Source organism: Macaca thibetana, chromosome 12 (assembly GCF_024542745.1).
Source record: "Macaca thibetana thibetana isolate TM-01 chromosome 12, ASM2454274v1, whole genome shotgun sequence".
NCBI lineage: Eukaryota > Metazoa > Chordata > Mammalia > Primates > Cercopithecidae > Macaca > Macaca thibetana.
In genome coordinates this window covers 87,336,187-87,624,544 of record NC_065589.1, presented here as the reverse complement: position 1 = coordinate 87,624,544, position 288,358 = coordinate 87,336,187, and the positions used below count along the sequence as shown (strand labels likewise).

General features: G+C 33.7%; 1 long non-coding RNA gene across 2 annotated transcripts; it reads left to right on the top strand.

Annotated features, from left to right (window-relative positions):
* The first annotated feature begins 159,606 nt into the window (after nt 1-159,606).
* Nucleotides 159,607-286,642, top strand: LOC126933205 (uncharacterized). 2 transcript variants are annotated; one of them, XR_007718455.1, is made up of 7 exons: nt 159,607-159,685; nt 176,294-176,373; nt 176,634-176,827; nt 178,861-178,965; nt 181,970-182,029; nt 282,820-282,971; nt 284,935-286,642. It is a non-coding gene; the product is annotated as an uncharacterized LOC126933205 (long non-coding RNA). The 2 variants fall into 2 exon arrangements; XR_007718456.1 differs by lacking the exons at nt 282,820-282,971; nt 284,935-286,642 and having other exon boundaries at nt 178,861-186,080.
* Nucleotides 286,643-288,358: the final 1,716 nt, after the last annotated feature.

Here is a 288,358-nt window from a genome sequence, read left to right as displayed (position 1 = left end):
CATTTTTTTTTCCAGGACAGGTTCTGTTTATTTTTTTTTCCTTTGAATGGGTCATATTTTTCTGTTTCTTTATACACCCTGTGATTTGTGGTTGTCATTGGAAAACCGAATATTTGAATCTAACAATATTTTAACTCTTAAAATTAGATTCTCCCTCGTCCCCAAGGTTTCCGTTTTTGTTGTTGCTATTACTGCTTTCATTTATTGTTTTTGTTTGTTTTAAAATTGTTTTAGACTTTGTACTAAGGATTATACTGAGATATAACTTGAGTGCCATCGTCTCTTTTTGGAACCTGCACTTTTCTCTAGACATGCACAATGACTTTCTAATTTTTCCTATATGTACACTTGGTTTTGAATCTCCTAGTCTTTATTGCCTGGATCTCAAAAGAGGAAAAGGAAAAAAGTAAAAGGCAGGAGGTAAGTATCAGTCCCTTAAATTTCCTAAAAGGGGTCTGGCGTGCAACAATGTGGAAAGGTGCAACAATGGACACCTGCTTCTTTTCCTGCATGTATGTGACCAGAAGCAGCAATCAGCAAAGCATAGATCTCTGAGGTTTGGAGGAGAGGGTCCTTTTTGCCCACTATAACTCCCACAGGTTGTGCATAGGTTTCTCTAGGAACACATTCACAGGCCTGGGGTGAGAAATGGGTAGCTGCCATTATGCTAGCAGTTGAAATTAACTACAACTAACCTTCAGGCCCTTACCCTGGGAAGAAATGCAAGCCTTCAGTGTACTCCAGTATACTCCAGAGTTTCACAAATAGTTATGCCAGGTAGATTTTGCTTGTTCAGTTGTTGTCTAAATGGGAAGACAGATTCTGGGTTCTTACTACTCTACCAACTTCAAAGAATATTTTCCTTTCATGCCTCATTTTTGAGGCATGTATTTATAAGATTACATTTGACTTTTTAAATTTAAACCTTTAAAGATGACACTTAATTTTCTTCTGGCTTGCATTTTTTTTCTGGTGTAAAAAATGTCCCTGGTTATTTTTTATTTTCTCATTGTAGGGAATGTGGCACTTTTTCTGTCTGCTTTTATGATTTTCAACAAGTTGATTATACTGAGTCTTGGCATTTTTAATTTTTTTCTGTATGCTTATCTTGGTTTAAGTTTGTCACATTTCTTGAACCTCTGAGTTTATGGTTTTCATTGAATTGAAAAAATATTTGGCTGTGATTTTGTCAATAATTTTGTGTCTCCCCCTTATGGGACTCAAACTATTGAGTAATTTTTTATTCTGTCAGTTTATACAGATTTTTCAGTGTTGGGTTTTTTTTTTTCTTTACGATTTTTGCTGTCTTAAAGTTATCTTTATGCAATATCTAAATTGCTGTTAGTTACATCCATTGAAATATTTTCTCTCAATATTAATTTCTTAGCTCAACATTTTACATTTGTTTATTTTCTATAGTTTCCATATTTCTCCTCATAATATTAATGTTTTTCTTTAAATTTATGAAAACAATTGTAAAGTATTTTTCTGATAATGCTCTTAACCATTATTATTTCAGAATCTCCTTCTATTGACTTGTTTCTGTCCAAGTGATTGGTTACATGTTTGTGCTTTATTACATTTCTAGTAATTCTTATTGGATGGTAGGGTAATTTTGGTTATCATATTGTCATATGTCTGGATTTTATTGTCTTTTTTTAAAGAGTATTGAAAAGTAACTTTAAAAGCAAGCTCTTTTAAACATGTTTTGGCAAAGAGTTGATTTATTTCCAAATCAGCTTGAAACTTTTGAAGGTTATTTTAGTTTTTCTAGGGCTAGTCTAGTGAAATATTTATTCATGTGATTGTTTAGCCCTACTATTCATGCCAAAGCTTTTCTCTGAGGTCTGTCCATTCTGGTTGATAGGAAATCTTACATGTGCTATTTCTCTATAAGCTTTGAAAATTGTTTAACTTGTATCTCTGAGTACATGTTCTTTGCCAGACCTTGGGGAACTTCGCTCCATGAAGACGTCTTTTTATCATTCGGCAAAGACTCAAAGTGACGCAAATGCGGATATCTGGAGCTCCTTCTTTAGGTAGTTGCCTCATTCCTGGTATTGTGACCCATAAATTCCATCTGTCTCTGTTATTCTAATGTCTGATCTCCAGCTCCTCACTCAGTAAGATTTTTTGCCATTTAGTAGATTTCTTCTCCAGTACTGTCATTCAAAATAGTCTGTAGGCAGAAAATTCAGGTGAACATAGATACTATCTAGCTTATTTTCTTTTCTCAGAGACTACAGTCCTATACTATCTGTTGTCTAATGTCTGAAAGCAATTATTTTATATAGCTAGTCAAGTTTTGTAGTTGCAAATTATGGGTAGGTATGTCTTCATTCAGTTAATCTGTCAAGCCCATAAATTATGAGGAACCTATATGCAGAGTAAAAATAAGCTCAAACACAACACAATAAGCTGGAGTTAGCAAAAATGTATGTGAAGATATATATTATAAATATGTGTGTATATAGATGTTTGTGTCAGTCCCATAAAGACCATATAAAAATATAGTTACAAGAATTTAAGAAACTAACAAACATGTATTATTGAAATCATAAAAAGGAGAAGTCTATGAAAACAAACAGGAATAATTAAAAAAATAGAACTTCTAGAAATTAAACTAAAACACAAAATAAGAAAAGTATATAAGTTAAACGGAATAAAGCAGAGATGGAAAAAAATTGATAATCTCCTAGTTAGATTTGACTAAATTATATCAACAATAACATATTCTACAAGTATACATATGTAACAAACCTGCACGTTATGCACATGTACCCTACAACTTAAAGTATAATAATAATAAATAAATTTAAAAAAATAAAAATAAACAATAACTATATCTGAATAAATTATCATCAAACTGAGAATATCAAAGATTTTGATGTATGGCTTAAATATATTGCTAATAACAAGCCACCTAGAAATAGATAATAGAGGAAATAGAAAAAATAGGAATATTCATGAAGCAAAATAAAATGTAAAATTATAGATACTTGAAAATCAATAAATAAAACCAATCGGGGACACCTTTTGTGAAATGGTAGAGAAAAAAAAAAAACTTCAAAACACCCAGTGAGAAGAGAAAGACAGTTTACCTACAATTTCTTTACCCAAATTCTGTTGAGTGTCGAGTACATAGATTTGCCCTATTTCAATCGTATAAGTCTGTAGTATAAATGGTATACATGTACACATGCACACGTGCATCCACACGAACACATACACACACTTCCCATTGGTAATTTGTCTTCTGACATTACTAAGTAATTTTTAATGCATGTATTTTTTATTTTTATATGATTTAATCTACCATCTTTTCATTTGTGGCTTTTGTTGTTTGTGACACAAGAGCAAGTCCTGCTCAATGACAAGGGTTTATAAAAAAATTAACTCAGGTTTCTTTCCTGTTGTTCTTTTGTTTCCTTTTCATATTTAAAACTTGAGTTGACTCACAAATTATGCTATATTACGTGAGACTTATGATTATAATCTTTTTCTGATAGGCAACTTTTAGCTCAAATATTATTGATTATAAAGTTGAACTTTCCCCCATAGATTGGATATGGTATTTTTGTCACGTCTTAAATGTCCATGCTTATTTGGCTCTATTTCTATACTTTAGAAAACTTTGCTTCAATTCAATCAATTTAATAGTGAAAGAGTGCTGTGCTGTTTTGCTTATGGAGGCTTAATCCTATGTTTACCATTGCTGGGTGAATTACTAGCTTGCTATCATTGAATTTTCTTCAAAGTTTTGCTATTTGTACTTGTTTTTTGTTTTAAAATATAAATTTTTAGAATCAGTTGTTAGGCTAGTTCTAGAAAATGTGGAGCTTCAGGTACTATTTTAATACTAAAATAATTTTACAAATTAAATGTATGAACATCATAAAATGTATAAATATATATTAACTAATAAAACTACAAAATAAAATTGACAAACCCACCTGATTTAGGAGTTTTCTTTAAATATATACCTCTCAGTGATTGATAAATAACAAAAAACAAAAACAAAACCACAGTGTAATGATAATGAAGGTATGACAGTAAGAAATTATATTTGACCTAAGGAATGTGTATACAATATTGCTTATTGCTTCCAACAAGTGTAAAAATAATATTTTTTTTTCAAATTCATTTGAAATATTTAGATTAACAAACTACTCTTTAGGTGTTTTCAATGTTTTAACTTTCTAAAATATCACTATTTTATAGAATATCTTATCTGACTACATCAATAGTAAACAACATTCTTAGAGATATTATACTCCGGGAAAAGATACGTGCTACATCTAAAAACTACAAAAGGGTGCTATCAAGTATATATAAAGAGACCTTAAAATTATTGAGTTAAAATTTAAAAAGCTACTCAACACTTAAATGGGAAAACACATAAACAAGAATCTCCAGGAATAAGAAATGCATAGCAGCTTTTAAAAGATAGGAAACTATTCAGCTTTATTTCATTAAAATAAAAACGAAAACCACAGTGAAGTATAATTTTACTCTCAAAACATTGAAGAAAGAAATAGAGTCTAATATTACCAGATATGATGGCAATGTAAAATAAGAAAAATTCAAATTCATATAAACCTGTGGTAGAACAATCACTCTGGAAAACAAAAATATTTACAAACAGTAGTTTGAAAAACTCCTGAAGATAAACATAGTACATTGTACTATTAAAGTAGCCAGCAAAGCAAACATGACCAGGGCAGGAAAGGCCCCAAACCCAATCAGGAAGGTCAGGGTTACCATCAGGTGACGATCAGATGGTTGTTAGTCTGTCTCTCTAAAATAGTAGCTGCTTGTAGCAGGTGCCAAGGAAAGGCAGTCTCCCAACAGATAGAAAAACCAGGAGCTGGTGCTCAGCAGTTCCTGATAAGATCTCAGGAACTGGGCAAGTGAGTTCAAGCATGTGCATTCAGAGGCAAAATGGCAGAGTTTAACTGATACATGACCTTCTTCTGAGAACACTTGACTGGTAAGGGAAAAACTCCTCAAATGAGCATGTGCACAACTTCAGTAAACACACTGAACATGTGGTGCCTCCCAAGTGCTAGCAGGCACTGCGCATGTGGACAGCCCACCCCAAGGGAAGAATCAGGGAAGGAGAAATGCAAACCCTGGAATCATGCCAACGTATAAAACCCCAAGTCAAGGGTCAAGGATCTCTCAAGTTGCCTGCCTGGTCCTCTTCCAAGTGTACTTTACTTTCTTTCATTCTTGCTCTACAGCTATTTAATAAACTCTTACTCCTGCTGTAAAATTTGCTTCAGTTTCTCACTCTGCCTTATGTCCCTCAGCAAAAATTCTTTCTTCTGAAGAGGCAAGAGTTTGCTGCAGACCCATCCGATTCACCACTGCTGACATATTTGGGAAGTTGAATGCCTTGGGGAGAAGTCAAGACGTCAATGCATGTTAGCAGCGGCAAATCCAACGGATCTTCTGCAAACTCAGTTTTTGAATGGATGGGGCAGGTATTCTGTTTACTTGTTAGAGAATCGACGATTCCATATTCAAACATCCTGTGAAGTAGCTAATCCTGGGGAGAGTAGTGAGACTGATATGACAGAGAGGAGGATATATGCTGGTCTCTGGGGTTTTCAAGGCTCTGAGATAGGGAAAGATGGAGTGTGTCTGGAGCAGAGGTGGTAGAAGAAACTGCATTGTTATGATTGTATCGGTGTTGAGGTAGGCCAGGTAGAGTCAGCAGCATGATCAGTCTCTACGTTTCCTAGGGTGGTAGTAGCAATGACAGTGGCAGCTCAGTTATCAACTTTGAGTCCTAAGGCACAAATGAGAGTGTTACTGACAGAACGTTTTCATATCCATGCGGGGTCTGCAGCAACCTCACCCTCACTTGGGAAGGGCCGTATGTACAGTGTGCTTACTGAAGTTATGTACATGCTCATTTAAGGCTATTTCCCTTAGCAGTTGAGGATTACCAGAGGAAGGTCATATACTTGTTAAACTCTGCCATTTTGCCTCTTAGTGTGCATGCTTGAGCCCACTTTTTCAACTCCTGAGATCTTATTGGAAAGAGCTGATCACCAGCTTCAGGTGTTTTCTATATATTAGGAGACTACCTTTCCCTGCCACCAGTTATGAGCAATTATTATTTTAGAAAGACAAATTAATAACTGCCTGACCATCATCTGATGGTTGCCTGACACTTCTTGGAGGGGACTTTCCTGTCCTGCTCATGTCTGCCTAGCTACCTACTCTAACACTATGACTGAGCCTCTTATACATGTGTGATAGAAAATGTGTACAAGAATGCTGGCTGGGCATGGTGGCTCATACCGGTAATCCCAGCACTTTGGGAGGCAAAGTGGGTGGGTCACTTCAGGCCAGCGGTTTGAAACCAGCCTGGCCAACACAGAGAAATCCTCTCTTTACTAAAAATACAAGAAAAATTAGCCGTGCGTGGTGCAACATGCCTGTACTACCAGCTACTTGGGAGGCTGAGGCATGAGAATTCTTTGAACCTAGAAGGCGGAGATTGCAGTGAGCCAAGATCGCACCACTGCACTCCAGCCTGGGCAACAAAGTGAGACTCTGCTCGAAAAAAAAAAAAAAAAAAGAAAGAAAAAAAATGCTAATAACAGCTTTGCTCATAATGGCAGAAAAAAAAAAAAAAGAGTTAACCAAAATTCCTTAACTGAAAAAGCAATAAATAAATACATAAATATACATACAGAAGAATATTTATTGTAGCATCATAAAAATAAAGTAATTCCTGCTTCAAGCATTAGCATTTAAATACCTTAAAAACAAAAATGAAATAAAATAAAATAAATAGATTTATCACGGAAGAATAAAGTTCAATTTTTTTATATGTGTGTATACCACACCACACACACACACACACACACACACACAAGGTAAAACCAAGTAATGCAATATTAAATGTGTGTAGTGTGTGTGTATGTATGTTGTAAAAGTGTAGAGCAAAACAAGGGAATGAGTGAAACCAAATTCAGAACAGTGGTTACTTCTTTAAATAAGAGTGGGCAATGTGATTAGTAAATGCAGAGCAGGGAATTCAACTTTATTTGTAGTGCTCTATTTTTGTAAGCTGAGTCATGCGTACCTGGATTTTTGTTTTGTTCTATCTTATAATGTAACATATACATCCACATAAATTATACTCTTTTGCTTATATGAAATTCAAATAAGTATGTTGATAACATAAAAACAAAGTAAGAACTCCCTAAACTTTTACACTGTTTCAATTAATTTTGACATTTTTATTTTATACATAATTCTAGCCATAAATATGGCAATTTTATATCTTGAAAATGTTACAAATATACTTTAAAATATCTACTTGTTCCTTTGTTGAAAATAAAATGCTTGCCAGATCAAATAAATTTAAGTATTTTTAGCTATATTGGTATTAAATATTTCCCTTTCATACCAATATGTAAAGTTGTTCTAAATCTGCTTTCATGAACATGCCATTTGAGCTAATTACTTTAGAGTAAATGCAGCTCTCAAATAATTGCTAAACCTTAGGAAATGCTTTCAATAATTGACTTAGTTTTCATAAGCAAAACTTGTGTTATTAAATCTAAATTAAATGCACATTTGAGACACTTAACTTAAAGTGTTAACATATCAAATATTTTAATAGTGTAATGAAAATAACTTGTAGAATTAATGCCAAAAATAATTCAAACACTGCATTCACATTTTTTTTACAAATTTTCTGTCATTCAAAAATGTTGTATGGTATTTTCATGTGAATTGTGTCATCTGCAATGAATATGTTTTTCTACTAATTGATATGACCTAAATTGAAAATACTGTATTTCCTAAAGTACAAATTTCCAACTTCTGTGACTTACATGAGACAGAAAGGCTAATTTTAGAAGTAATATAAGTAGAGATGGTGAAAAATACAAAATATTGCAGAAAACTTGATATATTCATATACATATATATATAAATGTTAAATTATTCACAATGATAATTCTTTAGTAATTTTTTCATAATATTTTTACTTGTATTTTTATGCATAATATCCAATTGGGAGGAAGAATGAACATTTCTAGTCTTTCTAAAAAAATTATCTAGTGTTTACCTCTCGTTGACAGTAAATATATACAAATATAAAACATTTCTTTATCTTTTATCTTAATCCAAAAATAATTTAAGGGATGGATAGCTAGATTGATGGCTTAGTGGCCATAATAGCTCAAGCATAATATTTTCTCCTTGACCAATCTTGGTTTCTGCTAAAGATGAAAAACTCTGGACAGTGTCTCATGCTCAAACAGATTAAACTCTCTAATGCAATATCAAGAAAAAGTATATTTTACTGAAGAAATGGAGGAGTATTTGTACTGCCTTTCATTATATCTACATTAAACACGTTTCAAATACTGCATTTCTTTCACTGAAGTTCTCCCTTGCCCAGCCACTCACTTCTTTCTTTATCTCCACTAGCCTCTAAGGAACTATTTCTATTCTTCTTAACGATTAACTAAAAATTTACATTTAAATAAGTAGTTGCAGGAAGAAAACTACGTAGTATTTTTCAATCATCCCCATCCCCTACTATCCTACTTCAACAGTAGTTTCTTAGAGTACCCAGAAAATACAATAGTCATGAGAGACATAATTAAGGCTTATAAAATAAGATTTCTCTCTAAATGGTGAGATTTGTGAATATATATGTAATGAATATATATAATAAATATATAATGAATATCTATATATATATATAATGTATTTATATGCCCCTGTAGATGTAACCATGCTACAGTGAATAATAGAGACATTCTAGAGATTTCTGTCTGTGAAGACAGACACATGATTTTGATATTGAAGGACTTTGACTTTTAAAATCAAGGCACCTAGATTCACATTCCATGTCAACCACTAGTTAATAGATTCCCATTAACTATAACTTGTCCTCCCTTATGCGTGGGAAATATTAGCCTCATAGCTATATTAAGTCAATTTCAGTACATTAGAGTTGGCAATATACAGAGTTTTGAAATAAATAGAAAATATAGGAAAAACAACCATGAGCCTCTATCATTCCATTTCAATGGTGTAACAAAAAGGAATGTAAATAATGTTTGACCCACATATATGACTGACAATACTAGAATAGATTCAAGTCTTTTCCAGGTATGGAATTGGGAAAAATTGAATAAATGGTTTCTTATTTCAATTTTACCAATCTATGACATTCTTATACTCCTCCTCAATCAATTCTTTTTTCTCCCTACTGTGAGCAATAATCACACCATTTCTCCCCCATCTTTCTTTTCTCATCAAAATTTCTCTCTCCTATTTTTGTAGGGCTCCATCTTTGTCTTTGTTTCAACTTGAAAAAAAGGATTCAGTTTAGAATTGTACAATAGATGAGTTTCTTACTTCCTTTAATGGAGAGAGAGCAATTGTGCCTAAATGATTATATTCCAGGGCAACATAAGTGTAATGGTAATATATGGATGAGGTAGTACATATACTAATATGCTACATTGTCAATGTGATGGTAATATGCAGGATTACTTCTCCTGACATATTAACATATAATTTTGAAGGTACTTTAGAATCTTTAAACCCTGTTTCTCTAGTCTCTGACGTCGGTGCATTCAAGTCAAATTAAAATCTTTGTTTTATAGATTTCTGTTCTAGAAAACATATATCTTTTCTTTGAAAATTTGTACACATTTTGGAGATTATTTTATAATTGTTTCTTCCATAGGAAACATAAGCTATAAATACATTGGAAGAATAAAAATAATCCAAGGAGAAAAGGGATTTGTAAGACATCCTGATCTGTTTTGGAGCCGAAAGAAGGCCTCTGGACTGTCAGGGTTTCCACAGGGGGTGGAGAATGAACAGCAGAGTAAGCAAACAAGGCTTTGCTCTTCTATTGTACCTCTTCTTCACCCAGAAACTTATTCTTCTGTCTAAATTGAGATCTTATATAAAATTTTATTTGAGGTAAGTTTCCAAACATTTCACAAATTTGGAAACATTGAGTTAGTGAGTATAAAATAGCCTTACAAATCTTCAGATTAGAGCCTTCATCTTCCTTGATGGCCTCTGCTCCTGCCTGATGCCTAGCATTGCTCTTGGCCAAGGGCAGTAGACATTTATGGAATGGAGGCTCAGCAACAGGACTTTGTTCTTTCTTATTTGATCTAATAGAGACTTTGTTCCTGAGATCCCGTTTTTATTTTCATTGCTTTTCTTTTCTTTTCTTTTTTCTTTTTTTCTTTTTTTTTTTTTTTTTTTTTTTTTTTTTTTTTTTTTTTTTTTTTTTTTTTTTTTTTTTTTTTGCTTCTTTTTAAAATTTAACATTCCCCTTTCAAACAGGATAGGGCCCCTAAAATAATATTTTCATGTTGTGACTCTGTTTCTTGGCCATAATGGGATGTACTATGCTAAATGTGTAAATGGGATTACATGACACTGGCTGTGGGAGGTATAAGAATACATGTACTAGAAAGCTGTCCCTCATTATATATGCATCCTTAACAGAACTGAAGTTTACAGTTGCTTTGAACAGCTCCAGGATGCAACATTCACCTTCAGTTTAGATTTCTAGAGTTATTATGACTTTATGCCAGCAGATGGCAGTAAAATATTTTATTTTTAAGAAGGCAAAGTATTCTAATTAGCACAAGTTGCACAGGGTGGATTCCTACTACGAAACACAGTATGGATTGACTTTAAAAAGTTGGTATTTGTTCATTAAATGAATGGATGCACTGCATGCCAATTTAAAGCAACTGTGGAAAATTGTCATAAATGAAATGAAGTGAATGATTCTGGATTTAATATTAAGATAAAAATGTGGCGGCCCAAATTTTTTGAAGTCTTGTTTCAGTCCATTTTCCCTTGCCTGTGAAAGTCTGAAATCATTCTATATCTATACCTTGGCAAAATATTCTGAGAAGTGAGAAACTGGCACATGTTGGCATGGATACCTAACATCCACACCGTTTCCCTCTGACAAGTTATTAACAGAAATGCTTCACTGAAACTGATGGGCTTTGCTTTACTGAGGAAGCATTTTCTGCCAAAATATTTCTTTTCTGTAACAGGGCCAACCGAAATGGTCGATTTGGGTTCTTGCTTTAATCTCCTTTACTTCCTTATTCAATTAGATATAAATTTCACAGACTTGGCTGATAGAGATCATCAAACATTTACTAAGTACTTATGTTATTCTTTCCTTCCCCTTTCCCCTATTCCTAACCTAATTCAGCTCTCGTTCTTTTATGTATCTTTCTCAAAGGATTTTAAACTGACCTCTCTGTCTCTAGCTCTTCTTTTTTCCCTTCAGTGCGTCAAATGCTGATGAATTATTATTATTGTTTTATGTATGGCCCTGTGACTTTCGGTGATTTGTCTCAACAGTTAATTTGGTGTGTGGAATGGTTCTAGAATCACCTTGAGGTTTAGTGTGCCTTAAATGCCTGTAGGTTTTGTTTACTTTCTATACTCTTTTTTTCTGTGTGTGAGGGGGGTGAATTCAGAAAGGTTGAGAGTGATTCTGCCAGTGGCACCATTTTCCCAGAATCCTCTCAATTAAAGTGTTTTTAATTGAATTCAAGTGTGTAATAATTTTGAATACAGTATACATAGTGTAGCCACTTTATATCTATTGATATTTTATACTTATCTATTGATATTTTTATATCAATAGCTACTTTCATTCTTGATATATACAATTAGAATATTGGGAAATATATGTACAAAATAGTGAAGTTAGTTATGACTCCTAGTATTTTATGATTGATAGAATTGTAGGTGATTTTTTTAAACTTCTCTCTTAATTGAGTCTTTTTAATGAATAGAAATACATGTGTATATATATACATATTTGAAGAAAATTAATGCAAATTAGAATCAAAATTTAGACAGACTCATCCTGGAAAACTTTGGCAATTGGGTACCACATCTATGGCTAAGAAAATGAAAGGCTTTCTTATGCCTAGTCAGTCACACACCAAGGGAAAAAATTAGAGAAAAGGAATGAGGAACAAAGTAAAGTGAAAAACTTTACAAAAAAGCACAATACTATTACAAAGCACGTTAAAACATAACGTAATTTTATTCAATGAAGACAGCTTAAGAATTCATTTGAACTTGATACTTGGCACTTTATCTTTTGAATGATACACATTTAATGGTAAAAATTACGTTTTATTTTTTATAGGTAAAAAAGTGTTTGGTGTGGCTATCAATAATGATCAAATTGTCTTTATTATAAACCTACTTTATTAATTTTTAATTATTATAATCAACTTATAAACAGGTTATCAAAGGTTTGCCTATATTTTAGGCAATGAATAGATGCTATAATCTTGAATCCTAAAGTAATTGTAGATCTGAAAACCCACAAGAAGTGAAAGTGAATTGAACCACATGTGGAGAAGTATATATATAATATGGGCCAGTTTCTTAGTTCATGTTGTGGTCATTACACAGGCTAAAGTGAAGAGTTACAGAAATAAATAAGTATATTCCTCACAGAGAAAAAAATAACAAATAAGGAAACTAAATGTTTGCGTGAGCAAATGAAAGGAGGTAGTACAAATATGCTCAATTCTTTAATCTATGCTGCAATAAATCCTGCCTACATTAGATATATACAGAAGTGGAGTAAAAACATAGTAGTTAGAGTTTGATGACAATCTACAGAATAAAAATGAAATGAAATGTTAACCTTAGAAAATGGGACTAAGAGTGGAGGATCTTTTTTTTAATTTTGTAGAATTTTGTATTGTTAAGGGTTTTTTTTACATATGCATGAGTTATTTTTATAGTGCAAAAATGAATATTCATTGATGATTATCACATGTTAGCTCTACAACAGTATATCAGGATGTTTTATTATAAAGCACTTCTTTTAAAATGTCTTTCTTCGTCAATTCTGATACAGGTAAAGGTATTTTTTACTGAGTTTCTGCCAAACATTTAAAGGCAGAGTACTATACACTTAAATGACTTGAATGTTTGCACATGTTATATTGCCAAAAATTGCTTTTTAAAAAACAACTTGCAGAAAGTTGTGTGGTATCGAAACCAAAAAAAATGCATAAAAGCTAATTTGCATAAGACTAAAAAAGAGTAAAATAACCCTTTTTAATAAAATGCAATTTTATGATTCCAATTGATGAAAACATTTAATAACAATTGAGCAATTAGAGAGAATTTTATGAATCTATGTATTATATACTAATATAATAGAGAAAATTAGATGTGCAGTATGAGGGAACTTGAACTTCACAATTTTTATGTAAACCTAATATTGTTCTAAAATAAAAAGTTTATTTTTTAAGGCATTCAAAATCAAATTGAGAGTGGCATAACTTTTTACAGCCACTGTATTTTTCAAAAAGTTTTCCTTTCAAAAGAAATGACCTTCTCTCTACTCAGAAGACTGCATTGCAATTTTAAATAGTCAAACCGGTTCACTAGTCACATCTCTGAAATTTACTACGCTTCCTACCAATAAGCAAAGTATGGAAATATGTACAGGCACTAACCAGTTTAATCATTTCATGGTGATCCAATCAGTTTACCCATCTTGAAATCAATGGCTCCTCATGACACAACTGATTGAGCGACAGTGATTAGTGTTGATGGTGAAAGTGTCAGCAATGATTGAATTGGCTGTGCTGCAGGTTAAATTAGCCGCCTATGCTGGAAGTATTTCAGGTAGTAAAACTACAGAGGCTTATTGGCAATTAGATTTGGGGCAATACAACTAACATTGTCATTCCCATTAGCTACTTTAAATTATCCATTCCTTGACAACCTTAGGATGTTGTTTGTTAAGCACTACATGTTCTCTTGGAAAAAAAAAAAGTAGTTTTCTGTTTAGATTGAATGGTCGTTTTGATTAGAGCACTGGTGTTTACCTGTTTAAAGCAATTATAGAAAACACACATTCTATTGGAGATATTGTAGTGTTAGCAGTCAAGGAACTACTGTGACCGTCAAGAACCAAAAAAAAGCAATAAAAAAGAAAGAAAATATATTTTATATGAGAATCCAAGAACTATTAAGTTACTGGTAATTTTTTAAAATATGAAAAGCTCTATAACCTTCCTATGATTACTGATCATTAAAATTTAGCCGATACTTGCTCCCCCTCAAACATCAACTTTAAACAAGATCCAAGTCTGCTGTGTACACATCTCAGCTAGTTCACATGCGAGTTGAAAATGTAGTAAAAGTACTTTTTACCTTCTGTCTTGAAGAAAAGTTGACTGTATCCTGTTATAAAGCCAGAACCTGGGAGGAGAAGGTGATGGAACAAGAATTAAAACCATTTTTATTCTCTCAAAATTTAAGATGGCAAAATCCTGAATTTTGTTAAAATAGTAAACAATTGACTTACTCTAGGAAAAAAGCATATGATACAATATAAAATAGTAGTTTACATTTTCAAATAATAACATGCCACATTATAATAAACACATTTTTTTTTTGCTATCTTTTATTTTATTTTCCATTACCATGACATGCAGTTCGAAGTCCTATGAAAAGGGAACTCACATCTTCAAGTAATTTCCTCAGTTTCTACTAGATGGAGCCAAAGTATAAAAAATATGTCCGTGTTGAGCTACACATTCTAAGGAACCCTAACTAAAACTGTTTCATTAGTGAAATAAAGCAACGGAAAATTGTAAGAAACTAAGTTTATTTCTAAGGTCATTTACTAGAATCATTTGAACTTGAATCATGGTTCATTCACATACTTTTTCGTGAAAAATTCTGCATATTTAAAACATATACTCTCATGGAATGTTTCTAGACTCATTTGCAAATTACTGATATTTTTCTCATATGTATATATTTTAAAGTCATTAGTAGTAATAACCATTATTTGAAACATACACAACAAAATACAGTTTACTCAATTTTTTTTTCTAAATATTACTTTTATTTCTGTACTGAAAAAGGAAAAGAGGAGGAAAAAAAGATCAGTGAAAGAAATGATGAAGTATGCTACAAAATCAAAGAATAGTTTGTAATAACTTAAAAAGTTAAAGATAAGGAAGAAATGTTAACATAATTTGTTTGAACTATTCATTTACATGTTATTTTTTTTTAAATTGTTTCCTGTATCACATTGCTAAATTGTCCATGTCATGACTAGCTAGCAGTGTAGACTGCCCTTACTTTTCAGACACTTTTTGGCTAGCTGAGTGGTGAACTAAAGAAATCAAAAAAAAAAGAAAAAAAAAAGGAACAAAAGTTTTCTGTTGTAATTTTGCTACTTTAGGTATAACCTTATTTTAATGTCTTAGAAAGTAACGAGAATTTTTGAATATACAAATAAAACTGAATGTAAATACCTTCTTTTTGTTGGGATTTTTTTTAACTTTTTTCTAAGGATACAAGCCTACGAAGTCAATCACAAAGAAAATTAATGTATTGATAAATTATTTTATTTAAATAATAGAATTTGTGATTTCAAAAATCATATTTATCAGTATGTAAATTATTTGCAACTTCATAACACTGTTAAACTTATTTCATATACTGAAGGAGGTACTCTTGAGATCTCTGACAAACAATTGAATCCCAGGATGATGATGGCAGGAGCCTCCTTTGACTAAGTTGTTCACATTTATAAAATTTACTTCGTTAGTTATTTTAACAACTCTTCTTTTTCACTGGTTATATGTTACCAATCTTCTTACATAACATTAAAAAACAGCAGTTTGAGTAATGAAACATTTTCCCATAAACCAATTTATTTGCCATCCTTAAAGCAAACATATTAGATGAATAATTCTCTTCTCTGTAATTCTACTAAATCAATCATTTGAGTAGCTTAGTGATGTATAAGCATGCCTTTTACAGATAAGCTAGGCCTATTGCCTCAGTCCCAAGAGTCTATAACATACAGGTTCTGTTTACTATACAAAACTGCAACTTATCAATATTATCAGGCTAGTCGAATAACAGTTGAGGTCAGGTTTAAAAAAAAAATACAAATTTAAATATCTTTTGTGGCAATATATTGAAAAACATTTAGTTGTTATATTGATTTTTCTGCTTCTTAATTGGTTAAATCAAGGTTGTGTTGTTATAACCATAGAGACGTTTAGGTGAAATAAACAGTAAATATAGTAGTAATTAGGCACCACATCAATAGAGCAGCAAGAGAGAGGCTGTGGTTTTACAAAATGATTCAATATATATTAAAACTTATATTGAGATTTTAGAGGGTGAATTTGATTGTAGTAAATATTTGTAAAATATGTTAGTGAACTAATTATCAGCCAGTTTTTCATTCTTGTGAGCAATTTGTGGAAATAAACTGGCATCTATTAAAACCAAAACAAAAAAATAATTTGACAAAGCCAAAAAAATTCAGATTTATAAGATCTGGCAGGTTATCAGAATGATAATGTCTAATAACCTCAAATAAATAAGTTTTTTTCAAAGAAATTAAAATTCTTCACATGCATTATTTTATTATTCAAAGTATTATGGATCTACAGCTATTATTGTAGCTCAGGCCGAAAAACATAACAAAGTAAGAAAATTCATAAAACCAGATAATTTATCAATAAAATTATATATTTTGTTTCAAATCATATAAGAATAACAAGTATAGACAGAAAACAAAGAAGGAGAAGGAGGAGAGAGAGCACAAGCAAGAGAGAACATGTGCAGAAAGAAAAATAAAAAGTCTAAAAAGTTGGAGGAAGAATTTAAAACATAAAATGTGTCTTGAGTTTAATTAATTATTTAATGAATATCTTCTTTAACAATATACAATTTAGTTTATAAATGTTTTCAAAGAAAATATTTATTATGACATCCAACAGGTATGCTCCTAACATTGTTATTGGACCACACGCATATCTCTTTTTATTGTATTTGGTCTTTGTCTTTTAACTGGGAATTGGAGCTGTAATTTCCCAAGTTTTGCTCTCATGTCATCTTATTAGGCAGAGATTATACCTGCCTCATTTGTGTTTTCATGTTGTTTGGTTTGTTACTAAAAAAATTCCTACACCGACTACAGATTTATATATATATGATAAATAATTTGGACTTGCAGTCACCTATTCTTTACTAATAATCCTGAATTAGAATATGCAACTACTGAAAATAAGTATGTAAATAATAACAACATACTAAAAGTAATTACATTTTACAATAGTTAAACAGAAGAAATCTGCTATTTGTTTTAATATTCTATAGTTACTATGGTGGAGAAGATAAAAGATACATAATAAAACTTACAGAACAACAACAAAAAATAAAGTGAATAACAAATGACCCTTAGTTATTTTAAGAAAATACAATGCTGATTTTTTAATTTATTTATCAGAAAGGGAGTCTTAGTATCAGCTTATTACTATTAAAATAGGGATATTTTAATTTTCTACATATAAATTAAAACATATGTAGGTTTCTATAGCATCAGACAGCACTTTTTCCTGTTCTAAAAAGTTGATACATTAGACAATTGAGAACATTTTGTAATATCATCTGAAATTTTAGGGATTGGAATATGAAATTTGTTTTCTCCATGAAAAGGTTAAAAAAGGAAAAAGGTACAATGTCATTACTCATTATTGAGTGAGGAGAAAGTGGGTGATGCAATATCTTTATGCCATAACTTTTTTTTCCATTTTGGGGGTCATATGTCTACATAAAACACTTTAGAATATAGCTGATATAAAAATTGGTATGAAGCAATATTTTGAATGTTATATATTTTTATCGTGCACTGGGATATCTTCCCTTACTATGTTCCCTGCCTATCGATGACATGCTTAAAGTGTTAAGGATAATCTATCAAACAACACATTTTGTTAAACATCTACTGAAGAAGAGTTCAAAGTCTTGGAGTGCACCCACAAAGACCAGTAAGTAGAAGAAAGTCAACTCTTCCTGTTGCTCCACTCTTTTAAAAATTTTATTGATCAACTACTTCACAGTCCCAGAGGTTTGTAACTGGAAAATATATTAGAGATTACTTTGTCAGATACACACTTTTTTTTCCCCAGAGGAAACTGAAGCCCAAGAACCTGTCTCTTAAATTTAAGCTTATATAATTTACTAATAGTAAAGATAATCCTAAAATCTATTTCCACTGATTTCAGTTCTGACTCCTTTTGTTTTATTTCAGTTCTTATTTTTAAATCACTTTTGCTGAAATTTCAGGCAAGCAGTTACAATTGAAATGTACATTACACTGTAAATTTATATTTATCTCAATAAAGGTATAAGTTGTTTTCAAGTTTTAACAGGATGATGTGATAAGTAATCATTGCCATGGAGAAACATGAATTATGATCTTGAAGAACTTCGACCTCCATTTTTTAGAAGAGCTGGTTTTATGCTGGAAGTGAAAAGTGGAGACAGGTGAAAGACAAGAAACATGTAATGATCATTTGGTTAGCTAAAGTTTTACGAAGACTGCTTTTGAAAAGGAAAGATTAAAGAAAAGATATGCTTTCAGTACAATTGATTGTAAAGATCTATTGAACGAGAAAATATCAGAGATGCTATAAACTCAGGTCACAGACTGATGGAGAATCATAGGATGTTTTACTGTTGAACGTGAACTTCCCACATAAAAATAAGGCTGCATAAAAAGGCAAAAAAGGGGAGTTGATTTTGTTCTCTGTGTTACCTTGTATAGATACTTTATCTAACACTAAAACAGATACTGGGAGTGTTCTATTATTTCATAGAATATTAAGTTAAAGTGCTATCTAATAGCCAAACACTTGCCTTCTAACCTTAACCAGGATTTCCGTTAAAAGACCAGTTTAGAATCTCATCACTAGATGGCATTGTTACCCTTGAATACAATTTAAATAATACAATGACCAAATGAGCTAGTTAAATTAGTAGACAATTATCCTGGTTCTCCTCTTCCTTTTATGTGATGAAGCTGGTTACTTAGCCTGCAGGATAAATCCTATAGGATGCCCCACTCAGTCAGGGCTGTTTTTTTCACAAGCTCTCTCTTCCCAGCTTTCACCTCAATCTGTCATACAGATTTGACACCACATCGTTCCAACAGTACTCAGAAATGACATGTATATAATGTGGAATATTGTGCACATTTACAGCCGGGGCTCTTTCTCTTAAACATCGCTGGCTATATCTTGGCTTCTGGATTCTGCCTAGCTCAGTGTTCTTTACTTTTCACATATAAAGAGATGCCTAAACCAAACTTTTATTATTTTGATCACCTTAAAGCAAAACCAGAGGACAGGATACCTGATTTCTGTCATTTTTTCTGTTAGTATTTTCAAGCTTCCACTGAGCTTCCTGTAAGCTAACGAAGGCCATGGGACATACAGGGCAATGCTAACACATGATATTTTTATGATTCAGTTCCATTAATGCTGCACATGAAAATCAAGTTAAGTGACATTCTATTGAAAGAGGTTCTTCTTTACCTCTTTATTTATTTCCTTAAGATCAACAAGACCAGTTCAATAAGCCTAGCAACCCATTTTCCTCCCCGGAATAGGCCTTAGCTTTGTTTTCTTGTGTTATCATAATCTAACACTTTTCCTGTTCTTAGTGAAAACCCACTGAAGAAGCAAAACCATTCCATTATGAGTGTTATCAAAAAGCAATACCATGCTATTTTTAAATGAATACAAATCCAAAATGCATTGTAAAGTGTACCCAGCCTACACTTAGGTGACATCACCCACACATTCTGTGTGTGATTACTGTATATCGCATCTGCATATTTCACAAGAAGTACAATGCATTGTGGGTGGTGGTTTCTATTTACAAGAAGGGATGCTGGAAATACCCACATCACAAACTGATATTTTTGTTTTATTAACATAATAGGGCACAGTTGTTTTGGCAGATTGCAATACAGCTGTAGTATATACTTTCTGACTAGGATTGCTACTTTATTCTTTTTCAAATGCCCTCCTCCATCCCCGAATCAGTACTTTCCCATGAATCTGAAAAATTAACTCTTTACATTCTTCGAACAGAAACCTTCTGAACACATACTTTCAATTCCTATGAAGAGAACACGGAAACCACAGGGCAGAGCGAGCAACAATATAAGCCAACTAATTAATTAATAGTTCACTATAAACAATTAATGAACTACATGTAAACATTATAGTCCTTTTAAATCCAAAAAAACTAGAATTACACATGGAAATGTGATTTGGCATGAATATGAACTAAGCAGAAGAATTTCTGCAGGCATTTATAATATAATGCAAACTTCTGTTAGACTGCTGTCTAACAGGCAAGAGGAAACTGGAAAAAAAAGGATGGCTAAGTTAGCCTACAATCATCAGTTACCTGAAGGGAAAGGCAGATCCTAGTAGCTACAATTCTCAACGCGCATAGTACTAAAATGTACAGTAATATAATTACATACATTTAACAGATTTTAGAGAACTTTCTTGACAAAGTACCTAGGGTCAAGATTTTTTTAAGCTCAAATTTGAATGTCTTTTTACCTTGTAAAATAATGTGCTATTCATTAATTCAGAAATTTGTTCATATATCATACAGGCTTACTAAGATGTTAAAAGCAAAACAGTTTTCTCCAGGACAACATTTTCAAATAATTTCTCTTGTTTACGTTCCCAGATTCCTTTTAATGCATTTGAAGATCACAAAGTAAAATGTTTCCTGATTCAGAATTTGTCTGTATTCAAATTTATATTTCCGGAGAGAGTACATGTAACTACTGAAACTGTGAATGAGAGAACCATTTTAATATTGTTTATTTGTATGGTTTTATAATTGATAATGTGGCTTTACGAATGCTGATGTTGAAAATGAAACCCAGTTGTAATTCTACTAGGCAGTGTTTTGATCAACTCCTTAATTTAAATTTTACATGAAGCAAATTAAAGATTTTTTGTACAGTATTCCAAAGTCAATTTATATAAATGTTATTTGTTAATATAATTTACGGCAAGTATTCATTTTCTTTGTAGAAAAAAAAGGAAGCTTATTCTTTGAAGAAAAAAAAAGACAACAATCTACATAAAAACATTGGTCTGCTGAAGGATATTTCCATTGTTATTGTTCTGCCCTGAACATCCTAAGGAACTGCTACGGGTATGATTTAAGTTTCTACAGTGTAGATACTCTGCAGTGTATTTCTCAAATGGTCATCTCCCGAGCTTCCTCATTAGTGCTCTCCCTTTCTCTCACAGGCGCACACACACTTAGATATGGACGCTTACACTCACATACACTAGCATTAGCTGTTTACTTCTCTATCAATTTTAAATTTATCCCTGAAGCTCGAAAGAGATATGCATTGCATTGAATCTTGTAAATAGAGCTATTTATATCAGCACCCTTAGGGAAAACAGAGTGCCTTCACATGGCATAGAACTTTGTCTGAAAAAGTTTCATGTCATGTACTTTTCTTTATTTTTTAATATAATGTTTAGTATTTATGTCTATCTAACTTGGCAAAACTAATTTTGTCTATCACACTGACATAGTTTTAATCTTTTAAATATATTTTAAATGAAAAGCTGAAATAAACAACCCAGACCACCACTTGCGTTGTTTGATTATTAATTCTGTATTCACTTCTCACAGAGTTTTTCAAAATAAATTCCTGACAGCAAATAATTCTGGTACAATCACCATAATAACCAATGGTCATTTTATTTGCAGTCTGCCTGTTTACAACTCTGTTTTAATACTGTTTTAAAGTAAGACAGTGTGCTGTAAGACAAATTCAAAAGAAAGTAGATGGCTTTAGAAATGTAGTTTCTTTTAGCATGACTGTAAATTTTTTAAAAAACGTGTTGTCTTATAAATTACAGGGATTCATGTGTAAGCATTATTCAATTCTATTTGTATGAATTGCCTTCATGATGTTTTCCCTCAGAAAAGGATTGGGTTAAGGTAGACGTAATCTTTAATTATTAGGCTTATAAATTTATTTCGCTAAAAAGCCTACAACGCAATAATAGTGTTATTGATTTTATAAAACGAGTTCATTTTGCATTAACACAAGGTTCTCTTGAGGGACAGCTGGTAAGAAGTAAGTAGTTGCTTTGTAGGCACAGATGTCAGAAGGTAGGCAAGCACAGTGAAAGAATATTGGGACCCAGATTTGATAACCTGGTTCCTATCTCTGCCATTTTTATTAGCTATGCCACCTTTGGCAAACTTCTAATGTCACAGATCTCTAGTTGGCTCATCTGTAAAATGATACTACCAAAACTTGCCTGGACTTTGCTACTGTTTAAGGGAGTAATTAAGTATTTTGATAGTCAATTCTTATAAATTCAAGGTGATATTACCCTGCACATCTTTCTGATGGGATACATACTTCTCATGAATATAAGAAGTTAGGTTTTGTCTGCTTCAAAAATTTGGCAGTATTTAACAATCAGGTATACAATCTGGCAGTTTGCAAGGAGTGCCTTCTCTTTTACACAAAAAATAATTTGACATTTTGGTAAAAATGGAAAGCATTTAGAATCTGAAGATCAAGGTGACAATAATTCTAGGTATTTTATTCTTAAGGCATCTCAGACACACAGGTCTTTACAGAAATGTTTGTTAATATATTTCTTTATAAAGAAGTCTATATTTTCAATGAAAATGTGTATCTATGTAGGTATAAAATATATGTCTAGGTATATTTATAGACAGATACAATACACACACATACATACACACATGCAAAATCATCCTATCTCATTGAGATGGAGAAAACGGAAAACGACTGCTCTGGTTTCAGATACTTAGTCTTCATACTATTTCATTTTAAATATCAGATTTGAAATTAATCCAAGGACCACTATGGAACAGAAAAAATGTGTGTGTCAACATCATCTTTGAAAACTAAACTTTGCCAGGCACAAGCCCTGTTTTAGTCCTCAATTCAATTTTATGCAGATAATGAGATTAATTTGCAGGCTTCATTTCAATATTGTCTTTATTTTTAAAAAGTCCATTGACGGTGTCAAAGATTTTGATTAGATAATTTGATCACATTTCTCAAGCCAGATACAAATTAAAGTTGGAGCTAAAACAGAAAATCTTACTGTTTACTATTCAGAACAATCTTCCTATTTCAGGAAATGGCAGAGCTCCAAAAGCCACATGTGTACAAATGAAAATTCATAACATGTTATTCAAACTCCTGTTGTATTTGTTCAATTTACTAATTAGATATGGTAAGTTTCAGCACTGAAATATAGTAATAGCATTAAAAAGGCAAAAACATACTTTCCTCAATTCACTTCTCTTTATGAATGACATAAAATCCTGTTTTGTAGCATAACTACTCTGTATATCAAATATAAAATAAAACCTTAAAAGTGCAGTGTATGTTTTAACAGCAGAGCTTGTTTCTCTATGAGAAATGGAAAGACTCTGATCAAAGAATATTTTAATTAAGATTGGTGATATCTGGAATAAATCAACATAATACCCATGTATACAAACTAATTTCCTCTTCAAATCATGTGCATTATATGATAAAAATACCAAGTCATTTGACTTCACTGATCCCAAAATGTAACCTTAAAAGAGAATTATTTATTCTCAGTTTGTCTCTACTTGTTGAAAATGTCTTTTCTTATCTCATTTATAGGATTATTTGGAAATGAATTTATTATATAAATACATCAGCTATATGTAGTTATGTGGTGACAAGGAATTAAATTCCAGTTTAATGGCATTAAAATTAGAGAGGATGTATGTGTATGTAATTTTTGATAGGTATGAAAACACTAATTCTTTTATTGCCACAATTACCTTCCTTAGGACAGAGCATTTTCCTACTAAAAATATCAAACATCTATTGAACATTTAGTGTACCAGACATTGTAATAAGTGTTTTACATAAACTTTCTAATTTAAACTGTTTCTATTATCTAATTACACTATCCTGTTCTGACAATCCGTTTTACAGATTTATGAAACCAAGGTTTAGAAAAGTAAAATAACTTCAAGGTCCATATTATGGTGGTGCTAGAATTTGAACCCACATATGTATGATTTTAGAGCTTATCATTTTAGTCATCATCATACATATACTGCCTACTATTTTTAGTCTCAGCTATTTCTCATTAACATAAGAAATTGACTGCTGACAGGGATCATACTTGTGTAAATATTTGTTAATGACCAACATTTGCGAGTATGGTTTTCAAGGCTGACATTGTTAGCAGCCACATGTTTCTTGCTTTTCAATGCTAAATTAAGTATCTTGAATGTTCTGGAGTCAGAACACATTTTTATGCCAGCCTAAACAGAAAATGCTTAATTCATTTTCAAAAAGGGATGAAAGGGAATAAATGTAATGGGCACCTACTGTCTCCCGCAGGTTCCCATGGCAGCATAGCAGGCTCAAGAGCCATCAGACAGTGAGAAAAAAAGAGACACAGAATGGGAGGTGCTGGATCTCTTACATGGAATCACATCAGAGAGAAAGCAGGAACTGAGGCAGTGTGATGTCTGGGAATCGAAGCAGAGGGACAGAGCAGGAGAGAGTTGGGTAGGCTTCCACAGCACATTCCAGCCTCCTCATTTCTCATTTCCCTGACCTTACTTTAATGATCTGGGGACACACTTGCCCTCTGTCTTACACTTGCTACCCTCTTTCATCAATTTATTTCATTGTCTCTTTTCTGACTTTCTTCCCTACTAACTTTATACATATGGAGACACTCTTAAAAGACCCTACGCACACAAGTGCACACGTTCTTCCCTTTAATCTCAGCACACTTTCTCATTGTATTCTGTTACACAAACTGAGAAAATCCCCAGCACAGTGTTAACATATCATTATTTTAAAAAGAATAAAATATTTCAGCTATTTTAGAGACCATAGATTTATGGTGATTATACGCAGACAAAGCTAAAGAAACCTCATGTTGCAAATTATTTGTATCGATAAACAATGAATATATTTCTATAGATCAGTGAGCAAATATACACACACCTACACACATGGTTCTAAACAGTTCCTGTAATGGATAAACTGATCTTTTAAATGTTGCTCAAAATATGTAATCTACAAACAGTTTTCAGCTTTGTTCAGTCTCTCTCTGACTACTCTGCTAGTTTACAAAAGCCAAAGCTGACTGATGAAAGAAGATTCTGCCTCTCTCAGTTCCTAGGTCAGCTCAGAGGGCTCACCTCTACAAAATTCCTTATTAGTCACATGCATATTTTGCTTTGTTTGATGTGTTAAATATTGCTCCGGAAATCAAGGGCTAAATTAGCTAACTATATTAACAGAAAGGTATTTATTTAATACTTGTGGAATTGTGTGCCCATCATTCATTTCTTGTTTCATTTATACAGTCTTTCATATACTCTTGATTCTCTCTTTTAAAAAAATATTAAATAAATAGTAGCATAATATTGGACACTTTGTCATTTTCACTCTTGAGGAACTTATATTCTTGTTCATTATTTTCCTGAGTAGTCTGGTTAAAATAACCACATGGGGCATTAGCTAAAGATAAAGGTTTTCTTGACTATCCCTCAGAGAGTCTGAGATGGGACCAGATCATCCTTATGCTTGGACATATTTGTGACACAATGTGGTATGGTGATAAATGATTTGTTGCCCAAGTTAATGGAGGTTGTGGTGTTTTAAAAATGAATGTGTATCAAACTCCTATATCAAAACCCACTTGAATTACTACTTTTCTGTTTTTAATAAAATCAATCTAAAAACTATACTACAATGATGATTTAAGCATACATGGGAAATCATAATTTGTGGGTTGTGATATCTATAATGGGAAAATAAACAGTTTGGTGCAGCAAAGAGAGCTTAAGTGTTAACTAATTCACTGGACAGAGTGTTTGGGATAATATCTTCAATGGCAGTAAAAAAAAGATAATGTATGTATCTTCAATATATTTTTAAGCATTGGTGAACTAACCTTATCAATATTGTTCTAAAATACCCTAACATTATTAAACTTGGCATGGATCAAAATCATTATTTTTTTCAAAAATACAGAATTCAAGATAATTTCCTAAGCTTACTAAATCACATTCTCTGGTGATAGAGAGTAGAAATGAGTATTTTTAAACAGAGATTTTTGATGCCCTCACCACACCCCTATCCCACTCTTAGTTAAAAATCAATGTTCTTATTGGGTAGTAAGGCACAGCAGTCCAGGGCAGGGAAGTGAAGCCCTCACTGACTGAAGAAAACAATATTGAATTATGAGAAAATGAGAATAGCTATTACTTTCTATACCTGTCATAATTCATATTCATTTTCATAGTATTGATGGAAAGACATAACAGATGGCCTCATCACCATGAGTAAACGTTGTATGATCCACCCTCTGGGAGGAACGCTCTGGTCATGTAAAACAATGACTAATTAATACATTTTATAGCACATTTTTGAATGTGTTAAGATGTGTAGTCTTCAAACAGATAACTTTTCTTAGCTGAGTCATACACTAATACTTGGTATGGTTAATGTTTTGATGAGTTTTGCCTCCCCCGCCCAGGATCTACCATCTGAAAACACAAAAAGCAATTTTGGAGATAGCCAAATGCAACATTTTTTTACAATGCTATAAACCTTTTGCCAAATTGTAGAAGAACATTTTACCTTTTTAAGAAAAATATAAATGTAACTCTAATCACATATCACTATATGACCCACAGAGGAAAGCTTCAACATACAGTCCAAGATATTTTCTTTTTAATGAAATATACAAATAAGATAAAATAATATTTATTTAGATAAATTTATAAAAACTAACTGTGAAATATTTTTCTTCCACATCATTTACAACGTGGATATTTCAGCTGACATAACCATTATAAGTCTTAGTGTTGTTGAGACAGTTAAATACAGTATTCTATGTATTTTGTAAGTATGTGACGCACAGTGTCTCTGTATGTTAGCACCCCAGAAAATGTGGAAATTAGAAAAAGGTGATATCAATAACTCTTCTAGTTTGAGAAAATTTAAACAACCTCTATAGCTATATTATGGAAGGTTGATAAATCACAGACGACAGACAAGTATATGGATCTATAATCCATGGCTATGGCTGAAGTGGCTTGGCATAGTACCATTAGATAGAGCTGTTAAACAAATGAATTTACTTTCCATATTCTTCTTGAGTGCCAGTCAGTTGGATGTTTTTAATCATATGTGAATTTTCAGTCTCCTTCTAAAACCATTACTAGAATGTGAGAGGTTAATCCCACCTCCTGACCTCATAGAGCTGTGGGCCAGACCTTTGGAATTCTAAAAGGCAGTGAGGCTTCCTTCTTTCTGATTTAGTTTCACAGACTCCTGGGACATCAATTTTTAAAGGCCCAGTCAACAGATTACAGAAATCATTCAAGTTAAATTTTTATTAGGAAAAAAAAACTTCACAAATAGCCTTTTCTGTAAAAATATAAACTTAAAATCTATTTAGCTGGAGAGGAATAGCAGAAGGTGTGGAGTAAAGAATTCAAAAGATTTTTGCAATGTGAATGCGCAGCCCTATGATTAAATGTTTTTCTAGTGGTTCTGTCAAATAATTAGTATCAATTACTATTTCCAAAGGCACCAAAATACATTATAGATAATTGGCCAGAGTTCTTATAGAAAGAGTATTGGGGAGATAATTATTGACAACAAATACAAGCACACTAAACAGTGAGAAAGTCTTCCATTGACTTCAATTTATAAAAAATGCATTATGATATTGTGTTGTACTCCAGTCTATTTATTTCTGAAGAGGTTACTAACTTTTATGTCAAATGTTCTTAGAATCTTTATCTTAAAATTAAACATACAAGGTTTATTTCGTACCTCAAAATTGCACTGTAGAAGTTATACCTTGATGTGAGGAAAACCTGGTTCTTGTTGTATGGGATTCCTTCTCATTTACACAGAAAAATATTTCCAGCCCAGTCATTTGGGCCACATCCCTTCATTTCCCATCCGTTCCTGTGATCCCCTGGAGTCACAATGTCTAAAATCACAGTCAAATCACAATATCTGAAGGGATTAGTTCACTGAGTGGTAGCTGCTGTTATGGTCTTGCCAGTCTCAGAGTCGCAGGGTGGTGGAACAAACCACTTATGTGTGCTATTCTTGGTAAGTAAAGACATATGTTAAGCTAGAATTTGTATGTGTGTTTTGGTTTTTTCTGATTGTGGTGAAGGATGTGCAGTGTTCTCTTTGCATTTGTAAGGCAGTTGATTGGAGTCAGGGTTTTGGTTTGTGCTTCTTGATCAAAATAAAGCAAAAGAACTGGAATAAGGATCAAACACACAACACTGGCACGTGATTGGACACAGAAGTAATTGAGCTGATGTAGGCTCAGACAAAACCAGAAGACGGCTGAACCTAAAACTCCTGACAGTTTAGCAAATTAACCCAATCCTTATTTACGCATTTCGTTGGTTTGGAAATCTTGCAATATTTATGACAATAGACTTCTCATGTCAAAAATTGAAGCTGGGAAGAGAAGTGAACTTCCTAAAATTTTACAAAAGTTTTTTTATCTGTTATTGTATAACACATCCCAATACTAAAGCACCTCAAATGGATCCAATCAGCCAGTTCAGAAAGATTTGTTGAATTGATAGCAGTGAGCAGCTATTAAATCACCAAGGTAGCCTGAACAATCTAGCAAAAATAATTATGGATGAAACACATAAAATATAGGAAAATGCACATGGCAGTACAGTGCAGTGACAGCAAGATTTTTAAAATATCTAGGCTTTCCAAGAGTGAGCACTAAATTTGTCTGGCCATGCCGTACTGCTACCTGTTCCTTCCCCAGTCTTCTCCACCAAATTAAGTAGCAGTGACATTCTTCCACTACGCAAGAAGAAGGATTGAGCCATTCTTGACTCTTCTCTTTATCACACATCCAACTCTATTAGCAATTCTTTTAAATATATCTGAAATCCAACCAGTTTTAATTTTCTATCTACCACCAATCATTCCTCTCCTAGATTATTCCACCCTTAGCACCTGGTAGTCCATACTTAACACAGGAACTAGAACAACACCATTAACATATATCCTAGGTCAAGTCACACATTTATTCAAAATTCTCCAAAACCTTGCCATTTTTTAAAGAATAACCTCAAATATCTCTCATGACTTAAAAGAACCTATGTAATCTTCCCTCCCACTGTTAGCCACTGATGTCTGTTCTCATCCCCAGCCACTGCTTCCATCCATCACTGCTCCCCCATCTCACTGATTTCCTTGCTATTCCTCAAGCATGCGAAGCATCCTCCCACCTCAGGGCATTTCACTTACTGTCCTTTCCGCCCAGAACTTCTCCAAGATATGCTGTGCCTTGCTATCTTACTTTCTTTATGCCTCTGATTCAATGCTACCTTTTTTCAGAACCCTTTGCTAAAAACACTATTGAAAGCAGCAAGCACCCAATTCCCTATCCTGTTATCCTGCTTTATTTTACTTTATAACACTTAGCATTATCTGGTATACTACATATTACTTGCTTATTTGCTAATTTTCTGTCTCTCACCTTTAGAATTTTGTCTTGTTTACTGTTATATTGCCAATGTTTGAAAAGTGCAAGGAACATAGAAAATTGAATAGCATTCGTTGAATACATGATCAAGTGAACAAATGAATAAAATAACTATGTGTAAATGACGGGATGAATTGACGGACTGCAATTCTTACTAGTAGCCTACAGTTTTTCATATTATATTATTTAACTCTCATAACAACCCATCAAAGTAGATAGTTTTAAACACACTTTATAGGTGAAGAAAAACTGTAGCTCAAAAGAGATTAAATAAAATTTCCAATACCAGTTGGTTGGCATTTGTCATACATTTTGTTCATTCAATTCTTGATGTAAAATATAGTAGTCATTTACTGTCTGCCAGTCCCTGAGATGAGTACCAGTTATGTAGTCTTTGCCCTTAAGGAGTTTAAAGTCTAGTAGGGTACACAAATAATAAATTACATAGACAAGCATATACCTATATAATTATATATGGCAGTAAGTACCATAAAATAAATAAGTTGGATGCTGAATGCTGAGGTAACATTCTCAGTGAGATTTCAGGGAAGCAAAAGTTAAGCAAAAAAGTTAAAGGATGACGATCAAACAGCAAACAAAAGAGGAAGGACTGATGGGGCTAATAAAAGCATTCCAAAGAAAGCGATAGACTCAAAGCTTGAGAATAAAAAAGGATTTTGTCAGAGGAACAGAAAGAGACTAATTTTGCCGGAGCACAATTATTTAGGAAAAACAGGACATGGGACAGGGCTGGGGACACATCATGCAAGTCTATGTTAAAGAACTTGGATTTTATTCCAAGAACAGTGAATAGTTGTAGTTAGGGGCTTGAGGAGAGATTGCGTGTGCGACATGATACTATGGCTGGTTGCTCTTTGGAGAATGAATTTAAGAGGGGGTAGGAGAGGTAGTAGGAAACTGTTTTAAAGAGATATTTTTGTTAAGGCATGTGCATGCTTCTGAAAGTTCTTCTAACTTTACTAAATTATGTAATACAATATTTACACAAGAATCATCTAATATAGGGATATTCTGGGCCTATTAAATGGTATGTATTTACTTTAAATTTTTAAATAAATTTTCCAAAATGCTTAAAAAATCTTCACATATTTGCAACAAGATGTTAACATTGAAGTTTCTGCCCACAAACCAAGTTGCAACAAATGCTATATCCCAAAGTAATTGTAAGAATTGCTGATGTGCTGCAGGTATCCCCTGTTCTCCTCAATCATACAAGGGAGAGAGGTGGTGGTAACCTTACCTCTTATCTCAGGTTTAGCAAGAGAGCCTCCATAGAGATCACACGGGGGGACTGACTATGCCTCCTCCGCTGTTGTGTGAATCTGCAGGAGGAGGAAGGGAGGACGGATGTTGTTCTCATTGTCTCTAGTAGTATCTCAGTATAACAGATTGGCTGCAGAGCTATTTGGATGGCAGCATGAAAGAGAGATATGCTGCCTTGGAGTTGACCTGTAAAGCTATATTTTGTTCAGCTAAAGCCTATGCAGGAGTTTTCCATGGAAGCCTTTCACTTTACCTGATAACTGACAACATCCATGTAAGATGTTATACGTATTTTCTCCAAAACCAAAGAGGAAGCATACTGCCTATGTCTCAAAACTTAGGGGGATAAAATGAAGCAAATTCTTCTTTGGTTGCCTTTTATATCCCAAATTATGGAATCCTGCATTTTTACTGTCTTTTCTCCTATCTGCTGGCCTATATATGTCTAAACAAGGCATCTAAGATTACTTATTAATTCTTTCTTTCCAGGTTTTGTAAACATGATCCTGAAAATATTGTAGAACAGTGTTACATTCTGTGGCATATAAAGATGATCATAGTCCTTAAAAACTATATGAGGTACACAGAAACACGGAAATTGATGTTATTTGAGGAAAGTAACATTACTATTGATTATAGTTCTATATTTTAAAATTTATTATATTGCTAGAAAAGCAAATATCTGGTGATTTTTAATTGTTACTCTTAACAATAAGAGACATCACTTCATGGGTTAGGGAACCAATGTAGAAATTCTTCCATTTGCAAAGACTATATATTCCAAGTATACATAAATTTCTAAAAGAAATGAACCTGAATGTGTTTGTAGACCCAACAACCCTACCATAAGGAATCTTGGGCAAAACTCCATTAGCAGCTAACCACTGAAGTTTGATATATGGCTTTCACAGTCAATGTCTGTCTCCCCAGAAATCAGAAGTAACTCAAAGCCAAAAGTCTGAGTGTTTTCCTTCTTCAATTCTAAGCTACCTAATAAAAAGCAATAGATAGATAGATCTTTTAGGAATACTAATGGAAAGGCTATAGAACACAACTGTGATGTTGTTTTGGTGTCCTTTACGCAGCCTCTTCATTTAAGCTATTCTTGCCATTTAAGCTGATTCAGGTCTTGGAATTGAGGATACTCTGCTTGGTAGACCTACCGAAATCAGGAAGCCCTTTCTAACCTACAAAGAGTATCCAGTAAAGTGTTCAAAAACAAAACCACTAAACAAACCTCATGCATTTTCTCTAATTAGTGTGTTTTCCAAGGACAATATATAAAAAATATGTCTTCTAGGCCTCTTGTCATTAGTAGGGGGTGGTTGTATGGTTAAAATTGAGAAATTGATTCAATTATTTCAATTTCCTTAAAACTTTTATTTCTTCTACATCTTATTAAGGAATTTCTATTATTTCAATCTCATTTATTATTGATCACTATTGAATCCAGGTTTCAATAATTTGACCAAACATTTAGAACCATTCTCAGCTATTTAAGTTAGGTTATTGAATACAGAATGCCTGGACAGTGTAATTTAATATTTATTTCATCATGTTATAAAATTATTTTCTTAACTTTTTGGTGTAGCATTCATTCATACACATGGTCTTCAATGTTTTTTCTAGTTAATTAAGCAAATCTTTGAAATTGTTTTGGTGTGTAATCCTTCTCTTCTGAATTTGACATTATAATTTGTCCTCTATAGGTTGCTGGGATTTGGGTCTGGATGTCTCTTAAAAATGGAGAAATGTAGTCTTTGTGATTGTACTCACCTATAGTCCTAGCTACTTGAGAAGATGAGGCAGGAGGACCACTTGAGTCCAAGAGTTGAAGTCCAGCCAAGGGAATATAGTGAGACCCTGTCTCTTAAAAAAGAAAAGAAAAGAAAAGAAAATACTAAAATAAAAAGAAAAAAGAAAAATGGTACAGGAATTAAACAAATAGTTTCGCCTTGAACTTACTTCTCACAAGTGAAATCATGACCAGATCTTCAAGTCAAGTATCAAATGCTGCTGCCTCAGTCAGTAGAAGAGTGTCCAATTTGGCAGGAGGTGAAAATTCAGAGTATTATGAAAATGGTTAATCCCCTCATACACCCCATTTCAAGTTCCAGTCAAAACCCTATAGCATAAGAGATCTGGCAAGATATTAAATTCAATTAGCATTGCACTTTAGCAAAACAGAGACTCAAACTTTGCATTTTATTATTGGCTATCTCATTCCTGCCATTGAAATAAATGAGTTTTTATTTGTTTAAGTAGTCATAGAAATTCTGGATGTTTCAATCTGTACCATAATCTGAACATTTAGATATTTGAGCTTGCATTTAACTTCTTTAAACTACAATTATGTGCAGCCTTTAATATTTACAAGACTTTCACATGGTTCTATGGCAACGGAAACTTAAATCATTATCAGTGCAACAAAAACTTTTCTGTCTCACATATCTCTGCTTTCCAACCCTGTAGAAGTCATAAAACACAATAACCAAATGTTTAGGAAGACTGCTCTTTCTCATGTGGCCAACTTCTAGTCTATGGGAAGCACATACAAAACTTTGTCTTTAACATTCTGAGAATGTAGGCCACCCAAATTCAGCTACCTGTTTTTGGTTTGCTCATCAGAATCAAGTTAGATAACATTTTTTTTTTTTGTCTTTGACATTTATTACCACTTCACTCTGCCACTTCTAATAACATAAGAGATTCTATTTAAGCTATCTGAGTAGTCTCATTGAATTGGTTCCTGAGGATTGTTGTGATAACTAGACTTATTGTTACATTCTCCTTTGAAAAAGGAGAACTCAAAACACATGTGAAGTTCTTAAAAATCTTCTTTACAAACTCTGACCCTTTAGTATATTCAATAAAGTTGCATAGCTTAGGAGCATCTAACCAGTTCTCACACATAATCTTGGAAACTATCCCTTTATGTTTAGTATGTCACCTTGATGTCTTATCATTTGGGTCAAAATTTCTACTTTAACATCTGGTTATGTTAGGAAGATAATCCAGATGCTGGGCAGTTAACAAGACAAATTTCAACCATGGTAACTTTCCTCTAAATGTGCTCAGTTGTCAACTTTCCTTTTAAAGACTGACACAATATGTCAGTTGTGTTTTGAGCAGGCAGAAGATGAAGAGAAGGCAACTGGCATTTACTGAGAACATGCCATATAAAAGGTATTCTGCTAGGTGCTTTCACATAAGAGAGGTAATGGATTTAGAAAAGAAAAAGTGTGGGGAAGTTGAAGAAGAGATGATGTACTATTACTAGGAAACTATTTACATTGCTTTCATTCAGCAAGAAGATTATTAGCAGAGTGAAGAAGTCTCCCATCCTCATTAAATGTTGACTTTTGTCACCAGTCTTTTTTCCTTTTATTTTTAGTTGACATGTAATAATTGTACTTATTTATGGGATATAGAGTGATATATTGATGCATATATACAATGTGTAATGATCAAATCAGGGTAATTAGCATATCCATTACCTCAAACATGTATCATTTCTCTTTTGTTATCAGTTCTGTGTTCTCTCTCCAGTTGAACTAACATTTTCTTCATATAGATGGGTAGACTGTAATATGGATCCTTATGATTCAACTTTCAGTTCTCTTTTTAACTATCTTTTCTTAGCTGATCCTCAGTATACTTCCAATCTTTAATCTCTGAATTAATTTGAGAAAATTCAATGAAAACGCATACAAAATTATCAGGATAATTTCACATAAATGGACTCTATCAAATGCTAACAGTATGCCTCTCTTAATGTGTAAAAAAATACCAAACATTAGGTAAATTCAATTTTCACTGATGGAAAAAGGAAATTCTCATATACATGCTCCTGTTTGAGCAGATTCTCCTGTTAATCAGTGGGTCTTTCATTTTATGTATGAAATGTTGTTCCCCCAAAATATACCTAAGATAATGTCTTCAAAAAGCATGGGAACAGACTATTTTTAAGGCACTGTAATTTTCACATATTTATATCATGGATAAATTTTACTCAATAACTTAAATACTTTTACTTATGCATCACTGTCTTTGGTAGTTCTAATTTGAAGAGATTGGTTTTTTATCTACATTTGCTTTGGACACAGTTTTCAATCAGAAAATGAGTTATGATTGGCTTCCAAGAAAGGTGTTGTCCTGTATTCTACTAATTTTAGAAAGTACACAGGACCAGTCTCAGAATGGAGTATGTGCAAACACCATATTATTTACAGCAAACTAAATATAATGCCTTGATTTGGCACTGCCTTCTTGATATTTCTCTTGAAAACTGTTACATATGTTTGTTTTGAGTTTCTGCCAAAATAGCAAGATTGTTAAATATCTTTCATGTACTTCTTGTTAAATGCAAGGAAGGAATTATAGATTACCTTAGCTTAACTTTTATACAACAGTCCAATGGGCACTAAATCTTTTGGAAGAAAAAATAAATATTCAAATTATAAAGAAAAAATTACTATTGTAATCACAAATGTATTACGATTGTTAACATGCCAATATTCAGTTTAATACTTAACCACCTCTACCCATAATAATGTGACTCATTTCTAAATTATATGTAGAATACAGTAAGATTGTAATTATGTGGGGGCTGATTATCTAGGTTGTCAATTTTTCAAGGCTTTTGCCTCCCCTTCCTCTTCTTCCTGCTGTCCACCTTTTGGACAGTTATCACCTTGTTAGTATTTCTACTCCTTGCTTGTTAGTGAGATTGGCAGGGGAAAGGAAAAGGTGTGAAAACTTAAATCAGTAGATATTATTACTTGCAAGAATTTTCCATAAAAATTGGTGTGGAAGAGTTTGAAGCTAATTGCTTAAATCACACTAGGGATATGTGTATTTCACTTATTCTTGTTTATACAGCCCTCCATGTATCAGAGAGAGTTATAAGTAAGATGTAAGCTTTACAAGGGACAGAAAATCATTTCTGATGGTACTTTTTAAGAAAAATATTTTAAATAGAAACTATTTGAAGAACCTTATATAAAATAACCAATCTTAATAATTCAAATTTGTATGCTTCAGGCAATTATATTAGAAAATATTATATTTGCTCCCCAATGGAACTGTTCAAATTCATAATTAATTAAACATGTACCAAATATACTTGATGTGGCTTTTTCATTGGGAAAAATACAAATCTGAAAGTGAATGTTTTATATATTTATATTTTTCAGGTATTACAACATATAATCTGTAAGTTTAAATATTATAATCTCTTGTGTTTAATTTTTTATTTCTCCTTTCAGCAAATCTGGCTATATATGAAAGTATTTTCCAAAATCTATTTTTAAAAGATATAAAATTCACCTGAATTAGAACATATCCCTTTTGTTCACTTTCTCTAAATCTGAAAACTTAATGTAAACATTCACTTTTCAATTATTCACTCATAAAATATTTAGTGAACACTAACTCTATACACAACATGCAACAGACATTGGAGATAAAGTGATAAGCAACCCAGACGTTGCTTTGCTCTCACAATGCCCCCAGACCAACAAAGACAGACATTAGTCAAGTAATCCCACAATCTCTTTTGCACTCACTATTCAAGGTGAACCCTACCACAGAATGATGTAGAGAGCAGAAGGAATAATCAAAGTACCCAAGTTTACTAGACTTCTGCAATTTCAGGCCAACTAATGGACTCCTTGAGTGAGATTTTCCACCTTTCCCTAAGTCCACTATTACCACCCTGAAGCTGATAATTGGAACATATGAATCAATGTGGAGTTACAACAACATGATTTAGAATGATACATTTTGGATACAGTGAGAAAACCAATAGGCCTATAATATTCCAGGAAATCACCTATAAACATGCTTGATATTGTATATTTGTTTATAACCCAACAGCATTCTCTGTTCTCTCTTTTGTATTTGGTAAAGATCCCAATTAGTACTATTCTCAGTGATCTGGTTTTTTTTTTTTTTTTTTTTTTTTTTTTTTTTTTCCTGCCAGTTTCCAAAATACCACTTTTTAAAATGCCTAAATTTGACTTGAATGTCAATATTATTATATTATGGGAATGGTTTATTGTTTTAAGCTTCCATGTCGTGCAATGGATAGGCTTTCTATAGTGCAGTTGATAAAAATTTATCTTAGACTTCTATCATTAAAAAAGGGCTAAAAAAAAAAAAAGCATTTATGTGCATTTTGTGTTCCCTCTCCAACTGAATTAAACCTTTTCTTCATCTAGCTGAGCAGTCTGTAATATAGACTTACGATTTAACTTTCAGTACTTTCTGAAAGTTACCTTTCTATTATATCTTATATCTCCAATTTATGGTTGATAATAAACAAATCTTTTAAAAAAGTATTGACTATTATGATGGGTAGTGAGTGATCCAGATGGTGTCATTCAAGATGGTGGAGACTTTGCCATATTGGATACCTGATGACAAAATCTCTGCCCTGACCTTCTTTGAATGTGTAGCCTGAATGGGAAATAACTCTTTGTTTCTTAACTGAGAACCTGCTTTGTTTATTAATGCAGCCTACCTGGCCTATCCCACTATTATATTTTTTAAAATACCAGTTATCTCTATGATATGTCTACTTACTTCTAAAGTAGGATTAAAAAGAAAACTAATTCCCAATTATAATAATTATCAACAGACAGGTAGCTATAAGATACTAATAACGGGGGAAGTGGCATTTTCTCTTGTGTGTTATTCCCATTTGAGGTGTTTATAGAAGGAAAACAAAATGCTATTAATAATCATTTTAATCAAATATTTTATGTAGTAAGAAGAATTTCTATGTCATGTGTGTACATTTATATTTCAAAAAAAAATGAAGATTTTATTGAATAGAAGTCTTTCTTTGTAGACTGCAGTAATTGAGCCCACGCATTACATTATTATGGAGGGATAAGAAGATTTTGGTGGATACAGTAGTCAGATGCACTTTCACATAGAGTTTAATCAAACTCTATGTGGTCATGATTAAAGCCATTGGAGTTATTAATTGAAATATTTTTCTAAAGCATTAAATTTTTTAAAATATATTTTCAAGTGAAATAGAATGAGAACATTTGTGTCCTCTTGAGGTGATGACTCAGGCATAAAATGGAACACAAGATGAATATTTACCATCTTGGTAGTCAAAAGAGGTCTCGCTCTGTGCTTCCAAGACAACATGGGACTTGACCATTTGAATCATGTTTATGACACATCTTTTCCTTATCTGGACATATTTATGCCAGAATATGTTCAATCTACACTTCTGGAACTTGATCAATCTCTTCCTTACATTCGTCAGGAACTCTCTAATTGCTGATTAAGAACATGGAAAATTTTTACTATGTACACTGACAATATTCTGTTTAATTAGCAAAGTCCTCTGGGAGCCTATTTCCTCTAGTTAAGACACTGAGTATGCTGACACCCTAAGCCCAAATGACAAAAGGCAGCAGACTCTAGCTTGTCTCATGCCAAAGCAAGCAGTCACCGCACCTGGCAAGTTGACATATCTATGGTTCTTACTATCTACGACTATTTTATGGATTTATGCTATAGCAAGGACCAAATTTTCATCAGGGATTAATTCCATTGATGTTAAATTATATGATTATGCTTTAAAAAATGACACATCAGCCAGGTACGGTGGCTCATGCCTGTATCCCAGCACTTGGGGAGTCTGAGACGGGTGGATCGTGAGGTCAGTAGTTCAAGACCAGCCTGACCAACATAGTGAAACTACATCTCTACTAAAAATACAAAAAAAATTAGCCGGGAGTGGTGGCAGGCCCCTGTAATTCCAGCTACTCAGGAAGCTGAGGCAGAATAATCACTTGAACCTGGGAGGCAGAGGTTGCAGTGAGCCGAGATCTCACCACTGCACTCAAGCCCCGGTGACAGAGTGAGACTCTATCTCAAGAAAAAAAAAAAAGATCGATACAGACTGTGAACACTTTTGCCAACTACAAAGTTAAAGAGAACAGCATTCACAGACTACACTCTCACTTCTGACACTAACTATGAGAGTGCTGGCTATTGTATAGTTAAACAATCCACACAAGATCCTTCTCTCTTCCAACATCAACTGGAGGATTGGAAATTTCCCAAACCCCCCTAAGTTTTGGTCAGTCACTAGAAGGACTCTCCAAACTCATTGAAAGCTATTATACTCATAGTTGTGGTTTATTACAGGAAAACATACTGATTAAATCAGCCAAGAGAAGAGGTGCATAGACTGGAGTACAGAAAATACTAAATACTTACATTGTCCTCTCCCCATCAAGTCAAAATACATTACTTTCTGAGCATCAGTGTATGACAGTGCACACAAAGTACTGTCAACAAGGAAGCTCACCTGAACCTCAGTGCTTGGAGTTTTTATTGGAAGTCCATTATACAAGCATGATTAATTAATTGATTGCCCATATGATTGATCTCAGTCCTCAGGTCAACTGATTCTATGTGGCACAAAGCTTCTATCTGAAGTCATAATGTTATTTTTGGCCAGCTTGAGGCCCCCAAGCAAACCAAGATTACTGATCAGGAGCTGAGGGCAAAGGCCTGATCTCATTTGGTAAAAGATTAAATTCTTTCCTACACATATGCACAGTTTATGATTTTGCAACTAATCTTTAAAGGGTGATTCTGTGTCTTTTATATGTTTTTATCTAATATTTATATATTTTTGTCTTAAAAGGAAGAAGTTTCTAAGATATTTCTAAAAATTCCTAATCCATCTTTAAAATCTGTACTATAAAGATATTAACATTTTTTATTGCATAATTTCCATTATGATTATTTATAAAACTAAATACTGACCAACTGTTGCTGTCACTAGCAAATTGGCAGTAATTCTGACTTAAACTGCTATGTGTATGTGTGCATGTGTGTTTGTATGTGTATGTGTTTGTCTTTATGTTGTCAATGTAAGATATCTGCTGGTAATTTTATCAGGTTATGGAAGTCAGTTGATGATCAAATAATAGGAACTATAACCAAGTTATTGAATTGGATCACATGAATTCAATTTTAGGCGTACTAACTGGTATGAAGAATCTTAATTTTGTTTTTATTAAACATAATAGAATTATATTTAAGTAGATAAGTATAGGTCATCTGTTTAGGAAACAAGTCTATTTATTGATAGTATGTATACTCTTTAACCCATAACTTTTTAAAACTAAATTCCTTACTAGACCTAGTAGTATGCACTTAATAAACAGCTGTGTTTTAAACATATATTTAAAGGCCATAATAACTATGCTGTTAAAAATATTGGCTATTGTTCACATTTTTATATACATCATACTGTCTATTTCTTGAATTAATCCAAGTCTTTATGTAAAGGACATTAAATGAGAAATATTGCAAAATGACTATATACACATACAGTTAAGATTCAGAAGATAGCAGATAAGTAAGGGAATCATATTTCCATATCCTTAAAACACTGAACTTCTTAATCTAAGCTAAAGAATTGGACACACAAGTAAGAAAAATCAAGAGAGTTATTTTAGCTTAATTAAAAAAAATTTCAGAATAGCTATGCTACTTACAAGGTCCATTCCCCTGCTATCCGGGCATAATTCAAAGAAATAGGTTGGGTATATCGTTAGTCTTACCAGACAGGTAAGAAGTAACCTTTGAATTTCTAGTGAAATTTTACGAAAATATATGATTTTTCACATTCATTATTTAGCAGGATAAATAAGGATACTTCCTTATTATGCTAGGATGCTGACACAGACAACAGACCAGAATGAAACTCTTTTTTTTGAAGCAAGTGAGAAACTGTAGCATTACTTTTCCTTTCTCTCTCTCTCCTTTCTTTCTCTTTCTACCTATCTTGTTTTTTCCTTTGTAATATAACAATGTGTCACTCATATGTCCTGAAGTCCTTCAGTGCAAAAGATACATGTCCCTCCTTCTACTCCTGATCATTATCCCCATCCCATTACATTTCATTCATTTAAATTTTATTTAGCTCCTCTGAGTACATTATTATGCTTTCCTTTCCATTTTTAATTGGAAAACTATATGATTGCTGATATCTATAGCTATATCTATATTGATATATATCGATATAGATATATAGAGATTTTTTTTTGAGACAAGGTCTCATTCTGTCACCCAGGCTGGAGTGCAGTGGCACGATCAAGGCTCACTGGAGCCTCCACTGACTAAGTTCAACCAATCTTCCCACTTCAGCCTCCCTACAACCTGGGCCCACAGGCATGTGCCACCATGCCCAGCTAACTTTTTTATTATTTGTAGAGATCGCGTCTTGATATGATGCCCAGGTGAGTCTTGAACTCCTGACCCAAAACAATACTCCTGCCTTGGCCTCTCAAAGTGCAGGGATTACAGGCCTGAACCACTAGGCCTGGATGATGAAATATCTTTTTTTGTTGTTGAAAGGAGAATGGAAAAAAACTCATATTTTAAAAGCACTAGGTTTGTTAGTGAATGTAAAGTTACTAATTTTATATCAGCAAAGGTAGAAAATTGTGCTTAAATGCAGTTTAACTATACATTTGCAATGGAATTGGTATACTACATTGTAATGGATGCCAAGCATCAAAATATAAGATATTATTAGAACACTGCTGTAAAAATTGAAACTATTATAGAGTATTAATTTGTGTTGGGCATTTGTAAAACATTAGAAATCTCCAGAGCAGCTGCGCCATATTTTCACTTTCTATACTTTCCCAATATAGAGTCATAGAGGTAGCTATAAAAGAGTGGAAAATTAGGTTTTAAAAGTACTACTACATTTTTCAGAGTTTTTGATTATGCTATTGTACTTTGAAATAGAAAAGATGCTTCTGGGATTTACGATATAGTGGTTTCCTTAGCTTATTTGACTACGAAACCTATGTTCCTGGGAAACCTAAAAGCTACTTTGTGGACCAACCAAGTAATTTACCATTTTTAAATTCTAATGGCCTAGAAAGCATTTTTTCATTTCATCTGTTAAACAGAATGATTTTAGGGCCTCCCTTCTGGATCTAAATGGCTTAGCTCTTACAAAACAATTCCCCAGTAGCAAGGAAAATGTAAATATCATGGGAAATCAATTATCATTGTACTTATATGTCAATAGTGATGTATTTATGTTCTATGAGTAACATTAATTGAAGATATGGGTATAATTGAACTCATGAAAGACAAAGAATCTTTTCAGAAGGCAGCAGAATAAAAGAAAACTTGAGTACTAACATCTACAGAATTGTTGAAATTAGCAATGAAGGAAGGAGACCGCAAGATATACAAAACTGAACTAATTTTCAGAAGAGCAATAAATATCCTTATATCTTATCTGAATTCTACTCGAAGTATGAGAAAATATCTTGCAACCAGCTTTTCTCAGGTTAGTCAACATTATGAAGGTAAAGCAGGAATTATAAAGAACACAGTAAGTATAAACAATAAATTATTGTGTCATGATTTAAAAGCAAATGTGTAGCATTTAACTTTTTACCTTATTGAAGTTATATACACTTTCGCATATTCAGTTTAAATTTAGAAAGCTGCTTCATGCTAAATTTTTATGTAATTTATAGCTGATACAATATGTTTTTAAGTGTTAAAATTTGGACCTCAGCTCCTAGTGTTATTTGTTTGTAATATAAATCAACATGATTTTTATCACTTTGGCTTATACTATTTTTTCCAGCATTATAACCCACCACTAGGTATGAGAACTGCAGTCAACCTGTGAAAAACTAACACTGATGAAATGAAAAGAAAAATAATAGACATAGAAAGAATTTGTTTTAATTTGAGCAGGGCCTCTTTCCAGTGTTTATTCAGGAAAACATTAGGAAAAAAAACAATATTTCAAATGTCTTAAACACAAGAAGATTAGGTTTTCAGTGGCAATTCTTATCTGCATGTGGGCTGCAACAATTAGGCATTGATTTTTGCTATTTCTGAAATTGCATTGCAGCTATCTCTTTCTCTCTCTTTTTTTTATTTCAAAAGGCAGATGTTAACTTAGCTGTAAAGAAATAACCCTATTTCCAATTGCTGTACACTGCCTTTGTTACTAAGTATTCCCAAGTGATCAAGAATAATTTTAAGTTATGCTTTAGTGTATTGAGGCTCTGGGACTAAAATGTCAAATTAGAAAGAGAAATATGGGCCAAGCATCTTCCCTTGTGTCTTCTCCAACAAAGTACCCTAAAATTGAGGATCCTCAAATGTTTGAGTCAGAATCCAAAAAGCTTGAGCAAATACACTCAAATTTTATCAATGCTGATTGACATTTTTCACATATTGAAAACAATATCAAGATATCCCATGAAGAAAATAAGTATATAATCTTGTACATGCAAAATGCCAACATAAGCATTCAAGTGACTTTATTACTGCAATAGGTGATTGACACAGTTGGTATAAATAGTGAGTGAGTATGTAGGCAAAGGAAGAGTTGATTTGATTGACAAAATCCAGGCTTGAAGCATTTTACAGCTATGCATCTGGTGTTTCAATAACTTTGTGAAAAGAAAAACCCACAGGAAATCACTTCTCTCAGGTTAAGTTTATAGCCTTAACATTTCGAGTTTTATTAAATACTTTATGCTATGGTTTAATATCTGTCCCCTCCAAAACTCATGTGAAATTTAATCCCCAATGTGGCAGTATTGAGAAGTGAGGCCTTTAAGAGGTGATTGAGTCATGAGGGTTCTGCCCTCAAGAATGAATTAATTCATTCATAGATTAATAGATTGATGGACTAATTGGTTAATGGATTAGTGAGTTATCGTGGGAGTGGACTGGCAGCTTTGTAAGAAGAGGAACAGAGACCTGAGCTTCCAAGCTCAAGCCTCCCATCATGTGATACTCTGTGCTACCTGGATATTCTGCAGAGTCCCGATCAGCAAGAAGGCTTTCACCAGATGTGCCCTCCTGATGTTGAACTCCTCAGTCTCCATAACTGTAAGAAATAAATAGCTTTTATGCATAAATAACCCTTTTCTGGGTATTCTGTTATAAGCAACAGAAAATGACTAAGACACTTTAAAAATATAATTTTTAAAAATATATACAAATCCATATTTTGTACTTCCAATTTATGGAAGTTTGGCCATTGAAGTATATAGGTATTAAATATATAAGTATTATGTGTGTGTGTATGCCTATATTCATATGTAGGTACATATGCAAATATTCATCACCATCGCACTAGCATCTATCTACATTTTCTTGCTTCTCTTCTAGTTAGTTCTGATTTTCTCACTATGTTTAGTTAATACAAGCGTAGTAGAAATGTTTGTTGTACTTCTGTTTCTTCAAAAGAAAGATGTTACAATCTTCTGTCCCCTTTCTCCATGGTTGTACTTTGAACACAGCATGCATTTAGGACTTCTTTCAGTAGTCATTCTGTACCATATGGCTATAAGCCAATGACTTAGAGGGAAGGTCCTCAGAATGCCTTCAGGCAGGGGGAGACGTATAGGAAGCAGTCAGTTTTTACAGGAATTGTGTGAATCTCTAGAGTGGGCTGAAAGGACAGGCCAGGACACTGACAGGGACCTAGGTTTCTGATGTTTTGTGAATTAACAAATGTGGCCTGGACTATAGATTTAATTTACATGAAAGAGAAACAAATTCTGATCTTTTTAAAGGAATTATTTGAAGGTTTCAAACACTACATTGATAGATCCCTAGGCTTCTTTTTACACCTTCTTTACAGAAAAAAAGGAAGAAAGTCTTTTTATTTTAGAGATGGATACTAATTCATGAAATTATATAAAGGTGAGGATTTGCTCAAAAACAATTTAGTGTGAATGGTAAGTATGTAAGTAGTGAAGGAGATGTGGGAGGATGAAGTAAGATCAGTGTATATTGATTCTTGGAGCTGGGGGATATGTATGTAAGGGATATGAAGGTTCTTCATACTGTTTTTTGCTATATGTTTGAAAGTTTCAATAATAAAAACTGAGAGAATCTACTGAAAACATCCAGAAATGGGGCATGTGTGGGGAGAAAGGAAGGGGAAGATAAAAAGAGAAGGTGACAAGCACACACACAAACACACACACACACTCACAGAGAGAGAGAGAGAGAGAGAGAGAGAGAGAGAGAATGAATGTCAGAAGACACAGGCAGCAGAAAGAAGTGGAAATAAAAATGGAATACAAATGGCATTGGACTTTTCAAAAGTAACCTTATTGATAGTTTACTATGAAGAAATCCCTTTGAAATTATGAAAGAAATTTAACTCAGAATTTTATATTCAATTATCAAACAAGTGTAAGGGTAGAATTGAGACTTATTTTTTAAAAACAACATAAGGTCCTCTCTTTTTCTTGGCAAGTATTGGAGAATCTTCTTTTGAAAATGAAAAGTAAACCAAGGGAAAGACACCAGATTCAAGAAACAGAGGAGCTAACATAGAGCAAAGAAAAAGGCAGTATGAAGACGACAGTGATGGTCTACATCTAAAATTCAACCAGGCCAGATTAGATGACAAAGCAAGTGAGAGACTATGAAGTGGGAAAAACATAACTTGATAGATTAGCTAATATCAATATCAATATTAATATCAAATTGAGCTTTTGAAAAGTATTTGTGGTCATTGAAAATATCTGCTGTAGCATTTCTTTAAAATAGTAAAATATATAGAACATTAAGTAAAATCGAGGCAGAAAACTAGGGTCTGGAGGCAGCAAACATAAGGCCAATTCATACTTCAGCTATAACAGGAAATATCCTCTCCATAGGGTGTTTGCCATAAATGACTTTATAAATTTACTTCATCCTCTCCATTTACATAAGGCATACCCAAGAAACAAATGGAATCATCTAGGAGGTATTTAAACTTCCAAAAAATCCGAAACAGGGCTTTGAGCACCTATGCTCAGGCCCGCTCTCAAATTGTGGAGTGTTTTATAAAATTTCATTTTCCATAAAACCCTTTATTCCTTCCTTGCTTTGTTTGTGCATTTTGCCCAGTTCTTCAAGATGTCAAGAACCTGGACACCTTCTACCAGTGACATATTTTGGTGAGCCAACCAGGTGGAAGAGGTAAGCCCAAAATTTGGGATTTATTTTTCCTCCCTTTCTGCTCCATACAGTGGCTCGCTCTCTTTCTTTTCCTTTCCAACTTGGGACCTGTTAAATACAGTAAGAAGTTCTTCTTCAAAGGTTTAGCTTGTTTAGTTTCACTGTTCTTTGTTCTCTACTTTCAAGGCCAAACTTCCTTGCTCTCTGTGCCTCCCTGTCTTGGTTTCAGCAAACAACTCTCTGCCTCTGGTCTTTATCTACAGAGCCCACATCTGCTTCCCACTCTGTAAATTACCTCTCCCGTCACAATGGCTCTTCCCGCCAAACCTGTCCTTCCTGCCAGTGTAACCACATTCCTCCACTTTTCAAGTTAGCCAACCAGGTTCAGCTTAGATTGTGCAGTCCAACTCCAACCAATGGAGGCAGCACACAGTAGCATGGACAAGCCACATTAGGGATAAAAATCCCTTCCGTCCTTTGTTTGGGATGCTCTCGTGGTGACCAGACCTGCAAGAAGCACCCTTATGCAGAAGTAAATTTGCCTTGCTGAGAAATCCTTTGTTTAAGTGCTTGTTTTCTTTGCAACTTTGAGCTTTGCTTCCAACAGGACTCTTGGTGGGTAGCGCCTAAACATGGAAACAACTGCAAGTTTCTGGCCCTGGCCAGTGAAGCTAAGGGGTTTCCATGTGGAGAAGCGTGAACACAACCACCCAGTTCACTTAAGGGACCAGGGTCTTTTTCATTTTTTTCCCTCTCTTTCTTTTTCAGTCTTTCAGCAGCTATTTCCTACTAGCTTGTTGGAAACAGAGGGCAATTGGCTGGGGTCACTTACTGGTACTGCCTGAAGGTTTAGGAATGAATGGGAATAATTGCCCTGCCCCAAAGGGGGAAGGGCCTTTTTTTTTTCAATCTTTTCCACTTGCACAAGATCCCTGATCCCTAAGAGTGGTGCAGCTCAGAGCAAACTCGCACATGTTTCAGGCAACTTAAACCTTCTTTTCATATGCTAAATTCTTCCCTTATTGTACTCAACTGGCTAAGGAATAGAAGGTCAACCTAGAGTCCAGTTCACGTTACAGTTCATGGCTATTCCCATAAAGCTCATAGTATGTTCTGGAGGGGAAACCCTGCATGTGGTACCCACTAAGGCCAGAGACGTCTGGAACTCTAAGATTGAACCCCACCAGAGGATGCTCCATGGGTTCTGTGGACCCCAACCACTCCAAAGAGGATGCTCTTGGTAGAGGTTCTGAGGTTCAGTATTAAGCCCTCCTTAGAATTTATCTTGTAGTTACAGTGTTGCTTGGCCCCAACATTATTTGAAATCTGGAGTTCACTGTTGAATGGGAAAGTGGACTGGCTTTGCATGTATCCAGGCTTTCATCCTGCAGTTCTAAGCAGGGGGCCTGGTTGACATGTGATATCCTCCTTTGGTACTGTTTAGCCCCAGGTCTCTTTAGAGTCTGGAGAGGTTGGGCCTTTAAAAATCAAACTGCCATACAGACTGCTTTACCAGAAATGTTGGGTCTCAGCTTTCACTGGATTGTCTATTGGGGGAAAGCAAAGCTGGCAAGCTTGTATTGCTATCTCATGGCTAAGGTTCCAACTATTGGATCTTCGTTTATGTGTGAGTATACATGTCTAGATGGGTTTATTTGTATGTATACTTATTGTTAAATGTTGTGTCTACCAAATTAGCTTATAAGTAAAAGAGAATTCATAAATTAAGTAAATAAGTCTAAGCATTTTTCAAGTTCACATGACTTAAAGTATAACTTTACTAAACAAGCTAGCTTTAAAATTATTGGTAGAATAAAAATAGAAATGCCTTCAGAATTGTTTGCATGCATTTTTTCTAAATTTTATGTTTGTTTTTGCTAGATATTTTTAAATGTCAGTGCTAATTCAAGCTGGGAGCTGCTTGGGGCTAGCCTGCCCCCCATTCTATTCAAAGTTCCACTGAGGTAAATGTGATCTGAAATCTCCCAAGCCTCCTGGCCTGGAGTTTTCCTGTGTTTCTGAACCAAACCAATGTTCATTTTACATATGTTGATTGATGTCTCAAGTTTCCCTTGTTAAAAAATTGGCCTGTCATGGTGGCTCAAGCCTTAATCCCAGCACTTTGGGAGGCTGAGGCCAGCGGATCACTTGAGTTCAGGAGTTTGTGACCAGCCAACAAGGTGAAACCCCGTCTCTACTAAAAATACAAAAAACAAATTAGCTGAACATGGTGTCGGGCACCTGTAATCCCAGCTACTCAGGAGACTCAGGTAGGAGAATCACTTGAACCCAGGAGGCGGATGTTGAAGTGAGCTGAGATCGCGCCACTGCACTCCATCCTGAACAACAGAGTGAGACTCTGTCTCCAAAAAAAAAAAAAAAAGAAAAAAGAAAGAAATTAAGTTCAATGAATAGGACAACTGTTTTAGGTAAACTTTTTGTGTAAATTGTCATTTCCAATTAAGACAGGGTTGTAATACAGGGAAATATGTTTCTAAAATTGTGAAATTGTTCTTATCTATAAATGCCCATATCTGATAGTTCAGTATTTCTTGCTTTTTAGGATTTTACTACAGTTCTAGGTTTCTAGGTAACACGTAATTATGTATACATAATGTGCCAGAAGGGGTTATGTTATTAGTGAAAAAAAAATTTGTCTAATTCAGAAGTTGTCTAAAAGTTAGTTCAAATTACAGATTTGAAAAGGTTATTTATGAAACAATGTAGTAAGGAACCATTAAGTAGTGGAGAAAGATGTGGAAAAGTTTAGTAACAAAATATTATTTAAAACCTGATAGAGAATTGAAAGCATTTGGCTAATTAACATTTTCATAGTTAAAGCTCTTAGTCTTGATTAAAGTAAAAAGTAAAGTAAAAATGCTTTGGGAGTTTGGCAATTCTTTTTAAATATAGTTAAGCTCGAAGCTGAATTTAGTGTGGAGCCAAATTTCTCATACAATGCTTGCATTGTTTCACACTGTGTTTACTGTTGTGGGTGGATAGTGCTGGAGTACTTATTGGTCATGTGCCTACAGTGGATTTCTCCATTGCACAGAATGTATAATGATATTGGTGAACTTAAGGATATTGAATTGTGTATCAGGAATAAAATATTCAGTATGTGGGTTTTCTAGGGCCCTAGGTAACACTGTAGCCTCCAGGGTAAATTGAATAGGAAAATTTAGGGTTGGTTTTTTTGTTTATTTGTTCTTGCTTCTAATTTTCATTCGGTTACTGTTTATTCTCCTCTAGCTTTGCTTGTTTGTCCATCTATTTGAAACCACGATGCTTTTTTGTTTCTAGTGGAAGGCTTTTATTTGGTTCTGTGAATAGTTATTTTGTTTCCTATGCATTTCTAGCAAGTCATCATTCATTCCATTCATCTGGAATTCCTAAGCTACCTTTGTCAGGCTGCAGAATGAATGGAACACACCAACTTTTTATCCTTAAGCTAACTTTTTGGATTTTAGGTTTCCAGATACTTTAAGTTTGTTGAGTATACTCTTACAAATAAAATGCAAGTCATATTTGTGTCTCTGCCTAGTTTCTCCAAAATTTGTAAACCTTCTATGAATATTCTGAATTAATGGCAAAGTGTCTGCATACAGTCAAGCAGGGTTGCCATGGCTGCTCAGGGAGAGAGAACCCAGAAACTTGACATGCCGGCAAAAGGGTAAGAATTTCTTACCAGTCAGTCTCTGGCCTCTTTCTCTCTGTGCAAACTGTTAATCTCCTCTGCAACGTTTTAAATTATAAATAATAATAAGAGTTTATTAATAATAATAAATTATTAGTATTAATTTAAAAAAATTATCATATATAAATAATTTTTTAAAAAAATTTTTTTAAATAATTTTTAAAATAATTTTTATATATTATATATAAATAATTTTAAAAAATTAAAAAATATATTAATATATTTAAAAAGTGCTTTAATAATAATAAGAGTTTAAATCAAATATTTTGGGCCGGGCGCAGTGGCTCAAGCCTGTAATCCCAGCACTTTGGGAGGCCGAGACGGGTGGATCACGAGGTCAGGAGATCGAGACCATCCTGGTGAACACAGTGAAACCCCGTCTCTACTAAAACTACAAAAAACTAGCCGGGCGAGGTGGCGGGCGCCTGTAGTCCCAGCTACTCGGGAGGCTGAGGCAGGAGAATGGCGTGAACCCGGGAGGCGGAGCTTGCAGTGAGCTGAGATCAGGCCACTGCACTCCAGCCTGGGCGACAGAGCGAGACTCCGTCTCAAAAAAAAAAAAAAAAAAAATAAATAAATAAATAAATAAATAAATAAATCAAATATTTTGTCAGAAAAGTGAAAAACTTAATGCCTTTTATTTTGTTCATGTGACTTGAGTAATCTTTGGGAAATAAAGATGATTTTAAATATTATTGATAAAATACAATTGTCTTCAAAATGTAAACATGTAATCTAAGTTATGTTCAAATGTTAGGTTTGCTAAATGCTTTATGGTCATAAACTGCTTCTTTGGCTTTAGAAAATTGTTTAACTTGCCTGCTTTTCAGCAAGGTAAGGCCTGGGGACATGTGGAGTTGCCCACGCCTCTAGCTACGCTGGAAATAGTCAAACCTTAACAGAACATAACTTACCAGGTTTTACATTAAAGTTAAAATTGTGAAGAGTCACCATTGTAAGTTAAAATTGCTAAGAGTCACCATTGTATCATGCAATTAAGACTACTAGAACAGTTTTACAAGCAAGGTGTGTGAAAACAGTAGAATGTGTTTTTATTTTATAAAAGGTTATAAAAGGTTTTTATTTCTTTAAAATTTCTCAGTCACCATTTTGGCAAAGTAATTAACATGGTAATTTGGAATTCCAAAATCAAACAGCAGTTTCAAAATTATTTTTCTTAATGTCTGGCTTTCTGGATGGGTCAGAGGGCCCCTGAAAACATCCAGAAAAGAAATTATTTGACATGTTTAGTTACATGGGATTGCCAAAATGATGTTCAATCTTATTCAGGTTATATTTTTGTAAGTAATACTAATATATGTTCCAAAATTGTATAGGATTGCTAAAATTCTAATGTCTGAGTAATGCGCTATCAATTATTTTTAACATTTAACATGGTTATCATGCTATTTTAACCATTTAACATGGTTATCATGTTAAGTTATTGTAAACCACAGAAATAACCAAATTTCCTTGTATAAAGCTACTAACCGAAGTAGAACAAAAGTTAATTAAATATCAAGAAAATACTTTCATGTTAAACCAGATAATACTGAAATTGTTTAAAATAGTTTATAACCAATGCTTGCTCTCATACTCTTGGGAAAACAATTAAAGCTTCAGACACATTTAGTCAACTGCTTGGCCATTTAAACATTTTATAAAGGGATTTCATTCAATTGTCACTTTCAATGCATGTTTTCTGGTTGTATAAAAGCTTCCCCATGCAAGAGGGCTGATGTCAGCAGATTATTACACTACAGTGTATTTTCACCAGGTTAAAAAAAAGTTTTTTATGGTTTGAATCTTCTGGAAACAACAGAGAAAGACTGTCCTTGCCATCCACACTACAACAAAACGTCAGGACCTTGAAATTTGAATTCATAATCTCACAACTGAGAAAGGTCCCTCCATGCTCTTGGGGCACAGCCATTGGAAACCTTAAGGTAAAACTAACCAGGGAAATTTCTCCCAAGAAGAGAATGGCATCCTCAAAATGAACAGCTTTTCCCAAGTTCACAAATTAAGACTTCTATTTCCGTGAAACTCTTACCTTTGAATATTGTTTCTTGCTTATGCCTCTAAGAACATTAGAAGTGGAAAAGGGGTCTGCTATGTGCACTAATGGGGTGTACCTCTATTTGTTAAGGAGTTTGCAGCCAGCCTTATATATAGATAACCTTATACTTTGATATAAAAGATGAAGACCCAACGCAGGTAAGAAACTTTAATGGTACACATGTTGCCTCATATTCAGTCAAAAACAAAGCATTAGTTTACTTCCCTTAATCCACGTCATCGGTTAAAGAGAACATTGCCAAAAGGCCTTCACTCTTCTAAAAGGGCATCATTTGTTAGGTCCGTTTTCCATGATTTAAAATTAAAGAAGCAATGGTTAGAAATATATCCCTCATGATAGGCTCTATAGCAAATTATATTGTAAAGTTACAATATAATTACACAACAGACTTTGAATCCTCTTGTGAAAGTTATGCTAAATAATAGAATTGGCTGAACAGAGACGTATCTGTGCAGCTGCTGGCACTTGTGGCTTATGGAGAAATACATCAAATGAAGATTATAGAAATTCAGTGTTAGGGGATTAACAAGGAGACTGCTTAAATGAGTAAACTCTTTATTTAGCTCATTCTTTGTTCTATTTGATTCTAGGAGGTTTAGTTTATGGGATGTAAGGAGCATACTCCAAACTCTTGGTATTATTCTCCCAATAGTCAAAACAATAGTCTACCTGGTGCACTGTATTACCTCAAAGGTTTTAAATGCTTGCATGCAGTCATCTCTAGATAGGTCTCTCTTCAACTGGAAGAACAGGAGCTGAAAGAAATATGCAACCATGAGGACTCTGTTACCTGTAAATGAGGCACTGAGGCCAGACACCCAAAATGATGGTAACTGAGAGTGGTGCTAAAGCCCTAAGTTTTGGTCACACTCTCACCTAAGTGAGAACCTGACCAAAAAGTGGGATTTTTAAAAAAAATTCTGGGAGGCCATCGTTTTGGAATAAGCTCATGCTCTAGGCCCCAACAAACCAAGCCAAACCAAAATGGAGTCACTTGTGCTAAGACTTTAAGGAAACACATAGATTCTAGAACAAATCAGGTTTTGTTTTTTCTCCTGCAAATCTCTGTAACAAACATTTCTGATAGCATAGGTATCCACCCACTGAAGTCCCCATTAAATCTTTTAACCAAATTCATTTCCTTTTGCCTAGAGACCATCAAGCTTCAGATTATCATGCAACAAAGGTTGCAGTCAGTTCCAGGTGAAGACACCACCCCTGGCAGTAAAGAAGCTACCCAGCCTCCACTGGACAGAGCAGGGTGAGTTCCGTGATCCCCAATGGGTAGGGACTATGCCCTAAGCTAGCATGAAGCAGTCTTTTTACAGAAAAAAGACCATCAGTCCCTCTATCTCCCAGAAAGATTTATGGGGATCACATCTCTCAGGGTGAGAGATGAGGCAGGAAAATAGGGTCTGGAGGCAGGGATATAAGGCCAATTCACACTTCAGCTGTAACAGAAAATATCCTCTCCATAGGGTGTACACCATAAATGAATTTGTAACTTTACTTCATCCTCTCCATTTACATAGGATGTACCCAAAGTAATGAATGGATTCCTCTTGGGGGTATTTAAACTCCCCCAAATTATTGAATAGGGCCTTTGAGCCCCTATGCTCAGGCCTGCTCCCACACTGTGGAGTGTACTTTCATTTTCATTAAAACCCTTCATTCCTTCCTTGCTTTGTTTCTGCATTTTGTCCAATTCTTTGTTCAAGACACCAAGAACCTGGACACTTTCTGCCAATAACAAAAAGAAAAACAATGCCATTATTAATCCAACAAAAATAAAGTAATTCCGAAAGAGTGTCATTCTCCACGTAGAAATGTATAACGTACATTGCCAGAAAATGCAAACACCAACTTGCTTTAACCCCCACTTGTGTTAATTCAATTGAAAAAGTAATAAAGGAAAAAGTCCAACTATCAAAAGGTAAATTTGATGAGTTATTTTTCATTCGACAAGTTTATTATTATATTATTATTTAATAATATAGAAGTGAAGTTTATAATTAAGAGCCAAATGAACAGAGCTGAAAATTAGAGGTGGGGCAAAGTAATGTTATATTTTCAACATAAACTTTTAAGTACTATTTGAGTTACTTTGAAAAATTGGTTATATATATGTGCGTGTATATATATATTTCAAATGATTAATATCAAATACATATCTGTATCCAAATATAACTATATGTAACTTTGTACATATATATGTGGACACATTTGCACAGATTCATACACACACACAAACACATACACACACACACATGCTTACAAACATACACCAATGCTGAAAGGTATGCTTTCCGCTGTTGAAATTGTTATGATGGTTTTGTTTCTATACTACGCAGCCAGGCTGGCAGCTGCTGTTTGAATTTGCAAAAGTGAAAGTTCATCATGATGTGGGTCTTGTTTGTTCTGCCCTGAGTCATTCGTGTGGCCCTTTTAGCTATGCAAATATGGGGCAAGTAAAAACTCATTGTCCTGAGATTAGGATGTAACAAAACTTTTTTTTTTCCTCGTATGATTTAGCAAGAAACACCACTATGCAGAGCTCAGAGTTAGGTAGAGACTGAACCTATTTTCACAGTAACTCTTGAGACATTCTTGTCCAGGGAGCAAGCAAGAAATTGCAAGTCTCAAATAAAAGTTTTGTTGATGAGAACAAAAATCTGGACAAGTGATTTACCCTTAATATCCTAAGAGCTTGTTGGTTGGAACTGATTTGGGCCCAGTTTATGGCTAATGCTAGAAACTCTTCCAGATTACTGGCCCACGGGTAACAATGTTAGAACTTAAAAAAAAAAAAAAAGTTAGCTAAAGTGAAGTATTAATATAACCTTGGTGCTCAGCTTGAAATCATAACTGGGAGATCCAAATTGTGAAACAAAGTTATGCCAGCATTGTTAACAAACGCCACCCATTGATGTGTGCAGAATGAATCTCCAAAAGCTCCCTTGTGTGGCTGCAAGAAATAACAGCAGTGGTGAACCAATTAAGATTCTACTTCTTGGGCTAGGAACAGTGGCTCACACTTGTAATCCCAGCACTTCGGGAGGCCGAGGCAGGAAGATCACTCGAGGTCAGGAGTTCAAGACCAGCCTGGCAAACATGGAGAAAACCTGTCTGTACTAAAAATACAAAAATAAATTAGCCAGGTGTGGTGGCAGACACCTGTAATCCCAGTTATTCAGGAGGCTAAGGCACAAGATTCACGTGAACCTGGGAGGTGGATGTTGCGGTGAGGCAAGATGGCACCACTGCACTCCAGCCTGGGCAACAGAGTGAGACTCTGTCTCAAAAAAAAAAAAAAAAATTAAAAAAAAAGAAGAAGAAGAAAGATTCTACTTCTCTCAGTCTGGCAATCAGAAAAAAGAAAAAAATTCTTTCCTTCTACCATGAATAACTGATAGGATCTTTGCTCAACCTGAGGTGCTGGAGAGGTCTCAAGAAAATGATTGTGGAAGTTCTGCTAACAGGCATTGTGGGAATAGAAGTTAACAGAAAAAATGAAAATTAATTGAAAAAATGATATGAGTGCATATGTAATTTGATAGGGTAGGTTCCATTATTTACATATATGAAAACATATAGTCATGCATTCCTTTGTTCTTTATGTCAATTTATGCTATCTAGCTATCACTTTAGCAACTCAAGTATATAGACATTCCATGGATACTGTTCTTGTTCCAAGTCATAAATTTCTGAAATGTCTTCCTTAATACCACTGACTCTCCTTTCTTCTAATCACAATAGTCAATCTTGGAGCCTTTTTCTAACCCAGAGTCAGCAATTTTTTTCTATAAAGGGTCAAATAGTAAACATTTTATGCTTTTTATCTATAAGGTATCGTTGCAAACACTCAGCCTCCCATTTTAGCAGAAACGCAGCCATAGATAATTGTAAATAACTAGGCATAGCTGTGTTCCAAGGAAATTTTAATTAAAAAACAGATGTCTGGTCACATCAGATTTGGCCTGTAAACCACTGTTTGTAAGATGTAAAAGTCTCATAGGAAATTTTCTTCCAGGCCTGGAAGGAGCACATCTTACTTTCACCCATATACCACTGGCCAGAAATCCCGATTGCAGGAGAAACTGAGATATGTACTCTTCTTGTGTGTCCAAAAGTAGGAAAGAGGATTAGAGGGCGTCCAGCCCGTCTCTGTCACTAAATTTAGTTGAAACTGCTTATTTACTCTACAGTGTCATTTCTAAAGAGAATTTGGGGACCTATAACTATTTGAAATTTTCAATAATCTCTGGTGTTTGTGGACATAATTTTTTGTTTAATTCAACAGAAATTAAACTCAATATCTTCCTAAGATACAAGCGTGATGTAAAGTACTTTTTTTTTTTTTTTTTTTTTTTTTTTTTTTTTTTAAGATGAGGTCTCACTCTGTCACCCAGGTTGGAGTGTAATGGAACCATTTCAGCTCACTGCAGCCTCTGCCTCCCAGGTTCAAGGAATCTGAGTCAACATGAAATAATTCAAACTCACAACCTCAAAAATATTATAAAAATAAAACAAATTCATAAGAAAGTTGGAAGTTTCAAAACTAGATTAGCAAAAAATAAGAGAGTGCTTTATGACTAAGATTTGTTTCAGGGAAGACGGACAGCAAGGGTGCTGACTAACACTTTTATTACCAACACCAAAGATTCCAAGGTCAAACAAAGAATAAAGAAAAGAAAAAAACAACAGATAAGAAAATTAAATCTCTGCCTTCTTGTGACCACTATTTTAATAAGTACTAGAGTATTAATTAAGTTCTTCTATCTGGGGACCACATTACATAAATTGATAGAAAAGCTTGCATATCATGGGAAAAAAGTTCTAATCCTTAGTTCTCCTTAAACTCTCCTGTATACATCTGGATCCTGCATGTGCTCATTTGGATCAAAAGATGTCACAGCTTAAAAGAGCGTGTGTTACATCCTGAATAGCAGCTGTAGATGTCTGAAATCCATTCTAGTTAGGCAGCTTCCCTCAAAAATAAAACATGGGATGAGAGCTTCTCACCACGCACTCATTAAAAGGTAAACTTTCTTGGGCTGAGAGTCACGTCAATCATCGTTTTCCTGCAAATCCAAAGCTGCCTTTTTCTCTGTTAGAAGCTGTTATCATCTTCAAAGCCATATCAAAACAGTGTTTGTTCTGCGCTTTGATTTCACCCACATGGTGAATTCAAAGAAGACTTGAGAGTGTAGAGAGACTATTTCAGAGGTCTGAGCATTTGTCTTTCCATGTTTGTAAACGTGATTTAAGTGCCCGATGTCTAACAAAACCCTTTAAATGTAGTGGAATTTTTTCTCATCAAAACATTCCAACTTCTGTATTTCAAATGTGTGTATTCCTGCGATCTTCTAATCTTAAATGTAAAACCCCTTAAGGTTTGTATAATGGCAATATAACGGTAATTCACCTCAGAGTTAATTTTCCTTTTTACCCTGACGCAGTCCAACAAAAACAAACAAAAAAGCTGTTTTTGAATGACAATTTCTAAATATCTGGCACAAATAACCAATTTTTCTTTGGGAAAAGAAAAGTCATTAGGAAGATAATGTTATAAGGTGCATTTTGCATTGAGGATATTTGACACCATTCACCGGAGATAAACAGATGCATGTGATTTACATATGAAAACCTATCAGATAATGCAAAAATTTGTATGTGAAATGCTTCATTCACTGAATTAGCCTATGGTAATCTCTCATTATATGAAAAAGAAAATGATTACTAAAAATGTCTAAATAAATATTAATGTGGTTATATTGTTTTTAAATACATAAAATATTTAAAGAGAACAATATGCAGGGAGAATCATTTAAAGGTACAGTTGCTATTTTTACTTCAAAGAGCAAATAAAGAAGACACAAAATTAAATTTGATGATGAGCTGAAAAACATGATTTCAAAACGTTGTCTCTTGTATCATTTTAAATGATGGGAAAGAAGAAAAAACTGATAAATGAATATGCTAAACATGAGAAACATTTTATTTCTTGACTGAGTTAAAGCAATTGTGAATATGCTCAAATTTTGATAACAATGTTCCTTCTCTGCTGAGGTCAGAATAATACCAAGTTTTTAGTAGATAGTGATTCTGTCTTTTAAATACATTTTTCCCTTTTCTAGTAGCTAGCAACATTTTTAAGTGTTTAAAAAATCAGATAGCACAAAAACTGAAACAGTTTTGAACATGGCATTTAATTCACAACCAATTCCTCAAAAGAAAAGTACAATTTGCCAATATGATATTTATTATGTCTTAAATGAAGTCATTGCCCTCTAGCTATTTACTAACCACTTAAGTGGTAGAGCAAAGATGACACAGGATTTTTCTCAGTAAGGTTTCCAGCTGGAGACCTCTGACCAGTGATGCCCCTGCCCAGGCAGATGGCTTAACATTAACAACTCTGTCAGCCCCATTGCCCCACTCCAGCCCACGACTCCGAGGCTGTCTTGGCCCTGCTGTTGTTTCCCGTCATGCAGGGAAGTTTCCTTCCACTGGCAGAGAGCAGAGGACCACAGTGTTACTGCCCTCTTTGTACCCACATTTGGTGAGTCTCAAACTCTTGTCCCACATCCAAGAAGAATGAGGAAATGCTGACACTTGAAGGGTGAGGAGGGTGGAGAAGAATTTTATTGTGCAACAAAACTGCTCTCAGTGGACAGGGCATGTGAGGGTAGTCCCCACCTGAAGTTGGGTGGATTCTCTCCCAGTGTGGCTGGATCCAGGGTTTTTATGGGCTCAGAATGGGGGTGGGGGGTGCATGCTGATTGGTTTGTGAGTATGCAAAAAAAAAAAAAAAAAAGGCTAAAACAAAAGCACCACTCAAAGGTGGGTACAACAGTGTAGCAAACCAATTAGGGAAGGATAGGTGTATGTAAAATAGATGAAGGGTGGGGATCAATCAGAGGAAAGCATGCCAAACAGGAAGAGAGGTTCTCAATCTGGTCCATGAACTTACCCAAGATTTGTAGCTTGGCTTCCAACTGTCTTCGACTTGAAGGTGGGGTTTCACTGGGGACCCTCCCATCTCTGCCTAGGATTTGTCTGACTCTTGTTGCAATCAAAGACACATAGGAAGCAAATTAGAATGGTAAATGTATTATAAAAAAGTAACAGTTATTATTGATAAATTGTCCATATTTTTTAAGAGATACACAGCAAAAGACGTCAGGTGAGAGATACTCTCTCGGATTTGTTTTATGTAATTCACCAAAAACTAACACGGCAGAAATCAAGAGAGAGAAAGTAATAGTGAGAGAGCCACAACTGTAGGAGTTAGAGAATAATGGCAGCAAAATTTTGATTAAAGACTGAATCTGGTAACAGGTAAAGAGATAGTCATTTACCCTCCTCTCTACCTTGGTGCTCTTTGAAACTTTCACATAACAAAATGTTTTTTAAAAGTTGTACTCTCATCTGTCAGATATACTAAAGTATATAGTGAGTATATCCCTTAAATTATTTGAAAGAGAAGTGTTGTTCAGCCTGGTTCATAAATATCTCTTTAGAAGTAACGTCTATAACCTTTACTGTGCCATGTTTTATTATTACTATTATTTTTGAGATGGAGTTTCACATTTGTTGCCCAGGCTGGAGTGCAATGGCATGATCTCGGCTCACTGCAACCTCTGCCTCCCGGGTTCAAGTGATTCTCCTGCCTCAGCCTCCTGATGAGCTGGGACTACAGGCATGCGCCATCAAGCCCAGCTAATTATGTATTTTTATTAGAGACAGGGTTTCTCCATGTTGTTCAGGATGGTTTCGAACTCCTGACCTCAGGTGATCCACCCACCTCATCCTCCCAAAGTGTTGGGATTACAGGCTTGAGCCACCACCCCCGGCCAGTGTACCATGTATTTTTATGACAGACGATAAACTAGTAATGCTGATGAGAAGCACTGTGGAGTTTCTTAAATTTGCTTTACACTGTCCTGCCCCTCCCCCACTTCCCTTCTTCCTCAGTAAAAATAGGCTCTAATAATATGTAAATTAGCCAAGTCTCTGCCTTAACCTTGTTTTAATGCTACTTTATTAATGTATGTGAGTAAGAGAGGAAGAAGTCCTATACTTATGTATACAGATGTGGGAGCAGAGACTCATATTTCCTTAATCTCTTTATATATAAAAAGTTGCCTTCTCTCAATATTGGCTAGCAAAGATATTCATTCTCCTTTATTTGCTAGGCATATATATATATTTAAAAATCGTTAATGATTTTATTTTGGATTATATCCAAATTTGTCATATCTGTTACTTTATTGTGTTTGGAAGTACTATTTCAACTGTAAGATAGTATTAAGTATCAACTCTAGGATTGCTTTTCCCAAACTTAAAGCCCTTTTATGACCATAAATAGGTTATAGAAGAGTCAGTAATACCCCTTGGTTCTTAAATATTGACTCCTGTAAGATGTCATTAATCTGTAGTAATTGGAGGAAGCTTAATCTCAATTAAGAAAAAAAGTGTGAAGGTATATTATTTTAAAAAGGAACAGAGTTCTATTATTTCAAGTACGTACATTAACTCACATTAAACTAACAAAGTGTTATCCAATACACATCCTTGACTTGATTTAATGGTTTGTAATTAGCATATCAATTGTGTGGAAATGGATCCTTCTAAAGTGCTTGAAGGTGCTTAGAAAGTTTATTCTACTAAGTATTTTCAAGGATCCTCTTGCAATCTTATTTACATTATTAATTTACTCTCTTTAAAAAGAAAGAAATGTATCTAGGCAAAAATAACATTCCTGGCAGCTTACGGTCAATTAATGAATTCTGTATTAGTGAAATACAAATTGTTAGAGTTTTGTCTATTATGTATACCCTAATTATAATCTCAAAGTTTTGCTCAAGTTTGTTGTATTTTTCTCCATCTGTAAAGGTGATTTATTAATGGTAGAGAAGATATTTCTTACTGATTCTATTATTTTCCTAGTAGAACGGCTTTATGTGGTTTCCTTGCAAGTAGCATGTATTATTTGAGAGACAGTTAGTCATTAGATGAGATATCGTTATACAAAATACCAGAGATACTGAAAAACAGGGAACTGTATTTGAATTCTGTCCTTCCAAAGAATTTATATTAATGCCTATTACGGTGTCGGATATATTAAGTTAATACATCTATATTGGAAAACTAATTCATTTTTAGTTTCCGGACCAGAAAAAACCTCACAAATCATTTTCCATCATGCTTGTATTTGCTAATCTGTCATTCAATGTAGTATACGTTCTTTTACATTTTATTTTGTGCTTCATTCTACTTTAAAATAAAGAATTTGGCCAGGCGCAGTGGCTCATGCCTATAATCCCGCACTTTGGGAGGCTGAAGTGGGCAGATCACGAGGTCAGGAGCTCAAGACCAGCCTGACCAACATGGTGAAACACCATCTCTGCCAAAAATACAAAAAAACCAGTTAGCCGGGCGTGGTGGTGGGCGCCTGTAATCCCAGCTACTCAGGAGGCTGAGGCAGGAGAATCACCTGAACCCGGGAGGCAGAGGTTGAAGTGAGCCAAGCTCGCACCACTGCACTCCAGCCTGGGCAACAGAGCGAGACTCCATCTCAATCAATCAATCAATCAATCAATCAATCAATCAAGTATTTTAAAATATAAACTAGAAGGTTAAAGTCAGCCAATTCTCAATAAGTGAGAGAAAGAAGTAAAATTGGATTTCAACATTGGAAGGAAGATTTTTGTTTACATCTATTAACTTCTTTGTAGTAAGGCAGGGTTAACTTATTTATTTATGAGCCTTTCTTAAACATCTAACATCAATCTTGGCTTCTCAATAACAACAGATACTATAGCCATAGAATTGCCTGTTCTTTGGATTTACAAACTTTGTTTAGAGTTTTTCTTAAGTTTTGCATGATTTCCTTCTTTCAAACAGTCTATTCTTATTCTCTCCTCATCGACTAATGAGAATAATTGGTGGTTGTCCTCCATCACCTCTTTATGTATTTGTAGATAAATATCACAGTATCCCTTTAGTATACTCATTTGACAGACATGCCTTGCCCTTTTAACCTTTCCTCATAGTTCTTATTTTCCAAATATTTCATCAACCCTTTGTTCTGAACTCTTCAGTTTGTCCATTTTTTTCCCCCAAATGTGTCACTACTGTATATGTGTTTATGTGCATGTGTGTGATAATGAATAATGCCTTAAGGTAAGTATTGTTTAATCTGCTTTATTTCCTGTAAATATGATTATGTGTATTCACATATTTATTATTCCTTTTAGTTTCTTTTATGCTGATTTGTTTTCCTGTTTGAAACATTTATGTTCAGATTAACAAATTTAGTTATGGAAATATTGAGCAATAAATAAGTGTGAAGTGTGGTAGATCTAAACTTTATATCTTTTTTTGCTCTTATGACCTACTTACAAGTAGAAAACATTAATTTGGGACAAAATACTTACATGTAGAATTTTTCCTGTTTTGAATTTATATGTTAACAACTGATGGAATTAGATGATCCTTATTTAGCTCTTCACTGCCATAGAGCAATTCTCAGCACTTTTAAATAATTTATTGAATGTTTTGTTGCAGAGCTTCTGTGTTCTCAAAATTATATAAATCATATAATTGAAAGAAGAGATGCATGAATTTAGTTTGTCTAAAGAAAATGTATATGCCTGTTGTATAACACAAAGGTGTCATGACAATATAATACTAACAACAATTTTACTGAGTATTTACTTAAGTAAAGAAAAAAATAAAATGTCTTCTTACTTTGCACTCCTTATATTTATTTTGTTTGCACACGTTTGAGAATGAAGTTTGAGGCCAAAAATGTTCCTTTACCAAAATAATATGTTCTGATTAAATTCAGTGTGGAGAAATAAAATTATTTGATTAATTGATGCTCAGTTTCATTTTAATACACATGACCCCTCCCTGCAAAAGAGAAAGTATTGATATTTCAAAATATGTTACTTCTTTCCTGAAATAACTCAAAAACCACAAAACAAAATGTCTTTAAGAAATATTGATCCTCTGACAATTGAGGCAATTTATAATGATCCCTCCAAGTGTTTACAGAGAGAATTTTGGAATCAATATTATAATGAATAAGAAACCATGTAAATCGGCTTATATTTTGGAATACCTATACAGACAGTGGTTGGTTCTTCAAGTTATAGATCCAGGTTCTTTTTTGCCCTCAAATGTTTGTTTAAATTCATGCCTTAAAAACTGAAGTTGCTAAAATGATTGTTTTATCCATCTGTATTATATTTACTGGGTTATGTTAAATATAAATATTCAAAAAGGTAAAATTATGACCCTTGGCTTAGTCCATTGGGCTGCTTTAACAAAATACAAATGGACTTATGATGGTATTACATTTCAATAAACCTGTAATTTGAAAAAACCATGTTAAAAATGCATTTAATACACTTAACTTACCAAACATTGTATCTTAGTCTGCCACTGTTAAATGTGCTCAGAAAACTTATACTAGCTTATAGTTGAGCAAAATTATCTAAAATAAAGCCTTTTAAAATAACACAGTATTAAATGTCTCATGTAATTTTTGAACACTTTACTAAAAGTAAAAAACAGAACAGTTGTGTGAGTACTCATATTTAGTCAGGTTTCTACAGAATGCATATCCTTTTGCACCATCATAAGTCAAAAATTTAAGTTGAACTATTGTAAATCAGAGCCCGTCTCACCATAAACTGGGTATTTTATAAACAACAGAAGTTTATTTCTCAGAGTTCTGGAAGCTGGGAAGTTCAAGATCAAGATTCAGTGACTGGTAAGAGTGTGCTTTCTCATAAATGGCACCTTTTTGCTGTGTTCTCCCATAGTAGAAAGGGCAAGGCAGTTCTTTGGGGCATTTTTCATTAAGGTGCTAATCCCATTCTTAAGGGCTCCCTTATGTCCTAATCACCTCCCCAAAAGTCCTGCCTTCTAATACCATCACCTTGGAAGTTAGATTTCAACATACAATTTTGGGGGGACACACATATTTAGACCATAGCAACTCTCATATAAATATAAATTTAGCACAAAAACACAGGCTTTAGTCAACTCCTTAATTAATGAAGGAACTAGTAAGCTATTAAAAGAAGTTGAGGATTATATGTGTGTGCGTGCATGTGTGTAAGATCAGGAACACTAACAGGTGCAAAACTGATTAATATTTTAAGGATCTATTAAATGTAGTGTTTAGGGTCATAATTTTTTAATGTGTTCTTCTGTATTTTAATATTGTTTTATTTAATTGACAAATAATAATTATACATATTCACAGGGCAGAAAGTGATGTTTGATACACAAATGTATAGCGATCAGATCAGGATAATTGGCCATATCCACAATTTGAAACATTTATCATTTCTTTGTTTTTGGAACATCCAATATCTCCCTGTTAACTATTTGAAACTTTGTATTTATTGTTAACTATACTCATCCAAAAGTGGCATAGAACACGAGAACTTATTTCTCCTATCTAGTTGTAATTTCATGTCCTTTAACAAATCTTTTCTTATTCCTTGTTTTCTCCTAGTAGATGCTTCTAGTTTCATCTGTTCTACCTTTTCCTTCTATGAGCTCAACACTTTTTAGCTTTCAGGTAAAAGCAAGAGCGTGCAGTTTTTGACCTCTTGTTTATGGCTTATTTCACTAAATGTAATGTTCTCCAATTCCATGCATGTTGCCACGAATGAAAGAATTTCATTCTTTCTTTTAATGACTGATTTGCATTTCATTGTATATCTACCAATTTCTTTATTCATTTATTTGTTGTTGAACACCTAGATTGATTCCATATCTTGGCTATTGTGAATACTGTTGCAATAAACATGGAGGTGCAAACGTCTCTTCAATATAATGATTTCCTTTCCTTTGGATAGATTTCCAGTAGTGGGATTGCTGGGTCATATGATATTTCTATTTGTATTTTTTTGAGAAAGCTCTATATTGTTCTACATAATAGCTATACTAGCGTACATTTCCACCAGCAGTGTCTAAGAGTTCCCTTTTCTCTGTATCCTTGTTAGCATTTGCTATTTTTGGTCTGTTTGATAATATCCATTCATTCTAGCTGAGGTGAGATGATACCTCATTGTGGTTTTGATTTGTATTTCGTCGATTATTACTGATGTTGAGCGTTTTAAAAATATATTTATTGGCAATTTATATCTTTTTTAAGAAACGTCTGTTCAGATCATTTGCCCATTTTTTAATTGGAGACTTTTTTGCTGTTGAAATGTTGGAATTATTTGTACATTCTGGTCATTAATGCCTTGCTAAATGAGTAGTTTAAAAAAATTTTTTTCCCCATTCAAGAGGTTGTCTTTTCACTCTGTTGATTGTTTCTTTTGCTGTGCAGAAGCTTTTTAGTTTGACATAATCACATTTGTTTATTTTTGTTTTCGTTGCCTGTGTTTTCGAGGTCTTATTCATAAGATCTTTACCCAGACCAATGTCCTGAAGTGTTTCCAATATATTTTTGTCTGTTAGTTTGAGGATTTCGGGCCTTATATTTAGGTATTTGATGCATTTTGGGTTGTTTTTTGTATAGGGTTAGAAGTGGGAGTCTAATTTCATTGTGTTGCATGTAGATATCCTCTTTTCCCAGAAGCATTCATTGAAGAGACTGTCTTTGCCCCAATGAATGCTGTTGGCACTTTTGTCAAAAATCAGTTAGATGGAGATACTTGGATTAATTTCTGGGTTTGCTATCCTGTTCCACTGGTCTATATGTCTGTTTTTATGTCAGTGTGTTGCTGTGGGTTACTACAGCTTTGCAGTATATTTTGAGGTCTGGTAGTGTGACACCTTCAGCTTTGTTCTTTTTGCTGAGAATTGCTTTGGCTCTTTGGGGTCTTTTGTGACTGTACAAAAATTTTGGACAGTTTATTTTATTTCAGTGAAGAATATCATTGGTATTTTATAAAGCTTTTCTTGAATCTTTAGGTTGCTTTGGGTAGTATTGCCATTTTAATGATATTATTCCTTCAGATCCATAGGAAGAGCATGAGATGTCTTTCCATTTGTTTGTACCCTGTTTAATTTATTTAATCAGTGTTTTGTAGTTTTTCCTATACAGATTTTTGCCTCTTTTGTTAAATATATTCCTAGTTATTTTATTTTTTTGTGTAGCTATTGTAAATAGAATTCCTTTTTGATTTCTTTTTTAGCTATTTCATTGTTCATATGTAGAAGCACTACTGACTTTTGTTTATTAATCTTGTATTCTGCAACTTGACTGAGTTGCAGTTTCGAGAGTATTTTGGTAGCGTCCTTAGGATTTTCATATAGAAGATCATATTGTCTGTAAAGAGGGAAAATGCGACTTCCTCTTTTTCAGTTTAGATGCATTTTATTTTTTTCTCTTGCATAATTGTTCTGGTTAGGACTTCCAGTACTATGTTAAATAAGAGTGGTAAAAGTGGCATCCTTGCCTCGTTCAGGTTCTGAAAGCTTTTTCCCAATTCAGTAAGACATTAAGTGTGGATTTGTCATACATGGCACTTTTTACATTGAGGTACTTTTATAGTTAGTTCACTAAAAGTTTTTATCATGAAAGATGTTGAATTTTATTAAAAGCTTTTTCTGTATCTATTGAGATGAACAATATGAAGACTTTTGCCCTTCATCTCAGTGATGTTACGTATGTCATTTATTGATTTGCATATGTTGAACCATCCTTTCATTGATTGTCTTTTCTGTATGTTGTTGGATTTTGCTTGCTAGTATTTTGTTGAGGCTTTCTGCATCTATTTTTATTATGTTGCATCCTTATCTGGCTTAAGTAGCAGGATTATTCTGGTCTTGTAGAATGAGTTAGGAAGAATTTCCTCTGCTTCAATATTTTGGAATAGTTTAGAAGAATTCGTATTAATTCTTCTTTAAAAGTTTGGTATAATTCAGCCTGTGAAGCCATCCAGTCCAGAACTTTTCTGTGTTGGCAGACTTTGTATTACTACTTCAATTTCATTACATGTTACTGACCTGTGCAGGTTTTCCGTTTCTTCCTGGTTCAATCTTGGTACATTGTGTGTATGCAGGAATGTATCCATTTCCTTTAGGTTTTCAAATTTATTGGCATATAGTTGTTAATAATAGTCTCTGATGATCCTTTATATTACTGTGATATCCATTGTAATATTTCCTTTTTATGTTTGTTTCTGATTTTATTTATTTGGGTCTTCTCTCTTAGTCTAGTTAACTTTTACAGGATAGAAATTAATTGTATCTCTCTTGGACAAAATTACTTTGCATTTCTATAGATAAAAATTACTTGCATTACTATCAGTTTCCTACAGCTTGATTTGTGGAGCTGGCCCCACAGAGATATAAACTAACCTAGTTAATAGAAAGATGATCAAAAGTACACGTATATAGAGCCATATAATTCCCAGAGAATTCAATAGCAAATGTCAAGTTCTCCACTCCACCCAGTACTTTTTTTCTTCTTTTGCCTATTTTCTTAGCCTGGACAATGTTTCATGGCAGTTGTCAAATACATAGTCGGACTATGCAAAATAATTCCATGTTTAATAATCCCCATCGACACCCTCTCTGAAAACTTTTCTTCATTTAAAGTGGAAAGTAGTTTGGCATAAAATTTCAGAGCCAGAAACGTTTTGTATGATTCTATATTGGTTTCTCTGTGTGTGTGTGTGTGTCATTTTTTCTGTTTGCTGTTCTCACAATAAAATTATGTTGAGCAAATTACTCTTTATGACTTTCCATTGAGTTCATCCTATGCATCTCAATATCTTCACCCACCTCTCTATCTGATGAATGATATTCCTGAATTATGTTTTGCTTCTTGCTGTACCAGTCAGCAGCACCAATTTGGAGATCCTAGAAAATTAAAATATCATGTCTTACAATGCTTATTTATGCTATAAGTTAAATGTTCTCTGGGATCAGACATATGACCAGTGTCTAAAAATTTATCCCATACATTTCTATATTATTATTTTATATTTTCTTTTTATACCTCTTACCACTTTTCCCCTCTAACCATCATAGCCACCTTTAACTCTCCCAAGTGTGTTACTGACTTATCTACTCCTACAATTGGGAAACTGATTCAGAGTAATAGCTTAAATTCAGCTAAATCCAATGTATAATCCTGCTCTGGCTTATGTTCCTGTCACATTTCCCTACTTTCTTTATATTGCAGAAAGTCTCATAACCATTGAATCTTATAGCTAAATAAAAATAGCAGAAAGTTAGCCTATACTCCAACAAATAGCAATCACTAACATCTACTGTGGTAGGCAGAATAATGACTACCCACCTCAAAGATTTCCACATCCAAATTCCCAGAACCTGTGACTTTGTTAACTTTTGTACAAAAGAGGCATTGCAGATGTGATTGAACTAAAAGTTTTGAGATGGAGAGATTATCCTAGATTACCAGGGGCGTTCAATGCAATCACAAGACTCTTGAAAAGAAGGTAGAAGAGTCAGAGTCAGAGAAGAAGACAAAAGTAAAGGTGTGTGTGTGTGTGCGTGTGTGTGTGTGTATGTGTGTGTGCGTGTGTGTGTGTGTGAGAGAGAGAGAGAGATTTGAAGATGGAACTTTTGGAGAGGAAACAATTCTTCTCTACCCGTTCAGTGTCTCCAGCTGGGCTAGAGTTAACCTGACATAAAATAGATTAACAGGAGGAAAGCATACAGGTTTAATAAATTTTTACATGTACTTGAAAGCCTTCACAACAGAATGAATACCTGAAGAAGTGATTAGAGCATAAAGTTTTTATAACTTTTAGATAAATGATAAATTTATGAAGAAATAAGAAGACAAAGGAGTTGGGGTGAAGGGTAGTGAATTATGAGGAATTGGCTAGGAGATGTATGAGGTGATGGGGCTAGGATAAGATCAGGGTTATTTTAGTAAGTGTGTTTGTATACATTCGTTTCATCCTCAACCCTCAGTCTTTGGTGATAGCATGGTCTCTTCTCAGTGCGCCTTTCTAATAGGAAGTTTTATGGCCTGTTCTTAGGTATAAAGAAGCAGATCAAAGAGCCTGTCCTGTATCTACTGTTTCTCAAGTGACTTCAGCTAAAAATCAAAATGCCAAAGCAGCACATTTTGGGATGGCGTGTCCTTAACTCTTCACTAACCCTACACTGCCAGCCTTGAAGTTGGAGGACAAGGTCATGAGTCAAGGAATGCAAGGAGACTCTGGAAGCTGGAAAATGTAAGGAAACACAATTTTCTCCCACTATCTCCAGAAGGAACACAGCTCCACCGTTACTGGATGCTCTTCTAAGCCACCAAGTTTGTGGTCATTTGTTAGAGCTGTAATAAGAAACTGATACTGGGGTCAAAAATCTGAACACATATAGTAACAGGAAATCACCATTTTCTAAAGCAATGTATTCCATTATGTCTGCAAATACAGGAAATTCTTTAAATTGAGCTGAATTCTGATGTAAATGTTAAACTTCTTCCTAAATTGGCAACTACCCACTTGGTGTCATTAACTTCACACCCAATGCCTGCACCTTTCCAGAGTGCTGCTATTTTGTGTGTCTTACCATTGTTTTCTCAGCCTTCCAATTCAAAACAAAACAAAACAAAAACTTCTATGTTTGTAATTTTTTATTTGTAAGAATCGTGGTGTTCTATATATCCAGTTTTCTGTTGTTTTCTTTGTTTCCATTCCACTATCCTGGTGCAAGCATCTTCCTTAGACTTTGTCATTATGCTAATCTCTGAACTCTTCACCTTGTCTTTAGTCTGAGGCTTCTCCACAATTCAGTCTATGTGCTGCTGCCAGGAATATCCTAAGTCACTAATTGCAAGTCATTACCTTTCTTAAAGCATATTTTCCCTGTTGCAAGACCCCCATTGCTTATAAGATATTAAGCTTTTCTACCTAACTCTAGGGTGCCTGTGTAATGTCCCCCTGTGGGGCTGGCTTCACAGGCATGTGGTTTGTGCAGTGGGCAGAACCGCACACTTAGAAGTGCTTGCTGAATACTCTGCTGTCACTGTCTTGAAATTCTTAATTTTGGAAGAAACATCCAGCATTTCCATTTTGCACTGGGCCCCCAAATGATGTAGGTTGTTCTGCCCCACAGTTTATCCATATTTTATTCTGTAATCCCATGTTAATATCACCTTATTTCAGGAAAGCAAGCGTGCTTCTTGTCCATAGAATCTACTCTCTTTAGGTCAATTCTTGTATCTTAACTGTTGCTATTTTCTTCCCTGGAATGCTCTTGCTCCTTCATGTCATAGGCTCAGCTCAAGGACTATGATTGTGCCAATAGTAAAGCACTGTACATAATCTGAGCAATTTTTTTTTTGAGACGGCATCTCACTCTGTTGCCCAGGTTGGAGTGAAATGGTGCGAGCTTGGCTCACTGCAACCTCCGCCTCCAGAGTTCAAGCAATTCTCCTGCTTTGGTCTCCTGGTTAGTTGGGATTACAGGTGCACACCACCACGCCCAGCTAAATTTTGTATTTTTAGTAGAGATGAGGTTTCATCATGTTGGCCAGGCTGGTTTCGAACTCCTGAACTCAGGTGATCTGCTCACCCAGGCCTCCCAAAGTGTTCGCATTACAGGTGTGAGGCACCGCAACTGGCCTAGCCTATGCTTCTTAAAAATTATTTCTTTTTCTTGTTCTTTACCTTCTTCCTCTCCTTCTAGCTGACCTTATCAAATAAACTTTATCCGCTTTCTTCCACTTTCACTAATTTTTCTTCTTTGGATTTATTTTGCACATGACTGTTCTGTAATTACTTCATAAACTTAATCAGTGTCTCCCTATCTATGTCAAAATTGTGTAAAGACAATAACCTTGTCTTGCCCTATTGTGTATGTACTCACCTCAGAGCGAGGATAGAACTCCTGTGTACAAGTAATGCTTATTTGCTAATGCATTAACTATCTACCAATATTTTTCTTGCCACTAAATAACCTAAAAATAAGGGAAGTTGCTTATAGGAAAGATGAGCCAGTAAGCCCAGGAAAGTCATTTACTTGCTTAACTCCCACAAAATTATGTTAATTTCCTGATTTCTTCTGCATTAAAAAGAGTAGAGTTTTTTAGCACCTGTCATTGAAACATAATGACTATTTTTTTTTCCTTGAAGCCATAAGGTTCCCCAAATCCATTTAAAGGTGAATTTGTATATTCTTTTGAATATGAGGAATTACATTTATCTATTTGCCAAACATAACAAAATGAATGATGGGTTTATATAAAAGTTTAAACATAATATATGTACATGCATGTTCACACATACTATACAATTGTGGCTATGGCAACAAAATGTAGGTGGGATAGCTCTTCTCCATTTCCTTATAAAGTCAAATAATGCTTCCCCTTTTGGATATCACTGTATATGTGAAGTGTAAGATTTTTATCTGTAATTTGCCCTGTATTGTTGCTTATAATAATGGAGGGCCATTGGTTAAAGGGAGAATCAAACTTGAGAAGCTATGCTTTGGACAGAACTTACTTTCAAAATAATGGATTTGGAGAAGAAAGTTGAAGGGTAACAAGATGGAGAAGCACCTAGGAATTTTCAGTTACCTTTGGTGAATAGATTTTTCCTCTGATGCTAACCATTTCTATTGTAAAAGACCTGCTCATGTAAGTGAGATTGAGTAGGAGGCCAGGCTAGGCCATTTGGAAGGTAAGGTAATGAAAATAAAGGGTCACAAAAGCTCAGGATGGCAAAAGTACACAGACGAAGAAAAATTTTAAAGTGGGTCTCCTATTTAAAACACCACTATGCTTTAGAGAATGTTTTCATCTTATTATTTAAAAGAAGTATCACTAGCTTATCCAAATATACTCTCTTATAGGTTCAGTGTTTCTTATTTTGAAAGAACATAGTTGAAATCGATCTAGAGTCAACTTGGTTGATTAATTTGTGGTGAATTTACGCATTTTCTATGTGATTCAGCCATCTTTTAATTTTTAACCTGACCATTTAAAATGTCCTTTTATTTGTTGTCATATTGATTTACACAATAATCGACTATTAAACGACTTCCTAGAGAAAGAGAAGAGGCAGATTTTATATTATTAAAAATTTAGGAGACTACAAAACTTTTAAATATCAATGTTATCATTAAAAACAGAGACTGGCAGAGGAATATAGTCAAAACATTGAATATAAACCCTAACATTTGGTGTTAATAAAAATAAATGTAAATTCTTTATAGTCAATGACTTTTTTTAATTATGGAAAAATCACTGTACTTGGAGTCAGAAAACCTGAATTTGGTTCTTAGATCTGATATCTAAATTGATGACCTTAAGTAGGTTTCCTTATAAGTCATCTTTATAACCATCTCATACCCTTTCTTTTGAAGATTAAATGAAAGACCCCTTGTGAAAGCTGTTGTTATTTTAAGTGTGAGGTGGTGGTATCAGGAATAGGAGTGAGAAGAGGAATTTTTTGCTAAAATGAGAGGAGTATTCAGATATTAAAACTGGTAAAATAAGCTTCCATCTTTGGATGTGAACATCCCCAAGTTCAACTCTGTTACTCATTTGAGATTTTGAGAAACTGATAAAACTTTTCTATTTGGGGTCTGTAAAATACTACACAGCATTTCTCAATTCCTAAAATATGAAAGAAACTCACTAAAGGTGAGTGGCTTGAGGCTACTGCTGAAAATTTTCAGTATTGCTTACCTTAGAATGCCTTTTCTCTCTTTAAAAAACAAGCAAACAAAAAAACAAATCTTGGTTTTTCTTTCTATTTTATTTTACTTTATTATTTTATTTTATTTTTATTTTGAGACAGAGTTTTGCTGTGTCACCCAGGCTGGAGTGCAGTGGTGTGATCTCGATTCATTGCAACCTCTGCTTCCCAGGCTCACGCGATTCTCCTGCCTCACCCTCCTGAGTAGCTGGGATTACCGCTACCTGCCACCATGCCTGGTTAACTTTTGTATTTTTAGTAGAGAGAGGATTTTGCCATATCGGCCTGGTTGGTCTGGAACTCATGACCTCAAGTGATCTGCTCACCTAGACCTCCCAAAGTGCTGGGATTACAGGCGTAGTAAGCCACTGCTCCTGGTCTTTTTTTTTTTTTTTTTTTTTTTTTTTTTTTTTTTTGAGTTACAGGTTTTCCTAATGTTTCTAGAAAGTACAAGTTAAAACTAAGGAAAAAGAAGGGCTTTTAAGAAGATTTTATACTTGAAGAGGAAAAGTCAACCAGTCTTTTTTATTTCAGTACAATGAAAAACCCAGGAATATGAAAACAACGAGCATTATTCTCTGGTAAACACACTCACACCGGTTACCCCAGTACTCCCCCACAGTTAGAAGTTCCTTTCCTTCAAAAAATAAAAATCTCAGTTGCACGTACTCTTTCTTCCGTTTTTGATCTAAGCAGTTAATGCCTGACTTTTGGGTGTCCTGCAATCATAGCTGGTAGGCGAAACGATCCAGGGTAGGAACTTGAGAAGGGCTGCTACCGATAGTTTTGTTACCTCCCTCTTCTCACTCCCACGCTTCTTGCTCTTGCCCTTCCGACTGCATTGTGATTTTGCTCATTTTCTCTTAATTCCTCTTATTCCTATGTAAGAGTTCTTTCTCTTGCTACTGTAGATAATTCTTCTACTATACTTACTAAATATTTAAATAGGAAAACTATTGAACTTGTGTGTTAATTTTATATTCAGCCATCTTGGTGAATTTTATCTTGTATATAATGGAAAGCAATCTCTGGCTTTGGTGCACAGCAACAACATTAAAACTCTGCACAAACAGAACTTATTTCAGTATGGTCACAAAAGGGATCTATGTTTCACTTAGTGTTTTAAATTAAGAAATTTCAGATTTGATTTTACTTTTCTCTCACTTTGAGTTATCCAATGCCATCCCAAGTAACCCTCTGAGGGTACAATGCCAACGTTCCTTATCCACTTCAAATTATTTTATGGTAGCAGCTCTTTGCTCACCTAGAATTTCACTACTAGTGAGTACTTGGTCTAAGGAAAGAATTATGAGGCTCCATTATCTCTCTGACACTATATAACAAGAACTTCCAATTTTTCCAAATCTAAATTCCTTTTAGCTACCTCAGCTTTTATCCAACACCAAATTTTATACATTTCCTTGAAGTTCTGTTTCCTACACCTAACTCCCTGGGACCGCTTTTGTGAACCAAGATGATTTGCCAATAACAAAAACCAACTTAAGCAAAATTAAAACAAAAAGTAGATTTTATTGAAAAGATGCTAGGTATTTCAGAATCAAAGGGTCATCAGATAAACAGGCTATAGGAAACATGGTAGTCAGTTCTGGAGATTCCGCCTTTATTCCTTCCTTCTTTCCTTCTTTTTCCTTTTCTCTGTTTTAGGGGTTAAATATTAATTTTCATCATCCAAATGCTTTCCTCTTGTACCATTGCAGTCATTAACCTCCTCCTATTCCTCATCCCCTGACAAGCACTCATCCACTTTCCAACTCTAGCTTTGCATTTTCTGGACATTCATATGAGGGCAATCATACAGAAATATAGACTCTTATGTCTGGATTATTTCATTTAGCCTAATTCTTTTGAGATTCATCCATGTTGTTGCATCTATCAGTATTCCATTCATTTTAATTGTTGAGTAGTATTTCATTATATAAATAAAATCATATTTTGTTTTTCTAATATATTCAAATTTGGAATGTTTCCAGTTTTTAATTATTCTGAGTAAAACTATTAGGAACATTTGAGTGCAGTATTTTTGTGAATTATGTTTCCTTTTTCCTGGGTAAACATCTGAAAGTAGGTTGATGTATATAGTAAGTTCATTATATTTTTACCTATACAACAAACTGCCATACTAATTACCAAAGATGTTGTATCATTTTGCACTCCAATGAGAAATATATGAAAGTTCCATTTGTTTGACATTTGGTGTTGTTGGTCTTCTTTAATGTTAGCCATTCAAGTAGATTCTAGTGATATTTTATTGTAGTTTTAGTTTGTATTTCTCTAATGCTGAATAATGTTAAGCATCATTCATGTGGCTATTAGTCATCTTTATATTTTCATTGGTGAAGTATCCAATCTTTGGTCTATTTTTTTCAATGGTTTGTTAGTTTAAATATCAAATGGTGAACATTTTTCACATACTCTAGTTAAAGGTCTTTTGACAGATTGTATGTTTTCCAAATATTTTCTTCCAAAATGTGACTTGTCTTTTCATTTTCGTGTCTTTTTATTTGGATGAATTCCAACTTATCAGTCTCTTATTTTATTGTCATGCTTTTTGAGTTCTATTTAAAGATAATTTTGCAAACCTAAAGCCACTTAGCCTCTTTTTCATATTTCTTCCAGGAGGATTGCAGTTTTTGTTTTGATATATTCACTTGATTTAATTTGATATATACACTGAGGTAAGGGTCACAGTTTATTTTTTTAACAGAAACACATAAATATTTTAACATGTTGAAAATATTCATTACTTATTGAGTTGCCTTTGCAGCTTTGTTGAAAATTGATTAATTTAATATACTGAGTTGATTTCTAGAGTCTCTATTTTGTCCCATTAAACTTTGTTGGAAGACAGTTGTTCATGGATTTTTATGAGTTTCTTGAATTTTTGCCCTTTCTTAAAAAGAGGTACTGACAACTTTCATTCCAGACTATCTAAAAATGTTTGTACAATGAATAGTCTTGAGAGAGAGATAGTGTTTTATTTTAGAGCAAAAGGCTCCTCGTTGTTTTGTTTTGCTGTTCAGTATAACAAGGTAATTGTCTCCCATCAAGGCAAACATTGCATTGGTTTGCTTTCGGTGTAGTATGAAAAATTAAGGTTCCTAAGTGTGAGGTTCACCTGTTGTGGTACAAAAGCAGCACATTATCAGCATTCAATTATGCTCACTTGCCTCATCACCATGGGACTTGGAGTGCATGTTAAATCTCTGCAAATGTGAAGTTCAAGATGCCTTCTCTGCTATGAAGGATAAGGCCCTCTCCCATCAGCCCCTTTTTTTTTTTTTTTTTTTGATAAAGGCTCCTGTATTCTGCCAGCATCATTGAAACTGTGATACGTTAACTTGTTAACTTGTAAAAACAGTAAAAATTCAGATATTCTGCAGTTCTAGACTATCTGTATATCTTATATCTATTCTTGTGTTAATTACTATAGCATTATAAAAGCAACAGCACATAAGGTGAATCTTCCAACTTTATTTTTCTTTTTAGAAATTATGTAGGTTATTCTAGGCTTTTTGCATTTCCTTGTGAATCTTAGAATCAGCTTATTAAATTTTACCAAAAAGTCTTACTTGGGTTTTGATTTGGATTTTGTTGAATCTGTACATAAATTTAGAGAGAACTGACATTTTAACAATATTGAATCCTTCAATCCTTGAATATGGTGTATCTTACATATATTTAAGTCTTTTGAAATGTATCAAGAGCATTTTGTAGATTTCAATGTATAAAATTTCAATATTTTGTTGATCTTACTCCCGTACATTTCATACTTTGATGCTATTGTAAATAACCATATTTTTAAATTTAAATTTCTGACTTGTTTACTACTAGTACCTATATAGATAATTGAGTTGTGTATATTTACCTTGTATCCTGATATCTTGCTTAACTTATACATTTTAGCAACTTTTCCGTAGATTCCTTAAGATTTCCTAAGTGCATAAGCATGTCAAATGTGAGTTAAAATAGTTTTGTTTCTTCTATTTCAAATTACATGCCTATTATTTCTTTCTCTTTTCTTATTCCACTGGCTAGGAGTTGTAGAACAACATTAAATGGAAGTGGAGTGAACAGAAATCTGAACCTTGTTACCAATAGTAGGGGGAAATGATTTGACATTTTACCATTAATTACAATGGTAGGTTTAGATTTTTAATAGATATCTTTTATGGCTTTGAGGGATTTGCTTTTAAGTTTTTCTTGGTGTTCTTTATTATGTTGAATTTTATCAAATAGCTTTTTGCATCTATTGAAATTATTATATTAATTTTCCTTTGTAATATTTTAATATGACTTGAATTATAACAACAGATTAAGTGTTACATTAACTTGGCATTCCTGTGATGCACTCTATTCCTTCTTGTTGCTTTATTTTTCTATATGTCTGGATTTTTCCTGAAATATGCTAATGAATTTTTACATCTATGTTAATGAATAATTTTGATCAGTAGTTTTGCTTTTGAATAATGTCTTTGGTTTTAATAACCAGATGATGCTGGATTTATAAAATGGTTAGGAAATGCCCCATGTTTTTCTGTTTTCTGGAAAAGGTTGTCTTTTTATTCTTTTTCTTATTATTAACTTTTATTTTAAGTTCAGGGGTATGTGTGCAGATTTGTTAAATAGGTAAACTCATGAAATGGGCATTTGTTGTACAGATTATTTCATCACCCAGCTATTAAGCCTAGTACCCATTAGTTATTTTCCCTGATCCTCTTCCTCCTACCCCTCTCTACCTTCTGGTAGACCCCCGTGTCTGCTGTTCCTCTCTATGCATTCAGGTGTTCTTATCACTTAGCTCCCACACTCGTAAGTGTGATCATGCAGTATTTGGTTTTCTGTTCCTACATTAGTTTGCAAATGATAATGGCCTTCAGCTCCATCCATGTTCTTGCAAAGGACACAATCATGTGCTTTTTAATGACAGCATAGTATTCCATGGCACATATGTACCACATCTGTTTATCCAGTCTATATTGATTCTTCCTATCCATGAGCATGGTATGTTCTTCTATTTGTTTGTGTCCTCTTTTATTTCACTGAGCAGTGGTTTGTAGTTCTCCTTGAAGAAGTCCTTTACATCCCTAGTAAGTTGGATTCCTAGGTATTTCATTCTCTTTGAAGCAATTGTGAATGGAAGTCCATTCATGATTTGTCTCTCTGTTTGTCTGTTACTGGTGTATAAGAATGCTTGTGATTTTTGCACATTAATTTTGTATCCTGAGACTTTGCTGAAGTTGCTTATCAGCTTAAGGAGATTTTGGGCTGAGACAATGGGATTTTCTAAATATACAATCAAGTCATCTGCAAAGAGGGACAATTTGACTTCTTCTTTTCCTAACTGAATACCCTTGATTTCTTTCTCTTGCCTGATTGCCCTAGCCAGAACTTCCAACACTATGTTGAATAGGAGTGGTGAGAGAGGGCATCCCTGTCTTGTGCCAGTTTTCAAAGGGAATTTTTCCAGTTTTTGCCCATTCAGTATGATATTGGCTGTGGGTTTGTCATAAATAGCTCTTATGATTTTGAGATACGTTCCATCAATACCAAATTTATTGAGCGTTTTTAGCATGAAGGGCTGTTGAATTTTGTCAAAGGCCTTTTCTGCATCTGTTGAGATAATCATGTGGTTTTTGTCTTTGGTTCTGTTTATATGCTGGATTATGTTTATTGATTTGTGTATGTTGAACCAGCCTTGCATCCCAGGGATGAAGTCCACTTGATCATGGTGGATAAGCTTTTTGATGTGCTGCTGGATCTGGTTTGCCAGTATTTTATTGAGGATTTTTGCATCAATGTTCATCAGGGATATTGGTCTAAAATTATCTTTTTTTGTTGTTCTACCAGGCTTTGGTATCAGTATGATGTTGGCCTCATAAAATGAGTTAGGGAGGATTCCCTCTTCTTCTATTGATTGGAATAGTTTCAGAAGGAATGGTACCAGCTCCTCCTTGTACCTCTGGTAGAATTCAGCTGTGAATCCATCTAGTCCTGGACTTTTTTTGGTTGGTAGGCTATTAATTATTGCCTCAATTTCAGAGCCTGCTATTGATCTATTCAAGGATTCAGCTTCTTCCTGGTTTAGTCTTGGGAGAGTGTAAGTGTCCTGGAAATTATCCATTTCTTCTAGATTTTCTAGTTTATTTGCATAGAGGTGTTTATAGTATTCTCTGATGGTAGTTTGTATTTCTGTGGGGTCAGTGGTGATATCCCCTTTATAATTTTTTATTGCGTCTATTTGATTCTTCTCTCTTTTCTTCTTTATTAGTCTTGCTAGCGGTCTATCAATTTTGTTGATCTTTTCAAAAAACCAACTCCTGGATTCATTGATTTTTTGGAGGGTTTTTTTGTGTCTCTATCTCCTTCAGTTCTACTCTGATCTTAGTTATTTCTTGCCTTCTGCTAGCTTTCGAATGTGTTTGTTCTTGCTTCTCTAGTTCTTTTAATTGTGATGTTAGAGTGTCAGTTTTAGATCTTTCCAGGTTTCTCTTGTGGGCATTTAGTGCTATAAATTTCCCTCTACACACTGCTTTAAATGTGTCCCAGAGATTCTGGTATGTTGTATCTTTGTTCTCATTGGTTTCAAAGAACATCTTTATTTCTGCCTTCATTTCGTTATGTACCCAGTAGTCATTCAGGAGCAGGTTATTCAATTTCCATGTAGTTGAGTGGTTTTGATTGAGTTTCTTAGTCCTGAGTTCTAGTTTGATTGCACTGTGGTCTGAGAGACAGTTTGTTATAATTTCTGTTCTTGTACATTTGCTGAGGAGTGCTTTACTTCCAATTACGTGGTCAATTTTGGAAAAAGTGTGATGTGGTGCTGAGTAGAATGTATATTCTGTTGATTTGGGGTGGAGAGTTCTGTAGATGTCTATTAGGTCTGCTTGCTGCAGAGATGAGTTCAATTCCTGGATATCCTTGTTAACTTTCTGTCTCGTTGATCTGTCTAATGTTGACAGTGGGGTGTTGAAGTCTCCCATTATTATTCTATGGGAGTCTAAGTCTCTTTGTAAGTCTTTAAGGACTTGCTTTATGAATCTGGGTGCTCCTGTATTGGGTGCATATATATTTAGGATAGTTAGCTCTTCCTGTTGAATTGATCCCTTTACCATTATGTAGTGGCCTTCTTTGTCTCTTTTAATCTTTGATGGTTTAAAGTCTGTTTTATCAGAGACTCTGCTTTTTTTTGTTCTCCATTTGCTTGGTAGATGTTCCTCCATCCCTTTATTTTGAGTCTATGTATGTCTCTGCATGTGAGATGGGTCTCCTGAATACAGCAAACTGATGGGTCTTGACTCTTTATCCAGTTTGCCAGTCTGTGTCTTTTAATTGGAGCATTTAGTCCATTTACATTTAGGGTTAATATTGTTATGTGTGAACTTGATCCTGCCATTATGATATTAACTGGTTATTTTGCTCGTTAGTTGATGCAGTTTCTTCCTAGCCTCCATGGTCTTTACATTTTGGCATGTTTTTGCAATGCTAGTACCAGTTGTTCTTTTCCATGTTTAGTGCTTCCTTCAGGGTCTCTTGTAAGGCGGGCCTGGTGGTGACAAAATCTCTAAGCATTTGCTTATCTGTAAAAGATTTTATTTCTCCTTCACTTATGAAACTTAGTTTGGCTGGATATGAAATTCTGGGTTGAAAATTCTTTTCTTTAAGAACATTGAATATTGGCCCCCACTCTCTTCTGGCTTGGAGAGTTTCTGCCGAGAGATCTGCTGTTAGTCTGATGGGCTTCCCTTGTGGATAACCCGACCTTTCTCTCTAGCCGCGCTTAAGATTTTTTCCTTCATTTCAACTTTGGTGAATCGGGTAATTATGTGTCTTAGAGTTGGTCTTCTCAAGGAGTATCTTTGTGGCGTTCTCTGTATTTCCTGAATTTGAATGTTGGCCTGCCCTACTAGGTTGGGGAAGTTCTCCTGGATGATATCCTGCAGAGTGTTTTCCAACTTGGTTCCATCTTCCCCCTCACTTTCAGGCACCCCAATCAGACGTAGATTTGGTCTTTTTACATAATCCCATACTTCTTGCAGGCTTTGTTCATTTATTTTTCGTCTTTTTTCTTTAGGTTTCTCTTCTCGCTTCATTTCATTCATTTGATCCTCAATCGCTGATACTCTTTCTTCCAGGTGATCGAGTCGGTTACAGAAGCTTGTGCATTTGTCATGTATTTCTCGTGTCATGGTTTTCATCTCTGTCCATTCGTTTATGGCCTTCTCTGCATTAATTATTCTAGTTATCAATTATTCCACTCTTTTTTCAAGATTTTTAGTTTCTTTGCGCTGGGTACGTAATTCCTCCTTTAGCTCTGAGAAGTTTGATGGACTGGAGGCTTCTTCTCTCATCTCATCAAAGTCAGTCTCCGTCCAGCTTTGATCTGTTGCTGGCAATGAGCTGCGTTCCTTTGCAGGGGGAGATGCGCTCTTATTTTTTGAATTTCCAGCTTTTCTGCCCTGCTTTTTCCCCATCTTTGTGGTTTTATCTGCCTCTGGTCTTTGATGATGGTGACATACTGATGGGGTTTTGGTGTGGGTGTCCTTCCTGTTTGTTAGTTTTCCTTCTAACAGTCAGAACCCTCAGCTGTAGGTCTGTTGGAGATTGCTTGAGGTCCACTCCAGACCCTGTTTGCCTGGGTATCAGCAGCAGAGGCTGCAGAAGATAGAATATTGCTGAACAGCCAGTATACCTGTCTGATTCTTGCTTTGGAAGCTTCCTCTCAGGGGTGTACTCCACCGTGTGAGGTGTGGGGTGTCGGTCTGCCCCTAGTGGGGGGTGTCTCCCAGTTAGGCTACTCAGGGGTCAGGGACCCACTTGAGCAGGCAGTCTGTCCGTTCTCAGATCTCAACCTCCGTGTTGGGAGATCCACTGCTCTCTTCAAAGCTGTCAGACAGAGTTGTTTGCGTCTGCAGAGGTTTCAGCTGCTTTTTGTTGTTGTTGTTGTTGTTGAGCTGTGCCCTGTCCCCAGAGGTGGGGTCTGTCTTCTGTGTCGCTCGCGCTGGGAGTTGGAGACTGGAGATGTTCCTATTCGGCCATCTTGCTCCGCTCCTTCGTGACCCCTCTTTATTCCTGTGATTGGTAAATTGTTTATACTCCTTTTGCTTGATTATTCTAGTGAGAGGTTTATCAATTTTATTTATCTTCTCAAAGAACCAGGTTTTTGTTTTATTTATTTCTCTGTTGATTTTCTGTTTCTATTTCAATTTCTTCTATTTGTTATTGCCTTCCTTCTACATGTTTTGGGTTTTACTTGCTCTTATTTTTCTAGTTTCTTTAGGTAGAAACATCTAATATGTATTTTCAGATATTCTAATTTTTAGATGTAGTAGTTTGTTTTCAGGCTTTTTCTTTCACTTCTTTCCTCTTCATTTTTATAATTTATTCTAGCTTTTTGAACACATAGAGTACATTCATAATAGTTGCTTTAACTGTTTCTCTGCTAATTCCAGAATCTGTATTATTTAACCATCTGTTTTGATTGATATTTTCCCTCTGAATTAGGTCAAACTATATTTATTTCAAATGTCATTGAAAGACATTTTAATGTTTTTGTTTGTTACTTGTGTTTGTTGTATTACTCTAGATGTTGTTAGTCTTTGTTCTGAGACACAGTCAAATTATTGTAATCAACTTAACTTCTTCAAGGCTTGCTTTTATATTTTGTTAATTTCAAGGCAGCCTGCAGTGTAAGATTAAGTATAATTGTAATACAAAGGCAATACCATTCTCAAGACTCTACTCAATTCCAGATTTTAACAGTTCTTTCTGTTTTGGCTGGTGAGAATAGTAACTCTTTCAATCATATGTCATGGTTCCCATAACACAATTATATGGATGGCTCCACCTACTATTTTGTTTTGAACTTTTATTTTAGATTCAGTGGGTACATGTTCAGGTTTGTTACCTGGGTATATTGCGTGACACTAAGATTTGGAATATGAGTGATCCTGTCACTCAGGTACTGAGCATAGCACACAAAAGTTAGTTTTTCTCCTCTTTTCCCCCTTTCTGCTAGCCCTCTAGTAGTCTCCAGTTTCTATTGCTTCCATCCTTATGTACCTGAGTACCCAATATTTAGCTCCCACTCATAAGTGAGAATATTTGGTATTTGGTTTTCTGTTCCTGCATTAATTCAGTTAAGATAATGACATCTAGCTATATCCATATTGCTTCAAAGGATATGATTTCCTTCCTTTTTATGACTGCATAGTATTCCATGGTTATAAGTACTACATTTTCTTTATTCAATCCATTGTTAATGGGCACCTAGGTCGATTCAGTGTTTTGCTATTGTGAATAGTACTGTGATGAACAAGCAAGTGCATGTGTCTTTTTGGTGGAACAATTTGTTTTCTTTTGGGTATAGCCAGTGATGTAATTGCTGGGGTGAATAATAATCATAAATTATCTGCCAAGTCTGATGTCCAAAATGACATTTCTGAGGTTTTCTTTTATAGAATTCTTATAGGTTGAGGTCTTACATTTAAATCTTTAATCCATCTTGAGTTAATTTTTGCATACGTTAAGGTAGGGGCCCAGTTTCCTTATTCTGCATGTGAGTAGCCAACTCTCACATCACCACTTATTGTATAGGAAAGTCTTTCCCCATTGCTTATTTTTGTTGACTTTGTTGAAGATCAGATAGCTGTAGGTGTGTGGCTTTATATCTGTGTTCTCTATTATGTTCCCTTGGTATATGCCTCTGATTTTGTATGAGTACAATGCTGTTTTGGTTACTGTAGCCTTATTGTATAGTTTGAAGTTAAGTAATGTAATGCCTCTGGCTTTGTTCTTTTTTACCTAGAATTGCTTTGACTATTTGGACTCTTTTTTGGTTCTATATGAACTTTAGAATTGTTTTTTCTACTTCTGTGAAAAATAATGTTGGTAGTTTGATAGGTATAGGTTTGAATCTGCAGATTGCTTTGGGCAGTACGACCATTCTAATGGCATTGATTCTCCCAGTCCATGAGCATAAGATGCTTGCTTATTTGTTTGTGTCATCCATGATGACTTTTAGCAGTGTTTTACAATTCTCCTTGTGGAGATCTTTCACCTCCTTGTTTAGATGTATTCCTACGTATTTTAAATTTTTTTTGCGGCTATTATAAATGGGACTGTGTTCTTGATTTGTCTCTCAGCTTGAAAGTTATTGGTGTATAGATAAGCTACTGATTTTTGTACATTGATTTTGTATTCAGATACTTTACTGAGTTTGTTTCTCAATTCCAGAAACCTTTTGGTAAAATTTTTAGGGTTTTCTGGGTATAAAATCACATTATCTAAAAAAGAAATAGTTCGAATCCTTCTTTTCCTATTTGTATGACTTTTACTTATTTATCTTGCCTAATTGCTCTGGCTAGCACTTCCAGTACTGTGTTGAATAGGAGTGGTGAGAATGGGCATTCTTAATCTTGTTCTCAAGGTGAATTCATCAAGTTTTTGCCTATTCTTTACTATGTTGGCCATGAGTTTGTCATAGATTGATCTTATTGTAAGTTACGTTCTTTTGATGCCTAGTTTCTTGAGATGTTTTATCATGAAGGAATGTTACATTTTCTAGAAAGATTTTTTTACATCTATGAGATGGTCATATGGCTTTTGTTTTTAATTAGGTTTATATGTTGAATTACATTTATTTATTTGCCTATGTGGAATCAACCTTGTATCCTAGGAAAGAAACCTACTTGATCATGGTGATTTAATTTTCTGATGTGCTGCTTGATTCGGTTTCCTAGTATTTTGTTGAGGAGTTTCGTATCTATGTTCATCAGAGATACTGGCCTGTGGTTTTATTTTTTTTGTTGTGTATTTGCTAGGTTTTGGTACCAGGGCGATGCTAGCTTTATCCTATGAACTTGGGAGGTTTTTTGGAATAGTTTCAGTAGAATTGTTTTTTGGAATCATTTCAGTAGTATTGGTACCAGCACTTCTTTGCATACCTGGTAGAATTAAGCTACAAATCCATCTGGTCTGGGACTTTTTTTTTTTTTTTTTTTCAGGTAGGTGTTTTATTACTGCTTCAATTTTGGAACTAGATATTGCTCTGTTCAATATTTCAATTTCTTCCTGATTCATCCTTGGGAGGCTTTGTGTTTCCAGGAAGTTTTTCATTTCCTTTAGATTTTCTAGTTTGTGTGCATAGAGATATTCATAATAGTCTCTGAGAATCTTTTGTGTTTCTGTGGGATCAATTGTAATGTCATCTTTGTCACTGCTTACTGTGATTATTTGAATCTTCTTTCTTTTCTTTTTGTTAATGTAGCTAGCAGTCTAGTGATAATGTTTATTCTTTCAAATAGCCAGCTTTTTGTTTTGTTGAGTCTTTGCATGGATTTCTGAGTCTCAATTTTGTTCAGTTTTACTCTGATTTTAGTTATTTTCTTTTTCTGCTAGTTTTGTGGTTACTTTTTTATTGTATTTCTAAGTCCTCAATGTGTGATGGTAGATCATTAATTTGAAAACTTTGTAACTTTTTGAGACAGGCATTTCCTGTTACAAACTTTCCTCTTAACAATCTTTTTGCAGTATCACAGATATTTTAGTATGTTGTGTTTCTGTTTTCATGTATTTGAAACAATTTTTTGATTTCTTTCTTAATTTTGTTGCTTACACATAAGTCATTTAAGAACAAGTTATTTAGTTTTCATGTAATTGCGCAGTTTTGAGAGATCTTCTTGATATTGATTTCTATTTTTATTCCACCATAGTCTGACGGTATGGTTGTAGGATTTCAAGTTCTTTGAATTTTTTGAGACTTGCTTTATGGATGAGCATGTGATCATTCTTGAAGTATGTTCCATATTTAGTTGAAAATAATGTTTGTTATATGACTGACTGGTGGAATATTCTGTAGCTGTCCATTAGATCCAATTGGTTATGCACTAAATTTATGTTAGTTTTCTGCCTCAACGATCTGTTTAACATTGTCAATGGGGTACTGAAGTCCTTCGCTATTATTGTGTGGCTGTCTAAGGTTTTAGGAGGTCTAGACAGACTTGTATTGTGATCTGGGATCTTCAATGTGAGGTCCATATAAGTTTAGGACAATAAAGTCTTCTTGTTGAATTGAACCCCTTATCATTATGTTATGCTCATCTTTGTCATTTTTTATCATTATTGGTTTAAGGTCTGTTTTATCTGATATAAAAATAGTGACCCTTGCTTTTTGTTTGTTTGTTTGTTTTTCCTTTGCGTAGTAGATCTTTCTCTAACTCTTTACTTTGCATCTATTTGTTTTGATACATGTGAGATGAGCCTTTTGAAAACAGAAGATGGATGGGTATTATTTTTAAAGTCCAACTTGCTACTCTGTGCCATTTCAGTGCAGCTTTTAGATAATTTATATTCAAGGTTAATATTGACATGTGAGATTTTGATCCTATTGTGAGCATATCCATAGTTTAGCTTCCACTTAAAAGTGAGAAGATTTGTTATTTGGTTCTTCATTACTGAGTTACTTCAGATAGAATATAAATTATTTTTTCTTTATTTTTGTCTGACTGGATTAGTTTGAAATACTGGTCTTCAGCCTCTGAAATTCTTTCCTCTACTTGGTTACTAAGTTTTAAGTGTGTGATAATTTGATGCAAAAATATCTAAGAAAAAAAGATTTAAAAGTTTTACGCTTTAAATATAAATGACATCAAGTTTGAAGTCAGAGGGTTTAAAAAGTAATGGATTGCTCTCTTCCTATCTGTATTATCTAGACAGGGTGATTAAATCATCATGATTGTGTTTACAGGTATTATTTGCTCCCTACTTAATCATAGGTAAAACCATAACTTGCCGTTTCTCAGTTCTTAAAAATCTAGACTCCAAAAAAGACTATGGGTCTTCCTGAATTATTCTCTTCAGTATATAAACATGCTTTTCTGTCTTCTGTTAAAAACCAACAATGCTTTTGACCCCATCCATGCTACTTTTGTTTCTGTTAAAATAACAAAATTTTGAGAAAGTCCCACAGGCAGCCTCTGAAGGAGGGTGACAGGTCATCCCTCCTTTATCAAAGTGGTAATTTTATAGTGATCTAGATAAACATACATGTTTTTCATCAATTGATAATATTAAATAGATGAGAGAGTACCAAACTATGTAAAGCACTTGATTTCCTTCCACTAAAATATTGTAACATTGAAATTTGTGCCTGTATTAACTTTATTGAAATGTATTTTGAATGAAACAAAATTTCCCCCTTTTTGAGTTTAATTCAATGTGAGACATGTGAGACAGTTCTACTTTTCAAGGATATTTTTACAATACAGGCCAATTAAATATGACAGTTTATCGACAATGGGTTCTTGTGTGATAATAGCTCAGACATATATTACATTAAAAATACATTATAGAGTATAGCAACAAGAACAATTTTAATATTAGAATGATTTCTGATTGCCTAGATTTTCCTTTTTATTATTCTGCTTTATTTTGACAGATCTTAAAGTAGACAAAGATGAGAAATGCTGCTTTTATATCAGGAAACATTTTAATAGCTTGCTAATATTATGAATTACAAGTAAATGATTAGGTAAAAGTGTGAAGTCTCACTCCTAGTTTTTGAGAAATCTTGATTAACAGAAAGAAAGGGAAATATAGTCCTCAGATATTGTTAACGGGTACTTACCTAATACTTGTGTATTTCAACCATTGTTCTAATTGTTTTACAAATAACCCATGTGATCTCTTTAATAATCCTTTGAGGTAGGGACTATTATTATACTTATTTTACAGGTAAGAAATATGAGATGCAAGGAGTTTACATAACTTGTCCAAAGCTGGAAGCAAAGTAGGTGGTAAAGCAAAGTTTGAATTGACTCAATTTGGGTCCAGAGTTCATCTTCTTAACATTACACTTTCTCATCTTCATTCTAATTACCATGCTTAGCCTTGCCTAAAAATTCTCTCTTCATTTATTCCTTTACCAGAGAAAATGTAAGTACCCACAGTTCTTTTCAGAGAGCTTTGAGAATTGAGGGTACACTTACTATGTTGGTACAGTTGAGATCTTCCATTACACAAGTCTAGGAGTACATTACTGCTTTATGAGATCTTTTCTGGTTTGCAAACTCATGGAGAGGAGGAAATCTGGCTCATCATCATCGCATTTATGTCATCTATTATAAGTACCTGATACTTTGCAAAAGCTCAATAAATTGATTTTTGGTGTGATAAATGACATTTACACCAGATCTCACTCTACATAATAATTCCTGTAGTAGTAATATATGTTAGGTTGTTCTATGGTAACAAATGTATCTTGAACTTCAAGGGCTTAAGACAATAAAGGTTTATATCTCACACAAAATTCAATGTGGATCAATGAGTCCTACATAACTCAAAGACAGGAAATTTTGGAAAAATAGCCCCCAAAATTGCTGCATCAGAATAGAGAGAGGGAGAATTGTTTTATACAGTTTTTCAGGCCCAGGCCTGAAGTTCTCATATCACTACTATTCATATCCCATTGGCTAATTCTGAGTCATTTATACCTAATCTAACTTCAAGTGGGTCTGGGAAATGTAATCATCCTATGTGCTCAGAAAGAGAAAACTATGTGATGAATATTTAATACTGTCTATGTCAAAATCCAAATTATCCTAGGTAGTAAAATGTGGAAAGCAAATGATGCCTGACTGAGATCCAGTTGTGTGTCTGACATGACTCATCCATTGCTGGGCAACCAGTTTGGCTGAGACTTGCAGGGTTTCCTTGAATATCCAAGGCGAAACTTGATATGGCCCTGTAACTAAGTTCTGGCCAATAGGCTATAAATGGAAATGCTCAGTACATCAACCAGGAAGAGTTTTTAATGAGCGATCATGTGTCTTCCTGTTTTCTACTTACATTTGGCCATGATATAGATAAAACTGGGTGAGGCTATAGCAGCCATCTTGGACCATTAAGTAACTCTGAGAATTGAAGTTGAATAAGGCAGAAGAATAAGATATAATAAGCGTGAGTCCTTGACAGCATGAAGCATCTTTACATCTCTAGTATTACTCTTTTGAATTTCTAAATATGAAAAAAAATTTCTATTTTATTATGCCAATGTTGTTTTCATTCTTAAGCTACTTTCAGTAAAACCGAATCATGGCTGATTCAGCAAGCAATCAAATAAAAAAAAACAAATATGACTCATATATAAATTTATATAATGTTTTCAAGCCACTCATTCATAAACAAGATTGTCATTAAATTTTGCTTCAGACTAGAGTGTGATATATGAAGTCAGATTGTCTGAGTTAGATGCCCAACTACTTTCTAGGTGAAGAACAATGGGCATGTTTTGTTGAATTTTAAAATTTCTATTACTTTTCTTTAAACAATAATAATTGGAACTCACATAATAGGCTTTTATAAAGATTAAATAAGCTGATACCTTTAAAGTGCTAGCCAGACTTACGAGCATAGACAAAGTAGTCCAAAAATGTTACTCTATTTTCACAACAAATAGAGCAACTGTAATGGTTGTCAATATCCCTTCATTGATTTAGACTGTGTCTATTAAATTGGAAAATTAACAGAGGGTTTTTTAATAGGTAAATTTACTAATTATATATGGTCATTTTATGCTACTCAGTGTTATCTATACTACAATCTTTTGAAGTTTGAGTAGTGAATGATACATCTCTTTATGTTTCAAAATTAGAAAAGTACATCCAACATATATGATGTCAAGTCAAAAGAATTAAGTTTAAATTTAAATTCTCTAATAGAGAAATTTGACCCCAGGAAATCTGTGTGTGTTTGTGTGTGATCTTATACATTAGTGCTTCTTAAAAATTGTGGTATCAAGATCAGCAGCAACATCATTTGAGATATTATTGGACATCACCCCAGACTTACTGAACGAGTAATCTGTGTCTTAAAAAGTCTGGTTATTCTAGTGCAGACTAAAGTTTGAGAACCAGCAATGCAAATCTTCAGCTGTAAATATTATGGTTAAGAAATGTATTTTAGCTTATGCAGAATCATCAAGCAAGTTGGTGACCTAAATGAAAATTCAGCCTGAGCTCCAACAAGACTGCCTTTCGTTGCATGAATTTAACCTAACTACAAAGTTTTTCTTGAGCTTATTTTATAACGCTTTTCTTTGTTATTTCCTAACAATATTCGAAATTTTACATGCTAAATGATTGTGAGTACTTTGGTCAAAAGATGTTACAAATAATCAAATGATTGAGGTTACATTCCAGCAAATATTTTAAAAAGTGATATTACTATTGCCCTCATCAAGGTGCTTTGTTTTGTTGCTGGCTATAAGATAAACACTGTATTTATCAACAATTTATGAAGGGCATTTAAGAAAACCTTTTTCATGGCTTGATAATAATTACAAAGAAAAGAGAAGAAACAATAGTTCACAGAAATGCAACATCTAAAACAATTACTGCTACTCCTTGGGTATTCCAGAATTTAGGTCTCAGAATATTCTCTGATCATCATCCACCTACCAAGATACAGGTCAGATGATTCCTTTTAATATACCCCTTTCAGTATATGCTAGAATATAATTTCATAGTTTTAGGGTATTTAATTTGCCTCTCATTTGGAATATTAGTTACAGAAAATAATTTTCTCATGGCCTTTTCCATCTTCCTTCAAGGGCTCCATAGATCGACAGATTTACCATCAAAGTGTTTGGAAGATTTGATAGAAGTCCCTCAAACATCAGTTTAACAAAACAAAATGGGGCAAGCAATAACAATATGTGATAAAATATTAGCAATATTTTCTAGTTTGTTCAAGATCTTCAAGTATTACATATTTTGGTATTCTCTGAAAAATTATTTTATTTTATTTAAATCTTTACAGCAAATTTATTGGAATTTTTCTCTGATACTATTATATTTAACCCGTGCATCTTGAAATACTCTCCTCTGTGATTACTGTGGAGGCTGGGGAGTGACAAATGGTGAAGAAAAATTATACTTATCAACCCCTCCACTGCTGGCAATTTGTGCCAGCCTTTATCCTTGAAGCGCTGCTTCCTGAATATAATTCCAAGAAACTGAACCTATATCAACAAAGATAAACTATTTCACATCATTTAAAAAATTTAGGCTAAAAAGAAATATTAAATATTTTTCAAAGTACAGGTTTTATTGTGAGGCAAAAATTTTAGTATTATTCTCTATTTAACCATATGGGCATAGTTATATAATAAAACAAATTGAAAATGTATTTATTGAAAGTTGAAAATACATTTATTATTTAATTTTTTTAAAATGTATGTATTGAAAATACATTTATTACAAAGCAGCAAAAGAAAAATACATGTATAATGTGATTATATATAAATACATAAAACATATACTCAATATATAATCATTATATATTAAATATATATGTAATCTCATTATACAGGTATACATTATACATGTATATCTATATGTATACATTGTACATATATATGCACACACATATATAAATCATATATATGCATTCTAGATCCAATTCTTGATATGGCTAAAGATGTTAAGACTTTGTATACAAATAGTTGATTTCACTGTAACACTTCGGTAAATATATATTTTTAAATATTCCAAATGGATTAGAAATGTAATATCTGATACTGTAAAATGATGTTTTCTGTCTTTGGGAGTCACTTTTCTAGCTCTTTAAATTTTTGTTTACTTATTGTATACAATAGAGGAGAAATGAAAATGTGCCAAATAAATGTACAAAAGAGAAATCTTCATAATATTACTATTTATCATTGACTGTGTTATACCAAAATTATAACCAGTTAGTTAATTTTGTTTACCAATATCCAATGTTTGCCATAAAATAAACATAGTGTATTACACACAACCAGATCACAAAAAAAAACATTTCTTTCTTTTTTTGTTTTATTTTGCATATGAGTGAAAGAGATTTGAGTTATACGAAAATCTAATAAGCTCTTATTTCCTGGGAGAAAAACACCAGTATCCTTAAAACTGAGGATATTATGGTGAACAATTTAGACAATGTCTTTTCTCTAATGTTTCTTACATTCTTACATCAAGTGTTGATGAGGGCTGTGGCTCATAAAGAAATAACTGATTATTTTAATGAGATAATTCAAATAATGATAAAGAGCTATGAAGAAAATAAAATGAGATAATTACAGGAAATCAGTGGTTGGTGATGGGATTATTATAAAACTTGAGATATTGTGGTCAAGAAGGTTTTATTGAGGATGTGAGATTTGACATAAAATGAATAATGAGAAGTTAAATGTGCCAATATTTTGTGGAAGAGCATTAAAGACAGAGAAGTAAGGTAAAAATTCCTACAACAGGAACAAAGTAACAATAGGAAGAGGATTGAAATGACTGGAAAATAATTATTAAGAGAAAGAGGAGGAGTATTGAGCCCAATAGAAATCAAACTTTTCATGCAGTCTGAAGATCACCAGAACTCACCTCCAGCTGCACCCCAGACCTTGACAATTATTACCACACAGAGAGTTTGAAGGGAAGAACACGTCCCCTGACCAAGATAAAGCTTAAATGGAACATGTTTTGCAATGCTTCTACAGCTGTAGCATACTCTAGTTCTGTAACACAATCAGTTGAACTCAGAAGCCTGAAGCAGCAAAGCTAAACCCAAATAATAAGTACTGTCAAAGGAAGAAAGATGATAAATAAAAATATAAAAGAAAGAGTATAAATTATGAAACAAACATATAAAGGCATTTCATATTTGGGTCTTTTTGGAATTAGGCATAAAAACAAACCAATGAGCAAACAATAAATGGGCCAAAAAAGAAGAGAAAACAATTTCTCAAAGGTTGGAAATTAATACTAAAGTTAACTAGGAATAACACTAGCCCCTGAGACTTCATGGAATGTCAGGAAATCCACTAAACATCTTAAATAATGTGAAATGAAGATTTATGATGATTTATTTACAGTAAAGGGAAAGTTAACCTCTATCACATTTAGGTCACAATATGACAACTATTACTATAATTCATAATAAAGTAGAAAGAATAATATCATCTCAATAGTTGTTAAAAAAACTATATTGCAAATTCAGTACTCATTTCTAATAAAATTTTAGGATAAAACGTTAATTAATGAGGCAAGCATTATTTATGTCAAACTAATAGCTAATCTCATGCCTGACAGTGAAACTATGCATGGATTTTCATAGTTGGAAAAAATCAGAGGCTCCATAAGGACACCATTTTTTTTTTTTTTTTTTTTTTTTTTTTTGAGACGCTCTGTCCCCCAGGCTGGAGTGCAGTGGCCGGATCTCGGCTCACTGCAAGCTCTGCCCTCCGGATTCACGCATTTCTCCTGCCTCAGCCTCCTGAGTAGCTGGGACTACAGGGGCCCGCCACCGCGCCCGGCTAATTTTTTTTTTTTTTAAAGTAGAGACAGGGTTTCACCGTGGTCTCGATCTCTTGACCTTGTTATCCGCCCGCCTTGGCCTCCCAAAGTGCTGGGATTACAGGCGTGAGCCACCACATCCGGCCAAGGACACCATTTTTTAACATCATTTAAAACTGGTGCCAAACCAATTTGTGAAAAAATCCAAGGAAAAGATATAGAAGAAAAAAAATAAAGCAAATTACCATTATTTGTAGCTGATATCACTATATTCCTAAAAGCCTGCCCAAAATAATCTGGTAATGAATGAAAATAAAATCAGAGTTTGGCATAATAGCTAGTCTCTAAATAATATATGTAATAAATGATCTTTTTATATATCAAATAATAAGCAGCTCAATACCTCTGTAGAAATTGACATGCTTAATTATAACACAAAAGAAAACACTTGTGAACAAAATTTACAACAAATGCATGGAAACCATATAAGAACAATAATGGTAAGAATTCTGCTAAGGAATTGAAAGGATATTTGACTATATGAGAAGTCACACCTTCTCTGAATTGAGAGGACACAGTACTATAAAGATACCATTTCACTATACATTAGCCAATAAATGTAATTTGATTCCAATGAAAACATCAAGCATGTTTTTTTTGGAAATTTTACAAGTGTATTCTAAAATTTGTCAATTTGTGGATATAACCAGGATATTTTTACAGAGTAATAAGAATTCATAATTGGAGGTGAGGTAATTTTGGAGGATAATTATTCTATCAGAGAAAAACATGAACTATAAAGCCACAGTCATCAAAACAAAGTGATTCTAGTACACATTAGGTGCAACACAAGACAATGAATACAGAAAATACTGTAGCATATTCAGCTATTCACCAGAATTTATTATAGGATAAAAGTATAATTTCAAATTAGCCCACAAGTATTGATTATTTGACATAACTAGAGACAATGGACATCTGATAAAATTAGTCAAGTGACAAATTACATTGTAATAAGTATAATTGTGGTAGGTTAAAAAGAAGTAGTATATGTTTGGTCATGGAGAAACTGAAAACATAAATTGTAAAATTTAGTAGGCTCAGAGAAAAGTATTTTCTATTTTAAGCTTTTTTGGCCCTTTTTATTGTACATTTTAATATTTCTACTGTGTATAACTATAAACCACAAAAATATCATTACATGTACAGCTGGTCACTTATATCCAGGATTATAACTTACAAGTTTTCCCATGTTACGTCGGTCTCTATATTCCTAAAGACATGAAACTCATGCAAACTCTTTCAAAATGACCTGATCCTGAGATCTCTCCAATCCTCTTATCTTGACTGTTAGTGGCTATTACAAATACAAAAAAAAAAAAAAATCATAATTCTAACTTCCTGGCAACCTTCTTATATCTGGGAAATGTATATATCAGGGTTATGATCAATTCTCTGTGTCATCCATCCTGTCTTTCACTAGCAATGACATTCTTTTAAAGAAATTTGATTATACAATTTCCCTTCCATGTTGATCTCCATCAATAATCTCTCAGAGGTGAATGAAATAAAACCCAAAAGTTCTGTGTAAATTATTAAATGGACTTTGCACATTGCACCTCAAATTTATCTTTACTTAAAGATGCATGTACATTCATTTCAAAGAAAGTCAAATTGTTTCAAAGAAACTCAAATTCAGCTCAATGATTGTGAAAGAAATAATACATAATTTAGTTAAATTCAGTAAAATTCCCCATGAGTGTTTAATAAAAGCTATGTGTCAAAATAGACGAAACATAGTTGAAATAGTTGTTTTCAAAAACAACAAAAAGATGCATTTAAGACTTTCTTATTGCAGTTGACAAATGATGCTATAAATGGATCACATTTTCCCATATGAAAAATTCACACACCAGGGCCTATCTGGGGGAGAAGGGCTAGGGGAGGGACAGCATTAGGAGAAATAGGTAATGTAGATGACGGGTTAATGGGTGCACCAAATCACCATGGCATGTGTATACCTATGTAGCAAACCTGTAAGTTCTGCACGTGTATCCCAGAACTTAAAGTGTAATAAAAAAAGAAAAAAGTAAAGAAAAATTCTGGAGTTGTGATGGAGTAATACCAGATTAATATTTTTAAAATTATGTTATATAAGTGTGAACATATATAAAGATTCTTTTGATATCTGGGTTTTACTAACATTTCTTTGTATCTTCTTTCATGTTGAGCCATATACCTTTGTCTACTAGAATACTTTGTCTACATAAAATATTTATGTATATTCACATACATATAATATGAATATATGAAATATATTTTAGAATAATAATAAATATGCTTAAATATACTTTGCCTCTTTGATCCCATTCATTATTTAGTTGAATTTTCTTTTTCATACCACATTGTTTTGTCTTTACATGAGCAAAGCACCAAATTCTATTTAAAAAAATACACACTTGCACACACATACAAGTAAAGACAACCATATAAAAATCCTGAAATTAATGATAATTCTTAAGTTTTAACCAACAATGCAAAATATTGTACTATGGAGAAGACAGAATCAGTTTTAAATCCACTTGTAAAATGATGATACTTTCTTCATACTTGAGAAATATTGTTTCTGAACAAATTAGACTCAAATTTGCTGGCTTGGAATTTATTATTATAGTCCAGCGACTACGAAGGAGTTAACTACAGACTCGACTGTGAGTCTGTAAGCGGTCCCTCAGGGCCAAGAATTCACATTCATTTCGCAGGATTATTTCAGGTGGAAAAATTTCTTAGTTATTGTCAGATGCCTCTGAATAGAGAGCCCTAACTCTATCTAAAACTCCTGCTGCAATGATTACAGTTCTTCTTACGTTATTTCTAAACCCACTCATCTATGTGATCATGTTCTACAGTTACCTTTACATTTAAGTAAATATGAAATGTAACCCTGTGGAAGCTGTCATAGTTGAATTTCATAATCATCACACAACTGTTTGTACTTTAAAATGTTCAAACTGTGAAGGATTTTGGAAGCAGATGGTTGAAGAAGATAGGCTAGAAGGACTTTTTAGGTTTCTCATCCTTAAAATGTCACACCATAACATTGTATCAAAATTGTATCATTTCCCCTAAAATTGCAGATAAGAAAATTTAGGCTGAGAAAGGAATATCTACTTGTTTAAGGTAACTGCAGTAGTGGCAGAGTTGAGGGTAGGACCCAATTTTTCCTGGCTCCGAATTTTACTATTCCTTGCTGCATGAATGCCTTCTTGCATATTACAATCTGTTTTTAAAGCGCATCTTTTATGGGTTTATAACTCCTGTTGACAGCTTATGAGTGTTTCAGTTCCTAAGGCACTTGCCTTTTTGACTGCTTCTCCAAACGGAGACTAAGAGATGGGTCAAACTGGCATGTCACAGAGCTAATCATACAACAGGAGAAGTCGACAGAGGAATAAGAACATTTCCCTCCCTTCTCAGGTATGTGGAATAATATAGTCTCAGAATCCATACAGAAAATGATCAGGGCATTAGCATTGCTCTGCCAAATTTAAAAATTCTATAAGACTCCAGAGGTGCAGAGAACTTTCAAGGCAAAGACATAATTTTTTTAAAAAATGAGAAATGAATTTGGTTTATAAAAAACATTTAGAGGTACAACATGATAACTTCTACCTTGATATGAAACTGCCAAAAAGTAATCACAAAACACAATAGCCATCTAGGATTTGTATCTCAAAACTTTTAAATCCCAGCCATTTTATTCAAACTGGAATATTTACTAAGTATATATACATAGTATTAGCAAAATAGGCTTCACAGAAAGTGTCAAAAGAGTAATGTTTCTGAGTGATGTGAAAGTGTTTAGAGAGAGAGTAATTTGAAAATGTTTGTTTCACCCTCAAACAGAATTTTTTAAAAGTTAGGGTTCATTCATGACAGCAGCTTGGGAAGAACTGAAAAACTCATTCTCAATAACCAGGTAGCCCTTCAGCCATATCTGCAGAATAATAAAATAAATTCCTGCTCCTTCATTAAAAATGAATATTTTTGACATCTGTTAAAGAATGGTAAGGCAGAGTTTATCCAAGGGGTGCTCCTACAATGCGGTTTGGTAGTAGAAGAGAGAGACTTGGCTCAACTCGAAATAAAACAAAGTCAAGTGGACAATTATATCCTAGTGGGGGTCAGTGGATGGAAAATTACTAAGAAGCAGCATCACGGGTAAGGAAGATTCTGGTTAAACAGACTTGACAGCATAATTGCTGAAGGCAATATGAAGACTGGGTGATAAGATATTGAGGGTGGGGGCATAAGGAATTTGATTATGTATCAAAGATTGAGGAGTTTTGCTACACAGATTGAGCAAGATTCCTGCTATAACTGGGCTAAGCAGAGTTGTACATGGAAGCCCAACAGTCAGGGCCTACTTGAAAAAAGTTCAGAGGAGCCTGACTAGGATGAGATCAAGAGAGTTTTAACCCCCTTAACGTTCCTGTATAGCCAGAATTTAGTAGTAGTAAATTGGAACACATATTTGTAGTTTCCTTGATACACTTGATTAATAATTTGCTTTGAGCCATTACATAAAGAACTGGAGTATCCTGTAGTCATAATAATTGATGACATACCATTAAGTGATCTGTGAAGTGTGAATCAGTGATAACCAAAAAAGGATAAACAAATTACACAGAATTGTTGATGAAAGCCAAACCTAGGACAGAATCTGGATGGGGACATTTCAATTAGGTGATTGAGACAAAGGTCTTCATCAATTTGAAAAGGAGGAGGAATTGGAAACAAATCCTTAATCTCATTGTATCTATAGTTATCCATTATTTAAGACAATTATATAAACAAGTATAATACATATCATTATATAAAAAATGCACATACTTTGATCAATAATTTTCATAAGTAGCATGTCCATAGGGCACGCTAAATCATCCTCAATTGCTATTATATTTTAGCAAGTAAGTACTAAGTAAAATGAGTTTCATCAGATGTTTTGCAAAAGTCCTTGAACGATTGTACATGCAATTGTATTTACATTTAAAAATGTGGTTGCTCAAGCAGGTAAACCAGGTAACCTGGATTTGTTACTAAACAGTGCTTTTGAACCAGGCAGTTTGCACACCAGCTTCCATTGTAACTTGAAAGAAATCTTGGCTGTTGTATTGAAAGGTATCCAGATAAGAAAAAAAAACACTCTAGCTATTTGAAACAGATAATTTGATGCAAGGAATTGATTATGTGTGTGATATAAGAGATAAAGAACCAGTGAATCAACCTAAAGAATAGTAAACAGCAGGAACCAGGGCTGGGAGAAATTGGCAGAAATGATATTACTAGAACCTGAAAGCCAGGGTCATGCTATAGGATCTAGAATCAAGGTGGAGGTTGCCATGTGGCTGCCATGAGCATGGAGAGAGAAACTGCCTGGCAGGAGCTGGAGCCACTGAAGAGACCTAGACATTTATGACATCAGTAGCGGAGCAGGAAAGATATATTTTGGTTTCTCTCCATTTCCTCCCTGTGCCTGCAACTTGCTAAACCTAACTCTGAGTCAGTTGGCAAAGGAGTCTGCATAAATGTAGTTCTTTGAGATACAAAGCAGAGTAAGTGAAAGACTGAGAATAGATGTGAGAGCAATAGGCAAATGACTGCCTCAGTGGTTGCAAACTTAAAAGGGATATGTCAAAAATATCTCCAATGTTGCATTTATTGATTATTGGTCTGTTTCATCAATAATGGATTGAATTCCATCTTGCACTCACAGCTATTAATAAACAATTGTATCCCTCTTATCCTAACACTGTGAATTTAAAATCCTCAGAAACTGTCTGATGACTGATAGCTGTTAAGCATCATATATTTTCAAGATTTTTTTTTCCTGGTAGAAGTTATCCACACGCAGGTTACATGTGTAGTTATAGGTTGACCAGTTTATTTCATATGAATTCATTTGCAGGTATTTTAAAACTTTTCTTTCTTATATTTTTGGATTTAAGTTAAACCACACTGAAAAAATGATAATTGTCAGATTGCTCATAGGCAACAGAAATAGAGTCCTAACTTTCAAGGAATTTAGTGGATAACTAGGCTTGTTTTTAAATGCTGACACACATTTTGACAGGTATTATTAACAAATAAGGGCATACAAATTAGAGTCAAAGCAGTATGATAAAGTGAAGCTGCAAAATACTTTAACAGAGGAGGTGATGATTGACTTGAGACTTCAGGAGTGAAGAAAGTAGAAATCATACTTAGTTTCAAATATGTGGTAATGCGATTTCCACTTAGCATTTTATAGTTTATTTATTGTTATATATCTCTACTACCCAAATAGTAAATGCTTGTTGAATAACAAGATAATACATATATTAAAAAAGAATAAAGTAATCCTACTAATTAGAAACAGACATTAAGAGATAAGATAAATGCATACTGTTTCAGCTTTTTATGCATATATCATTTGTTTGTAGCAAAAAATAGAATAACTTGTACAAAAAATAAATCATGCATTTTATATTGTGTTTTCTTCAAGTAAAAATATATTATGAATTTATTTATCTGGCAATACATATAGCTCCATGTTTCTTAAATTATAATGATTGCAAAATTTTTCAAAACATACTTCCTACAACCAATCTTATTTTGTTAGATATTTTGGTCATTTATAAATCATCAATATTCTGGTAATTACATAATAAATTCCCATATTCTTTTGAAAATATACAATTGACTATATCATTTAAGATAAATTTCTAGAAGGATCAAAAATACATACTTATATTAATGTATTTTATGTGCCTTGCTTGAAGAAAATCTTCCCAATTTATAAAGAGGTATAAAGTAATTTAAAAGTTAGTAAGCAGGTAATTTTTTAATTATAAACATCAAAATTAGGCATTATAACATATTAATATTTTTTCTCACAAAATAATTTGCAGATTTTTAAAGCAAATGTTATCAATCAAATTTTATTTTAAAAAGGGATGTCTGTTTGGAAAACCACACGTGATTTTACAAGCATAACAGTGTTTAAAATACTGCACTATTCATGATTCTTTATGCCCCGTTAACCAATGCTGAACACTTAATTACAAAAGTTTTGCTGCTGTATATTTAAATAAAAGGTTTGTAAGACTTCCTGCAGTAACTTATGTAAAAGGAATTGTCAGGTATTTCGCATTTTGGTGAGAAGTCATTAAAAGATTAAACAAGTTGACTTGAGATTGTGGACAGGAATCAAGAACATGTAACTAAATAGTTCTGTTCTAATGACAGGCCTGGGGTACCAGTGGTTTAGAGAATTTTTTAAACCTACATTTGCCTCTACAATCCTGTCCCTTTCCCTCTTTCTTGTATCTTTCCCTTCCGTTCTTCTTCCTCCTTCCCTTTCTGCTTGTCTCTTGCCTTATTTGTTCTTTTACTTAAAACTTTAATTCATGTTATTTTAAAGTAGAGAATAAAATTAAAATAGCCCGTAATCTCACCATACTAATCTAAATAATTAATTTTCAATAAAATGAACACAATCGTCTACCTATATTGTCAAACAGTACAAAATGAAACAAAATGACAAGCAAATGTTTCCCTTCCATTCCCCAGACCCTAATTTTAATTCGCAAACTTATTCACCATCAACTTTTTCTTTTTCATCTTTAGAACTGTAATAGGCGTGTATCTTTTTCATCTTTCTAGAACAGCATATAAGTAAAAAGTATATCTTTATTCCTATATTTATCTATAGGTGAATGTACAAATCTATTTTTTTAAACCCAGTACAAATCATACAATGCGCACTCTTCTAAGCTTTAAAGGACATTTGTAACAAAAACAGATAGATCCACACAGTCTTTTAAACATGCCAAGCTATTCTGTTGTTTGGATATATTCCACAATTTATTGAACTGTATCAAGGGATATTTAGGGATCAATTCTGATATACCCAACATTTTATTGAGAGCAGCTTTAGTCTACTTGAGAAAATAATGACAAAATATAGAGCCATAAATGATGGGTGGAAAATAAAAATTATGAATGCTTTGAGTGTAAGGTTGTTTTGTTCAAGATAAGATCTGGACAAGATTCTCATTGCTATACTTTTGCTTCAGAACCTGATGAATAATTGTGTTAGTAAAATTTAGATCTCTAAATAATCCTAATAAAAATTAAATCTTCAGCGAGTCTACAAACTTGTCAAATGTCTGACTGAGACAAAACATAGCAATTGTTATTTTGTAGAACACTGAATCTCCTAAGGCATAACAGGACTCACTCCGTCGTATTAATCAGTGTTTGTCTCCAAATCAAGAAAGTGAACTCCTCTCAGTAGGGACATTTTACCAAGTAGGCAGATAGACTTGAATGTATGCTCTGAAGCACATAGATATATTAACTATTTCGATCAGGTGTGTTAGATTCTGTTTTAGTAGTTGCCTAGGTAAAGTTCTTACCTTACCCTCCTGTGTTACAATATTGAAATTTAAAAGAAATCTAGGTTAGCGATAATGCAGCTCTATCTTTTCTAGCACCCCAAGTACCCTACAGTATATGTTCTTAAAGACCAATTTGCTATTTCTTGGCATTAAAAAATACAGCAAAACAGCATCCCCAATCATATTACTTGTTCTGTTATGAATTCTGTTTGCTATTCCACTATTGCATTCAATATGTGCATTTACATTTAAGTTAACATCTAGAGTTGGATAAGATGATTTGGAACATTTTACATTTAGTGCTAAAGAGGAGACATTTGATATTTATTCGCACTCCACTCACCACCAGCAATTTCCAGATCTAAAATCACATTACATTCTGTTTCACATATAGTGGCATTTCTTAAGTGTCCTGCCATCATACTTTACTATTATTAAACCAATAACATTGGGTTATAATCTCAAATCCAGAAGGGGGAATCTAAAGAAAAAAAATGGCTAAAGAGTTTAAAATATAGATATAAATTAAATTACAGCAAATGTTTTAAAATAATTCTTCTATAGTATTTTAAAATTTAGAAATAGCAATATGACCCTCGATATATGCTCAGCCAAGATCAATATCTTAACGAAAATGTCACCAGCACCTTAAATAAAATATTGTTTATTTTCATGACTATATGTATATATCTAAGGTCCATATAGTAGATAAGACAAAATTGACTAGGACACCTTTGCTGCATGTTTGTAGAACTAACAGAGGGTTTGAACACATTTTAAGTGCTCAGAACTCCTAAATAAGGTTACATATACTAAAAAATAAATTTACTATCTTAAGACTCACTGCAGAAAAATGCTATGTGAAGAAATAACATTGCTCTTAGAAATTCATTGTACAGAAAATTAAGTCAGGGGAGGGAAAAAATGAGAAACAAACAAAATGCAGCTATTCTGTCTTAGTAGCAAAAGCAAACTAGAGAGATTGTAAAAAATAGCCACTGTAGTTATCAGCTAATCATTAGAATTTTCCGAGCATTAAAACTGCATATCATATGCAGTTATTTGCTTTAGAATCCTATATTGCTTAATAGTGTTCTATATTTTAATTAGTACTATTCATTTTGAATGGTGCTCAAGTAAATTCCTATACTCTCACTTCCAATGTCTTTATTTTATACTTATTTCTCTTTAATACCCATTCTCTGTACTCCATAACCATCCACTCTAATCTTCTGACCACTCTTTAGATATGTACTTACCCATGTAAAATATGTTGTGCTTTTTTTGTGCCTTTGTGTTTTACATTTACATAAATTTCACTCTAACTTTATGCATTCAGTGCTCTGTTTTGAGGATCTACTCATATTGCTTTGTGTTCATCGGTTCCATTGCTCTAATTGTTGCAGATTATTTTGTAACATACTTATGGTACGCACTTCTCTAGTGATGAACATTTGGGTTGCCTACAACTCCCTCTAACACAAACAATTCTTTGATGAGTGTCCTCGTATATATTCCCTGTGGACCCATGTTGGAATTTTTCTGGGATATATGCCCAAAGGTGGTGACTATAAATTAAGTATATAGACAGATACGTAATTTTATTATTTAGCACCAGATGTCATTCCTATTAGAATAGCTGTACCTATTTGTACCAATGTTACATATTGCATCTTCATTTGTTTATTTTTGTATTGCCTATTTTTTTTATTTGATCATGCTTATGGTTTACAGATGCTTTTCATGTTTTTTCTTTTTGCGATTTTCTGATTACCAGTGTGTTTGAGCATTGTATCATATTTTTGTTGTTGTTTTGTTATTTGTTTATATCCATGCAGGCTTTTTATTCTAGGAACTAGTTGCTGGTATCCTTTGTTCCACTTTTAAGAATTGTTTTTCCTCTCTTTTTGTTTATTGATGTCCAGGAATTGCTTGTAGATGCTATACTTTTTCATCAGCTTGGTTCTTTCTGCTTTGTTCTTTTTGCTCAGTCAAATATTGTGTTGTCTACAGCTTTTTTTGGGGGGGTGGGGGGGTAGGTCTTTTTTGTTTCATACAAATTTTAGGATTGTTTTTCTATATCTGTGAAAAATAATGTTGGTATTTTGATAAGTATTGTGTAGAATCTGTAGGTTGCCTTGGAAGTATGGTCATTTTAACAATATTAATTCTTCTGTTCCATGATCATGAGATGTCTTTTCATTTGTTTTTGTCCTCTTCAGTCTTTTTCATTAGTGTTTTGTAGTTTTGCTTTTAGAGGTCTTTCACCTCTCTACTTAAATTTATTTTGGGGTATATTTTCGTAGCCATTGTAAGTAGAATTGCCTTCTTGGTTTCTTTTTCAAATATTTCATTGTTAATGTTTAGAAATGCTAGAAAATTTTGCAAATTAATTTTGTATCCTGTAACTTTATGGAATTTATGTATTAGGTTTAATAATTTTTTTGGTGGTGTCTTTAGGTTTTCCCAGATATAAGATCATATCATCAGTAGAGTGACAATTTGACTTATTTTCCAACTTGGATGGTTCTTATTGCTTTCTCTTGCCTGGTGCTCTGATTAGGCTTCTAGTACTATGTTGAATTGGAGTGGTGAAAGCAGGATCCCTTGTGTTTTTCTAGTTCTTAGAGGAAAATAATTCAGATTTTCCTCATTGGACTGTGGGTTGTTGTATATGGCTTTTATTATTTTGAGGAACTTTTTCTCTATGCCTAATTTGTTGAGAGTTTTTGGCATAAGTGTTATATTTTATCAAATGCTTTTTTTGTCTCTGTTGAGATGGTCATATGGTTTTTGTCTTTCATTGTGGATGTAATATATTATGTATACTGATTTGCACATTTTGAACAATCTTTGTATCCCTTAGTTAAATCTCATTTGATTATAATGTATTAACTTTTGATTTGTACTTGGATCTAGTTTAACAGTAAACTAAAGGAGTTTTGTGTCCTTGTTCATCAGATATATTGCTGTTTAGTTTTGTTTTTTGTATCATGTTCTTATTTGACTTTGGTATCAGAGAAATGCTGGCCTCATATAATTAACTAGGGAGAAATCACTTCTCTTCAATTTTTAAAAATAATTTGGGGAGAATTGCTGTTAGTTTTTCTTTGAAGGTTTGACTGAAATCAGCAGTGAAGCCATCTGTCTTGAAACTTTTCTTTGTTAGGAGACTTTTTGTTACTGATTGAATCTCATTGCTTCTTATGGTTTTCTGTTTCTTCCTGATTCAATCTTGGTACATTGTATTTTTCCAATAATTTATCCATTTTATCTAGGTTTTCTAGTTTGTTAGGGTACAGTTGTTTACGGTAGTCTCTGATGATCTTTTGTATTTCTGTGGTATCAGTTGCAATATCTCCTTTTTTGTTTCCGATTTTGTTTGTGTCTTCTTTCTTTAGTTCATTAGTCTAGCAAGCAGTTTATCAATTTTGTTAGCTTTTTAAAAAAATAACTGTTCCTTTTGTTGATCTTTCATATTATTTTCTAGTCTCTATTTCATTTAGTTCTGCTCTTGATAGTTATTTCTTTCCTTCCACCAATTTTGGGTTTAGTTTGTTCTTGCTTTTTGTTTTTCTTGAGATATATAATTAGGTTATTTATTTGAAACTCTTCTGATGTAGTCATTTATTGCTATAAACTCTTCTGTTGACATTGTTTTTGCTATATTCATAGGTTTTGGTACATTGTGCTTTAATATTTATTTGTTTCAAGCATTGTTTTTTTCAATTTCCTCCTTAATTCCTTCCTTAACCAAATGGTCAGGAGCATGTAGTTTAATTTTCATGTATTTTTATAACTTCCAAAGTTCCTCCAGTTATTGATTTTTAATTTTATTTCACTTTGGTCCGGGATGATTTGATACTATCTGTGTTGATATGATTTTATTTATAAAATACTGTTGAGACTTGTTTTGTGTTTTAACATATGTTTTAAGCTGAAGAATGTTTCATGTGCTAATGAGAAGAAGGTGCATTCTATAGCTGTTAGATGAAATGTTCTGTAAATGTCTGTTAGGTCCACTTGGTCTAATGTGCAATTTAAACCCAATGTTTCCTTGTTAATTATCTGTCTAGATGATATCTAATGGAAAAAGTCAGGTTTTGAAGTCTCCAACTATTACTGTATTGAAGTCTACCTCTCCCTTTAAATCTAGTATTTGCTTTATATATCTCGGTTCTCCAGTGTTGCATGCATATATCTTTAGAACAGTTATATCCTTTAGGTGAATTCATTCTTTAATCAACATATAATGTCCTTCTTTGTTGCCCTTTACTGTTTTTGCCTTGCAGTCTCCTTTATGTGATATAAGTATAGCTATTCCTGCTCATTTTTGGTTTCAGTTTGCATGGAATACCTTTTTCCATCCCTTTACATTTAGCTTATAGGTGTCTTTACAGGTGACGTGGGTTTCCTGTGGGTATCATATACTTGAGTCATGATTTTTTAAATCCATTGGGCAGTCTATATCTTTTGAGTGGAAAGTTTAATCTGTTTATGTTCAAGGTCATTCTTGATAGGTGAAGGCTTATTTCTATAATTTTGTTGATTGATTTCTGGTTGTTTTGTTCCTTCCTTCCCGTCCCTCCCTCTCTCTCTCTCTCTCTCTGTCTCTTTCCCTTCCTTCCTTCCTTCCTTCCTTCCTTCCTTCCTTCTTTTCTTTTCTCTTCTTTTCTTTTCTTTTCTCTTCTCTTCTCTTCTCTTCTCTTCTCTTTTCTTTTCTTTTCTTTTCTTTTCTTTTCTTTTCTTTTCTTTTCTTTTCTTTTCTTTTCTTTTCTTTTCTTTTCTTTTCGTCTCACTCTGTTGCCAGGCCAGAGTGCAGTGGCACAATCTCGGCTCACTGCAACCACCATCTCCTGGGTTCAAGCTATCCTCCTGCCTCAGCCTCCCGAGTAGCTGGGACTACGGGCATGTAGCACTAGGCCCAGCTAATATTTTTGTATTTTTAGTAGAGGTGGAGTTTCACCATGTTGGCCAGGATGGTCTCGATCTCTTGACATCTTGATCCGCCTGCCTTGGCCTCCCAAAGTGCTGGAATTACAGGCGTGAGCCACCGCGTCTGGCTCCTTTATTTCTTATTTATCATTGTGGTTTGGTGGTTTTCTGTAGTAGTACCACTTGAATCTTTTTCTTGTTTGTATGTTTGCTCTACTAATGCGTTTTATTTTTTGGTGTGTTTCTGTAACGGTATCATTGTTTCACTTCTGCATTTAGGATTCCTTTAAGCAATGTTTGTAGGGCTACTCTAGTGATGGTGAATTCCCTCAGCTTTTACTTTTCTAGGAATTTCTTTTTTTCTTTTATATTTATGAAGGATAATTTTGCTGGGTATAGTATTTTTTATTGAAAATTCTTTTTATTTTTAGTACTTTGGATGTATTATCCCTTTAAATGTATCATTCTCCCCTGGCCAGTGAGGTATTTGCTGAGAAATCTGCTGTTAATCTGATAAGGATTCCTTTATTGGTGACTAGACATTTTTCTATTGCTGTTTTTATAGAGTTCTATTTGTCTTTGACTTTTGACATTTTAACCATAATGTGCTTTGGAGAATACTTTTTTGAAGTGTATTTATTTGGGGATCTCTGGGCTTCTTCAATTTGGATGCTTAAATCTCTTGCTAGGCTTGGGAAGTTTTCACGTATTATTTTGTTAAATAGGTTTTCTAACACTTTAGTTTCCTCTTTGCCTTCTGGGACCTCAAAAATTAGAGTATTTGGTCACTTGATGATGTCTCATATATCCCACGGGCTTTGCTTATTATTATTTATTTATTTTTCTTTATATTTGTCTGACCTGGTTATTTTGAAAACCTGTCTTCAAATTGTGACATTCTTTCTTCTGCTTGATCTAGTCTATTGTTGAAGTTTTTAATGTATTTTGTATTTCATTTTTTGGTTCCATGTTTTCTATTTATTTCTTTTTTTATGATATCTATCTGTTTGGTGAATTTCTCATTCATATCCAGAATTGTTTTTTTTTTTATTTTTTTCTGTTGTCTTTTAATATTTTCTTATAGCTTATTTATCTTATATATTTTCTTATTTCTTGTAACTCTCTGAGTTTTTTTTTTTTTTTTGCAGAGCCTTAGTTTGTCACTTAGGCTGGAATACAGTGGCACTATCACAGCTCACTGCAATCCCCACCTCCCGGCTATAAGCAATTCTCCTGCCTCAGTCTCCTGAGGGATTACAGGCATGCACAACCATGCCTGGCTAATTTTTGTATTTTTAGTAGATATGGGGTTTCACTATGTTGGCCAGGCTGGTCTCAAACTCCTGACCTCCAGTAATTTGCCTGCCTTGGCCTCCCAAAGTACTGGGATTACAGGCATGAGCCACCACTTCTGGCTTCTCTGAGATTCTTCAATCAATATTTTGAATTACGGTTTCTGGGATTTTATAAGTATCTTAATGATTAGAATATATTGCTGGAGAATTATTGTGATTCGTAGAGGTGTCATATTTTCTTTTTCATGATTCTGTTTGCCTTACATTGTTATCTGGGGATCTGGTTTAACAGTCACTTCTTCTTGTTTTTGGATTGACTCATATACAAGGATTTTTACTTGAAGATATGTGTATGATGATGGTTGGCAGGGGCACCTTAGCTTTGATTCTCAGTCCATAATAGGTTACACTGCATGGTAGTTTTGTCTTCACACAATTTATTTGGCTGTACAAAGCATCCATGGAATCTGTAAATTCCTCAGTTACTTGGTTGTGGTTGTTAGTATAATAGAAGCCATGGTAAGGCTTTGCTGTGGTTGGGGATGCCGGGTGGGCCAATCTTCAGGCCCTGGTAGGGGTAGCAGCAAGCTGAGAATGCATAGCCTTGGGCCACTAGGTGGTGCATGTGGGCACCAGTGTTAGTAGGTTAGGTGGGCAAATACCTGGGCTTCCAAGTAGCTTGCTTGGGTACTGGCAGTGGCAGCAGTGGAGACCATATGGGTTACCTGGTTCTCAGGCCCCTGAGTATCATTTGTAGCATGGATGATGGTAGTAGCACTGGCAGGATAACCCAGGCAGTTATTACTAATGTTAGCGGTTATAGTGACGGGCTCAGCATGCTGGCCTTTTAGCTCATAGGTAGTGCATGTGGGTGAGTATACCTGGTGGTGTTGGTGACAGGCTGGATGAACTCAACTTCAGGTCCTCAGCGGCAAGTGCACAAATACCACAGCTGGTGTCATGGATAAGGATATAACCAGGTTCCAGGGAGGGGTGTTTGATCTCTGTGTGGACAGTACCACACTGGGTGAACTGACATGAGGTCCTGATGGTGTGCAGGTGTATAGGCTGTAGTAGGCAGACAAGAGTGATCTGTGGCAATGGGCATGGGAAGCCTGACCTCAAGGCTTATGCTGGAGCACAGAGGTCCTGCTATTTGTGTCAGTATGGTTGCTGTATACAGTCACCTGCAGGGAGCTCTCAGGCTCTGGGGAGTGCACACTGTCTCTGACAGTAGCATTATTTTCAGTGGTATGTATGAAGACTCTGTACTCAGAATGCACAGTAGAGCACAGAGGTCATGCTTCTGGTGGGGGTGGGTTTGCTATTCACAGCTCCAGCCAGACATCACTGATACTCACTTATTCTACCTCCAGAGGCAGCTGTGGCTGTCATGTTGTGTCATGGTGGGGATTCATTCCACCCTTCCATGGAAGTGATGTTGATGGTGGGGGCAGGTTTGCTATTTATAGCTTCATTCAGGAAGCTCTCAGGCTCTGGAAGGTGTGCTCTTTGTTCCAGGGGCAGCTTCTTGGTGTGCCCCACTGTCCTTTCCCTGGAAAGTGGTACTGTATGTGAGCTAGAGTGCTCAGGATCCTGCAACACCACTGGGACCAGCCAGTGGCACTGCACGACTGCAGCCCTTTGGGTGGATGCCAGAAGATGTCAACGGGGGTTCCTGAGTTGTGAATGTGTGGGAATGTTGGTTCCCAGGGTAGGATGCAGTTCAGTGGAGACTGGGCTCTCACAGGCGTACCATGCTGCTGTTGCTTAGGCCTTGGGAGTTGGGGGTGTGTGGTCCATTGCAATTTTTCTGTCTGGAACATTGCATTTGTGGGATCTCCAGATAACTGCCAACATTAATGTCAGAGCCCGTATAGGTAAAGGAACTCTGGCTACAATTAGGGTAGTCTGAAGTAGAAGTGTGGCCTCCTAAGAGTTTGGACTCCTGAGTGTGGACCCACTTACTCCTGCCCTGCAATGGGAAGCTACTCTGGGCTCCCAACTGATCTCAGCTGAACTGTCCAATCAATTCCTTCTCTCTCTGTGCATGGGCTTTTTAACTCCAGTGTTCTATCTTTAGATGTTCTATTTTAGGTCTGTTTATCTACTTGCAATTTTAACTCTTCCTTCTGGAGAAGGTGAGTGTCCAATATATCTAATCAGCCAACTTGAAATGTGGCACTCATTTTCTCTATGTCTTTTGTAAAAGATAATTTCACTGAATTTGAACTCTGGATTGATAGGTATTATTGTTTCTTTCAGTACTTTAGGTCACACTTCATCGTCATCTATGTTATATAATTTCTGATTAGAAATCTGTCTGGGCTTTATATTTGTTCCTGTACCTGAAATGTGTCATTATCTTCTGATTGGACTTCAAGATTTCCATTGTATTTGTTTTTAAGTAGTTTGTATGTGATATGTGGGTGTTTTGGTATTCATCCTGTTTAGAGTTTTTTTGATCCCTTTTGATATGTCGTTTAATGTATTTCACTATTTTGGGGAAATCCTCAGCCATTATCCCTTCTAACATTTTTTTTTTTCTGCTACATTATCTTTTCTCCTTTTCCTCAGATTCAAAATATACATATAGTAGGCAATGTTATATTGTCCTACAACTCTTGGATGCTCTCTTCTAGTTTTTGTTTACCTGTTTTTTCTTCTTGATTGCTTACTATGTTTTCCTCTTTATATTCTAGTTTAGATAATGTCTTTCAAACTATCTTCAGGTTCACTGATTGTTTTTTCAGCTTTTTTGACTTAGATCAAACAGGTCAGTTTGTCTAAGACAACCTTAATCTCTCTCACAGTGTCATTTATTTCCAGTATCTCTATAGAAGTTTTCATATGTCGACTCAACATTGTCTTGTCTCCATTTGTCTGACAAAATTCTTTATGAAACATTAAAATACTAATCATAGTCTTTTAAATGATCTATTGCATATTTCCAATATTTGTGTCTTTCATGAATCTTTTTCTGTTAACTATTTTTTTCTCTTGACAATGTGTTGTTTCTTGCCTATTTGTGTTTTATAATTTTAATTTATTGTTGCAAACAATGTATAGAACTTTAGAGCCTGTGATAAAAGGTAAGTCTTTTCTTCCATAATCTACATCATGTCTTTCACCACTTCCTACCAACCATAGGTAGGGAAACATCCAAGCATCAGTTTCTTATACGGCTTTTCCATTCCAGCTTTTTCTTGCTAAAATGTACCTTAGGCATTATTGTTTGTATAAAATAAAGATAATTCTGCTTATAGCAATAGTCTGAGAAGCACAAAAGTTGGTTTATCAAACCAGACTTGCAAAAAGCAGAGACCAACCTAGACAGACAGGTTAGGTCCTTGGTCTTAATGTGTCCCTCAAATTTCATGTGTTAGAAATTTATCCCCAAATTCACATGATTAAGGAATTGGAGTTGGGGTATTTGGGAGGTAATTAGGATTAGATAAACTCATCAGGGTGGGGCCCTCATGATGGTACTTGTGGCTTTATGAGAAGAGGAAGAGACACTTGAGTTCACAAGCTCTTACCATCCCACTATCTGGTACCCTGTGCCATGTCATGATACAGTGAAAGGCACTTACCAGATACTAGTACCACGCTTTTGGACTTTCCAGCTTCCAGAACCACTAACTAAATAAACTTTTTTTATTTGTGTATTAACTAGTGGGTGGTATTCTGTTATAGCAGCACAAAATGAACTGTAATAGTCCTATTAAAATTAGACTATATCCAACCAAGGACTCTTCTTTATCTTTCTACTAGTCAATATCCTCAAGAGGTTTGATTTATATTTTATATGAAAATTTAGTCAAGTCATTTCTCTCTAACCATCCTCCCAGTGGGAGTTGAAATATGAGCTCAAACTAAATACTAATTTCTTTTCTCTGTGAAAAAAATAGATGATAATTTGAAATAAGCAATACTTAGTAGGGATGGATAGAAAAGAGTCAGTTGGAGAGACAGATGAATAGGATGTATAAAGACTTGATAACTGTGGAAGGTATGCAAGAATGGATCCCTAGCTTACTGATTTTTGTTTGTTAACATATATATTTTACATCTCTTAATAGTATATATATATAATCTTCAATACATATCTATTATGTATTTGTTAAACAGTTATATTATCCAAATATATATTTTCTTTATTTTCAGCTGGTTCTTACATTTGACCAAGCAAAGAATATTTTTATGTCTACTGAAATTAACAATTCTTTCGAATGGCTGAAATAGGTAAAAAATACACTATGTAAGTATTTTTACTAAATGAAACATGGAATAAATCTAAACTGGGCTTCAGTTTAGATTATTTTTATTGACTTCTTTAATCTGCTATTAAGGCTTTAAGTACTAGGAATTTAATGATTCTTCCTTAAAGCTAAATTTTGTCTTTATAGAGTCTCCCCCAGACCTTACTATTCATGGCGGACTTAATTCTTTCTTCACTATTCCCCAAGGGGAAAAAAAACTAGAGTAGATATCTTCTAATCTAAGGAGGGCTCTGCCCAATCTGGAGGCTTTTTTGTTTGTTTGTTTGAGTTTGTGTTTTTAGACTTTTTGCATCATTAATTTTCTAATGGATTTAAGAAAATTATTTTGGAAATTATTAAAGATTGTCTACTAGTTAACAATGGGAGCAATGGTATCTAGTATAAATGACAGTGTACGCTTAGAGAACAATATTAATATTTGAATATTTCTAACAAATATCTATACTTACAATAATATCATTTCTTTGGTTAAATGTTTTATTCCGTTTTACCTTAAAAATATTTTTCCGCTATAGAGACATTCTTTGATAAAGTAAGCCTCCCAAGTAGTCTCAGCCTCTGAGTAGCTGGGATTACAGCCCCCCGCCACCACGCCTGGCTAATTTTTGTATTTTTAGTAGAGACAGCCACCTTGTTGGCCAGGCTGGTCTCAAACTCCTGAGCTCAACTGATCCACCTGTCTCAGCCTCCCAAAGTGCTGGGATTACAGGCGTGAGGCACCGCACCCAGGTAGCAAGTGTTAATTTACGTAGCATAATTTACTTAGCCGGTAATGAAGGCAGTGACCCAGAGGCAATACAGTTTAGAGTACAGAATCTCAGTCATGTTCAGGAGTAAGAGTTGTTCTAAAAGTGGAAGTCTAGGATGAACCCAAAACACGAGGTTTCTTTGAGAGTTTTCACAAAGTGTAGTTAGGGCTTACAGCTCTTTTTGCATTCTTTGAAAACAGGCATAAACCCTCTTCATTCTATCAGAAATGTGAGGTTGACTGTTTTTTTTTTTTTTTTATTTTACCTGATTTTAAGTTTATAATACAGTATTATTAACTATAGGCGCAATGTTGTTTAGTGAATCTTTAGAACTTATTCATCCTTCATAACTAAAATTTTATATCTATTGATTAGTAACTGCCACTTTCTCCCAGCCCCAAGTCTTTGGCAACTACCATTCTACACTCTGCGTCTATGAGTTTGTCTACTTTAGGTACCTGATGTAAGTGGAATAATATGGTATTAATCTTTCTGTAACTGGTTTATTTCTCTTAGCTTAATGTCCTCAAGATTCATCAATGTTATAATTTATTGCAAAATTTTCTTCTTTTTTAAAACTTAATAATATTCCACTGTGTATATTCATCACATTTTCTTTATTCATCTGATGATGCGTGTTTGTGGCATTTTTATATCTTGGCTATTGTGAATAATGCTGTAATGAACATGGGAGTGCTAATATTTCTTTAAGAGCTCAATTTTAATTTTTTGGATAAATACCAGGAAGTGGAATTGCTGGATCATGTGATAGTTCTATTACTTTTTGTTTTTTCTTCTCTTTTCATTTTCTTTTTTGTAGAGACAGGATCTTGGAATGTTGCCCAGGCTAGTCTCAAATTCCTGTTTCAAGTGATTCTCTCACCTTGGACTCCCAAAGTGCTGAGATTACATGCATGAGCCTCCATGCCTGGCTTCTATTTTAAAATTATTTTAGGAAGCTTCCTGCTGTTTCCTATAGCAGCTATACTATTTTACATTTCTACCAGCAGCGCACAAGGGTTTTCTTTTCTCCATATCCTCACCAACACTTGCTGTCTTTCATTTTCTTAGCATAGTCATCCTCACAGCTATAAAGTAAGATATCATTGTGATTTAGATTTGCATTTCAAAGTCACTAATGATAAGTGACTTTGAGCATCTTTTCATAAACATATTTCACCTTTTTTATGTCTGCTTTGGAAAAGTGTCTATTCAAGTCCTTAGCCCATTTTTAATCAGGTTCTTAGGTTTTTTTTTTTTTTTTTTTTTTTTTTTTTTTTTCTGTTGAGTTGTTGGAGTCCTTTATATATATTGAGAATTAACCTTTTATTATATATGGTTTAGAAATATCTTCTCCTATTCTGTAGTTTGCAAAATAAACTCAAAATGTATTAAAGGCTTAAATGTTAAGACCTGAAACTGTGAAACCTGCAGAAAAAATATTAAGGGAAAAGTTTCATGGCATCAGTCTTGGCAATGACTTAATGAATATCACACTAAAAACACAGGCAACAAAAGCAAAAATAGACAAATGGGGACTGTAGCAAACTAAAAATATTCTGCGCAGCAAAGGAAACAATCAACAGAGTGATAAGGTGCCCTTTGCCCAGTTTTAATTAGCCATGCTAAGTAAGAACTTTTGTAATTATCCATGTCCTTCTAGGTAGTAAAAGTTCGGCAACTGAATTCCAGGCAATGGTATGAGATCTATGTTCCGATTAAGAAAATGGGTGAAATGGGAGTTTAATTCTCACTACTACATTTTCACCTTTTAAGATACCTCATCTGGTTGGTATAGAAGGCAGTTCTGAGACATCGAGAGTAGACTGACAAGGATTAAAGAGGTGGTTTTTCTGAAAATTTTAGTGATACCTGATGTGTACTTATATACCTATGTAACATTTTAAATACTATATAGGAAGTGAAATAGACCAAGCAGGACTGGTGATCCAATACAGATGTGGCCAATAATTTCATCAAAGTACCAGTTCTGAAGTTCGTCCAAGCACAATTTGCATTCTCATGAAATGGAATTCACTATACAGTGACTGTTTAGCCACAAGAATATTTAAATTTGCCATCATACTGTCATAATCTTACCAGGGATGCTTGGATTTGATAGCCACAAAGAGCAGGTTAGTTCCTTATATTGATAATATGATAATTTCCCTCTTCAGAAGAGAAAACTCAGGAGAGTTAAGGACTGTAGTCATCCATATAACAAACAGTCTTTGTCTGATAGATCCAGGTAAAATTCGAGGCCAATTTCTTTTGTGAGATTTCTGAGAATCACGTGGCAATAGTAACCAGGTATATTCCTCACAATGTGAGTAATAAGTTATCTCTCACTGAACACGTCTGAAGAAAGCAGTTCAGGGACTAGCAGTGCCATTCAGGTTTTTATAAAATCACGCTCCTTATCCATGAGTTCTTTGGCTTTTCTTCATAAAGTCATGAGAATAATGCCACAATTTGAATAAAACACTGAGCAAAAACAAACATTAAATGACATATTAAGAGTGGCGACACAGGTTATTCCAACCATTTTATGGCCCAACCGAGCAGGTGGTGTTCGAAGTGGTTGAAACTAGAAAGTATGAGGAGTGGAGCACTTGCCAGAAATCAAGTAAGGCCATCTTACAATGGAGGGACAGGTTGCTATTTAGAAATCAGTCACACTGTACCATACAGAAGGTAAAACCTCAGTGGAAGAAGAACCAAGAACAAATCTGCAGAGTGGACAGAATTGAGATCCATTTAGCAGGAGAGAATTTAGGCTCATGCCTTAAGGGGAATGTTTTTGTATTTGTAGGCTCTTGAGCTATAATCAATGGCCTTGCTACAGTATGTTCAGGTAAATGAGTCTTTTAAAAAGCATACCCTCATAGGGAACACTCATTTATGGAAATCCCCGGAAGACTTAGAGTAATAATTTAGATGTTTTATGGAGATGGCAATAAAGATGTCAGTTGCCACCTCAGAAATCAAATTGAATGCTAAGGCAGAATTGGTCAAATCTCTACAGCAGGGATGCAGATGCTCAGGCCATGCACCAGTGTGCTGATAGATGCCATACTCACCTTGCATCTAATGAATTAACTAATATAAAACACTCTACCCCTGTCAACAAGAAAGGAACTGCTGGAAAATGTCTGTGAGTAAAATTTCTCTCAAGTAAAGGTCCGTAGATAGCTGACAAGGATATTTCATTGGACAACTACCCAAAGGGCTATAAATTGTGTTCACTATGGTTGATCTTTTGTCTACCAAGCTTTGGTTATCTAGAAAAGGATCAACCTTGGAAAATATGACATTGTTTAGAACAACAAATTTTCTATCAGTATGGTCTATGTGAATATGTTTTTTTATATTTTTTATAGTCAAAGTTCATACTATTATGAACTATTCTAAGGATTTACATATAGATTATAAGCAATTGAGTGTTACATATTTATACATTTACATATATTAACTCTTTTAATACTACAGCAATGCTTTGAGCAACATACTATTAATATCTAACTTTGGAGATGAAGAAACTGAGTCACGGTGAGAGGTTAAGTGGTTTCCTCAATGTCATACAGGAAGTTAGTACCAGAGTTGTTAAAGTCTGGCTTTGGATTCCCTGCTCCTAAGCACATGCTATGATGCCTCTTCAGAGTCAGACATTGATTACAATTTTGAAAAAGCAGTTTAGCAATATATACTGAGAATCTTAAAAGCAAAACCATTTTTGGCACATTTTTATTGTTTCAGTATTTATAACAGAGAAAAACACAATACAAAAAAATTGGCTAGCTATATGGAAATGATTATGTAAATTATAATAAACCCCAAAATATCCGAATATGCCAATATTAAAACAGAATTTTTGAATTTATAAGTTTAAACAATTAATGAATGAGTAGAAACACAATTGCATGTTCAGTATGACTGTCACTATGTAAAAATCACCTCATTAAATTTAAAACCAGAATGAAATGGTACAAAATATATGATAGTATATATATTTGGGCTATGGTATTGCATCATTTATTTCTTCTCTTGATTTTTATGCATTTACTAAGTTTAGAATATAATTTTCTTTAAAATGGAAAACAATTTCTTGATATTACCTGCAGTTGTTCTTTATATATTTGCTCAAATATAGGGAAAATGAGTTATTTCCTACCTACATTCATCTCTTCCCAAGTAACCAACTGATCTATCTACATTATTTTGTAGCTTAAGGGTATATTTCAATATTCATGCCCACATATTATTTGAGTAAAATTGTTGTAACTCAAAGAAAGTTGTGTCCTCATTGGTTGATTTTGTTTTGAAATTTCTTATGCTATATTCAACTCTAATTTCCTTTTTTTCTAACATGGAAAGTAATATAATAATGGGTATCTAAGTCATTTCCAATAAACTGCCAAGACCTCTTACCAATAAATAGATTATCTATTTCTGTTTAGTTCAAGGCCTATATTTTACATTGTTGAAATGAACAGCTGAAAAATTGATTATACTCTCTGTCATCTCTATAAATGCCATGTTCTGATAATATTGTTACTTCGTAGGAGAAATTCTGGCTAGACATGGCCCAAATAGGCAATTTTCATATAGAATGCTAGAAACCATGAAACTCATCTTGATTGAATATATACTAAGGGCATTAATCTAACTGAAATAAATACAATAAGTATCCAATATTTAAATATCAGGCAATTAGTGAAGCTGAATTAACATTGTTGGATTAACACAATTAGTAAATAACAGTTTTTTACTGTTTATTTACTTAGTAAATAACTTAGTAAATAACAGTAACAAGGTGTCTGAATTTTCAAGGAATTATCTGCTTCTTTGAAATGAATTTTTATATAGTTTAAAAATGTTAAAAGCTGAAAAGTGGTGGAAGCAGTTGATAAAAATAATGAATAACATGATTTAATGTGTTAACAGTACATATGTGTAAGGAATGTTGCTTGCTATCTGACTCAAAAAATTTAACATATACTTTCACTGGTAAAAATATCTATTCTGCAGAAGATGTTTCACAAAAAAAGCCCTATTTCTTAAACTCGAATTCTTCCTTTTTCAAGTAAGTGCAGTGCTGAAGCTCTCCTTTTTGTAATAAGTTCTGAAGATCTCCTTTCTGTAATAAATTCTGAGTATGGTTTAAAAAATTAAGGAAAGTAATTTTTTGTCTATGTACTGTTCAGATTTTATAATCAAAACAAACAAAAATATCTACCACATTTTCTGTGTTTTTCATCATACAAACAAGAGTTTTGAAATACTGTTTGTTTATATTATGTACTACCTAAACAAAGTTATTTTAATTTTAATAAAATCCTTCGGTGTTTGACTTCACCGTTTCATAAAAATTAAAAAGGAAAAGAATAAATTTTATATTATTAAATGAAAATACATGCTGTCTTATCAAAAGAGCAAATACTGAGCATTCAACATTTTTACTAAATAGGATTGAATTTCTTCTGTTTTTTCATATGCAAGTTTAAATATACACAAATTAAGATCAGGAAAATATTTGCTAAGCCAGTTCTTGCCATGAGGAAATATCCTGTGAGATTTTAAATATGTTTTTCTTATCTCAACATGGCAAGTGTTACCACTATTGATGACCCTAAATAATTATTTTATTGTCTAAATGTTTTTATATTCAGACAAGACATTTACAAAATCGCTACTGGCTTGCTGTGTGACCTGGAGCCATTCACTTAACCTCTCTGTTTCTTTCTTTTTTTTGTACACATTTTGTTTTATTGTAACAAAGCAACTTGTACATTTTTAACGATGGAGCATCTTCTTTCCTTTTCAGTGAAACAAACAAACAAACAAAAATTAAAATAAACAGAAACAAAATTAAAATAGAAGGTGTCAATTCCAAATAAGATCCTACAGGTTCTGCTGATTATCCCATTGAGTGGCAGGGCTCAAGTCATCATTAGGAGAGAATTTATTTTAAAAGTGTCATCTTAAACTGCAAGGATGTCAGTCAAATATCATAATTAAATATGCCAAAGGAGAAGCCGTGTTGCCAAAATAACCACTTAACTCACTCAAACATCTCAAATCCAGCCTTTGCTGATCTTCTGTAAACCCATTTTTAAAGATTTTTTTTTCTTTTTTTAAACAAGAGAAAGTAGTCAGATACATGTTGGTAAATGCTAACTGTCCATATTCACATAGAGACACAATGTACTCTCTGAGCCCTATATATAGAGAAAGGAGGTAAAAAGCTGGAATTCTATGCACTGCTACAGTGCCTAGGCACCCTCCAGCATCCAGCAGAGCTACAGGAGCAGGCTTTTCTTTTTCTCACAGAACTCGATGATATTTGGCCAAACCCATTACAGCACTACTTGGTTCCCAATATGGATGATGAAGAAGGAGAAGGAGAAGAAGATAATGATGATGAAGAGGAGGAAGGATTAGAAGATATTGATGAATAAGGGGATGAGGATGAAGGTGAAGAAGATGAACATGATTATGAAGGGGAGGAAGGAGAGGAGGATGGAAGAGAAGATGACTAACAGAACACTGATGGATTTCAACCTTTCTTTTTAAAAAATTCCTCCATTCCCTGAGAGCAAGTTGCAGTCTTTTTTTTTTTCTCTTGTGCTCAGTCACCCTGTTCTTGAGGTCTCTTTTCTCTACACCACGTTTCTCAACTTATTTTGGGGAAAGTACCTTGAGCAGAATACAATGGTAAAAGAGTCTCTACCACTTTCTGTTGGAAACTCATTTGTATCCCTTCCTGTCTGAACAAAAACTGTGTGGAATCGAAACCTCTCTGTTTCTTGACAGTAATCAGACTAAGATTAATTATCCTTGCATGCTTTGCTAGCGTAGAGAGAAATCTCATAGAGAGAAAATAAGAGAAACTGTAAATCAAATTAGGTGTTAAAATATGTCATACAAATTCAAAGTGTTATTTAAATATGTAATCCTATACAGTAAAGTCTGTCAACAGTTGAATTAAATGATAAACTTGGATATTTAAAAGTAATTTTTAAAGAAGTTTAGAAGTTAAAGTAGATCAGGAACTTCCCCAATTCAGAATCCATGGTAAATAGTTAAAGAGGAGAACTGGAGAATGAGCTTTTATTTAAAGTTGAATCCAATTTTCTTACATTTAACTATCTTTGCTTTTTCTTTTTCAGAATGACATTATATTTCTTTAAAGAAGAGGAAAACAACCACACTTTTCCATAAATAAATATTATGATTGGTTGAGTCATTATTTCTAACTTTTTGGTGAGTCCGCTGGGAATCAGGATTCTTGATTTCTAATCTTAGCTAAGGCACTAAATAATTAGTTGTGCCTTGATGAATTCAGCTACACAGTTTGGACCTCACTTTCTCCAAATGAAAAATGAAAGAGGAGCTTAGAGCAAATGACTTCTAGAAGTAATTTCAGAATTAGCATTTTATGATTTATAATCATTCAAACTATTGTTATAGCCTTGTTGATTCTACCTGAATTAAAAAAAAAAAAAAAAAAAAACATGGACACATGCACTGATTTAAAAATAAGAAATAGATTAGGAGCCAACTTTCTGCATGGTATTCAAGATGGTACCAGGTTCTATACGCATAGTCTCTTCAAGAGACAGAAGGATAAACTAACTTGTGAAACATCTCTTAGAGACATGACCAGGTCATTTTGAAGAGAAAAATTTATTATTTAGATCAACCAAAATTTAACCCTAACATGCCCATATTCCAAGCATGTTTTTGTTGCTTTTGTTGCAAGTGCCGGCTTAATTTGTATTTCATCTACCTTTAGGTCTCCTTCAAGTTTATTGTTTTCCAAGTATTCCTTTCCATTCACTATAGGATTTTTTATGACCAGCTGCATTCATTTGTTAGAGTACTACTGCCTTTCTTCACCATATGTGCATTCTTAATAACTTCTTGTGGCCAGTCAATCATGAACCATTTATAATTTAAGCCATTTATAATTTAAGCCTTACCCACATACCAAAGATTTGACTATTATTCATGTGCTCCTTTATCTGCTTTTACTTGCAAACTAACCATCATTCGCTCCACCAGAAGCAATCATCCACCATCTGTCAATTTGAGACTCACTTGTCTCTGAAACTGAAGCTGGTGTTTATTTTGCAGGTATTATGAACACCTCTCTTCTGACACCTTTCTATCCCCTCTCCATTCATTTTTTCTATTGTTAACAAGCATCCTTTATGATATTTTCTATGTGTTGTGACTTGTCTTCTACATAGATATTTTCAGCATGACTACATTTTTGAAAGAAAATGTGGTGTCATCTTATTCACCTTGTCATTAAGTATATCTGAAAGCAGTGGGAACTTTGCCAGAATGAGAAATACAGCAGTAATTCATTGTAAAGATTTTTTCCCTGTTTTGTTATAGGAAGAGAATGAGTCTCTTAATTAGATGCAATAATTCAGATTACATGAATTAATTGAGGAAGAAAGTTATTTTTACCCTGAAAAGTAACGCTATTTTCCTGTCTGTAATCCTCTTGTGTTGTGTTCACATGAATCTTAGATGAAAATCATAAATAAGTAAATCAGAACATAAATCGGAACATGAAATATGTTCCTATTTTTGTATGTTAATATTTGAGTGTGTGTATGTAGAAATAAATGTCAAAGTAAACGGGATAATATGGATAGTTTAATATGCTTCTATTAGCTCAGAAATGGTATTGTATGAAAAAAGCCTTCTCATAAAATGGAGGTAGAAAGCATCTAATATAGACTACATCTGAGCAGTTGACAATGTAACTAAACGTGAAATGCAACAGATATTTTGTTTAGTCTTAAAGCTTACTATATAGAATACATCTTTGTCTTAAGAGCAATTGATAAAATTATAACTCTACTACCATGCCTTACCACACACAGTGAGTTAATAAAAACATTCACTGAAATACATTTTATGCCATAATTTTCATATAAAACATTTCTCTATTTTTCGTTTTCAAGACCACTACCAACTTCCCAGAAAGAACTGTGAAAGACTTAATGAGACATTTATCTGGTCTATGTATTTTATATTTAGCTGATAATATAATGAGGCCAAGGTACTGGAATGAAACGTCTCTAACATTTCAAATAATTTTCCATTTCCTCTCCACTATTTTTGGTATTTCAGCAGAGTATTTTAACTTTCTGCTGTTTTGAACGTTTCCATTGCTGTCAATAATCTCTATGTCATATGTAGCATTCTGCTAAATCTTATCCTAAAAAATACATTTCATTTATTTTTAAGTGTATGGTTAAAATGATTGCAGCCTAATAAGCAAAGCAATATGTTTTGAATTTGATTTTTCTATAATGCTGCATGGGTTTTTTTAACTGACCCTTATGCTGTTTTCTCATGCACATTTTAAAACTGTATTACAGAAAGCAGACTTTTTAATGGTTCTGCAATACTTTTATAAATGTATGTGTATATTCCTCTATATCTCCCCCTCTCTCTCAAATATATAATTACCCACTGATAATCTCATAAAAATATAAAATATTTTCACTTGACATTTCATAATCTTGAAATACAGGAAAACATTTATTACATGTGGTAGCAACTGAAAATCAACATATTAAAATAAGAAACACACAAAACTGTATCATCCTTTAAAAATTTTTATCTTCCTTTATGTATTTTCACATTACTTTAAAAAAGAAAAATTAAAATGTAGAAAAAATTGTCATTCATTCTCTTAAACGTTTTTCTCCTCCTGATTCCATTTTTCTTATTTCATATTACATCAGTCTGTAACCAAAGATAGAAACATGAGTCTTGATGTAATAGAAAGAAAATGTTTCTTTTTTCTACACTCTACCAAAATAAGAAAGAGAATTCATATGAAATTCCTGTATAAATTTTAAAACACTATGCAAATAAAGTTGTTATTAGTTCATTTATTTTCACTGGCAGCTTACATTAGTGAAACATGTAAGAATCAAGTTCAAAATTGGGGCCTGAATTGTGCTTCCAGAACAAGACACTCCTTTTTTGCATCAGTTTTCCAATCAATAAAATGAGAGATAATAATAATAACCAGACCATATTCTTCACAGGATTACCACGATTTGGGAGGCGATATAGTACATTTGGCAGTGTATTGTAAGCTGTGAACCATTTTATACACATAACAAATTTGACTTTTATTTCTAGAAAAGTGATTTGTATGCTCAATTCAAGTGTGCAGAATGAAGAATTAAGAAAAACCACATGTAGAAAGAATGGCATAAAAGTACAGCTTTCACTTGATCTCTTCCGATTTTACTTTTTAAGAATTCCATACATTAATAGTAAAAATTTAAAAATATGGATCAATGACATTTCCTAAAAATAAAGGAAATAGGTGAGAGTATTGCGTGAAAACTATTTTGAATAGGATACATAAAGGAGGTTAAGTAAAACTTTTACCAAATTCATAAAATATACAGAAAAATTGCAATCATATCTACTATCAAAATTTCATGGTTCCAAGATTGAAATACTCTCTTGTTTCCTGATTCAGCATGGAAATCTGATGTTTTCCTTTCCTTGGATGATTTCGAGATACAATTGAGTGCACAGAATACATTAGAAACATTTGCAATTTGATTCAGGGATTCCCTTTTTGTATTTGGGCAGAAATGTCAGACACACTAGAAAAATGATGCTAAGAAAGTAAAAATGGGAAAGCTAAAGTTTTTATCAAATAGTCTGGGATAAAACAATAGTTTGAATAACCATTTACCTCGTGATTTTGGGTTATTTATTGCAAATAAGGTATGTAATAGAAAAGTTAAAGAATAAGAAACTATTAGACATTGGGTCTATAGGCAAGTACAGAGGAAAATCATTATATGTCAGAAACAGAATTTTATTCTTAGAAGAAAAAGAAATAGTCCCAGGACAGCTGAGAGGGGAAATTCTGCATTGTGTTCATGAAACCCTGAGTGCAGACCTCCTGGGTAAAGAGAAACTCCACAGAGATTGCCAACATTGAGTTGTCCCAAAATAACAGAGGACACGAAATGTGGACAAAAAATGTTTAACATGTGCTCAAGTAAATTCCCCTCAGCCAAAATGAAATTCAAGTATGAAGAATCAACTCCCCAATGGAAAATGATACAAATTGATTTTTAGGATCCTTTCCAACTGTACATAAATAGAAAAGAGTATGTTAGTAGTTGAAGATGGATTTTTCCAATTGTATTGGGAACTTCTCTGTGAGTAGGAGCAAATCAGTGAAAACTGTCAGTGAATAAACTACACAGAAATATTCTAGACTGACATTTAGAAATATTTAGACTAAATGGTCATAGAATCCTATTAATGTTCTTCTGATAAACTTTAGCAAATTGTGACTATGCAAGACAACATGAAGTAATGAAATATTCAATAATTCCTCAGGTTGATTTTAATAATTATTTCTGTATCATCTTACTGAACAAGCTTTGAGCTTTCCAAAAGAAACAATTAAGTGATTAAGATAACAAATTTGAAAAAAATTATAATAAATTAATTACCCTTTGGCTCAAATGTCTGGCATTTTATTTAAAAAATTCAGCCAACTATTAATAACATAAATGTGTTTCATGTATAATAATTTAGAGTCTTAATTTCACTTGTTCTGGTTTTCTACTTTTTAGCACTTCTTTAATTTCTTCTTCTAACAACTGTGAAGTGGTCAAAAGGCAAAAAAGAGGAGGAAAGCAAAGAGGAAGAAGCCACAGGGTGTAGATAATCCACAAACAAGCTAATTGGTCCCTGGGTAATTGCTGACTCTCTTCAGCAGTCATGCAATGGAGATTTCTAGGAAAATGTAAATATACTGTGTTTATATCTGTTCAAATTTTATTTTCAAGTATGAAAGTACTAATCAGATGGATTTAAGTATTTGATAAGAATCTCTAATCTATGGCTGTTTTCTAAATATTTGGACATTGTCATTGCTTTACCATGCAGTTTTATTTTTACTCAGCTGTAACTGAACACAATTTTAACTATAGCACTGGAAACTGGATTAGAAACTGTCTATTCTCCTCTGTGCCTTATTTCTCTTCTGTCTTCGTATTGTGGTTCTTACTCAGTTCTGTCAGTGACAAGCAATATAACCTTGTTCAATTATTTTACCATCATTAGACAAAAGGTTTTTAATTTCCTAAATACTAATATATTACAACATAAAGGTGTTTATGCATTCTTAATAACAATTAAATGGTGTCTATTTCATGAAAGTTACTTTGCTTCATCATGGAACAAACACAAGTGTTGGATAAATCACAATACCTGTTTTAAAGAACTAACATTCTAGTAGGGGAAAAAGCAGATGAAGACAAATGACCATAATGAGAAACCCTAAAATTTCTACTTGAAATTGTGAAAACAATATACAAAGAGAGAACTTCAACTCATAAGGGGAGAGTGGATAAAATTGAGAAAATTGCATTTGATCTGGGCTTCCAAAGACTGTAAAATTTTGACAGGCTGGGATGTCACAAGCAGTGGGAAATTATGAAGAATGGAAAGGAAGATAAAAGCTGTAGAGTTGGGAGGCACAGAGAATTTTTGGGAAAATGTACATAGTATGTTCGGTTGAAGCACTTAGTACATGTAAATGAGTTGTTGGACACAGGCTGTAAAGGCAAGCTGGGGCTTTAAAGTTCAGGGACAACGTGATTTGATAGTGATTTTTTTTTTCTTTTTTTTTTTTTTTAGCAAAGCAGTTGTTCTTTACAATTATTTAACTTAATATCACATGGGGTATGAATAAGGAAAAGAGACTGGATAGGTAAGGTCAGTGAGGGAGCTGCTTCAATGGTCTTTTAGAAAGTAAATTCCCCTCAGCCAAAATGAAATTCAAGTATGAAGAATCACCTCCCCAATGGAAAATGGGGAGTTTTAGAATAAAAGGCTATTCTAAAATAGCCTTTTAGAAAGGCTATTGAAAACTGAACTGGGACGGTAGTAATGGAAATTGTAAAAAGAGAGTAGATATAAAAGGTACTGTAACTGTGAAAGACAAACTACTCAAAGTGTAAACAGATACATTTTGTAGATAGAGCGAGAATAAAAATATTAATATTTCAAACCGGTTAAGAAGAGAATGATGGTTCCATTAAATGAAATAAGAAGATCCAAAGAAGAATCTGGTGTAACGAAGTTACTTGTAATTGTGGACACTGAGTACAAAGCACTAATAATTAACCAATTGGTCATTGAATGATGTGTACTTGAGTTTTTGGAGAGACTTTGGTATTGGAAATAATACCTTCGTTCAAACTGTAAAAGAGGATGAACTAACCAAAAATATATAGGCGAGAGTGAAGATATAGCCTTAGAATAATGCCACAATTTGGAAGTTTGAGAAGAAAATATGACCCACAAATTACACAGAGAAAGCATCAAAAGAGAAAACAAGTAGTAAATGGTCCTAGAAATAAGAAAAAGAAAGAAAAAAAATATAGCAGAGAGGTAAAAATAGCTAAAGGAAGAATGATGGTAAAATTTGCAATCATTTAAAGATTTACCATGCAATTTGAGTAACCAATGTTAAAATTATCCTCTAAATTTCAACGTAGATGTTTCTGATAAATAATGTTTATTATCACAGCAAAGGTGTATTAAAAATTTTATTATGGGTGCCAGACTAGTATTGAGGTTATGAATGGAAACATGGATGTGAAAACTGCTAATTATAAACATGAACCATCTTGGTCTTTAATAAATACAAAACCTCAACAGTCTAGGATGATTAAAATTTGCTACTGCTCATTATCTTATCCCTAGAAAGGTCCCTCTTCATTCTCCTCAAACATAATTAACCTTAGAGCTCATGACTATGTCTCATTCTTCCCTCACTGTCATGCACGTTAGACTCCAATTCAACATCTTTGATAAGATATGCTAGGTAAGATTTATTGAGCCTTTTCTGAGTGTTAGGCACTAAAAAACAAACAAAACCCTCATTTAATTCTTAACATTACTCAGAATAATGAAGAATCTGGTTTCATTTTTGATGTTTGACTGCTGATAGCTTTCAGGCCCCACTTCTCTTCTTCTTTTCTGCATCACATCTGAGAAAGGTGATATGAAAGCCAGGGATTCAGGGATTCCCTCCTTTGAGTTTACTTAAGTGGTCCAAGAATTCATACCTAAGAAAGGGCAGAGTCTGCATTTAAACTGAGTTTGATTTCAGAGTCCAGGCTTTGACTGCTACACTAATCTACTTCTCTTATGTCTTCCAATGAAAAGGTTCTCAGATGAACATCAATAATCGTGGCATTACACCTGAACAAATTAAAATATGTTAGGATAATAAAGTGAATAATGTGAGTTTAGAGATTTGGTAGTGATATTATCTAAACACAATGTTCATCGTGCTCTTAACACCTATATTTTATAATTAACATTCTTTGTAGGTATGAGATATTTGTGCATAATTTATCTCTCAAAGACTAAAAAGAGGAAATATTTCAGGGGCTTAAATGACTTTCATATATTACTATTAGCTGTCAATTTAAATTAATTGCATTAATTTATTAATCTTAATTCTTTTTAGGAGTACAACCACCTGTGCTTAAATTTATTTTTATAATCTAATAAGTTGTTACCTGAGTAAAAAACATTCAATGACATAGGATTCAGGCCTAGAAGATTTTTTTCTTACTTTCTGCTTTAGCTGCTCATCTTCAACTGTCAACACAATCCAATCTTTACCAGCACCGTTAGAATTGACATTGGAATCTGCAGCAGTATTTGTCTTAATCCAATATTTGTCTCATTGCCAGTTCTTACTCTCAGTATTTACCTTATTCCCGAGTGTTTTAATTTTTGTATTTGTTATGCCTTTTCTTCTCCCAAAGACTCATCTTATCAGGTTTTCTCTCATTGCATCTGTAAATGACGGTGCAGTGTATGCATGTGTAATGCAGGACATTGCAAAATTCCAAATAGAGACTAGATGAGCTCAGCAGGTGAATTCCAAATTACCAAGCCATTGCTCTCAACTTTCATAAATTTAAGCAGCAGTGACAAATAGTCACTGCTATGGGCTTGGCTAGACTTCAGGCCTGGAGGAAAAAATGTAATTATTAATAGATAGTCAATTATTGCAGCTTTAACCTTTGTCTCCTTCTTTCCTCCCTCCCTCCTTTCTTTCTTCCTTGCTTTCTTCCTTTCTTCCTCCCTCCCTCTTTCCCTCCCTCCTTCCTCCCCTTTTTTTTCCTTCCTTCCTTCCTTCCTTCCTTCCTTCCTTCCTTCCTTCCTTCCTTCCTTCCTTCCCTCCTTCATTTCTGCTCTTCCCTTTTTCTCTTCCCAAATGTAAGGAATATTTGCATGATAAATTTTATATTGTATTACTTAAACCATGTTAATATAGACCAAGAGAACGGGAAACATATCAAAACTTACACACTTGTACAGATAGATACAACTCATGGATGGCAAGATAAAAGAAAGTCTTTATATTATTATATTTAATATAATACAATAAAAGCAAGGATACTGGGTTTCTCATAAAAATAAAATCATGGAGTAGTCTTCATGGCATAGAACTTTTGATCATGATTATGATAAAAATTAATTTTAGTAAATATACTTTAATGAATACTGAAACACAAAATAATTTAGTAAATTTGTTCTTACTTTACAAATTGGATTTAATTTCACTCTCAAAAAATAATTGAAAACCACTTTTAATTTGCATAAATAAATGTACTTGGTGTGTGTGTGCATGTGTAAACAATTTTTAACTTGATAGGAATGATACAACTGAATAGAAAAAAAAAGTAATGATGTAGGAGTGAAAGGGTTGCATTATGGCAAAAACTGACTTTCTGATAGCCTTAGAAAATGTGCACAGGGAAAGAAGGAAGATAAAATCTGTGAATATCTAATGAAGATTATGAGTCTTTCTTTCAACAAAGATAAGTGTGACTCCTGATGTATATACATAGTTAAAATCCACATGCTGAAAAGGAATAAAGTGATTTTTTTCATGTTGTATACTTTATTCAATGAAGAAATAGAATTGATATACGTAAGCTAAGTCTAAGAGCATTGCTGACGTAATTTTTCTTAAAAAGAGATAAGCAGTATTTTTACCTTGCACCACTGGTAAAATGATGAGAACAGAATCTACCCCAGATGGTCCTGCTGAAGCCCCATGATTAATGACTCAGATTTTAAAAAGGCACTCCAGGTGATTTCTATGTCCTTCAAGAGGGAATCCTCTCTTCTTAAACTTCCAACACCTTCTCTCCTACCCTCATTTTCAGATGTGTATTTCAGTGATAAGATTGAGCCAAACAAAAGAGAACCTTCAGCAACTTATCCGCCTAAGCCATTTAATGCAAAGAGGTCTGCTCTTCCTGGATTTCTTAAACATTTGCATATGTTAGGGCTATGCTTTCTTCCATTCAGCCTGGGACTGAAGAAGGGATAAGGGAGAAGCACAGTGGATAATCTCTGGCAAACAGGTTGATAGGAAGAGACGTATTAAAACACTTCTGTGGTTGAAGGATGAAGAAAAACACTGAATGATGTTCTGCAATGTCAAATATTAGATACAGAGAATCTGCAATATACAGGGTAGACCCAAAATGATATAGCACACTTGCAACTTATCTGGAGATTGAGAAAGCAGTGGTTTATTGGTCATTACCATGAAAACTTTGGTCCAGATGCGGTGGCTCACACCTTCAATCTCAGCACTTTGCGGGTCCAAGGCAGGCGGATCACTTGAGGTCAGGAGTTTGAGACAAGCCTGGCCAAAATGGCGAAACACCGTCTCTACTAAAAATACAAAAATTAGCCCGGTGTGGTGGCTCGTGCCTGTAATCCCAGCCACTCAGGAGGCTGAGGCATGAGAATCGCTTGAACCTGGGAGTGGGAGGTTACAGTGAACCGAGATAGTGCCACTGCACTCCAGCCTGGGAGACAGAGCAAGACTCCATCTCAAAAAAAAAAAAAAAAAAAAAAAAAAAAAAAAAAAAACCCACAAAAGAACTTTGTATTTCATTCAGCATACTTCTGGGTGCTACATGTATTACTTATACCATAGTTGAGAAGCTGTATTAGGAAATTAGTCACCAGATGTTTGGATTGTGATCTCTGTCAGCTAAAATGAAATTTGGAGTACACTTTATAAACTTATTTATCATCTATTACAATATTAAATACATATCTATATTATACAACATACACAAATAAAATATGAAAGAGAGGAGAACACTGTTGCTTGACGGTTTGCTCTCCAGTGATTGCTTTCCTGTCGTCATGTATTGCTACCTTAAGAAGGTACATACCTAACTTTGGAGACCACTACTTTAAAGCAAGTGCCAGCAAAGTACAGGTTGAATGGCAAATCTCGCCTGCCACTTGATTTTTGTACTGTTCACTAGCTAAAAATGCTTTTTGCATTTCAAAAAGTTTTGACCATGCGTGGTGGTGCAAGTCTGATGTCTCAGCTATTTGGGAAGCTGAGGTGAGAGGTTCCTTAAAGTCCTGGAGTTGGAGGCCAGCCTGGAAAAAATCATGAGACCCCATCTCTAAAAGAAAATTTTTAATGATTGGAAACAATAAAACTATGATTTTATGAGATATAAAAATTAGATGGCATTTTTCAATAAATAAAGTTTTGTCAACACAAAGTCGTGCTCACTTGTTTTGTTTATTTCCTATAGTTGCTTTTTGGCAAACAATGGCAGAAATGTGTAGCTGTGACAGAGAAGGTGTGGCCCACAGTGCCTTAAATATTTACTATATGACTGTTTACAACAAAAGTTTGCTAACCCCTGATTTAGAGGATAATGCCTTGCTCCATATAAACTCCTCCTCCTCACATTATACAAACTACCTTTACACTCAAGGCCCTTGTTTTCTCTCTGTCCTTTTCTGTATTCTGAAGCTGACATCAAGTCAAATGATCCTGATCTAGTTTGGCTCTGTGTCCCCACACAAACCTCACGTTGAATTGTAATCCTCAATGTTGAGGGAGGGAGCTGGTGGGAAGTGATTGAATCATGGAGGTGATTTCCCCTTGCTGTTCTTGCCACAGTGAGTGAGTTCTTATGAGATCTGCTTGTTTAAAAGTGTGTAGCACTTACCCCTTTGCTCTCTCTCTCCTGCTCCACCCTTGTGAAAATCTGCCGGCTTCCCCTTTGCCTTCCGCCATGACTGTAACTTTTCTGAGGCCTCCCCAGCCATGCTTCCTGTACAGCCTGCAGAACTGTGAGTCAGTTAAACCTCTTTTCGTCATAAATTACCCAGTCTCAGGTAATTCTTTATAGCAATGTGGGTATGGACTAATGCAATCCTAAAGGCTGATAAAGTGTTCATTGGTGTTCATATGAAATTGGTGTTTACTTTGAATAAAAATATACAAAATAAACCTAGAACAATTAGAAACTTTTATTTATTTTTCATTCCAGCCCCCAAAATTTCCTCACATTGTTCACTCTATTTCTCTGTGCCTCTTCTCTAACTTGATCAATGCATCTTCAGATAACTTGTCCTCCATTGATGAACTTTCTTCTCCTCTTGCCGCCCTTTCCTTTGAACAATGGGTAGCACCAAAAGATTAAACAATTGAATAAGATATGTATGTCCTAGTTTCCTCCATAGGTTGGCTGAATCCATACATTGGGCTTGAGATTATGGAGACATAAGACAAACTCACAGATTAACATTTCTTTAGATATTTTTGTGTAAAATCCAAAATTGTAACACTTTAATTTTATAGTAGATTATTTTTAACGTTGCACCAAACTTATTTTTTTAGAATCTCTTCTTTAATAAATGTTTACTAATTTTATACTTCTTTGAGACTGGCAAAGAGTGATTCCTTAAACTACATCTTTACATATGAAAGGTGCTAAGTATTAATATGTAAAATTTGTATTTTCTTTACATTTACTTTAAATTATTGCCCTCCAAAATCAGGTATGCACCTTCTTAGGGTAGAAATACTTGATGACAGGAAGGCAATCACTGGATAGCAAACAGTCATGCATAGTGTTCTACTCCCTTTGATATATTATTTGTGTATGCTTTATAACATAAATGATAACTTTTCCTCTTTTAAAATCTCCTTCTGGACTTCCCTCCCATTTAAAAATGACTCTTTCTTTTCTCTATATCAAAAATCAATACACAAAAGACTAGAACTTAATTTATATGAACATGTCTAAATTGTATTTGCACATTGTTATCCATATAGGTTTCCTGTTATGTTTCATATATTTGGAAATATAATAAAATGATGAAAAAATTATAATAGACTATAAAATTATTTGAGGCTGGTCATGATGTTGCGTACCTGTAATCTCACCACCTTGAGAGACCATGTCAGGAGGATTGCTTAGACCCAGGAGTTGAAGGCGGCAGTGAGCTATGATTACACCACTGCATTCCAGCCTGGGTGACAGAGCAAGACAGTGTCTCAAAAAAAAAAAAAAAAAAAAAAAAAAAGAAAGAAAGAAAAGAATTAATTGGTTTAAAAATACACTTTATGTTCCATATATGTAACATTGCTGATAAATGTAAGGGGCTTACTTTACCTTTCTTTCCTAGAGAAAGAATATGCCCTTGATTACTAGTACACTAGGTAATGAACACGTCTGCTAACTATGAACTGCTATGTATGTTCAACTACCGGGTGAGAAAGAGTGCTCAACCTAAGATGTCTATATTACATGTCACTACTTAGAATAGAGATTTTCTTCTTGGAATAGAATTTTTCATGAATTGGCTAAAAAAGTCATACACTCCATGCAGCCTTCTGCAGTACCATCTGGAAGGGAATTAACAATCTGGAAATAGAGTCTGGGTGGAATCCTTTGCACTTCACTGCTGGTGGACAGCATAGACCAGTTGCATTTTAACAGATGTGCAAAATCTTTTGCAAGTTGATATTATGCTTTCATGGATTCAAAGGAAATAAGGTACAAAATCTGCTGTATAAAACCAAAGACACAAATCTAAATTCTTTATTTCTAATTTTTGTTTAAGTCTTTCATACTATATTACATATCCACAATAGATTGCCAATACATCACATTAATGAAGATATTGACATGTTATGCTAATGACTGTTTATTGCATTTGTGAAAATACCTCCAAGAAATCCAGAAAAATGACAGTTAAAATATGGAATTAATGTTAAAATGTATAAGTAGTGAATAACCTAAAATTATTTTTAAACCAGATACATTAGATGAAATTTAATCTTTTTAACACAATCATTGCAAAACAAATTTAACTAGAATCCTGATATTAAATATATTTTCTAAACATGTGGTCTTTGCTTCTTTTCTCAGAAATTTTCCAGCTGCTTTCTTAGTTTTCTTTCCTTTCTGGAATATTCCATTACTTATTATAGAATGACTTCTTTCAAAAATGTTTAAATATACAGAGTTTCTTTAGCTAATAAAATGTGAAAACAAAATTCTGAATGAAAACACCAAAATAAGCATCTCAGAATGCAGCCTTCTCCTGCTTTGATATAACCTACTAGTTTCCCTTTATTGGAAATATTTACCCAATAAGTAATATTTAAAGTAGATGTTTTGTCTTAATTTCTGTCGTGGAGTTGGATCATTCTATTCCTGTGCAGTTAAGATATCCAGACTCTAGAAATATACTTAATTCAGCATAATCCTAAAAACTTGAAATAAGCGAATTTGACTGAATATACAAGTTATCCTTTAAGGGTAACTTTATGCTTTTAATACAGTAATCCTATTTCTATAAATCAATCCCATAGTGATATGGTTTGGCTGTGCCCTTACCCAAATCTCATCTTGAATTGTAGCTCCCATAATACCCATGTATCATGGGAGGGACCTGGTGAAAGGTAACCGACTCATGGGATGGATTTTTCCCATGCTGTTCTCATAATAGTGAATAAGTCTCATGAGATCTGATGGTTTTATAAGTGGCAGTTCCTCTGCACATGCTCTCTTGCCTGATGCCCTGTAAGACGTGCCTTTACTCCTCCATCTCTTTCCACCATGATTGAAAGGCCTCCCCAGCCTTGTGGAACTTTGAGTCCATTAAACCTCTTTTTCTTTATAAATGACCCAGTCTGCAGTGTTTTTTCACAGCATCACGAAAATGGAATGATGCACATAGTAAAATTAGAATACAAACATCTTCATGCAAAAAATAAGCCTTATTCAGAATTCAACTTAAAAAATTCATTAACTAATGTCACACTTATTGTAGAGTATCAGAATAAACATTATAACAATGAAAAATCACTCATGCCAAGTAACCACAGTTCTTTAAAAAATATACTTTGAAATTTTTCTTCACACATTATTTCAAACTGTGTGCATTATTTTATAATGTTACAAAATTATTCATAAACGTAATTTTAACTGTTACGTAATATCCCATTATAAGGATTTTCAGAACTTAAACATATTTGTTTACTAGGTTATCATGAGTTGCTTTTAATAGCAAAAGATTGGATAATACATAATTGCCTTCTATTTAGGTATAGAACAAGCTTTGATATATTTTAACAATGGAATATCATGCAGCCAGTATAAATGATGAAGTGAGTGAATATTTCATTTCAAGAAAATAGGTTCACCAATTAGAGTATATTTGTACTATTAGTACATGTAACTCACATAATTTCAAATAAAACATCATATGAAAACAAAATTGTAGTTTTATTAACCCGGCTCCTAAATCTAAGCCATAAATTTTATCTAATGTTAAAATTAAGAAAAGAAATTTCATAGTAAAATAAATGCTGTTAAATATATTGATAAGTGGAGTGGTAAACAGAAAACAATCATGCATTTGCTAGGATTCTTAACTGTAAGTTAAAAAAAATTGACTGGGAAATTTAAGTAGAACCAAGCAGCAAGTGATTGGCTTGAAAAATGTTCAAGTAGACAGCACTGCACTGCTTCTGGGCACACATTAATTTTACCACTCTCTTCCCCTACCACTTCTGAGATTGGAACCTGATCTACATCTGGAATAACTGTCACTGACGTGTCTGGTAACTGAATGTCTGCCACTGTCGCCAAAGTGGACTCCTGTAAGCTGTACTTCTTCATATCACTAGTGTACCATTTGATACCGAACTGAGAACAGTCTGGTGGTGATGATACTTCTAGCAGACTGTTCAGTGACACCCAGAATGCATTGAACTTCCGCTAGAAAAAGTAAAATAATTTTGCTCAAAATACATTCATACTCAAAATATAAACTACATGAAATGGCAACCCACCATTGATACATACAACCTGGAAAATTGGAGCATCCCAAAACTCTAGGTAGAAGAATATAAAAGACCATATAATTTGTTTCATTTTAAATGAAATAAAATAGAAAGCATCGTAAAAAGCAAGAGGCTATGAAAAAAAGAAGATACTTTAAAAAATTAAGCCCATATGTGAAAACGTGTTATAATAAAAATTAAAAAGTCAACGGGCATAAAAGTCTACACTGACTAGCCAAACATAGGATTAGCAAATTGGAAAGTAACATGAAGAAAAGCTTCAGTTAAACATCCAAATATAAAAGACGTGAAGAAACACGAATGTAAAAAGACATAGAATAAACATGCCAATATAGACCTAAGAGCATTTGTGATAAAGTAAAGAATATCAAAAAATGGAATGAGATAATAGCCAAAGATAATAAATTAGCATTGATGAAGCTGTGAGTCTTCAGATTTGGAAATCATGAGACTTATGATAAATTTAGACATGCAAAGTGTTTGTAATAAAACTGCAGAACATTAGGTAAAAATAAAGAGATCTTTAAAAATACCAGGAAAAAGTTCAAAGTACCTCTATAGAGTAACACTCATAGTAGCAAGTGTCCTTATACAACAACAGATACTTTAAGATTATTTCAAAATTTCAGTAGTGAATTTTTTATTTCCAGGTCTGTTTGGTTCTTTCTTTAAATGGGTGTGTCATCTTTTAACCCTTGGATTGTTTTACTGTTTTTCTTGGATGGGGTTTCAATCTTCTCTTGTATTGTGGTGAGTTTCCTTGCCATCCAGATTCCTAATTCTATGTCTGACATTTCAGCCATTTAAATATGGTTAGAATTAATTGCAGTGGAGCTAGCATGATCAGTTGGAGGTAAAAAGACACTCTGGGTTTTTGAGTTGCCAGAGTTCTTCTGTTAATTCTTTCTCATCTGGGAGAGTGAATGTTCCTTTATCCTTTGAAGTTGTGCTTTGAATGGGGCTTTTTGTTACTATCATTTTTTTGCCTATGAGGGTTTGACTGTGGCACAAGTTTGGTATAGTTGAATGGCTTCATTCCTGAGTGGCTTTAGAGGGCAAGGACCAGCCCCACACTCCTGGGCTGTATGTTCTAACCATAGGAGGCTAGGTCTAAGTCCAGCTTTGTCCTCTAGCTCCTCAAAGTCAAGCTCCAGTTGTGGTGGAGGGACTGAGGTTCTCCCAGGTCACTGGCAACTGCACTCCATAGGAGAAGGCAGTAGGGGTATGGGTGCAAGTGCTCTGGTGGGGAGAATGGGTACCCCACAGGGAGGAGACACTCCAGTGGAGGGTATCACAAGCAGAAGTTGCTCCAATGGGGGCACCATGGGCAAGAGATGCTCCAGCAGGGGCAGCAGTGGCACGGCAGATGGGAGCACTCCATCAGGGTTGCTGCAAGTAAGATGTGCTCTGGTATAAGGGGCACTGTGGGCAGGGGACACTTCTGCATAGGAGCACATACACTAAGCTAAGGAAAGAATCTCAGAGTTTGAAAACTGGGCCTTTGAAGCAACACAGAAAAACAAAAATAAAGATAAAAGAATTTTAAATAATGAACAAAACCTCTGAGAAATACGGGATTATGTAGAGACTAAACCTTATAGGCATTTCAGAAAGAGAAGGAGACAGAGCAAGCAACTTGGAAAACATACTTAAGAATATATTCCTTCACTTGGACTCAGGAAGGGGAACATCACACACTGGGGCCTATCATGGGGAGGGGGGAGGGGGGAGGGATTGCATTGGGAGTTATACCTGATGTAAATGATGAGTTGATGGGTGCTGACGAGTTGATGGGTGCAGCACACCAACATGGCACAAGTATACATATGTAACAAACCTGCACGTTATGCACATGTACCCTAGAACTTAAAGTATAATAATAATAATAAATAAAATAAAATAAAATAAACAATAGACAATGAAAAAAAAAAAAAGAATATATTCCACAAAAATTTTCCCAATTTCTAGAAGTCAACATGCAAATTCAAAAAATTCAGAGAACTATGTATTTCTAGAAGTCAACATGCAAATTCAAGAAATTCAGATAACTATGTATGTGAGATAATATGTATTAAGTAAGATGTCCATCCCCAAGACAAAGAGTCCTCAGATTTTCCAAGGTCAACATGAAAGAAAAAATCTTAAAGGCAGATAGAAAGAAGGGGCGGGTCATCTACAATGGGAACCATATCAGGTGAACAGTCAACCTTTCAGCGGAAACCTCACAGGCCAGAAGAGATTTGAGGCCTATTTTTAATATCCTCATAGAAAAGAAATTCCAACTGAGAATTTTATATCCCACCAACCTAAGCTTCAAAAGAGAAGGAAAAATTAAATCATTTTCAGACTAGCAAATGCTAAGGGAATTCATTACCACTAAATCTGCCTTATAAAAGCTCCTAAAGAGAGTGCTAAACATGGAAATGAAAGAACAGTAACTGCCACCACAAAATGCTACTTAGGCCTATGTCGCATTGACACCATAATGCAACTATACAATTAAGTCTACATAACAACCAGCTGATAGCATAATGATAGGATCAATTCGTCACATATCAATATTGACTCTGAATGTAAATGGGCTACACATGCCACTTAAAAGGCATAGAGTGCCTAGTTAAATAAAGAAGCAAGACCCAACTGCCTGGTGTCTGCAAGAGACCCATCCCACAACCAACAATACCCAAAAGCTCAAAAGACAGGTATAGAGAAAGATCTTTTAATCAAATGGAAAACAAAGAAGAGCAAGGGTATATCTTATACCAGATAAAGCAGACTTTAAGCCAACGATGATCAAAAAGGACAAAGAATAGCATTACATAATAGTAAATGATTTAATTCAATAAGAAGACTTAACTAACCCAAATATATATGCACCCAACACTGGAACACCCAGATACACAAAACTACTCCTTAGAAATCTATTAAGAGATTTAGACAACAATACAATAATATTGGGGGACTTCAACATACCACTGACAGTGCTCGACAGATCACTGAGGCAGAAAACTAACAAATATATTCTGGATATAAATTTGGTGCATAACCAATTAGACCTAATAGAAAACTGCAGAATACTCCACCAATCAAACACATAATATTCATTCTTCTCATCTACACACAGCATATACTCTATGATCAATCACACGCTCAGCCATAAAGCAAGTCTCGACAAATTAAAAAGGAAAAGAAATCATATCATTTATACTCTGAGAATACAGCACACACACAAAATATTATAGAAATCAATACTAAAAAGATCTATCTAAACCACACAATTACATGGAAGTTAAACAATCTGCTCCTGAATGGCTTTTGAGGAAATAATGAAATTAAGGCAGAAATTTTAAAGATGCTTTGAAAATAATGAAAACAGAAACAACATAACAGAGCCTTTGGAACACAGCTAAAAATATTAAGAGGAAAGTTTATCGCACTAAATGCCTACATCAAGAAGTTAGGAAGATTTCAAATTAACAGCCAGCTGTTGCACCTAGAGGAACTAGAAAAACAAGAGTAGACCAACTCCAAACCTAGCAGAAAAGAAATAACCAAACTTAGACTTGAACTGAAAAAAATTGAGATATGAAAATTCATACAAAGGATCAATGAAGGGCTGGGAATGGTCACTTATGCCTGTAATCCCAGCACTTTGGGAGGTGAGGCAGGCGGATCACGAGACCAGGCATTCGAGACCAGCCTGCCCTACATGGTGAAACCCCGTCTCTACTAAACATACAAAAATTAACCAGGCATGGTGGCACATGCCTGTAATCCCAGCTACTCAGGAGGATGAGGCAGGAGAATCGCTTGAACCCAGGAGGTTGAGGATGCAGTGAGCTGAGATCGCATCATTGCACTCCAGCCTGAGCGACACAGTGAGACTCCATCTAAAAAAAAAGAAAAGGAAACGCAAGTTGGTTCTTCAAAAGGTTAAACTATGCTAATAAACCACTAGTTAGATTAATACAGAGAAAAAGAGAAGATCCAAATAAACACAATCAGAAAAGACAAAGGTGACATTACAACCAACCCCACAGGAACACAAAAAATCCTCAGAGACTATTATGAACACCTCTAAGCACATAAACTATAAATCCTAGAAGAAACTGATAAATTCCTGGAGACACAAGCCACCCAAGACTGAACTAGGAGCAAATTTAAACCCTGAACAGACCAATAATGAGTTCCAAAATTGAATCAGTAATAAATATCCCACCGACCAAAAAGAGCCTAGGACCAGATGGATTCACACCTGAATTCTACCAGATGTACAAATAGTTGGTACCATGCCTTCTGAAACTATTCCAAAATAATGAGGAGGAGGGACTCCTTCCTAATTTTTTCTATGAAGCCAGGATCTTTCTGATACAAAAGCCTGCCAGAGACACAGCAACAACTAAATTCCAGGCCAATATCCCTGATAAACGTAGACACAAAATTCTTTAATAAAATACTAGGAAACTGAATCCAGTAGCATATCAAAAAGTTAATTAACCATGATCAAGTAGACTTTATCTCTAGGATGCAAGGTTGATTTATCTTACTCAAATCAATAAATGTTATTCACCATATAACCAGAACTGACAACAAAGACCATATGACCATCTCAATAAACACAGAAAAGATCTTCAATAAAATTCAACACCCATTCATGTTAAAAGTTTTCAGCAAATTATGACAAACCTACAGTCAACATCCTACTGAATGAAGAAAATCTGCAGGTATTCACTTTGAGAACTGAAACAAAACAAGGATACCTACTCTCACCACTGCTATTTAGCATAGTATTGGAAGTTCTTGACAGAACAATCAGGCACGAGAAAGAAATAAAAGGCATCCAAATAGGAATAGAGAGAGTCCAACTATCATATCATCTCTTTACAGATGCTATGACTTTATACCTAGAAAACCTCATAGACTCTGTCAGATGGCTTCTGGAAGTGATAAATGACTTTGGTAAAGTTTCAGGATATAAAATCAATATGCAAAAATTAGTAGCATTTCTATGCAGCAATAATAACCAAGCTCAAAGCCAAATCAAAAATACAATATAATTTAGGATAGCTACAAAAATAATGTAATACCTAGAAATAAAGCTTGCCAAGAAGGTAAAAGATCTCTACAACAACAATTAAAAAACACTGCTGAAAGAAATCAGAGATGACATAGACAAATGGAAAAACATTCCATGCTCAAGGATAAGAAGAACAATAGTGGAATGAACTTCCATTCACAATTGCTTCAAAGAGAATAAAATACCTAGGAATCCAACTTACAAGGGATGTAAAGGACCTCTTCAAGGAGAACTACAAACCACTGCTCAGTGAAATAAAAGAGGACACAAACAAATGGAAGAACATACCATGCTCATGGATAGGAAGAATCAATATCATGAAAATGGCCATACTGCCCAAGGTAATTTATAGATTCAATGCCATCCCCATCAAGCTACCAATGAGTTTCTTCACAGAATTGGAAAAAACTGCTTTAAAGTTCATATGGAACCAAAAAAGAGCCCGCATCTCCAAGACAATCCTAAGTCAAAAGAACAAAGCTGGAGACATCACGCTACCTGACTTCAAACTATACTACAAGGCTACAGTAACCAAAACAGCATGGTACTGGTACCAAAACAGAGATATAGACCAATGGAACAGAACAGAGTCCTCAGAAATCATACCACACATCTACAGCCATCCGATCTTTGACAAACCTGAGAGAAACAAGAAATGGGGAAAGGATTCCCTATTTAATAAATGGTGCTGGGAAAATTGGCTAGCCATAAGTAGAAAGCTGAAACTGGATCCTCTCCTTACTCCTTATACGAAAATTAATTCAAGATGGATTAGAGACTTAAATGTTAGACCTAATACCATAAACATCCTAGAGGAAAACCTAGGTAGTACCATTAAGGACATAGGCATGGGCAAAGACTTCATGTCTAAAACACCAAAAGCAACGGCAGCAAAAGCCAAAATTGACAAATGGGATCTAATTAAACTAAAGAGCTTCTGCACAGCAAAAGAAACTACCATCAGAGTGAACAGGCAACCTACAGAATGGGAGAAAATTTTTGCAATCTACTCATCTGACAAAGGGCTAATATCCAGAACCTACAAAGAACTCAAACAAATTTACAAGAAAAAAACAAACAACCCCATCAAAAAGTGGGCAAAGGATATGAACAGACATTTCTCAAAAGAAGACATTCATACAGCCAACAGACACATGAAAAAATGCTCATCATCACTGGCCATCAGAGAAATGCAAATCAAAACCACAATGAGATACCATCTCACACCAGTTAGAATGGCGATCATTAAAAAGTCAGGAAACAACAGGTGCTGGAGAGGATGTGGAGAAATAGGAACACTTTTACACTGTTGGTGGGATTGTAAACTAGTTCAACCATTATGGAAAACAGTATGGCGATTCCTCAAGGATCTAGAACTAGATGTACCATATGACCCAGCCATCCCATTACTGGGTATATACCCAAAGGATTATAAATAAGCTGCTATAAAGACACATGCACACGTATGTTTATTGCAGCACTATTCACAATAGCAAAGACTTGGAATCAACCCAAATGTCCATCAGTGACAGATTGGATTAAGAAAATGTGGCACATATACACCATGGAATCCTATGCAGCCATCAAAAAGGATGAGTTTGTGTCCTTTGTAGGGACATGGATGCAGCTGGAAACCATCATTCTTAGCAAACTATCACAAGAACAGAAAACCAAACACCACATGTTCTCACTCATAGGTGGGAACTGAACAATGAGATCACTTGGACTCAGGGAGGGGAACATCACACACAGGGGCCTATCATGGGGAGGGGGGAGGGGGGAGGGATTGCATTGGGAGTTATACCTGATGTAAATGACGAGTTGATGGGTGCAGCACACCAACATGGCACAAGTATACATATGTAACAAACCTGCACGTTATGCACATGTACCCTACAACTTAAAATAGTATAATAATAATAAATAAATAAATAAATAAATAAATAAATAAATAAAAAAGAAGAACAATAGTGGTAAAATGGCCATACTGCTCAGAGTAATCTGCAGATTCAGTGCTATTTCTATCACAATACTAAAGACATTCTTCAGAGAATTAGAAAAACAATGTATTCTAAAATCCCTATGTAAACAAAAAAGGGCGCAAATAGGCAACACAATCCAAAGCAAAAAGAACAAAGTCAGAGGAATCACACTACCCAGCTTCAAACTATACTAAATGACTACAGTTTCCAAAATGTCACGGCATAGGTACAAAAACAGACACATAGCCCAATGGAAAAGGATAGAGAACCCAGAAATAATGCCATCCACCTACAGCCACCTGATCCCTGAAAGCAATTGCAACAAAAACACAAATTGACAACTAGGCACTAATTAATTTAAGAGCTTCAGCATAGCAAAAGAAACTATTAACAAAGTAAACAAGCAACCTATAGAATGGGAGGAAGTATTTACAAACTATGCATCCAACTACTGTCTAATATCCAGAATCTATAAGGAAATGTTTAAAAATCAACAAGAAACAAATAACCCTATCAAAAATGGGCAAAGGACATGGACAAAAACTTCTTAAAGAAGATATGCATGCAGCCCAAAAACATGAGGAAGTGCTCATGACCACTAATCATTAGAAAAATACTTATCAAAGCCACAGTGAGATACCATCTCACACTAGTCAGAATGCCTATTGCTAAAAAGCCAAAAAACAATTGCTGGTGATGCTGCAGAGAAAAGAGAACATTTATACACTGCTGATGGGAATGTACATTAATTCAGCCATTGTGGAAAGCACCCCAGAGATTTCTCAAAGAACTTAAGGGTTGATTCAGCAATCCCATTATTGGGTATATATCCAAAGCAAAATAAACAGTTCTACCAAAAAGGCACATCTGTATGTTCATCACAGAACTATTCACAATAGCAAATACATGGAATCAACCAAGATGCCCATCAATGGTGGACTGGACAAAGAAAATGTGATACATATACATCGTGGAATACTATGTAGCCATAAAAAGAATGAAATCATGTTCTTTACAACATTGATGGAGCTGGAGGCCATTATGCTAAGTGAACTAATACAGGAACAGAAAAACCAAATAAAACCAAATACATCATGTCCTCATTTACAAGTGGGAGGTAAGGATTGAGTATACATGGGCACATAGATAGGAACAAGAGGCACTGTTGTCCGCTTGAAGGGGAGTGTGCAAGGGGGGCATGCCTTGGAAGGCTACCTATTGGTACTGTGCTCTCTGCCTTGGTGACAGGATGATTCTCACACCAAGCCTCAGTGACATGCAATTTACCCATATAACAAACCTGCACATATATCCCCTAACCTAAAATAAAAGTAGAAGAAAAAAATAAATTATTTTGTAGTAACAATGTGCTGAGAAAAAAAAATGGGTCAATCTAGAATTCTATACACCGATAAACTGCTGTTCAAAAGTGAGGGAAAAATAAATATTTCAGGCAAAAAATGCTGAGCGTATTCTTCATCAAACCACATTAAATGTACTCACAAAGAATGTTTTTAGAAAGAAAAAGTGAATTAAGAAGGACAAAATGAGAGACAAGAAGCAAAGGTAGACAAGAAGAGTTGGAAAATGTGAAGAGATAGGCATTTTAATAATTTGTTTCAATGTTGAAAGATGTACACTACATTCTTCACTTCTTGCCCCATTCTCTCAATCCTCCATCGCTTCGGGAAAGAATAAGCTACATGATTGGTGAGCTTTGTGGATGCTGACAATCATGTTTGGTTTAGTATCCTTTCCCTGGGACTCTGCCTACCTGCAAAGTACTAGCATATTATGGTTTTTTCATGATTTTAGGAGTACAAATGTATATCAGAAAAGTTTGTAGTTTCCCATCACCACCTCTGACTAGTGAGATAATTTAATTTGGAAGAAAGCTACAAAGGCTATGTGGCTGTCACAGTAAGCTGTTTTTCATATTCATATCATTAGCACTACATAAAATAGTTTTGCCTCTATTTGCCTAATTTCATTTATTTAATTAGTTATTTACAAAGGGCATATTATCAACTTTTGCTGCAAAGATTAGGAACTTGGATAATTGACCCAGAAACTCCTTTGGGAAGCAAAATACTTGCAGTTAAAACATAATAAGGAAGCTTTAGAATTTAAGAAATTGTTGCGTGATTTGTTTTTTTTTTTTTTACCATGTTGGATTAGCTGCAGGTTATGATGGCTCTGTACAGAAACTTTTTATAAAGTTAAAGCTGCAGGCATAGACCTTAGGACTTGAGTACTTGAATTACAGTCCTTGCAAATAGATGGTAGACCTTGACAACTTTAGCAAATATGGAACTGGCTTCGCAAGTCTTTAGCAATCAGAAACAGTAAAAGCAATAGTTCAATTATATAAAATTAAATGATATGAATTATTTTTAGACATCAGAATGTATTTTACCACTTTCGTTGGCTTTCTTGTCCATATTAGCAGTCGGAGAGGCTGGAGACTTTAAAAAGACAGTTTTGTTCCATGTTCATCAAAGAACCCCATCAAATGTGTGGCTTTAAACTGTAGTTGTCAGGTTGTGCCAGATGAACTGTTCCAATTTCTTATTCTTTTAAATGTTTCCAACCACATTTGGGACCAAGAGAAAAAAAAAGGTCTGCAAGAGACTAACCTTAGATTTTTTATAATCAGTCTATATATAGATGAGATGAGAGAGAAGCTATTAGAAACTAGAATAAATTTAAAGACTTGTAAAAGGATAAAGATAGCAAATGACTGTTATAAGTAAAAACATATTTACAAATACAAAGGCAAGCATCAAGGATGATAATATAGTTGACAAAAATTGATGTTGGAGAGAAGAAGTTACAAGCTAATTTCATTGTTATTCATAACATGTACCCAATGTATATTGTCTAACAAAAGGGGCAAACGATGTATTTTATATATATATATATATATATATATGAAGGTAATCACTAGAACAAATTTCAAAATAAAAATAGTAACCAAGAAGCTAAAATAGTGGAAATTAAATTATATACATTGATGTATGTGTTTCTGTGTATGTGTGTGCAAATGGGTATGTGTAAACACACATGAACACATATATACATATGTATCAGAACTAAGACCAAACGTATTTATCATAACAAAAAAAATGAAAATAAGCTTAGGTCACCTATTAAAGGAGTATTGTTCAAACTTGATTATAATTTTAACTCCATACTGTTCACCAGAAGCATAACAGAAAAAGAGATTTAGAAATATTAAAAATAAAATTATGAACAACATGTTCTAGGCAAATATAAAAAGAAATAAAAAATATACTGTGATTTTGTTATCCATTAAGGTAGAATTAAGAAAACAAATGCATGTTATTAAATTAATGTCTACAATTAAATAAGAAGGCATAAGACATAAATATCTCTACATATATAATAAACACAGAAGCTGCTTTGATATGGTAGAAATTAGAGGGCATATAAAAACAGGCTAGGAATAAGACTTTATCAGCCTGCATTGGTTAATAATACCTATTACAATACTATAAAATAATGCAACTACATATAAAATTAACCAAATGATGGCACACCTTAATAATAGAAGCACATATTTTTTTCCTAAACCAATGGAAAAATATGCAAACATTGGGGATATATTTGTCTACAAAGAAAATATTGTGTTTTGTAAATGCAAAAATACTGGCACCATTCTTTGCTAACACTGCAAATAAGAAAGTAATAACAAATCCCTAAAAGGTTGCTTTCACCTTTTGTTACAATACAGCAATAATGTCCAAAGCTGTTTATAAAATAGCTCTTTGTTAAAGGAAAAATACAAACAAAACATTAACGGTTTTTAGAAAAAGTTAAGAAAGTAAATATTAAATCTATGAACTAACACTAAAGAAGTAGTCAAAATTCTTAGCCATAAATATTAAATTTGATAATATAAAACATTTCAAATACATAAATTCAGCATGCTGTTCATAAATGTCAGAGAAAGAACAAAAAAAATCAAGACAATAGAAGAATAAATAAATTAATGGGGTTAATATAGATAAAACCAGAAAATAATGTGCTCAGAGAGAAAAATAATAGAAGTAATAGATAAGATTGTTCTTTTATGATAATTACTAAGAGATATTTATTATTTAAGAGAAAATGAAAATGACAAGGGGAAAATATTCTAAGATTTATGACACTTTACTTTTATTTCTTTCCAATACTTATGGCTAACATTTTGTTTCTTTTTTTTTTTTTACAGAATCTCACTCTGTCTCCCGGGCTAGAGTGCAGTGGTGTGGTCTATGCTCACTGCAACCTCCACCTCCTGGGTTCAAGTGATTCTTGTACCTCAGCCTCTCCAGTAGCTGGGATGACAGGTGTGCACCATCATGACTGGCTGATATTTTTATTTTTCAGAGACAGGGCTTTGTCATGTTGCTCAGGCTGGTCTTGAACTTCTGTCCTCAAGAGATCTGCCTGCCTCAGCCTCCCAAAGTGTTGGGATTACAGTCGTGAGCCGTCTTGCCCGGCCTAAAGGAGAGACAGTCTTGATCAGATTGAGAAAGTACCCTTCTATTCAAAGTTGCCAAGAGATTTTCTAATGAATCAATGTTGACTTTGTCAAATATTTTATATCTATTTAAAAGATTATTTGTGTTCTCCCCTTTAGATATTATTTTTATATTATATTAATATTCTATTTACTGATTTTCAAATGTTGGACCATTTTAGCTTACTGGTATAAAACCCATTTGGTGATAAAATTTTCTCTATATTATATAATAATAACAAATTTAAAATTTGAAATATATTTATATGAAAAGTATTGGCTTATAGAATTCTTTTATATTCAATGTCCATATCATGTTTTGAAGTAGAGGTTGCGTCCACCTAAGAAGAGATGAAAAGTGCTACTCCTCAATTTTATTTTTTTAAATTTACAATAAAATTTTGAACAAGAAAAAAATTTAATTCTTTAATGTCTGGAAAAAGTTAATTATTAAGCTATATGAACATGATCTACTTTCTTTATGTAAAGGTTTTTAATAAGTGATTCACTTTCCTTAAGACGTGCCAGATGTTCCAGTACTCTATTTCTTCTTCCTTTAGGTGGCAAGTTGTGATTTCAAGGAATACGTCCATTTTCTGAAAATGTCCAGTTTATTGGTATAAAATGTTTAGAACATATTATAATCTTTTAAAATTGTCATTAAAGCTATGGTGATGTCCCATGTTTTCTTCTTGATATTGGTAATTTGCATTTCTTCTCATTTTTTTCTTAGTATTATGCTAATTGTATATCATATTTTAATATATAATTGCATAGTTTTATCTACTATACTTTGAACATATTTTACTAATATCTATTTTTAACATTTAATTTTATTTCTTTTTTTAGGTTTAGTTTACTTTTTTTTGTATAGTTTTTGGTGTTTTTTGCAGCTTTTCTGGATTGCATGTTTCCATTGTTTATTTATTTTTAGTATTTTCCTGTAAGTATTACCTGCTGTGAATGTTTCTTGAACCAGTGCTTTAACTGTGTTTCATAAATGCTGTAATACTGTTTTTACTATTCTTATTTTTAAAAATCTGCAATTTCATTTGCTATTTTCCCTTAGCTATGAACTACTTAATGATATAATTTTAAATTTACAAATGGGAGGAAATTTGTGTTTTATTTTTTAATGAGGCTCATTTATTTACATTTTCATCATAGAGGATCTTCTGTATTATTTATATTTTTACCAATATAAAACTGTATGGGAAAAATAATGATTCTTTATTAAATACTATTGTTCAAACACATTCACCTCTTTATGTAAATGAAATCCACATTATGGATTATGTATAACTATAATCTTCTATTTTTTCCCCTGAATCTCTATTGGAATGAAGAGATGTGTTAAACTACTGTTATCATTTTTTTCTTTTTGTTTATCTTAGTTCTTTAGGATCTTGCTATAAAAGCTGTTGCTTTATTATTAGGTATATAAGTGTTACTAGTGGACACTGTATTTTGAGGTTTACATTGAGCATTTTGTCTTTTATCTTTCTCCTTTCTCTCTTTCTTTTCATTTCTTTCTTTCTCTGTCTTTATTTTCCTTTCCTTTCTTTTTCTTTCTTTTCCTTTCCTTTCCTTTCTTTTTCTTTCTTTTCTTCCCCTCTCCTCCCTCCCTCCTTTCCTCCCTTCCTCCTTTCTTCCTTCCTTCTTTCCTTTTTTCCTTCCTTCTGTTTCCATCTGCATTCTACTTTTCTATTACAAAATCATGATTCTAGTATGGTTTCATGTGTGCTTCCCTAGTATATCTTTGTTGATCCGTTTCTTTTTAATCATTCTGAATCTCCTGTTCTTTGTGTGCATCTTTCATATTCAGCAGAGTTGAGTGCTATTGTTCAGCCAATTTAAACATTAGATTCTTTTAATTGTGAAGATTGACCACTTACATTACTAAAATGAGCCATGTAATCGTCTTCATTTACTCAAATTTCTATGTAGAAAATGTAAGTGAAAGCTTTTAATATATAAATTATATAATTAAGGTACTATAAAATAACTTTACAATATGTTTATTTTCTAGTTTTTTTAATATTTCAGAACATTTACATTTTTTCTAATGGTATCTTTATATAATAACTTTAGAGTTTTGATTTAGGAAAATATATTTACTTCAATTCTGTCTGCCAAGCAAACCCTGAAGGAATAATAAAAAGTATTTTTACAAGGATTATCATATACAAATCATTATGTTATTATATTATTTAAACTTAACAAAAATAAGAAATATATTATTATATTATTATAGTCCTATCTAAATAATTTATTTTTATTTTCTACTAGGATTAATACTTAGAGTTACTAATGCCTCTCTTTCCCCTTCCTTTCTTCTCCTCAGCATCAAATTTACTTTAAATTAATATATGAGTAATTATCATAAAGGTTATTCTACTTTTTACATACCCTTGTCTTCTATTTTCAATTTTTTTGTTAGTTATATTCTATATATTTTTTATTACAATGACATTTGCATAGTATTCTATCATCTTTATCTATATTATTCAGTGGTATACCTGTATTAAATATATTCTGTACTTACCACAAAACTTATACCAAAACAACTTTTACAATTTTTTGTTTGAAAGATTTTGTTTGAAGATTCTCCAGGAAAAACTTGTCAGAATTTGCATGTTACCTGAATTCCCAAATGTACATAACATTGGATTGAACTTATAGGTAACTCGATCTTTTTGCCTGATTGCTTATAAACTATTTCTTTATCTTTAAAGACCGATAGATGAATGAAAATAGCTCTTGATGTTGACTGGTCTGTAGAATATGTACATGAATCTTTAAAAAGTTAGAATAATCATTTTGATAACTGTTGAATCATTATTTATAGAATTTGCTTTATTCCATAGCTTGGGCTTTCTTTTTCAAGGACCTAAATTATACTCACAGTAGATCTTTTTTGCATGTCTTTTCTCTTTCATCACTTTTCTCTTAATCTATATTTTTCTTAAATATTTATCTCTTTAGTAACTACCTTTTTACTTCTTTATATTTTCTATTTTCATTACAGTAGTTTCCTTGCTCTTGTTTTCATTGTAGTTTAGTCTTGATTTCTGAATTTTTCCTTATTTTTTTTCCTAGCAGTCATCTTTCTTTTCCTATCCTGTTGCTGTTTGTTCACCTCATGTCCAAATTCTTCTATTTTGATTTTTTTTTTTTTACATTCTATGATATTCTCACAATTTAAAATGAATTTTAGACTAATAGGCACTAGTTTTCATGTACTTTGTGACCATGCTTTTTTCTACTCGTTTTTCATTATCCATCACTACATTATTCAGTTTATTGTCTTCTTTTCTTCAATGATTTTTAAGGGATTGTGTCTATAATCATTTTATGTTGCTCATGTTTATATGTGATGAGTTTTACCAAAACTTTTAAGACAAACTTTCTGAATGATGAAAGAAGGTAGTAGATTTTCTGATTTCACTGATCAAGAACCACATATTCTGTCATTAATATAAAGCATTTTTAAAGCTCCTCCCTTGTAGCCACTTTTATACTTCTGAGATTTAATTCTTATGGAATCTTCCATACAAGCCTCATGTCTGAATCTTTTCTCTTATTTACACCCAGTGTTCCTATTATGCTTTTTATTTCTAATTGCAGAATTTTTTCGTGCACACCCTTAGTTCCTTGTCCTTTTGAATAAAAGTTTTTGGAATATTTCTAATGTCTTTAATGTGATGTAACCAACTATCCTTGTTTGTCTGGGACTGTTTTAGTACTGAAAGTCTTGCATTCAGGCAAACCCCTCAGCCCAGGGCTAATCTGGGAGGTTGGTCCACCCACCTCTCTATTGTCTGACACTAGAGTACTACTCTGGTCAACTTCTTGTCTATTTCACTGTGATAGCCTCACAGCTACTTAGTGGGATTGTTCAGTCTTTTCTGCATTCCTAGGCAAATTAGAGTTTGTAGAGCTTCCTCTCACTTACTGTACTTTTACTCATATCTCTTTTCTGAGGACTCCATTCTGACTGGGGTATTCTTTGGCAGCAGCTATTTATGGGTTATAATTGTGTTAGAGGATTCTCAGACTCCTCAATTCCCACTTACCTTACTCAACTAATTATTCTAGGGTTCTCATATTTTATGCTTTCTAATATACCTTATCATTTTATCCCATTTTTCTTGTTCTTACTGTTTTCTTGTATTTTATTTGAAGATTTTAAAATTTCATTAAAATAACGTTTTTCTCACTTGAATTCCTAAGAGTTATAAATATATGCTTCTAATGAATATCTTTTTTGATGACTCCTCTACTTTTGTATAGCATAAAAATTGCATTATTATTGTAACAATCAGCAGTAAAATAAGTTGAAACAACTCTAGCATTGAAAGTTTGCATCAATCGGTTATTTTATTTTATTTTATTTTTGTACTTTATCTTTAAAGTAGTTATTTACCATTGGGATTGTGGGAGAAAAATAAAAGGCTAACTTACTAGATATAGTTCTAGTGGATTCTGGAATATTTGGATAAACTAACTTTGGATTCATTACAGATTATCTGCTCCTGAATAATATAGTGGTCTTGAGATGCACAAAACTGGTCTTCCACTTTTAACATCTTTGGCAAGCTGACTTACTTTGTGACACGAAATTATTCAAAATAAAGAGTGTATTTGAAATTGGAGATCTATGAAATACAGTGTTAATGAAGTAGAACATTTAGAGTAAGGTTAACATTTTAAGAAACTATAACCCCAAGGATAATTTCTTTTTGCTATTATAAGTGCTTCTAATATTAAGACTTTCCTAAGCAATTAAGCCCATATCACAGGTGATTCCTTTTTCCATTCCTGTTTTTCTCCAATTCTAGTGTTGAACAATTAATTGTTTCCTCTGGACATACCAAAAGTTTATGATTTTGCAACAGTTTCATTTCTACAGAATACTAAACAATACATTAAATATATGGTTAGTGGTAAAAATAAATTTACAAGACGTTACATAATCAACTAAAGAATAAAGAAAGGTTTCTAGGTTTCTACAAACCTAGAAAAATGGTCCTCCATTTAATAACAAGAATAAAAACAATAATTAATTTGCATAAAGAGAATATTCAAATCTAGAAAAATGTTGATTATCTTCTTTCTTTATAGAGAGGAAAAAAGGATTAGGTGGCATTACTTCTAGAATATCATGACATTCAAGGTCAGAAAGATCAACAGTTGGATATTTCCTGGGAAAATGCAAATACACCAGCTAGATTAAGAAAGACACTTGACATTTTTTTTTTCTGAGCAAAGAAAATAAAGTTAAAGAAAAAAAACAGAGAGAAGCCCATTTAAGACAGTAGTGTACAACAGGAGTGTTTTTAGAAGCAGACAAGCCGTTTACACAGAAGTTGGAAGTGTAGGAACACATTGTTTAATTCAGTGAACTCTATGCGAAAACAAAGTATGAATATGAAAGCAGAACACATATATTAAGCTCATCCTGAATAATCAAGAGATTAAAAGCAGAATGCAAATTACTAGTAATTACTTCTTTTTGTATACTTTTCGATAACAAATTTTTCTTGGGCATGAATTGAATTACCTTCAATGTCATCTTTTCATTGGTCACCAATGTATCATTTTAATTTAGTTTCAGTAGCTACTCTCAAGAGTACATGTGCCAAGGACAGCGTCATAGTGAAAAAGTAAAGGACAGCAGATTCACCACAAAGAGTGAAAAAAAGCCTTTCACTTTTTTTATTAGCTTAATTGGGGATTAAGTGAATTTTCAAATTTTAAAATGGTGCTTCTTTTTTGAAACTACAATTTTAGCAGTTAAAGAAGCTGCTATTATTCTAGTCTCTATGGTTATTTAAAAATAACAGAAAAGAAAAAAATGTGACATTCAATTCTTAATGAAAATGCTTGTTTAATTTTAGTCCATTTAGATGCATTGGTTTTAAGACAATATGAAACAAAATAATTATATAATCAATATAAAACTTTTTGAAATATTACATAAACAAAAGTGATAAAATATTTTATTTTACCATGTGCTATATAAGCATCTCATACCTTCCCATAACATAAGCTTTTGGTTTTCCTCAAAGATGGCCATGATTGTCTATTAAGCTATTTACCCTTTGAATTGGAATTTAAAAATAAACCTCAGCTAATGTCACCAACATTGTTGTTATATTTGGACAAAATATTCACCATAGAAAGTCATCACGGTGACTCTAATATCTCTCCCAGGCAGTACACACAATTTTGTACATTCAGACCATCATTCTCACTATAAATAACACAGGATGATAATCCAGGCAGAAGAAAATGGAAGATGAAGTTAAAATAAATACTGCTCATCTACTATTCTTCCAATGTGGTACCATTTAACTTCTGCACAGACAGTAATGCCTATCATTGACATTTCAGAAGGGAACTGAAAATATTGTAAACCATTTTCTGAGGTAAGAAATTATGGTATTCAAACAATGCTTCAGTCTAAGAGGGAAAGGCTGACGACTTCAGCATAAAATAAAGCTCATCATAAAACACGCTGTTACCTTCCCGTTACAGGACACATGGGAAAGTTTGCCAACAAGAAATTCAGCTTCCTTTTCTAAGATCTTTAGATGTTTTTAGGCTGTTATTGTGGCCACAAAATGGAATGTAATTCAACAGGAAGGTACATCAAGTGATAGTGTAATAGCCAAACTAAATATGCAGTAACTGTTAGAAAAATTTCAAGTTATATCTTTCAAGTCATATTCAATACTGATAATTTTAATTCTATTTTAATTAAATACATTGTAATTTAAATAATAGAAATAAAACAATCTCATGCTTAGTACTTATATCCTTTAGGAAAACTAAAAATGTGACTAATTCTTGCTCTAAGGTAATTGGGGGAATATTTTGAGAGTATTGGGGATGATTCAAGATTACAAATAGTAACATAGGAATTTTACACAGCTATTGATAATGCTAGTGAACATGTTAAAAAACTCTTCAGGAATTGGATTTATTTTCAAAGTGTGAGTGGGTGTGAGTGTTTTCAGCTATTTTTGAAGATGGCAAATCTACACTTCAAGGGCTGTCAGATTTTCCATCCAATAGAGCTGTTAAAAAGTACATTTTCATAGTTCAGTTTGCTACCCCTGGCCAAAATCATGTGACACTTAAGAAGTGCTACGATAAATTAATCGATTTCTTCACATCACCAGGCACAAAGATGTTTCTTTATGTTTATGGAAGCAGCATGAGGGTCCTGGCAACTAATAGGATTGCAAAGTATTCATCAGACTTTTCTTTAGCAATACGTTTCTACAGAAAACAAATATTTCTGAGTCTTTTACACATTACAAAATTATACGATTTATCCCGTTTTTGACAGGGAGTGCCTGAGGTATTTAGATATGGAAAAATCTAGAATTTATCATGGATAGGAAATGATAGGGCAGTCTTATCATACTCAAAATGTGCTTTTTAATACAGATTAAAATTCTCAGCTTATTTATTTGAATAGAAATTTTATTTAGTGTTTTAGAATTATTCTCAATGAATATTTTTTATTCAAAACAACAGCTGGGTTGCCACCTCTAATTATTTATAAACAGAAGAGTCATCTCTTAGAAACTTTAGGAAACACTGGGCCTCGTTTTCTGAATGAGTAGCTCACATTATTTGCAATTTATGAAGAGAAAGGTAATATTTAGTATTTATTTATAATAAGATAAAATTTTTTTAAAGTAGTCAAAATCCCCTTTCGCTGACAGGCCGCTGAACTCGCACTGGCAGAGTGAGTACAGAGAGATTCAATGTGAAAAGTGGAAGATAATGTGCTCACACACTAATGGGCATTGAACTAGACATAGGCTCATTTTTCACATCATGTCATCTGTAAGGTTTGAATAAAAAGTAATGGCCAGAATGAGCCTGGCTCTATCTGAGACATTATCATTTGCCTCCTCAGTTTTATTTGTGTTGACTTGTACAGTCTAAAAAGATGACAGTCTCTGGGCCTCTGGATCACTCAGAGTGATAATACATAGCACATTACACTGTTGGTGACAGGTTCTGTTCTCCTGGATGGCATATGAAAGGAACGCATCCCTTTCCGTCATTTCAAATGCTATAAACTGACAGAATAAAGAATCTTGTGGAGGGGACATCACAAACCTTGTCTGTTATGATTTTATAAGATAAACTGGAGTTTCTAGAGTATCTTGTTCAGGAAATTAGTGTCAGTCAAACTTTGGTTTTTTTTTTTTTTTTTTTTTTTAAGAGATAAATAGCAGACTCTAGAAAAGCAGCTTCGCCTGATTTCATACAGCAAAACTGCCAATACCAAATGTCCAAGCCTGAGAAAAACTATGGCTGTCCTCTCTTTAAAAAGACAGCCCCTGTGTTACTTAGTTAAAGTGCAATAACTGTCCATGGCTTCAACAGGAAAGAAATGCCCATGTATTCACTAGATCTTTAAAGAAATCACTAGCCAGGTTGTATGAAAGAATACATCACTGCTTTTAAATATTTTGGAAGACTTGGTTTTTGTTAAATTGCTAACCTAATGTTCTACTGAACTATAAACATGCCAAGACTATAATGTTTTTTCCTTGGTACATTTATTCAAGGTTTTATCTTCTTTTTCTTTATTTCAGTAACTATTACTGAATTGATTTACAGTAGTTTCAGTTTAACTGAAGATACCACAAAGATATCACTAAAGTAGATAATAATATGCAGAATTTTATTAATTTATCCTAAACTGAGTAGCATATGGATTCCCTACTCCTGCGTTTTTTAAAACATTATAGTGTCATAAAAATTTACAGGTGCTTGAATCATAATCTGCCAATTGTCATAGCTTTTTTCCAAGTAATTTCAAGTTCTTCTATTATAATAAACGTTCCTTGCATGACTTAAGTTTAAGCGATTATTTAAGTTAGACTTGCTCGTTGTACTTTTCTGTCCATTTCCATGCTGGAAACTTTTTTTACTGTCACAATGAATATAAATGAATGTCAAAGAATGTTTAAGACATACATTTATAAAAGTTCCTTTATTCAAATTTTTTATTATGAACCCATTAAACATTTATTTTGCTCTACAATTTGACCACATTGTTGTATTTTTAACTATAAGATAGGGCTGATAATTCAGTTTGACTTGATAGTAAGCCATGGGAAATATTTTAAAAATCAAAGATTGTTAAGTATAACAACACAAAATGCTGATTAAATAAGGAAAGGAACTAATGATAAAGAAGTGATGAGAATCTATTCCAAATTTGTTTCTCCAACTCTGTGGATGCCTTATCAATCATCAGTACTTATTCTTCATTCTGTTTCAAAATGTAAATCTAGGTTCCTCCTTTAAAATAGAAAAATAGGTATGAAGCCTCTAGTTACAATAAATATAAACATTTCTTTCAATATTTTAACATAAAACATGCAAAAATTATAGTTCGTTATCCCATAGGTGGACTTTTAGAATTTTCTGGGGCTTGGAAATTGATTTGAAATTCCCTGAATTGCAGACGTGCTGAATTACGTGACTGCCCAAAGGCACCCAGGGACTTATATGTTCAGATGTTCTCTCACCTTCCATTAGGACACTTTCATTCATATAATCTCATATTGAGATCCAGACACCTGCCATGCACTTTCTGTATCTAATTCCACCTATATAGTTAAGTTGCTTTATGGGGGACATGAACAAAATTTAAATGGAGGGATTAAAACGTGCTTAATAGCATTAATTTGTAGTAGAATTATCTCAGATATTTTTTTAAGGGTTGCTTAATTTTTGCCGCAATCGACCATTTACTATAAGATCCAGTATAAATTTGTAAATTATACTCCAACCTGGAGATCTTGATTTGTTTTCTTCATCAAGGTAACTTTAAGGCTTGAGTATTGTTCCTATTCACCTCCTTATGTTGTAACATGTGGCTTGATGCCAATTTTATAGACCATTCCCTCCCTTAATGTTCTTACCTGATTTACCTCTGAGTATTTTATTCTGAAGGTGAACAAGTTCCTGATTTGTTCTCTCTCTCTCTTTCCCCCTTTCCTCATCCCTCTCCCTCTCTCTCTCATTTCCTTAGAGCAATGTTTCATGAATAGTAAACATACACTGAGAACTGATTACTCGAGGATGTTTAAAGAACTACTTCCTTTAATGGAGCTAGACGAGTCCTTTTGGGGTGAGTTTTGTTGGATTTTGGCTCCTGCAGATGCACCTCAGTTTTGGAATTATGCAGTCAACAAATAGTATTTAGAAAGTAACATGTTACTTTCATGTAATCGATGCCATTAACCTGACAAATAGCAGTAGTTTAAAATTCCATAATAATACATAATACCACACTTATTTTCTTGAAAACCTACATATCTGACAAACCTTACTGATAAGTGGAAAATAGAAATGAGTGGGGTTGTAAAGAATTAAATCTCACCACTATTAACATATAGAATGTAGGACCACTTCAAGGAAATTGTTTTCTATTATATATATAGAAAAATAGAAAAATTGAAACTCTTCAAAATCGTTTATCTAGCTGGTATGACAAAAGGTATATATAATAGAATGATGAAAAATTTTTTCAAAGTAAATATCTATTCTACAGAAAAAAGGAAAAAAGAAGAAAAATGAATGCACTGTAGCCCCTAACAGAAGTCAGTAAATCCACAGTGTTATAAATCAGGCAGCGTCATGGCTAACCACATTGTAGCACGGGAACCGGGAAAACGCAGCCACTTGCTGAGGCTTAGTGTAAAAGTCATTTTCGCCCTTGGAAACGGGAATTGCTGCCCAATCCCATTAGGTTTCCACCTCATGTCCTTAGACTTACTCCTGCCTTTCTTTGTTCAGGTTTTATCCCTTAGTGTCGATGTTGAACTCGCCTCCCAGAACAAGTAAGCCTCTTCCTTGTAGTCTGCCATAGAGTCGCCAGGTTAAGGGTGTATCTGCTCCACTCCTGATAAATGCCAGTTTTATCTGGCCCATTTCTTTTGTGTGCCTCTCAGTTAGATAGCAGGGTTAGGACATATAAAATCTTGTATTCTCCATGTCCCTTTTATTTTGGAAACCTTTGAGAGCTTAACATTTCCCTGTTTCTTGTTGTTCAGACCAAACCATTCCCTTCTGAATCCGTTTACTAGTGGCCTCTTGCCTCCTACAGCAAATCCTAGCTTCCTCTTGTCATCTTCAAGGAACCCACCTCTATCTTGCCTTTCTGTTCTTGTACACACTGCCCTAGCTGTCACTTTTATCTCCGGTCAATTTTAACCACGTAAGCAGAGTAGAATCATTACAACAGTTAAGCAGGAAGTCAACTGATATTATACTGGGATTAGAGTCCAAAATTTTCCATTCTAAAGGGCTAATAAATATTTACCAAGACTTTATCAACTTATCACAATATTAAAAACTTTCAACTTTTCAGATATGCTTGTATGCAAACATTAATGCAAATATAGTATATATACACACACCCCTCATTAATTATATATAATTTATATGTATATAATTTGTGTGTGTGTGTATATATATATATATACAGTCAACCAATTGGCTTTAGCGTCTAAAGAACACTATATTTAAAATTATGTATGAATTTAAAAGGACTGCTAAGGTAATATGTTCTAAATCCCTTTCTTTTCTTTCCTTCCCTTAATAGATGATTTCACCTCTTTATATGCCCTTCAAGCATTTTTCTCTTCAAAACTCATTCTGTTTTTGAGTTGTTAAAAAAAAAAAAAAAGTTTTATCTTAACTTGAATTGAAACGTGGCCCCAGTAACTTTCAACTTTTGGATCTTCTTATTACCTCTTCAGTTATACAAATCATGGCTAAATACATTTCCATATGCTGTCTTTCAAATATTTTAAAATACGTATTTCATTTTGCCTGAGTTCTCTACATTACGTAATCTCAGTTACTTCAAACTAGGCATTATATAATATTATAGATTATATAACAACATTATCTTATATAATATTATATATGTATTATATGATAAAATGTTATATAACAATATATATTATATAATAAAATGTTACATAATAATATTATATTATAATATACAGTATACACAATATATATTACTTTTGTCATTATTATATAATATAATATGTATTAGTATATTATAATTATACTATATACTAGTTTTTCATGATCCTGTTTTGTGTCCTCTACTCCTGCTTATCAAAATTCATCTCAAATTATGACTCTCACAACTGAGTGTGGCGATTGGTCTGGCCACATCCACACTTATTATTAAGCTAAACTAAAACTCTAATGTGATTTTTACATGGGTTAATCCTAGGTATGCCTTCTTTATTCTATCCTTATAAACTTGAATTTTTCAGACCTAAGAACATGATAACTTCACATTAACTGCTATAATATTTTAACCTTACAGGGTTACCTATGTTTTGCCTTTAGAGATTTTTTCAGATATCGATAATAGGTGAACATTTTCTACATTCCCCTCATGCCATTCACAAATGTGATTGGCGTGCTTGTCTGACTGCTCATCAAAGTCCTTAATAAAAGAGCCTAGCAAAACTTTTTGGGACCAGTTTGATTATTTTGCAAACCTAGAAATTCAATCAAGATGAAAAGCTTCAATTAATCTGAAGAACTATGAAATATCAAAACTCTTGTTTTTAACTCTGATGGTAACGAAACTTTACTATCATATATCCTTAGGTCTTTTGAAACAGTAGGCTTGCATCCCTGCATGCTAGTAATTATTTAAGTTTTTCGTATATGTTTTATCTTTACAAAGATTGTAAACGATGATAAAGTTTTAAACGTCATCTGACTTCTCTCTTTAAATAAATTATGTTCAAAAGTTTCCAAAGGATTCTGTTGAAATGGATAATATTCCTAAAACTTCTAAATAGCCTTTATGGTACAGAGAATACCAGTACAATAAGCCAAAGTAACCACCAAAGTAGACTTGTAAGATGAATTAGTTCAATTATTGGTTTAAAATTAAGAATTTCCAGACATATACATCAGAAATTATTGTAATAATTTGTGTTATTTCAAGTGTTTCCTTCTCACCACTAACTACTCTTTCAGAAAATATCTATCTATATCTTATTGAATTTTAACACTTTTCCCTCCAATACAAACATCAAAACCTCAGGTGAGAAGATGTAGTTCCAGTAAACAAACACAAACATTCCGTTAAATATTCACCTGTGCCTCTGATTAAGTCATTTCATCTCTGTCAAGATTCCTTAACAGTAAAGTAAACTAATAGTATGTCATCTCTTTCAAGGGATTTTTTTTTTTTTTGAGTTAATGAGCGTGCAGTGAGCAATTTAAGGATCAAACATACTGGGCAAAAGACTAAATTTTTATTATAGTGGATACTCACAGCCTTATGTAATCTGCCAGTCTAAACCATGTGCTGCTTTGGCACATGCTTTACTGAAAATAGCAGACCAGTTTGTGAGCTGGCAAAATTTCAACATAGCAGATGGACATGCAACGAAATAACTAGCAAAGAGACCTTGTTTCAACAGCAAATATGTTTCCGTAGGGCCAGATTCTTGGGCAAAGTTGTTTTAGCGATCTGGTTGCAACTAAGGTAAGATGGTACATTTCCTTTGCATTTAGCCTTCACTAACTGTTTCTATATATTTTAGGGAGTTAGTTCAGTTATTTCAGATACTGAAATATTTGTATTTGAAAATCACAATAACTTGAACTCTTTTAGTTTGGAATTTTGAAACACCAGCAAAGGATGAGGTTTAAAGAATACTTGGATTGTCGCTTTATGAGAAACTATAATTATCTCGCTGGCCACTCAATAAAATGGTAGATTTCTTGAACACTGTATCATGATTCTTCAGTCAATGTTCCTTAACCTTGTGTCTGAAAGGAATGATGTTAACTGAGCTTTTTACTAAATGAGAATATTCCAGATATTATTGGCTAGCTCTTTTGAATGGTAACACATTCACATGGCAAGTTAAGAGTAAAAACTGTAAAAATTAATGGAAACATCAAATAATTTTCAGTTATTGTCAAATATTATAACAATTAAAACAAAAGAAATTTATGCTAAATATGTCTTTCGGGATAAACGAATGCCTTAAATTTAATAGTATAGTATATACATTAAATAAATAAATTATTTAAATGATTTGAATGCATGTTGTTCAGTAATGTTTAAATATATGATTTGTTATGGGTATACATTTCATTTCAATTCCTGGATACATTATAACCCATCAGCACTCAAAAGCTTTTTGAGCATTAAGAACAACAACTAAAGTAATACATGCATATGATAAAAAAGCATCAGACAATAAAAAGTACAAGTTTTCCTCCTACTGGAAAACCACTAGCGCCTCTGAGACTATGTAACTGCTTAATAGTTTTAAGTATATTCTTTCAGAAACATTTGATATGTATGTTTTAAAATTTATAATAGTATTTAATATTTTTATATATTTTAAATAATGTCCTGAAACTCTGCATATGACAATTCATATTTTTGTTTTTAATAGCTTTATATTAATTATTATATAAAAGAATCTTAAGTTATCTAAACAGACCCACATTAGTGGCCATTTTAATATCTGGCAGGGGTCACATTACTGATCTTTTTCTGAAATTTCCTGGATATTGTCACATATTTATTTTCCTAGATGAACCCCAGTGTTATTTTGTCAAGTGTTCCTCCAGATAAAAAGGCAGATGGAGTTTTCATTTCTATTGAATAGTATTTATGAATTTAATTTAGGGAGAATTATAAAAACACAGTTTTTAATCAAAGAACATGATTTTTTTTACTATTCATTCAAGATTATTGATATCTTTCAGTTATATGTTTGTCATTCAATATATCAGATTTGTAATCTTTTTTTAAAATAAAGTCAGTAGATTTCTAGTTAGCTATACTCTTGATTATTATTATCATTGATGCTAACCTAATTAACAAAAGAACTTTTTCTTTCTATCTTAACCTGCCACTGTTTGTATACAGGAAAGCTGCTGTTTATATTAATTGGCTAATCATTCACTTTTTTTTACATTCTTTTATTATTTGTAGATTGTGGTATATTCTCTTGAGTTTTCTTGCTTATATAGTCATAACATCCACAAAAAGTGTTAAATTTCTATTCTCCTTTCAATTTTATATTCTGTGCATTTCCTTCTCTTCTCTAATTGCACTGGCGAGAATTTCCAGAATATTATTCAATAATACTGGTAAAGTAAGGATCTGTTTCATTTCTATCACTTTAATAAAATATGTTTAAGTTGTTAAGCTTTAGGTTGGCATTGGTTTGTGATAGCTCAATCCCTGTTATATTATTCTATGAAGATATAGATATTAATTTTCTTCTATGAAGGTATCTATTTTCATATAATATTAAGGGTTTATTTATTTAGTTAGTTTGTTTATTTTAAGAGGTAGATTTTACAGTTTCTTTTCAATTATGTATTTCTCCTCACCTTTCCCATGAATTTTACACTCCATTGAGTTTAAGTTGAACCATGTTACTTGATTGGACCAACGATACACAGGTAAAGACATTTTTAATGGGTTTATGTTGTTTTACTAACCCTGATCCTGTGACCTATACCATGGGGGCCACATGGTCTAGATAAGTTACTCCTTCAGCCTGAATCCAGTCAGTTCAGCCCAGCTCAGCATTGCCTAGTAGAGTTCATAGATTACAGCCATAAAGCAACCCACAGAACTCACAGAATGTGAGGAACAGAGTAGCTAAATATTTATTTGGTCTTATCGATAACTAATTTCAATCTTAATAAGTGTCTTTGTGTATATGTTAGTTACCATATTATTTTAGTATGTTTTCTGAAAAGAAATAATCTTTATATGTCTAAAATGAAATCCATCTGCACACAGAATGTAATTTTTTATATACAGCATAAATAATATGCTTTTAAAAAAATTTTTTTAACATTGAATTTTTTAAAAAAATTCTAATTATTTTTCAGACCTGGTCAATAGGAAGTACTTTTTTGCAACTTGATATCATTTCAATAAGTAATATTTTTGTATTGCTATTTTGGTTTGCTGGTTTGACTTTTGTGTCTTCGTCCAGTTTTGCCATCAGTGCTATGATAGAGTCAAAAAAATCAATTTAGAAGCTTTGTTCTTAAAATTATGTTTTGGATACATTTAAATAGCATTTTAATTTGTTTATTCACTCATAATACAGGCCTTTTTTTTTTTCTTTTTGTGAGTGGTTTGATAAATGTTTTATTATCATCTTAGTTTACTGGTCTATTAGAAATTCAGGTGTATTTTGCTAAAGACTCATTTCACTTAAATTTTCAAGTTTATTTTTATAGTGTTTTACAAATTACTCTTTTATAATTTTTATTTTGTTCTTATAGTTATTTCTTCAACTTCATTTTATATATTCTTTATTTGCTTAGACTACTTCTATTAATCCCTGCTTTTATTCTTGTGTATATATTGCCTAATCTCTGCAGTGGCCAAAAAATTTTTTAAATAGAAATTATACTAATTATCCTTCTGATTAATCATAGCTAGATGATTTTCATTGAAACTGCCATTACCATACCATCTTGGAACACACTTCTATTCCCTCCATTAAATCTGGCTTTCTTTCTGGACTTGGAAAACATCAAGCTTACCCCTGCCTTTGGGCCTTTGCATTTGTTCTTTCCTCTACTTAGAATATTCGTCCTCCAGAACACAGGCTCTCAGTGTGTCTATACACTGAAATAACCGGGAGTGTTACAAAAGAAGACTGATGCCAGGAACCTGCCCTCAGATATCCTGATTTAATTGATGTGAAAGCAGCTTGAGAAATGAGATTTTAAAAACTCTTCAGGTGCTTCTAATGTGTGGAAAACCATGGCCTTAGGCCATTCTCATCCGTGACTCTCAGCCATGGATGAGAATGAAAATTCCAAACCCCAAAGGGGTATAATATAAAACAGTGCATGTGCTCCAACCCAAATTGACGAAATAAGAATTTTGGAGATTGGATGAGGGAACAGTCAAGAGTATTTTTTAAAATTTCTTGGATGATTCCAATATGTAGCTAGGGTAGAGGAATACTGTCTTAAATGTTTTTATAATGGCTCCTACCTGCTCTTAGATAACAATTCAAAAATTACTGGAGAAAAGTTTTACTTGACCGTATTATGTAACATATCTCCATGTGATGAGTCCTTAACCGCCATATAGATTATATCTATTTATTAGAACTTACCACTATTAAAAGGTATTTTATCCATTTATTCATTTATATATTTTGTGTCTGATTTCTTCTGCTGAATTGTATTTTTCATGTATTATTAATTCTTATAACCCAACTGCCTAAAAAATAAATTTAATTTAACAAATTGTACTCTCTTTATTTTATTTAGTAGAATTGATAAAATCTGTTATTAATATTGCTACATTTTCAAATATTTTTTTTATGCATTTTTTCTCCCCCATACTGAGTTTGTACCATTGTATTATTGCTTTAGGTGACTCCTGTATATAGTACAGAGTTGGTTATAGTTCCAACTAGTCTTGAAATTGAGAGAACGTTTCAGTTTTTTGTTTTAGTCTTTTGGTATGTAGATGGCTTTTTTTGTTAATATTTATACCTGGTAATTTTCAAAAAATTACAGATTAGCATTAGTTATGAATTGGGTGGTTGCAAGAAAAATATCACCCAGTTTTTTTTGTATAAAGAAGAACTTCAGTGAAAATTTAAGCATTGTTGAGAAAAATTGCAAAGCCAAGAAAGACTTTCAGGTATAAGTGTTCCTAGAAATGCATTACTTTGTAAAAGATCAGATAGTTGTGGGTGTGTGGTCTTATTTCTGGTTTCTTTATGCTGTTCCATTGACCTATGTGTGTGTTCTTGTACTAGTACCATGCTGTTTTGGTTACTGTAGCCTGGTAGTAGAGTTTGAAGTTGGTGGCGTAATGCCTCTAGCTTTGTTCTTTTTGCTTAGGATTTTCTTGGTTATTCGGGCTTTTTTTGGTACCATATGAATTTTTAAATAGTTTTTTTCTAACTCTGAAGAATGTCAGTGGCAGTTATATGGGAATAGCATTAAATCTATAAATCACTTTGGGCAATGTGGCTATTTTCACAATATTGGTTCTTCCGATCTATGAGCGTGGAATGCTTTTCCACTTGTTTGTGTCTGATTTCTCTGAGGAGTGGTTTGTAGTTCTCCTTGAAGAGGTTCTTCACTTCCCTTGTTAGCCGTACTCCTAGGTATTTTATTCTGAAAAGATTCAATACTTAATCAATGGTGCTGGAAGAACTGGCTAGCCATATGTAGAAAATTGAAACTGGACCCCGTTTTTACACCATATACAAAAATTAACTCAAGATATATGAAAGACTTAAATGTAAATCCCAAAACTACAAGGACCCTAGAAGAAAACCTAGGCAATACCATTTAGGACATAAGCACAGGCAAAGATGTCATGACAAAGATGCCAAAAGCATTTGCACATTAAGTCCTAAAGACAATATTTAAAATATTATAAGGAAGTTCACTAAAAGAGGGAAGGCAGTCTTAATTGCGACCAAAGATAATAAATGGGAGTCCATGTAACAGAATGACACTTAGGTTTACAGATAACTTTTTAAGAGCAACATAAGAAGACAAAAATTAATGGGAGAAAATATTTTTAAGGTGCTGGGAAAAATATTTATCACGTCTCAATTATATAGCTAATTTATTATTAAAAAGAAATAGAACATCTAAATCAGAAAGGAGAAAATAAAATTGCCTCTGTTTGCAGATATCATCTTATATATAGAAAATCCTAAAGATTCCACAAAAAGTGTATTAACTATAGATGATTTTTGTAAAGTTGCAGAATACAAAATCAATATACAAAAATAAGTAGTGTTTCTATACACGAAATAAACTATCTGATAAAGAAATTAAGAAAACAATTCCACGTAAAATATCATCAAAAAACACTTAGAAATAATTTTAACTAAAGAATGAAAGATTTGTATGATGATGGAAGAAGATACAAGTAAACGAAAAGGTAACTTGTGTTTATGGATCAGAAGAATTAGCATTTTTAAAATATCCAACTGCACAAAATGATCTACAGATTTAGTGCAATCCCTATAAAAATTTCAGTGACAATATTAAGAAAATAGCACTATCCTAAAGTTCACACAGGACCACAGAAAACCTTAAAAAGCCAAAGCAATCTTAAGTTAAAAGAACAAATCTGGAGGCATCACACTACCTGATATCAAAATCATTTACTAAGATATAGTAAACAAAACAGGATAGCACTGGTACACTTCAATGGAACAGAGGAGAGAATGCAGAAATAGATCCAGTCATTTATGGTCAAATTATCTTCAACACAATTGCCCAGAACACACAATCTCTTCAAAAAATGGTGCTGGGAAAACTGGATATTCACATGTTGGTCCCATATTTTGGCTATTGTAAATAATGTGGCAATAAACATGGAAGTACAAAGATCTCTTTGACATACTGATTTCATTTTTTTAAAAAAATACATGTTCAGTAGTGGGATTTCTGGGTAACATGGCAGTTCTATTTTTTAAACTTGGTTTAAATGGTTAAGGAAAATGTGATATATACACACAATGGAATACTATTCAGCCTTAAAAAAAAAAAGAAAATTCTGTCATTTGTGACAACATGAGTTAACTTGGAGGATATTATGCCAGGTGAAATGAATCGAATCACAGAAAGACAAATGCCTCACTATTTCATTTATATGTGAAATCTAAAAAGTTTAACTCATAGAAGTGGAGTAAAATAGTGGTTACTGAGTGAGGTGGTGGGGGACGGGGAGGTGGTCAAAGGATACAAAATTTGAGTTGTACAGGAGGAATAAGTTCAGGAGATATATTGTAAAACATAATAATTGTAATTAATAACAATGCATTGTATAATTGAAAATTCTTAAGAGACTAGATTTTACATGTTCTCACCATAAAAAAGACAAGTATGTGAGATAATGAATATGTTAATGAACTTGATTTGCACATTCCATTAAATACAACTTTATTGGCACATCATGCTTTTTACCCTACAAATATACAAATTTTTTCCAGTGATAAAACCAAATATTTGTTTTTAAAGAATGAAAATGAGATAGGAACAGAAGAATACTTACATGCCAGTCCCAAAAGAATGACTATATGATATAAATCAGAAAGAAAGAAATTAAAAGAAAGAAAAAGGAATGAGATATACAAAGCAAAGATGAACAAATTATATATAATATTATATATATTATATATATATATAAAAGCAGGTGGGTAAAACTAAATAATTCTGACAGTACAAAACAATAATTTTTGTAACAATCATGAATATTATACTGATTAATAAAGAACAAACATAAAATGTAACAGTTTTGGGAATTAAAAATTTTGGATATTTTTGTGAGAATGGGAGAAATAATTAGTAACATTAAACTTTATTAAGTATATAAGTTAAGAGTTTAATGCTTAATTTTCTTAGTAATAGAGGTAAAATGTGGAATAGATAAAATTTGACAAGTTGAAGATTACAAAAGGAAAATGGTAGGAAAAGAAAGCAATTAAAAGTAAATATTTAAATAATATGATATAAATAATAAAAATCAATAAATGCAACAAATCTGATTTGACCAAACCTGGTATTTAAAATAATTTGTAAATAATCCTAGTTAACATAAATAAAGCTGTTATAGTTCTAGTAGTTTAAAAATAAATATACTTAAACAGTAAGAAGAAAATTCCAGAAAATAAATATAACAATTCCAAAGTTTTGTTTTATTTAACTAGTTCCAAATTCATACAGAGCATTAATTAGCATAATTATCAGGAGAAATTGACAAATCCCCTTGTATAGATTTTAGTATACTTATTTTAGTTATTGATAAATTAAGTAGAAAAAAAATCAGTAAAAATATAGATTTGAACAACATGGTGAACAAATATTAAGTTCAAACAAACATATATAATGCCTATATTTATAATGTAGAGAATTTGAATTTTTGTAGCCCGCAGTAGTAGACTTGTGAAACCTCATCAGGTTCTAGGACACAAAATACATATTTTCACAAAAAATGGCATGTGGGAGTAGTTGTATAGGATAGCTTCTCTAAGCTGAAAAGAACTAAGGGAGAGTTAAGTAACAATATAGCCTAAATTTTATGTAATAACCTACTATAAGTAAACAGTGGATTACATGAGAAATTGTAATGAAACCTAGGAAACATTTAGAATTATACGATAATGAAAATGTTACATGTCAAATATGTGCAATGTTGCCAGTTTAAAAAAATAGCTAAAATCCTACAAATGTGTATAAAAAGATGTAAAATCTAGATGGTTTCTAAAAACTGTAACTTACCCACCCTACTCATGAAAAAATAGTACCTCTGTATATCCGTATCTGCAAAATCTATACCTAGTCCCTCACTCAAACAATAGGCATTCCCATATATGTTTTATAAACATATTATGTTTTGCATTTAAGCAACATGAAGCCCAATATTATATAAATTCTTCTAGAGTAAAAAACTCAATGATTACCAAATAATTTTATAAGGATACTATAAGTTTTTATAGCAGACAATGCAAGAAGTATATGAGGAAAGATGACCAAAACTAATTTTATATATAAACATAGTAAAATAATCTTTAAAAACATACCAAATCATAATGTTCAAAGTTGATTTAACATTTAAAAATCTATTTCAACCAACACATTAAATATTAAAGTAGAAATGAAAATAGTTAATTTCAATAAAGAATAAACCATTAAATCACATTTACATTTTGTAACACTAGAAATAGAAAAATTTTTCTTCATAAGTTTTATTTACCATAAACTTACACAAACATTGTTTTTCAAAGCAAATGTAATAGTTTCCTTTAAATCCATGTACAAAGCAAGTATGTATTGTATCATACTTCTATTCAGTATTGCATTAGATATTCTAAACTATGAAATAAGTTTTAAAATTTAGAAATTAAAGAAGAAACAGAAAGGGATGTTTTCAGAAAAGGAATTGTCTACCTAAAAACCCAGACACATCTACAGAAATATTAGTAGATGTAAGTTATTTTAAATTGAAGTTACATATTTATGTCAGTAAAATATTATTAAAAACTTTATGATTTAATAAATGGAGCATCTTAGAAAAGTAACAAAGCCTATAAGATATTCAAGATTAATTCTAACATCAGTGGATATTATAAAATTTAGACACAGAAGATAAGATGCAAGTTAAGTTTAAAGATACACCATGTTTATGAATGGGAAAAGTCAATATCATGATGAAAATTCTTCCACTATTACTTGCAATTTCAAGTGAATTCACAAAAGTTTATTTTACAAACGTTCTCAAGCTGATCATATTATATATTCAAGAATAGGCATAGTGAATTTGAAAAAGAGGAGCAAGATTGGGAGACTGTTCTACAATTTAGAAGACTAAATATAGTGCTAATGAAATTCTGGTAATTCATCATTGATAAAAGGATGAAGATACCAATGATTCGGACCCATACATATACAGAAATTTGATGTATGCAAATAAATGCATTTAAAATCAGTGGGACAGATGAATTATTCAATAAATTTGACAGAACAATTGTTTAACTCCCCCACGCAAATGGAAAGAAGAATATTAATATTCTCACCTTTAAAACATTCTCAAAAGTAAATTCTAGGCGAACTAGTCACCTAAGATTTAAAATACAAAAAGTAAACATTAAGAAAGAAGAAAAAGAGAGAAATATACAAGCCACAGAAGAGATACATGCAACACATGCAACTTTCAAAGAATTAATATTATGAAACTCACATACAGAGTAAGAGCAAAAAAAAACAAGGAAGTAAAATAAGTGACAAAGATGTGAATAGGAAGTCACATAAGTTGAAATCCAAATGGTCAGTTAATATAAAATAAGACATTTAACTTCACTATTAATCAAGAACAAATAAATTAAACCACAATCATATATCATTCCATAGCAATCAGTTTAGAAAAATTTAAAAGGATTACAAAGAGAGATATATTAGTTCTCTCATACAATTCATAAGGGAAAAAAAGGAACAAAAAAATAAATACTAGAAATGGTGATGCCTTTCCTTGCCACCAAAAATTGTCATGAACCATGCTCTCTAGAGACCCTAATCCCCCATCACAGTGCTTGGACTTTACTCGATTTTGTTCTTTGTCAAATGAATAATGATTCCCATTCTAGTTGCTCACAGATACCTCATCTGTACTCTGAAAAATGTTATTGACTTTTCTCATGCTGAAAAACAAGAGATAATAATTACATCATGGCTTTAAATTTAAAATTATGTACAATTTCTGAAACTAATATTTATTATTTACATTCAAGATTCAGTTTATCAACCAGATTTTTAAAAATTGAAAGAAGCATGAAACTAAAAGGAAATAAAATGACATCAATTTCTCCAAGCCATTTTCCCATTCCCCCTCGAACAGCCCTATTTTTTTTTTTTTTAAATTACAATGTTAAGTAAGGTATAATCTTTAAAAAAATCAACCTGGAGGTATAATTTATGTATAATAAAATGCATTCATTTAAGTGATAAATTTTGACAAATGTATTCACTTATTTAACCACTGACACAATTAAGATATAGAACATCTTCATCACCCCAAAGAATTCCCTCAACTCCCTACGTAGTCATCTCCTCCCCTAGATGCTACAACTCCCTTCATTCCAGATAATCTATAATTTGTTTTTTTTACACTAGATATTTGCCTTCTCTATAATTTGATATATGTAGAATTATATAGTATGTACTCTTTGATGACTGAGTCCATTTGAGTAGCGCAATGCTTTTGAGATTCATCTGTATTACTTTTTAAGCCAAATAATACCTTACATGGCAATGTCACAATTTATCTATTCCCTCTACTTTACATGTACATTTGGTTTGCTTTTAGGTTTTGGCTATTATAAAGAAAAAAGCTATGACTATTCCTGTAAAAATCTTTGGGTACAGTTTATTTTATTTTTTCTTTACATTTACTTTTAAAATAAATAACCAACTCAAAAATATTTAAAGGAAAATAATGAATAGTCTTTCTCCAGCTTGGCCCAAATAACTACGTTTAGTGGGTTCTTTACTCTTCCAGATGATTGCCATGCACATAGAAGCCCACAGAGCTCAACGTACTTTTTTCTTTCCCTTCCTCATCCCCAAAGAAGCATTCCATATGTACATTTCTATAACTTGTTTATTTTTTACATTTACTTATCTTTAATCAATATAAAACTTTTTTTGATGTAAATTTGAGTTTTAACACTCAGATCTACTCTATAGATTTGAGTAACCATTACCACATCAAAGAGATGAAATAGTTTTCTCACCCCATAAAATTTCCTGTTGCTATCACTTCACAATCAAATTCCTTCGAGCATCTCATCCCTGACAATCACTAATGCGTTCTCCATCACTATGGTATTTTTGAGAACCTAAGTGGAGCCATACAGTAAGCAACTTTTTGAGACTAGTTTCTCTCACTCAGAGAAATGTCTCTGAGATTCATCTAAGTTGTTGTATATATCAATAGTTCGCTTCATATTTTTAAAACTTTCTTTCATGGATGGCTTTAATTATCAAGTTTATTTTCATGCATTTAAAAATATTTTAATGAACTCTTCATTTTCAGACAGTTTCAGATTTACAGAAGAATACGAAGATAGTATACAGAGTTCACATAGCCCTCACACTGTTTCACCTGTTATTAATATCTTGTAATGGTATGGTATATTTTCACTCTTAAGGAACCAATATTTAAAGTCCATACATTATTCATGTTTCCTTCATTTTAATCTAATGCCGTTTTTCTGTTTCCAGGTCTCATTAATGATACTACATCATGTTTACTTGCATTGTCTTCTTAGGTTCCTCTTTGCTGTGGCATTTTTCTCAGATTGTCCTCAGTTTTGAAGATTTTAACAGTTTCAAAGAGTACTGGTGAGGTTTTTTGTAGAATGTCCCTCGATTAGGATTTGCCTGATGCTTTTCTCATAATTACAGTGAGGTTATATGAGTTTTGGGGAGGAAGATCATAGAAGTCTACCTTTGTCATTTCTATCACACCACATCAAGAATACGTACTATCATGAGTTAATACTATTGATGATAACTTTGATTATCTGGCTAACTCATCCCTTTTTATTACTATTCTATTTTATGGATGCAACACAGTTTGTTTATCCAATCACTTCCTAAAAGACATTTAGGTCATTTACAGTTTGGAAGATTATGAATAGTGCTGCTATAAATATTCATGTACAGTTTTTGGTGAGGACATAGTTTTCCTTACTTTAGGGTAAATACTTTGTAGTGCGACTATTGAGTCACAAGGTAAGCGTAGATTTAACTTTACAAGGACTTGCTACACTATTTTTTTTTAAATTATACTTTAAGTTCTAGGGTACATGTGCACGATGTGCAGGTTTGTTACATATGTATACATGTGCCATGTTGGTGTGCTGCACCCATTAACTCATCATTTACATTAGGTATATCTCCTAATGCTATCCCTCTCCCCTCCCCGCTCCCCACAATAGGACCCAGTGTGTGAGGTTCCCCTTCCTGTGTCCAAGTGATCTCATTGTTCAGTTCCCACCTATGAATGAGAACATGCTGTATTTGGTTTTCTATTCTTGCGATAGTTTGCTTAGAATGATGGTTTCCAGCTGCATCCATGTCCCTACAAAGGACACGAACTCATCCTTTTTTATGACTGCATAGTATTCCATAGTGTATATGTGTCACATTTTCTTAATCCAATCTGTCACTGATGGACATTTGGGTTGATTCCAAGTCTTTGCTATTGTGAATAGTGCCTCAATAAACATACGTGTGCATGTGTCTTTATTAGCAGCATGTCTTATAATCCTTTGGGTATATACCTAGTAATGGGATGGCTGGGTAAAATGGTATTTCTAGTTCTAGGTCCTTGAGGAATCGCCATACTGTTTTCCACAATGGTTGAACTAGTTTACAGTCCCACCAACAGGCTACACTATTTTTCTAACTGTACCATTTGGCATTTCCACCAGAAATGAATCACAGTTTCTGTTCTTTATTGTTACCAATTTTGTTTTAGTATTTTCTTTACAAAAGTTTTAGCCGTTTTACTATGTGTATAGTGCTACCCCATCATGGTTTCAATACGCATTTTACAAACAGCAAATAATACAAAACTTTTCATGTGATTACTTGTCATCTATGTTTTCTTTGATGAAGTAACTGTCATTTGTCTATTTTTGAAAGTTAGTTATTTATTCTCTTTCTGTTGAGTTTCCGTACTTGATTTCTCCCATTGTTGCTTGTATTTTCACCCTCTTAACAGAGCATGTCTTTCATGGAGAAAAATATTTTAATCTTAATGACCAATTTATTTATTTATTTTCTTTTATAGATCATTATTTTGCTAGCCCAAGATCTCAAAGGTATTCAGGAACTCTTTAGCAAGTCCTAAGTCTCAAAGATATTTTCCTATGGCATATTTTAAAAGTTTTTCAGCTTTATATTTTACTGTTAAATTAACAATCCATTTTGAGATAGTTTTTTTAGGTAAGGCATGAGATTCAGTACAAGGTTTTTGTTTTGTTTTGTTTTTGTTTTTGTTTTTTTTTCTATGGATATCAAATTGTTCCAGCACTATTTGTTGAAAAGATATCTTTGTTCCATTGAATCCCTTTGCACATTTATCAACAACAGTTGTCTGTATTTGTATGGGGTCATTATCTGGGCTCTGTATTCTGTTCGACTGATTTGTATGTCTATCTCTCTACCAATACCACACAGTATGATTACTATAGCTCTATAATAAGAATTTTGAAATCAGATTGAGAAATAACCCCTTCATCTTTATCCTTTTACAAAATTTTTTTGCTATTCTAGTTCCTTTACCTTGCCATGTAAGCATTAAAGTAAACCTGTTTATATCTAAAAAATATTTTGCTGGAATTTTGATAATAATTGTATTAGATCTTTTTGTGAATAAATAAAAAATTGACATTTTTACTTACTGAGTTTTCCAATTCATTAACACTGTATGTCTCTCAATTTATTTAGATCTTCTTTGATTTCTTTTATGAGTGTTTTGTGGTTTTCAGTACATAGATTCTGTACACGTTTTATTAGATTTGTAGCTATGCCTTTTGATTTTTGAGTGAATGTAAATGTTATTTTAAAAATATGTCCAATTAATTATTAGTACTATATAGAAAAAAATGTGTTTTTGCTTGTTGGCCTTGTATCTGATGGCCTTGCCCAACTCTTTCATTAGTTATGTAATTATTTGTATAGATTCCTTGATATTTTCTGTGCAATCATATCTCCTGCAAATGGGGATCTTTGTTTATTCCTTTCCACTCTGTGTATACTTTATTTCTTTTTCTTGTTATATTGAACTGAGTTAATTTTTCAGCATGATATTGAATGAGACTGGTGAGAGTGGACATTTTTGTCTTACTCCCTATCTTAGAAAAAAAGGACACAACAAAAAAAGAAAACTAAATACCAATATCCCTGATGAACATAGATACAAAAATCCTTAACAAAATGCTAGCTTACCAACAACATATTGAAAAGATAATCCACCATAATCAGGTGAGTTTCATACCAGGGATGCAGGGATGGTTTCACATATGCAAGTCAATAAATGTGATATACCACAAAAAAATAATTAAAAATGAAGATCACATGATCATCTCAATAGACGCAGAAAAAACATTTGACAAAATCTAGCATCTCTTTATGATTAAAACCCTCAGCAAATTTGGCATACAAGGGACATACCTAAATGTAATAAAAAAACCATCTATGACAAACCCACAGCCGGCATAATACTGAATGGGGAAATGTTGAAAGAATTTTCTCTAAGAACTGGAACAAGAAAAGGATGCTCATTCTTACCACTTTTGTTCAATATAGTACCGGAAGTCCTAGCCAGAGCAATTAAACAAGGGGAAGAAATAAAGGGAATCCAAACTGCTAAAGAGGAAGTTAAATTGTCGCTGTTTGCTGATGATATTATTGTTTACCTAGAAAACCCTAAAGACTCCTCCAAAAAGCTCCTAGAATTGATAAATGAATTTAGAAAAGTTTCAGGGTACAAAATTTAGTGTACACAAATCAGTAGCTCTGCGATACACCAACAGCAAGCAAGCTGAGAATCAAATCAATAACTCAACACATTTTACAATAGCTACAAATATATATATATGTATTTTTGAATTCTAATTTTAGCCAAGTAATTTCCAGATTGTACAGTTTTGCATTAGAACCAGTAATGTCCCAGAGTTTCACATCTCTGCCATTATTTGCTATTGTCAAGCTACTAAATTTTAACCCCTCAACAGGGCATGAATAGCAGTATCTCACTGTGCTTTCAATTGCTTGTTCCTTCAGTTTGTATCTTGTTTTTTGATGAATATTGATAGAGAGATCCTTTGCATTTGGTTTTCAGCCAGTCAAAATCTTCTTTTGTGAGGTGCTCATGAAAACATTTGACTCATCTTCAATTGCTTATTTGTTATTCTTATTGTTGACTTGTAAGTATTTTTTACATATTCTAGATAGTTCTTTGACACTATGTTTGCAGGTAGTTTCTATTAATTGACTTTTTATTTTCACAACACTGTCTTTTAAAGAACAGCTGTATTTAATGTCAATAAAGTGAATTTATCATATTTCTATGATGCATATGGTTTTAATGTTCTAAGAAATCTTTGCCTATCCCTTTGCCTGTGAAAATATTCTCCACCCCTGCACACACTCCACTGAAGACAAAGACATTTATACATTTGTATTTTGCTTGGATTTTTTACTCCTAATCACTCTCTGATCAGTATCCATGTTGTTATAATCTGGAATAATATTCCAAATTGCTGTTAAAGTAATTATTTAATAGTATCAATATTTATTTATATCTAACATTATGTTTAATTGATATATGTGTTGTCTACAGCCAAACCACCCTGAACACACCAGATCTCGTCTAACTGATATGTGTGCTCTTTACTGCCTCTTGAAACACCCATTTTATTCTGAATCCACTTTTCTTTTTTTTTTTTTTTTTTGCTGAAATACATTTTCTATTAATGTGTTTAACAGGTGAACTTTCTGAGTTCTTGCGTGACTAGAAAACCTTGGTCCTTGCATGGTGATAAAGATGGAAAATCATTCCTGATTTAAAGTAACTTTCTGTTTTTTCTAGAAATTTGAAGCCAGCCTTATTCTCATTTTGTTGAATATAAATAAGTGTGAAAAAATGATCTGTTCGATTCTTAGTGAACTATTTTAAAATAACAGTTCTACTAAGTTTTGGAGAAAGTCTCAGGGACTCTTCTTTATTTTCTTTTCCCTTTTATTCTTTTAACTCACTAATTTTGGATCTACTTTTAGATGTATGTTGGAAAGTCTTAATATATCCTCCATGTCTCTTCATTTGTATTTCATATTTTACATCTCTTCACTTTTTTTTAATTTTGTACAGGAAGATTTTCTTAGCTCCTTATCAATATCCATTCTGTTATTTGGATATTATATTAATATTTGTTATTTGAATAGGCATATTTTATTTCAAAAATTTTGAAATTTTTAGAATAATTGCTTTTTATTTTAGGTATGTGTCATTTCACTATTCAGTAATATTTTTCAGTTGGCTCTATTATTTGTGTTTCCTAGACTGCTACTTTCACTTACTATCAAGCAGTATTCAATGTTAGCTATTTGGTGATATGTACTTATTCTCTACCACATGAAAATTCTGTGCTTCATGTGGGCTGCACAAACTCTGCGGAAGATGGTGTGTTGGAGCCTTCTGTAGCTGTGGGAGGCTGGTTGCCTTCTCTTAGTACCTGAGACCGCTGTTTGTTTGTTTGTTTGTTTTTCCCATGAGTTGGCTACGGGACTTGCTAATACTGTGTGCATTATAGCCCCAAGAAGGTTCAGCGACTGAGGCTGTCAGGCACCACATTTCTCTATCTTCCTAGTGAAGTAGCAAAGAGTGCTCTGAGAAAAGCCTCAAATGTTGCCTTGGCTTTCTACCTTGGTTTTGTTTTGCTATTTTCTCTCAAACAATGCATCAGGGAATCAGTCCACAGATAATGCCCATTGTTGGTTTTCAAAATGTATTAATTTCTTTCTTTCTTTTTCTTTTCTACAGTATTGGAGTTGTTGTGCCTTGAAGCTAGAAACTGCCTTGAATTTCTACATAGGGAAATGTAATCTATTGCTTTCTTACAGGTAAATGTTTATCATGTGAAGATTGCTCTCTCCTTGGCAATACCTTGTTGGTAGAAGTAGAATTTAAAATATATTTTAAGTATTTTTATATGTACATTTCCAGAATAGACTATGAACACTTTGAGGTCAAGGACTATATGTTAGAAACTGTTAGTAGGCTACCTAATATCAATTCTCACTATTTTATTTACTAATGAAGCTGCACTTTACTTGGGGGAGCCGTGTGCCAGGTGAAAATATTTTCTCTGCTTCCTTTGCAGCTAAAAGTAGACATTTGACACAGTTTTGGCCACTAAGATATAAACAATTCACTGGGTATGGTTTCTGGGAAGGTTCTTTATTGGAGGATGACCCAGCTGGCCTGTGTATCATTCTACTGTTTGTCCTGCTCCTTCTTCCTGCTTGGAATGTGGACATGTCTACAGCTATAGCATCACTGCTGCCTTCATATCTGGTACGAGACAGAGTTTATCATTCCTACAGATATGAAAGAAAATCACTATCCTATGGTATAATCGTGTCAACCAAAGTCATATGCCCATATCTGAACCAAGATAAGATATCTGTGTATCATTATAAGATAATTTATATAAACCTAAGTTCCTGGAACGATAATTCTCTAGGGAAATACAACTCTTCTAATGGGCTTACCCTAAGCAACACATGTTCCTGGACCTGAAGCCGTTATCTTCCAAACTACATGGCTGCTATCTGATGAGGAAGCAGTAAACAAATATTATTAATAAGAAGTAATCCACAATATGGATTCTATATTTCATATGGTCAGTTATTCAACACACACTTATCGCTTCTTTTACTTACACATTAAAAAATTTCATGCCTGCATAAAATTAATTTACTCCCTAGGAAGATAATCTAAAGCTTCTCTTCATCTAACATAGTTCACATAATCTTTTAAGAACACTCTTAAGCATGACTTTTCCCTCAATGTTTTCCCTGGGCTCCTCTTCCCCACACCGGGTTAACTGTCTTCCTATGTGCTTTTAACTCACCTTTTGCTACCATTATCATTTCACTTGTCTCACTGATAGAACTCTTATATTATTTGTCTGATTAACTAAAAGACCATCTTATTGTTGCTACACCATGTTCTATTTATCTTAATATACTTAGTTATTAATTCATTATTTAGATATTCAATAATTATTTGTTGAATCATGAATGACTCTATCAAGTATATATCAGTTCATGATTTCTATGAGCCTATGTATTATTGGAATATCAGGAAAGGGAATAGGGACTAGATATAGCTACGGAAATTAAAGTTTTTAAAAATTTTCCATGTATCTAACATTTAATAATTAAAGTATCATTGTAAATATGCTAATTGCTCTAAGCTTAGAATGGCCATACAATAAAAAAAGACATTTAAAATATAACTATCTTCTGAAAAACAATAATGGACTAGTTTTAGGTTAAAACCAAATCCAAGTGTTAAAATAACTAATTGCTTAACTTTTCATGTGCACCTCTCTCTCAGTTTCACACACAAGATGCACATACACAATGAAATGTCAGCCTTTATGTCCTTAGAATGATCAGTTAGGTTGTGATAATGCTACACAAATATAATTATAAGATGTACTAACAGCATAGGACGCCTAATTGTATTTATTTTAAGTGCTTTAAATTCTACCATTTCTCTTCTTAAAGAGTAGTTTCTACAATTACTTTATTTAAAAAAGAACAATAATAATTATGCCATGACGATATATTATTCCTAGAATTTTCAAATAAAAAAGGACAAACACTCAAAAATTGAAACCTTATTTTTCTGGAAAGAAAAGCATTTTCTAATTAGAAGTCACTAATTTAAATGAATGTGTAAACAATAAGTTTATAAATATAGCATAATGAACTAACTTCTATTTAGGAGAAAAAAGCAAACATAGTTACAGACATGGCACACACCCAGTTGATTTTTAAACAGCAACAATGGCCACAAATATACATTTTTAAATTCTGTCTATACATCTCTCTGTATGGCTCTAAATAATGTCCAGGTTAAATGAAAATGTTCCCAATTGAAGTGTACCATTATCCATTCTATCCTTTATCAGCTTCACATGTACAGTTCTAAGGTAAACATGCATCGTATACTTGGAAATTTTGATTTCAAACCTTGACAGCACATTTCCAAAGGTGTAACATCTTAATCAAATTTAAAAATAAAACATCCCGGTGCTGAGCTTGGTTGTAAACCTAAAATTATATAACATACATGTTTTTATGCTTTGTCAATTACATTTGAAATAGGGGACTGTTTGTTTCAGCCCTTCTAAAAATGAGACGAGGATGAGAAAACAACCTATTTCCTTATTAGGTTCAGGAGTCAAAGGACTCAGCCAGGAGCCGCAGGCTTCAAGAGCATAGAAGATTAAGACATATATTGGATTCATGATGGAGGGCAGAAAGTTCATTTTCAAAATAAAACAGAATTTTATTCATATTCCTTTTAAAATTCAGATTGCCATTTGCCAGCTGACCTGTGACACGGCAGCAGTGTATTACATTTTCAATGAGCAGTCTGTCTGGAGCTGCTACTGGGAGAAACCGCTTCCTGGTTTCTAGGTTTGTATTTGTTTTTAAGTAAGATATTGTTGTCAGAATTTTAGAGGGTGCAAACAGGGGCAAGGTAACATATTTATTTTTAATAAGGAGGAGATGTAAAATAGTATAGTCATCAGCATTATGCATGGAATAATCTTGTAAAAAAAAAAATCACAACTCAGGTAAAATGCGTATATGGGACTGTCAAAGATGAGGATGCCGGCATCTCAATGAGAAATAAGGGCAGGCCAAAAAATGAATCTTTATTTAAAAAATAAATACATGTGAATGCTTTTTAAAACAAGTTTTGGTAGAGTGCAAGTCAAGCCAAGGTTTTCTATAGTCAGGGACTAGATTTATCCAGCTCACCATCTGTCAAAATTATATTATAGACGACACATATGCATAGATACAAGACCACTGATTTTCATATATATTAAAACCTGAAACTACTGCAGGATATGAAAACCTACACACTGTTAAGCCAAAAGGCTTACATCTAGAACTTTTTTCCTCCACATCGTTTTACTTCTGTTCTCTTCCTGACCTGCATTTAGGAAAAATGGACACATAGTCAATGAAAATATACAAAAATTAAACTTCATTTAGGAAAAATCAAAACAGAAACTTTTAGATAACATAAAAATAAGAGAAGAGATGCCCCCTTCCCTTATTTTTGGGTCTGATCTTGTGGATGAATATATCCAGTACATATCTCATGATGTAGGAAAATGAGTTTCAGATGAGGATCAAGACAATTTTTAATACAAAATAAACAGAAGTTTTACTTGTGAAAATAGAGAGCAAGTAATAATGATGACACATGTGACTAGTTGAGTTGGCTTGAACCAAGACAATGCTGTTCATATTTCACCTCTGAGAATAGCTTTGTGATAAGAGTTACTTGTGTGCTATTTTGTTAATTTCTCACATGAGAAACAAAGGGAGACAAGCATAGCAGTTTTGTCTATTTGATTTGGTACCATATCTTTAAAGTGGAAAGAGGAAATAAAAAAAGAGGAAACCATTAACCTCATATTTGTTTTGAATAAATAGTATTTTTATCACATAAGAATAACAAATTTATCAGTTAGAAAATACTGGCTTTAATCTATTTGCTTCATTTAAATAAATGATCAGTTATAAGAACAGCTCTTAAAGCTTTCTTCTGTCACTATAGATGTAACTTTATAGATGTCACTTTCTTCTGCCCTGAGATTTAAAAAAAATTGTCATTGAATGATATAATTATATCATCTTATCAATAATAACACAAACTTCTCATATTATAAAATTATTTTAACACTTATCTTTTATTAAATAAACGTTTTCAGGTAAAACCCTGACAATTTATTTTTTAAAATGACATCAGAGGTAAATTGAATGACAGTTGATTTCACTTTCAGACCAGCTGTTTTAAATGCCAAGTATTTCTACTATAATTTAGAATTTATGATACATAAGGAAGAGAAAACTGAATAGCCTTCTTAAACGCTTCCCAAATATATTTGCATGTTTATCACTGCAGTTTAGTGTCTGTAAAATCTCTGAATTATGATCCATAAAGTATCAAAGGCCATGCAACTTCTTAAGTATAATCTGCAAATAAAATTTCATTTTTGTGTTTTTCACATTTAAATTAGATAAACATATTTTCTTTTCATGAAATGCTAAAATACTATTGATTTTAAGCATTTAAGTTTTTTGGTATGGTTTTGTGGTCCGTGGGGAAACTGAAGACATTATTTTATCATAAACTTTGTTACATTTTAATTACTAAAATACAGTTTCTGTATTATTTGAACAAAAGAAAAATCTTTTGACTCCCCTGAAAGAGAAAGACAAAAAAGAAGGAAAGAAGGGAGTGAGGGAAGGAGAGAGGCAGGGAGAGACAGAACAAGGGAGGGAAGGAGAATAAAAGAAGAAAAAAAATAGAATCCTTAAACAAATAAACAAATTTTAAATGCAATAGAAGTACTTTGGGATAATTTGATTCGCATGTGCCATATGTCAAATCATACACTCCCCTTCCCCCAAACACACATCCCAAACAGTACCCAAAGCCTGCAAATCCTGATATTCTGGCTTTGTCTATGCCAAAATAGTAGTCCAGTCTGCTTAAACTTAGTGCTATAGAAGAGATTGTATTACATAGCATAAAAATGACTGTCAAAGTTGAAGAAATTAGTGTCTTTTGAGCTATAATGTGTTTGGCATATGTCACTGGAAATGATTTCCAGTAGCTCACACAAGCACCAAACACAATTTTGAGTTTCTTTCTATTAAGTTTGCAATACATTATTTTAATTTTTTAAAAGTTTCAAGACAGAGACTTAATCAATTGAAAAACAAACAAACAAACAAACAACAAAAAAAACCAACCAACCAACCAACCAACCAAACAAAAAAAAAACCTAGCACCAAATTTAGCAATACAATAAGATTGAGATTGCTTCTTCACAGAGCTAATTCTCCCAGAATCCACTGTTCATCTCATCACTCCTTATAAAATACAGAATCCTTAATTGGTCTGTGCTTCTCCAACATGTTTTTAATGAAAACGCAGCACATAACTCTTAGTTTGTTGGCTGCCAGAGCCCAATTTACAAAAGTGGGAGTGCGAGATAAGAAAAGAGTACATCTGCAGAGCAGGCTGCGCAATGAATCACACGGTGCCAGAGTTGAGTAGAATATAATTGAGTCCAACATCTCTGAGCACTTTCACCATAATTAATGATAATCTGTAACAGAGGAATCTGAGATTCCAGTTCAGAGAACTGTTTAATTAGGCCAAGTAATGAAAGCAGAAGCAGTACAAGAATATGGCCTGTCTCATGATTAATGATTCATGCTACTGAACACAAAAGTGCCGCACCGTTAACTCTAACGGATGCTGCATCTCTCTGGCATTTACAAAATAGTGAAATGCATGCATTTTTGTATTTTAAAGATGTAACTGGCAGTATCCTTTTCTGAGCTATTTACATGATAAATATGGTTCCGAAGGTAACTGTCTTCTTCACAGGTTCTTTGCTCTGGGGTAGTTTAAGATAAATATGGTATCCGCCTCTACATCAGTATTAAGGTAAGTGCCATTCCAGCACAGGATCATTAACATTTTCACTTTCACTTTCCAAGTGAGTAAAACATTATTTTCAGTCTTACTTTGGTTTTAAAAAGATGCATCTTTTATGGACAAAATCACCCATCTTAATGTTTATATAATATTCACTTAATAATATAATAAAGAGAAACTAGGTTAAGAATCAATCGTAAGGTAGAGAAGATATAAAGCACATTTGATAGTTATTATTTGGGGAGGTCAGCATATAATACATCCTCTCAGTGTAGAGCAAGTTAACATTGAGATTGCCCTGCAAGTATGGGGGACAAAACAAAAGAAAGAATGGTTTGCCTGAGGCCTTAACTTAAAAGCCTGTGAATTATACAGGTTTTATGCCACTACTTGTTCTGCTTTTCAATAAAATGAAGACTAGTGCTTCTAAGAGGAATTGCAGAATTGCACCTTACATATGCAAGGTCTGTAAGAAAACAACCGTCATAACAAAGTATGCATACTCCGCATATTACAAAATTGGGACTATTAAGATGCTTGCTGCAGAAACTTCTATGATTTGGCACCCATTGACATTCATAGTGATTCAAGAGCCAACTTTACCTGTTACATGAATTATAAGTAAAGATGCCTAAATGCTCCACTATCGTTACCCTGCCTTCCAATACATATGGAAGTTAGTCAACCGCAAAAATGCAACTCACGTTTGATATTCAGATTATCTCCTGTTGACCAGATAGAATATATTGTCTCGTAGAAAATGTAATACCAGGGTTGGGCTGTCAATAAGCTTGAATCCATGTAACCCCAGAACAATGGGCAGAGATACAAAACTTTAATTATTACCTTCAAGTAGGCCAAAGGAAAATCCCCCACTTTTGTACATTTTTCACTCAATCTAAAGACAGGTTTGATCTTCCAGGGATATTTTGTAGAAAATTTGTGGTTACAACATAATGAAAATGTAACAGTTTTATAAGAAGGCATTAAAGGACCATATTTTACTCTAAAACTTCAAATATGTAGAGATATATATTTACCTAAATCTTAATATACACACTTCAAAAATCAAATTTTGTTTTGTAGGGATACACTTTTACAAGAATAGGTAAATTTTGGTGGGCTGTATTTATATATGGAATGATTGATTTGTATTGTAACCATTCATAACATATGCATCATATACAAGAAATAATTTTCTTTTAAAAAATGAATATATATCCCAGCACTTTGGGAGGCCGAGATGGGCGGATCATGAGGTCAGGAGATCGAGACCATCCTGACTAACACGGTGAAACCCCGTCTCTACTAAAAATATGAAAATTAGCCGGGCGCGGTGGCGGGCGCCTGTAGTCCCAGCCACACGGGAGGCTGAGGCAGGAGAATGGCATGAACCTGGGAGGCGGAGCTTGCAGTGAGTGGAGATCGCGCCACTGCACTCCAGCCTGGGAGACAGAGGGAGACTCCGTCTCAAAAAATAATAATAATAAATAAATAATAAAAAAATAAAAAAAATAAAAAATGAATATATTTAATCACAAGGCTTCAAAGGAATTCCACATATTCTTTAGCTTGTTTGAATTTTGATATATTTTTACATAATTTTGTATATTCTGATTATTTTCAAATCACGTTGTTATTGACTACGTGTCATGTTGTGGAAGATAGAAAGGGGAAAAATGGGCTTTATGATATGTGATATTTTCAAAGGAAGACATCACATTAATGACTTTTTTGTAATGTACACAGTTGGCTAACATTTTTAAAACAATATCTGTGTGCCAGGCACTGGGCTACACAATTTCATACATTCCTAATTTATTGTTTATAACAAAAAACCTAAAGAACAGTCACTGTATTAGTCTGTTCTCACACTGCTATGAAGAAATATCTGAGGCTAGGTAATTTATAAAGGAAGGAGGTTTAATTGACTCACAGTTATGCAAGGCTGAGGAGGCCTCAGGAAACTTACAATCATGGTGGAAGGAGAAGCAAACACATCCTTCTTCACATGGTGACAGCAAGGAGAAGGATAGAGTGAAGAGGTGGGGAAGCCCTTATAAAACCATCAGATCTTGTGAGAACTCACTCACTATCATGAGAGCAGCATGGAAGTAACCACCCCATGATTCAATTACCTCCCACCAGGTCCCTCCTACAATAGGTGGAGATTTTCGGAACTATAATTGAAGATGAGATTTGAGTGGGGACAAAGCGAAATAATATTATTCCACCCCTGGCCCCACCCAAATCTCATTTCCTCATATTTCAAAATACAATCATGCCCTTTGAACAGTCCCTCAAAGTCTTAACTCATTCTAGCATTAACCCAAAAGTCCAAGTCCAAAGTTTCATCTGAGACAATGTAAGTCCCTTCCACCTATGAGCCTGTAAATAAAAAGCAAGTTAATTAATTCCTAGATGCAATGGGGGTATAGGTATTGGGTAAATACGGCCATTCTAAATTGAAGAAATTGGCCAAAACAAAGGGGCTACAGGCCCCTTGCAACTATGAGATCCAATAGGCCAGTCATTAAACCTTAAAGCTCCAAAATGATCTCCTTTGACTCTATGTCTCCCATCCAGGTCACCATAGTCTTGGGTAGCTCCAGCCCTGTGGCTTTGCAGGGTACAGCCTCCCTCCTGACTGCCTTCTTGGGCTGGCATTGAGTGCCTGTGGCTTTTCCAGGTGCATGATGCAAGCTGTCAGTGGATCTACCATACTGGGGTCTGAAGAACAGTGGCCCTCTTCTCACAGCTCCACCAGGAAGCACCACAGTGGGGCCTCTGTGTAGGGCTTCAAACTCCTCATTTCCCTTCCACACTGCCCTAGCAGAGATTCTCCATAAGGACTCTTCACCTGCAGCAAACTCCTGCCTGGACACCCAGGCACTTCCATACATCCTCTGAAACCAAGGCAGAGGTTTCCAAACCTCAATTCTTGACTTCTGTATACCTACAAACTTAACACCACATGGAAGCTGCCAAGTCTTGGGGCTTGCACCCTCTGAACTAATGGCCTGAACTATACATTGGCCCCTTTTAATCATGACTAGAGCAGCTGGGACACAAGGCAGCAAGTCCTAGGTTGGACACAGTAGTGGGGGCCCTGGACCTGGCCCAGGAAACCATTTTTTCCTCTTAGCCCACTGGGCCTATGCTGAGTGGGGTTGCTGTGAAGTTCTCTGATGTGCCCTGGAGTCATTTTCCCCATTGTCTTGGTGATTAACATTCGGTTCCTTGTTGCTCATGCAAATTTCTGCAACCAGCTTGAATTTCTCCCAGAATGTAGTTGTGTGTGTTTGTTTGTTTTTTCTATCACATGGCCAGGCTGCGAATATTCCAAACTTTTATGTTCTGCTTCCTCTTGAATGCCTTGCCACTTAGAAATTTCTTCCATTGGCCAGGCATGGTGGCTCATGCCTGTAATCCCAGCACTTTGGGAGGCTGAGGTGGGCAGATCATGAGGTCAGGAGATGGAGAACATCCTGGCTAACATGGTGAAATCCTGTCTCTATTAAAAATACAAAAAAATTAGCTGGACATGGTGGGTGACTGTAGTCCCAGCTACTTGGGAAGCTGAGGCAGGAGAATGGCATGAACCCGGGAGGTGAAGCTTGCAGTGAGCCAAGATCGCACCACTGCACTCAAGCCTGGGTGACAATAACAGAAATTTCTTCCATCAGATACCCTAAATCATCTCTCTCAAGTTCTAAGTCTGGGGCAGGGGCAAAATGCCACCAGTCTCTTTGCGTAGCAAAAGTGACCTTTACCCCAGTTCCCAACAAGTTCTCCATCTCCATCTGACACCACTTCACCATGCACTTCATTGTTCATAACACTATCAGCATTTTGGTCAAAGCTATTCATCAAGTCTTTAAGAAGTTCCAAACCTTCTCATATCTTCCTGCCATCTGAGCCCTCCAAGACTTTAGAAAGTTCCAAACTTTCCCACATTTCCCTATGTTCTTCCAAGCCTTCCAAACTGTTCCAACCTCTGCCTGTTACCCAGCTCCATGGTTGCTTCTGCATTTTCAGGCATCTTTGTAGCAACACCCCATTCTCTGCAGTACCAATTTACTGTATTAGTGCATTCTTATGCTACTATGAATAAATAACCAAGACTGGATAATTTATGAAGGGAAGAGGTTTAATCAAATCAAGTTCCTCAGGGTCAGAGAGACCTCAGTAAACTGAGAGTTATGGTAGAAGGGGAAGCAAACACAACCTTCTTCACACGGTGGCAGCAAGGAGAAGGGCAGAGTAAAGGGGAGGGAAAAACCCGTTATAAAACCATCAGATCTAATGAGAACTCACTTACTATCATGAGAATAGCATGGATAAAACCGCCCCCATGATTCAGTGGCCTCCCACCAGGTCCCTCCCACAATAGGTGGGGATTATGGGAACTATAATTCAAGATGAGATTTGGGAGGGGACACAGCCAAACCATAGCATTACTGTAATTGTTTAAACATTATAGATGAGCAGATGCAAGCTAGTTCATCAGCATAGAAAAATATTTTTAAAATAATATCAATGCCTTAAGTTTACAGATATATTTCCTAAATATAAGAAGACCAGAAGTGCCAATGTGGCTCCAAAGTTTCATCAGGGACTCAGAATTCTATCGTTCTGCTCTGCCTTATGCAGCCCATTAACACATGGTCAAAGATGGCTGGTAGAGTTCCAGGTATTACATTCACACTGTAAGTAGCAGGAAAAGTGAGAAAGATAAAAGGATTTTGCCCCATTTTTCCAAGAAACTTTCCTATAATTTCCACACAACTTTCCTCAGTAAATCATATAGGGCATAATCTAGCCACACAGCCCATGATACAAAAATCTAAGCTAGTAATACAGACTTTAATCTTGGTGCTAAACTCCAAGTTGGGTTTGCATCACTAAGGAAGATGGGAAGACTGGAGACTTGATAGTGAGTTAACATTAGGTGCCTTAGAGTGATTTAGTGACTTTTTTTCTTATTGTACAGGCATTAATGGGAGAACCTAATTTTGTAAACATGTCTATTTGAATCAAAAGCTATATCTTCAGCTATTTTCATGTACATAGTGGTCTCTCAAATATATGTTTAATTTTATTAAACTTAACTAAGTGATAATTGGTGGAAAATTATGCCATTATTTTTTGTTAGCGTTAATTAGAAAAATTAGCATTTTAAGACAAGCAAAATATTATTCGTTTGGTTTTTCAAATTACCACTTGAAGGTATTAGATGTGACTCAGAGAGGTAGGTAGATGGGACTTTGAACTTGAGAGCAATGATTTAGATAACAGGCAGGTAGACGAGATGACCAGTGAATTTGGCATTAACTACTAGCAATACATTTTCTTTTTTAAATTCAATATCTACATGAGATTTTTAAAAAATAAGTGAACTAACATACATCCTGCAAGTTTTGAGAATGTTGTTTTTAGTTATATATGTGGAGACAATTACTAGTTAATAATAACACACACCTGGTGATAATTTTAGCATGCCATCAGGTAGCCAGTATGTCTCAAATTCAGAGATAATAAAATATTAAAATATGCATCTGAGAATAAATGAAATACAACATACTCATTGAAATGAAGAACCGAATGGATGGATCCAACAAAAAAATAGACAGAAACTTAGAGAAAATGAGTAAATTGTGTAATATATTTGAGGAAATAAAACAGAACTCAGATGAAATGAGAGAAAATATAAAAAAGAGACTGAGTATATACGAAAGAGAATAAGATTAATCTCCTTGACCAGTATATTATTAAATGGTAATTGTCTCCACATGTTTAACTAAAAACAACATTCTCAAAACTTGCAGAATTTATGTCAGTTCAGTTATTTAAACACTAGACTGAGAAAATTTACTGCATGTCTCTGAAGAGTGATAGAAAAACAATATGAAAATTTAGGAAGACGGTCTATTGAAAGAAATAATAGAGATTTTCCAAAATGTAAAAAACAAAACAAAACAAAAGCCAATGAGTCTTTAGGTTCAAAGAGTTCACTGTGTTATGAGATGGATAACTTCAATCCAAAACAAAAACTTCAGATTTATTGACATAGGATTTCAAATTTTTAAAGAAAAAGAAAAATTTAAAAACAGCCAGGATTAAAAGACAAATTACCTAGAAGTAAATAATAATTTGAATGATAATGAATATCTCCTTGCAGCAACAAATGACAAGGTTTAGTGCAAATGCATCATTAAAATGATACCATTTTACTTTGTGAAAATATAATGATAATTATATTCTAATACAAAATAATGCATTCAAATTATTAGTTCTCAGCAAAATATTTCAATTTAGTTACTTATACCTAAACTTTCAACATACAGTGTCATGCAAATGATTACTGAAAGATTTTAACAGTTATATAAAATATTCTGCTTCTGTGACACAAACTGAGTCAGGCAAGCAGAGAACCCCTGCCTCCACTTCCCAGCACTAGGTTAGGTAGCATTGCCTGAGGAAAGAGAGGCAAGAATACAGACAGAAACCCTTTCTGAAGTCTCAGAGTTCCTGCTGAGATTGAAGCAGGAACATGGAGAAAACTCCGACAGTATGTAATCTCTACTTTAAGCAGGTGATTATAGCAGAGAAAAATGAAGCCAGTGCTGCACTAAAAGTCACTGCAGGACAATAAAAACCAAAACCAACTAAATTCCTAAATAGGTTGACTCAATCTACCACAAATGAAGAGGGGTTCCTATTTCTTGACGTACATACCTCAGTCTCTATGTATTATGTTTATATACAGGATGTACAGTGATGAATAAAATGTTAAGAGATACCTAAATATGCAAGAACAAAAGTGTCATCTGATACCTGACAACAGAAGCCAATTGTGAAATGGCCCAGAGGCTGAGATTATTAGAGAGAAAGTTTAAAATAAGTATAAATAATATAGTAAAGATTCTAGTGGAAATAATAGCTAATATACATAAATAAATACATAATTTTGGTAGAGGGATAAAATTTTAAGAAAGTATCAAATGAAAACACTAGAAATTTTAACAACTACAATCATGGAGAGCAAGAATATCTTCCAGAGACTCACCAATTGATCAAAACTATCAAGAAAAACATTGTTGAATTTGAAGATAGATCAATGAAAATTATCTGAACTGAAATACAAGTGGATAAATGATAATTTAAACAAACTGACACAACATTAAACAGATCTCAGACAATATCAACATTCTAAATATACAATAGCTGGAATCTAAGGGGGGAAAAAGAGAGAAAAGGGAAGAAGAAATTCTTGGAGGGATAGTGGGTGATAATTTTTCCAAAATAATGAAAAACATCAAACTATGTATCCAAAAATCTCAAGAGCTCCACACAGGGCAAATAATCCCAATATCATTACCTGGAAATATCATATAAAAACTGCTAAAGTTTGTGATCTGAAGTTAATACTGAATTAGAAAAATAAAAAAAGATTAATCAAATAAATATGAATAATGATAAGAATTAGAAAAGGTATTTCATGCAAGACAGAAGAATGAAGTGAAACATGAAGTGCTGAAAGAAACAAAAGTGAAACAGATCTGTCAATCTAAAATTCTAAACATAGCAAAAATATTTCTCAAAAACGGAGAAATAACAATATATTGACAAATAAAACCTGAATTACAAGAAATGGTAAAGGAAGATTTTAGGTAGAAGAATTATAATGTCAGACAGAAACATAAATCCGGACCAAGAAATAAAAATAACCTGGCTGGGCGCGGTGGCTCAAGCCTGTAATCCCAGCACTTTGGGAGGCCGAGACGGGTGGATCATGAGGTCAGGAGATCGAGACCATCCTGGATAACACGGTGAAACCCCGTCTCTACTAAGAAATACAAAAAACTAGCCGGGCGAGGTGGCGGGCGCCTGTAGTCCCAGCTACTCGGGAGGCTGAGGCCGGAGAATGGCGTGAACCCGGGAGGCGGAGCTTGCAGTGAGCTGAGATCCGGCCACTGCACTCCAGCCTGGGCTACAGAGCGAGACTCCGTCTCAAAAAAAATAAAAATAAAAATAAAAATAACCTGAAAATTAAAGTATGTAAGACATTTTTGTTGCTAATTTATCTAAAAGGAAAATGATGGTCTATAATAAATACATTAGCAAGGTATTACATAAAGTAAAATATATGATAAAATGAGAACAGATAAAAAAGAGAATGTGGGAGTATACTTTTATAGGTTTATAGCTTACACATAAAGCAATTTATAATTTGAAGGTGACTATGATTAATCAAATATATATATATTATATACATATATTACTCTATATATATAGAAAGAGAGTAAACCTTAGGGTTACACAATTTTTTAAATACCTATAAATAATAATGTGATAAGATGGAAAAATAAAAAATAATCTGTTTCATTTAAAGTAGACCCAAAAAGAGGATGGAAAAATACTTAAACAGAGAGAAATGACTAAAAAGATGATAGACAAAAATATACCATAATAGTAATAATATTAAAGGTAAACAATCTAAACAAACCAGTTAAAAGAAAGGCGTTGTTAGGAAGGAGCCAGACATAATTATATACTGCCTTCAAAAGTTTCATTTTAAGTATAGAAATCTAGACAAGTAAAAATAAAAGTATGAAGAAAATGTATTATGCAAACATTAATCTGTAAAAAGAAGCTGGAGTGGATACTTCAATATTTCAAAACAAGGCTTATTATTTAAGATAAAGAGGGACATTACAAGATGATGAAAGTGTGTATTCATCAAGAAGAGATAGTAATATCAAATATAAATGTACTGCCTAAAAAGCATCAAAATACATAAAGCAAAAGCTGATAGAAATAAAAGTAGAAATTAACAGAAAACAAATCAAAATAATGATTGGTGATATCAACACTTCTCTATAAATAATCAATAGAAAAAGTACATAGAAAACTATTAAAGTTGGCCGGGCGCGGTGGCTCACGCCTGTAATCCCAGCACTTTGGGAGGCCGAGGCGGGCGGATCACAAGGTCAGGAGATCGAGACCACGGTGAAACCCCGTCTCTACTAAAAATACAAAAAATTAGCTGGGCGCGGTTGTGGGCGCCTGTAGTCCCAGCTACTCGGGAGGCTGAGGCAGGAGAATGGCGTGAACCCGGGAGGCGGAGCTTGCAGTGAGCTGAGATCCGGCCACTGCACTCCAGCCTGGGCGACAGAGCGAGACTCCGTCTCAAAAAAAAAAAAAAAGAAAACTATTAAAGTTATACGAGACCAAAACAACGGTGTAAATCAAATTGCCCCAATTAATGATTACAGAAAGACAGCAAAATACATATTATTTCAGGTGCATATGACATGTTCATCAGGGTAAGTATATGCTGGAAAATAAAATAAACAAAAGAAAATAATATAAATTGAAATAATACAAAATGTGCTCTTTGAATAAAGTGGAATTGAACTGGCAATCATTAACAGAAAGATATTGCAGAATCCTGAAATATTTGGAAATTAAATATGTCTTAATTAAAAGAGGTTAACGATGAAGTCATAAGGAAAATTATAAATATTTGGGATTTAACAAAAAATAAAAATTTTAAAATGTAGGGGAAGCAGCTAAAATAGTACTTAGAAATAAAGGTAATTAAATTAAATGCTATAACTATTATTATATATTTATATGAAATTACATATACATATATGTATTCATATAATATATATGTTATATAGAAACACATAATATATTGTGTTAATTATATATGTAATATATAATTATATAATATAATTAAAATCAAGATATAAATTACAAAAGAGGTTTTAAATCAATAGTATAAGATTTTCACTCCAAGAATATATGAAAAGCTAGTGTTAAACAGAAAGTAAGTAGAAGAAAGGAAGCAATTAATGTATAAGATACCAATGAAACTGAAAACAGAGAATATCAACAAGGAAATCAGTCAAATAAAAAGCTGGCTATTTGAAAAGATCAATGCAATTTATAAACTTTCAGCCATCTTGACTGAAGAGAGAGAAACAGGAAAAAGGGAATCTGAAAAAAGAGAGAGACAAAGAAGAGAAATTATTGTCAAAATATCAAGAAGATAAGCAGAATCTCCTTGTAGATATTACAGACAATGAAAGAATAATAAGGAAATAAATATTATGAGCAACTTAAATACCATAAAATCAACAACTTTGATGAAATGTTATGACCTTGAAAGTCTCAAACAATCAAAGCTTACTGTAGAAGAAATACATAGTCTACATTGTTATACAAGGATTTGTGGAACTGAGTTTGTAGCTAAAATCCTTCAAACAAAGCAAACTTCAAGCCAATATGGCTTCACTGGTGGTTTCTAACAAATATTTAAGAAAGAAAAAATACCAACTCAACACAATCTCTTTCAGGAAATAGAAGAGAAGTGAAGATTTTCTACTCCTGTAATGAGACCTGCATTGCTTTGATACCAAAACCAGGAAAAAGATAAGAAAACAGAATTGCAGACCAATATTTCTTAAGAACATACATGTAAAAATGCACAATAAACTATTTGCAAATGATGTCCAGTAACAAGTGACAAAGGGGATATTACTATACACCCCACAGAAAACACAATCATCAGAGAGTATTATGGATGTCTCTATGCATATAAACCATAAAATTGAGAAGAAATGGATACATTCCTGGACACATACACCCTCCCAAAACTGAGCCAGAAAGAAATTAAACCCCCGAACAGAACAGACCAATAATGAGTTCCAAAACTGAATCAGCAATAAATAGCCGAGTAACCAAAAAAAAAAAAAAAAAAAAAAAAAAAAAAAGGCCCAGGACGGAACAGATTCACAGCTGAATTCTACCAGATAAACAAAGAAGAGCTGGTACCATTCCTACTGAAACTATTCCAAACAATTGAAAAGAATGGACTCCTCCCTAACTCATTCTATGAGGCCAACCTCATCCTAATACCAAAAACTTGTAGAGATATAACAAAAAAGAAACCTTCAGGCCAGTATCCTTGATGAACATCATTGCAAAAATCCTCAACAAAATGTTGGCAAACCAAATTCTGTAGCACTTCAAAAAGCTTATCCACTACGCTCAAGTAGACTTTATCACTGGGATGCAAGGTTGGTTCAACATACACAAATCAATAAATGTGATTTGCCAAATAAACAGAACTAAAGACAAAACCCACACGATTATCTCAAAAGATGCAGAAAAGGCTTTTGATAAAATTTAATATCCCTTCATGTTAAAAACTCTCAATAAACTATGTTTTGAAGGAACATACCTCAAAATAATAAGAGCCGTCTATGGAAACCCACAGCCAACATAACACTGAATGGGAAAACCTGGAAGCATTCCCCTTGAAAACCGGCACAAGACAAGGATGCTCTGTCTCCCCACTCCTATTTAAAATAGCATTGGAAGTCCTGGCCAGAGAATTAGGAAAGAGAAAGAAATAAAGGGCATCCAAATAGGAAAAGAGTAAGTCAAGCTATCCGTGTTTGCAGACAACATGATCCTATATCTAGAAAACCGAACAATCTTAGCCCAAAAGCTTCTTAAGCTAATAAACAACTTCAACAAAGTCCCAGGGTAGGTGGAGGGAGAGTGTCAGGAAAAATAACTAATGGGTTCTAGGCTTAATACCTAGGTGATGAAATAATCTGTACAACAAACCCCCATGATATAAGTGTACTTATATAACAAACATGCACATGTACTCCTGAACTTAAAAGTTAAAAAAAAAACACCAAAACATGAAACACTTAGGTATAAATCTAATAAAGTATGTACATGCATATGTTAAAAACTATGAAACACTGATTAAATAGAGACTAAACAAATGGAGACATGTTGTGTTTATTAGAAGTCTCAATATTAAGCCATTAACTGTTCCCATATTGATAGCAATATGGATCCACTGTTAGACTATAAGCTTTTTGAGGGTGGGAATGTTGTCTAGCTTGATGGCCTCATATATATTAGGAATTCAGTAAACTTTTTGAATTGATTTAAAAATAAAAGAACATGATATTTGCTAAAAGGACATTTGTAGTATTAGATAACTAATGTAATAAAACAATCACATGATTACATAACTCTGTTTTTTATAGAAATTTCATTTTTTGAATATGAGATCATAAATGTGACAGAAGATATAACATGTAGGCTTAATAAGTTTTTCTTACGTTTTATGATTAAGATGTAATCAATCAATGGAAAACAGCATAATGAATAAGGTATGGAACACAAATTGTAAATGAATATAGAATTCAATAAATATTTGTAAGATTTTAGATTATTTTTCAGCAATGTATGACATAATCAGCATCTAAGAGTAATAGCTATTTTCAAGTCAAACTTACATAAAGTTTATTCAAGTCCATTTCAAAATATGACATTTCCTATTATGCTTATATTTTTAAAGGGGAGACAGATGAATAAATGAATAAATAATATAATAATAGATATGTATTTATAAGTGCTATGAAGATAAGAAATCCAAGCAACAAGAGAGTGAAACGATGTAGATGGATTTAGGATAAGGCAGGGTATTCTGAGAAAACTTCTCTGAGGACATGATGTTTGTGAATAAATTTGATTCACTAGAGGGCATTCACAAAGAAAGTAACAGAAATTAGGTGGGAGAAGGAGCCAGGGAACCAAACCTGTAAGTTTTTGCAGACCATGGTATGACAGGAAGCCAATTCAGGTTTTTGGCATAAGTATGGTGTTCTGTTAGCTCCTGAAAATACATCCAAAGTGTTCCGGTCACTTCCACTGTTTATATTCTGATCTAGACCATTGTGGAATCTTGGCTGAACGCTTTCAAAAGTCACTGGTCTCTCTAATTGTACTCTTGTTCCTCTATAGTCAATTCACTACACAAAAAAACAGTGATACTTTTAAAATATCGATAAGGCTGGGCACGGTGGCTCACGGCTGTAATTCCAGCCCTTTAGGAGGCTGAGGCGGGTGAATCACAAGGTCGGTAATACGAGACCAGCCTGGGCATTATGGTGAAACCCTGTCTCTACTAAAAATACAAAAATTACCCAGGCGTGGTGGTGCACGCCTGTAGTCCCAGCTACTCGGGAGGCTGAGGCAGGAGAATCGCTTGAACCCAGGAGGTGAAGGTTGCAGGGAGCCAAGATCGTGCCATTGCACTCCAGTCTGTATGACAGAACAAGACTTGGTCTCAAAAAAAAAAAAAAAAAAAAAAAAAAAAAAAACAACATTGATAAGATCCTGCTACTCCTTTGCTCAAAACCATTCAGTGATTTCTCTTGTCTCTGAGTAAAACTTTTCAATGGTGCACAAGGCGCCACGTCACTAATCCCTCTCTGCTCCTCACTTTATCTCCCACCACATATCTTTCTGGTTTTCTGTCCCAGAATTCACAAACACATTCTTGCCTTCGGGACTTTGTGTGTGCTTTTCTATCAGTTTGTGGTGACTTTTTCCTAGAAATGTATACTTCTGCTCAAACATCCTTCATGACTTTGCCATGGTTATGTGAATCCTTCCCTGATTATGCTCTATAAAATAATAATCTCATGCCTTTCTGCAGCACTCTTTAATTCGTTTGCCCTCATTTTTTCTTCATAACATAATACAATTTGACAAATTATTTTATACTTATACATACTATATTAGCTCAGGCTGCTATAACATGCCATAGACTGCATGCCTTAAACAACAGATAATTTATCTCAGTCCTGGGGGTTGTGCAGTCTAAGATTAAGAAGCTGGCTGATTCAGTTCCTGGTGCAGGCTATCTTTCTGGTTTTTGGGCAGACATCTCACTGCATCCTCACATGGTAGAAAGAGAACTCTGGTGTTTCTCCTTTTACCTATAAAGGCACTAATCCCATCATGAGGGCCCCACCCTTCCACCCTTATGAACTTATCTAAACCTAATTATCTCCCAATAGTCCCATCTCTGAATATCATCACATTGGGAGGGTTAGGGTTTCAACATTTGAATTTTGGGAAAACACAATTTAGCCCATAGCCATCATCTACTTAGAAATTTTGAACCCTATATGTGAATCCCTTTGTCAAGCATTTTGAGGGTTTTATTATCAAAAGAAGAGATTAAGAGTATTGTCCAACTTCTAGTACGATACACTACATAGCGGATGATGTAAATTTAGCACTATTACACGAATATCTTTTTAAAGAGAAAAAAGATATTAAGTACAGTTCTAAGTTAGAAAGTAAAACCTAACATAAAGGTGTCTTTTTTTCTCATGGCAATTATTATTTGTCTTATTTTTGTAAAAAAACTTACCTCAGGATTAATTTTGGAAAAAAAAATGTAGTTGAATTTTCTCAGGAGGAGATTTCAAGTATATGAACTGTGTAATGAGAGATAGTGACATATAAAGGAAAGAATGCCATTCTAGTTCATATTTTATTCTGGGAGATTAATCAGTGCAAAGACTTCATTGAGGAGATGAGAAGAAAATCAGTAGAGTTTTACCTTTAGGCAACAAACAAATTGAACAAATCCAAAGTTATCCTTTTTTTTTTAATCACATGTTTGTCTGGTCAATTACCAGATGCAAAGGCCATATTCGATTTTAAGAAAAAAATTTCAATTTTAAGAAAGAATTTTTCAATTTTAAGAAAATGTTATTTTCATATATATTTTCAATTTTAAGAAAAAATTTTTTATGGCCTTGACAATAGGGACAGTAATTAATTTATTTCATGTGTGAAATCTGTTAAATTCTGTGGAATATATTAAAATGTGTCTTTTCATAAACCCATTTCCTACATATTGACTTACCTTCTCTAGTGATCAGCATTAATCTTGTATTCATTGTGTGGTGTCTCATTTCTCAATCAAACCAAGTTTTATTCAAATAATAGTTTTCTTTCTTTAAATGTTGCATGAAGATAATTGCATTTTATTTTGGAATAGGCTGGAGGTTTTGGTATGTTCTCTCTTCAAAATGGTGGTGAGCTTATCCTATAAAGTACTGCATGGATCTAATGCTACTGTCATCTTTTGGTATCTTATGTTAATGTTAATAGGTGAAAACATTATAAAGCAAAAAATCATGTATGGTATGGTGATCACTTTTTATATAATCATTATAATATGTAATGATTAGCTTTAATTCTGAGGAAGAATTTATGTTAAATTGGCTTAGTGAAATGTGTAATTATTCAACCATATTGTATGCGGATACTTTCATTCTACTCTATCAAATATTATTCCATATAGAGATCGAACTATAAGCTTTGTTATTAGAGATATATTTTTAATATTCAGGAAAACATCAAACATTCAATTTCAATAGTTTATATTTTAAAAAATGACTTGATGTTATATCTAATAAAGACGGACTCATTTAGACACTCGTTTCTTGAATTCACTGTCCACTTAATCAACACATTAAGAGGTAATTGCTTTACAAACTATAGAACTATAATGAAATATAAATTAGTGATACCTAGGTATTTCAAACTCAAACACTTTTTCTGATTACTAGAAATATTATCAATGGTGCATAGAACATTGGTGTGATCTACCCAGTTCTTTTGGCCCAGAGAACTCCAAGGTAGGACCAAGAAGGCTTACAGGGCAAATGAAGCATAAGGCTCAAGACGCAGTCACAGAAGCAGAAAGAGGCACTAATTTCATAGGAGATCTTTGTGATATTTCACCATTAGAAACATTTATCCACGGTAAGAAGAAAGAGGCTGCAACACACACTTGTATACAGGTCACTCACATATTTGGCTGTTAAGTTCTGGGGTGACCTAATTTATTATCAATTTAACTTTTATTTCTTCATCATATTTCTAATTTTTCAATTATTTAGATAATACATTCTCATAATGGAAAATTGCAAAGATACAGGAAAACATAAAGGCACAGCTAATATACACCCAAATCCCCATCATCAGGAAATAACAGTGATTTACTTTTTCTTTCTTCTAAAGTCACAGTGGTTTTTTTGCTATTCCTGGAAGGTGCCAGGTATGTTCTCCCGTTGAGGTCTTTGAACTGAAACACGTTCTACTTTTAAATAGCATGGTCAGGGGTAGGACTTGGTGGAGGACAACTTGTTCTGACAAGTTCTCATTTCCGGATTAGAAAGTGATATATGTAGCTGTTTAGCAGAAGAAAGAGAGGGAAAAAGGAAGAGCATTTCAGGCAGAGAAAAAAACAAATGCAAAGAATAGTGCTTGGCATGTCTGAGGAAAAGTAAGAAGGTCATATGGCACAGCAGGGTGAGAAAATGGTGCAGTAAACCAATACGAGGTTGAAGAGATGAGTTGAAGGACAAATTAAGTAGGACCTTGAAGGCAACATAAGGAGATTTGCTGTTACTTTTAGTAAAATGATGAGCCATGAAGGTTACAAGCAAGCAAAGGAATCACAGATATCACATACTTACTTTTTAATAGACTTTATTTTTTGAAAGAGTTTTGGTTAACAATGAACTTGATAGGCAGGTAGAGGAGTTTTCTATATACTTTCTATTCCTCACATGCATAGCCTCCCTCATTATCAACACTCCCTAGCATAGTCTACATTGGCACATCATTATCACCCAGACTCTACATTTTACATTGTTTACTCTTCCTAGTGTATATCTACATTATAGTATCATACAAAGTACTTTCACTGACCTCAAATTTCTCTGGGTTTCACCAATTTATTCTTCCCTCACTCCCTCTTTCCCTCCTTCCCTCTCTCCCTCCTAACTCCTGGTAACCACAGATCTTTTTACTGTCTCTATAATTTTTGCCTCATCAAGAATGTCATGTAGTTGGAATCATGCACTATATAGCCTCTTCAGATTGGCTTCTTTCACTCATTAATACAATTCAAATGTCCTTCATGTAATTTTTTTTTTTTTTTTTTTTTTTTTTTTGAGATGGAGTCTTGGTCTGTCACCCAGGCTGGAGTGCAGTGGCACAATCTGGGCTCACTGCAAGCTCCGCCTCCCAGGTTCCCGCCATTCTCCTGCCTCAGCCTCCCTAGTAGCTGGGACTTACAAGTGCCCGCCACCATGCCCAGCTAATTTTTTTGTATTTTTAGTAGAGACGGGGTTTCACCGTATTAGCCAGGATGGTCTGCATCTCCTGACCTCGTGATCAACCCGCCGAGGCCTCCCAAAGTGCTGGGATTAAAGGCTGAGCCACCGCGCCCATCCTCCTTCATATAATATTTCTAAAAGATCATTTATAATCGCTTCCAAAGAAGCCCTGATAATTGTTTCAATACTTATTATTTTTGGTTCTCAGTAAATTTCTTTTGTGTTTCCTGTAAATCACCATTTCTGTCATCTCCAGTGCTCATTTTGTTATGCAAATACTGAATTATATTTGTTAACCTAAAAAGGCATATTGTATGCAAATATGTGTTCGCGTATAGATATTAATAAAGATGGGAATAGTATATGAATTGTTTTTCTCCAGCCCACAAGCTGAAGCCCCAAACTATCCCTGTTCTCTAATCTATTGTTCAATTGAGCAGCTATGTCTAAGTTTACTAAAAGTACCATTGCTGGGTAAAGATATATTCTTTATTTGTTGAAAATTTGGTAAATAGCCTGGGCGCGGTGGCTCACTCCTGTAATCCCAGCACTTTGGGAAGCCGAGGAGGGCGGATCACCTGAGGTCAAGTTGGAGACCAGCCTGGCCAACGTGGCGAAACCCCATCTCTACTAAAAGTATAAAAATAGGCCGGGCTTGGTGGTGGCTCCTGTAATCCTAGCTACTTAGGAGGCTGAGGCAGGAGAACGCTTGAGCCTGGGAGGCGGAGGTTGCAGTGAGCCGGGATGGCGCCACTGCACTACAGCCTGGGCGACAAGAGCCAAGAGGGAGACCCTGTCTCAAAAAAAAAAAATGGTAAATAACTTTAGGGTATTCTGCAAAAAGTCTATACCAGTTTATACTTTCATGTTTAATCTGTAGGAGTGTGTAATTCTGCAAATGTTTTCCAATGCTGAGAATTATTAATCTTTTAAGTCTTTGGCAGCCTGAAAGATTGTTAACAAGTTGAATTAAGCTCATAAAACGTTTTGAGGAAAGATACCGTCTCTGCAATAGTCTTTTCACTAAGAATATGATATATCCTCTCATTAAAAACAATATAAATAAATGAATGTAAATAATTTACAAACAAAAATAAATATATGAATATGTAAATTATAAAAATACATAGTTCAATAAGTGTAAGCAATACATATGCATATGTGTATGTGTATTTGTCAGTGAATGTATGCATATATGTGCATGTATATATGAGTACATTTGAATATGTGAATATATACGTTCATATAAACATATATATGTTTGTCATTAAAATTTCATGGTTTTCTTTCTCCAGGACCTACACACAGTTATTAAATAATTTGAATTTTCATTTTTTCTATTCACTATGAAAGAAATTTTTTCATTATATTTCTCTATGGTATTGCTTTCATTGAGGAATTCTTAATTTTTGAATATTTATTTTATTACCAGTCATTTTCCTGAACTCTTTTGATTATCCTAATAATCGTTCAGTTGACTTACTTTGGTTTGCCAGGATAAGAATCCTATCACATGTGAGTGATGATATTGCTGTTTTCCTTTCCTATAGCTTTTGTTTTTTCTTTTCATGTGTTGGTTAGATATAAAATGACAAATATGAGAATACAAAAAGTATGAATTTTAATAAGAATTATACTTATTTTTTCTCATTGTAGGTAATATTGACTGATATAAGCAAACAATAAACAGCCATTGTGCCAAGTGCTAGAAAACTCATGGTTAAAAACATGCCTGTTCACCAGACTGTAAACTTGACTATTCATAACTTTAAAGAATGGAAGCATTTTTAAATAAATTAGAAATAAATATCAAATATATCCAATTACCTTCTTAGCATATTTTGAGAGGAGTTCATGTTTTTCTCCCTTTTGAACTATTGATGTGTAGAATTATATGAATACATTTCTGAATATTGGATTATTATTTCATCTGTAGAAAATAGCATATTTGATGACTTCATCATTTTTAATACTCTGACTGGATATTTTTTAATATTGTATTTCTAACTTTTGAGTGAGTAGGTTGTAGAACTTCATAGCTTGAATGCAGAATTAGAAAAATCTGAATTTATATCCCATTTCTTTCCTAGTTTAGCCTTGTATTCATAAGCCACTTTTCCAAACCTGCTAAGTCTTGGTATCTTTATGGGTAATGAGATGATTATAAAATATCCTACCCTTTTAGATGGCTGAAGGTGTTAAATGCATGTAAAGTACTTAGTATAGATGCTAGCATGCTTAATAAATGGATATTCATAAATGTGACTTGTCAGTAGTTTTCCATTTTTTATCTTTTGCTGATAAAGCTTTTTTAACATTAAGGCCATGAAAACATCTTCAAATTAATTAATTAACTCATTTTAACTACCCTATGGAGTAAATTATATGTAAATTAATATTCCTTAAAATTTTGTAATGAATCACTCCAATGAAATATCTGAAATTGGCATAATTTCTGGATATAATTATTTATCAATTCAAATAATACTCAATTTAATCAAAAGTAATTTGGGTAACATTCTCTCAAATTAATTTTAATAATTTATATTTTCTCCACTCCATTAGTTCCTTAGAGATTTCCACATTAGCACGTGGTTGTAGGTTGGTAATTAGTTTAAATTCACATTATATGCATAGTTATGATCTTTTTTACATGTTTGTCACATGCTTGTTAATATTTTTTTTGACTTTTATTCATGTGCCATATCTACATTTTGGGCATTAAGTTTATAATTCTTTTTACTTTTTAAAATTTAGTAGCTTAATTTTTCCATGGCTTTTTCTTCTTTCCATTTTTTTTTTTCCTAACTTTACAGATTATATGCTTAATTTATTAATTTCTATTTGCATTCTTTAAAAACAAAAGCAATTTCATCCGTGATTCTGCAATGACGCACACCTTTGAAGAAACTGACAGAACTTTTTGTAGACAACATGCTCTTTATAGTTATTTTCGTTGAAATTTTGGTATCTTTTTGTTCAAAGTGTCAAATGAGATTTGTCATTGTGATTATTAAGTCATTGCATTTTCCTTAAAGTGGCTACATTTCTGCTTAAAGTTTTTTGTGTTTTTTATACTTTTTTCACATTAATACGAGACGCTACTTATGCAATTCTTCATAAGATCACATGTAAAAAGGAAAAACAAAAAACATGCTTGTTGTAAAATATGTAAAATGAAAGTGTAAACAAAAAGTGAAAGTGCTACTATCTCCAAATAACCATAGCCGATCATTTTTTGTATGTTGTATTCTCTGAAATTGAATGCTGATACAGACTTTAGCATGCAGGATATTTCTTAGGGATCAACACTTGTGGAAGGTATGGTTGGAAGCAGGACTGAGTAGGTGGAGAAGTTGAACTGTGATGCAGGCTTGCCATATCATCTTAGGTAACCCATGTGGGACTCTGGAGGATATATGATACATTTGTAATTGTCCCATGTTGAGCCAAAACGACTGTCCTTATACTATCTCATACATCTGTTATAAGATTATACAATCCTGGGAAGTGCAAGCCTTCATAAAAGGCTGCCCTTTGCAGCTAGAGGCTGTCTGATATCAGCTGCTAAAACAAGTCCTCCCTCCAAGGGGACATGGGGAGGTGAAGCTTAGTGTGCTCCGTGTCTTTTATCTTAAATCAATTTAGAATATTTTATTTAAAAATTGCATATACATTTTAATTTTCATCTTAATTTTTACCTTAACATTATTTTATTTTATATCTATTTCTAAGAGGTTTCTAATCATTAGTATACTTATATAAAGTTGTTTTTTTAATATCAAGATTTTTCTAAGCTTAACTTAGCTTCCAATTGGCTATATTAAATCATTTACATGTTATTTTGAAAAGACATAAGGTATATTTTCTGGGCTATTGCTCAATTAAATATTTTTATAATATTCATACAGGAATAACAACTACTCTCAAACTTTTCTGTCTTCTGATATTTAATGTTGCATATACATATTCATTTCTGTTTAAACATGTTAAGTGGTTGCTTATCTTTAAATTTTAAAAAGTCTCAAGACTTGTTTAAATATGATCATCAATTATTACTTGGACTGCGATGATTAGAGAAACCAGGGAAGAATTATGATCAGATTTGAATTTTTATAATAATCATCCTGTCTTTGATCTGAAGATTAGATTATGAGGAGAATTAACAGATGCAAGGAAAAACAATACAAAATGACTCAGTTTTTTGAAGGAACGTGATGGATAAAGGCAACATAAAAGAGAAATAATAGGAAGAAGATAATTAAATCAATGTAATCTTACCGAATTTGGAGAGCTGTGAACCATCAAAATTATGATACAGAAGAGGCTATTGGTACTAAAACTCAAGAAGTTGTACTATAAATGATGATATTCATTCATAATTCAAGTTATGTATAATCTCCTAGAGATTGAATAGTATAAGAAGAAATGAGAATTAGAATATAGGTTTAAAACATTCCAACATATAAGAAAAATGTAGAGGAGAAGGAGGTGCCAGCAAAAGACAATGAGAAAGAGTTGTCAAAGCTTTTGGAAGATTGGGAGAACGTTCTGACATAGAATGCAATGGAAGAGTAGTTACAAAAGAATGCTTTCAAGAGGGTCAAATGCTTCTCAGAAAATAAGGAAGAAGAAATCTGAAATGTATCCTTGGAATTATTAATATGAAGATTAATGACAACATTGGCAATAGGAATAAACAACAGACAACAAAAAATGAGAAATGTAAGCAAATGGATTTTGTGAATAGAGAATTTATTCCAGAAGTTTTAATGTATCAAGAAGATAGATCAAATCTTACACTAAACAAATATGGGACAGAATGAAGGTTTTTTTCACTTTATTTGTTTATGCAGGAGAAACAAAATCTGTTTAAAAACTCATCAGAAGGAACCGATAGAGTAAGACAAGTATACAAGATACAGAAAGAATAACAGATGGCAGTAAGTTCCTATGAAGGTGTAAAAAACAAAGTCTAGAATAGAGTCATAAAGACTGATTTTACATGAGATTGAGTTCCTTCTGGTTGTACCAGGAAATAAAAAATAATTTGGATCACTTAAAGATACATCTATAAAAATGATGATAAGATGATGGTCAGTCCAATGACTTCAGTTGTCTCTGTGAAAAAGTCTTTTCTTAATGGGTAGTTTATCTAAGAAAAATAGGAGTTTTGAGGAAAATGGAGATATTTTGAAATCCTAATGGCGGAGGATGAGTGAATGGGATGAGAATAATAACATAACAGGATGGGGATAGACTCAAGGTCTCTATTGTCTAGGACTGTGAGTTAGGAAATTTTAGTGTCATCAAACTGCCCAGTTATGTAATTTATCCAACTTTTAAAGGAGTGCAGAGACTGACTGCCAAGTTCACACATCCTTTTGGAAGTTAATAATGGTACAATGAGATAGCAAAGGTTAAGAAATTTGCAAAGGACATTCCTATGATCTGAATGTTTATCTCTTCTCAAAATTCATATGTTGAAATCTCAACCCTAATGGTATTAGGAGGTTATTAGGTCATTAGAGCAGAGCCATTATGAACAAGATTAATGCTCTTAGAAAAGAAGCTTCAGTTCCCTTGCCTTTTCTACCATGTGAGGATGCAGCGAGAAGGAGCCATCTGTGAACCAGAAAACAGGCCTTCACCAGACATCAAGTCGGCTGGCACATTGATCTTAGGCTTCCAATCCACCAGAATTGTGAGAGATACATTTCTGTTGCCATTTGCTACTGAGTTTATGCCGTTTTGTTATAGCAGTCCAAGCTGACCAAGATAGACATGTTGAAGGGTTGCACACTGATATTTAAATGAGAAAAGTGTATAATATCAGCTGATGGGTATAAAGGAAGGAAAGGGGGTTAGTGTTCTTTATTTCCTTTTCTTTCTTTTTTTTTGGGGGGGGGTGGGGGTGAGACAGTCTCACTATGTTGCCCACGAACTGGAGTGTGGTGGCACAATCATGTTTCACTGCAGACTCAACCTTCCCAGCTCAAGTGATCCTCCCACTTCAGCCTCCCTTGTTTCTGGGGCTACAGGCACTTGCCACCATACCAGACTAATCCAGGCAATTTTTTTGTTGTTGTTGGGGGTAGGGACAGGGTCTTGCCATGTTGCCCAGGCTGGTCTCAAACTCCTAGGCTCAAGCTGTCTGCCTGCCTTGGCCTCCCACAGTGGTGGGATTACAGGTGTGAGCCACCACTCCTGGCCCATGGTTATGTTCTTAATTGAAATAATGAAGTAAAGAGATTAGAGATTGTGATTTGAGATTGTCTGCGTCTTAGAAATTATTATGAAATTTTGATATTGGGGAAAATTTCTAATTTGTGTAAGTCTGATTTGAAAATTTGATCCTGTGTATACCTTACTTTTTTTTTTTTTAATTCTGTTTAAATTTTAAGTTTACATCTGGGTTGCTTTAACTTCTCCCCATAACTTTTGGTAAGTTAGGTCATTAGTATCACTTAGTTATTGTGTATTTAATGTTCCTCGTGATTTTCTCTTTGATCCTTGGGTTACTTAGTAAGTAGTATACTTTTAAAATTTCAAATGTCTTCTTATTGATTTCTAAGTAAATGCCATATGACCAGTAAACATATTCTAGATGACTTTGATCTCTTAAAATAAATATAATAGGTCAGGCTTGGTGGCTCACGCCTGTAATCCCGGCACTTTGGGAGGCCAAAGCAGGCGGATCACGAGGTCAAGAGATCAAGGCTATCCTGGCTAACATGGTGAAACCCCATCTCTACTAAAAATACAAAAAATTAGCCGGGCATGGTGGTGGGCACCTGTGTTTCCAGTTACTCGGGGGGCTGAGGCAGGAGAATGGTGTGAACCCGGGAGGTTGAGGTTGCAGTGAGCCGAGATCGCACCACTGCACTCCAGCCTGGGCGACAGAGCGAGACTCCATCTCAAAATAAATAAATAAATAATAAAATAAAATAAAATAAAAATAGAATATTGTTTTATGGCCCAGCATATAATCGATATTGATCAGTGTTCTATGCACACATGAGGACTTTCTCTGCTGCTATTTGGTTCATTATTCTCTAAACATCCATTAGATCAACTTATTGATAGTATTGTTCAATTATATATTCCTACTAATATTTTATCCACTTGTTAGTTTCCAACTATAGTCGTGAATTTTTCTATTTTTAATTTTATTTCTGCCAATTTTTGCTTTAAGTAGTTAGAAACTTTGTTTTGGATGTTTCCGTTTTAACACTGTTGTTATAATTGTTAATATTTTATTATTGTTATAAATCTTGCTATTATTGTTATTAGGTACTATTAGATACCTACTCCTAATTACAATGTAATACAACTGTATTAGAAAATTTTGAAGATATTAATGACTTGCTTAAAAAATAGCAATAGAATATCTGAAATGACAAAAATACTTTTTTAAAGAGGATAAGAATTCACAACAAAAGCAGGCAATTTACTTAAGGTTCCTGTTAGTGCAGTTCAAAGTTTGTTTTGATTAGCTTTATTTTTTTAATTCTCAAAAACTTTCACTTTAAGCTTAGAGTTAGAAAAGTATGCTAAGAAGGTAGAATAGTCAGAAATTCAAGAACAAATACAAATAAAATACATTGAATGTTAAAAGAAAAGAAGAATCCACAGGTCTGCTAGTGTTACCTTATAAGCAGGCATATGAGCATACTGAAGTTAAAAATAATGTAGTAATCTGATCAAAATCTCAAAAACTAGAATTTGACAGATAAGTTTGGTCTCCAGAGCTAGTGATCATTTCTCAGAAGCATGCCACACAAATAAAGATAGACTGTCAATATTTTAGAGGAGATTACACTGCATCTTCCAGTTTTTAAATGATTTTGTTTTACATAAGACAACAGACAAAGAACACTGAATAATCATCAGCATTAAATAATAACCAATGACCCACATTATATGTATTGATTAGCTAACCCTTTCTAGATGTTGGTGTTCTTAAACTTGTCAATAGCTCTTCACAATTAAAAATAACATTGAGTGGTAAAGCACCATTCATCATCTGTCTGGTCAAAGACAACCCAACTTAACTTAGTGGATTATAGATGTGGAATAGATCATTCAGGAAAAGATCAGAAGATATTAATGGGTACTAACTGGGGAGAAGTTACTATTATATTATCTCACAATACAGAAATGTGTGCAAATCATAAATGTGCAGCTCTATTAATTTTCCCAAAATAAGACACCTGTAAAACCACTGCCCCAATCAATAGATATTACATTACCAGCACCAAAAAGGTTTTTCTTGCTTCTTCCTAGTAATTAACCTTCAAGGTAACCACTATTCTGATTTCTAACATCTTGGTAGATACATTAGTATCATATTAAAACATATCATACATGAAATAAAAATTACCACATTGATTTAAAGATGCTCTGATAATTTCTATAACAGCTATCACTTAAAAATTACAAATATTATGAGTGAATTGCAAATTATAGTGTTGCCTTGTAGGTTCAAAGTAAATTATAGCTGTTCTTCATAGTTTTTGTAGAGGAGTTTATTTAATTGAATGAAATTTTAGAAACAGTATTTCCCAGTATCTGTGGTTTTCCAGTCTACTAGATACTAAGGTATCTGTCTTTATGGATTTGATCATTATATATAGATATATATATTTTGTAATTGACACCTAATAATTGTACATATTATAAAATACACAGGGGGACATTTTAGTACATGTATACAATGTAAGTATCAATTCAAGGCAAAAAGGGAACTCTTATACACTGCTGGTGAAAATAAAAATTAGTACAGTCACAGTGAAAAACAGTATGAATGCTCTCTAAAAACTGGAAATAAAACTACCATATGATCCAGAAATCACTCTACTGTGTGTTTATCCAAAGTAAAGGAAATGGATATTTCAAAGAGTTGCGGACCCCCATGTTTATTGTAGCTCTATTCACAATAGCCGAGATATGAAATCAACATAAATGTCTATCAAAGGATAAATGGATAAAGAAAATGTTATACACACACACACACACACACACACACACACACACACACACACAGTTGAACACTATTCAGCCCTGAAAAAGAATGAAATCCTGTAATTCACCGCAGCATGGATGGAACTGCAGGACATTATGTTTGTGAAGTATGTGAAGCACAGAAAGACACAAATCACAAATTCTCATTCATGTGGGAGGCACAAAAGTTGTGCTCATAGAAGTAGACTACTGGTTACCAGAGGCAGGGAAGGAGAAGGGAGAGGATGGTTACTGGATACAAAAATACAAGTAGATAGAAGGGGTAAGTTCTAGCATTCTATAGCACTGTAGGATGACTATCATTAATAAAAATTTATTGTATGTTTTCAGACCGCTAGAAGAGAGGATTTTGAATGTTCTCAAAACAAAGAAATAATAATTGCTGTTACTATTTTTACTACAAATTAGTGCAATTATCAGTAGTAATATTAAAGAGTAGCAAGGAGAAGAAACAAGAGAAGGAAAAGGATGAAAGATTTATTTTAAATATTTTTCATTTTGAAAAAATAATATATTTTCTTTGTAATCCAAGAGTTTGTGAAGGGGTTCTAAATAATGTCAAAGGCATTTGGCATTTATATTTATTTTACTTTCATATGACTTTTGTAATTTATTTTAAATTTTGCTCAACTTTATGTAACTTCTCCCTTATAAGTTTCTGATATATAGAAGTATTTGTCTGTAGAAGTGGGACAAAAGTGCAAAGCCAAATAAAAGGTTAAAATAGATATTATGTACTGTGCTCAAACACATGCATAACAGCACTCAAACACACACACATGCAATTTGATTGTCTTAGTTAGACATCCCCTTTTATCCTTCATATTCTGCTTGCTATTTAGTATTGAAAGTCTCAGGGAAGTCTCTACACTTAAAAGATCTTGATTTTTAATGATAGGAGAGAATAAATAAGATTATGGGAATGGGAAGATAATAATATTTGGGTGACTTCTATCTCTACATTTATATTCCTTCTGAGTAATGAGATAATTTCCTCATGTTAAAGTTTTACACCCTCATAGATACCATTTTTAAATATTATTTTTTGTAAATTTTTATAATAATGCTATTTCTCATAGACTAACTCACTTGATTCTCATAAAAAAACTTGAATTGATTGGTGTATTTTCCAAATTTTGTAGATTAAAAAAGTAAGACTCAAAAACTTAAGTAAATTTCCTGAAATTACATGTCCAATAACTATGGTTGGAACTGGATGTCAAAGCCAGATCTGGCCTCATTTATCACACATATTCTACACAGAATAAAAATTATAGAGTTTGTGTTTAGTATTCACAAAGTTAACAATTCCTGGTTTCTGCCTATCATAATTCAAAGAAATTCCAGGTTTTTTTTGAATCTCTCCCAATCCTGATATGTCCACAAATCTGGAACTATAATTTTGTTGAGAATATTTTCCATGAAAATTGCATACATAATACACTGATTAAAAGTTAACTTACTAAATGTTTTCCATTAATGAATTCAGTTCATTGGAAAATGCAAACACAAATGACACAAGCAATTTTTCTATTATCTTTATATTGTATTATTTATTCACCATGGCCATGTTTTCATGATATTTAGAATTCTTACTTTGAGTTGACAGAGAGTACTGAGAGATTCATCTAACTTAACCCTTGCCATTTTATAAGTTATAGACATATTGTTTTCAATATATGAGCAAACAAAATATAAATAGAGAGGCATATAAGTGACAAACTGAGGATTATATAATCATTTACCCTATGCAATACAGCTGACATATATATGTACATATACATAAAATATACATAGTTATATGTTTAATGTACACAATTTCCACTTAATCTTTGGAAATCTGAGAGCTAGCTCTTTGCTATATCAACTTCTTTCTTTCTTAACTTGAAAACTTGAACTTTTATTCTCTTTGGAAAATTAATTAAAGAAAAATAACTTAGAAACCCACTTAAGTTGTCCCTATTTAATTGTTAGTTGGATTCAGAAAATAATATATTGAAAACCACCATTCTTTTACTGTATATTTCCTCTTATGAAATGAAAAGTAATATATATTTAAGTTTATGTTCAGTTTATCTCTTTTATACATAAGTTATACTTTTTTATTTTTTAATTTTTAATTTTAATTTTGTTTTCATTTTTATAGGTACATAGTAGGTATATATGTTTATGAGGTATATGTGATATTATGATACAGGCATACAATACATAATAATCACATCAGGGTAAATTAGAATGTTTGCAACAATCCTTCGCCTCAAGCATTTATCATTTCTTGTTGTTGCAAACATTTTAATTATATTCTTTTAGTTATTTTAAAATGTATAATAAATTATTGTTGACTGTAATCACTCTGCTGTGCTATCAAATACTAAATCTTATTTATTCTGTCTTTTTGTATGCATTAACCACCCCCTTGCTACCCATTACTCCTCCCAGTCTCTAGTAACCATTATTCTACTCTCTATCTCCATGAGTTTAATTATTTTAATTTTTAGCTATCATAAATAAGTGAGAACATGCAGTTTGTCTTTATGTGTCTGGCTTATTTCACTTAACATAACAACCTCCAGTTCCATCCATGTTGCAAATGATGGGCTCTCATTTCTTTAGTGGCTGAATAGCACACCATTGTGCATATGTATCATATTTTCTTTTTCTATTTATCTATTGATGGACACTTAGGTTGCTTCCAAATCTTGGCTATTGTGAATAGCATTGCAATTAACATGGAAGTGCAGATGTCTCTTTGATACATTGATTTTCTATCATTGGGGTATACACCTAGCAGTGGAATTGCTAGGTCGTATGGTAGTTCTATTTTTAATTTTTTGAGGAATCTCCATACTGTTCTCCTTAGTGACTGTACTAATTGACATTCCCACCAACTATGTATGGGGATTTCCTTTTCTCCATGTCATCACTAGCATTTGTTATTGACTATGTTTAAAATGTAAGCGAGTTTAACTTGGTTAACCTGATATCTCATTGTAGTTTTGATTTGCATTTATCTGATGGCCAATTATGTTGAACACCTTTTCATTTGCCTATTTGTCATTTGTATGTCTTCTTTTGAGAAATGTCTATTCAGGTTTTTTGCCCATTTTTTAATCAAATTATTAGATTGCTTCCTATTTAATTGTTTGTGTCCCTTATATATTCTGGTGTTTAATCCCTTGTCAGATGAATATATTATAAATATTTTCCCCCATTCTGTGGTTTGTCTCTTTCTTTGTTGATTGTTTCCCTTGCTGTACAGAAGTTTTTTAACTTGATATTACATTGAATCTGTAGATTTCCTTGGGTAGTATGAACGTTTTAACAATATTGCTTCCTCTGCTCTATAAAATTTGAATATTTTTTCCATTTTATTGTGTCCTCTTCAATTATTTTCATCAGTATTTTATAGTTTTTATTGTAGAAATCATTCGCTTTCTTTAAGTTTATTCCTAGGTCTTTTATTTTACTTATAGCTATTGTAAATGAGATTACTTTCTTGATTTCGTTTTTGGATTGTTCATTGTTGACGTACATAAATGCTATTGACTTTTGTATGTTCATTTTGTATCCTGCAACTTTACTGAATTTGTTTATCAGTTCTAATAGTTTTTTGGTGAAGTCTTTCCATTTTTCTAAACAAAATATCATAACATCTGCAAAGAAGGATAATTTAACTTCTTTTCCAATTTGGATGCACTTTATTTCTTTCTCATGTCTGATTGCTCTAGGTAGGACTTGAGTTTTATGTTGAAGAACAGAGGTGAAAGTGGGCATCCTTGTTTGGTTCCAGATTTTAGAGAACATGCTTTCAGTTTTTCCCCATTTAGTATGATTCTAGCTGTGGGTCTGTTGTATATGGCTTTTATTGTGTGTTGAGGTATGTTCCTTCTATACCCAGTTTTTTGAGAGCTTTTATTATAAAAGGATGTAAATTTTATCAAATATTTTTTCAGCATCAATTGAAATGATCATATGAGTTTTTATAGTAGATACATTTAGTCCAGCCATTTTTTCTTTATTTTGTTTCAATAGTTTTTGGGAAACAGGCGGTTTTTGGTTACATGGATAAGTTCTTTAGTGGTGATTTCTGATATCTTGGTGCACCCATTACCTGAGCAGTGTACACTGAAACTTCAATGGGAAAAAAACTTGGCTAATATTCCTCTTTGTGAAATCAATGCCAATAATTCAGCTACAAATAAAGACCCTACACAAAGCTTCAGCCCTCCACAAACATCCAGAAATGAAACCAACTGATGATACTCAAATGTCACTACAGTTAAAGAACATCAGTCCACACAGATGAGAAAGAACCAGTGCTAGAACTCTGGCAACTCTAAAAGCCAAAATGTCCTCTTACATCTAAATTACTGTAACTAGCTCCCCAGATATGATTCTTAACCAGAATAAAATGGCTGAAATGACAGATGTAAAATACAGAATTTAGATGGCAACAAAAATCAAGATTCAGAAGATAGCTGAAATCTAATCCAAGGAATCTAAGGAATCCAGTAAAACAACACAAAAACTGAAAGATAAAGTATCTGTTTTAAGAAAGAACAAAAGTGACCTGACAGAGATGAAAAACTAACTACAAGAACTTCATAAAACAATCAGAAGTGTTAGCAGCAAAATAAACCAAGCTGAGGAAAGAATTTCTGAGCTTGAAGACTGGTTCTTTGAATTAACTCAGTCAGACAAAAGTAAAGAAAAAAAGTATTTAAAAAAATAAACAAATATCTCAGAAATATACGACTATGTAAAGAGACCAAATTTGTGACTCTTTGGCATCACTGAAAGAAAAGGAAGGAGAGTAAGCAACTTACAAACATATTTGAGGGTCTTGTCTTTGAAAATCTTCCCAAACTCACTAGAGAGGTTGACACTGAAATCTGGGAAATTCAGGGATCTTTGCAAGATACAATATATGATGACCATCTCCAAGACAAATAGTCATCAAGTTCACCATAGTCACTGTGAAATAAAAAATATTAAAGTCAGCTAGAGAGAAAAGGCACCTACATAGGGAACCCTATCAGCCTAACAGTGAATCTTTCAGCAGAAACCCTAAAAGTCAGAAGAAATTGAGGGCTCATATTCAGCATCCATAAATAAAAGAAATTCCCACTTTGGAGGCCAAGGTGGGTAGATTACTTGAGCTCAGGAATTAGAGACCAGCCTGGGCAACATGGTAAAACCTCGCCTCTACCAAAAAACTAAAACAAAACAAAAACCAAAACAAACAAACGAAAAAAAACAAAGAGCTAGGCGTTGTGGTATGTCTAGGTGACAGAATATGGCTCCATCTCAAAAATTAAAAAAAAGAAAAAGAAATTCCAAGCAACAATTTCATATTCCACTAAACTAATCTTCATAAGCAAAGAAGAAATACAATCCTTTTTAGACAAGTAAATCCTAAAGGAATTTGTTACTACCAGACCTGCCTTATGTATGGTTTTTTACTAATGGAGTACTAAACACGAAAAAAAAAAGACTGTTACTGGCCACCACAAAAACACACTTAAGTGTGAAAATCATTGACACTTAAAGCACAATTAAGTCTATATAAAAACCATCTAATAACATGATGACAAAATCAAATCCTCAAATATTAATATTGAGCTTGAACGTAACTGTGCTAAATGTAACTGTGCCCCACTTAAAAGGCACAAGTGGGGCAAGTTGGACAAGGGTGGCAAGTTGGACAAAGAAGCAAGACCCAACTCTATGCTGCCTTCAGGAGACCTGTCTCACATGAAAGGATACCCATAGGCTCAAACTAAAGGGATAGAGAAAGGTATATCAGGCAAACAGGAAAAAAGGAGAAGGGGCTGCTATTCTTATTTTGGACAAAACATACATTAAACTAACAACAATCAAAAAGGACAAAGAAGGGCACTACATAATTATAAAGAGTTCAATACAATAAAACTTACCTATCCTAAATATATATGCACACAACACTGTGGCACCCAGATTGATAAAAGAAGTTGTTAGAGATTTATGAACACAATTATAACCACACAATAGTAGTCAGAGACTTCAACTCCCTACTGACAATATTAGACAGATCATCAAGGTACAATATGAAGAAACATATTCAGGATCTAAACTCAACAGTTACTGAAATGAACCTAAGAGACATCTATAGAACACTCTATGCAGCAACAACAGAATGCACATTTTTCTCATCTGCACATAGCACATACTCTAAAATTGACCACATACTTGGCCAAAAAGCAATTCTCAACAAATTAAAAAAATAAATCCCCAAAAACAAAATCACACAAACCACAATCTTGGGCCATAGTACAGTAAAAAATGAAATCAATACCAAGAAGATCTCTCAAAGCAATAAAATTACATGGTAATTAAACAACTTGCTCCTGAAAGACTTTTGGTTAAAGAATGAAATTAAGGCAGAAATCAAGAAATTATTTGAAAATAATGAAAACAAATATGAAACGTACTAGAATCTCTGGGATCCAGCTAAAGCAGTGTTAAGAAGAAAGTTTATAGTGCTTAACACCCACATCAAAGAGTTAGAAAGTTCTCAAATTTAAGTCACCAAAGTTTCAGGACACCTGCCACCAAAGTTTCAGGACTCAAAGTTAATGTGCAAAAGTCAGTAGCATTTCTATACACAAATGACGTTCAAACTGAGCCAAATCAAGAACACAATCCCATTCACAATAGCCACAAAAGGAATAAAATACCTGGGAATACAGCTAACTAGAGAGGTGAAAAGTCTCTACAAGGAGAACTACATAACATTGCTGAAGGAAATTAGTGATGACACAAACAAATGGAAAACATTTCATGCTCATAGATAGGAAGAATCAATATTGCTAAAATGGCCTAATACTCAAAGCAATTTTACAGTTTAATACTATTCCTATCAAACTACAGATGACATTCTTCACAGAATCAGAAAAAAAAAAAAAAAAAAAAAAAAAAAACTACTCTAAAATTCATTTGGAAACAAAAAAGAGGCCAAAGGCCAAGACAATACTAAGCAAAAGAAAAAAGCTCAAGTCATCTCACTACCTGAATTCAAATTATACTACAAGGCTATGGTAAATAAAACCACAAGTTACTGGTACAAAAACAGACACATAGACCAATGGAACAGGTTTTACAACCCAGAAATGAAGTCACACACCTACAACCATCTGATCTGTGACTACTATCTGATCACTGACAATAGCAAGTGATGGGAAAAGAAAACCCTATTCAGTAAATTGTTCTGGGATAACTGACAAGTCATATGCCGAAGATTAAAACTGGACCCCTTTTTTACACCATATACAAAAATCAACTAAAGGGAGATTAAACACTTAAATGTAAAACTTAAAACTTTATAAAACTCTAGAGGATAACCTAGGAAGTACCTTTCTGAAGATTGACTCTTGCAGCAATTTTATGACACAGTCTTCAAAAGCAATTGCAATGAAAACAAAAATTCACAGGTGGAACCAAGTAAACTAAAGAGTTTTTGTCCAGCAAAAGAAACTATCAACAGACAAAAAAAAAAAAAAAAAAAAAAAAAATTGCAAACTATGCATCTGACATCTAGAGCTAAAAGGAACTTAAATCAACAAGCAAGAAAACAAACAATTATATTAGAAGAAAATGGGCAAAGACCATGAACAGACAATTCCCAAAAGAAAATATACACATGGCCAACAAGCATATAAAAAATGCTCAGTATCACTAATTATTAGATAAATGCAAATTAAAACCACAATGGGATATCATCTTACACGAGTCAGAATAGCTATTACTAAAAAGTCAAAAATAAGAGATGCTGGTGAGGTTGTGGAGAAAAGGAAATGCTTATACACTGCTGGTGGGACTGTAAATTAGTTCAGTTACTGTGAGAAGCAGTATGGGGATTCCGTAAAGAACTTAAAACAGAACTGCCATTGGACCCAGCAATCCCATTTTTGGGTATTTGCCCAAAGTAATATAAATTATTCTACCATAAAGACACATAAATGCTTATGTTTATCATACAACTATTTTCAATAACAAGGAAATTGAATCAACATAAATGCCCATCTGCAGTGGACTGGATAAAGAAAACGTGGTACATATACACCATGGAATAGTACACACCCATTAAAAAGAATGAGATAATGTATTTTGCAGCAACATGGATGGGGCCAGAGGCCATTACCCTAAGCAAACTAACACAGGAACAGAAAACTGAATACTGAATGTTCTTACTTATAAGTGGGAGCTACACACTGAGTACACATGGACACAAAGAAGGGAACAATAAGACACTGGGGACTTCTTGAGAGTGAAGTGTGGGAAGAGAGTGAGGATTGAAAAAGGACCTATGGGGTACTATGCTAGTTACCTGGTTGACAAAATTTTCTGTACACCAAACTCCTGTTACATGCAATTTACCCAATAGTAATCCTGCAAATGTACCCCCAAAACTAAAATAAAAGTTGGAAATAAAAAATAAAATAAAATAAAATGAATGTTTTAGAACTACCAAAATATTGAAATTAGATTCCATTAAAAAATTTGCATAGCTTACCACTAGAATTGTATTTTGTTTTATTTTATTTTAGTACCAGGATACATGTGCAGAATGTGCAGTTTTGTTTTATAGGCAAATATGTGCCAGAGTGATTTGTTGCACCTATCAACACATCACCTAGGTATTAAGCCCCCAATGCATTAGCTATTTATCCTGATGGTCTTCCTCCCCCCACCCCACCCCCAGTGTGTGTTTTTCCCTTCCCTGTGGACATGTCTTCTCATTGTTTAGCTCCCACTTGTAAGTGAGAACATGCGGTGTTTGGTTTTCTGTTCCTGAGTTTGTTTGCTGAGGATAATGGCTTCCAGCTCTATCCATGTCCCTGCAAAAGACATGACCTCATTCCTTTTTATCACTGCTTTTCCATTGTGTATATGTACCATATTTTTTAAATCCATTTTATCATTGATGGGCATTTAGGTTGATTCCATGTCTTTGCTATTGTGAACAGTGCTACAATGAACATGTGTGGTCATGCATATTTATAATAGAGTTACTTATATTCCTTTGAGTATATACCCAATATCATGCTTGTAATGGTTAATACTGAGTGTCAACTTGATTGGTTTGAGGGATACAAAGTATTAAACCTAGGTGTGTCTGTGTGAGTGTTCAAATTAACATTTGAATCAATGGGCTGGGGAAGGCAGATCCACCCTTAATCTGGTGGGCACAATTCAATCAATCAGTTTCCAGTGAATATAAAGCAGGCAGATAAATGTAAAAAGGAGATATGGGCCTAACCTCCCAGCCTACATTTTTCTCCTGTGCTGGATTCTTCCTGCCTTCGAACATCAGACTACAAGTTCCTCAGTTTTGGGACTTGGAATGGCTCTCCTTTCTCCTCAGCTTGCAGACCACCTATTGTTTATATATATCCTATCAGTTCTGTCCCTCTAAGAGAACCCTGACTAATACAGATTTTGGTACCAGGAGTGGTTCTAGTGGAACAGAATATTAAGGATGGAGTTCTTTCATTGGTTTGGGGGTTTCTAAAGTTGACTGCTTTATATGATTAGATCCAACCAATGGCCCACTGTAAGCAAGTTGAAAATGCCTGATCTCCCTTGGTTTAATGTAGAGGAAGGGATCCAAAGGGTTAGGGAGATTGGGAAGGTGGAGTGGATTAGTCACTTTAGACCTACTCATCCAAGCTTAGGGGGTCCAGAAGAAATACCCTTGACCAATGCCTTGCACAATAAATTTGTGAGGGCAGCAGATGCATTTTTGAAGAACCCTGTAATTGCTCTTCTCTGTCAGATCTAACTGCGTGAACTGCAGTCACTCAACTACAAAATTTAAATACACTGGGAATAATTGGATCCTGAGGTGGCAGGGGCCAAGTGGGAGCACTCAACCATCAAAGGCAAGGTAGGCATAGCTACCATAATGGACAGCAGAGGCAAAGCAGCAATCAGAATAGTCTGACACATGTAGTGCTCTGGCATTGGCTAATTAATCACAGTGTTGCTAGCAGTGAAATTGATAGGAAACCTACTGCATTTCTACTTAAATTATACAAACAGAGCACTTCTAGGTCGAATGGACAAAAGACTAATTTGAATTATAAAAACAGAGAATCACCACCACTCAATTAATTTCCAGACTTGAGCCAGTTTACAACCCAGGGCACCTTGAATGAAGGGGAGGCCAAGTCCCCTTAAGGAAGGACCGCACTACATTACTGACAATTTATACAGTGAATCTTTATCATATCCTTCCCCAAGGAGACCTTCTGCCTTTTACCCGGGTAACTGTGCACTGGGGAAAGGGAAGTGGTCAGATATTTCGGGGACTACTGGACACTTCCTCTGAGCTGATGTTGATTCCAGGGGACCGAAAACATCATTGTGGTTCTTCAGTTAAAGTAGGGGATTATGGAGGTCAAGTAATTAATGGAGTTTTAGCTCATGTCTGACTTACAGTGGATCCAGTGGATCCCTGGACTCATTCTATGGTCATTTCCCCAGTGCCAGAATGCATAATTGGCATAGACGTACGTAGCAGCTGGCAGAACCCCTACATTGGCTCCCTGACCAGTAGGGTGAGGGTTATTATGGTGGGAAGGGCCAAATAGAAGCCATTACAGCTGCCTCTACCTAGAAAAATAATAAACCAAAAACAATGGTGCATCCCTGGTGGCATTGGGGGATTAGTGTCACCAGCAAGGGCTTGAAAGACAAAGGGGTGGTGATTTCCATCACATCCCTAGTCAACTCTTCCATTTGGCCTGTGCAGAAGAGAAATGGATCTTGGAGAATGACAGTGGCTTATTATAAGCTTAAACAAGTGGTGACTCCAATTGCAACTGCTGTATCAGACGTGGTTTTATTGCTTGAACAAAGTAACACATCTCCTGGTACCTGGTATCCAGCCATTGACATGGCAAATACATTTTTCTCCATTCCTGTCCATAAGGCCCACCAGAAGCAATTTGCCTTCAGCTGGCAAGGCCAGCAATGTACCTTTGCTCTTCTACCTTAGGGGTATATCAACTCTCTGACTTTGTGTCATAATTTTATTCGGAGAGATCTTGATTGCTTTTTGCTTCTGCAAGATATCACACTGGTCCACTGCATTGATGACATTATGCTGATTGACTCCAGTGAGCAAGAAGTCGCAAACACACTGGACTTATTAGTGAGACATTTGTGTGCCGAAGGATGAGAAATAAATGTGACTAAAATTCAGGGAATTTCTACCTCAGTAAAATTTCTAGGGGTCCATTGGTGTGGGGCCTGTCAAGACATTCCTTTTAAGGTGAAGGATAAGTTGCTGCATTTGGCACCTCCTACAACCAAGAAAGAGGCACAATGCTTAGTGTGCCTATGTGGATTTTGTATGCAACACATGCCTTATTTGGGTGTGCTACTCTGACCCATTTATCGAGTGACCCGAATGGCTGCCAGTTTTGAGTTGGGTCCAGAATAGGAGAACGCTCTGCAAGCTGTTCTGCCAATTGGGCCATATCACCCAGTAGATCCAATGGTGCTTGAGGTGTCAGTGGCAGAAAGGGATGTTGTTTGGAGCCTTTGGCAGGCTCCCATAGGTGAATCACAGAGGAAGCCTCTAGGATTTTGGAGCAAGTTACCTGACATCTTCTGCAGATAACGACTGTCCTTTTGAGAAATATCTCTTGGCCTGTTTGTTACTGGGCTTTTGTGGAAACTGGACATTTGACTGTGGGTCATCAAGTCACCATGCGACCTGAACTGCCTATCATGAACTAGGTGCTTTCTGATCCATCTAGCCATAAAGTGGGTCATGCACAGCAGCATTCCATTATCAAATGGAAGTGGACGTACGTGATTGGGCTTGAGCAGGTCCTGAGGGCACAAGTAGGTTACATTAGGAAGTGGTTCAAATGCCCGTGGTCTCCAATTCTGCCACCCTGCCTTCTCTCTACCAGCCTGAACCGATGGCCTCATGCAGAATTCCCTATGATCAGTTGACAGAGGAAGAGAAAACTAGGGCCTGGTTCACAGATGGTTCTGCATGATATGCAGGCACTACCCGAAAGTGGGCAGCTGCAGCACTACAGTCCTTTTCTAGGACATCCCTGAAAGACAGTGGTGAAAGGAAATCTTCCCAGTGGGAAGAAATTAGAGCAGTGCACCTGGTTGTGCACTTTCCATCAAAGGAAAAAGGGCCAGATGTGCGATTATATACTGATTCATGGCCTGTAGTCAATGGTTTGGCTGGATGGTCAGGAACTTGGAAGAAGCATGATTGGAAAACTGGTGTCAACAAAATTTGGGGAAGAGGTATATGGATAGACCTCCCTGAGTGGTCAAAAACCGTCAAGATATTTGTATCTTTTGTGAGTGCTCACCAATGGGTGACCTTGGCAGAGGAGGATTTTAATAATCAAGTGGATAGGATGACTCATTCTGTGGACACCACCCAGCCTCTTTCCCCAGCCACTGCTGTCATTGCACATGGGCCCATGAAAAAAGTGGCCATGGTGGCAGGCATGGAGGTTACACATGGGCTCAGCAACATGGACTTCCACTCACCAAGGCTGACCTGTCTATGGCCACTGCTGAGTGCCCAGTTTGCCAGCAGCAGAGACCAATGCTGAGCCCTCAATATGGCAACATTTCTCAGAGTGATCATCCAGCTACCTGGTGACTGATTGTACTGGACTTCTTCCATCATGGAAAGGGCAGAGGTTTGTCCTAACTGGAATAGACACTTACTCTGGATATGGGTTTCCCTATCCTGCACACAATGCTTCTGCCAAGACTACCATCAGGGGACTCACAGAATGCCTTATTCACCATCGTGGTAGTTCACACAGCATTGCTTCTGACCAAGGCACTCACTTTATGGCTAAAAAAATGCAACAGTGGGCTCATGTTCATGGAATTCACTGGTCTTATCACGTTCCTCATCATTCTGAAGCAGCTGGATTGATAGAACAGTGAAATGGCCTTTTGAAGTCATAACTACCATGCCAACTAGGTGGCAATAGTTTGCAGGGCTGCAGCAAAGTATATGGCCATATATGCTCAGAAGCAGCGTCCAATATATAGTACTGTTCCTTCCGTAACCGGGATTCACAGGTCCAGGAATCAAGGGGTGGAAGTGGAAGTGGCACCACTCGCCATCACCCCTAGTGATCCACTGGCAAAATTTTGCCTACTGTTCCTGCAACATTACTTTCTGCTGGCTTAGAGGTCTTACTTCCAGAGGGAGGAATGCTGCCTCCAGGAGACCAAACAATAATTCCATTAAACTGGAAGTTAAGATTGCCACCTGGACACTTGGGCACCCCCTACCTTTAAGTCAACAGGCTATGAAGGGAGTTACAGTGTTTGCTGAAGTGATTGACTCAGTCTATCAAGATGAAATCAGTCTACTACCCCACAACGGAGGTAGGGAAGAGTACACATGGAATACAGGAGGTCCATTAGGGTGTCTCTTAGTATTAGCCCAATCCAGGTAGGACTACAAATGACCCATATGCTTCAGGAATGAAGGTTTGGGTTACTCCACCAGAAAACAAACAACAACAACAACAACAAAACAAAAACAAAAACAAAAACAAAAAACATGACATGCTGAGGTGCTTGCTGAGCGCAAAGGAAATACAGAATGGGTAGTAGAAGAAAGTAGTCATCAATACCAGCTATGACCACAAGATCAACTGCAGAAGCGAGGACTGTGTCACTAGTATTTCCTCCTTCTTTTGTTAAAAACATGTTTGTGCATGTATACACTTGTACTAAGAAAATATCTTCATTTTATTCCCTTTATCATGTGACATAAGATTAATTGACTTTATATAAACATTTAAGTATTGTTAACTTTATGTAATAGTATTTGGGTTGGGATTGGTGCATTTCCAGTTTTACCAAGGATAGTTGTATTATGTTAGGTGTAATTATGACTTCATTATTGTCTTTATTTGAAGATTATGTATGATCTCAGGAGATGTGTATGGGTTCAAGTTGACAAGGGATGGACTAATGATGATAAATACTGAGTGTCAACTTGCTTGAATTGAGGGATACAAAGTATAAATCCTGGTTGTGTCTGTGTGGGTGTTGCCAAAAGAGCTTAACATTTGAGTCGGTGCGCTGGAGAAGGCAGATCCACCCTTAATCTGGTGGGCATGATCTAATCAACTTCCAGTGAATATAAAGCAGACAGAAAAATGAGAAAAGGAGAGATGGGCCTAGCTTCCTAGCCTACATTTTTCTCCTGTGCTGGATGCTTCCTGCCCTTGAACATCTGACTCCAAGTTCTTTACTTTTGGTACTCAGACTGGCTCTCCTTCACCCTCAGCTTACAGAAAGCCTATTGTGGGACTCTGTGGAACCTGTGATATTGAAAACTGGTACAAGACAAGGATGCCCTCTCTCATTACTCCTATTCAACATAGTATTGGAAGTTCTGGCCAGGGCAGTCAGGCAAGAGAAAAAAAAAAGCATATTCAAATAGGAAGAGAGGAAGTCAAACTGTCTCCGTTTGCAGATGACATAATCCTATATCTAGAAAACCTCATTATATCAGCTCAAAAGCTTCTTAAGCTGATAAGCAACTTCAGCATCTCAGGATATAAAATCAGTGTGCAAAAATCATAAGCATTCCTATATACCAACAATAGACAATCAGGGAGCCAAATCATGAATGAATTCTCATTCACAATTGCTACAAGGAAGATAAAATACCTAGGAATATAGCTAATACGGGAGAACTACAAACCACTACTCAAGGAAATAAGAGAGGACACAAAGGGAAAAGTGTTCCATGTTCGTGGATAAGAAGAATTAATATCTTGAAAATGGCCATATTTACCAAAGTAATTTATAGATTCAATACTATTCCCATCAAACTACCATTAAAATTCTTCACAGAATTAGAAAAAAACTACTTTAAAATTCATGTGGAACCAAAAAGAGCCCATAGAGCCAAGACAATTCTAAGCAGCAAGAACAAACCTGGAAGCATCATGCTACCTGACTTCAAACTATACTCCAAGGCTACAAAATCAAAATAGCATGGTACTGGTACAAAAGGAGACACATAGACCAATGGAACAGAATAGAGATCTCCGAAATAAGATCACACATCTACAACCATCTGGTATTTGACAAATTTGGCAAAAAAAAAAAAAAAAAAAAAAAAAAAAAAAAAAAAAGCAATAGGGAAAGAATTCTCTATTTAATAAATCATCCTGGGAAAACTGGCTAATCATATGAATAAAATTGAAACTGAACCTCTTGCTCACAACTTATACAAAAATTAACTCAAGATGGATTAAAGACTTAAATGTAAAACCCGAAACTGTAAAAACCATAGAAGAAAATCTAAGCAATATCATTCAGAACATAGGCACAGGCAAAGATTTCATGACAAAAACATCAAAAGCAATTGCAACAAATCAAAAATTGATGTATGGGATCTAATGAAGCAAAAGAGCTTTTGCACAACAAAAGAAACTATCATCAGAGTGAACAGACAACCTACAGAATGGGATAAAATTTTCACAATCTGTCCATCTGACAAAGGTCTAATATTCAAAATCTACAAAGAACTTAAACAAATTTACAAGAAAAAACAAACAATCCCATTAAAAAGTGGGCAAAGGATATGGACAGACATTTCTCAAAAGAAGACATTCATGCAGCCAACAAACATGAAAAAAATCAGCATCACTAATCATTAGAGAAATGCAAATCAAAACCACAATGAGATACCATCTCATGCCAGACAGAATGGCGATTATTAAAAAGAAGAAACAACAGATTACGGTGAGGCTGTGGAGAAATAGGAACACTTTTACACTGTTGGTGGAAATGTAAATTACTTCAACCGTTGTAGAAGACAGTGTGGCGATTCCTCAAAAACTTAGAACCAGAAATTACATTTCAAAAGCAGGAATGGGGACAGGCCTTGCTTTAATTGATGTCAGAACATGTATAATCAAATCAGTATTGTATGGGCATGGGCATATGCAGCAGATAGTTCTAGCTGTCCACACGAATCCCTACTTTCTTCCATGGTAACAAATTTATAGCTGGGCACATGGATTCCTAGTAAAATTACTTTCCACAGCATTCCTTGCAATTCAACTTAGCCATGTGACTATAATTCAGTTCTTTCCAATGAAATATTAGCAAAATTCAATGTTTCACTTCTCCATCAGGTACATAACACACTCAGGCAAGTCTCCCTGTACTCAGATCCGTGTCTATAAGCAAGAACCTAGACATGGCAGAGATTTAGTTTACATGTGGAAAAAAGAAGAGATGTGATTCTGAATAACAAGAAGGTTCAGATCTCTCATTCGAAACCAGATTATCCATATTGGAATTATTATGTGAGAGGAAAATACACTTTTGGGTGTAACATTTTATCAGTCTAACCTTACCTTAACCAAATGCATTGATTAGTCAAAACGGAGATTCCAGAAATATTCTTCTGAGATTTAAATATAAAAATAAGTTTTTATTCAATGGGGAGGAAAAAGGATGGTTTAATCAGCAAGTCATGCTGGCATAAATGTTATCCAACTTGGAGAAAATAAATATGGACCATTACTTTATACCATCTGCAGAAAGAAAAGAAATTTCCAGTGTACTGAAAAACTAAAAGTGAAAAACAAAACAATAAAACTCAAAGATGATTTAGCACAAATAAATGGGCTTTAGGGAGAAGTTATTAACCAGACATATAAATATAGATTATAAAATTTTTATGTTTGATGAGGGTCAATAATAGCCAAATAAACTTTAAAGATTATCAACATAGACAAATGCAAATATGAAGATAAAATTGTAAAGATAAAGATAAAGTAATAATACACTGAGGTGTTCACATTAGGAGGGTAAATTGGGATGATATAAAACTAAGAGAGCACAATGCAACAAAATTCCTCACAAGTATTGTCAGTACTTGCTTTCCTCAATTCTGTCCCACCCTCTCAAAGTTCACCCCGGTATGGTTTTTCATCAGCAGCACTCCACCATAAATGAATTCATAAGGGAAATTTCAACATTTTTCCTCCTACATTCAGAATGCACCCAAAATCCAACCATTTTTCATCCCTTTCTACCTTTGGTCTAGGATACTTTAGCTTATGTGCCCAGTGCTTTGCGCTATTTTGTTGGATATTTGATTGAAGAATTAGGAGAGAAGGATGGAGGACTGAAGCGTGGAAGAGGGGAAGGTCAATTCAAAAATGTTTTACTGAATGGATTATTTTTTAAGGACAATGTATAGTTTGATATTACAGTACTATCTGAAAAACCATACGAAATGCATCTCAGAACATCCCTCAGAAAATCCTCCCACTGTCTACTCAAAGGTTTACTTACTGTACAGGGTGTGAATGTCTCTCTACTTAATAGTTGCATATACGTGAGCAATAAATGAGTTATCACAATATCCCCTACAATAAAATCAGCAGAGAAGCCTAAGATGGGAAGTGAAAGTAGACAGTATAATTCTGAGGCATGATGCTGATAGTAAGAACTGTATGAAAGTGGTTGAAGCCCTGTAAAAACCAAACTGGATTTTACAACCATGGCTGAAATAAGAGAACAATGAGGTTGAGATAATCTGAAATTATAGATAGGAGGGGTCTGGTACAATGCACTCATGCATGCCATGAAATCTAATCTATCATAAGTCCTATTTAAAGTGGTGAACAATTACAATTTTGTAAAATAATTTAAGGTAAGATTGTTTACAAAATGAGCTACACTTTCCATTTTTGTAGCTTGTGGTAAGGTTATCATTCACATTTAGGATCTTTTTCCTCTGACCTATTCTAGATTTTTCTCACCTTTGGCAAGGCTTTTGGGAGCTTTATTGCCTAGTTTGATTATTTAGATTTTATACACCAAGATTTCAGTCTCGAGTGTTCTTGCCTTTCTCAAGACGAGATTGCCTGCATTGTCCATTCACTATAACCACTGGGAACAAAATAACCAAGTGATGCCTCTGTCTCTCCACAAGTTCTAGACAAGCATTTCCAGTCCAACTTTTTAGAAGGAACACTAGATTTCTATGGTGTTCGGGGTCAAGCATCCCCATGAGTTTGGTAATTTATTGATTTGTCTCCTGGAAGAGTGCCATAAGGAGTTTGAAGTGGCCAAGTGGTATAGTTACTTTTTGGTGGAAGTCTTCCTCAACGAAGAATCTCTAATCCAGCAGAGCCTAAGATTTCACTGGTGAAAAACACAAGTTCTTTAATTGTGTCACTGAGAGTGATGGTGAGAGAGACAAACTCTACTCCTATACTTTATATCCTTGGCTTCCCTATTGTAGCTATTATGGATCCAAAGCTCCCCAGTCTCACACAGTACCGTCACCAAGCTGACCCTTTTGCTGAGCTGTTAACACATAATGTTACTGTTGTATTAGGTTTGCTGTTTCTGGATAATGAAGAAGGATATATAGAAGTCCTTCGATAATGGTTCTGTCAGAGCACTGTGATAAGAGAGGAAGAACCTCTCTATAAGTTTTTATTTGTTTGTTTTTTGCAAGTATCAATCCTGTCAGAACAAATTGCTACAACCTCCAGGTGGAAAGGGATCAAATATAATCAATCTGTGTGTGCCACACAGTAGCTTGATAGTTTCATTGAGGAATATTGACATACTGACAGCTCAGCATCACTTTCTGCTATCAGCAGTGATGGTTAAGTAGCTAACTCTTATTGAGATAGAGCCTATGCTACTGGGCCAATAGATAGTCTCTGTCTTTGCCATCAAAGCCACTTTGTACTTAAAAGTGTCTCAGCCACCACATTCCCGAAGGCCTCACCAAACACCTATACACACAGTCACTGTACATTTCAACCAACCATGGGTTATTGTATTACCACCACATGCAAGGTTATTAGCACTACACTTCTATATATCTGGGGAGTAGGCAGTCAGGGTAGAAATGCAGAAGAAATAGGAGGAAAGTGAGAAGTGAAAGAAAAAGAAAATAGGCCCTTGAAAGATAATGAAGTGTAATATATACCTTTCATGTTCGTTTAAATACACATCTATGTGTGCTCCCATGCATAAATATGTACTTATTTATATGCCATAATGCAAAGCAGTTATAATGAAATTGAATTAGAATTATGTGTCCTGACTTATAGAATTGCATGTGTTACACCAAGTGAAAATAGAAAATTGCAAAGTGATGTGTACGGTATGATTCTGCATCAGTAAAAAGAAATACAATATATGTATTTGTATAAAGAGGATTTTTTTAATATACAAAAATCATTTTATATCGATTAACATAGTAGGAGAACAAGATAAGTACAGGGGTGGTAGAGCAGAGATGTTTAGCTCTGTCTTTATATCTTTTTCCTTCTCTTCTTTCATTTATTATACCGTAAGAAGGTGTTATTCTGTATTACCAATAATTCAGTTTAAAAAGTAAAATGTAAATACATATAAGTTTGGAAAAACATATAACAAAATGTCTAGAATGATTTTCTTAGGCTGAGTAAATATTTCAGGTTGTCTTCTTCAAAATTTGAAGGATGTTTAAAATTAAAGGATTTCTATAATTTTAAAATACAAAATAGTATACCAAATAAGGCAGTTGTGAATGTTGATCTTAACTCATGATGCGTTTGAACATTCATGTTATCTAAATATAATTACAATTTTTCTTATTTCTCACTGAAAGATTAGCAGCATCTTCCGTTCTAAAGGTTGAAGTAAAAGTGGCTCAAACACACAGTTCACTATGATATTTAGATGAACCTTTGCAATAAGTTTTAAAGTTGTGTTCTTATTCTGTCACCTATTTTACGAGCTCTGTTGAGAACAACTGTCCTTGTAGCAATTCAAGAGAAGCAGAGTTCAGGTAATCTCATCCTTTCCTCTGCCTCAAAGTGGTTAACCCTTTCTCCTTTCTGTGCACACATTCCAGTCAGCACAAGGACACTTTTCATTACCTCCTAAAAACTAAAACATCAGAATCTTTTGGATTTGTAGATAACCCTAAAATAATCATAAACGGACTTTGAGGCATCTGGTAATGCTCTCTCACAGAAATACTAATTGGAAGGAGGTGCTGGGCTTTTACACTTAAGCTCTATATGTATTTAAGGTTGACCAAGATATAAAGTGAAAAGAGAAGAGAAAGTTATTTGCTCGCATGCTCTCATTTCTAATGTGAGCTCCAAGAGAGAAATTCTCTAAAGAACAGCTGAAGAAGTTTTAGAGGCATTCTTCACTTGCTCCCTTCTGTAACACATTATGATGATAATTTAAGGGATGAAAATGTGTCTCAGATAGCTTGCTGGATTCTCTAAAAAAACAAGAAGGTGAAAATGGGAGAGAATATTAGTAGGCATGCACACATGTGTTAATACACACACACATGCACACACAAACATACACACAAAGTGAACATGGAAAGAAGAAAGGTGGGGGGTTGGACAGGACAATGGAAAAGGAGAGGGAGAGACAGACAAAGAAAGAGAATAGTCTCACAAAGGAAGAGTAGGAAAGGAGGAGAAAATAAAATCAACAAAGGTAGGTTTCATGCTTGTCTTAAATGAATATGTTCTTCACAGTCTTTATTAATTAGCTGAAGCACTATACAAGACCGATAGTACTGGATAAAGAAGCTAAAAGGCATATATCTTTGAATAATATTGACAGAGATGAAGGGAAATGAGTGAAAAGAGGAGAGTTCTGATCTGAAAATACATAGATGAGTACATGATGTAGATCCTGGATGACTTTAATATTGGAAAACAGAAAACGTGCAGTGCTCTCATGTAGTAGGCGCTCATGCTGGTGAGCTACCTCTGTATTAGGCAGTACGTTTGTGTCACGTATCTCCTATGAAGGGATATTTGTGGGATTATTTGCTTCCTAAAATCTTAGAAGAGCCAGCAGGCTCTATGAGAGACATTTTCTTACATTGTCTCCACAAAAGTTTACTTGGAAAGCAAATGCTGAGTACTGTAATATCAGAAGGCAGCAGGATATATTTTCTCGAGTACATGACCATTATGTAATTACTAAATTTAATATCATTGCATTTCAAATGTACACTAAATGTAATGCTTTTGAGAGAGAAAGAATATATACACTCAAAATTCTTTCAAGGAATTCAAATAATTCCTCCAAAATAATTTTAAAATGTATTTTTAGGTTTCATTACATTAAATGTTTAATTTGTATACAACTTTGAAAATTAAAAAACTTATTTTATTTCATAGATTTTTTGCTTTAATGAATTATATTACTACGGATATGTATCTTCTTTGCCATAGGGCATTAAAACTCAGTATTTTTATTGGTATTACATACTGACAATTACTTTACTCAGAAATATTCAATGATGTAAATATTTTAGCATAAACTTACATATTCATGTCAAAATTTTTTCTAAGCATGATTAAAGAGGTAACATTTCTTTGAAGTTTACCCATATGTAGTCATCCATATCTCAGTTTTCTATGTAAATTACAAAGGCATGCACCTCAGTTTCCGATTACTTTTAACCTTTCCTACCACTTCTTTAATAGAAAGGAGAACACAGCATCCTACATATAGTATAAAGTATAACTCTAAAGCTATTGCTATGTGATATATCACACTAGAAAAAGGATCAGTTAATCTTTAACTGCTTTTACATAACACAGTACTACAAAACTAGTTAAACTCTACCTTACCCAGCTCCTCTATAACTATGCCCTCAAAAAGTTCATGCTTTCACACATTGTGCTTTGCAACTTCTCCACTGTGTCTGTAATTTTCATTTTATTTCTCTGCCTCTAGTTCCCCATTCTTTATGAATTCAGTAATTCTTCTCTATAAACACATGTTAAATTTCAGTGATAGAAATGTAGGCCTCAGGCATCAGAAGGAGTGCCTCTGAAAATCTTCTTTTCCATAAAAGCAATGAGAAAACTGGCTAAAATCAGCTTTTACAGAACTCTGGAAATTAACCAAAGGCTTGCAGCAATCCAGGGTGCATCATTAAAGAAAAATGGCAGAATCACAGTAAGAACAGTGAGCTTTGCCGTTTGGCTTACGTCCATTGCTACACCATCTTTACAGCAGCTTGGAAAACTAACAGCCTGCAGTCACAGTGAAAACCAAGAGCCTGGCAGCCACTGGAGGGGGCAGAAGTGGATTGAATCTCCTTGAAACCCCATACCCAGACAATTGTTTTTCCTTGATATGTTTGGTAATTTTCCAGAAGATCTTATCTAGAAGGTGTTTATTTTACCTGACTCAGAGCTTAAGAAAATAGCCTTTTCTCTAGGAGCATGTCTCAACAACAAACAGTAGCAATTGTTTGCTATCATGACTGAGACAGCAGTGAGTAACAGCTAGGGCAAACAATAGGCAAACAAAATAATCTCAGAAATGTGGTAAGCAAGTTGTCTATATTTCAAAAGCTTTGACACATTTCTGGGGTATGGAAGGCCACTTATATAGGTAGGGTTATGCATATATTCAGGTCTTTGCACCTGATCTGTGCTTCCATTTCTCACTGACCTTGAAATTCAGCCTAAGCAGAAAAAGAAGGCAAAGTAAGAATTGCCAACTGCCTTCCTGAGTTTTAAAGAGATGATCCAAAATGCAGACACAGTCCCTTAGGAAAGACTGGAAAAAGTATTGGTTCCGGGCATTAAAGAAAATCTCTGTTTAACTATTCGCTGATCAGTAAGCTAAGTAAAGACTCCCTTGTCCACACAATAAAGAATAAAGACATTAGAGAATTAGCTCAGAAAAAGTAACTAATCCAACAGTCATAATAATAAAACCTAAGGAGTAGAGATTATGTGATTTCCAGAACTCTGAAAATGTATAGTTCTCACCAAAAGTGTCCTTACCCAGAAATAAAAAGTAGTCACTTGAAAATACCTCTAAGAAAGCCCACATGTTGGATTTACTAGACAAAGACTTTAAAAATTAGCTATTTTTAATAAGGTGAAAGAACTAAAGAAAACCACATCTAAAGATTTAAAGAAAAATGTGAGAATGATGTCACACAAAACAGAGAATACAAATAGTGATAGCAATTGTTTTTTAAAAAAACTATACAAAATTTATAATGTTGTATACTACAATAACTAAAGTGAAAAATTCACTAGAGGAGGCTTCAGCAGATTTGATCAGGCAGAAGTAAGAAAAAGCAAATTTAAAGACAGATCAATTAAAATGACTCAGCGTGAGGAAAAGAAAGCAAATAATTATAATTATAACAAATAAATACGTAAAAATAAATTAGGCTTCAGACACCTGTGGGATACCATCAAGCTTGTTATATGAATAACAAGAATTATAGAAGAGGAGGGAGAGAAATACATAAATGATATTTGAAAAAATAAGTGAAAAATTTCCAAATCTGAAGAAAAATACTAAATTATTTTGACTGGCTTATGCCCATTGCTACACTACATGCTGTCTACAAAGGGATACACATTAGATTCAAATAAATAGTTTGAAACTAGAAGATTGGAAAAGAATACCATACAATTAGTTGCCAAAAGATAGTAGGAGTGGTAATGTTAATAAACATAATAATCTCAACAAACATCAAGAAGAAAAATTCAAAGATGTTTACACCTAGACACACTATACTCAAACTGTAGAAAGACTAAGACAAAGAGAGAATCTCAGAAGGAGCAAGAAAGAAACAATTCATCATCTACAAGGTAGCTATAATAAGAATAGCTGTTGATTTCTCAGTAGAAACAATGAAGCTGTGAAGACAATGGTATGCAAATTTAAAGTACTAAAAGAAAAGTCTATCAAACAAGAATACTATTCTTCAAAAGTTAAGGATAAATTAAGGCATTTTTAGGTAAACAAAACCTGAGAGTATTCACCCCAAGCAGATCTGCCTGATAAGAAATAATAAAGGTAGTCTTTCAGGATGTAATGAAAGGATACTAGAGTAACTTGAATGAAGATAAAGAAATAAAAACTACCAATAATAGTAACCACACAGATAAATATTAAATATCATTATAAATATATTTTTAGCACTGCATAAAGTAATAATTATAAACTTGTACTTATAAAAATGCAATGTATAAACATATAACTTGTATGTCAATAAAATCACAAGTTTGGGGGAGAGCTATTTAGAAGCAAATATTTCATATACAATTTCAATAAAGTTAGTATTGACATGAAATAGCTTGTAATAAATTAAGAGGTCAATTGCAACCCCAGAAAAGACACTGAGGATATAACTCCAAAATAATATGGTAAATCTGTAACAAGAGAATTAAAGTGGTATCTTATAAAATATCTAACTAGCACAAAAGAAGGAAATGATGTTGGAATAAAGAAATTAAGAAGACGTAAGACATATAATAGAAAAATATAAGATATAAAGTTTACCTTATCATTAATTACATTAAATAAATTAAACCTGTAAATAAATTAAACCTTCAATCAAAAGGCAGAGATTGGCAAGATGGGTTTACAAAATTTTTACCCAACTACATGCTGTCTACAAAGGGATACACATTAGATTCAAAGAAATAGTTTGAAACTAGAATGTTGGAAAAGAATAACATACAATTAGTTGCCAAAAGATAGCAGGAGTGGTAACGCTAATATCAGACAAAATAGACTTTATAAGAAAAATTTTTACTAGAGACAAGTGAAGACATTTTATAAGGATAAAATATCAACCCATCAAGAAGATACAACAGTTATAAACGTATTTGTGGGTATAACAGAGCCCCAAAATTTATGAAACATAAACAGAATTAAAGAGAAAAATACATATCTCATTAGTAGTTGAAAACTTTAATACTTCATTTTCAAAAGTGGATAGAACAACTAGGAAGGACAACAAGAAATAGAAGGCTTGAATTATAAAGTAATCTGAGTATAGCTGATGGACATCTATAGAACACTATACTCAAGAATAACAGGATACATGTTTCTTCTCAATTACAAATAAAATATTTTGCAGGATAGACTGTATTGAAAATGCCATAAAACAAGTTAAATGAATTTAAGAGGGTCAAAATCACACAAAATTGTGATTTTCTGATCATAATAAAATGAAATTAGAAATAAATAACAAAAGGAAATTACAGATATTCATAAACGTGTGGAAATTAAGTAACACACACCTAAACAACAAATGGGCAGAAAAGGAAACCACAAATTACAATTAAGAAATATGTTGATGTAAATTAAAGAATATATAACATAACCAAACTTATGAGATGCTGTAACAGCATTACTTAGAAAGAAATTTATAGGTGCAAACACTTACTAAAAAAAATCTTAAATCATTAACCTAACTTTCCACCTTAAGGCATTAGAAAATGTGTAAACTAAATCTGAAACAAGAAAAATGATGAGGATTATACAGATCAGGGGAGATAGAAATAAAATGTAGAAAAACAGTAGTTTACCTGGACCAACTAAAAAAAAATTACTCTTTTGCAAAATCCGGGATGAAAACTTGAAGATCACTAAAAAGATTAGAGACATGAAAAAGATGAAAAAACTATAAAAAATGTATAACAAAAAGTTATATAATCTAAATGAAATGGAAATTTTTTTGAAAGATTAAAAACTACCTCACTAACTGAAGAAGGAGTAGGAAATCTGAATAAATCTATAACATAACAAAGATATGGAACTGATCAAAATCTTTCTACAAATAAAAGCCTAGGACTCAGTTGCTTCACTGGTAAATTCTACCAAGCATTTAAATAATAACTAACAAATATTCTTTTGAAACTCTTTCCAAAATAGAAGAAGCAATTAGTTATATACATAATGAAAAATGTATTGTGAATTATTATGCAGTCATTAAAACTATCTTTACCACGATATGTAACTATAAATGTATATATATCTGCAGATTTTATTTACATATGTATATGTATGTTTGTATAATGTATATGTGTGTATATTTACGCACACACATACATATACACACATACACATACACACACAATTATGTGTATATATATATATAACTTTTTTTGTGTGAGTATAAATTAGAAAGATAAAAGTAGCCATTTGTGTGGTGAAATTTCACTTCCATTTTAAAAGATTATATATATATGCATGTTCGTATTCATAGGTACAAATAATAACGGTAAAAATATAAATATCACAGTGGTTATTGGATCATACATTATTTGCATTTTTCCTTCTTTGTGTTTATCAATATATTCTAACTTTTGTAAAGTGAACATAGATTAGTTCTAAGTAAAACCTCAATAAAAGTAAAAGAGACAGCAAAATATAAAAAAGACTATTGAGGTAAAATACTTCATGATTTACTAATGGAGAAACATAAAATTAAGGGTTATAAATGTTACTACTAATAAAATTAAGTTTATTTTGCATGGTGGTAATGTATTAAGAGTACCATCTTTTTTAACACCGAGCAAATAGCCTGTAAGTTATTTCTATACATAAAAATTTACATTTTCAAGTATAACTGACTAGTTTGACATAGAAAAACAAGTCAAGATAAAAGAATCAAATTCAACTCAAAATTAGATTGTTTTCTAAAAATAAATTGAGTTCACTTTAAATAATGATTCTTCTTTAATTTCTGTTACTGCTTTTCTCATCTTCGCTACAAACGGTCTAGGTTAGGAGTTGGGTGGACCTGAGTAGCAATAAAACATGTCTCGGCCAGGCGCGGTGGCTCACACCTGTAATCCCAGCACTTTGGGAGGCTGAGGCAGGCAGATCACGAGGTCAGGAGATGAGACCATCCTGGCTAACACAGTGAAACCCTGTCTTTACTAAAAATAAAAAAAAAAAAAATTAGCCAGGGGTGGTGGCGGATGCTTGTAGTCCCAGCTACTCGGGAGGCTGGGGTAGGAGAACGGAGTGAACCCAGGAGGAGGAGCTTGCAGTAAGCCGAGATCGCGCCACCACTCTCCAGCCTGGGCAACAGAGTGAGACTCTGTCTCAGAAAAACAAAACAAAACAAAAACAAAACAAAACAAAACAAAACAAACAAAAACCATGTCTGATTTGCCATTTCAATCTGCATGTGCTGCAATGGAACCTCTGTTCCTTCAGACTCATGTGACACATGAGTGAATCTGAATCAGGGCCAGGGAAGGTAGAGTAATGTGAGAGAACAACTGTGAAAATCCATGCAATTGTTTTATGGGAAAAATTTCAGTGAGGAAATGTCTCCTTGCATCTCCTTTCTTACTCATTTTTCTCAAAGAAATCATATGTATTTCTATAAGTACTCTTCTGTCCAGCAAATCTCATGTATTAGTCAGGGTTCTCCAGAGAAACAGAATCAACAGGAGACACATGATAAATCTATAAAATGATTTATTTATAAGAAATTATCACATAATTATGGAGACTCAAAAGTCTCAAGATCTGCTAATTGGTAAGCTGGAGACTCAGGAGGGCAGATGTAGTTCTAGACCAAGTCTGAAGGCCTGAAAGCCTGGAGAGCCAATGGTATAAGAGCCAGTCTGAAAACCAGCAGACCCAAGAGGAGCCAATCTTTTACTTCAAGTCTAAAGGCAAGAAAAGACAGATATCCCAGCTCATGCACTCAGGCAGGAGAAATTTCCTCTTACTTGTGGGAGGGTCAGTTTTTAAATTCTATGTGAACCTTCAACTGATTGTATAAAGGCTGCCCACATTAAAGAAGGCAAATTGCTTTATTCAGTCTACTAATTCAAGTGTTAATCTCATCAAAAAGCACCGTCAAAGACAGAATAATGTTTGACCAAATATCTGGGCACCCAATGGCCCAGTCAAGTTTGCATATAAAATAAACAATCATATGTACTGATTTCCATCGTTGCCTTAAAACGTTTATTTTTCAAGGATATGGATTCATTTCTACATAAATTTACTCCACCAGCATTTACTGATCACCTACTCTGAGAAATCACTGTCTAAACTCTGCCGATGCAGTTCTGAGGAGGATACACTTCTGTCTTCAGAAAATGCTGATGGAAATAATTTTTATGAACAGTAATGATAAAAGGAGATAAACAAAAACAGAATCAATGTGTGCCAAGTGACAGAGGTAGGTACCAAATATGTTTATAAGAAGTAGAAGACCAAGTGTGCTGAAGTATAGGATACCAAAAAGAAGTAGAGAGAATATGACAGTGAAGAAAGATTTGGAATATCTTAGTCATTAAGTCGTTTGCTTTTATTATTATTAACAACGGAGAGCTATTGACAGCTTTAGTGAGCATGGGCTTGATTAAACAATGGGAACTATTAATGGGTTGTTGTGTATAGAAATACTTCATAGGGGAAATAGTGGAGAGAGAAAAACTAACTAGAGGGCTAATGTCATAGATCAAATGAGAGGTAGTAAGTGGTTTAAAAAGCTCCAGTATTTGGTAAGAATGGATATTACTAGGTAAAATTAAGAAGTCATAACAATGTATTTTTTAATAGTAGGTGTGAGAGCGAAGGTTCAACTATAATGTTTAAGTTACTGGGAGAAGATAACTATTATCCTGAAACAAGGAAGTCATTATGGGTACCTACTGAATTGAGGACATAATATTTATCCTGAGCCATATTAAGTTCATTGTGCTAGTAACATACACAGGTAGACATGTAGTCTGCCTTGCAGGTGGTAATCTTTACTATTCTGTGACTTTGGTAGTCTATCTATGTGCACTTGTAAATTAGCTTTATACATGAATCCTATTCCTCATTTCCATGGCACAAACTGCCTATCTTTTCCTCAGTTTTCTTCTCTCTTCTTTCTAAAGCCTTAGAAGACATTACCAACTAGCCCACGTCAGTAAGTGATAATAGACTTGCACTGCTCCACCAGCACCAACACGGTTGCTTTTTAATGGAGGATTTCTGCATACACAATTCCTCTGTTTCAAAAGGTTGATCTCTCAGGATTTAATTTAGATAATCAGAAATTGTTAACAAGGAAAGTAATTGGGGCATAGGGTATTAGAGTGGTCTCTCAATGCCTATTGTACTATATAGGATTAACCACTGTTTGATTTACCTAGGTGCGATCCTTGTCATCATAAAGTTGACTCTAAGGTACACAAAAAAAGATGCATATTTTAGGACTGTTTTGTTAAAAGTCCAATTTATATTTTTGTAATAAATCAACTTATTCTTTATCTCAGAAGCCTGAAATAATTTCATTGACTCCTGTTTATATTATGAATCAGCCCATTAATTAAGTCCTAATCCTAAGTGTAGAAATACAGATTTATTTTGTTTAAAAAATTGTATGCACAGCATTAATTCAATTTTGTAAAAACTGTGCATGCATATATATTTGGAAAGATGTCCAAAGAAATATTAAAATTGGTAACCTCTGAGCAGTAAGATTAAATGTGATTTCAAATTTATTCTTTATCCTTTGTTGTATTGTTCAAATTATCCATAATGAACATGTATTACTTTTATAATCTGAAAAAAATTTCAGAGAAAGTAAAAGGGTTATTCATCACATAATACATTTATGGAGTAGAATTCACTTGGCCTTAAAGGCATACAAAATTCCTACCCCAAAGACAGCCGGGAAGGAAACGTATCAGTGCCAACACAGCAACCTCAGACTTCTGTGTAGATTGGGGCCATTGTACAGTAGCATTACCCTCACAACGACCTGCTCAGTCTCTCGTGGCAACTATTGAATTCTGACTGAGGCCACTCCTGTTCATTCTCTTGCCTACTAGCGTAAGTCACTTGGTTGGGCACAGCTTAATTCTTGACTATGGATTTCGTGAACTCCTCTTATAAAATGGTACAATTACTGCAGGTCATGAACATCAAATGCCACTAACACTTCCAGCTGTGACCACGGAATAGCCTCCCAACAGAAGTACTGCAACATGGTAATAATAACATCCCAGCTGTAGGTAGCCACAATCACCGAAATCACTGACAGTGTCAATAATGTATAAAACCCCATGGAAACTCAACTGTACTTGCCAAAAGGCATTCATCAATTTCACTGCCTTTTATCTACCATTTAATATGTTCTGGTTTTAGTGTTAGGGTTTTTAAAATAAATGACTAGGGTAAATAGGCCCTGGCTGAATTGCTCACTATCTGCTGTGAATTGCTTCTCTAAATGTTGAGGACGTGAAGTTCAGCCTTAACCACTCAAGTACATTCTGTATCCACTACGTGTTAGGAGATGGGATGTGAGCAAAGAGAGTTGAGTATCCAGAGAGGTGAAATTTACTAAGCCCCTTTACAGCTCAAGTTCATTTAAAACATTGTCAAGGACATGGTGAAAATACAGGAGAGGGAACCGCTTTGATTTCTCAGAAGCCACTCAGCTTTTAGGAAGATCTAAGATAGTGAAAATGTGGGAAGACTGAAGAGAAAAGGTCTATTTAACTGATGCTAGGAACAAGAAACTGTAACAATCATTATACCTTACAATAGTGTTTTCCTGTATTTGCTCAAATACTCTGCAGAGGAGATAAAACAATTGCTTGTAACGTTTGAGCAAACTTAAATTACTTTAACTGCGGATAGGAAAAACTAAAACAGAAATCAAAGAAAGAATTGTTTGTTGTATAAAACAATTATTGACTATCATATTCTTTTAATATGCTGGTCATTATTGTTATTGTAACTTGAACTTGTATGGTTATTTAGCTTGTCATAGCTCTTTCAAATATATTACTCCATTGGTAATTCACCAAAATTCTGCTAACTTTTATTATCCCCATGTATTACATATAGTAATACAGATCTCAGGGAGGTTAAAATATGTGTGGCATCACGTGGCTTGTTAGAAAGCAAAATGAACACGAGAACATTGATATTCTGTCACATCAGCTGCTCTCATTTCAAAATTCTACCTCTCCTTGACTATGTGCTCTTTGTTGTAGATAAATACCTATCAAACTTCAGAAAACCTGTATTTTGTAGTCTCATGTTTTAGGATGTGAATGCCTTGTAATAATTTTCTCTTCTCTGAGCAGAAGAGTATAACTCTGGGCTAAGCAGGACAAATCTCCCAAGAGCCAGGTAAAGGCCCTTCCAAAGTGGCAGAAAATAAGAAATAAAGGATATATATACATCCTGCTGACAGGTCTGGAAAAAAAAAAAGAATATATAAAAAGAAACTATAGTGAACATATAGGTGGTTTGACCATGTTTTTATATTTTTTCATTTGTTATTTTTTGGTAAATATTTACTAATCAGTTTGAATAATAATTTAATAATTACTTTGTCAATGTTGAGGATTTAATGGAGAGCAAGGTAGATCTGGGCACAGCTCTAGCTTCACAATTTAGAAGAGATATAAATATAAATATACACATAAATATATGTGAAAAATAAATATATCAAATTTGACAAGTTCTATGAAGAAAACTAGATTTAATGATGAAGTTAAAAAGAATAACTTTGATAAGATTGTCAAATAATACATCTGTGAAAAGATGGCATTTAAGCCACAATAAAATATATTTATTTACCTGAGTAATGAATGGAGCCCTTACAAGGTAGAAAATAAATTTCCAATGCAAGTATAAGTGATTTTCCAATACTGAAAGTAACCTAGATACAGTACAAAGTTTTGAAAAGTCTGTTATGAAAACTAAAATTACTTGATCAAAATGCTCTACTGGGATATTATGAATGAAGGGATAAATTCTGCTGAATGTGAGATTGCCTGAATGTGAAGAGGTGAAAAAACAGAAACAGTATCATTGTACCCCTTTTAACAGCCTCCACTGCCAATGCATGGGACTAAAACTGTATTTCAGTTGAAAGCTTTATATGTTACTTTCATCCTGGAGATATTATTTCGCAGCCTTTCAAATGTGGTACTCTTTGGTGTATTGTGTCTTAAAAAGCTGTCAGGTTGAATATACGATATATTCCAAAATGGAAGATAATTATGACTTATTCCCTTGTGAGTGTGATACTTGTCCCTGCATTGTTAATAAACCAAAGAAATAAAGTTGTTCATTATTTTAAAATTCAGCAATTTTTTCAATGTACAAATATTCATTTAAATGAATAACCTAATACTTGATGTGATTTAGTTAGAGAAACTTCTGTTATAAAGTTTTAAATATGCCATATCCTAGAACCACAAATCTAAAGCTGATATGAGCTAGGCTGATTATATTATCCATTTTCCTTAATATCTTTATGTTATTTGTTTCCTTATAGCAAATTTTATTATACTATCCAACATTAAGCCCTGATCACTGTCTAACCAACATGGCAGATTCCAATATCTGAAATAAGACAGAAAGTTGTTTCTTATTGGAGTTGTGCAAAGATGGAAAGGCTGTCTTGCAAAGCTGAGATTTTCCACCCTAGATGCAGAATTCCATATATCTGAAATAAGTCAGAAAGTTGTTTCTTATTGGAAAGCGAAAAGATTGGCAGTAGGAAGCTTAGTTTATTTTTACCTCTACAATTTATTAGCTCTGCAATATTGTACATTTCTTTAACCTCTCTGTGCCTCACTTTCTGTATCTAGATAGGAGTTGAAGTTGAAGGATTTCTAAATTTTTTATAACAATGTGATTCTCCAAGGAAGAGTATAGTTCCTTAATAATAAGAAAAAATGCCGGCCGCGGTGGCTCATGCCTGAAATCCTAGCACTTTGGAGGCCAAGGCGGGCGGATCATCCGAGGTAAGGGGTTCAGGACCCCATTAATAATAATAATAATAACAAGAAGAAGAAGAAGAAGAGGAAGAAAGAAAGAAAAAAAATCTACTGTGTATGTCATTTTCACCTTGATTTGATTTGATTTCTCTGCTCATAGATTGAAATGCTTTAATTTGTGAGTATGTTATACTGGTTAGGGATGTGGATTCTGCAGACTCCCTGGGGTTGAATCCTTGCTCTCTCATGAAATAGATGTGTAATCTAGTATGTTTTTAAAATTTCTCTACACCTCAGTTGTATGATCTGTGGGGGATAATGATAGAATACATACATTTTCATGGGGACTGAATTTGCACATGTAAAAATGCTTAAATGGCTTCTGACATATAGTAAGCATTCAATAAATATCAGCTATATTTATCTTGTTCAATATTTTATTCATTTTACCTTTGACATCGTTTTGGGATAAGAACAATATAAAAATGGAGTTAAAAGTCTGTGTCTTCTTAAAAGCACGACCCTACATTAATGTGCCTGTATAGAAGAGATGATAGCTGTATATAAAAAGAGTTTTAGGATACTTTTCAAACTAAAAGCGTTTCAACAGGTAGAATTGTAAAAGTTGATTGCCTATGCTTCACTTTGTGATTTTTTTTAATACGAAAATTTGGCTTTTCTTCTTTGATTCATATAATAGACTTTCTTAATTTTGAATATATACCCAGAAATGAACTTAGACATACAGTATAAAGTATATATAAAATATAGCAGGAAATACTGCCTAGAAATAACAGCTCTACATATTGATCTAAATTTGAATCAATTATCGTTTCAGGTTTTATAATTGCTAATGAAAAAGAGGATTTTTCCAAAAGCCACGACTTAGAAACAACTTCAAATTGTTTTCCCTGATCACATGCCACAGTTTCCACAAACACCACATGATTAAATCCTTTAAATAATGCAGCACTTTTGGGTATCTCAAATAAATGCATGAAAGTGGCAACTTTGTCCAAACACCTTAAACATGTCTTTTTTTATTCTTGCTTTCTTTTCTGATCTGGATCTGGCTGCCAATGCACATGAAAGAAATTACAAAAGCTTCTCAGTCACTGCGACTCAGGTTCCTTTTGCACTACAGCATTTGTCATTGCCAAAACAGCAGAGTTTAATTAAGTGTTGTGAGCAGCCTAGTGAGAAACACACTTTAAATTAAACCTCTGTACATGCAGCTATTGGTTCTTTACCTCCTGAACAATCAGCGGGGTGTTAGGCATAAATTCCGTCTCTCAAGGGAAACGTAGCTCCACGCACCTCTAGCAATTCATAAATGATCCTGCTTTCTCAGAACCATATCTTATTAAAGCACATTTAATTATTTCTAAGTTTTAAACACCGATAGATGAAGGCGATAATTAATGTGCCTACCACTAAACATTTTATTTACTCTTGATATATTAATGGTATTATCAAGAAAATATGCTACAGTTTCAGGTTTAACAAAATTACATGGCAAATTATCTTTTGATGCATCAAGCAATCGTTAATACAATGGAATAAATTATTTTAACACCTCAGTAGTAATGGATGAGTAAAAGAAAGTAGGCATTTTAATTTTCAGAATGTTTTTGCAATTACACATTTCAGAAGACAGTTAAATCAATGATCCAAGTGTTTGGAATTTTAGAAACAGAAACAAAAACAATTTAGTAGGGTGACTTGTGGGCTTTGGGTTTCTTACATGCAAGAGATGTGTCAGTGTAACTGATCTCATCACAGCAAAGTTCAGGTACAAGGTTTGGATGAAAAAAATACTGTTTCTGAAAATTATATTTTGATGTGCTCAGTCACACAAACTTTCAAATTTATATTTTTGCTTACGATAAAAAGGTTAGCATGCACATTTTATATACATTTGACTAAATACAGTCTCATAAAATAATGGTGATTTTTTTTCTAAACTGGACAGTCTATCAGTGCAAGTGAACAGTCAGGATAGATGACTAAATTCATAAAATATTCTTGACTTGTTCAACAACACCATGGGGCAATTTCACACTCTGAAGGATATTCTCAGTGCAGGCCTTCTACACGAAGATGCAGAAAAGATGAAAAGATGATCTATTATTCACTAGAATTAGGCACGTGTATTTATCTCTCCTCCATTACTCTGGCTCCTCTCACTTCCATGTTTGGTAAATTTCAATAAAGTTGTTGCTGCTATGTGCTGTCCATTGATTTGGAAGTTCTTGCCTAGAACTTTTGAAACAAAGGAAAAAATGAAAAGATAATAACAATATTATTTTTCATACACTTTTTTATCTATATTTTTACCTAGAAGACTCATCTCCAAAATCGCTGTTGACACTGTGATTTTAGTCTTTTCATTCTGTGAAACTTACAAGTAGATTTCGGTCATTATCCTTAAATATGCAAGAGAGACACACACACACTAGTACTCATTTGAAACTAACTTGAAGTCTAAAATATTTCTGGATTAAAGTACCTTGAAGGATATTAATTGACTTAATTTCATATAATTTATCTTAGAAACCTGTAGTTGTTAATTAAAATTAATTGGTTCATATGTGTTGTTTTACTTTTTGATAAGGGCTTCAAAGAGAATATGTGTGTTTAATTATTTTAGGAATGTATCCTAGATGCTAATAATTTATGCAGTTCTTATAAAATAGTTAATGACTACTGACATCAATAGATCTGAATGAATTGATAACTTCACATTTTTCTATTTATGTATCATTTCTCCAGAGTCCTCTCAATGCTGTACATGCAGTCCCCCCACATGGCTATTTATCTTTTCTTCCACTTTCTTTACATTCTCCATTTCCTCCACTTTGTTTATTCTGCAGTATTCTCACTCTTACTGGAATTGAGACTAGCAGTGAAAAACAAAGCCATAGCACAAAAATCTGGTTTGGAACACACAAAATTAAAGTTACTATATAAGAAAAAGGGTAATTTAGGGAAGTTGTAGTTCAATTTGTTTAATGAATGGCAACTTCTGCTCGAAAATATTTTCCTTTCACATTCCTAAATTATTTCACTTGTTGGTTTTACACAAGCGAACATTTCACCAATGAGAGATTAATTTGTTTTAATAAGCACTCTCTTTAAAAATGAAAATACCTTTGGGAGCGCTTAGTGACTAATACTTCTTACCTTAATATGAATAGGTTCAATTAGGCTGTGTCCCTCTAACCTTCTAGCTGGTATCTGCTGCCCTGAGAGATTGGGGGTTTGGGTGGTAAAAAATACATAGTCCTTAATTCTAAAGCTTATCATGGTTTGAAGAATAAGTTATGGAGGAGGGGAGAGAAGGTGTTTCCTGTCATTGTGCCCAAGAGCTAAGATTCCAAGCTAGATTTTCTTGGTTCAGATTCCAGATCTACCACGTTAATTGTGTAGGAGTGGACAATTTAATTAGCTGAAAGTGTGCTAGGTAAAATAGGGATAATAATATTGCCCATTTCATAAGGTTGGTTTGAACATTAAATGAGTATAAAATGGGTATACAATTCTCAGCACAAAGAAAATTTTTAAAAATGATAGCTGATTCTATTTTACCTTTTTGGTGAGAAAATTATCAGGCAATCAAACATTAACATTCTTAAGTCAGATGAAATAAAGATTTTTTTAAATGCTTATCATTTGAGTCCTTCTCCAGCCTAGCTTTTAATGCAAAATTACAAACATTCCATGGCAAAGCCTCAGCCTAGGTGCATTCTGCAATTGCTTCTGCATTCAGCCTCAAGTAATTTGGTGTTTCTTCCTTCCTATTACTGCATTAGCTCCATCTCTTGCCTCAAGCCTGGTTTTTCCTTTTTATATTATGTAGCTTAAGGAATCTCTCAGTTCCAGTGTTAGACACTGACAGTAGAGTTGGCAAAAGCTGCAGCCAGGGCATAGAGATCAGATGAGTTTAGAATTGAAAGGAGTTAGAAGGTTAGAGAAATTCAGGGCTCAAAATACAAAATTTCAAGAACCAGGACCTGAAATCAGTAATCTGCGGTATTTCTGTCTCAAAGATAATGCTAAAGTATTTAGGGTAGCAGGACTACATGGATACATATGAGCCAAGCTTAAGCCCTAATCCAAACTTTGAAATATATACAATCGTTCAAAACAAATAATGTGCTAATAAAATTTTAGTATACAATTTACTTCTGAGAAGTGCTATAATTTAAAGGATAAAGTCCTAAATATCAATTTTGGAAAAATTGGTTTAATGTTATAACATAGAACAGAAAGGACAATAAAGTAGGGCAATGGGGAGATGAGGAAATAAATGAGTAAGGTCCTGTAAGTTGTCATTTTCAACCAAGAGTCAGTCTAACAAATCAGAAACTGTTGTTTAATATTCTGCATTGGCCGGGCGCGGTGGCTCATGTCTATAATCTTAACGCTTGGGAGGCCAAGGTGGGTGGATCATCTGAGGTCAGGAGTTCGTGACCAACCTTGCCACTGTAATGAAACCCTGTCTCTACTAAAAACACAAAAATTAGTTGGGCGTGGTGGTAGGCACCTGTCATCCCAGCTAGTCCGGAGACTGAGGAAGGAGAATCCTGTGAACTCGGGAGGAGGAGCTTGCAGTGAGCTGAGATCGTGCCATTGCCCAGCCTGGGCAACAGAGAGAGACTCCGTCTCAAAACAAAAACAAACAAACAAAAACAACAATAAAATTCTACATCATAATTTTCAATAGCTTCAACTTCCTAGCCATTCATTGTATGAAATCCTCTAACAAAAAAATATTCTGATAAAAATTTTCTTTCTTTTCTTTCTAATATTCCTTTATTATTACGATTTTAGGTAAAAAGTTATTTGAAGCCATTGAAATAAGTTATTTGATATAAGAAAAAAGAAGAAAGTAAAGTATAATGGCCACCTCTTGATCTTGCTACATGATACCCACTCCCTGGAGTAACCAACGATAAGAGATGGATGAAATCTATCCACACAAATCACTATATTTACAAAACTTATATAAACATAAATTTATATTCAAAATGTTTTAGCAAAAAATAAACTTTAATACTTTTCTTTTTACTCTGCAATTTGCTTTAAGAAATTACTACATATTTCATGGACATTGTGTTAGATTATTGCACATGCTCTTCTTTCATGCATAGGGGTTTAACAAAATTTATTCAAATATTTTTCCTTTTTAAAAAACATTCAAAATGATTTCAGTTGGGAGCACTTCAAATCCTCGCCCCCAAATTATTTGTTTTATTTTTATAGGAGAGATGTTCTAAAGGTGTTAAAAAACTACTGCCATTTTCAGTTGAGATAGATACTATCACTTCAGTTTTGTAAAAGTTTGGAACAATTCATATTCTCTCTAATAGAATAGGGAGTTTCCAATTCCTCACACTATTCTCAAGTCTGGCTTTGAAACAGTAGTTAAGGCAGCTTCTATTAACTGATCTAAGTATATCAAAGGATATATTAAACAGTTCTGCTGGACTCATTGCCATGCAATATGTGGCTTTGCTTGGAAATATAAACAAATTTCTGAAGTATTTTAATTTATCTAACTCTAGAGAGAAAACAAAAACACTCATCTACTGAACGTCCCTGGTATGAGATAACTAGTGAGACAAGAGGGAATCAGGACAAAAAGTGGCTTTAGGGATTCTAATATTCTTTCATAATGTGCACTCTTAAAATAATTCAAACCACATGCAACATAAATAAATTGTTTCAGCAGTGTCTTATTTTTTCTAAGTAAGGTCCCTCCAAATTTTAAAGAAATACTAAAATTTATGTATCTTATCCATATTATCAAAATGGCTATCTCGATCAGTATACAACAACACCGAGAGAAGGTTTTATAATACACCTAACCATTTATTACTTTTCTTTTTCATCACAGAGGGGAAAAAACATGGTAAGAATTGTATATGTTCTACTTACACTAATTATCAAGAAGAAAATTTTACTTCTGTAAGATGGGGATGTTAATATTAACCTACACTTTTAATACTTGAACTAATTAACGATCACTAAAAATACAGTGTCATGTGTAAACTATTTAATTTTGTAAAAGGATTACATCTAATATAACTGCAATGAAAATGTCTGAGCAAATTATATTTTTCCATAATATTGCCCTTATGCAGTACAAATGTATAATTGTAAATTCTTATCAAAAAGAAAATTATAACTATCTCTTTGGGCCATATGAATTTTGACCATATAAGTTTCTTAGTTGCTATTATGCTATATATTTAATGTTTATATTTAGGATTGCTCTATAAAAACAAATGCTATCACTCATCACATATTAATAATTTTTAGCATTTTGAAAAATTATATTTAAAATCTATGAAAATATTCACATACTTTTCAAAAAGTTATATTGTGCATATACATGTTTTTAATTAAATGTATAATATATAATATGTGTCATATATACATATTAGATTTTAATTACATTATGATAAACAATTTAATAAATACATATTAAGAACCATTAGGTATATGTCCCTGGATCAGAGAACTGAATGAAACATGCTCTTTTTGTTCAAAGAACATACTTTCTAAGAAAACATGTAAAAATAATTTTAATAAAATATGAAAATTGCTCTGATAGATGTATGATAGAATAGTTGCATTAATGGCTTCATTCTTTACCTTTCTCTGAATCCACATGACTTAGGAATTTTCTCCTTGAAGGTGCAGTACATTTCCTCAACTCATGTGACTTGTTTCATCAATTGGATGAGGTAGAGGTGACAGTGTGTCATTTCTGAACCTAGGTTTTAAGAAGTTGTGGATATTTTTACTTGTCCTCATTTGCACCTCTACTATGATCATAAAGACACATTCAGGCTAGCCTACTGTTAGATGATGTGGCAAGAAATAACAGATGAATCTTACTAGTTTTTTCAGCTGATACCAGTCCACATTCCCTAACTACCATCTGACATGCAGAGACAGGAACAAATCCAGCCAAGATCAGCAAAGCCGTCTTGATACCCTAATTAATTATTGTTGCCATTGAGGTTTTGTATTTGTTACACAGCATTATTAGGACAATGAGTAGCTTATATAATGCTTACAGAATGATTAAATATTCCTATGTTAGTTGGGGTAAGAGGATAAAAATGAAATCACAAGGTAGATTAGGGAAAAGACAAGGCATTTCAAGTATTATGTACAATATGTCTAAATCCATGACAGTACCTTATGACTTATTGAGGGACAGGTAAACAGTTTCTTCTTGCATTGAGTATTTGGAGGTGAAGGCTAGACTTATAGAAATTAAAAAAGCATAGACATTTAGATCATGATTCAATATGATATAACAAATAAAAAAATCAAGAATGAGAGAAGTAACCAGATTTTAATTTTAGAAAGATCAGATTATTATTACATGAAATGCAATTGAAAATAGGAGAACTTCATAAGCCTCTATATTATTCCTCTCTATATAGGCAACAGTAGAGATAGAGAAGCAAACAGATGTAAGATATATTAAGAGATAAAATGAACTGGAATTTTTATCTATTAAATAAAAAGTGAAAACATGATTAAGTGACCCTTAGCTATTTATCTTCAGTAGCTGAGACAAAAAAAATTAAAAGATGAGTTCTAGGGAAGGTAGACTCTTATATGTTCATGAAGTCTAAGAGAAGAAACTAGTGCATTCAGTTCTGAACATGATTAAGAGTCCTGATACATTCAAGTTTACATGCCCATTGACTCCATAGATCTGGAGAAGACAAGGAGATCTGTGATCTGGATATAGATTAAAAAGTAGTTTACACATATAATAGTAGAAACCATGTGCTTCTATGAGATTCCTCAATAAATAGGAGAATAATGAAAATAAGTATACAATGGAAAGTATAATATAAAGATCTAAGTATTCAATAAGACTTTTTAAATTGCTGTACAAATTGCCCCCTTGCAAGATACTGGGAGACGAAAAAAAAGACTGGCTATTAATAGTTGTTTTACCTGCCACGTTGTAAAATGGTACTCTGATAACTTCACTATACGTATCTATCACTATAAACTCTGCAATATTGAGAGTATAATTCTAACTTACTCAAATTTAGTGCTAAATTATTTGTCTTCAGCAATCACTGCTGCCAGTTCTTGTTAGGGAAGGGTCTGCAGCTGTGAGGTAGAATAAAGTTACCGGAAAAATTATATAAAGTTTCAAGTGCACAGACTTCCTTCCATATATGTTCACCTTAACTATTTAGTTAAAGCATCTCTTCTTTGACTGGGTCCCCAAATTCACCCTCACTGTCTTTTCATAGTTTGGCATATTTATAGCGCAAGATCAAAAACTGTCCAACAATACATTTTAAACATTTTAAAATATTTTAGATAAACATGTTCCATGTTTTATCAGATTTCCTTTCCTATGCATTGGAGATTTAACCATTAGGCTCTGATTTTTTAAAAGACTAAATTGCCCAGATGTTTTCAGGACCACTAGAGGGTATACCAAGGAAGACAGCATGAAACATTACAGTAATATAAATTTTTGTCCATACACATTTATAGAAAAACCAGAGGAAGCAACCAAATTATATATAATTTGCCTATTGTCTCTTAAAGGGATTTTTATTTACTGCATAAATATTGGCTTTCTATTAGTTCAATGGTTCTCAATGGGATGAGACTGTTTAGGAAATTTGTAATGTTGTTTTTCATATTGATGGAAGAGCATTACTGTCATTTGTGGATGAGAACCAGGTATGCTGAATATTCTATAACGCTCTCTGTTGCTCAGGGAATTTACAAATCTCCACAGCCATTATGTAGGCAAAGGTACTTATAAAGGGGAAAGGGGATTGAATAGGTATGAGATATTTAGATTGTCATCACTATTCTCTATGATACCGTAATGTAAGACATTACTTATTTGACTACCTACAAAGCTTTACAGCACAAAGAGTGTATCTTAATACATACAAATTAAAATAAAACCATTAGGAGGCCTAGGAATCCCAAGGAAGAATATAAATGAATCTAACGGTATTGTAAATATACAAAACAACCTTAAGGCAGAGGGTGGAGAGAAAAGGTGCTGACCTAAGTAAGTTAGGAAATAAGTGGAGTCTGCAAAGCAAAAGCCCAGAGAAAATTGCACAACAGCCCTATACTACAGCTGATAGAGTATTTTCCGCCTTAAGGGGTACATGTTAAAATTATAATACTGCTATACAAGTAGACTAAAATTGAATGATTAAGTTACTGGATGATAGATAATGAGCTCCAGGTTTTTCATTGTTAGAGTCGAAGCCAGAATAATTCATATGGTATGTGCTAATGAATTAGAGTTGAAGATATTACTCTGAACTCATCTTTAGCTTAATCTAGATGCAGATGATTACCCGTGTGTGTGTGTGTGTGTGTGTAGACAGAGGATTAGTATACACAATATACACAAATTAGTGTACATAAAACTCCTGTTTTGTCATTTGAGAGTGCCTGCAAGCAACGGCATCCTAGTAGCAATGAAAACAACTAATATCCTTATATTGGTTTCTAATACCTTTCTCCACCTAAAAGGAACCAGGGCTCCTTGGAGAAATGTCTGATTCTAGGACTAAGCAAAAAGCACACACAATAAGCCTGGAGCATGTTATAGTATCAGAAATTAAGAAAAGGCTCAGAAAACAAAATAGAACAAATTCCTACACCAATGGGGGTATAACAAAGGAACATAGGAACCAACTAAAGGAGCCCCCAGTGACCAAAGCTGGAGCAATTTGAGCAGCAAAATAAATAAAATAGTATGAGATTACAACCTAAAATTTAAAATTAGTATCAATGTGCTCATACTGCTATACATAAGTAATTGAATAGTTAAATAAGTGGGGGAAAAAAGGCAAATCTACTATGAAGAATTTCAAATAATTTGTGTAAATACTTCACCTTTGAAGATGAGGAACATAAGTCTGTGCTCTTTAAGTGTGGACTGTGCACAGTGACTTCCTTCTAAGAAAGACACTATGGAAAGGGAGTTGAGTGAATGAGTTACTTTATAGTGGAGAAAACTATTTGTCTCTTCGCCAGATGATTACAGTCAATATCAAGAGTGTTAAATCACTTTAATAGTATGTACTTATGATATGTTGTTCCCTCCCAAAGATGTATAACCTTAAAAACATCAGAAAAATTCCAGTAGAATGGCATCCTTCAAAACTGACAAAACTGTCAAGGTTGTCAAAAACAAAGTCTGAGAAATTGCCACAGCCAAGAGGAGTCTAAGGAGAAAAGGTTAGATGTAATATGTTATCCTGGATGGGATCTTGAAATGGTAAAAGACATTAGAGAAAAACTAAGGAAATCTGAATAAACTATAGACTTTAGTTAATTACAATTCCTCAATGTTGCTTTATTAATTGAAACAAATGTACCATACTAATGAAAGTATTAATGATATGGAAAATGGGTGAAGGGATCATATCAAAAAACTCTCTGTACTACCTTTTCAACTTTTCTACAAATATAAAAGTGTTCTAAAATGTAAAGTCTATTAAAGATACTTTTAATTATCGGAACATAAAACATAATTCTGAGTTTAATTGAAACAAAAATTCATTTTTCAAAGTTTGAATATGCTCTGATTTGTTAAAGATGGCAAGTCCATGAATATTAAGGGAAGATTATGTTGTTTTTTTCAGAACATTATCTGAGTTGCACATCATTTTGTTAAATCACCAATAGCAATATTGCTTGTGGCATTTGATTTGTCAATCTGAAGCACCTGTATCTATCTCCATTTGCAATTATCACATTCACAGTGATTCTATTATTATGGACAAAAATCTGATGATTTCATTATGTTGACAAATGCCCAAGCATTTACATATATAAATAAAAATATCTCAATAAGAAATTATTTTGTTTTTCCTTAATATTAGTGCGTTATATTGATAGTTTAAGTAATATGATTCTAGATAGAGGAGATAACATTTAGATTTTCTTTCAGACTATTGAGTGGAGTACTACATTTCAGGGTAATCCTAGCAAAATATCCATTAAAATGAGGGAGGTGTGTCTAGAACTGAGCCCTGTGCTTAATGACAAACATATACAATAGGAAATGATGGCAGTAGAGATAATTTGATGATCAACCTATTTCTTTTCAAGAGACCCTCAACATATTAAGACCTGCGTGCTATACATGGTTTAGACACTGTATCTAATAATAAATAATGTATAATTATTTTAACTAACATAAAAGTCAAACTAAGCATTAGGTAGGTTAAGTAGACGCATTTGGCAAAACAATTATCTGATTGTAAAAGTTTAAATGTACAACCAAAATTATGAAATTTGGAGGTAATTATAATACAGTGTAGTGTGTTGGTTTGTATCATGTTTTTCCTTTTCTAAGGAGAATCACTTACACCCTGACAACTTGGAGACAATGTTGAAAGACCTTTATAATTAGGAAGAAATCTGCTGTGAGGTCATCTGGTACAGAGATTCTTAAAAACGAATGTGTATATGAATTTTCTAGAGCTCATGTAAAAATGCAGAATTGGGTCCAATAAGACTTAGGTGAGGCCCAAATTTCTTCATTCAGGTGTTTCCGATGCTGTTGGTTACACAGGTTCTTTCATCACACTTGGAGGTGCAAGATCTTTATTTTGTGCAAAATGGATAGAAGTCTGATGTCAAAGATGAGATTTCATTGGATCACCCTCTGCCCTGAGGAAGAACAGGCACCACTCTAGGATATGGCAGTTAACATTTTTGTCTACAATTTGTATGACAAAAGAATGAGGCTGACAACGATAGCAATTTGCAGAACAAGGAGCTAGAACCTTTAAGAAAAGAAATTCAAACTGTCATTTACCAGGAGGAGCAATAAACAAAAGTGACCAAAGATCAACAAGGGAATTTCTACAACAATATGTCTTTAAAGATATAAAAGTTCAGATGGGCAGAATGAGATCCTAGGGTCATGGTGGATCACTATGTTGAAAGCACATTGTGAGAAGCAGTGAAGCCAGTAGTGTGCATGCATAGTCGTCTAGATAAAACTGTAGAACTGTCTGCATCCACAGAGAACAGACCACTGGCAGTGCAGTGTTCAGTTTGGAAGTTCAAAACTGCAAAAGCATGTGGAGGATGCAGGAGTGACTGAGAGGGGAATACTTCATAAGATAGCACTGGTTGCAGTGAGGCTGAAATAGAAAGTTATGACACAGTTAATTAAAATATAAGTGGAAATTTGTTTTAAAGCAACTGGACAAATCTAACACACATGTGATTGTGGCAGTTTTAATTATTGGCCCTCTTTCTTGTTCCTGGGAGCTTGTACCAAGTTATTCATTCAAGGTCTGTCTGGAATGTCACATCTCTCAATAATTGGTTGTCTCATTTCTTTATTTCATTGAGGTCTATGATAAACTATCATACCCTCAGAGAGACTTTCGCTGGCTTTCCTACCTAAAATAATGCCCCCTTTTACTCACTCTTTTTCTATCATACTTTATCATTCATGAGTTCCTCTGATTTTACTTGTGTGGGTGTGTGCATTCAACCATACTAACTTATTTACTTATTTTTTATTGGCTATTTTCCCCACTTGAATGCAAGCTTTATGACAGCTGAACATTGTATTTTGTTTAGTCTAATCTCTTTTTCATCTAAGAGACACTAACACATAGCGGTTATTCAATAAATTCTTGTTGACTAGTGAATAAGTGAATGTATCTGTGCTTTATTATTGACCAAATGATACTACAAGTTAATCACAATATGAATTGTTGAAAGAATATGTGAAATAGTCATGGGATCTATCATCAGTGCACTCTTAGTAGGAGGAAAAGTTTTAGTCAAATAGTAATCATTTAGCTGTCTCAAAATAATTATGTCATAGACATTATTTTCTTTTATTACATAAATAAAAAGTTCGACCCCAGCAAAGCTGGGAGTGGTGAGAGCTCTCAGGGTTATATATGATAATATTCCATGAGAGACCAAATTATAAACATGCACATATATTAGGAAGCTCTTTTCAGAGCAAGTGTTTCATATTTGAACAATCCCTTGCTGTTACTAGGCATAAGAGCTGTATCCTAACTGCACTGCTGAATTTGGGCTTCCTGCTGGGAGCACAGCAAGTGCCCTCTTTGAGAGTGAGGAGGCTGAGAATCTCACACCAACAGGAATGAGTGCTTTGAAATTAACTGGTGTTTGGAAATTGATCTGGTAGGTAACAATCTTCTATATCTAACTTGTGATTTATTCTAATTTTAAATTTTTAACACATACCTTCTGAAACATAGATAACTTCTGTAGTTGTGCAATGCTAGGCCTGGCAACCACTTTGTAGATTTCTCCCTTAGAAACTGACTTAGTTTGTGTGTTAGTCATACAAATACAAACCTCCTATTGTATGTTTTTTATTTCAAATTTTATTAATTTTTAAAGGTATATAATTAATAAATTCTCATAAATTGAGTACATCAATAAATCCAGAGAGGAGATGTATGTATTAATTGTAATCTTATACAAATTTGCAGTCTTGTAAATATGATTAGTGATAAATATTTTTTAAAAGAAAAGATAAAAACTAAAACATCCAAACAAACAAAATTAACTACTGAGAAATGGTCAAGCCTATTGCTGCTTTTCCAGAAATCTCTTTCATTTACTTATTACTATCAATCTGCAAATGGTGATAGGTTTTCAAAATGATTTGTTGTGTTTGTTATTGCTTGCTTATTTTCTAAATTTGACTCATGTTGTTTCTTTTGTGAGAAGTGGGTTTATATCAAGTAATCTCTATCAATCTATGGGTTCCAAAACATGAACTTGGCCTTTCATACAGGAATGTATGGATTTTAGTGACATGTTGTTAGCATTTCCTGTTAAAGTAAAATCCTGGCAATGACTCTGGCTAAGATTCTCAAAGAGAGACCTCTCTGTTAATGTGTTCAATCTTCAAACTAAGTGATGGGTGAAGGAAAGAAACAAGTACATCAAACTCAAAAATGTCCAGTATATCAGTCTCAAAAGAAAGACAGAAATATATTATATTTTAGAACATAACCTATGTCTGCTGCTCAGAAATGCAGCCAGGCTTGAATAGATGGAATGTATTTTAAAAATCACTGTAAAACAACCTGTATATTTACCAAGTGGAATGTTTTAACAAACAATATGTTGATTAGACTCAGGGTCAGCTGTCATTTTACTAAGAGGAACAATAAATAGAAAGTGACCCACGAAAGATCAACAAGGGAATTCCTACAATAATATGTCTTTAGGGATGTAAAATGTTGAGATTGGCAGAATGAGACCTTAGGGCTGTGGTGGATGACTATGCCCAAAGCACATTGTGAAAAGTGGTGAAGTCAATAGGGTATATGCTTTGGAAACAATAGCTTAGTAGAAATTACTTAATGTAAACCCAGTTCTCACAAAAGAAGCAACAAGAAGGCAAATGGTGTCATTAAAACAGATAATAAAAATGATAATAGATTATTTAAAAGTTCATCTCTTCATCATTAAGTGGTTCAGATGAGTTCTAATATATCCCAGAAATATGTCTTCTTTAGGGATCATCATCAAGTTGAGACAACTAACGATCCTGTTATATCAGGAAAAGGATGAGTTTTCTTCTCCTAAATAACCAAACACAGCCAATGTATTAAAAGAATTAATCATTTCCTACAGGCAAAAGTGGTGAATTTATTTTCATTTAGACAAAATAAAAACAAACACTGTCTATGGAATAACATTTTCATTATTAAGGTGGCTTAGTTGATAACACAGAGAAAAATATTTGGGATCCAGTTTCTTCAACCACAAATGTATATAGTCTATGCTTAAATTCTTTTATTTAGAATGAGAGTTACTGAAAGATAAGTTAATATCGTGACATAGAAACTGTTATTATTATTATCATGGTGCCATTTTTACAAACAAGGACATCATCAGAATAATCACCATTTGTTTCAGTTATCTATTGCTGTGTAACAAACCACAACAAACCCTAGTGGCTTAAAATAATAACTATTTATGTACTAATGACTTTGTATTTAGGGCTGGCTCAGTGGGGTGATTTTTTTCTGCTTTTGTCTTGTGTTACTCACGTGGAAGGAATCACTGGAGGTGCAATTGGGGCTGGAGGATCCAAGATAGCATCGCTCATGAGTTTGGTGGTTAATGTGGCCATTAGTAGGAAGTCTATAATCTCTTCCACATAACCCCTTTGACAGGAGAGCCCAGGTTTCATACAACATGGCAGTAGTGTTACAAGAGCATTAGCACAGAAACTTTTAAAGCCTTTTTAGATTTAGGCCCAGAAGTCACGTACAGTCACTTCTTCTCATTCCGTTGGCCAAAGCTGTTTACAAGGCCAGCCCAGATTCAAGAGGTTGAAAAATAGAATCACTTCTGATGAGAGGACTGGAAATGAATTCGTGGTCATGTTGAATCTTCCCAATTTCTATTTGCTTTAATACAACATGTTCAAATATTTTATTTTGGAAAATTTAAACTCACATCATAAAAAATGGGATAGAGTATAATATTATTTATGTGTTGTATAGCCCCTAGTGTGCTTCAAGCACTAAAAAGTGCTTGAAGATTTTATTTATTGGGAGGAAAATATACGGGAAAGCATTGTTATTTAAAAATGGTACCTGGTTTGCAATTAATTAGGTGTGAGTTGATCATTTTTCGATAGCCTTAATGACAAATATTAATTTTACAATAGTAATTATCACAGAAAACTAGATTTTAATGACTCTACAACTATTTCTCACAAGTTTTAATAGGCTTTAATATAATGCAAGGAAAAGCCTCTGATTTTAATGTGCATATGAAGGATCTTGATAAATAATGCAACTTACTATACCTAAATCTTTGAAATTTTATATTGGACGACTGATGCAGTTGGTATCTGGACTGCATTTTTAAAAACACTGATTTAAGAAATAAGCTCATCAGAAGACAATCCCCAGAAATATAAGTAATAGGAACAGGAGTTAAAAGAATCGCGTTTTGACTGGTAGATGGTTTATTAAGACATTTCTCAGTTCAATCTATTACTATTATTATAAAAATCAGTCATAAAAATTTAAAAGCAATTCATGCTTTTGGTAAGAGATAAAGCTAAAAGATAACGCAAAGTTCTCTCCAACTTTGTAAATATGGAGATTTGAGGGAATAATAATAAGAAACTGAAATTAGCTCAAGGTGCGAAAACTCAGTTTCCTATCATATGACTCATTGAAAACCAGGACTTTGTTTTATTTTCTGAGTTTCATTATTTGCTGATGAATAAATTATTATTTATGGAAGTTAGGGAGATAAAGTGGTAATTTTCGAAGACATAAATTACCAAATATAAAAATGTCTCCAAGTTTAAGCAGATGTTATATCCATAAATCCTCCCAATGAGTGTAGGAATCAAAGTAGTCCAAGTTCAAGCCATGTGTGCGACATGCCATATGGACTGCAACAAGCAAGTCCAGAAGCGTAAGTTAGGATAACTTAAAAAATAAATAAAAGCTTTAAGTTGGAAATCCTATGACTTTTGTGGTTTTTATCTCCTTTGGGCTTCACGAACATCATTATAGCATGTTAATTATCCCAGTGTTTGTGTTTACATTTAAATGGCAAATAGTGGTATTTCTTCCCACTTTTTTATTTCATTTCATTATAATTAACAATCACCCAGAATGTTTACATTGCTATTCTTAATGTTCTGGGAAATTAACATAAAATGCCACCATGACTCAAAAGTTGTCAATAATTATCTTTTCTAGTAGTGTTCTATTTATACATTGTATATGAAAGTTGATTTTCAGAAAGGCTTTTATTTCTGTGAAACAGAAATGCTGAGTCTCTGTAACCAAAACAGATAGGCAGTGCTTTCATGTACATGAATATATTTAAATACAGCCTTAAATAGGTCATTCTCTTCAGATTTTGCATCTTAGTGTTGGACGTTTAGCATGACAGTCAAGTTCTTGGGAGACTTGGGGTTAAAAAATACACATAGCAGTTTACATGAACCTTAAACAAACTTGCAGCAGCATTTTTCTTTCAGCCGACTGACATTTTTCTTTATGTTTCGTCAGTTATATCTGAGTGATCAGACAGCCACTACACGTGGTACACCCACCAGGATTATTATCTAGACCAAAGGCCCAAAGCTCATTGTAGCAAGCATGTAATTCTTTACAATGTATGCCACGTTAACTGTGTTGGGTTATCTATTCAACAGCTGACTGAGCTGGGCTCTCAAGCTCTTCTCAACAACCATGTAAGAAGCGATGACAATTGTACTACTTCATAACAGCTGCATGGAACTCTGACACACACTTCACAGCAACCAGTCATCTATATAAACCAATTTCAGGAGCAAAATTGCATGGTGCCTCCACTCTGTTATAAACACAATGATATCCACTCAAAGCTGATAAATGCACTACATTTCTCTGCAGCTTTAAAGAATAAGTTCCTTGCATCTGAGATTTCCTTCCCACAAATTAAGTCTTTTTTTCTTCTGTCCTAGCCATTAATTTAAAACTTTACAAAGAACAAGACCATTTAGATTTTGAATATCCGTAAAATAAAGAAATTTCAGTATTAACATTTTGGTTCTCCAACTAAATGCACTTTCACTTTTTTTGTGGAATATCTCTGCCAGACTTTCCTAACTGATGATCTGAAACAGAAAGCAAAAGGAAGAGGTAATTAAGGTTTAAAATACTTACCACTGCCATAGCAATTCACCAATTAACTACAATATCTTTTCATAGGATTATACACAATACAATTCTTATTGTTGAATAAAGCATCTACAAGCAACCTGGAAACTGTTGTTAAAACTTAAATGTTAACAACCTTGTGTTTGGTGAATAATAAAGCTTTGGTGAATCCGTTAATAATTCCAATAGAGTCAAGTGAGATTAAGAGGTCACTCATATTTTTAAATGCACTCTTGTATTACCAACACACATTTTAAAATTAAGGTTGAAAAGACATGGGTAAAAATTATGTACAGTTTCAGACAAAAAAGACAGACACCCAATTTTTTCATGTTGATAACAGTGGCAGATATATATCATATATATATGTATATGAGTATATATGAGTACATATATACATACATTATGAGGATATATGTATATATATAAAATGTATATGTATATATACATATATCTTCATATATCTGCCTTTTGCAGATGTTTATTGCTGTGACTCTCTGGCTTACAGTAATGTCTTAAGTATCCTTGTGTCCCATTGCATTTTGTTTTGCGGTTGCTATTCGTGATTATTTATTTGACTAGGTATTGTTTTTAAAAAATACATTGTGATGATAATACAAAATAGAAAAGATTCAGAGGTATTTATAGTAAAATGAAATTTCCTCTTCCTATGATCTGCCAGTGCAGTGCATGTTGTGGTGTGTTACATTCCACCACCCATCCTCTTCCCCTTGCATGACTGAGACATCCATTTCCACAGCTGCTGAGGGAATTGACAGCTGAAAGTTCTCAGTGGAGTTTGTCTCATGAACTTGCCCTGAGTTGACGAGTTGATGAGAGCCACCTTACTCAAAGTTCCACTTCCCCCTGAGAGCAGCCTGCATTTAATGTGGGGGCTATAAAGACCCACCTCAGTCCCCTTATATCAAATTAGGACAATCTAAAGGGTAGGCTTTCTCGGTGCCATTGTTTCTTGTGGGGTCTGGTGAAACCTGTTATTTTGTGACTCGTCTATAACTTCTGCCTTTGACCAATTCTATTTTTCTCACTCCCTTATAGATATTGCCCTGAAGAGCACTTCTTTCTTTCCCTGTCTCAGTGTCTGCTTCTAGGACAACGCAATAAAAAACATCTAATACCATACTCACCTTTCAGACACAACCATTACTAGACATTGTTTTGGGGAAAAAAAAAAAATATATATATATATATATTATATATATATATAAAGATTTGAATTAAAAGGATCTTTCCTCAGCAAATACAAACAATGGTGTATAAATCACAAAAGAAGAAGGTTACTTTATAAATGTGTGACTATAATTTGAGGATAAATTTTTCCAGTAGAATTACTTGGTCAAAGGGTATGTCCACTTTAAATTTTAAAAACAGCTCTCTTTAAAGAGATTGTAATTTCCCAGAGCCGACCTTTTGAGTTTGGCCAAGCTCTAGATGAAAAATTGTTCTTATTGTAAGTTTATTTTGGATTTCTCTCGCTGTAAAATCATATTTGTTGCTGTTATTAACTGAGTATAAATTACTTTATTGTGTCGTTGATCTTTTTCTAACTAATATTCTGAATCTTCTTTTTTATATTAAAGAAATTTAAGCTCTTGTGTGTCATTTAAGTTACAATATTTACCTCTGACTTTATTACATTATCTTATGTCCAACGTTTTCATTGTTTATGCATTTATAGTTACCATTATTTTTCTTTTGTATCTTCTGATTTTTGTTTTATAAATAAAAAGGATTTTGCCACTGTGAAATTATTTTTATTTCTAGTATATCTTCTTTTAGTCCTTTTATAGATTTTTGTTTGATAAACTATGATACAGTTTGAGGTATATCTTGAGATAATGATCTAACTACTACTGAATTTTATTTGCTAGTTTGGGGGGAATTTGTATACAAATACATATAAGAATATTTGATATGATCTTTTGTGTATTCTTTTTGTCAGTTTTATCAATGTTATGTCATTTATCAGAATATTAATTTATTTCTCTATTTCTCTATATCTGATTCATATGCGTTTTGGCCTTTAAAGGTTTGGTATAATTTCTATGTGAAACTGAACTGGTTGGCCTGCTACTCATTTGAGGATAGCTCTTTGACCACAATCTGTATTTCTGATATTGGTTCTTATCTCCCTAAATTTTTTTTTTTTTCTCTGAGTTCTCATTTGAATATTGCTTATTTACTTCAGTTTTCTCTATCATTTTTCCCTGAGTAGTATTTCTTATTTCAAATATGTGTGTCTTTTTTAGTTCATTTTTAATTAGGTTGGCTAAATGTTTATATTTTATTGGTTCTTATTAAAAGGAAAACTATTAGATTAAATATATGAATTATTTTGCTATATTATAATATTAATCTTTGCTTTCTTCTTTACTGATTCCTTTGGTTTTATTCTTCTAGCTTCTTCAATTGAGCCTTACTTTATTTTTTATTCTTACCTGTGTATTAAAAAATTTTAACTTTTTTTTGAGCATTGTTTTAATTGACCACAAGGTTTTGATATGTACGTTTATGTTGTTATTATAGTCTAGATATTTTAAAGCTATTGTTTTGATTAAGTACTGGCCCAAGAGGTATTTCAGAGAGGGTTGTTTTCATTCCAATTGGTATGCTAGGGCTTAATACTGTTGCTGTTTACTAATGAATCTTACCAGGAAGTGGCTGGGTATTGATTGCTTTTCATCTTTTTTGCTTTTAGAATAAGATATGCCATTTGAATTTATATACTCAGGTTTTCTATATTTTCTGGACATTTTTGCAACATATTACTTTTCTGTTTCTGTTTTTTCGTTTTATTTTCACAAACATTAAATATAAGTTAACTACTTTTTCCATTCTCTCTGTATTATTTTCTCTAATCTCGTTTTCTTTCTTTTTTTTTTTTTTTTTTTGAGATGGAGTCTTGTTCTGTCGCCTGGGCTGGAGTGCAGTGGCGGGATGTCAGCTCACTGCAAGCTCCGCCTCCCGGGTTCACGCCATTCTCTTGCCTCAGCCTCTGGAGTTGCTGGGACTACAGACATCTGCCACCACTCCCGGCTTATTTTTATTTTTAATTTTTTTTTTGTTTTGTTTTTTGTATTTTTAGTAGAGACGGGGTTTCACCGTGTTAGTCAGGATGGTCTTGATCTCCTGACCTGGTGATCCACCAGCTTCGGCCTCCCAAAGTGCTGGGATTACAGGCGTGAGCCACTGCACCTGACCTCTAATCTTTTAAAATCCTTGTTCATTTGCATTTTATTTCAAATATCTTATCTGTTGTCTACGATATAATTATAGATTTTTAAATTTTGTTTTTGTTTTTCAGAAATGAAAATCTCTTCTGAACTGCTTTCACTATGGACTTCATTACATCATACTTTTTCTCTGCATTTCTAAGTAATGCCTTTAGTTTAAAATCACACCTTTGGTACCTCCACTTTGGACTTTTATTTTATAAAGTCAGATACTTCATTGTTTTTATGTACTTATTTAACTCACAGCAATATTTGTGGTTGTATTTGTTTGTCTTCTTTGTGGCAATGTTTTCCTAGTACATGTATCTCTTTTACTGTTGTCCCTTAGTCTTGCTCCAATTTTCCCTTGCAATGTGTTTTTATGTTGGGCCAGCTACTTTCTGATTATTATTCTGCAGATTTTGTGTTCATTTCCTTTTCCATAATTCATCTTTTAATAAATTATTCCTCGACAGGCTGTTTGCAAGAGGTTCGTGTAGAGAAGGGGCCAAGGACATGTTCCAGAATAGCAGGAACTTTTCTCAGGACACACACTTTTTACTTTACTTTTTCTCAACTGTATGCAATGTCAGTTTTAACCTTCTTCTCAATGCAGGGTTTCTCTCTCTTCCCCTGCTGCACTCTCATGATGCTTCTGAAAATATCATTCTCTGTGAAATTCATTCCTGATATCCCTGCTTCCGTTTTATGCTAACGGAGGTGACAGCACACACATCCATTCCATCATTCCAAACTGTAGTTTGGTTTGCCGTTTAGTGTGAACCACTCTTTTAGGATAACTCTGCTCTGCCACTTTGAGATTTGCTTCTGTCAGTATCTTCAGTATCTTCACCTATTTCTCACTTTCCTTCATAAATTGTTGTTTGAGGAGATGGTGATCTTCTAGTTTGTTCAGGAAAAATATGTGGTTCTGTTTCTTGTCCTGGTTATTTGGTATTTCTAAGAAGGAGGTTTTTTTTTTGTTTTTTGTTTTTTGTTTGTTTGTTTTTTCTATCTTAAGGAAAGAAATTTCTATTTGATTTTGAAATGCCCTGTTGGATTTTGCTCTGATTATTCACCTATTTAACTTCATAAGTAGAATTTATTTCTAACATTTCATGTCTTGCAATTAATGGATAGCGGTCAATAGATTGTCCTGGAACCCAAAGCTACACTGGGATCAATATGACTACAGATATTTTACCAGGTAGGCAATTGTTGTCAAGATAAAAGAAATGTTCTTTTCAGCCCTAGAATCTTCACATTGAAATATACAATATTCAGACCTTCTTAAATACTGTAAGATATTCAGTATTATTATCTAAATTAAATCATTTTTAAGAAGATCACTATACTTCATTAGAAATTAAAACTTGAAAACCATGAAGAATGCAAGTTCTGGAATGATAGTTACCAAATATGTCAAAACATAAGCATTTGAAAGTATTCTTTAAGTTTTTCACATCCAGCTTATTTCAAAGTGAATATTTAGGTGCTTAAGGGAAAAGTAACCTGAATTGTTTGTCAGGATGATATACTGAAGAAAATATGCAAAAGATTTCTATGCCGTGATAAGAAATGGTCAGTGTTCATTTGTTCTGAGTTTGTTTGCAAGTGGAAATAGCTCATCGCTGATGCATAGCTTTTGTTCTCCCCTAATTATTGTTTCTGTGCATGACCTCTGGAATTGATACCTGTATTACAACACAGAATTTTTGAAGAGTAGGGGTAGTGGTTTCATTTTTATTTTGTAATAAACTATGTAATACCTATGTCTTTCATTAACTATTTAACATAGGCAAATGATTTAATTTATTTCATCATCTAGATGATATTTTCTAAGTTTCCTGGAAACCCTAAATTGATATGCCTGTATGATTCTAAGTAAACCCAATTATTTCCACTAAAAGAAGAATATTCCAGTTTGGATTATTAGAACCATATGGTTTGAATATTAGAGTTTTGGTCCATATATAACTCAAAATCCATTCCTCTCCTACCAATATGTGCTGATTTACATTTCAAAACAGAGTGATATTTTAAAATCCTAAGATATTGCAAAAATAGGACACAACTGAACCAAACTCTTTCTAAATTGAAAAAAGATAGATAATTCAAAATGAGAAACACTTTAAAGTTTGGATTCAACCAAAGTAATATATTTTTCCTTTCATAGAGTAATACATTATTTCACACCAAAATCATTACCATGTATCAAAATGCTAGGAACTATAATTTTGATGTGCTCTGGGATTCCTATACTGGATAATATTTTACCTGGTTATAGTGTTAATGGGATTTTGTGTCAATATATATTTTAGTGAAGGCATTGTCTTTCTAGTTGGAAAAAGAAGAGTTTGAGATGGCAAGTTTTTTTTTAATAAATAGAAAATCTTTCTATAAAGTTTTGAAGGAAAAGACCCTAAGGACTATACATTTATAATTAATGTCTCAGTACAGTCCCTGGTGCTTTGGCTCTGCAGCTCATATTATTTCTAAGTATCAGCCAGAATAAACACTGGCTTTGTTATAGGGCAGGCTGATATAAAGAGCCATATGTGTTCCAATGACACAGCACAAGGAGACAGACAAATACCTTGTCTATAAATTCCTTTTTAAAAAAATTTAGATTGCTCCCTGAACCTACTTTTATCCCTTCTAGTTTATTTAAATTAGTTCTTCCTGCCGGTCTGTATCTGCCAAATAAAACATCCCAATCAAATGTCTAGTGTGCAAAGCAGAAAGGTTTGATTTGATCCTGAAAGACTTTTGTTCTATCTCATTTCTATAACCATACTACCTAATTAAATTATATAAAACCTTTACTAAGACAAGATAGGTCAGGTACCTGAAAGAAGGAGGAAAAGAAAGTCAGTCAATTATCATAACCAAATTGGCTTTCAGTGTCATCAAACCTTATCAACCTGCGATCTCTGCCACTGATAGGTCCTCCCACGCCTTTGGCACCTGCTACCATCAGATTGTCTGCTGGTTGCTTGAACCTGAACACACTCCTTTCCAAGATCTTGAAGTTCAGTTGTACAGTGAATGTACTGTGCCTTGCAAAGCCTTTCCACTCTAACATATTTAGTTAGTGAACACAAACTCTTAGAGAAAGAAAGTTATAGGAAAATAAAGTGCATCTAATATGTGAGTAAATGGTCCTCTAGGCATATCTTGCATAGAAACAATAAAGTTATGATTAATAGGTTATCTAACGCTTTAACAAAGGCACAAGTAAGCATGCTCCAATACTATCAGATTTGCAAAATGCATTGATTTTGAAAGGGTTGCTATGGTCTGTTCAGCCTTGAACTACTCTGGTTATGAAGCTTATAGCTGGGTGAAAAGTGGACACCTTTTTCTGTGTGCTTAAATATTCTTAAAAAGATGTAATTATGTATGGTCATTTCTAAATATACAGAAAATCTATGTATCCTACACTTTCCAATAACATAACAATTAAAACAGGTACTAACAATATTCCTGAAACACAATGTGAACCCAATCTCTATCTCACCCCACGTTGAGTCTATTATTCTCTAAATGCTTATGAGCTATTACTTCTTAGTATTGCAATGAATAAAGAGAAATAGACAATTTATTCTTACAAGATCTATGAGGAACTGCAGTTGCTAAGATGTTAATGTGTAATGAGGAAATTTTACATTTCATCTGGTCAACCACAAAAAATATTTATTTAGGAAAGTGATTAAAAGCAAAATTGCCCAGCAATTAATTTATGATTATTCCACAGTTTTGGTTTTCTTTTATGTTTTTTTTTAGACGGAGTCTCACTATGTTGCCCAGGCACCCAGGCTGGAGTTCAATGGCACGATCTCGGCTCACTGCAAGCTCTGCCTCCCGGGTTCACGCCATTCTCCTGCCTCAGTCTCCTGAGTAGCTGGGACTACAGGCGCCTGCCACCAAGCCCGGCTAATTTTTTGTATTTTTAGTAGAGATGGGGTTTCACCGTCTTAGCCAGGATGGTCTCGATCCCCTGACCTTATGGTCCGCCCGCCTCAGCCTCCCAAAGTGCTGGGATTACAGGACTGAGCCACCGCGCCTGGTGCATAGTTTTGGTTTTCTATTGCGATGATTTCTTCTGCATCTACTCTCATATTTAACCACAAGTTTAGCAAAGCTATACTGGGTATTGTGGTTCCAGATATGGCTACAACATTTCAGGACATTTAAAATATTCTTATAAGCAGACAGGAGTGAAGCAAAAAAACATAAAGCTGAGCAGGTGTTTCATTTTCAGACTTAAGAATGCAGAGCCTCTACTGGAATTTTTCTATTTTAATATTATTAGTAGGTTAAAAACTGGGCACTGATACCCAAAACCCTAGAAAAACTCACTAATGGTTAATAAATAAAATTCATACTTTTACTCTAAATAAATCTTTATCAAAGATTTACAAAACATAGTGGACTTCATTAACCTTTAATTTTTAGTCCATCAAAACACTTTGTGTTTATGACAAATCTTGCTTACTATAACATATGTTTATTCCATAGTCTTGGGAATAAAGATTATATTATTCATGGAGAAGCACTGGGCTTTCGCTGATAATGCATCAGAGAAGATAGTAGCAAAGAAAAATGTTATGTAACTTTAAAAAGAAATAACACATTATCATAAACAAGGTAACTTTTTTCCCCAATATATCCAAGCTTTCCTATGTAACCTAAGGCTTAACTTTAGAAAGATTTTAAGGGGTATTTTGGAGAGATACATTCAAAGAAAAATGATTTGTCTCCACAGTGGCTCTACTAGCTTCTCTTACCCAAGCACTGGTAATAGCCTTCTAAAATCCAAGAAATGCACGATCTTGAACTTCTCCTTCCCCAAATTTCCCCTATATGGGTATCATTTGATTTCTTCTTTCCATCAAGATTTCCAAACTTATATCCTCGTTTCTCTTAATGTAGCATGAAATTTGATGACTCTGTGGCTTTAGTGACACTGTACCCCCTGCTTAGACACCATTCATTCTCTAGGCCAATAGGCAAAATCTGTTTTTCTTCAAGGACTCAACTGAGATGTCACCACCTGTAATGAGAATGTCCTCCGATCAGAATAATTCAATATTACTTCATTTAGATTCCAATTATGAGACTTCATCTTACTTTCTCACATTTTATTTTAATTGTGTATATTCTCTCTTCCCTTCTATGAGAGGTGGAATATGTAGTAACTTTAGTCAATCACACTTGTATATGAATTCCAGCTGCCACAACTCTTAGTTTTGTGGATTTAGACAAATAAATCAACTTTGCAGAGCCTTAGTTTCTTCATGGTTTAAAATAGGAATAACAATATTGACCCAACATATTTTCAGAGAAATTAGATAAAATCAAATATGGAAAATGTTCAGCATGCTATCTGATATATTATGCAATTCAGATGATGACTATCATAAAGTCAGGGTCTATGATTTACTTATCCTTATGTTTCAAAGGCCTGGACTACTATCTTGCATATATGTCTGACTCATTCAACTTCTTAGAAGCCTAAAAACTCTCCCAGAGAATTTAAGAATTCCCACCCATGATCATGAAATACACTATAACCTGGAAAAGAAGAAACATAATGTTAAGCCATTGGATAGATTTTCTGGAGGAACAGAGAAAAGCTCAACTACATACATCTACATCTTCAAATGCCTCACTCTACTACAAGGTTATCTGTAAACAAATTAAGCGGTCAATGGAAATAACACTTAACTACGACAGAAAGAATTATGCCTTAATCCTGGCTTTGTCATTTCAGAACTCTGTGATGTGCTATAATTCCAGACCCTCTGAAAGGACCTGTTGTTTTCATCTGTAAGATGGATATTACTGCATATGCCTTGACATAGGGTATTGTTAATAGGATTAGATGATAGTCATAAATATATTTGGCAAACTGAAAAAAATATGGCTTTTGAGGAGAAACTCATTCAGTGTTGTATTCAAGTTTTCAATACTTAGTAGCAAGTAATGGAGAATGTTTCCACAACTGTAAGTATAGATAATATGTACCATGCAAAGGAGTTTGGAGCATTAATGTTAATATAAAAATACTTCGTGTTTCATAGTAATTGCTCAAATGTTCTAATATGTATCATCATAAGATATTACTTTATTATAAAGAATATACTAGCAATACCAAAATAAATATAACAACCTTGATATTTTAAGTATGTTTCTCTCAATGTATTTTGAACCTGGATTTTGTTATTAGGAGAACTAAAGCTGGTTGAGCATGTTAACTTTTGAATGTTTTCTTTTCTCATTTCTTCTACTCATAGCAATGGATGTAAATCTCCTAAACTCATCATTAGTAAGTCAACCAAACATTTCACTCTGTCCTTTTAAAAGAGACAGTGCTTACAATATCTTTATTTTAGCACCTATAAATATACCAACTTGTCCAAAGAAATTGGCTCCTGGTAGGAACTAAATGTAAGAGGGGGGTCACTGCATGCAAAGCCTTAGCGCCATAATGGAAGTGAGCATTTCATATTTTAATTTGATCAGGTGGGCTGCACCCTGCCAAGAGTACTTTATAACTACTTAATATTTCCTAGTCATTCGAATGTAAATAAGCTTGTCAAGAGAATTTGGGTAAATTTTTTATTTTTATTTTTTTTAAGCAAGCGTGTTTGGCAGGCAGGTTTTCCCAAGATCACCCAGCTTTAATTTTAAATTTCAAAAGCCTCACATTTAATCCCTTGAGCTGGCCTGGTACCTTGCACCATCTGTTCCCATGGTTTTGTTATAACAGTGAGCACCTGCAGAGTTTTGCAACATTTCAAGCTGATTGTGGACAAAAATCAAAATAATTATAATTTTCATAAAGTAAAGACTTCCATTCAGACACTACAATCCCATCTAATGTGGATTTTGGAAAACCAATCTTGCTTATAATTTGTTTCTTATGGATAAGGGTAATTTATTTCTATTTTGTTTTTGTGGAAGATCAATCCTTTAAAACATATGCACAATCAATGTGGAATTCTCACACTCCAGCCACATCCAGAAAATTCTTGGATAATGCTAGTCAGTTCTTAGATCAGGGCTTCTTGATGTATCTTGATTAGACAAGGCCATTAGTCAATAGCCATAATGAAGTTAGTCTTATTTTTTATTGTTCACACTTTTTGTTGCTTATTGTCCATTTGTTTGTATGAATAGCAATGAGATTTTCCACACATTTTATTTTCAAATGTTTTTACGCTGTCAATAGAAGTAAAACATGTATGCATTATCCATTAAAGACAGAAAAGGGAAAAATAAAGTGAGTGCTCACGTTCTCCATATATCTTTGAAATAGAGAAGTCATTCATGTAAACATAGGATTCTGTATTAGAAAACCTGAATGTTGGCAGATGAATGTCTTCTGGTACTTAATATCTTGCCAGTAGGCTAGTCATCCATAGGACACTAGAGAATTACTTACATAGGTTGAAAAAAAGATCTTTGAACATGGATTCTCAAGTATTGATCTTTTGTTCTTTGTCTTGGTATTTAGAAATAAATCTTAAAAGCTGTCAATGACACCCACTTGTTAATTTTTTGTTTAAAGTGTTATCCTTTTATTCAAATTGCATAAAGTTAAAACATCAACTTGAGTTTAGAGTCCATTGACCAGTAGCTAAGTATGATACATCTGACTTAGTTATTCTAAAACTCAAGAGACAGTAATAATTTTGTAGTGTATGTATGTACCTCATTAAGACATCACCAGAAGCATGGTAGAGTATTGTAAGAGATTTTTCTCTAAACATTGGAGTTCAGTCAATACCACTTATGGATGTCCTAAAACAGTATGACAAATAAGAGAGTAAACCTATTGGTCAGAGAAAAAAATTACCTTTGACCTTGTGGAAGAATGGTATAGCCACCAAAGGTGAACTGCCATGCCAAAAGGAGTAGAGGAAATGAATGTGGTCCTCAGTTGAAGAAGATGAATAAATCGGGGTCTGGTAAAGAATGCCATCCTGCTGATACATTGATGATAACTGCAATTCCTGACAGAATAGAGGCAACTGCTAGAAGGGACTGAGATGCTTGGAGAGTCATCTGAAGACAAGATCCTGCTCGAAAGACTAGGCAAGAATTGCTGTAGTAGACTTGTAGCAAAGTGTGTGAGAGACAAACATTAGCAACACAGAAAGATCTTGAAGAGAAAGTATACTTTAGAAGGCTAGATATCCAATGTCAGTTAATAGGAGCTAATAACTTACAAAGTTTTAATGCTAATTTCACTACCACCGTATTTTCTTGAACAGCTTTTAAAGCTTGAAGAAATTTGTATTACAGTAACAAGATAAATAATTTTGTTTTAAATTTGAGTTAAAATTTTTATTTGGAAAGATTTCATAGACAGCCTAGTTCAATTATTTTGCACATTATCTAACAATCTGAGTAGCACCTTTGTGTTTTTTTGTAATTTTTTTTTTTCCTGTGGGTTATCATTGGACCATGAAGTACTCTTTGAAGTACACGTTTCATGCCTTCTTCATCTGAAGAATAAAAAACTGTTGTTAATATATAAGAAAAGCACTCACTAAAGGACAAAAAGTATATACATATACTATTTGTTTGAACAATTGTATTTTTTAGATATAAGCTAATGAAAATGTCATATACAAATGTCATTTCCAAAACATTTGTCAATGAATAGCAAATTGGAACACAAATGCAGACCTTCTGACTCTCATGGCCAGAACACCAGAAACGTTAATAAATCAGGGGTCAGGCAACTTGAGTTCTTGGCCCAATTTTCTATTTAGTAGCAGAGAGACCTTGAGAAATAAGGATTATGAGTCACTTAAACTCTGGATTTCCTGATCTTTTGAAACTATATTATGAGCTTCATGTGGACAGGGATTTTATAAGTTTTGTTTATTATGCTGCTACAAAACTGTAATAAATGAGGATTTGGACAGATGATCAGTTCATTCTTTGCTGGTTCCGATATTCACAAAATAATAATGATAGTATGTGATAATATACTACACTAAAAAAGCTGTATTTTATGTAAGAGAAAGAGAGTGTTAGAAATGACAGAATGATACTTGTATCTTTGTTTAGGAAAATTTTATATAGCGCAGTGAGTCTAGTTGCTCAAGGAATTGATGTTTTGTTGCCAGACTGATTCAGTCTCAAAATTATTTTCACTTTGATTAGACCCTAGTAGTTTACATGCATATATGTTGTAAGGTAAATACCAGCATGTTATCCAAATTGCGATCATTTCAGCCATCACATACCAAATTATTTTTTGATATTATTCTTAGAGTTCAGATCTCCAGTTGTGGCTTGATTTGATACCTGGCTGGAATTATGCATATTCTCAGAAGTGAACATCATCATGTATCAAGGCTGTTGACATTCACCTCAGAAAATTTTACTCAAATTTTCCTCAATTTTTAAAGTCCCAAATAATTCTGTATTATGTAGGGAGTGATTAACACCATGAGTTCATAAACACACACACACACACACACAAACACACACACACAGCATATTTCAAAATGTCAGCTAAAAGTGTAAATGGATGGTTTTACTGAATTATTAATTATATAAATTTAAAATATTTTTAACAAGCAAAATACTTTTTTTCATTGTGCCAACACTGTCATAAAATATACTTGTCAAACTTTCAAATTAAGAAACTCTAACTTTATATTTTATCCCTCCTATAACCAGTCCCTTCTATATCCCCCTCCCCCACAAAATAACCATACTGAAGCTGCTCTCATCATTGCGGGCCAATGTAAATTCTTTAATTTTTTCAAAGAATAATAAGAAAAGACACACATATATATATATGATACATATATATGAGATACACGTATATGATACAAATATATGATACATATATGAGGTATATATATGAGATACATGTATATGATACAAATATATGATACATATATGAGGTATATATATGAGATACATGTATATGATACATATATATGATACATATATATATGATATATATACATAGAGAGAGAGAGAGAGGGAGTTTTGCTTTTGTCGCCCAAGCTGGAGTACACTAGTGTGACCTCTGCTCACTGCAACCTCTGCCTCCAGGTTTCAAGCGATTTTTCTGCCTCAGCATCCCGAGTAGCTGGGATTACAGGTGCCCACCACCACACCTGGCTAATTTTTGTATTTTCAGTAGAGATGAGGTTTCACCACGTTGATCAAGCTGGTCTTGAACTCCTGACCTCAGATGATCCACCTGCCTCAGCCTCCCAAAGTGCTGGGATTACAGGTGTGAGCCACCGCGCCTGGTCAAAGATATATATTTTTTTCTTTTCCTTTTATGGCACTGCTTTCCTACTTTTCCTTATTCCCCATCCCCTTTTTTTAATTCTTCAATTTACTTTCCATTCCACAGGCTCTCTTTAGAACTTTGTATTTCATTTTCTTAACATGTTTCTTTGAACAACCTCCTATTGTTATTATGGACTCTCCTACCTTCATGATGCCCTCATATTTATGCTGGCCATTTCTCATATTGATAATGCTCCATATATTTACTGTGGGTTTTCCAATTTAAATTTATTTGGGATATACTGGATTGCTTTCTAGTTTATTTGGATTATTTGTATGTATGCATGTCTGGATGTTTGCTTAATTTGTTTTGCTTTGTCTTTCTTTTACCACTTGTCAAGTTTAACCCTGCTGAGGTAAGTACTAGTGATGCTTCAACAACTGAGATTCAATCAGTCATCTTGGAAATGTGAGATCTTTATAGATTACATTGTAATATTCACTGATGGAAAAAGTTACACAGAGATAATTTTTGTATTAATAAAAAGCCATACTTGAATCGTTCCTGAAAAAAAACGGCAACTACAACTTTAAACTCACCACAGTGAAATGATTATCACATCACCATATGAACTGACCAGCTCAACACACCAAGCCCAGTGTATATTGGTTTGTGTTACATATAGTTGTCTTAATTCTCCTACTTTGAGGCTGGACATTGATTACTGTTGACTTTTATATCCCAGGTTGTCTACCATATTACCTGAAATATGGTGGTCAAACGGCAACAATATTATTGTTATTATTTTAATAAATGAATGTTTTTAAGTTAGGCAAAGCCTCAAATATGGCATTCTAAAGGATGGCCATTTATATAGAAAGCCACGGGAATTTTAGGATAGCTAAAGATTATTTAATCCCGTTTTAAAGAGCTATTTTTATAAAATGTATTTTATTGGTTACAAGGAAATCATGCTTCCACTATTCCATGTCTTCCCTTGTACTTTTTCTTTTTGCTTTTCTGTTCTTTTTTTTTTTTTTTTTTTTTCTTTTTTTTTGAGATGGAGTCTCGCCCCATCGCCCAGGCTGGAGTGCAGTGGCGTGATCTTGTCTCATTGCAACCTCTGCCTCCTGGGTTCAAGCAATTCTCTGCCTCAGGCTCCTGAGTAGTTACTTTTTCTTTCTTTTTAAGTAAAAACAAATAGTGATTTTCAAGCTTCCACAAATTTCAAAGCATATTCTCTCTTTATTACATCTTTGATTTCTTAGCTTCCTCTCTAATTGCCCCCATCTCTTTGTACAAGCACTTCTTTAAAGTTTTATGAAATAAAAAAAACAAAATTGAACCTTAATTTTTAAAACATTGCACTACCTCTTTTGGCTAGAATTTCTTGTGATAATAGACTCTTAAATATATTTAAAATGCTGACTTTTATTTTTTAACAGTAAAATTGAGTTTTTAATCACAGGGAAAAGAAAATAACACTTATTTCAATTAAGAACATTTTTATCTAATTAAATACTTTTCAGGTTTTTTCCATTTGTTTTATTTTCTACTTTTCACGTGTTCCATGTGGTTATATTTAGGTAAAAGTTAAGAAACAACAATACATAAAGAGAAAATATTTGAATTATTTATAAAACTACTTCAAAATAATCATTTTTAAAATAAAATTGCTTTTTAAAAGGGGGAGTCTGAAAAAGATTGTTTTCAACTCGGCAGTCTTTTCATTTTATATTCTTTACTATATATTTTAAAGCCTAAGCCACTTGTTTTATAATAACAAATCAAATTTTCATTTTATGTATGTATCAGTTGACCTCTAAATTGAGAATATATATTAACTATATTAAATCTCAAATGTTTAAGTTCACTAATTCCCTAAGCCCTGAATATTGTTAAGATACTAGTTTTGAAGAAATAACCTCATTTTAATATCTTATTTCTGTTGCTCTGACCTAGGAAAGTTATATAACTCTTGTGGCCCTCTCTCCATCTGTAAAATAGAATAATCATAGCATAAATTCATGTCTGTATTGTAAGATAAATAAGCAAATGTATGCAAAAAGCTTAGGATGTATCTAGGACATGCTAAGGTCTCCATAAATGTAATTATTTTACTAATACCTATAGCTGCTTAATGGATAGCACCTGTGAAACAAGTAACTGTCTTTGATCAACTTGTTACTTCATTTTCTCATGAAGATAAATTAATATTAAAATGAGATTTAATTAACCTTCATAGTGATAAGGTGTCCAAATCCTGTGCTTAGACATTTTGAAACTTTACAACCAAAGGTAAGAACACTAAAGAGATTTCATATTCATTGAGCCTTTACAAGTTGCCAAGCACTGTGTTAGGCACTTTCTTATCTATCTTTCTTATTGGCACTACTCAATACTGGAGTCAAAGTAATGGAGGCTCCCAGAAGTTAAGTAGCACACACTGGAGGTGACAGCAAGGCTTCAAATGTCTTAACTCTACAGCTAGGAATTTTTTGTAAAACAGGAACCAAATAACGTCACTATCCTGCTTAACACCTTTCAATGGCTTTTCACTGTGTATAGAATACAGTGATATCCAAATGTCTTAGCACCTAAATGCAGCATTTTCCCTGGTCTGTGCCTGACTTCCTAACCTCATCTTGTCTGGGCTTTCTCCTCATCATTCTAGTCATTCTGAAATACCATGTTTGTTTTTGCCATAATAGAAATCTAGGAATTGCTGATCTAGAATTCTCTAGCCTCAGATCTTTGCATGATTGGTACCTGTGCATTATTTTTCTCAGTTCAGTCTCACCCATACAGGATTTCCCTGGCCACTCAGTCTAAATAATGCTCTCAAGACCTGTTTTCCCCAATGTCTCTCTAGCACATCACCTTGCTTTATTTTCTTCAAAGGATGTATTGCTATCTGAGGTTGCCTTAATTTTAAAAATAAAATATGTTGTCTGTCTTCCCTGATAGAACATAAACTATCTCTCCATTTCCTAGTGGCCAATATTTATTGAGGAAATGAACGAATAGCACTCTATACTTACAATTATAGCATCTCTGATAACATGACAGCTCTTACCTAGCAATTCGACCTCTTTTATTTATAACATATTGAAACTTTAAGCACATACTTTAAGTCTAGACTCACTTTATATTTTTTCATTCCACCTGACATTGTTACTTTGAGAAACAGAATTGGACAATAAAATCAACAAATAATAAACATCCAAAATTAGGACCCTAAAAATAAAACACCAAGGTTAAACTTTTTTATAAAGACACAATTCTATTAAGCCCATAATTTATCTCTGAAAATTATATAACTTATTGTAGGTTGAATATGTGTAGCATATCTAAGTTTTAAGAAAATTAGTATTCTTAGGCTGGGCGCGGTGGCTCACGCCTGTAATCACAGCACTTTGGGAGGCCGAGGTGGGCGGATCACGAGGTCAGGAGATCAAGACCATCCCGTCCAACACGGCGAAACCCCGTCTCTACTAAAAAGTACAAAAAATTAGCCGGGCGTGGTGACGGGCGCCTGTAGTCCCAGATACTCGGGAGGCTGAGGCAGGAGAATGGCCTGAACCCGGGAGACGGAGGTTGCAGTGAGCTGAGATCGCGCCACTGCACTCCAGCCTAGGTGACAGAGTCAGACTCTGTCTCAAAAAAAAAAAAAGAAAAAGAAAAGTAAAGAAAATTAGTATTCTTAATCTGAGATTTGAAGCATTTGTACTCTGTGGAGAGACTTGCACAAATAAAATATATTGAATTACTATGTTACAATATGTTAAATATTGTATTATATTGTTAAATAATATGTTACTATGTTACAATATGTTAAAATTAAAATCTAAAGAAAGTTTGTTTATTTAAGGCGACATAAGTCAATTCCTTTGTTTGATATTTTGAATTTGTATAATTGACCTCTCAACAATTTATGTGTAACATAACAAAATTTGCATTATAAAAGGCACATTGTTACTCATTTTAATAACTAGCACTGGTCAAAACTGCTATATAATCATTTGTATCTTATAAAATGAAGAATTTTTGATGACCTGCATCCACATTTCAAAAGTTAAATAAACTCTGACTTCCAACCGACTTAGAAAATAACTGAAATATTATATTATTTCTTATGTAGTGTACTCCCGATATCAAGCATTACATTTTAAATAAATGTTTTTTCTGCCGTTTAGTACAGATGCTGGTTTAACAACTCATGCATCAGATATTTGGAAGTAAATTATAAATCTTATTATTATGGACACATCAAATAAATATGATAGGTTATTTTTAAATAAGTACAGAATATGTAAAATTCCATATATCTCAATGCAGTGTGACTGCTTTTTATATTGAAAATCTTATGATAGCTTAATACCGAAGTGTGGTTTCAAGTTAAAGCATTCTACAAGTGCTTCTGCGTTTTTTGATTTTCCTTTTAGCACTCACTGGGGGAAGAGAGAGAGAGAGAACATTCAGAGTGCCAGTAAAAAATAAAATCAATGTTTGCTGCTGTTGTTGTTGTGTTGGGCTATAAACAGTCTACTTTGGTTGGTTAAATGCTACCAAAATCCACAGTACTTAATTTATCTAACCTTCTGATAGTGAATGAACAAAGGTAAAAATAACAGGCTAGTTATCAACTAGTACTATGGTGATGACATTGTGAATTATTTAAAAAGGGCATATTCAATGTGACCATAGAGCCATCAATCATAATAGACATTGATGAGAAAAAGAGGTTTCAGTCACTTCCTATCTGCAAGGAGAACAATTCTATCTCACAGGTAGCTATGAAGTGCTGGGTGACCTGATGTCACTTGCATTGTTGCTCTACCCTTTGAACGGAGAGAGTAGATTCTCTCAATATTAGAATCGAATGAGTAAATAAATTCGCAGTTCACTGCCACTCTCCTTCCGAGTGCACACTTCAATTTGTCTAACAATAGAGAGGACAGAAAAGCAGAAATCTCTTAAAGCGTGGATGAATTTTTTATGGTATGTTCAAATCCAGCTGCAAAGGATGGGGTTTTAAATGGTAGCAGACACTTTTAGAGGGAGCCCCAAGAGACGAAATCTTTTGGAAGTGTTTTGTGTTGAATTCATTCCTTTCCACGTACATCCGTAGCTTTTCTTCTTCTGAAGCCCTGCTTTTACTAAATTGTTCCACCGTCAAGTTCACATTGATCTTTAAGATGACAAATAAAAACACTTTCTTTATCTTTAATATACACACACACTACAGTAGAATTTCCATTTCAAATGCATAAGAACAGTTTTTAAAGTGCAAGCACGCAATACTGTTTTATTTGTCTGCTTCATTCAGCAGGAAAATTAGAATTGCAGGAGGAGAAAGAGGTGGCTAGTTAAAAAATTTTAAGAAAACACCATACTAACAAATTTAACCTCTTTCTTCTGTTCAAATATTCAGAATAATTTCATTTACCACAATCCCTCATCTCAGAGTTTTCTATTTGAAAGTTATCATGACTTGCATTAATTTATATTACCTAAATTTTTGAGTATCACATTTCCCTCATCACAGAATCCTACAAAATCCTCTGGCATTTACAAACTACAAAGCTACAAAAGTGTGCATATTTTTCTTATATGCTAAAATCTACTGCTTCACTCCAGCACATTAACATTTATGACATAAACTCAAGAATGGTATGGATGTTTTTTTACAAAGATTTTTTTTTAATTAGAAAATGTAGATAAATAGGCTTTCCTTTTCTACCTCTATTCCTCCTTCCCTTCTGCCACCCACGTTACTAAACCACTCTATTAGAGCAGAAATATGAAATATGTTTGCGTTGCATTCTGCATCTATGGCATAGTCACTTGAAGAATGTACACTATTCATTTTTATTCACATTTCCTCTCTAATATATTCTGGAAGTATATTCATCTCAATGTAACCTCTGAAACCACTTTAAAAATGTGTACCACCACTTAATTGTTAATAACAGGTAAATCAAAGGTAAAAAGATAACTAATTAATTTTCTAGCTCAGTTTTATTTTACTGTTACTGTTTTGAGAAAATATAACAAAACCCCATTAGTGTTAAGGTAAGCCCATGAAACAACATAATATAATGCAAAAAAGACATTTAATAGTGTAGAGGAATGTTAAATTACTAATTAACTCCAAGTTACTGTATAAGAAAGCATAGTAATTTACAGGATTATTGCAATATGCAGCTTGGATTGCCACTAGGGTCAGCTAGGGAGCATTTCTTTCTATACCCCCCCGCCCCTTAGTGTGGTGGTTACTGTAAAAATCTTCTCACATTAAAATGCACTGTCCTACCCACAGTTCATTGCTGCTAATTAGCAGCAGTTGAGATTTTGCTAGCAGTCATTTTTTTCTGTGTTAAGCTGCCAAATGTTACCAAATGCTCAAGATTCTCCATGCACAAAGTGTCCAGCTGCCCAGCTTGCACCACTATGTGTGTCTTTCAGCTGTTTCCTGTCAACTTTAACACCTGTGCAAAGAAAACACTAATCAAATTATCTGTACTGGCTTTTGTTATCAGAGGGAAGGTTATCAAAAGTGTTCTGGATACTTTGGCACATGCTCATCATCTATTGCTAGAAAATCTCACTAGACACACACATACACACTCTCACACACACACACACACACACACACATCCCTTTTCATCTAAGCATCCAATTGAGACCATAACTCTCTAAAACTTAAATCACTCCAATATCTGCCTTGTCAAAGTCAAGTGTTTGCACAGTCTATTTAAACTTTTATTTAAGCAATAAGGCTTGGGAAAGTCATCTTTTAGTTTTACCTAAATATATAAGAAGAATGCCATAACTTTGATTAATAATTGATTAAATAAACCATTCCTACATCAAAGACAGGAAGAAGAGCTGTTCGCTGAAAGGCTAGACTATCAAACAGGACTTTGTTGTCTTCAACATTGCTTTAGAACTACAGCATTACAGAGTAAGAAGAACATTAATTTTTGAGGTCTTAAATAATCACATAAAATAAAATTGACTCCTTTTTTCCTTAATTAAACACTAGTAGTGTTAAAACACTATAAATCTAGAAATAATCACACAGCCTAATCATTTCCTGTCTATTCCATTGGCTTTATGACTAATTTATATTTAACCTTCTTGGGAACCTACAACCAGAATGTACTTTTTTAAAAAATTGAAAGCAACTGTCATTGGTGTCTAATACCTGGGCAATAGGGAATAGGGTCTTAAAACATATTTTAAAGCTAAAAGATGATATATAATGTATTACACTGATTGTAAGGTTTAGTAACACACAGCCACTGCTTTCTTACAATTACAGGGCAATTGATAAATACGTAACTCTTTTGTTCTGATTTTCTATTTATCATGATGTATTAAAGTGATTGTGTTAAGTAAATAAATGTATGCATAAATGCATGCTAATATTTACATCAATAATAGCATTACAGTAAATTTAATCAGACAACCAGACTTGAAAGGGGACAGATTTCGGCCTGTATCTGTTTCATATATATATTTTTTAGATCTTGGTTGAAATTTTATAGCATAACTGAATTTATTTTTACTTTGTTTGTACTTAAAAAAGGGAAAAGGATTGTAAAATATACCTGTGATATGAGTATAAAATTCACCATGCTGACAGGAATGAATCCACTCTGACTATGATCAAAACTGTAGCAAAACTATAGCCCTAGGGTAACAGAGAATGAGTGTCAACTACATTTTGCTGTTAAGTTTCACAAAAATCCCCTCTAGGATTTTCAATCACAATATTTGGAATCTATATTCATGTTGCAGTTACAAAATAATAGGGAAGACTCACAAAAAGTATAAGAGCTCCAATTTCAGAGACATAATTTTGTGATTTAAGAAAAAATATTCTTTTAATTTTTTTTTTATAAAAAGGACAACTTTTGTTTAATATTCATGGCTAGCTTACTAGAGATTTATATAAAATTTCTGCTTGTATAGCATTACTCTCTTTTTAAGATACCATTTATTCAGCCAAAATTATTAAACGAGTACAAATATAAGATAGCATCACTATGATTCCTGATCAAATACTTTTGCTTTCTCCTCTTTCTTTCATCTTGTGTATATCTGCACTTGAAGACAGGTAGCTGGTAGAGGAACTTAAAAGGTTGCTTTTTAATTCATAGCAAAACAAATCATTTTATAGATACTGTTAAAGAAATGTACAAAAAAATTATTTAAAGCCAATCATTGATTCTACTTGTCCAAGTACCTGATTTTTCATAAGCAAATAAATGCCTTCCGAGTATGAAGCAGGACTTCGTACAAGTTGATTAACCTCACTGAATCTCAATAACTCAGTCTGTGAATTGGGATTAATAATACCTAGCTTTTAGTTCTGTGTAGATGAATAGTCTGTGTGAACCAGAACGGGAAGGTCTTGTACTTTCCTGGTGGGTTGCATATCTTCCTGATGCAGGAGTGGCCAGACTCCATGAGCCACTACTAGTCATGCTTGCCCTGATTTCTTCTTTATCAAATTTTGCACAGGAAGGAGTTGAATATAATAAACTCAAGCTGCAGTGTAGCTTGAGTGTAGCTAAAGATAAGACCTCTTCTCCTCCAAAAATACATTTTTGTGTGAAATAAGACTAATTGATCCATTGGATGGTTGAAAAATTATCCTCCAGGTTGGTTGGATTGAGAGAAAGGTTAGCTGTTTTAAATTGATGTTCCAACAGTACCACTGAAATCTCATGGAAGAATCTTACTAATAATATCATCCCTTCCTATATCTATGTCTTGTAAATTTGACTTCCTAATAATATCATCACTTCCTACATATATGTCTTGTAAATTTAAACACTCATGTGTTGGTCAGAAATAATTTTCTCTAAGGCGCTATTAAAATGTGACATGTTATTATTTTGTGGGCTTTGAAGAGGAATCAAAAATAATTAAAAATGGCTGCTAAAAAAGTAAATATGTATGGCATAAAGAGCCTAGAGGCAGCTGATAATCTCTAGTTGGATTACTAGCAATAAAATGTGAGTATGTGGTCCTTAGGGAGAAAATGCCACTAAATAAACTTTGATTTGTTTCCTCAAATCATGAACTTCATGTAATCTTAGATAATATGAGCTTTGGTACAATTTTGGACAGGACAATCACCAAGTAGTTACTAAAGACTTATAAAGTAGGAATAACCTTAATTTCGCTTGAAAAATAAATAGCTATGCTAGGCAGCATTAAAAGGTGATGTATAATGAATGATGGCAATGGTGATTATGGCCACCATTTGTGAAGCCCTTACCAGGTGCTAATCGTTTATCATTCAACAAATAGTATGGATGTCCTACTCTGTTCCAGACATCACTCAGGGTGTTGAAGGAAATAGCAGTTAACAAAACAGGCAACATTTTTGACTTCTTAAGCTTATATTCCATTGAAGGGAGAGAGGCAATAAATAATAATAAACAACTGAGATAAACAATTACACTAAAGTAAATATTTTAATCCCAATTTCATGGATAAGGAAACAGACAGAAAGGTTAAGTCATTTGCCTGTATTCCAAAGCTGGCATATGGCAGAGCCAGAATCCAACCTATATGATTCTTTCTAGTACATTTTGCTATGTGTCAGTAAATACCCACCACAGGAAAAGAGACAGATGTGGATTTTGTTGTTTTGTGCTGGAACTAAACCATGGTTTCTTAAACAAAGACATCTCTGGCTCCATTTCTAAAGGAGGCATAGTATTTATATAGAATTTACACTGGACACATTCAAAAGTAAAGTGCAGATATACACTGAATTGTGTTTGGAAAGCAGGAGAATATTTATTTGGCATGTTAGAAAGTAGAAGTATATAAGAGGGAGGTAAGGTCCTTGTTGGAAGAACACAGAGTGACAGATGAAAGGATCTTGACTATCCTGCTTATAATCCATAGGCATATTTAAAATTTTTAAGGTAAGTAAGCCTGATAGTTGCATTATAGAGAGATTAATCGGGTCACTGTGAATGCACAAAAAGTTGAAGAAGTAGGAGATTAGATGTCAGAATATCTAGTTAAAGGCCAATACAATAGTGTAAAATCAGGTTAAGTTGATTGCAGTAAAACAAAGCGATTCGCAAAAAATTACAAATAACCTAACTAGAAACAAATGATTAATGGAGAGGATTTAGATTTAGAGGAACAATTGAGGAAGAGTGAAAACTGACATGAGCCCAGAACTGGAGAAGAGTGGAGTTATTCATGGACATTAGAAGGTCAGGAATGGGGCCAATTTCTAGAAGATGTTAGGTTTTAGACATGATGAATCTGAAATGCTCATGCTGAGTCTGAAATTCTCGAGCTGTAAATCGCTGGCCTCTACTCTTTACTTTAGTCCATGACATCCGTTGCACCTTGCCTTTTCTAGTCACCTCAAAGTTCTTTCCAGTAAAGGAAGGCTCTTTTGTGGTTCCAACTCCCTGAAAAACCAAGTAAAGTCTTCTGATTCTTGACACGTTTTGTCTTCATCTGGAAAGTCAGATTTAATCAAACCTACTTAACTGGAGTCATTTTTTATTAGTATATCAAAATCCCAACAGAGTTCTCAATAGTCATAATTTTTTATTTATGATCTTATTGCAAAAAAAATCTAAAACAAAAAAGATAATAAAAATACATGTCTAAATATCAATACCAAAACACATGAAATATGTTTGGAGAAATGATCCTGACTTGATCCTGACTATAAAATACAGTTTCTTTTCAAATTCTGCTAACATGGAAATCTATTTACTTAGTTTTATCCAGTGTGGATAGAATATCGTGCTTTGCTTTTGAAAAGAAAGGTTCATTTTGGATGAAATAGAGTAGGAAAAGTGAGAGCTGAGAATAACTAGCTTTTATCTTCTTCATTCCAGGCCACTGAAGGAAGTCAGTGCCTGGGATCCTGAGATGCAGCCACACCATAAAGTTTCATTACTCAGTTGCAGTAGAGAAAGCCTCAAAGGAACCACTTCTAATGGAAACTGCCTCATTTCCTGGTCAAGTTTCACAGTGGAGGTGCTCTGAAGTAGGTGCTCTGAAGTGCTCTGAAGTGAAAAGTTCACTTCATGAGAAGTTACAAACTAATTGTAAAATATCTCAAAAAATGATCAAGATATCCCTTTTCTCTTATGGTATATGACTAATAACTTGATATATTTTTTAAGGATCTGCAGCATAAAAATCATTTTAAAATACCATTTAGTACTACCCTACTTTTTAAAGTAAATGCTACTGAATATAATATAAACTTTCTAATAGTTTATAATGTCAATTCATCTTTTATTTTTTCTGAATTGTTATTTAGTTCTTCATTTAATTTTTCAGGGTCAATTTATTTTTCATTTCCTTTCTGGACATATTATTTTCAGTTTTAATTTTCTACTGTCATGGCTTCGAAAGGTTACTGAATTGCTTCATGTCTAATCTGTTTAGATATGGTCAAACTCTCACCACTGCTCTAAGTTAGGCCTAAGTTAGGTTTAAATGGAAAGGTGGATAGTATAAAGGGAGAGGAGGAGGGAGAGGGAGAGAGAGAGGGAAAGGGAGAGGGAAGAGTGGGGTGGGGGGGGGCAGAGGGGGGGGGAGAGAGAGAGAGAGAGAGAGAGAGAGAGAGAGAGAGAGAGAGAGAGAGAGAAAGCCCAAAGGTAGGAAAAGTCAGGCAGGAGTTAATGTTGCAGCCTTGAATCAGAATTTCTTTTCTGAGAAATCCTGAATTTTGCTCTCAAGGCCTTCAACCTGTTTGGATAAGCCTTACCCACATTAAAGAGGGCAATTTCTTTTATTTAAAGTCAACTGATTATAGATGTTAACCACATTTACAAAATAAAATCACAGTAACTCCAAGATTAGTATTTGATTAAATAACTGAGTACTATAGGCTAGTCATCCTGATGCATAAAACTATTGTAGATAGATTTAACAAACTGTTTTTATGATAGTTTCATGGTTTTCAAAGAGTAATTCATTTTAAAGATATTCATTGAGTGACTTTCATGTGCCAGGCACCAGTATGAATATAAACTTATGGATATGAAGCAGCCTAAGATAAAATCCTTGCCTTCCAGGAACTTACAGTATCCTCAGAAGATAGACATACAAACATGTTAATATGCAACTTGACGAATGTTAGTTTTAAGCACAAGCAGAGGAAGATGGGAGCATAGAGAAGAAGAAATTTCTCCTGCGCAGTTAGTTCAAGAATTCTTCCTGGAGAAAGTGACCTCTGAATTAAATGTTTAGGGAGTCTCTAATTTACTAAGCAATACTTATAAAAATCTGTTATGCCAGTTGCAGTTCTAGGGGCTGGGATTCTATAGAAAAGATCTCAACTTTCATAAAGATACCTTCTTGGTAGGGAAGTGAGATGCTAACACAAGCAAACAAGTAATTAAAATCTTCATTAGTGATTAGAGCTACTTAAAATATATCAAGGTTATATGATTCAGCCTCCATTTTGCTGTTGTAACATTGAAGCTGAGACATGAAAGACAACAAGGAAATAATGAGTAGGTGAAAGGAAATGCATTTCCAAGCTTCGGAAACAGCAAGAGTAAAAGCAAATCAACAGTCGCAGCTAAAGCAGCATTAAAAGATTTTATTTTTTTTAAATTTGGTTTTGAAAAATGCTTGATCCACTCTAATTGTCATATTTTATTTACATTAAATTTAAATATTAAATAATACCTTAGTGTAATTTAAATTTACCTCCTTGGTCTTAAATAGTAACTATGCTTTATTTATTGTCTCCCATCTTCTTTATACTCTTCTTATCACATGTATAGGTGAATTTTCTATAACTGACTTACAAATTTTTAAGTAACAGGGAGTCTTTTTACCTGGTGCAGTTTAAGAACCCATTAAACACAAAGTACTGACTAACTGAAGAATGGATGTGGTAGGCTGATAACAGCTCCCAAAGTTACATCCAAAGATACTTTCCATCTCCCCCAAACCTATGTATGTTACCTGATATGCTAATTTTTTTTCAGATGTGGCTAAGTTAAGGATTTTGAGATGAAGAGACTATCCTGAATTATCTGAGTGGATACTCAGATACTCAGATGTCATCACAAGAAGCTTTAGAAGAGAGAAGCATGAAAACCAGAAGAGGAGGAGGAGGAGGCAACGGGACCATAAAGACAAGAGATTAGAGTGATGTGGCCACAAGTCAAGAAGCACCAGCGTCCAGCAAAAAACTGGGAGTCAGGAGCAGAATCTCTCCTAGAGCGAGAGCCTGTGGAGGGAATGTAACCCTGCCAATAACTTGATTTCGGCCTAGAGAAACTGACTGCAGACTTCTGGCCTCCAGGATGGCAAGAGAATTAAATTGCTGTTGTTTTTAGTCAAGTATGTGGTAATTTTATTACAACAACCACAGAAAACTAGTACAGTGGATTTTTAGCATATTAAAGAGCAGTAGAATTGTGATTTTATCAATACCTACTGGATGGCAGGTTTCCTCTGCAGCAGAAGAGAATAAAATGTTGACTAGGTAAGGCTGACCACCAAAACTTCTGCCATGGACTGAGCAGTGTGAACAGATCCTGGGAATCTATGTACGCATAAAAGGCCATGAACATTTTGCATTTTCTGATTTGAACTGAATAGGCATTCTACTCTGTAAATGTTTCCAAAAAACTAAATATATCTTTATCTTAACCCTTTGCTAGAGATGTTTAAACAAACAGAAAAATACCAGATCTTATTCACCATTTTTGATGTCAGTAAAGTGTGTTATGCAAATTGGCTTCAAAAATTAAAACCTGTAACACAATTTGAGTCTTGAAATGTATGCTATGTATGATCTTAAAAACATGTAGGTAGGTTTATTAGTTCTTGGAGGTTCATAGTATTTCATATGTATTTCAGACTATATGTAGGGAATTGCTGACAAATCTTGGTATCACTAAATCCATCATCATGTTTTGAAATGTCACCAAACTGAGCCCACATATTGTGAAGAGTGAATATAGTGTATGGCCTCAAGATTTTGTCTTATAATTTAAGTTTCAATGTCCACACCTCATCTAAATTAGGGTACCATTTGGACTCACATGTTTAACTAAATAAATTTATCACTGAGTAATTACATTAAACACAAATTTATCTTAAAGATGTACAAATTGTTTTCATTGAGGAGGGTAGTTACTTTGGTAGCATGTTAACAAAGCCCTAGGAAGGTAGTTACTTTGGTAGCATGTTAACAAAGCCCTAGGAATTATAAGACTGTATTTTCATGGAGGCATACATGTGTAGTAATTGTAAAATGGTTCTGTTTTCATATTTGGATCTTTTTATATGAGTGTCTGCGTTAAGAATTACCCATAATAAAATAAAATCTTAATTTGACAAAATTAATATATAGAAATAAACTTTATAAATCATAGACTTTCAAGATGATCAAAGAACCTTTCTGATCATCTAGTCTCACACCTTTTTTATAGAAGACTAGACTAAAACTCACAAATGTAAATGATCTCACTAAAGGCATATGGCAAGCTATTGGACAAACCAGGAATAAAACACAGGTCTTCCGGCTCCTAGTCCAGGACTCATCACAAACACCATGACTCATCATTTTCATTGTAAAAGACTCTGGCACAAGCTGTTAACTCATTAAATGGCTAAAGGAGGAAAGGTAAAATAGTAAAACAGAGTGAAGGTGATACCACCCTATTGAAGATCATTCTAAATTAAAGATAGATGTCTTTGAGATTATAAATAAAAATATACTTTGAATATATTTGACCACAATGTCAATTTTAAAATATTCAAAGTTAGTTCTTCAAAAAACTAATAATAGAACTACAATATGATCCAGCAATCCCACTATTGGGTATATATCCAAAGGATAGGAAATCAGTATGTCTAAGAGACATCTGTACTTCCACGTTCATTGAAGCATTACTCACAGGAGTCAGGACGTGGAATCAACCTAAATGTTTATCAGTGGATGAATGGATAAAGTAAATGTAGTATATATACACAATGGAATAATATTCAGCCTTGAAAATGAAGGAAACTCTGTCAATTAAGACAACATAATTCAACATAAGAAAGACAAATACTGTATGATCTCACTTAAATGTGGAAGCTAAAAAAGTTGAACTCACACAAACAGAGAGTAAAATAGTGGTTACCAGAGTCCTGGGAATTAGTAGCAGGGGTGAAAGGATTGAGAAGATGGTGATCAAAGCACACAAAACTTCAGCTGGACTGAAGGAATAAGTTTAAGAGTTCTATAGTACATCATAGTGACTACAGTTAACCACAATATATTGTATACTTGAAAATTGCTAAAAAAAAATGATTTTAAGTGTCTTTACCACAAACAGATAATTATGTGAGGTAATGGACATGACAAATAGCCTGATTTAGCCATTCCACAACGTATACGTACAGCAAAACATCATATGGTATACCATACGTATATATAATTTTTACTTGTTTATTAAATAAATAAAAATTTGAAAAAATATATGTTTTATCTTTCAAAGAAGATTCAGATTTTAAATATTAAATTTAAACTACAGAAACGTTAGTCTAAGTTTGGATTTTCTAATACAAAATATTACTCCTTATCACTAAATATTAGGTAAAAATATTATTTTAATTTTCTTTTATATCTAGATGATCAGCAAGGTTATTTGATCATCTTAAAAGTCTATGATTTATAAAGTTTCTTTATATTAATTTGTTAATTTCTACATATTAATTTGTGTTATTAATTTTGTTAAATTAAGATTTTATTTTATTTTGGGTAATTCTTAATGCAGACACTCATATAAAGGATCCAAATATGAAAACAGAACCATTATACAAAAGATTTTAGTATTCTTTAAAATAGTCTCATTTATCTTAATTGTTCATTAAAGATCTATAATCCATTATGGCTATGTATATTGAAAGGAAAAGACCTAGTTTTGGGCCTTTATTTTGGAAAAACTATGACTCTTTAACTCTGTTTTCTCATCTATAAAGTGAACTTTTGAGAACATTCAACTAATTTGCAATTATGGTGAGAATATGTGAAAGTGCTCAGCTTCTGTCAAATGCTTCATGTGGGGTGTGTGTGTGTATGTGTGTGTGTGTCTGTGTGTACATGCGTGGGCATTTGCATGTATTTGTGTGCCTGTGTTTGCGATAATAATTTCTATTTACTTGACTGTCATGATCTAGTAGTACAAAGACAAAAGGTATGTCTATTTAAAAAGCTAGAGTGCAAGAAAGAAAGACAAAAAATACTTCCTTCAACAAAAAGTAGATTTAAAGGGAGGGATGAGTTTTATTTAAAACTATGACTACTGCTTCTCATTGTCAGGGAAAGTAATATCACTAGGAGTTACATGGAATAAAGGGAAAGTAATATCACTAGGAGTTACATGGAATAAATGCTTAAATAATGATCGGGAT